Raw genomic sequence first — 217,005 nt, 5'->3', positions numbered from 1 at the left:
TTATTAGATTTGTATGCCGCCCCTCTCTGCAGACTTGGGGCGGCTCACAACAATAATAATAACAATGTGACAATGTAACAAATCTAATACTGTATTTTAAAAAGCATCTAAAAACCCATCATTTAAAAACCATACAACACAGCATACCATATTATATAAGCCTGGGGGAGATGTCTCAATTTCCCCCATGCCTGGCGATATAGGTGGGTCTTAAGCAATTTACGAAAGACAAGGAGGGTGGGGCCAGTTGTGATCTCTGGGGGGGGTCACAATTCCAGAGGGCCGGGGCTGCCACAGAGAAGGCCTGGGGCCTGCCAGATGACATTGTTTAGTCGACGGGACCCGGAGAAGGCCAACTCTGTGGGACCTTATCAGCCGCTGGGATTCGTGTGGCAGAAGATGGTCCCGGAGGTATTCTGGTCCGATGCCATGTAGGGCTTTATAGGTCATTACCAACACTTTGAATTGTCACCGGAAACTGATCGGCAGCCAATGCAGACTGTGGAGTGTTGGAGAGACATGGGCAAACCTAGGTAACCCCACAATAACTCTCGTGGCTGCATTCTGCACGATCTGAAGTTTCCGAACATTTTTCAAATGTAGCCCCATGTAGAGAGCGTTGCAGTAGTCGAACCTTGAGGTGATGAGGGCATGAGTGACTGTGAGCAATGACTCCCTGTCCAAATAGGGCCGCAACTGGTGCACCAGGCAAACCTGGGCAAACGCCCTCCTCGCCACAGCTGAAAGATGGTGCTCTAATGTTAGCTGTGGATTGAGGAGGACGCCTAAGTTGTGAACCCTCTCTGAGGGGGGCAATAATTACCCCCCCCCCAGGGTAATGGATGGACAGATGGAATTGTCCTTGGGAGGCAAAACCCACAGCCACTCCGTCTTGTCGGGGTTCAGTTTGAGCTTGTTGACACCCATCCAGACCCCAACAGCCTCCAGGCACCGGCACATCACTTCCACTGCTTCGCTGACTAGACATGGGGTAGAGATGTATAACTGGGTATCATCAGCATACTGATGATACCTCACCCCATGCCCTTGGATGATCTCACCCAGCGGTTTCATGTAGATATTAAATAGCAGGGGGGAGAGGACCGACCCCTGAAGCACCCCACAAGGGAGAGACCTAGAGGTCGACCCCTGACCCCCCACTAACACCAACTGGAGAGGTAGGAGGAGAACCACTGAAGGACAGTGCCTCCCAACCCCTCCAGCTGGCGCAGAAGGATACCATGGTCGATGGTATCGAAAGCCGCTGAGAGGTCAAGAAGCACTAGGACCCGCCAGAGACCATCCATCAGCGCGACCAAAGCAGTTTCCATGCTGTAGCCGGGCCTGAATCCTGACTGTTGAGGGCCTAGATAATTGACTTCTTCCAAGGACCGCTGGAGTTGGAGCACCACCACCTTCTCAACAACCTTCCCCATAAAAGGGAGGTTGAAGACTGGGCGGTAGTTATTAAGCACAGCTGGGTCCAAGGAAGGCTTCTTGAGGAAGGGGTGCACAAGTGCCTCCTTGTAGGGAGCCAGGAAGGACCCCCTCCCCAAAGAAGCATTGACAATCTCCTGGATCCAGCTCCATGTCATCTCTCGACTGGCCGAAACCAAGAGGGACATAGATCCAGTAAGCAGGTGGCGGAACTCAAAGCTCCAATGGCCTTGTCCACTTCATCAGGTGTCACCAAGTCAAACTCCTCCCAGACAGATGGACAGAGATGGCCCCAGTCACCTCAACTGACTCGTTGTCAGCCGACACTGCTATCCAATCGGAGTCGAGGTCCGCTCAGATCCGAGTGACTTTATCAGCGAAAAACAAGTTAAACTCCTCGGCACTGCTCTGCAAGGGCTCCCCAACTCCCTTCTGGTTCAGAAGGGAGCGGGTCACCCTAAACAGAGCGGCCGGGCGGGATTCTGCTGATGCAATCAAGTGGTATGATTCACCCATCTTGCCGCCTTGAGCGCCACTTTGTAAGTCTTAATGTGAGCTCTTACAAGTGTTCAGTTGGATTCGGACTTACTCTTCGTCCATCGCTTCACTAGACTTCTCTTCTGGCATTTCAACTCCCGGAGCTCCTCGGTAAACCAAGGAGCTCTCCGGGGTCCAGTGCCACAGAGAGGTCGCAACGGCACAATTCGGTAAAGAGCCTTCGTCGCAGCCCTATTCCAGGCCACGGTAAGAGACTCTGCCGAGCTGTGGACGAGTGAATCTGGAAAAACCCCAAGTGACCTCTGAAAGCCCACTGGGTCCATCAGGCATCTGGGGCAGAACCACCTAGTCAATTCCGCCTCCCTGCGGGGGAGGATTGGAGCCAGGAAATCAAGCCGCAGTAGAAAATGGTCTGGCCATGTCATGATCTATTATTAGGGTGGCACGCCTATCTCTGGTACGAAAGAGACAACACACATAAATATTTTAAAAAACATATACTAAGAAATTCTCTTATCCAAACATGGAAGATAATAAAAAAACAACAATATACTAAGGTACCAGAATGGGTCTCGCCAATAGAATTAACATATCACCCAAGTTTAATCAGGCCCCAAAATACAATTAGATACAAAGAATTATTAGATCAACAAACAAATATAAAAATAAAGGAAGAATTGGAACAAAACGGCAAATTAATAGATTGGTGGACATATTTACAATTAAAAGATGCATACCAAAAAGATAAAAGGGAACATGGTTTCCAGGTGGGGAGGGGGGATTTGGACAGGACACTCTTAAAAGATGATGAAAAATTAATTGGCAAAATATATAAATTTTTGATTCGCTATGAAACAGAAGTGGAAATTGTAAAAGAAAATATGATAAGCTGGGGAATGAATTTTGGTTACACAATTGAACTAGAAAAATGGGAAAAATTATGGACTAATAATTGGCAGATGACAAAATCGACTGCATTCAAGGAAAACCAATTAAAAATGTTTTATAGGTGGCATCTACCACCGGAAAGACTCTCAAAAATGTTCACAAAAACTTCCCCATTATGCTGGAAGTGTAAAAAAGAAAGAGGCACATTATACCATCAATGGTGGACATGTGTACAAGCAAAAAATTATTGGAATAAAATAACAGATTGGCTAAAAGAAATAACAAAGGAAGAATTTGAAAAAAACCCAGAATTATATTTATTGGGTGTTTTTAATTTAAAAAATGAAAAAAGAGGTAAGATATTTAGTTATACACATAGTAACAGCTGCTAGGATAGCATATGCCCAGAAATGGAAAATAGACAAAACACCAGAAGAAAATATAGTAATTAAGAAAATACTGGACTGTGCGGAAATGGACAGGATGTCCAAAAAATTAGAGGGAAAAGAAGACTCAGATTATTATAAAATATGGGGGAAGTTCTATGATTGGCTAAATGAAAAAACAATGGAGAAATAATTAAAATTCAAGCAAAGCAACACGTCAAATAAAAGAATTAATACTAAGTGAAAAAGGAAAATTCTCTGTTCAAACACTCAAAAAAGAAGTGGGGAAACTTTCGTTTCCCAAATGTTGTATGTATATGTTTTGTTTATGTCTTTTCTTTTCTGTTATAGATACTTGTCTTACAAACTTAATTGGTTCCGGGACGAGGTTCTTAAGGTGAAAAGTTTGTAAGACGAAACAATGTTTCCCATAGGAATCAATGGAAAAGTGATTAATGCGTGCAAGCCCAAAATTCACCCCTTTTGCCAGCCGAAGCGCCCGTTTTTGCACTGCTGGGATTCCCCTGAGGCCCCCCTCCATGGGAAACCCCACCTCCAGACTTCTGTGTTTTGCAATGCTGCAGGGGAATCCCAGCAGGGGAATCCCAGCACCGCAAAAACGAGCGCTTTGCTGGCAACGGAAGTCTGGAGGTGGGGTTTCCCAGTGAAGGGAGCATCAGTGAAATCACAGCATTGCAAAAACACCAAAGTCCTCGAAACCCCACGTCGGGACCTCTGTGTTTTTGCGATGCTGCAATTTCACTGAGGCTCCCCTCACTGGGAAACCCCACCTCCGGACTTCCATTGCCAGAGAAGTGCCCATTTTTGCACTGCTGGGATTCCCCTGCAGCATCACAAAAACACAGAGGTCTGAGGTGGGGTTTCCCATGGAGGGGAGCCTCAGGGGAATCCCAGCAGTGCAAAAACGGGTGCTTCGCTGGCAATGGAAGTCCGGAGGCGGGGCATCCCAGCGGTGGCGGTGGGTTTGTAAGGTGAAAATAGTTTGTAAGAAGAGGCAAAAAAATCTTAAACCCCAGGTTTGTATCTTGAAAAGTTTGTATGATGAGGCGTTTGTAAGACAAGGTATCACTGTATTTGAAAAAAAAAATTAAAAATTAAAAAAAGAAAGAAAATGGTCTGACCATGACAAAGGCAACACTTCTAAGCCCCTTAGTCTCAGACCATTACTCAATTGCTCTGAGAGGTATACCATGTCGGGTGCTTGTCCCCCCTCGTGAGTCGGACCCTGAACTACTTGAGTCAGGTCCATGGCTGTCATGGTGGCCATGAACTCCTGCGCTAACCCAGAGGAACCACCGAGTGATGGCAGATTGAAGTCCCCCAAGACAATGAGTCTGGGGAACTCCACCACTAACCCGGCCACCTCCTCGAGCAGCACAGGCAGGGCTGTTGACACGCAGCTGGGAGGCAGGTACGTGAGTAACAAGCCCACCTGAACCCCTAAGTCCAACTTCACAAGGAGGGACTCACAACCCGCAATCTCGGGAGCAACGAGTCTACATAGGCAGAGTTTCTCCTTGGCTATACAGTGATCCCTCGAGTTTCGCGATCTCAATCTTCGCGAAACGCTATATCGCGATTTTTCCACCCGATGACGTCACTCCCTTCCTTTTTCATCTTTCTTTCTCTCTCTCTTTCTCTATCTTGCTTCTTCCTCTCTCACACTCTCTTCCTCCCTCTCTCATCTCTTTCTTTCCTTCTCTCTCTTTCTCTATCTCTCCCCCTCTTGCTCTCGAGCGGCGGGCGGCACCCAGGGAAGGTTCCTTCGGCCGCCCAGCAGCTGATCTGCTCGGCAGCGCAGTAGCAGCGAGGAGCCGAAGATGGGGTTTCCCCTTTGCGTGGGCAACGGGGAAACCCCATCTTCGGCTCCTCGTTGCTACTGCGCTGCCGAGCAAATCAGCTGCTGGGCGGCCGAAGGAACCTTCCCTGGGTCTTCGACTCCCAGAATTCCCCACCGCCCACGCAAAGGGGAAACCCCGATCGTGCGCCGAGCGGGCCGGCGGCCGGGCAGCGGAAAAGCGGCGGCCGGACAAGCGGCGGCCGGAAAAGCGGCGGCCGGAAAAGCGGCAGGCAGGCGGCTCCTCAGCTGCTGGGCGGCGGAAGGAACCTTTCCTGGGTCTTCCCAGGTGCGGAAGTAAAAACACCATCTGCGCATGCGCGGCCATGGAAAAAAGGGTGCGCATGCGCAGATGGTGTTTTTACTTCCACACCACTATATTGCGAAAAATCGAGTATCGCGAGGGGTCTTGGAACGTAACCCTCGCGATACTTGAGGGATCACTGTAATAGCCACTCCCCCCCCCCTTCCCTGTGGTCGAGGCTGATGCCATACCTGAAACCCGGCTCCTAATGAAGGTGGCGAGCGTTAAAAACTTGCTCGACAAATTTCTCCCTTAGCGATGTAACTGCTGGGGCTCAGTTGTGGCCATAAACCGAGGACTGCCTGTATTCAGTTTAGTTAGTTTTAGTTAAATTTAATTTTAAAATTAAAAATTAAATTTTAAAAAGCCAACTGGATTGGATTCCCCCCCCCCCCCGCCTTCCGGGAAAAAACAAAACATTTTGCTTCCTATATATATCTATAGATCTATTTAGAACAGAATCTAGTCCAATCCCTGCATACTTAAATATTCTTATATCTAGAATAGAATAGAATAACAGAGTTGGAAGGGACCTTGGACGTCTTCTAATCCAACCCCTTGGTGTTTTTTCTTTAATAAAGATTTATTTTTTAAAAGAGAGAGAGAACAATTAGCTCGTGGAACAGCTTGCCACCAGAAGTTACGGGTGCTCCAACACTGGAGGTTTTCAAGAAAAGAGTGGACACCACCTGTGTGTAATTGTATCGAGCCGTGATGGTGAAGCTATGTCACAGGTGGCACATGGAGTCATATCTGCCAGCCCGCAAGCCTAGCTCAGTTCCAGCGCACGAGAAGGCTCTGGCAGGGCATTTTCAGCCTCCGGAGGGCCTCTTGGAGAGCAGTTTCCATCCATTGTATAAGATGGAGCCATCAACCAACACGGCCAGCTCTGGGGGCTTGGATCCAGTCAGTTTCTCTCGCTTATGAGCCAAGCATTGGTGTGCACGTTTATGCCAGAAGGCAACGAAGACAAGATTTTGGGTGGGAAAGATGTTTTGCTCCTGCTGAGAGCTCTATTGTAAGGAAAGCCGAAAAATATATTCAGCCTGGCAGCTCCGAGAGAGAAATTATCCTTGAAGTGATATTATTAGAGTCACATGTGGTCCGCACCCCAGAAAAAGTCGGGGAAAAGATCAGAAGCAACGTGAGAAAATATTATTTTACTGAAAGCGTAGTAGATGTTTCGAACAAACGTCCAGCAGACGTGGTTGGTAAATCCACAGGAACTGAATTTAAACATGTCTGGGATAAACCTATATCCATCCTAAGATAAAATACAGGAGATAGTACAAAGGCAGACTAGATGGACCAGGAGGTTTTTTTCTGCCGTCAAAGTTTCATGCTTCTATGTAAAAAAATATATCCACACGGGGATAAAGTTTCTAAAGTTATTTTCGGCTTTTTTAAAACTTAAAAACGAATGGGTATCTCCAGCATTGTGTGTGTGCCACCTGCCTTTTGCCCAAGGAATAGAAACAGCTTTTTTTTTTTTTGTTATCACAGCTGTCTTTTTCTATTTTTCAATAACGGAATGATGAGATGAAAAGCATCAATTTTTTTTTCTTGGAGAGTTATTCATCCTGACATCGGTGGTATAAACCCAACTGGGGAAAGATTTTTTTTTAAAAAAAATATTTTGGGATTTCAAAAGCTACCTGTTGCTTCTCCGAGTCTAAAAGAAATAAATAAATCCCCCCGTGAAATTTTATGTTTATATTGAGTGGGTCCAGAGATATTTCACACAAAGAGGCCCTCCACTCCTCCGCTCGCTACGGAATTCCTTATTCCACCAGACTCAAAATTTGGGGTTTGGATAGTGTAGAGCTACGTCGCCTTCGATCGGATTTAAACTGTAATTCATAAAATTATCTACAACAATGTCCTACTGGTCAATGACTACTTCAGCTTCAACTGCAACAATACACGAGTACATAACAGGTATAAACTCAAGGTGATAGGCTTGAAACTCGACTGCAGAAAATACGACTGCAACAATACACAAGTACACAACAGATACTAACTCAAGGTAAACAGCTCGAAACTCAACTGCAGAAAATACGACTGCAACAATACACGAGTACACAACAGATACAAACTCAAGGTAAACGGCTCGAAACTCAACTGCAGAAAATACGATTGCAACAATACATGAGTACACAATGGATACAAACTCAAGGTAAACGGCTCGAAACTCAACTGCAGAAAATACGACTGGAACAATACACCACTACACAACAACAAACTCAAGGTAAACTGCTCGAAACTCAACTGCAGAAAATGCGACTGCAACAATGTATGAGTACACAACAGCTACAACTCAAGGTAAATGGCTCGAAACTCAACTGCAAAAAATGTGATTGCAACAATGCATGAGTACACAACAGATACAAACTCAAGGTAAACGGCTCGAAACTCAACTGCAGAAAATACGAATGCAACAATACACAAGTACACAACAGATACTAACTCAAGGTAAACGGCTCGAAACTCAACTGCAGAAAATACGACTGCAACAATACACAACTACACAAGAGATACAAACTCAAGGTAAATGGCTCGAAACTCAACTGCAGAAAATACGACTGCAACAATACACGAGTACACAACGGATACAAACTCAAGGTAAATGGCTCGAAACTCAACTGCAGAAAATACGACTGCAACAAAACACAACTATACAACAGATACAAACTCAAGGTAAATGGCTCGAAACTCAACTGTAGAAAATATGACTGCAACAATACACAACTACACAACAGATACAAACTCAAGGTAAACTGCTCGAAACTCAACTGCAGAAAATACGACTGAAAGCTATACACAACTACACAACAGGTACAAACTCAAGGTAAATGGCTCGAAACTCAACTGCAGAAAATACGACTGCAACAATACACGACTACACAACAGCTACAAACTCAAGGTAAATGGATTGAAACTGAACTGCAGAAAATATGACTGCAACAATGCATGAGTACACAACAGGTACAAACTCAAGGTAAATGGATTGAAACTCGACCGCAGAAAATACGACTGCAACAATACATGAGTACACAACAGATACAAACTCAAGGTAAATGGCTCGAAACTCAACTGCAGAAAATATGACTGCAACAATACATGAGTACACAACAGATACAAACTCAAGGTAAATAGCTCGAAACTCTGCTGCAGAAAATACGACTGCAACAATACACCAGTACACAACAGATACTAACTCAAGGTAAACGGCTCGAAATTCAACAGCAGAAAATGCGACTGCAACAATACACAAGTACACAACAGGCACAAACTCAAGGTAAATGGCTCAAAACTCAACTGCAAAAAATACGACTGCAACAATACACAACTACACAACAGATACAAACTCAAGGTAAATGGCTCGAAACTCAACTGTAGAAAATATGACTGCAACAATACACAACTACACAACAGAGACAAACTCAAGGTAAACTGCTCAAAACTCAACTGCAGAAAATGCGACTGCAACAATACAAGAGTACACAACAGATACAAACTCAAGGTAAACGGCTCAAAACTCGACTGCAGAAAATACGACTGCAACAATACACGAGTGCACAACAGATACAAACTCAAGGTAAATGGCTCGAAACTCGACTGCAGAAAATACGACTGCAACAATACACGAGTACACAACAGCTACAAACTCAAGGTAAACGGTTCGAAACTCGACTGCAGGAAATACGACTGCAACAATATATGACTACACAACAGGTACAAACTCAAGGCTTCCACCCAGGTGGGTGGGCATAGGATGGCCTTGAACCCACTCGAAGGAATGCTTTGTGGCTGCCTCATGAAAAACTCCCATCCCAAGTTTCCATAAACATCAGGCCTTCTACAGATAGTGTGGCAAGCCATTGATTTATCACCAACTTCTGCTTGACAGGTTGGACTAGAAGACCTCCAAGATCCCTTACATGCTTTATTTGCAGCTTCTGGATGCTCAGAATTTTATTTAGGCTCAAGGTTGACTCAGCCTCCCATCCTTCCCAGGGGGATCAAATGAGGACCCAGATTGCTGGGGGCAATATATGCTGACTCTATAAACCGCCTAGAGAGGGCTGTGAAGCAGTATATAAGTCTAAATGTTATTGCTATTCGAAGTCCCTTCCTACTCTATTCTGATTGATTGATTGATTGAAATGAACTATAGTTTCCTGCTTGAGCAGGGGGTTGGTCTAACAGGGGTAGGCAAAGTTGGCTCTTCTATGACATGTGGACTTCAACTCCCAGAATTCTTGAGCTAGCATGATTGGCTCAGGAATTCTGGGAGTTGAAGTCCACATGTCATAGAAAAGCCAAATTTGCCTACCCCTAGACTAGAAGACCTCCAAGGTCCCTTCCAGCCCTAGGATTCTATGATCTTGGGCAGAGGGTTGGACTAGAATGAGGGGTAGGAAAAGTTGGCTCTTTTATGACTTTTGGACTTCAACTCCCAGAGTTCCTGAGCTAGCATGATTGGCTCAGGAATTCTGGGAGTTGAAGTCCACAAGTCATAAAAGAGCCAATTTTGCCTACCCCTTGCCTATTCCCTCCCAGCTCTATCTTGATTGATTGGTTGATTGATTGATTGATTCTGACCGACCCAATGATTGAATTCACCAAACCAACTTGCTCTCTGGGTGTTGATGTCTATGGGAGACCGTTTTGTCTTCTAAGTTTTGCTTGATCAATTTGGAGGAGGCCCACGCCGATGAATTTCAACGCTAATGACCGCATGAAATGAAGGACGAGGCAGGTTCCAGGACGAAATCCCGAACCCATCTCTTGTTGCTTGAATGGTTCCCCCCCCCCTTCCTCGGCCCTCTTCACCCAAGCCTCACTCCTTCTCACTCACACGCCATCCATTTCATTTTTTATTATTATTATTATTTTGTGTTTTTTATCTCCTGCACAAAGTAATTAGGTCAGCCGACCGCATGACCTCATTGCTGACTGCAAAAGAAAAAAAAAGGGTTTATCCTTCAAACAAACCGCAGAGGCCAAAGGAATCCAGCCTGGAGGGAAAATAGAATACAATAGAATGGAATGGAATGGAATAAGAATAAGAATAGAGAAATAGAATAGAATAGGGAATATAGATTAGAATGGAATGGACTAGAACAGAACAGAATAGAATAGAAAATACAAAGAATGGAATGGAATATAGAAAAAAGAAAATAGAATAGAATAGAGAATAGAATAGAATAGAATAGAAAATAGAGAATAGAATAGAAAATAGAATAGAATAGAGAATAGAGTAGAATAGAATAGAATAGAATATATATTGCTCAAAAAATGAAGGGAACACTTAAACAATACAATATAACTCCAAATAAATCAAACTTCTGTGAAATCAAACTGTCCACTTAGGAAGCAACACAGATTGACAATCAATTTTACATGCTATCAGCACATTCAACTTTGTACAGAACAAAGTATTCAATGAAAATATTTCATTCATTCAGAGTTAGGAAGTGTTGTTTGAGTGTTCCCCTTATTTTTTTGAGCAGTGTAGAATGGAATGGATTGGATTGGATTGGATTGGATTGGAATGGAACGGAACGGAACGGAACGGAACGGAACAGAAGTCTTTATTGACCAAATATGATTGGACACACAAGTAATTGTAATGTCTTTGGTGCAGATGCTCTCAATGTACATAAAAGAAAAGAGACATTTGTGAAGAATCAGGAGGTCCAACACTTAACGATTGTCATAGGGGTCAAATAAGCAATCAGGAAACAATATTAATAAAAATCTTAAGAATACAAGCCACAAGTTGCAGCAGTACAGTCATGTACAGCCCTACATGGCATCAGACCAGAATATCTCCGAGACCGCCTTCTGCCGCACGAATCCCAGCGACCGATTAGGTCCCACAGAGTCGGCCTTCTCCGGGTTCCGTCGACAAAACAATGTCGCTTGGCGGGACCCAGGGGAAGAGCCTTGTCTGTGGCGGCCCCGGCCCTCTGGAATCAGCTACCCCCAGAGATTAGGACTGCCCCCACCCTCCTTGCCTTCCGCAAACTCTTGAAAACCCACCTATGTCGCCAGGAATGGGGAAATTGATTCCCCCAGCTGTTCCGCATTATGTATGGTTTGCTGATTTGTGTGATTGTTTTTAATAAGGGTTTCTTAATATGTTCTGGTTTTTAATATTGGATTTGTAAATTGTACTGTTGTTGGAAGCCGCTCCGAGTCCTTGGAGAAGGGAGGCATACAAATCAAATCAAATAAATCAATAAATCAAATCAATAAATCAATAGTGGGAGAAGAGGGATGATGGGAATGATGAGAAAAAACTAGTAGTAATAGTAGTGCAGTGTTAGTGAATAGTTTGACAGTGTTGAGGGAATTATTTTTTTAGCAGAGTGATGGTGTTTGGGAAAAAACTGTCCTTGTGTCTACTTGTCTTGGTGTGCAGGGCCCTGTAGTGACGTTTTGAGGGTAGGAGTTGAAGCAGTTTGTGTCCAGGATGCAACTAAACTGGTGCACTTATGTACACCCCTCACTGACCTCTTAGGAATCAGGAGAGATCAACCATGGGTAGTTTATTTATTTATTTATTGTTAGAGTTGGAAGGGACCATGCAGGTCATCAAGTCCAACCCCCTGCCTGAGCAGGAATCCTAAAGCACCCCAGCCAAGTGGCAGTCCATTTTCCTCTTGAAAGTGTCCAGTGTTGGGGAGTTCACAACCTCCGCAGGCAGGTTGTTCCACTGGTTGATCACTCTGACCGTCAGGAAGTTCTTCCTTGCTTCTAGGTTGAATCTCTCCTCGGTCAGCTTCCAGCCGTTGTTCCTCGTCCGGCCCTCTGGTGCTCTGGAGAATAGAGTGACCCCCTCCTCTTTGTGGCAACCCCTCATATACCTGTATACAGCTATCATGTCCCCTCTGGCCCTCCTTTTCTCTAGGCTATCCATGCCTAGTTCCCGCAATCTCTCTTCGTAAGTCTTGGTTTCAAGTCCCCTAATCATTTTGGTTGCTCTTTTTTGCACCTTCTCCAGAGTTTCAATGTCTCTTTTGAAGTGTGGTGACCAGAACTGGATGCAGTACTCCAGATGTGGTCTGACCAGGGCGTAGTAGAGTGGTATTAATACTTCCCTGGTCTTGGAGTGTATCCCCCTGTTGATGCAGCTTAGGATGGTGTTGGCTTTTTTGGCCGCTGCTGCACATTGCTGGCTCATGTTTAGTTGATTATCCACCAAGACTCCAAGATCTCTTTCGGAGTTACTGCTGCTAAGTGGGGTTTCTCCCAGACCGTATGTGTGTCTAGGTTTTTTTTTTCCAAGGTGAAGGACTTTGCTCTTGTCAACGTTGAACATCATGTTGTTAGTGTGGGCCCATAGTGTTAATCTGTCTTGATCTTTCTGTATTTTGAGCCTGTCCTCTAGGGTGTTGGCTACCCCTGCCAGCTTGGTGTCGTCTGTGAATTTGATTAGTTCCCCTTCTACTCCCACGTCCAGGTCATTGATAAAAATATTGAAGAGTACAGGGCCCAGGACGGAACCCTCTGGTATCCCACTGCCTACTTTCTTCCATGTGGATTTGGAACCATTGAGGACAACTCGTTGCGTACGGTTGGACAGTCAACTGTTTATCCATCTGCCTGTGTTGTAACCTACCCCATTTTTTTCTAATTTGTGGATTAGGAGATTGTGGTCAACTTTATCAAAAGCTTTGCTGAAGTCCAAGTATATGAGGTTTACTGCGTTGTGTTGGTCCACTGATTTGGTTATGGTGTTGAAAAATGATATGAGATTGGTTTGGCATGATTTGTTTCTGACAAACCCATGCTGGCTGTTGGATATAATGTTGTTTGTTTCTAGGTAATGGCAAAATTGTTTTTTAATTATTTTCTCCTGTATTTTTCCAGGTATAGAAGTCAGACTGATTGGTCTGCAGTTGCCTGGATCAGTCTTCTTACCTTTTTTGTGGATGGGGACTACGTCAGCTCGTTTCCAGTCTTCCGGAAAGTCTCCAGTGGTCCAGGATTTTTGAAAGATGTGGAGAAGTGGTTCCTCGATGGTGTCTGCCAGTTCTTTTAGGACTCTGGGGTGAAGTCCGTCTGTCCCTAGTGATTTGTACTCATTGAGCTCCCACAAGTAGTCCCTTATTGTGTTTTTGTCTATGTTGAGTTCAGTTCTGGGGCTTTTTGTTGCAGACTTGCAGGTTGGTTGGTAGGTGGTCTCATTTTGTGTGAACACTGATGCAAAGTAGGTATGGAGCAGCTGTGCTTTGTCTCTGTTGTCTGTGATTTCATTACCATCTTCGTTTTTTAGTGTAGTGATTGTTTCCTTGATTTTCTTCTTATTGTTTATGTGCTGGAAGAAACTTTTTTTGTTGTCTTTGACTTTTGTTGCAAGGTATTGTTCGTGTTGGGTTTTTGCTGGTATTCCGCTTTGGTTATGAGTCCTTCTTTCCATTTTTTGTATTTGGCTCTTTTTTCTTTTATGTTGTCTGTGAGTTCTTTGCTTAGCCAAGCTGGTTTCATTTTGGTTTTCCTGTTTTTCTTTTTCATGGGGATGGAATTGTTTTAGGCATCTATGATACTGTTTTTTAGGGCCTCCCAGGCTTCCTGTGTGGTTTTACCCTTTAGAAGTTCCTTCCAGGGGTTTTTTTCAGGTTCATTCTAAGCATTCTAAATTTAAGATAAGTCTGGTTGTGTAGGGCAGTGTTTTTCAACCAGTGTGCCGTGGCACACTAGTGTGCCGCGAGACATGGTCAGGTGTGCCACGGAGCTCAGAGAAAGAAAACAAGAGAGAGCGAGAAAGAAAGAAAGAGAAAGAAAACAAGAGAGAAAGCAAGCAAGAGAGAGAGAGAGAGAGAGAGAGAGGGAGGGAAGGTGTGAGAGAGAAAGACATAGAGGGAGGGAGGGACGGAGAGAGAAAGAGAGCAAAAAAGAGGAAAGAAGGAATAGAGAAAGAAAGAGGGATGGAGAGAGAGAAAAAAAGAGGAAGGGAGAGAAAGAGGGAGAGAGAAATAGAGCAAAAGGGAGGAAGAGAGAGAAATTTTTTGTCCAATATTTTTTTAGGCCCCCCTGCCCACTCAATGTGCCCCATGGTTTTGTAAATGTAAAAAATGTGCCACGGCTCAAAAAAGGTTGAAAATCACTGGTGTAGGGGATTCTGTTGCAAGTGAAGGAGTGGAGGGCTCTTCTCGTAAAATATCTCTGGATATTTTCTAGAGTGTTTATGTCCGAAATGCAGTGGGGGTTCCAGACAGATGAAGGCCATGGGCTTTGTCCTCCGTGATGTTGTGCTCTGACTTTGTGGGGTCAGCAAAAGGAGGCATCCCCTGGGACGTCGGGCCTGTTTGATACCAGGACCCACCCTTCCCTTTCAACCTGGTGTGCCTTCAACTTCTACAGGCGCAGTTGACGCGATGGGTCAACCATGCAACCCATCGCCACGTCGATCTCAACTTTTTCGTTCCCAAGAAGGCAGGAGGAGAATCCCCAGCCGGGATGGGGCTGTTTAATTCCCCGCTCATCATCTTCTTTTGGCACGGACAAACCTGGAACGCAACAGGGCATCTTCCCTCATCCATCTCCAGCGCCAACCCATGCCATATCGCTCGGATGACTTGCGTCAAAGGTTCTCCAAGCTTCATAAATCAGCCGTTTCAATACTCGGCCCATTCCGAATGACGTCCAATGTTTTCATTAGCTTGTGATTTATTGCTCCAAAGTACTCTCCTGATTTTTATGCCCGATTTATAAAGTTGTTTTCTCTCTCTCTCTCTCTTTCTCCTCCCCTCTGCTATCGCATTCGCTTCGCCCATTAGACAGTCGATTTATGGTGTACCAAAGATGACCTCAGCACCCAAATGGACGATACATTCGTTGGGAGAATTTCGGACCGGGGCGGAGACCAATGCGAGTGATGAGGTCACAGGTGGGATATAGCATATAAGCCCCAGATGGAGAACACCTCTGGAGATAGACCACAGCCAACAGGTGGAAACTCCACACCAAAGTTAGGTGCCAACAATGGGAAATCTGGGCTGGTTTTGCCTCTTTCTCCTCACCTTCCTGGGACGGGTCCGGTCCTTCCCCAGAACCAGCGAAGAACTTTCGGCATGGTCTCCAGGTAAGGAGAGATATATTCTTTTGGATTCCTCCAGTCATTAAGCATTGCACTTGGGGAAAAGGAATCCTCCATCTGAGTATTGTACTGGCAGTTGTGTGTTAGCAAAAACTTCAAAAGAGTAGGATTTAGGGGCCGTGATTTCTGACTGTCTCCAAATGGGGGAACAGTGCGGTCAGGCAGTAGGGAAAGCAAGTAGGATGCTTGGCTGCATAGCTAGAGATATAACAAGCAGGAAGAGGGAGATTGTGATCCTGCTATAAAGAGTGCTGGTGGGACCCCATTTGGAATAGTGTGTCCAGTTCTGGAGTTCTCACCTACAAAAAGATATTGATCAAATTGAACGGGTCCAAAGATGGGCTACAAAAATGGCAGAAGGTCTTGAGCATAAAACTGATCAGGAAAGACTTAATAGAAACACAGAAACATAGAAGACTGACGGCAGAAAAAGACCTCATGATCCATCTAGTCTGCCCTTATACTTTTTTCTGTATTTTATCGTACAATGGATATATGTTTATCCCAGGCATGTTTACTTACATTCAGTTACTGTGGATTTATCAACAACGTCTGCTGGAAGTTTGTGAATAATGAACTTCTGGAGGACAGAAGGGAAAGGGGGGACGCGATCAAAACATTTAAATATGTTAAAGGGTTAAATAAGGTTCAGGAGGGAAGTGTTTTTAATAGGAAAGTGAACACAAGAACAAGGGGGCACCATATGAGGTGAGTTGGGGGAAAGATCAGAAGCCACGTGAGAAAATATGATTTTACTGAAAGAGTAGTAGATGCTTGGAACAAACGTCCAGCAGACGTGGTTGGTAAATCCACCGGAACTGAATTGAAATGTGCCTGGGATAAACATAGATCCATCCTAAGATAAAATACAGGAAATAGTATCAGGGCAGACTAGATGGACCAGGAGGTCTTTTTCTGCCGTCAGTCTTCTATGTGTCTATGTTTCTATTGTCATAGCAAAGGATGCATTTCAAGTAAGCTGAGGATGGTTACATTTGAAAAGCCAAGAAAGCCTCAAAGGAAGTTGGGTTGGACTAGAAGACCTCCAAGGTCCCTTCCAACTCTGTTGTTATTGTTATTATTGTTATTGAAGTTCTTTTTTTTTGCAAATTGGCCAAAAACAGCCAAAGATCAGGAGAAGGCCTCTTATTAAAAATCCAGTTGCAGAGGTAACGGAAAAAGGATTCCAATTATTATAGAGTATTATGGGATGAATTTTACAATTGGTTTTTTAAAAAAGAAACAATAAAAAGGAAGTGAAATTAAACAGAAAGCCTAAAAGATCAATCATAGATAAAAAGTACGCATGTAAAATAAATAAATAAGCAACACAATATAACTCCAAGTAAATCAAACTTCTGTGAAATCAAACTGTCCACTTAGGAAGCAACACAGATTGACCATCAATTTCACCTGCTGTTGGGCACATTCAACTTTGTACAGAACAAAGTATTCCATGAGAATATTTCATTCATTCAGATCTAGGATGGGTTCTTTGAGTGTTCCCTTTGTTTTTTTGAGCAGTATATTTTTATTTGAAATTTAAACAAAAATACGCAAGTGTAAATGTCAACAAAATAAGGTTAAAATGTACTTATCTCCATTAGAGCTTCTAATAGAAATGGAGATGCAAATATCCCAAATGTGTGTTTCTGTCTTTTATGTGGGTGGGTGTTTCAAATAAAAATATTGTGATATGAAATCCAGCATAGAAATCTGGTTTGATTTAAATCTAGCATAGAAATCTCATTAAACCCATCATGGAAATCTTGTTAAATCCATCATATAAATCTCGTTAAATGCAGCATAAAAATCTTGTATTGCATTTATAATACACAGTAAAACAGTGTACTACTGTTTTTTCTGAATAAAATAATAATAATAATAATAATAATAATAATAACAACAAAACAACAACAACAACAACAACAATATATTGTCAATTGCAAAAGGCCATTTTACTGGCATCGGTACACATAATTCGCCGCTAATTCACGCAGTCCTAGGTGCTTGGGAAGCGCCCAACTGGTGATGAAATACGAAATCCAGCATAGTGATCTCGTTTGCTGCGCTGTATTGACATAATAATAATAATAATAATAATAATAATAATAATAATAATAACAACAACAACAACAATAATAATAAATCTCCATCTGTCAATTGCAAAAGGCCGCTTTACTGGGATTGTCGCTACATCACGCAGTCCTAGGAGCTTGGGAAGCGCCTGACTGGTGATGAAATACGAAATCCAGCATGGTGATCTTGTTCGCTGTGTTGTATTGTACAAAAATAATAATAACAACAACAGCAGCAGCAACAACAACAGAGTTGGAAGGGCCCTTAGAGGTCTTCTAGTCCAACCGCCTGCTTAGGCAGGAAACCTTGCACTACTTCAGACAAAAGGTTATCCAACATCTGCTTAAAAACTTCCAGTGTTGGTGCATTCACAACTTCTGGTGGCAAGCTGTTCCACTGATCCATCATTCTGACTGTCAGGAAATTCCTCCTTAGTTCTAAGTGGCTTCTCTCCTTGTTTAGTTTCCACCCATTCTTATTCTCTATCTACAGTCAACAATGAAGATGCCAAGTTTAATTTGGAGCCTTTGACCATCAGAAGGTCCTTCCAGCAAGCCTTAACCAGAAGACTAGGCGCACCAATAGAGGACAATCCAAGCAATGCAGGTAAGGCTGAAAGAAAAAAAAACTGCATTATTTTTTGGTCTTGAATAATCAAAAATCTCACTCCCCACACCCTATTTGTCTTTTATAGCAATAGCATTTAAACTTATATCCCACCTCAATGATTTTACAGCCCTCTCTAAGCGGTTTATAGAATCTTCGCATGCACAGAAGGGAAAAAAAATTAAGATTTGAAGTTTTTAAAAAGAAGTTTTTAGGATGTTTTAAGATAATGGGTTTTAGCTATAGTTTTAATTATTAGATTTGCATTCGTATTGTGTTATTGTTGTTGTGAGCCGCCCCAAGTCTCCGGAGAGGGACAGCATACAAGTCTAATTTATTACTATTATTATTATTATTATTATTATTATTATTATTATTATATTAATAATAATTATGGTGTTGGTCAATATTAATATTAATTATGATGTTGGTCAACCATTTGTCTGAAGTAGTGTAGGGTCTCCTGCCTAAGCAGGGGGTTGGGCTAGAAGACCTCCAAGGTCCCTTCCAATTCTGTTGCTGTTGGTATTGTTATTGTTATTATTTCCAGAGCATGATACCATGGACTTGCGAGACTGAAGGATGCCAATGCAATTATTATTATTATTATTATTATTATTATTATTATTATTATTATCATCATCATCATCATCATCATCATTATATACAGAACATGAGACCATGATCTTTTGAAACTGAAGGATGCTAATGCAATTATTATTATTATTATTATTATTATTATTATTATTATTATTATTATTATTATTATTATGTCAGTACAACACAGCAAACGAGATCACTATGCTGGATTTCATATTTCATCACCAGTCGGGCGAATTATGTTTGCCGAACCCAGTAAAGCGGCTTTTTGCAATTGACAGATGGAGATTTTGTCAATTCCAATGGTTTTCAAATGTCTGCTGAGATCCTTTGGCACTGCGCCCAGCGTGCCAAGTACCACTGGGACCACTTTCACTGGCTTATGCCGGAGTCGTTGCAGCTCGATTTTTAGATCTTTGTATTTCACTAATTTCTCTAGCTGCTTCTCCTCAATTCTGCTGTCTCCTGGGTTTGCGATGTCGATGATCCATACTTTCTTTTTCTCCACAATTAGGATGTCTGGTGGGTTATGCTTCAGAATTCGGTCAGTCTGAAGTCGGAAGTCCCACAGTAGTTTTGCTTGCTCATTTTCGACCACTTTTTCGGGCTTATGATCCCACCAGTTCTTTGCCACTGGTAAATGGTAGTTCCGGCACAAGTTCCAGTGGATCATCTGTGCCACAGCATCGTGTCTATGATGATGATGATTATTATTATTATTATTATTAATTATTGTGTTGGTCAACCATTTGTCTAAAGTAGTGTCTCCTGCCTAAGCAGGGGGTTTATTTATTCATTTATTTATTCATTCATTCATTCATTCATTTGATTTGATTTGTATGCCGCCCCTTTCCGTAGACTCAGGTTGGGCTAGAAGACCTCCAAAGTCCCTTCCAACTTTGTTGTTGTTAGTATTGTTATTGTTTCCAGAGCATGATACCATGGACTTGCGAGACTGAAGGATGCTAATGCAATTATTATTATTATTATTATTATTATTATTATTATTATTAGTAGTAGTAGTAGTAGTAGTAGTAGTAGGAGGAGGAGGACTCCAAATATTTTGAGCTATTTTGTTTTCATTGTAGGTCTTGGTCTCCCCAGCTTCAGTGCCAGGGAATATGTCAAAGAGGTAAGAACGTGTGTGTGTTTGTGAATGGAGAGACATTAGATCTGAAATGATATTTTGGTCCTTTTCTGCCTCTGAAGATTTCCAATTCTTAGGTCCAACTGACTGTTTTTCTTCTGGAAAAAAGACTTACCACGTTTTTCAGACTATAAGATTCACCTTTTTCCTTCCTAAAAGAGGCTGAAAATGTGGGTGAGTCTTATACTCTGAATGTAGCTTTTTCGAAGCTTCTTTTCCCCCAGGCCCTAACAAGGTGCTACCAATCTTCCAGCCCTAAGTCGTTGCAGGCTTTTTTTCATTGCTACTCCCTCAAAAGTTTTTTTCCAGTCCTAAGTCTTTGAAGCCTTTTTTCATTGCTACTTGCTCCAAATAAGTTATTTACAGTCCTAAATCTTTATAGGCTTTTTTCATTACTACTTGCTCTTAATATGTTTTTTTTCCAGCCCTACGTTTTTGCAGGCTTTTTTTCATTGCTACTTGTTCCAAATAAGTTTTTTCCCATTCCTAAGTCTTTGTAGACTTTTTTTCATTGCTACTTGCTTTGAATATTTTTTTTTTGGTAGTCTTAAGTCTTTGTAAGCTTTTTTCATTGCTTTTTCCGAATAATTCCCCCCCCCCCAGTCCTAAGTCTTTGTAGGATGTTTTTCATTGCTATTCACTCCGAATAAGGTTTTTTTCAGCCCTAACCAGAGGATAAAATAATGTACTGGAGCTGACCACACTAAGGACTAGCCAGATGAATATCTGGTAGGCATATCCCCCCCCCCTATTTTCCTCCCCAAAAAACTAAGGTGCGTCTTATACTCTGAAAAATATGGTATTTGAGAGAAGTGAAGATAATTGGAATGGGGGGAAAAGACTTCAGCTGTATAAAATGATCATTGCAATGGCTTGGGACACACAACAGGGAGTTTACAAATTTAACGACGGCAGGGATTCCCATAGCAAACGTGACAAGGAAAGTCGCAAAATGGGCGGAACCTCACTTAACAAATGTCTCACCTAGCAACGTCAAATTTGGGCTCCGTTGCGGTCATAAGTCAAAAAATATCTGTGTTTTCTCTCCCATTTTTAGGCGCCGATTGGAAGCATCTCCCAGAACATGCTGTTAAGACGCTTATGGGAATCTGCCCAGAAGCAGTATAAAAGACGTCGGAACCTCCCCGAATGCTTTTGGAAATATTGTGTGTGACCGACTATGAACCCACTCCCTTCCGGTCCCTTGCCTATAATTTATGATGTGATCAAGCAATAGACTAGATTCCTGCCTATAATTCCTGGAAACACACACGTGATTGAAAATAAAGCCCTTTGTTACTTGCATGGGATTTAATAAATCTTGTTAGAAATTCTGTATATAGCCCTACAGAATACAGTTCACAGTCAACATGTGCCTTTCTGCTTAACTGCCGCAAGGAAGCGGCAATCTTTGATTCAAAGACAAACCTATAAACACTGCCATCTGCTGGTTCAAAAACATGTATGTCTACTGAATACATACTTTGTGGGTGCACAAAATACATGAAGAAGGTTGTAGTCCAACGAGATCTTCTCTAGATCTTCTCTCTTGGAAACATAATTATTTCCGCCGTGGATCCTGTTCAAGGTTAGTGAACAAGAAGGGCACACATCGCAAATGTATTATTTAAATCAATTTACGCGACTGCCCTTCTTACATAGTTTGGGGTGGCTGATGAAGATTTTAAAAATACAATGTAAATTTGCATTGACACCCTAAAAGTAACTCCAAACAAAAATGCTGTTCAGAATTAGGAGACTATCTGTATTCCTTCCTCCTATTTTCCCACAAAAACAACCCTGTCAGGTGGATTGGACTGAGAGTGACTGGCCTAACGTTACCTAGCGAGCATTCATGCTTAAGGTAGGACTAGAATTCACCATCGCCTGGTGATTGACTCAAAGTCACCCAGCCGACTTTCATGCCTAAGGTAGAACTAGAATTCACCATCTCCTGGTGGTTGGCCCAAAGTCATCCAACCTGCTTTTATGCTTAAGGTGGAACTAAAATTCACCTGGTTTCTAGTCCGATGTCTTAACTACTAGACCAAACTTTGAGCTGAAAACCCCATAAGCAACAGTGACACCCGGCAAGGGAAAGCGAGTAGGATGCTTGGCTGCATAGCTAGAGGTGTAACAAGCAGGAAAAGGGAGATTTTGATCCCGCTGTATAGAGCGCAGGTGAGACCCCATTTGGAATAATACTGTGTCCAGTTCTGGAGACCTCACCTACAAAAAGCTATTGATCAAACTGAACGGGTCCAAAGATGGGCTACAAAAATGATGGAAACTCTTAAGCATAAAACTCATCAGGAAAGACTTCATGAACTCCATCTGCATAGTCTGGAGGACAGAAGGGAAAGGGGGGACACAACCGAAACATTTAAATATGTTCAAGGGTTAAATAAGGTTCAGGAGGGAAGTGTTTTTAATAGGAAAGTGAACCCAAGAACAAGAAAAGTGAATGCAAGAAAATCAACCCAAGAACAAGGGGGCACAATCTGAGGTGAGTTGGGGAAAAGATCAGAAGCCACATGAAAAAGTATTTTACCGAAAGAGTAGTAGATGCTTGGAACAAACTTCCAGCAGACGCGGTTGGTAAATCCAGTCACTGAATGTAAACATGCCTGGGATAAATATATATCCATCCTAAGATAAAATACAGGAAATAGTAGAAGGGCAGACTAGCTGGACCAGGAGGTCATTTTTCGGCCATCAATCTTCTGTTTCTATCATCCGATCCATCAACATTTGCCCGGAGGAAACAGAGCCAAGCAATACCACCATCAGATCGAATGAGTGAGTCATTGTTTAATGGGTTCAACCTAATCTCATCAGGCCACCGTTATTGGGATGGCTTTTATAAACAAGCCACCCATGACACATCTCAAGGACCCTTGAGGGATGTGTGTGCGTTTGCATAAGAAGTCTGGTGGGACGGTCAACTTTGAAGGTAAGTAGGAGGCTGCCATTGTCCTCGATTTTGAGTGTGGGGCTCTAGAGAGTGGTTGGGGGCTGACATTGGAGATCTCCATGCATTCGTCCACCCCTAAGAATTGCAAAAAAGACAAAATGTGGATTGATCACTCTTTATTAAATAGCTACTATAAAATCTCAGCCACCTGACTCATCCAATCTTGTTGACAATTTTTCTGCCCGGCTGAGAATAACCATAATTGCTTGTTAGTAGTAGTAGAAAAAACACAGCCATTCAAGTTTGGTTAGGAATCGGTTACAATAATGAGTAGAGCCCACATTTCAGGCGTTTCCAAGGCGCTTTTCAAGCTATACAAAAGTGTTGGAGAAAAATACTCCCAGAAATGTAACCAGGTTTTCCGTAGGCCAGTAGAAAAATAATCCGATAAAGACAGCTTGAATAATTTATGGGGAATCAACTATTATTTGTGGCTCTTTGGAGGTGCTAAACCGACAGGACAAATACACACACAAAAATATGACAAAAGTGAGAGAATCACAGACAGACTCTACAGGAAAAATAAGCCTCGTTAACAGAATTACTAAATTGGCAATTCAGAACAAGGGTGGCAAAAAAAGTGTCAAAATTCTTCCAAAAAGTCATTGTGTTTTTATTTATTTTTTTTGGCTTGCAACTGTGTTGAAATCACAATTACTGCATATGTGCAACTAGTGGTTCCTTCGGGTTCAAACGAGGCCCTGAGTTGTAGTGACAACGGACACCCAACTAGACTGACATCCAAAATACTTCCCAGGTTCTCGGTGGTTATTTTAAATGTGGGAAGCGTGCAAAATCTTTGCAAGAGGCTTAAAAAAAGAGTAGTGTTTGCACAATAGGACACGCTCCCCTCGATAAATTGCGGTTTAAAGATTCTCTACACCGCAATTGTGGTTTTTTTTTTTTAAAAAAAATTTGATTAATTTTAGGAAAGCAGAGGTATGAATTGATTCTCCGTTTCTAACTGTCTAGCGGGGAGAGGATTTGTCCGAAAAAAATAGCAATTTTAGAAAACGATCAAGATGGAGGCGGGGAGGTTTTTCCCCCTGCTGCACACTTGCATACTTCTGAGCTGTCTGTCACTCAAACTATAAAGAGTTATAAAACACAGCAGTCCAGAATAAATGATTTGTGCATCCTTACGAAAGCTTGGCACAAAGCAGGTGACATGGAAGAATTTGGAGGTTGGAACAGGGTTTTAAATCTTCTGCGAGGTCAGCCATACACACTCCAAACTTCAAAGAAGAAGAAAAATGAAAGATTAGCAAAAAAAAAACCCAGCATGCTTTTAAAAATGATTATTTCAATTAAATTGGGCCTACACATATATTTTACAAATAAATAATAATAAATAATAGAGTGGCACCATTCTGAACATGTATATACAGTGGTACCTCTACTTACGAACTTAATTCGTTTCATGACCAGGTTCTTAAGTAGAAAAGTTTGTAAGAAGAAGCAATTTTTCCCATAGAAATCAATGTAAAAGCAAATAATGTGTGTGATTGGAGAAACCACAGGGAGGGTGGAGGCTTTATAGGTCATAACCAGCACTTTGAATTGGGGCCGGAGACAAATTGGCAACCAGTGCAGCTTGTGGAGTGATGTTGAAATGTGGGCAGATCTTGGTCGTCCCACAATAGCTTGCCTGGCTGCATTTTGCACAATTTGCAGTCTCCGAACGTTCTTCAAAGGCAGCCCCATGTACAGAGTAATGCAGTAGTCGAACCTCGATTACTGCAGTCCCAGGTCCAATAAATACAAGCAGTCCTCATTTAGTGACCAAATTTGGATGAGCAACTCGGCCACTAAGTGAAGCAGTTTACAATCTTTACCACAGCTGCCCTTTGCTAACCGGAACTGCAAAGGTCATATATGTGAGGATTGGTTCACCAAGGTTCCTTTCCATCACTATTGGGAATAGTTGCCAAACAAGGTCAGTTGCTAAGGGAGGACCCCCGTACTTAATGACCTCCTTCAAGCCTCTTTAAGATACTTACGGATGATAATGATGAGGAGGACTACTGCCACTGTAATCAATATGATCCACATCTGAAAAATAAATAATAATAATAAATGAACTAAATACCCGTACAGTGGTACCTCTACCTAAGAACATCTCTACTAACAAACTTTTCTAGACAAGAACCAGGTGTTCAAGATTTTTTTGCCTCTTCTCAAGAACCATTTTCCACTTACAAACCCGAGCCTCCGAAACTGTAGCCAGAAAAGGCGGGGAGAAGCCTCCGTGGGGCCTGTCTAGGAATCTCCTGGGAGCAAACAGGGCCGGAATAGGCAGGGAGAAGCCTCCGTGGAGCCTCTCTAGGAATCTCCTGGGAGAAAACAGGGCCGGAAAAGGTGGGGAGAAGCCTCCGTGGGGCCTCTCTAGGAATCTCCTGGGAGGAAAGAGGGCTGGAATAGGCAGGGAGAAGCCTCCGTGGGGCTTCTCTAGGAATGTCCTGGGAGGAAAGAGGGCCGGAAAAGGTGGGGAGAAGCCTCCGTGGGGCCTCTCTAGGAATCTCCTGGGAGAAAACAGGGCCGGAATAGGCAGGGAGAAGCCTCCGTGGGGCCTCTCTAGGAATCTCCTGGGAGGAAAGAGGGCTGGAATAGGCAGGGAGAAGCCCTCTGTGGGGCCTCTCTAGGAATCTCCTGGGAGAAAACAGGGCCGGAAAAGGTGGGGAGAAGCCTCTGTGGGGCCTGTCTAGAAATCTCCTGGGAGAAAACAGGGCCGGAATAGGCAGGGAGAAGCCTCCGTGGGGCCTGTCTAGGAATCTCCTGGGAGAAAACAGGGCCGGAATAGGCAGGGAGAAGCCTCCGTGGGGCCTCTCTAGGAATCTCCTGGGAGGAAAGAGGGCTGGAATAGGCAGGGAGAAGCCTCCGTGGGGCCTCTCTAGGAATGTCCTGGGACGAAAGAGGGCCGGAAAAGGTGGGGAGAAGTCTCTGTGGGGCCTCTCTAGGAATCTCCTGGGAGGAAAGAGGGCCGGAATCCTTTGTAATCACCCATTTTATATTCAGCATCCTATTAATCTCATCTTGCATTTACCGGATACTCCCAAAACATATGCAAAAACAACCCTCTCACCTGACATCAATGCCAACAGCGTGCCTTAGCATTCTTAGAAATGTGTGCAATACCACTTTATGCAATATTTTCCTTCTCATTTCTCTAACCCTTGTATTCTTAATTTTCCTTATACCAGGGGTCTCAAACTCAATTTACCCGGGGGCCGCTGGAGGTAGAGGCTGGGTGAGGCTGGGCCACATCAGGTTTTCCACAAGGAAATCTCTTGCAAAAACATTCCAATATCAACTGTCTTTATTTTTCATGTTATTTTATATTAAAAAATAATTCGTAAGAAAAATTCATAAGAAAATAAATAAATAAATCAGTAATAAATAAATAAAATGAAAATGATAATAATAATAATAATAATACAGCAGACATAGAAGACTAAAGAAACCACATGTAGTTGCTGACTAGAGAAATGTAATTATTATTATTCAGGTTCTGTATATCTCAAGACCTAAAATGGTCACCTAACATCAAAAACATCATCAAAAAAGCACAACAAAGAATGTTCTTTCTGCGCCAGCTCAGGAAGCTCAAACTGCCCAAGGAACTGCTGATCCAGTTCTACAGAGGAATCATTTAGTCTGTCATCTGCACCTCTATAACTGTCTGGTTTGGTGCTGCAACCCAACAGGACTGACACGGACTTCAGAGGATAATCAGAACTGCAGAAAAAACAATTGCTGCCAACCTGCCTTCCATTGAAGACCTGTATACTGCACGAGTCAAAAAGAGGGTGGGGAAAATATTTACTGACCCCTCACATCCTGGACACAAATTGTTTCAACTCCTACCCTCAAAACGTCGCTACAGAGCACTGCACACCAAGACAACTAGACACAAGAACAGGTTTTTTCCGAACGCCATCACTCTACTAAACAAATAATTCCCTCAACACTGTCAGATTTTCTACTAAATCTGCACTTCTATTCTACTAGTTTTTCTCATCATTCCTTTCACCCATTTCCTCCCATGTAGACTGTATGACTGTAACTTGTTGCTTATATCCTAAGATTTTTATTAATATTGCTTCTTCATTGCTTATTTGACCCCTATGACAATCATTAAGTGTTGTACCACATGATTCTTGACAAATGTATATTTTATTTATGTACGCCGAGAGCATATGCACCAATAACACTTGGCCAATAAAAATTCTATTCTATTCTATTCTATTCTAATAACAATGTCTGTATTAACAGCTCTTTAACATTTAACGGACATAGATTGCGAGCTGGGCAGTGTCGGTGATGTCTGTGGTCTCATCAAGAGCGACTGAGTGTACACTGAAACATTTTACTTTCTCAAACAGTTGATCATAAATGTCACTTGACAGGTCAGAAATGCGCTCTGCTACATTGTGGGCAGAAAGGTGTTGCTAACCTGACCTTTCTTTTCTGGACAGACAATACTTGCAGCCTGTAATATGCACTTTTTTACGAATTCAACTTCTTTGAATGGCTTCCCTGCTTTAGCAATCATCTCACTAACCACGTAGCTAACTTCAACTGCTGCATCATTCTCTTTGGTTGCCTCAGATGTTTTAAGTGTTGGTTATGACCTTTAAAGCCCTTCATGGCATTGGACCAGAATACCTCCGAGACCGCCTCCTGCCGCACGAATCCCAGCGACCGATTAGGTCCCACAGAGTGGGCCTTCTCCGGGTCCCGTCAACTAAACAATGTCGGTTGGCGGGCCCCAGGGGAAGAGCCTTCTCTGTGGTGGCCCCGACTCTCTGGAACCAACTCCCCCCGGAGATTAGAACTGCCCCTACTCTCCCTGCCTTCCGTAAAGTTCTTAAAACCCACCTTTGTCGTCAGGCATGGGTGAACTGAAACATCTCCCCCGGGCACGTACAATTTATGTATGGTATGTTTGTGTGTGTGCTTGTTAGTATATCGGGGTTCTTTTTTAAACTTTTTTAAATATTTAAATTTATTTGAATCTATTTGGATTTGTACGATTTGTTTATGCCTGTTGTGAGCCGCCCTGAGTTCACGGAGAGGGGTGGCATACAAATCTAAATAATAAATAAATAAATAAATAAATAAATAAATAAATAAATAAATAAATAAATAAATAAATAAATAAATAAATAAATAAATAAATAAATAAGATTAGCAACCTGGTTTGCTCTCTCATCTCCCTGGTATTTTTGCATATTCCTCATCATGTCTAGTTGTGTAATGACATTTCAAATTGTATTCTTTGTGCACCGCAACTTTCTCTGTGGAAATAAGACATGTCGGGATGCCCCTGGGCTCAACAAAGAAATATTGCACTTCCCACTTTTCCTGAAATTGTCTGTGCTCACCACCAACTTTTCTCCTCACTGCAGGCTTTGAATAAGACATGTTTGGGGCTGTGTAATATATAATTCCACTTGGTGTCACTGTTTCAGTGTTTAGTGGCTAAACTTTAGCCGATGCATCTTTTCCGCTTTTTTTCTGTCCTGCTGAGTAGCAATTTCCGCCTCCGCTTCTGAGCCCAGGGTAATGGCGCAAGTTCGCAATATGCCCGGCTGATGTCCCGCCTCCCAGAGCAATATGCCCAACCGTGATTGGTAGGTTCATTCAGCTCTGCACACAACACTGAAAAGTGCCATTCGTATCAAACTCGGACCGCACTGACATTAAACTTTGATATTGAGGTGGGGGCCGCAAACTATTTTCCCGAGGGTTGCAGTTGGCCTGCGGGCCGCGAGTTTGAGACCACTGCCTTATACTCTCCACTATATTCTTCATCTCTTGTGCATCTATTCGAAGCTCACTTTGCCACCAACTACTGTACGTCCCTCTTGAAGCAAGGGAATACATAGAATGGACCATCTAAGCAGGAAGACGGAAGGGTGGTCCTCCAAGACAAGAAAGTTGACCACCTCCACACCAAGCCCCCTCACCTTGCAATTCTTCCACCAATATTTCCTCTTCAACTTGGCCGCGTTAGTCTCAAACTGGGCAGCTCCTGCTTGTAAGGCGTCGGCCCGATCGTCCAGCTCGGATAGCTTCTGGTCCCTCTCCAAAACCTTGTCAACATTGACCCGCATGATATCCACCACCTAGAAGTAAAGGTTTAGAACATAGGATCGTAAAGGCAGGAAGGGACCGCGGAGGTCTTCTAGACCAACCCCTTGCTGAAGTTAAGAGCTTTTCTTTTTAAATCAATTATACAGTGGAACTTCAAGATACGAACCTAATTGGTTCCGGGGGAGGTTCGTAAGACGAAAGGTTCGTAAGACGAAACATTGTTTCCCATAGGAAACAATGTAAAGTCAATTAATCCGTGCAACAACAAAAAAACCCCCGCAAAAAAACGCTGCCGCCCGGCTGTCACCTTTTAAAACAGCTGGGGGGGCTTCCCAGCAGCCTCCCGAACCCGGCAAAGTGACGTGGAGGAATGGGAAGCTGAAAAAGGGCGGTTTGAGCTTCCCATTCCTCCAAGTCACTTCGCCGCTCCTGTCCTGGCTAAACCGTGCGGCAGGAGACAGGCTTTGAGTTTTTGGCTGGGGGGGGGAGAAGTAGGACCTTCCTAACTCCCTCCCCCCGAGCCGAAAACCCAAAGGGGGGTCTGCTGCTGCCCGCGTGAGCCAGGAGGCATTCAGGGCGAAGTGCGTGGAGGGTTTGGCGTTTGGGTTCAGAAGGCTGCTCGGAAAACTCCCGGCTGTTTTAAAAAGTGACAGCCGGGCTACGGGGCTTCCCAGCATGCCTCCTGGCTCAAGCGGGCAGCAGCAGACCCCCTTTGGGTTTTCGGCTCGGGGGCAGGGAGTTAGGAAGGTTCTCCTGCCCCCCCCAACCGAAAACCCAAAGGGGGTCTGCTGCTGCCCGCGTGAGCCATGAGGCATGCTGGGAAGCCCCGCAGCCTGGCTGTCACTGTTTAAAACAGCCGGGAGTTTTCCGAGCAGCCTCCGAGAACCGAGAACCCAAACGCCAAACCCTCCACGCACTTCGCCCTGAATACCTCCTGGCTCATGCGGGCAGCAGCAGACCCCCTTTGGGTTGTCGGCTCGGGGGGAGGGAGTTAGGAAGGTCCTCCTGCCCCCCCCCGAGCCGAAAACCCAAAGGGGGTCTGCTGCTGCCCGCGTGAGCCAGCAGGCATTCAGGGCAAAGTGCGTGGAGGGTTTGGCGTTTGGGTTCTTAGTTCTCGGAGGCTGCTCAGAAAACTCCCGGCTGTTTTAAAAAGTGACAGCCGGGCTGCGGGGCTTCCCAGCAAGCCCACGGTCAGTCAGCTGCGGGCGGGAGGAAAGCGAATGCCTCTTTGTTGCGCTGCCGCCAGCATGGCCTGGCTGGCAGCGGAAGATGTAACCGAGCCCACGGGGCCGGCAGGGAACAGAACGGAGCCTTCCACAGTGGCTGCCTGCTGGGCTGGTAAGGGGGGGGAGCCGAGCCCAGCCCCGTGGCATTCGCTTTCCTCCCGTCCGCAACCGACTGACCGTGGGCTCCTTCCCGAGCTCGGAGAGCTTCCTGGGCATGAAAGCTCGTGAATTCAACAAGGACGAAAACCAGGAAGCTCTCCGAACTCGGGAAGGAGCCCACGGTCAGTCGGCTGCGGGCGGGAGGAAGGCGAATGCCTCTTTGTTGCGCTGCCGCCAGCATGGCCTGGCTGGCAGCGGAAGATGTAACCGAGCCCACGGGGCCGGCAGGGAACAGAATGGAGCCTTCCGCGGCGGCTGCCTGCTGGGCTGGTAAGGGGGGGGAGCCGAGCCCAGCCCCGTGGCATTCACTTTCCTCCCGCCCGCAGCCGACTGACCGTGGGCTCCTTCCCGAGCTCGGAGAGCTTCCTGGTTTTCATCCTTGTTCGATTCGCGAGCTTTCATGCCCAGGAAGTTCTCCGACAGGCACTTAGCTCCTCCCATCCATCCAGAAGCCGAAAGTTCTGCCCTTTGTTCACCAGCCTCCACGTTTTTCTTTCAGCTTCGGGCTGGACAGGAGAAGTTAAGCAGCCGGAGACGTTGCCAGCCCAGAAGCAGGAGACGCAGGATCGGGCCGGCGGCAGGCGCAGGGCGAGGCAGCAGGTCTGCATCCTGGGCGGGGCGGGCGGCGGGCGAGGAGGCGCGGCCGAGCGGCGACAGCGGCGGTTCTCCTCACTTCGCCCGGTCCTCTCCTGCCTCCTGCGCTGATGTTCCCCGCTGCGTCGGGCGCCGCCAGCCCCAAGTTGGATGCACCCTCGCTGCCGCGCCTAGCCGCTGCCCGTCCTGTCCTCACTGGAGGTCTAGCCGGAGCCTGAGCCGGGCCCGCTCGGCCGCGCCTCCTCGCCCGCCGCCCGCCCACCCAGGATGCAGACCTGCTGCCTCGCCCCACGCCCGGCGATCCTGCGCCTCCTGCTTCCCACCCCCCAGCCAAAAATACAAAGGCGGTCTGCCGCCGCCCGCGGAGCAATGGGAAGCTGAAGCCGCCGGCGGTTTCAGACTCCCTTTGCTCCAGGCTGCTCCGCCCTGCCTGTCATGCGGCGGCAGACCGTCTTTGCGTTTTTCGCTGGGGGGGAGAGCAGGAGGACCTTCCTGACTCTCTCCCCCAGCGCCGGACCTCCTGCCCTCCCTCCCAGACAAAACCCCAAAGTGGCCTCCCGAACCCGTTTTCAGTCTTATGAGCCTGCTGCCGCCGCCGAGAAGCCCCACCGCCAGCTGTCACCTTTTAAAACAGCCAGGCGGCTTTCCAGCAGCCTCCTGAAGCCGAACACCAAACCCGAACTTCCGCGTTTGGCATTCGGAGGCTGCTGGAAAGCCGCACGGCTGTTTTAAAAGGTGACCGCCGGGCTGGGGGGCTTCCCAGCAACCCCCCGAACCCCGAACTTTTGCCGAACTTCCGGGTTCGGGGGGTTGCTGGGAAGCCCCCCAGCCCAGCGGTCACCTTTTAAACAGCCGCGCGGCTTTCCAGCAGCCTCCGAACGCCGCACGCCAAACCCGAACTTCCGTGTTCTGCGTTCGGAGGCTGCTGGGAAGCCCCGCCGCCCGGCTGTCACCTTTTAAAACAGCCGGGGGGCTTCCCAGCAGCCTCCCGAGCGCCGAACCCGGAAGTTCGGGTTTGGCGTTCGTAACTCGAAAAAAGTTCGTAAGAAGAGGCAAATTTTTTCTGAACCCCGGGTTCGTATCACGAGTTGTTCGTAAGACGAGGGGTTCGTATCTTGAGGTACCACTGTACTTTGGTCCTAAGGAAAGCAATGAGGACAAGGAACAATGAATGGGAACTCATCCAGGAGATAAGACACCTGGAACTAAGGAGAAACTTCCTGACAGGGAGGACAATTCGCCAGTGGAATGGCTTGCCACCAGAAGTGGAACGGCTTTGCCAACATGAACCTTCATCACTGGAGGTTTTGCATGAATTGATTGAAATTGTATAGTGGAGTTGGGAGTTGGACTAGAAGACCCCCCAAGGTCATTTCTAGTTCTATTCTGATGGGTTGACTGAAATGGTCCAAGATCTACTGCTTGAAACACGGGGTTGTTCTAGAACTCAACTGGTTGGACCCATCAACTGATGGACCCTTCAGGAAGCCAACTGTTTGCACCCTTCCACTGATGGGCCCATTAGGAAGCCCTCAACTGGCTGCACCTTCAACTAATGGACCCATCAAGAATCCTTCAACTTGTTGGGCCCTTCAGGAAGCCAACTGGTTGAGCCCTTCAATTGATGGACTCTTCAAGAAACCCTCAACTGGTTGGACCCTTCAATTGATGGACCCATAAAGAAGCCCTCAACCGGTTGGGTCCTTTAACTGATGGACCCATCAAGAAGCCCTCAACTGGTTGGGCCCTTCAGGAAGCCAACTGGTTGAGCCCTTCAATTGATGGACCCCCCCCACAAGAATCCTTCAACTGGTTGGGCCCTTCAGGAAGCCAACTGGTTGGGCCCCTTTAATTGATGGACCCATCAAGAATCCTTCAACTGGTTGGGTCCTTCAGGAAGCCAACTGGTTTAGCCCTTGAATTGATGGACCCCCCCAAGAATCCTTCAACTGGTTGGGCCCTTCAGGAAGCCAACTGGTTGGGCCCTTCAGAAAACCAATTAGTTGGGCCCCTTTAATTGATGGACCCATCAAGAAGCCTTCAACTGGTTGGGCCCTTCAGGAAGCCAACTGGTTGAGCCTTTCAAATCATGGACCCCTCAAGAAGCCTTCAACCGGTTGGGTCCTTCAGGAAGCCAACTGGTTGAGCCCTTCAATTGATGGACCCCTCAAGAAGCCTTCAACGGGTTGGCTTTTAGGAAGCCAACTGGTTGGGCCCTTCAGGAAGCCAACAGGTTGAGCCCTTCAATTGATGGACCCCTCAAGAATTCTTCAAGTGGTTGGGCCTTTTAGGAAGCCAACTGGTTGGGCTGTTCAACTGAGGGACCCATCAGGAAGCCCTCAAACTGGTTGTCATCATAAGAGGCTGCAGCTTCACCCACCCAACCACCCCTGAGCTGACCCACCATCCTAATTCTGAAGAACCTGCCCATACCTACCTCATCCACTTGGTTCTGAGTCTGCTGAAGACGTCGGTTGCTGCCGGAAGCAGCACCGGATACAGGCTCACCAGACCTACAAACGCACGCACACATACACACAAACAAAGATGTTAAGGAGTGTGAAAAGTAATCTCGGAGTGGTCAAAGATACACATGCACAGAGGAAGTCTGGAGGTCTAGCAAATATCCAACTGATAGCCCAGAGATACAAGCAGTAATTCAGCAATACAATTCAGATACACCGAGTGTAGAAACTGTTATTTACCTTAGTCAAGAACAATCCTAGTCATACACAATTACATCAGCCAATAACTCCTTGAACACCTTGTTCTGTACAAAGTTAAATGTGCACAACAGCAGGTGAAATTGATTGTCCATCAGGGTTGCTTCCTAAGTGGACAGTTTGGTTTCACAGAAGTTTGATTTACTTGGAGTTATATTGTGTTGTTTAAGTGTTCCCTTTATTTTTTGGGAGCAGTGTACATTAAATCATCATTTGAACACACAATTCTACAGCAGTCACAAAGACAACTTAGCAGAGTAGCAAATTAGGGGAAATTATCACAGTTATGGCTCCCTCTTGTGGCCATCCACATTACTAGCTCTTAAAGCAATAGTATTCTACTACAGTACTGTATATGTAAGCTTACATATTGTTGGTTTATTTTCTATACTGTACTGCTAAAAAAATAAAGGGAGCACTCAAATAACACATCCTAGATCTGAATGAATGAAATATTCTCATTGAATATTTCATTTGTACAACTATTCCATTTGCACAACAGCAGGTGAAATTGATTGTCCATCAGTGTTACTTCCCAAGTGGACTGTTTGTTTTCTCAGAAGTTTGATTGACTTGGGAGTTATATTGTGTTGTTTAAGTGTTCCCTTTATTTTTTTTGAGCAGTGTATGTTTGAACAAGAGTGCAGAGATGATTAGGGGACTGGAGGCTGAAACATGTGAAGAACGGTTGCAGGAACTGGGCATGGCTAGTTTAAGGAAAAGAAGGACCAGGGGAGACATGATAGCAGCATTCCAATATCTCAGGGGTGGCCCCAAAGAAGAGGGAGTCAAGCTATTCTCCAAAACACCTGAAGCTAGAACAAGAAGCAATGGGTGGAAACTAAACAAGGAGAGGAGCAATCTGGAATTAAGGAGAAACTTCCTAACAGTGAGGACCATTAACCTGTGGAACAGCTTGCCACCAGAAGTTGTGAATGCTCCATCAATGGAGGTTTTTAAGAAGAGACTGTCTGAAATTGTAGAGGGCTTCCTGCTTGAGAAGGGGGTGGACTAGAAAATCTCCAAGGTCCCTTCCAACTCTATTCTGATTAATTGAAATAGTTTAGGGTCTATTCCTTGAGCAGGGGGTTGGACTAGAAGACCTCCAAGGTCCCTTCCACCTCTATTCTGTTTAACTGAAATAGTTTAGGGTCTCTTCCTTGAGCAGGGGGGTTGGACTAGAAGACCTCCAAGGTCCCCTTCCAGCTCTTTTTGAACCCAAGCCCCAATTCCAGCCTGCAGAGCCATTTCAACAGATTAAACAGAGTCGGAAGGGACCTTAAAGGTCATCTACTCCAACCCCCAACGACCCTCACCTCTGCCTCTACCTAGGATCGAACTCACAAACCCTCCCGGTTTGTGAGGCCAGAGCTCTACCTCTAGGCCACAAGCACCCCAGTTTGCCACGTTAAAACCTCCTCGTAGAGTTTACCAAGGAGATAAAACTACCCCGGGGGGTTCGCCCAGCACATACTCAAAGCCCCCGCAACATCCACCCACCCAGCGGTTCAGGGCTCTCCGTTCCCCTCTTCAGGGGAACCGAAAACAGGCCGGCTTCTCTTACGCCGGAGTTAGTCGGAACTCCGCCTGTCCCGGAAATGGGCATCGCCCCAGGGTTTGCTGTTTTCTTTTTCATTTTTTGCAACTAGTTGCAACCAAGTTGCAACCAAGTTGCAACTCAGCCTTTTGGAGGAAAAACACAAAGCAAAAGAACCCCAAAACCACAACGTAGTTGCAACAGATCTGGAGGTAGGAAACTTTGGCTCCGAATTAAATCAAATGAAATGGAAAGTCGAGCAAAAGGTTTCCAAAAATCCTGGGGCCCCCGTCCCGTCCAAGGCGGCCTGCAAAGTCTCGGCCTTCTCTCTCCGGCCACACGGCCCTGCCTATTAGCCCAAGGTCCCTTCTAACTCGCGCTGCCCCTAGCGGAGACCCCCCCCACAAAGGGCCTTTTTTGGGGAGTGAGAAAGAATGGAGAGGCGAGGGCGCACGGTTGCAAATCAAAAGTTCCCAAGAAAAAACTTTCCCCGCAGTTTGCTTGCAAAAAAGAGAAAGGGGGGGAATCCAGCGGGAGCCCCCCTTTCCTCTTCCCAAGGTAGCCCCCTCCCCTCGGAAGGAACTCACATAACGGCGGAGGAGGTCGCTATCCGCAGAACGAGGAAGGAAGGAGAAGCGAAGTTTGCAGCGCAGATTTTTTGCGGGGCGCGTCCGGGGCGGGCCGCGCAAAAACCCCTCCCCGCGGGGGCGGGTGGTTCGGTTTTACGCCGGGGAGGAGGAGGAGGAAGGGAAGGGGGTGTGATGTATCCTCCGCTAGGCGTGGGGGCGGGCGCCCGCGCGCGTGGGCTGAGGGGGAAAATCTCCTTGCCAAGGGAATCAATCCCGAAGCTAAAGTTTGGGATTGGTTCGATTGGAGAGAAAAAAAGTGGACCCAAATTGCAAAAAAGGCAAAGCAGGTAGAAATAGAACGGGCCCCGTTGCAGAAGAAACCAACGGTACTCTTAAGAGGAAGAGTAAGGCAGGCCTTCACATAGGCTGAGCCCTAAAAGGGAGATCGATCGAATCTATCCATCCATCATCATCTTTCTCTTTCTGTTTATCCATCTATCCATTTATAATCTATCTATCTATCTATCTATCTATCTATCTATCTATCTATCTATCTATCTACCTACCTACCTACCTATCTATCTATCTATCTATCATATATCAATCAATCAATCAATCATCATCTATCATCTCTCTTTCTGTTTATCCATCCATCCATCATATATCATCAATCTATCATCTATCTACCTATTTATCTATCTATCTTTCTATCATCTCTCTCTCTTTCTGTTTCATCTATCTATCCATCCATCCATCATCTGTCTATCTCATTTACTTATCATCTATCAATCAATCAATCAATCAATCAATCTCTATCATCTTTCTATCATCTCTTTCTCTTTCTGTTTATCCATCCATCTATCTTCTATCTATCTATCATCTATCTTCTTTCATTCTTTTCCAACATGGAGCAAGTTATCCTGGTTGATAACCAGCCAAGTGGTAGGGAAGACGTTAAAAATCACATTTTAATGTAGGACCGATAAATGTATTTATTTATTTATATTTAGTTAGTTAGTTTTGTCAATTACGTATTGGTGGTATACAAAGATATAATAATATTTATATACATGATAATAGTAAAAGAGAAACATTAGGAGCGGAGACGGAAGACACGCTGGTGCACTTATGCACGCCCCTTATTGACCTCTTAGGAATCGGGAGAGGTGGACAATGGAGAGTCTAAGGGGAAAGTTTTGGGGTTTGTTTGATGATACTACAGAGTCTGGTAGTGAGTTCCATGCATCAACTCCTTGGTTATTAAAGTCGTATTTCCTGCAGTCGAGTTTGGAGCGGTTTACTTTAAGTTTGTATCTGTTGTGTGAAGCTGAAGTAGTCCTTGACAGGAAGGACATTGTAGCAGATGATTTTATGGGCTATGTTTAGGTCGTGGTTTAAGGCAACATAGTTCTAAGCTTCCTAAACCTAGGATTGTGTAAGTCTAGTTGCGTAAGGTATTCTGTTGAGAGTAGAGGAGTGGAGGGCTCTTCTCGTAAAGTATTTCTGGATGTTTTCTAGAGTGTTTATGTCTGAAATGCAGTGGGGGTTCCAGACAGATGAGCTGTATTCGAGGATTGGTCTGGCAAAAGTTTTGTATGCTCTGGTTAGTAGTGTGACATTACCGGAGCAGAAGCTACATAGGATTAAGGATTTAGGATTAAACCTTCAAGAATGTACAAAGTACATTCGACATGACAATAAAAGTTATGCTAAGTTCTGTTGCAACACAGACACTATATTAATTTGGTTTTCTCCAATCTTCTCCAATCAACATTTCATAACACCAACTGCCACATCCCTCCTCATTCCTCATTAGCTGAGATACTATGAAGTTAAACTCTGTTCCGACTGCCTCTCCTACGTGTTTCCCTGATCCATCACATATGTGCATTGTTAGCAGATTATATACTTAAGGAGTGTTGACATTTTAAACATGTGTTGCGCTAGCTATGGTCATCCACTTCTTAGGAGAGGGGTCTTTAAGACTTGTGAACTTCATTGACCAGAAGTTGTAGTCTACAAGTCTTAAAATTCCCAACTTTGGGGACCCCTATAAGAACTACGTATTTTTTTTAATATTATGGCCTTGCCACAATTTCTATGCCTCCCTCCTATGTCTAAGCTAGCAATTTCCTCCGACAGCTCTTTTGAGAATTAAATATTTCCTATTCCTCCCTCTGAAGTCCCTTCAGGCATGGTTAGTTGGAGTTCTTGGCTACTTTCTTGTACTAATTATTTATGTCTGCGGTTAAGCAAGCTACAGGTGAAACTCGAAAAATTAGAATATCGTGCCAAAGTTCATTTATTTCAGTAATGCAACGTAAAAGGTGAAAGTAATATACCCTCCACACCAGCCAATGTACATTTTTTTCTAATTTCTACCCTTTATTATCTAACCATTGATAAAAGAAATCCCACCTTTAAAAGTATTCTGTATTCTTTATCTTCAGCATTAACCAGCAATGAGTTTCAGATGATGTTTATTTTAAAAAATATATATTTTCTCTTCTTTTTAATAATTTTTCTTATTTCTCTCTTAACTGTCCCAATCTTAATTGTTTCTTATCAAATTTTATTCAGTTATTCATATCGTTTTACACATTTTACATTTCATAATTGGTCTTATATAGTTCTTTTATAATTCCTCTTCAATTTATTGTTACTAAATATTTTGTACTCAGATTATGTTTGTTTATTTATTTTGGTGGTATACAAAGATATAATATTTATACACATGATACTAGTAAAAGGGAAACATTAGGACAGGGGACGGAAGGCATGCTGGTGCACTTATGCATGCCCCTTACTGACCTCTTTGGAATTGGGAGAGGTCAACAGTGGATAATCTAAGGGTAAAGTTTTGGGGAGTTAGATGATGATAATTCAGAATCTGGTAATTAATAATTATTATAATAATAATTATTAGATTTGTATGCCACCCCTCTCCGAAGACTCGGGGCTCTGGTAGTGAGTTCCATGCCTCAACTACTTGGTTACTAAAATCGTATTTCCTGCAGTCGAGTTTAGAGTGGTTTACTTTAAGCTTGTATCTGTTGTGTGCTTGTGTGTTGTTGTGGTTGAAGCTGAAGTAGTCATTGACAGGACGGACATTGTAGCAGATGATTTATATGCACAATTTGTATGACTTAATATGTATAATTACCGTTTGATTAAAAAAAAACCCTACAGTATTTGTATAAACACAATTAAACTTGCAATAACTATTATACCCTTTGTATGAATTTGTAAACAGTACATTTTGTAAGTTTTTACTTTCCTTTTTATATGCACAATTTGTATGACTTTTGAGGGTATCCTGTAGCTTAAAAATTTGACGTCATACAACAAAAAAAATGTGGTTATTTTTGGATCCAGAGGCCAAATGTTAGTGGAAAACAAGTCATAGATTTAAGACAAAGAAATTGCTGCTCAAAAAAAAAATTAAAGGAAACACTCAAATAACACATCCTAGATCTGAATGAATGAAATATTCTCGTTGAATATTTCATTTGCACAACTCTTCCATTTGCACAACAGCAGGTGAAATTGACTGTCAATCAGTGTGGCTTCCTAAGTAGACAGTTTGATTTCGCAGAAGTTTGTTATGTATTCTGTTTTTTAAGTGTTCAATGAGGAAACCTCTCATCCAACCTGGTTTTTGTTTCAAAATTCTCAGTTCTAGAAAAAAAAATTGCCCGGGCACAGTGGCGTGCCTCCATAATGCAGGCCATAAATAAAAACAACATTTAATCTGCTGGGTGATCAAAAAAGGCCCACAAAACAGGTGGCGTAATCTTCCCAAGCAGGGAAGGACTAGGGAAAAGTTTGGCTTGGTTTCAAGTTCAAGACATGGGCTAACCAATTGCACCAAACTCAGGCACACACCTTTCTCCCGTTCCAGGAGGACGACGTGGCAATGCAGACCTCGCCGAAAAGCTTTTTTTGAAAGTAAACTAGGATTGCAATTTCCTTTAACCGGAATATATAAATTCCAGGATCCTTCCAGCATGCAAATTATATTTGGCCAAGAGTTGTGGGTGCTGATGTTTTATTTCTGCATTTCGGTCCCGTTTATATTTCTCGGGTGGGTCCTTTACTACAATTTCACCAAGGTGTATATCCCACCAGGAATCAACCAGGGGAGAAAACTTCGCTTTCTCTCTCTGATCATCAGCATTTTTCTCACACTGGTAAGTCCTTGGTTTCTAGCTTTTAAGTTGTGTTGTTGTTCATGGAATTTATATTGGTGCCCATTCACAGATGGCAAACCCAATTTGATTTAATTTTATTATTATTATTTTCCTTTAACATATACAGTAATACCCCGGTTATTGCGTCCCCGACCATTGCGAACAGGGTAATTTGCGATTTTTCAACCCGGAAGTCAAAACATCATCTGCGCATGTGTGCCCTTTTTTTCTATGGGCATGCATGCATAGATGGCGCCCGGCAGATCAGCTGCTGGGCGGCTTCCCTGGGTCTTCCCCCTCTTGCTGGCGGGAGGGCGAGCAGCGGGCATCAGCAAGGAGTTTCCCCACCGCCCACGCAAACTCCTCGCTGCCGTCCGCCCTTCGCCCGCCCACGCCGTTCATTCTCGCCGCTTTCGAGCTGAGTCCCAGAGCGAATTCGCTCCGGGACTCAGCTCGAAAGCGGCGACAGCCAGCGCGGAGAAGCCGTTCGCTGGCGCTGGCTGTCGGCGCTTTTGAGCTGAGTCCCGGAGCGAATTCGCTCCGGGACTCAGCTCGAAAGCGGCGACAGCCAGCGCGGACAAGCCGTTCGCTGGCGCTGGCTGTCGGCGCTTTTGAGCTGAGTCCCGGAGCGAATTCGCTCCGGGACTCAGCTCGAAAGCGGCGACAGCCAGCGCGGCTATTTTAAAATGTCGCCGCCGGCATGGGGGGCTTGCCAGCACCCCCCGGACACCCAACCCGGGTTTGGGGGGCTGCTAGGAAGCCCCCCATGCCGGCGGCGACATTTTAAAACAGCCGCGCCGCCCCCAATCTTTGGCTCCTCGCTAGCGCTGCGGGAGTAAAAACACCATGCGCAGATGGTGTTTTTACTTCCGCAGCGCTACTTCGCACCTATTTGAAAACTTATCTTGGTTGGTAAGCCACTCCCACCCAGTCACATGACCATTAAGCCACCTGCTGGTCACATGATTGTCAAGCCACTCCCACCTGGTCGCATGGCCGGCAAGGCACACCCACAAAATAAGCCACGCCCACAGCGCGGCAGTAAAAAATTTGGCAGCCCAACACTGAGTACAAGGTCTCATGAGCATAGAGGTTGGACTAGACAGGGGTAGGCAAAGTTGGCTCTTCTACGACATGTGGACTTTAACTCCCAGAATTTCTGAGCTAGCATGCTCAGGAATTCTGGGAGTTGAAGTCCACAAGTCCTGGAAGAGCCAACTTTGCCTACACCTGGGCTAGAACACCTCTAAGGTCTCTTCCATCTCTATTCTGATTGACCTCGCTTTTGGTAGCATTTCCCTGAATCTCTCTGTGTGGTTTCTCTCTTAATTTTTGCACCGAGCAGAACGCAATCCTGAAAAAACTTGGCATCTGCCATGAATTGGTGGCATGGAAGTTCCTGTTGAGCAGTATGTTCCCACCGGGACCATGTGACCTGAGCATTGAGGAAACGCTTTTCGACAGGGTGCCCGTGAGAGTCTATCGGCGCAAAACTTCCAATCCTGAGAACCGGGGAGGCCTTGTGTGGATTCACGGAGGAGGGGGCATTGCTGGAGGCTTCAGTGAGTTCTCCAAAACACAAATGGTTCCCAGCTTACCACAGCTCATTTAGCGACAGTAGTGAAATAACAAAAAGGGATGTACCCAGTTTTTTCTTTAAAAGTACAGGGTTATCTCGTCTTAATTTGTTCCGTGGTGAGATTCATAAGTAGAAAAGTTCGTAAGATAAAACAATGTTTCCCATAGGAATCAATGTAAAAGCGAATAATGCGTGCAATCCCAAAACTCATCCCTTTTGCCTTGCGCCGCTAGGAATCTCTGCCTCTGGACTTCCATTGCCAGCTGAAGTGCCTGTTCTTGCGCTGCTGGGATTTCCCTGAGGCTCTCCTCGCTGGGAAATCCCACCTCCAGACTTCCGTTGTCAGCCGAAGTGCCCGTTCTCGCGCTGCTGGGATTTCCCTGAGGCTCCCCTTGCTGGGAAATCCCACCTCCAGACTTCCGTTGTCAGCCAAAGTGCCCGTTCTTGTGCTGCTGGGATTTCCCTGAGGCTCTCCTCGCTGGGAAATCGCATCTCCAGACTTCCGTTGTCAGCTGAAGTGCCCGTTCTTGTACTGCTGGGATTTCCCTGAGGCTCCCCTCGCTGGGATTCAAAGCAGCACTGGCAAAAATGAAGGGAATCCCACGAGGGGAGCCTCAGGGGTATCCCAGCAGTGCAAGAACAGGCGCTTCGGCTGACAATGGAAGTCCAGAGGCGAGGATTCCCAGCAAAAGGAGGCTCAGGGGAATCCCAGCGCTTTGGCTGGCAATGGAAGTCCAGAGGCGGAGCATCCCAGTGGCGGCGGATTTGTTCCTTATATATAGTGTTGGGGGTGGAGATTTGGTTTGAATGTAGCAAATAGATTGGGTGACTATGTTTTAATGATTTGATTGGTTGGTGGAATCACATTTAGTTGAAGGATTGACATGGTGATGATTATGATATGTTTTTTTGTTTAAGGCTGGTTTCCAAATCTCTGGTAGGCGGGACGTGTCATCTCATTTGTTCATGCTGAGGGGGTGCTTTTCTATCTCTTTGGCTTCCATAATTATTCTTCTGTATACATTTTCTGTTTTGGAAAATAATTTAGTTTTTTCAAAGTCAATTTTGTGCCCTGTTTTTTTAATGTGCTGGACAAGGGAGGAAGTTTTTTCTTCTTTTTTGACTGCATTCTTATGTTCTGCAATGCGTGCGTTTACTCTTCGATTAGTTTTAATATATATATATATATATATATATTAATATTTCAGAAAGCCATGAAAGACTGTGCCGTTTCTTTGCCCAGGAAAGTGCCAGCGTGGTCATATCTATCAGGTAATACTACTACTATTCCCAAATAATGATGATAGTGATAATGATGATAATGATAATAATGATAATAATAATGCTGATAATGACAATAATGATAATGGTAATAATGATAATTATAATAAGAATGATGATAATAAGAATGATAATAACAATGATGATAATAAGATTGATAATAATGATAATAATAATGATAATAATTGTGATAATGACAATGATGATGATAATAATGATGATAATGATAATAATGACAATAATGAAGCTAATGATAATAATAATAATAATGATAATAATGATGACAGTAATGACAATAATGATAATAATGATGATAATAAAGATAATAATAACAATAATAATAATAATGACAATAATAATAATGATAATAATGACAATAATGAAGCTAATGATAATAATAATAATAATGATAATAATGATGACAGTAATGACAATAATGATAATAATGATGATAATAAAGATAATAATAACAATAATAATAATGACAATAATAATAATGATAATAATGACAATAATGATAGTAACAATAACAACAACACCCATATTTCCTCAAAAATAAGACCGGGTCTTAAATTATTTTTTCCTTCAAAAGATGCAATAGGGTTTATTTTCTGATTAGGTCTTATTTTGGGGGAAATACAGTACAAATTGTGTTCGTCCGGCTAACACTGTCGAAAATCCATATTTGCCTATCCCAGGTCTTTGATAAGTAGACGAAAATACCAAACCCTGTCTGAACATCTAGCTGACTACACAATAACAACAATAATTAAATAACAACAACAGTAATAATAATAATAATAATAGTAATAGTAATAATAATTTTAAAATCTTAAACCCCGAGTTCGTATCTCGAAATGTTTGTATGATGAGGGGTTCGTAAGATGAGGTATCACTGTAATAATAATAATAATAATATTAACAACAACAACAACAATAATAATAACAATAATAACAATAACAAACAACAACAATAATAATAACAATACAGTGGTAGCTCTACTTAAGAACTCCATTTGTTCCATGACCAAGTTCTTAAATAGAAAAGTTTATAAGTACAGTGATACCTCGTCTTACAAATGCCTCGTCATACAAACTTTTTGAGATACAAACCTGGGGTTTAAGATTTTTTTGCCTCTTCTTACAAACTATTTTCACCTTACAAACCCACCGCCACCGCTGGGATGCCCCACCTCTGGACTTCCGTTGCCACCGAAGCACCTGTTTTTGCGCTGCTGGGATTCCCCTGAGGCTCCCCTCCATGGAAAACTACCACCTCCAGACTTCAGTGTTTTTATGATGCTGCAGGGGAATCCCAGCAGCGCAAAAATGGGCACTTCGTGGCAATGGAAGTCCGGAGGTGGGGTTTCCCATGGAGGGGAGCTTCAGGGAAATCCCAGCAATGCAAAAACAGGCGCTTCGGCTGGCAAAAAGGGTGAATTTTGGACTTGCACGCATTAATCGCTTTTCCATTGATTCCTATGGGAAACATTGTTTCATCTTACAAACTTTTCACCTTAAGAACCTTGTCCCGGAACCAATTAAGTTTGTAAGACAAGGTATCACTGTAGAAGCAATTTTTCCCCATAGGAATCAATGCAAAAGCAAATAATGCGTGCAAACCCATCAGGAGAATTTGGGTGGGAGAAGGAGGATGAAGAAGTGGAGGAGGACAGTCGCTGCCTAAGGAAGAAGGTGAGGGAACGAGAATAAAAAAAATCCAAAACTTTAAGGCTTAAAAAAAAAACAGGGACTCTAAGGCAACGCCCAGAGAAAGGAAAATGCTCCGTTCACTCTGGAGTGTCAAAGCCTTCTTAAGCGCCACCAAAAGTCTCCACTGGCGGCCCAGAAAAGCCCAAGATGGCCGGGATTAAAGGGGGAATGACAGGAAACTGGCCGGGCCTTCGTACCGCTCTCAAATTTCCTGGGAAAATTTTCCGGGCTCGGGTTCTTAAGCAGAAAATGGTTCTTAAGAAGAAGCAAAAAAATCTTGAGCACCCGGTTTTTATCTAGAAAAGTTCTACAGTAGAGGCGTTCTTAAGTAGAGGTACCACTATAGATTTAATTTTTTTGTGTGTGTGTATCTCGAAACGTTCGTATGATGAGGGGTTCGTAAGATGAGGTATCACTGTAATAATAATAATAATAATAATAATAATAATAACAACAACAACAAACAATAACAACAAACAACAACAATAATAATTTATTTATTTATTTATCAGATTTGTATGCCGCCCCTCTCTGCAGACTCGGGGTGGCTCACAGCAATAATAATACAATATAAACAAATCTAATATTTAAGTTAATTTAAAACCCCAATTTAAAAACCAATCATACATACTAGCATACCATGCATAAATTTTATAAGGTATCAATTCCCCCATGCCTGACGACAGAGCTGGGTTTTAAGGAGCTTGCGAAAGGCTAGGAGGGTGGGGGCAACTCTGATATCTGGCGGGAGTTGGTTCCAAAGGGTCGGGGCCGCCACAGAGAAGGCTCTTCCCCTGGGTCCCGCCAAACGACATTGTTTAGTTGACGGGACCCGGAGAAGGCCAACTCTGTGGGACCTAACTGGTCGCTGGGATTCATGCGGCAGAAGGCGGTCCCGGAGATAATCTGGTCCGGTGCCATGAAGGGCTTTATAGGTCATAACCAACACTTTGAATTGTGACCGGAAACTGATTGGCAACCAATGCAGACTGTGGAGTGTTGGTGTGACATGGGCATAATAATGAATTCCAATGCATTTGAAAGATTTTTCCTTTTGCTGACTTAGATATCCCTTGGCACCCGAACACCTCTACCCAGCTCAACAACGTAGCTGCTACAGGGCCGTATCGTACTTTTTGAAGCACGCGGAGGATTTCGGCGTGGGCCCTCAACGGATCGTGTTGGGTGGCGACAGCTTTGGAGGCTGCTATGTTGTGGCCATTTCTCAGCAACTGGTGGCCAGGAAGGACCTACCCCGGATCAGTGCTCACGTTCTACTCAACCCTTTCCTACAAACTCTGGATTTCAACCTGCCGTCTTACCAGCAAAACCATTCGGTGCCCCCCGTAGTCAAGAGGGAGGCTATCCGTTTTGGCTTGTTTAATCTCACCGGTAGAGAATTGGACATCGATGGTGTGATGGCTAACGCTCACGTCCCGGAGCAGCTCAGGAAAAAATACCAGAAATGGATCAGCGCCGAGCATATTCCGGAAGAATTCAAAATCCGGGGTTACATGCCGTTCGTGCCCGTCCGCTTCTCGGAAGATCTTTTCAAAGAATACGGGAGATGTTTCGAGCCCATGTATTCGCCGCTCCTGATGGAAGACGCCACCCTACGACAGTTCCCGGAGACGTTCCTTTTAACCTGCGAATACGACATTCTCCGAGACGAAGGCTTGCTGTACAAGAAGCGGCTGGAGGACAACGGGGTGCCAGTCACCTGGCATCACCTGGAGGATGGGTTTCATGGGAATCTTTTGCTGATAGGATATGGGCCATTGGAGTTTTCTGGGACAAGGAAGACTCTCAGAAGGATAATCCAATTCTTCAAACGCTTCTAGAAACCCAACGGCTTTCTCTGTTCTGATTTTTAAAAAAGGTTGGATCACTCTTAATGATCTTCCATCCGTGGCTTCTTGTTTCTATTCTCAGGGGCTTTAAAGAGGAAATCAACTTCTTCCCATGACAGCCCCTCAAATAGAAACATAGAAACATAGAAGTCTGACGGCAGAAAAAGACCTCCTGGTCCATCTAGTCTGCCCTTATACTATTTTCTGTATTTTATATTAGGATGGATATATGTTTATCCCAGGCATGTTTAAATTCAGTTACTGTGGATTTATCTACCACGTCTGCTGGAAGTTTGTTCCAAGGATCTACTACTCTTTCAATAAAATAATATTTTCTCATGTTGCTTTTGATCTTTTCCCCAACTAACTTCAGATTGTGTCCCCTTGTTCTTGTGTTCACTTTCCTATTAAAAACACTTCCCTCCTGGACCTTGTTTAACCCTTTAATATATTTAAATGTTTCAATCATGTCCCCCCTTTTCCTTCTGTTCTCCAGACTATACAGATTGAGTTCATTAAGTCTTTCCTGATACGTTTTATGCTTAAGACCTTCCACCATTCTTGTAGCCCGTCTTTGGACCCATTCAATTTTGTCAATATCTTTTTGTAGGTGAGGTCTCCAGAACTGAACACAGTACTCCAAATGTGGTCTCACCAGCATTCTATATAGCGGGATCATAATCTCCCTCTTCCTGCTTGTTATACCTCTAGCTATGCAGCCAAGCATCCTACTTGCTTTCCCTACCGCCTGACTGCACTGTTCACCCATTTTGAGACTGTCAGAAATCACTACCCCTAAATCCTTTTCTTCTGAAGTATTTGCTAACACAGAACTGCCAATACAATACTCAGATTGAGGATTCCTTTTCCCCAAGTGCATTATTTTACATTTGGAAACATTAAACTGCAGTTTCCATTGCTTTGACCATTTATCTAGTAAAGCTAAATCATTTACCATATTACAGACGCCTCCAGGAATATCAACCCTATTGCACACTTTAGAGTCATCGGCAAATAGGCAAACCTTCCCTACCAAACCAAATATTTATCATGTCACCTCCCGTCTCCTAATCCTCTTTGTGGCTCTTCTCTGCACTCTTTCTAAAGTCTCAACCTTTCTTTCTTTCTTTCTTTCTTTCTCTTTCTTTCTCTTTCTTTTCTTCCTTCCTTCCTTCTTCCTTCCTTTCTTTCTTTCTGTCATAAGTAGTATTCAGTGGGTTTGGGCAAACCTGTAGTAGCGACCTCCAAGGAGCAATCCCGTCGCTGTAGTTCGGATGCTGCACGAATGCATCGAAAGGGAGTGAATTGTTTGATGTCGCATAGATGCGCGGACAGCACACGAGCACCTTTCCATTCCTGGATGGTGGTGACAGAATGTGAAACCCACCTCAGGATGTAGTACTCCTTGTCTAAGTGTACATTTTTTACTTTTCTCACTGTGCAAATGCGTTTTGTTGAAGGCAAATTGAATAAAAGTCTTGTAACCAGAGTGTCCAGGGGAAAAGCATTTTGAAAACCCTGATTTTCCATAACTTTTCCCTTTAACATGTGATCTAGTTAAGGGGCGGTCGTAGATGACGTCCAGTGATGGGCTACCCAAATTTTTACTACCACACTGTGGACGTGGCTTATGCATTTTGTTTCAACATCTTTCAGGGTAAATTGGGTGTTCTGGGGTGGAGCTCCATTTTCGCTGCCCCACTGCATTCTTCCCCAGCCGGGCAGTTTCGATCATGTCCCCCCTTTCCCTTCTGTCCTCCAGACTATTCAGATGGAGTTCATGAAGTCTTTCCTGATACGTTTTATGCTTAAGACCTTCCACCATTCTTGTAGCCAGTCTTTGGACCCCTTCAATTTGATCCATCTCTTTTTGTAGGTGAGGTCTCCAGAAGTGGACACAGTATTATTCCAAATGGGGTCTCACCAGTGCTCTATACAGCGGGGTCACAATCTCCCTCTTCCTGCTTGTTACATCTCTAGCTATGCAGCCAAGCATTCTACTTGCTTTCCCTACCGCCTGACCGCACCTGTTCACCCATTTGGAGACTGTCAGAAGCCATGGAGAAATATCGGTATGGAGAAATAAGCCATGGAGAAATATCGGTAGCTGAGGAGGCAAGTTGTTGCCACAGTTATGCTCATTTTTGCTTGACTCTGCCAGGCAGCCCGATCCATTTTTTTTTTTACATGATTTTCCCGACTTTTAATCATTTGGTTTTTTGCCCTGATTTATTTGGGGTTTTTTTCACGAATTCCCTGATAATTCCCTGATATTTCCAGATTTCCCTGTCTTTGTTATTTATTTATTTATTTATTCATTCATTCATTCATTCATTCATTCATTCATTCATTCATTCATTCATTCATTCATTTATATTTGTATGCCGCCCCTCTCCGCAGACTCGGGGTGGCTCACAACAGAATAAAACAATTTATAACAAATCCAAATATAATTTAAGATATTTTTAAAAAACCCGGTTTGATTTTTAAAAACCCATTTACTAAACAAACATACATACAAACATACCATGCATAAATTGTATATGCCCGGGGGAGATGTATCAGTTTCCCCGTGCCTGACGACAAAGGTGGGTTTTAAGGAGCTTACGAAAGGCAAGGAGAGTAGGGGCAGTTCTAATCTCTGGGGGGAGTTGGTTCCAGAGAGTCGGGGCCGCCACAGAGAAGGCTCTTCCCCTGGGTCCCGCCAAACGACATTGTTTAGTTGACGGGACCCAGAGAAGGCCCACTCTGTGGGACCTAATCGGTCGCTGGGATTCGTGCGGCAGAAGGCGGTCTCGGAGATATTCTGGTCCAGTGCCATGAAGGGCTTTAAAGGTCATAACCAACACTTTGAATTGTGACCGGAAACTGATCGGCAACCAATGCAGACTGCGGAGTGTTGATGAAACATGGGCATACCTAGGTAAGCCCATGACTGCTCTTGCAGCTGCATTCTGCACGATGTGAAGTTTCCGAACACTTTTCAAAGGTAGCCCCATGTAGAGAGCATTACAGTAGTCGAGCCTCGAGGTGATGAGGGCATGAGTGACTGTGAGTGACACATCATTGTGTCTTCCAGGTTTGCTGGACACCCTGTGTAACAACTCCGCAGCATTAAGTACAAGCCTGGCTGAGTTTCAATGCCTTATGATTGCCACCCAAATAAACGTGAGGTTTTATTTATTTCAGTGTACCTTAAGGCTGGTCTTGGAGAGCGTTCTGGAAACTCCAAGGTTTCCTCCGCCCCGTTTGTGGATTTTGCTCACCGTTTAAGGCTTGTATTGCGGACGCTATGGAGAATTCTTGCAATATCTTTGATTTTGCAATTCCTCAGGCAGGTTATAAAATGTGTCAGGGAGGCGGCACAAGATTTAAACGTATGGCCTGATCTCCCATGTCTGGCGACACTGCACGCTACATTGTCCTTCAACTTGAGATCTTCCCAAGAATTGGATAAAGCCTCCACAGGTAGCCCTCGTCTTAAGTGACCGCTGTGCTAAAATAGGGACTTGGGAGCCAGGACCACCGTTCCCCATAAGCTGTGCACGTGCGCATGCACGCACCCCAAAATACCCCCCCGCGCACCCTTTTCCATGGGCGCACGCTCCCCACCCCCCTGCCAGCCCGCGGGGGACAGGGGCGGGGAGGTACGGCAATAGGAGGAAAGGGAGCTGCGGCTGCCCCTGCCTCCCCACGATGGCGGCTGCGAGAGAGGGCTTTCTCTGCGGGCTTCGGGAATGCCCGCCCCGCCCCTCTCGCAGCCCCTTCGCTGGGAGCGCTTTCGTCCCAGACTTCCAGCAAGGGGGCTGCAGTAGAGGCAGGGCAAGCATTCCCGAAGCACTGGGAGAAAGCGCTCTCGCAGCCCCCTTGCCGTCGGTGCTTCCATTCCGGAGCTCCGCCTCACAGCTGATCACCCTGCCGCCGCCCCAGGCCACTGCTGAGAGAAAGAGAGAAAGGGGGGGGAGAGAGAGATAGCAAGAGAGAGAAGAGAAAGAAAGCAACAGAGAAAGAAAACAAGACAGAAAGAGAGAGAGAGATGAAAGGGGGGGAGAGAAAGATAGCAAGAGAGAGAAGAGAAAGAAAGCAACAGAGAGAGAGAAAGAAAACAAGAGAGAAAGAGAGAGAGAGATGAAAGGGGGGAGAGAGAGATAGCAAGAGAGAGGAGAAAGAAAGCAAGAGAGATAGAAAGAAAGAGTGAGAGAAAGAAAGCAATAGAGAGAGAGAAAGAGAGAGAGAGAGCAAGAGGGGGAGAGAGAAAGAGAGAGAAATGACTCTTGATTTAAAGCATATGGTAAAAAGCACCCAAATAATAACAGAGAGAAAAAACTCCAGCCATGTGTGTGTGTGTGTGTGTGTGTTTGTGAACTCTTGAACCATTTCCAATAGCTCACCTCTAATTGGAAATGGTTCAAGAGTTCACACACGCACACACACACACACAAGGGAGGAGGAGACAGGGATGGAAAAAGAGAAGATAATAATAGTAATAGAGATCCCCGAAGATGCCTTCCGGGGCACGTACCGGTCATGGCAGAGTCACTGGAAAAAATGTGTAGAGGCCCAAGGACAGTACTTTGAAGAATTTTAAGTGTTTGCGCAAATCTGTTCAATAAATTACTTTTAAAAAAAATTGCATTACTTTTGGAATACACCCTGTAGAATAGAATGCAGAATAGAAAATAGAGAAAAGAATAGAATAGAATAAGAATAGAATAAGAAAAGATATAAAATAGAATAGAGTAAAAAGAGAGACTAGAATAGAATGTAGAATAGAATATCAAGGCAGTATAGAATAGAATGGAATGGAAAAGAAAATAGAAAAATAAAATATAGAATAGAATAGAAAATAGAATGCAGAATAGAAAATAGAGAATAGAATAGAAATAGAATGTAGAGTAGAGTAGAACAGAACACAGAATAGAATATAGAACAGAATAGCCCTTAAAGTTACCTACCGCTTCATTGTGCTATAAATATAGCCCTCTCTAAGCAGTTTCAGAATCAGCATCTACCCCCACTTCAACAGTCTGGGTCCTTATTTTACCGACCTTGGAAGGATGGAATGCTGAGTCAACCTTGAGCCGTTCAGGATTGAACTGCTGACGGTGGGCAGAGCTAGACTAGCCCCCTGCACCCTAACTACTGTGCCACTGCGGCTCTTGATTGTTTTCTCGTTATGGTTTCTATTTCTATTTCTGGTTTCATCACTGAGCAACGATAGCAATCTGGGTCCCTCCCTATGAAATGAGGATTGCTGGACATGACCTAAATTAATCCTTCTTGTCCACACCAACCATATAATTAGTCCTGGCACAAAATGGTTTTTATCCCCCCTAATAATGCTCTAATATCTCAGGGGCTGCCCCAGAGAAGAAGGAGTCAAACTACTGTCCAAAGCCCCTGAAGGCAGGACATGAAGCGACAGGTGGAAATTAATCCAGGAGAGAAGCAACCTGGAATTAAGGAGAAATTTCCTAAGAGTGAGAACAATGAACCTGCAGAACGGCTTGCCACCAGAAGTTGTTGCTCCATCACTGGAAGTCTTCTCCAGTGGAGAACTGGAGATTGGATTGTTCTTTGTCTGAAATCTTCTAGGCCAGTTTCTTGCAGCTTGGGGAGGATGAAAATGCCCACCCAGAGCCTCTGCGCAAGCCAAAAATCAGGGAAGGGATGTGGGCACATGCACACACGTTAGCACACCCGCACACCCCCTTTTGGCACGCAAACCAAAAAAGGTTCACCATCACTGGTCTAAGGTCTCCTTCTTGAGCAGAGGGTTAGAGTAGAAGACCTCCAATTTTGTTTTTCTGCCCTGCAAGGGCGACATCCATTCAGATTGAGAAATGGTTTATTTTTATTTTATTTATTTATTATTATTATTATTATTATTATTATTATTATTATTATTATTATGTATAATCTAATAACAATATATTATTGTATTATTATGTCAATACAACACAGCAAACAAGATCACTATGATGGATTTCGTATCTCATCACCAGTCGGACGCTTCCCAAGCACCTAGGACTGTGTGATGTAGCGGTGAATTATGTTTGCTGATCCCAGTAAAGAGGCCTTTTGCAATTGACAGATGAAGATTTTGTCAATTCCGGTGGTTTTCAAATGTCCGCTGAGACCCTTTGGCACTACGCCCAGCGTGCCAAGTACCACTGGGACCACTTTCACGGGCTTATGCCAGAGTTGTTGCAGCTCGATTTTTAGATCTTTTTAGTATTATTTTTTATTATTATTATTAATTATTATTATTATTATTATTATTATTATTTTCACAAAAAGTAATACACAGCAAATGAGATTGATATGCTGGATTTCATATCACAATATCATAATTTGAACACTTCCCAAGCGTCTAGGACTGTGTGATGTATTTTCTTCTTCTTCTCCTCCTCTTTCTCCTCCTCCTCCTCCTTCTAGTCTTCATCCTCTTCCTCCCTTCTTATTCTTCTCCTCCTCCCCCCTTGCTTCTTTTTTGTTTCCTTCTCCTTCTCCTCTTCCTCCTCCCTTCTTCTCCTTCTTCTTCCTCCTCTGCACTCTCCAGGCCCTTGCATCAGAAGGGGTTGGTTCATGCTTTTCGCCCAAGCTCCGTTCCTGCCCATCTGCAGGCCTTGCTAACTCCGAATGGCCTGGCCTGGCCTGACTCAGTTTCCTCCAGGGCCAATGGAGCCACCCTCTCACATGTCAGTTCTTGTTCCAGCTCATCTTCCACCAGAGAGTCGGACTCCGAGGCACGGCACCCACATTACATTCCACATTTTTGGATAAATGCCCATCGTTCAATCCTACGCTTGATTTCACTAATGTCTCTGCCCGTTTTACTGAAAAATCTTATTACCACCGTCAATATACAGTATCTGCTGGCTAAGGATGCTACCCAGATGAAGACCTGATAAGCAGATTCTTTTCCGTATTTTCCTCCCCAGAAACTAAGGTGTGTCTTTATAATCCAGTGGATCTTATACTCTGAAAAATATGATAATTTGATTTATACTGATGATATCCGATTGCTCATAGTTTCCGTATCTGGCAAAGGAGGCACCTAACTTACCTGCCTGCTAGTGTATGACATCCACCTTTGCCGAGGGATGAGAGAATGGACAATGTTAGACAATGTTATCTTTTATCATCGTCATCATCCCTTAATGACCCCATAATCCCTTCCCAAGCGTCCTGCATCCTGCAGTCAGGGCAAATGAATAGAGCTAAAAGACCGCTGAATGTCCGGATGCCCTTCCTGTCACCAAGGTGGTGTTTTGTTCAGCAAATATATTCCCAGTGTTCCCAGAGAGAGAGAGAGAGAGAAATATTGGCCTCTACCTAGAATTGAACTCACAGCCTCCTGATTGTGAGACGAGAACTCCACTAGGCCACTGCACCCACCCCACAATGTTATCTTTTGCGCCTGTTGGGTATTTTTTGTTCCCACCTGGATCCCACACATCTACCCCTGAACTGGGGACTCTCCACATCCGCTTTGGGGATAGGCTTCTCCCCCCCAAAATACAGGGTGAGTTCCAAAAGTAATGCAATAATTTTTTAAAGTAATTTATTGAACAGATTTGCACAAACACTTAAAATTCTTCAAAGTGCTGTTGTTGGGCCTCTACACATTTTTTCCAGCGACTCTGCCATGACTGGTACGTGCCCTGGAAGGTGTCTTCGGGACCTCTCCCAAGGTCTTTGTCACGGCTGATTGGATCTCTTCTATGGATGAAAAACGCGTTCCTTTCAAGGCTGGGTACAAAAAGAAGTCTGCTGGGGCGACATCAGGACCATAGGGGGGTGGGGCAGTGTTGGCACCTGGTGTTTGGTCAGGAACCCGTGGACTTGTAGCGTGTTGTGGCAAGGCGCATTTTTCGTAAAGAGAAGAGATCTAATCAGCCGTGACAAAGACCTTGCGAGAAGTGTCCGAAGACGCCTTCCAGGGCACGTACCGGTCATGGCAGAGTCTCTGGAAAAAATGTGTAGAGGCCCAAGGACAGTACTTTGAAGAATTTTAAGTGTTTGTGCAAATCTGTTCAATAAGTTACTTTAATTGCATTACTTTTGGAATGCACCTTGTATATCTTCATGCATGACCCACAATCCTACTACTACCCACAATGTAGTATGTTTTGTGGAGCGAATGGGAATGAATAATTTTAAATGTTACTAGAGGCGGGGCAGCATACAAATAAAATAAAATAAACAAACAAATAAATCTGTCAACTTCTTTCCAACCTAGCCCCATTGCAACATGAGGGAATGAGAAGGGAGCCACTGGTTGTATAACCTTGAGATTTAAATCCTTATTATAACTGGATTAGGACTTTTGACCTCCCGCTGATGAAAGGAGAGCCGAGAAGAGGTGGGCCTACAGAGAAATCCACGCACTGAGCTGCCTCTCTTTCCCAATGGATTTCCTAATTGGGAACAATCTAGTTGGAGAAGGCCGATCCATCTATTTTTCCATGGATGAGTGGAGAGGAGAAAGCCGGCCTTCTCTTATCAATCCCAACCCACCTATTCTTCCATGTATCCTTCTTATAGGTGTCTCCTGTAATGGATGGAGAGGAGACAGAGGGCCTTCTCTTATCAATCCCAACCCACCTATTCTTTCATGGATCCTTCTTGTACGTGTCTCTATAATGGGTGGAGAGGAGAAGGAGGGTCTTCTCTTATCAATCCCAACCCACCTATTCTTCCATGTATCCTTCTTGTAGGTGTTTCCCATAATGCATGGAGAGGGGAAGGACCGCCTTCTCTTATCAATACCAACCCATCTGTGTTTCCATTGATCCTTCTTGTAGGTGTTTCCCATAATGGGTGGAGAGAAGGACGCCTTCTCTTATCAATATCAACCCATCTACTTTTTCATGGATCCTTCTTGTACGTGTCTCCATAATGGGTGGAGAGGAGAAGGACGCCTTCTCTTATCAATGCCAACCCATCTATGTTTAAATGGGTCCTTCTTGTAGGTGTTTCCCATAATGGGTGGAGCGAAGGAGGGCCTTATTATTACCAACCTATCTATTTTTTCCATGGATCACAACTTCAAATGGACAAGTTGACAAGAGGAGAAGCATCAATCAGACAAGGCGCCATGAGACCCTTCTGGAAGCGCCCGGCCTGCTTTGTGGTAGGAACCGTCATCTACCCAACCATCTTCCTGCTTTCTGTCGTCATCCAGTATGTCGACACCGTGTATCCTCCTGACTTTGATCACATCTTGAAGCTTCGCGTGTTGCAGTCGTGGTTCCTCTCGGGCATCTTGTTAGTAAGTTTTTCTCTTGTTCCTTTTCACCTGAGCTGTGCGGGGAGACAAAATGTGTGGATTTGTTCTTTGTTTGCACCCGTTGTTTCTTGTCCTGCCTTCGGGTGCTTTGGAGATTATGTTGAGCCCGGGGAAAATAAGATTAATTAAATCTAAGCTTCCAACATTGTATGTTATGAGTAGAGATAATGAATCAAACCTGAATAAGATAATAGGTGAGTTGAAGAGTAAGGGCATAAATAGAATAGAACAGTTAGTATATGAGGTCACAGGCATGTAATATATACAGGATGTTAACGAAGGTAATTCAAGGATTAACTAGTTAGTGGCAAAGAGATGTACAAGAGAGGAAGAATATTTTTCCCAGCATAAAACGTATCAGGAAAGACTTAATGAACTCAATCTGTACAGTCTGGAGGACAGAAGGAAAAGGGGGGACATGATCGAAACATTTAAATATATTAAAGGGTTAAATAAGGTCCAGGAGGGAAGTGTTTTTAATAGGAAAGTGAACACAAGAACAAGGGGACACAATCTGAAGTTAGTTGGGGGAAAGATCAAAAGCAACGTGAGAAAATATTATTTCACTGAAAGAGTAGTAGATCCTTGGAACAAACTTCCAGCAGACGTGGTAGATAAATCCACAGTAACCGAATTTAAACATGCCTGGGATAAACATATATCCATCCTAAGATAAAATACAGGAAATAGTATAAGGGCAGACTAGATGGACCATGAGGTCTTTTTCTGCCGTCAGACTTCTATGTTTCTATATAGTGGGGAGTATAAGGAAAATTAAGAATACAGTGGCACCTCTACTTAACAACTTAATTCGTTCCATGACCAGGTTCTTAAGTAGAAAAGTTTGCAAGTAGAAGCAATTTTTCCCATAGGAAATTCCCCATTGGAATCAATGCAAATAATGCATGCAAACCCATTAAGAAAGAAATAAAAGCTCGGAATTTGGGGGGGCGGAGGAGAAGATGAGGAGGACAGTCGCTGCCCAGAGCGAGGGGAGTGTTTCTTTTCTCTGGGCGCTGGCAGAGGTTTATTCCCCTCTCCCGGCGCCCAGAGAAAGGAAAATGCTTCCTTCGCTCTGGACTGCCAAAGCCTCCTTTAGCGCCACTGAAAGACTCCTCTGGCAGCCTAGAAAAGCCTGAGATGGCTGGGATTAAAGGGGGAATCTCAGGAAACTGGCCAGGGCCTTCGTGCCTCTCTCAAATTTCCTGGGAAATTTTTCCGGGCTCGGGTTCTTAAGTAGAAAATGGTTCTTAAGCAGAGGCAAAAAATCTTGAACACCTGGTTCTTATTTAGAAACATTCTTAAGTAGAGGCGTTCTTAGGTAGAGGTACCACTGGGAAATTAAGAATACAAGGGTTAGAAAAATGAGAAGGAAAATATTACACAAGTGGCATTACACACTGTACAACTTGCACATATTTCTAAGAATGCTAAGGCACTCTGTAGGCATGGATGTCAGGAGAGAGGGTTGTTTATGCATATGTTTTAGGAGTGTCTGGTACAGAAATTTTGGAAAGAGATGAAAGAGGAGATTAATAGGATGCTGAATATAAAATCGGTGATTACAAGGGAAACGGTACTACTAATAACGAGGAGGAATATGGATGAGTTTAGAGAAATCAAAGAAGCAGCTATGGAAAGCGCCCAAGCGGTAATACAGTGATCCCCCGGGTATTGCGATCCCGATCATTGCGAAACGGCTATATGGCGAGTTTTCAACCCGGAAGTAAAAACACCATCTGCGCATGCGCGCCCTTTTTTCTATGGCCACGCATGCGTAGATGGCGCCGGGCAGATCAGCTGCTGGGCGGCTTCCCTGGGTCTTCCCCCTCTTGCTGGCGGGAGGGCGAGCGGCGGGCATTAGCGAGGAGTTTGCGTGGGCGGCAGGGAAACCCCAGCGCCGCTTCCCAGCTGAGTCCTGAAGCCAAACGCGGAAGTTCGCTTCAGGACTCAGCTGGGAAGCGGCGCAAGCGAACGGCGTGGGCGGGCGAAGGGCGGGCGAGCGGCAGTGAGGAGTTTGCGTGGGCGGTGGGGAAACCCCAGCGCCGCTTCCCAGCTGAGTCCCGAAGCCAAACGCGGAAGTTCGCCTTTGCCTTCTGGCTTCAGGACTCAGCTGGGAAGCGGCGCGAGCGAACGGCGTGGGCGGGCGAAGGGCGGGCGAGCGGCGGGCGCGCGGGCAGGCGGCGGACAAGCGGCGGGCCGACAAGACCAGCGGCGGGCGCAGCAGCAGCGAGGAGTTTGCGTGGGCGGCGGGGAAACCCCAATCTTCGGCTCCTCGCTGCTGCAGCGGAAGTAAAAACACCATCTGCGCATGCGCAGATGGTGTTTTTACTTCCGCAGCGCTACTTCGCGAAAAACCGATCATTGCGAGGGGTCCTGGAACGGAACCCTCGCAATAATCGGGGGGCCACTGTAGTTTTAGGTTGGAAGGATGCCTCAAAATGGATGTTACAAAACTGGTATCGCTACAAGGCAGAACACATTCAATTTGAAATTATGGAAATTAAAATGAATATGATCGATGAAAATAAAGTGGAAAAACTGATGGTGAGATGGGACAGGGTCAGAAGGTTTATGGCTAGTAGAATTCGAGACTGAGCTATAAAGAACAAATTGGAATCACTCTACACTTTGCAGATACAGTGGTACCTCAACTTAAGGACGCCTCTACTTAAGAACTTTTCTAGATAAGAATCGGGTGTTCAAGATTTTTTTGCCTCTACTTACGAACCATTTTCTACTTAAGAACCCGAGCCCAGAAAAGTTTCCCAGTTTCCTGCCATTCCCCCCTTTAATCCTGGCCATCTGGGCTGCCAGAGGAGCCTTTTGGTGGCACTTAAGGAGGCTTTGGCAGGCCAGAGCAAACGAAGCATTTTCCTTACTTCTGGGTGCTTGGACAGGGAATAAACCTCTGCCAGCGCCCAGAGAAAAGAAACACTCCCTTCCTCTGGGCAGCCAAGGAGTCACCAGAGTGAAGGAAATACATCAGCTACAAAGCGAGCGAATGAGAGGAGGGGAGTCCTTCAGCATGGGAAGGAAGAGGCAGCAGGTAGCAGCAGCAGTAGCCAGTGTATGGGAGGCAGTGTACGGGAGGCAACCTCACGCCGGGTGTATGGGAGGCGCGTGCTCCTCCTTCTTCCTTCGACAGCGACTCTCCTCCTCCTCTTCTTCCTCCTCCTCCCACCCAAATTCCGAGCTTTTATTTCTTTCCTTATGGGTTTGCACGCATTATTTGCTTTTACATTGATTCCTATGGGAAAAATAGCTTCTACTTAAGAACATTTCTACTTAAGAACCTGGTCACGGAACGAATTAAGTTCTTAAGCAGAGGCACCACTGTACGTTGATGTTCCTGGTTGTAAAAAATTATAAATTAGTACACCCACATTTGGTGGAGGGACTGAATGTATGTTGTCAATTCACTGTGCACTGTTTTGTGTTGTGTGTATTTTTATACTACCAAAAAAAAATTAAAATTATTTTTTTTAAAAGAGAGAATAGGTTGAGCCCCTCTTCTTTGGGGCAGCCGAGCGATGGGCCATGGACAGAACATTTTTTTGCTCGCACTCGCGCTCCTGCGTGAGATTTTGCTTCTGCACATGCGCAAGTGAAATCTCGTGCCGATGGGTGAGCTCGCACTCACCTGACACGCATGTACCTGTGACGGCCACAGAGGGCACATCGGTAGTGTGGAAGACAACAATCCTTCACTGGGACGGCCCCTCAAATAATGGAATACCATCATGTCAGAATAACATCACTAGTCAGGCTAGCGCTTGTCAAAAGTGCTACATGGCATAGGACCAGATTATCCGAGGCCGCCTTCTGCCGCACAAATCCGAGTGACCAGTGGTCCCACAGAGCTGATCTCCTCAGGGTCCCGTAGACCAAACAATGCCGTCTGGTGGGCCTAGGGGAAGAGCCTTCTCTATGGGGGCCCCAGCCCTCTGGAATCAGCTCCCCCCGGAAATTCACACTGCCCCACCCTCCTTGCCTTGCTTAAAAACTGATCTTTGTCGCCAGGCTTGGGGTTTTTAGATCTTCCCCCTGACCAATGAATGTTTTTAGTACGATTTGTTGAATGAATGTTAATGGAAATTTTTAAAGTTAGATTTTTAAGGATTGTTTTTATGTATATTAATTGGATTGGTTTTACTACTGTCTCTTTGTATATGTTGTGAGCCACCCCAAATCCTCGGACAGTGGCAGCATACAAATCCAATTAAATAAATAAATAAATTAACAATAACAACAACAACAGAGTTGGAAGGGACCTTGGAGGTCTTCTAGTCCAACCCCCTGCTTAGGCAGGAAAACCTACACTACTTGAGACTGATAGTTATCCAACATCTTCTTAAAAGCTACCAGTGTTGGAGCATTGACTGGATTGTGCCGTTGTGACCCCTCCATGGCACTAGACCTCGTAGAGCTCCATGGTTCAATGAGGAGCTCTGGGAGTTGAAACGCCAGAAGAGACGTCTAGAGCAGTGATTTTCAACCAGTGTGCCGCGGCACACTAGTGTGCCGTGAGACATGATCAGGTGTGCCGCGAAGCTCAGAGAGAGAAAGAAAGAAAGAGAGAAAGAAAGCAAGAGAGAGAGAGAAAGAAAGAAAGAAAGAGAAAGAGTGTGAGAGAGAAAGGGAACAAGAGAGAGAAAGCAAGAGAGAAAGAGAACAAGAGAAAGAAAGCAAGAGAGAAAGAGAGAAAGAAAGCAATAGAGAGAGAGAAAGAGAGGGAGGGAAGGAGAGCAAGGGAAAGACATAGAGGGAGGTAGCGAGGGAGAGAGAAAGAGCAAAAAAGAGAGGAAGGAAGGAAGAGAAAGAAAGAGGGATGGAGAGAGAAAGAAGTGAGAGAAAGAGGGAGGGAGAGAAAAATAGAGCAAATGGGAGGAAGAGAGAGAGATAATTCTTTTGTCCAAACTTTTTTAACCCCACCCTCCCCCCGTTCAATGTCCTTCTTTTCATTCAACTAGCCATGCCCAGTTCCTGCAACTGTTCTTTGTATGTTGTAGCCTCCAGTTCCCTAATCACCTTTGTCGCTTTTCTCTGCACTTTCTAGAGTCTCAATATCCTTTTTGCATCATGGCGACCAAAACTGAATGCAGGATTCCAAGTGTGGCCTTACCAAGTAATTATAAAGTGATATATAAACACTTTATTTATTATATCAACACTTCACATGATCTTGATTCTATCTCTCTGCCAATGCAGCCTAGAACTGTGTTGGCTTTTTTGGCAGCTGCTGCGCACAGCTGGCTTCTATTTAAATGGTCGTCCACTAGGACTCCGAGGTCCCTCTCACAGTTACTACTGTTGAGCAATGTACCACATCTACCGTAAACAATCCTTACTAACAGCTTGCCTTCAGAAGTTGTGACTCCTTCTCCAAATTAATTTCTCCTCTTTTGTCGTTTGGCCCAACAGGGAATCGTCTTAGAGGTGCTGGGCTTGTCCAGTCTCCCTGAAGTCTTACGTCTGTGGACGGATGGATTGTGCACACGGAGCGATCCATCCGTGGTCATTCAAAACCAGGAATTCGATGGGGTGCCTGTGAGGATCTACTCACCCAAAACGCTGCCAACCACCAAAAGAAAAGCCGTGCTTTTTTGCCACGGTGGAGCTGGCATTGTAGGAAGCTTCGGTAAGGGCATTGAGATGCATTCCAAGCTAACCTTTGATTGCTAAACTGAGATGGTTACTAGATAAGTGGTCAAAGCAATGGAAACTGCAGTTTAATATTTCCAAATGTAAAATGAAGCACTTGGGGAAAAGGAATCCTCCATCTGAGTATTGTATTGGCAGTTCTGTGTTAGCAAAAACTTCAGGAGAGAAGGATTGAAGGGTAGTGAATGGGTGAAAACAGTGCGGTCAGGCGGTAGGGAAATCGAGCAGAATGCTTGGCTGCATAGCTAGAGGTAGAACAAGCAGGAAGAGGGAGATTGTGACCCGGCTGTATAGAGCGCTGGTGAGACCCCATTTGGAATAATACGGTGTCCAGTTCTGGAGACCTCACCTACAAAAAGATACTGATCAAATTGAACAGGTTCAAAGATGGGCTACAAAAACGGTGGAAGGTCTGAAGCATAAATCTTATCAGGAAAGACTTAATGAACTCAATCTGTATAGTCTGGAGGACAGAAGGAAGATCAAAACATTTAAAAATGTGAAAGGGTTAAATAAGGTTCAGGAGGGAAGTGTTTTTAATAGGAAAGTGAACACAAGAACAAGGGGGCACAATCTGAGGTTAGTTGGGGGAAAGATCTCTCTCTCCCCGCAGCACCAACATGTACGGAGCCCAGCAACATGTCCAGCTGCCGCCATCGGTGCCTCTGCCCTGGAGCTCCCACTAGCAGCCACCCGCCCTGCGGCTACTGCCCGATGCTGCTGTTGCCGGCATGGTGTTCACTGTTGCCGACCGCTCACAGCCGCCACCCTGTGGCTACTGCCCGGTGCCGCTGCTGCCGGTGCCCTCCCGCTCCCGCCGCCACCAGGGAAGCTCCAGCCGGGCGGGGCGCTGCACCTGCCGGAAAACTTGGGAGGCGCGAAAAAGGAAGCTCAGCTTCCGGTCTCGCAACTTTTTGCTCTTTGCGCCCTCAGCAAAAAGTTGCGAGACTGGAACCTGAGCTCCCTTCTTCACGGCACACCTGACCATGTCTTGCGGCACACTGGAGTGCCGCGGTACACTGGTTGAAAAACACTGACCTACACGACTGTCTCCTGCCTTATGCATGTCAGCGGCTGGTCAGATCCCACAAAGTCGGCCTTCTCCAGGTCGAGTCAGCCAAGCAAATATTGCCTGGTGGGGCCTAAGAGAAGGGCCTTCTCTGTGGTGGCTCCGGTCCTTTGCAACCAATTCCCTCCAGAGATTCGTAATGCCTCCACCCTCCTGGCCTTTTCGTAAGGCTTTAAAAACACTCCTTTGCCTGCAGGCCTGCAAGCCTGGGGCCATTGACCATTGCTACCTGCTCCGCCTGAATACAACGATTTTGATGAGATGAATGTAGGTTGGTCTAAATGTTTTTTTTGGGGGGGGTTAAGAGTAGGTTTTAATTATTTGGATTCCTCAAGTAGCTTTTAGTGTAGGATTTTGTATTGTTGATTTTTTATTTTTTATGCTGTAAGATATCCTCCAATATATAACTCATCCGTGCTCGTTTCAGGTAGCTACGAAAGACTCCTGCGATACATTGCCAAAGAAGGGAATTCAATTGTGGTCAAGGTTGCGTAAGTGTTATCTCTTTGTTTAATCTGCTGTAGGTCTTGAACAAGTCGCCACGCCCAATTCGCTGGGCAGATAACTCGCTGCAGGCCAGGAGTGACACTAATATCAACAAAATGATGAAAGAGAATGGTTAAAGAAACAAAGAAAGGCTGCCAAAGAAGGGACAAAAATGAAACTTGAATGAGAAAAAGTACAAAATAGCATTTTAGCAATAGCATTTAGACCTGCATACCGCTTCACAGTGTTTGACAGCCCTCTCTAAGCGGTTTACACAATCAACATATTGGTCCCAACAATCTGGGTCCTCGTTTTACCGACCTCAGAAAGATGGAAGGCTGAGTCAACCTTGAGCCGGTGGTGAGATTCGAACTGCCAAACCGCTGGCAATCAGCAGAAGTAGCCTGCAGTACTGCATTCTAACCACTGCGCCACTGTGGCTCTTTCAAATTAAAAAAAAATTGAAATAATTCAGTTGTTGAATGGTCCCGCAGCAAGTTGGCCTGACCGAGGTTATTTCAAAATAGGACTAGTCTCATTGATTAATTGATAACACTGGGGAATAATTTGAACACAATTTCTGTTGAGTTCGATTTTTGATCTTTTTTATAGTTAATTAGGTATGCTGGTTTCAAATCTGTAGTTAGTTTTCTTCTACCATGTCAGGTATTTTTCTCTACTCACGGTATTATATATATATAATATAGTTAATTAGGTAACATGAGCATCAAATTGCATTTTTTACATAGCTGTCTTGCTAACTTCCCGGAAAATCTTGGTGCAGTCAGTGATGAGCAGGGTATGTGATTCCACCAAGATTTGAAGGTCACGGAGGCAAGGTATCAAGGTAGATGGGATGTACATATGATGGCTGACTATTGTTGGAGCATCAAGCGAGAAGGTCCACAGATTAAAAACTCCAGAAAAAGCTATAAGCGGAAATTTTTACCTTCATCTGTATAATTACCGTTCAATTGAAATAGCCAACTACAGTGGTACCTCAAGATACGAACCCCTCGTCTTACGAACAACCCGAGATACGAACCCGGGGTTCAGAAAATTTTTGCCTCTTCTTACGAACTTTTTTCGTCTTAGGAATGCCAAACCCGAACTTCCGGGTTCGGCATTCCGGAGGCTGCTGGGAAGCCCCGCAGCCCGGCTGTCACCTTTTAAAACAGCCGGGGGGCTTCCCAGCAGCCTCCCGAAGCCGAACCCGAAAGTTCGGGTTTGGCATTCCTAAGACGAAAAAAGTTCGTAAGAAGAGGCAAAAATTTTCTGAACCCCCGGGTTCGTATCTCGGGTTGTTTTAAAAGGTGACAGCCAGGCGGCGGGGCTTCTTGGCGGCGGCAGGTTGGTAAGACGGAAAACGTTCGGGAGGCCGCTTTGGGTTTTTGGCTGGGAGGGAGGGCAGGAGGTCCGGTGCTGGGGGAGGGACTCAGGAAGGTGCTCCTGCTCCCCCCCTCAGCGAAAAACACAAAGACGGTCTGCCGCCGCATGACAGGCAGGGCGGAGCAGCGTGGAGCAAAGGGAGTCTGAAACCACCAGCGGCTTCAGCTTCCCAGTGCTCCACGGGCGGCGGCAGACCGCCTTTGTATTTTTGGCTGGGGGGAGAAGCAGGAGGCGCAGGATCGGGCCGGCGGTGGGCGCGGGGAGAGGCAGCAGGTCTGCATCCTGGGCGGGCGGCGGGCGAGAAGGCGCGACTGAGCGGGCCCAGCTCAGGCTCCGACTAGGACGGGGCGGGCAGCGGCTGGGCGTGGCGGCGAGGGTGCGTCCGACTCGGCTTGGCTTGGCTTCCCTGGGCGCCGCAGGCAACGCGCGCTGCGATCTTCCGGGCCAGCCAGGCTCAGCGGATCAAGCCCGGCCCCTTTCGGCCGAGCCTCCCGGGCCAGGTGGCTGCCTTCCGTCACTGCCTGCGGCGGCGAGGGAAGCTGAGCCGGGAGCGGCGGCGATGCTGCTCCGGTTGCCTTGTCCTCTCCTGCCTCCCACGGTGATGTTCCCCGCTGCGTCGGGCGCCGCCAGCCCCGAGTCGGATGCACCCTCGCTGCCGCGCCCAGCTGCTGCGTGCCCTGTCCTAGCCGGAGCCTGAGCCGGGCCCACTCGGTCGCGCCTCCTCACCCGCCACCCGCCCAGGATGCAGACCTGAAAAACGTGGAGGCTGGTGAACAAAGGCCAGAACTTTCGGCTTCTGGGTGGATGGGAGGAGCTAAGCGGCCGGAGGAATCAATGCCGCTGGGCTGGCAACATCTCCCCAATGTAAAAAGCCACTGGGCTGGCTTAGCTCCTCCTGTCCAGCCTGAAGCCGAAAGAAAAACGTGGAGGCTGGTGAACAAAGGCCAGAACTTTTGGCTTATGGATGGATGGGAGGAGCTAAGCGGCCGGAGGAATCAATACCGCTGGGCTGGCAACATCTCCAAAAATGTAAAAAGCCGCTGGGCTGGCTTAGCTCCTCCTGTCCAGCCCGAAGCCAAAAGAAAAACGCAGAGGCTGCAGGAGTCGGGATATGTGGAAGAGGTCCGCGGGAGAACTGGGGGGACCCCAGCCCACGCCTGCTGCTTGCTCTCCCGGAAAGACCCCAGCCCACACCTTTCGGAGCTTCCCAGCCGGGTCCCTTCCACGGGGCAGTGGCCACGGCTCCCCCCAGTTCTCCCGCTGACCCTTTCCACACACACACACCATCCCCAGCCTCCGCGCCGCTGGTTGGCTGTCATCTTCTAAAGAAGCAAGAAGAGGAGGAGGAGGTGGGCGCCGGTGGTGGTTGCTTCTTTAGAAGATGACAGCCGGCCGGCGGCGCGGAGAATGTGGCCCGGAGGCTGGAAGGGAGGCGGAATACAGGAGGAGGAGGAGGGCCAGGAGGGAGAGAGGGAAGGAGGGAGGGAGGAAATCAGAGAAGACGCACGTACAAACCGCCCGTGCGTTTCCCTCCCTTCCCTTCCAGTCATTGCAAGCCGGACAGTAACTGTTGAGTTTTCCGTTAATCCACCCACGAGGCTCCCTCCGGGCAGCCTGCGCTGTCTCCCCTGTCTCCTCCCCTCCACCCACACCCGAACAAAATCCGAATGCCGGCGGAAATGAGGCAAAAGGGGTGAATTTTGGGCTTGCACGCATTAATCGCTTTTCCATTGATTCCTATGGGAAACTTTGTTTCGTCTTACGAACTTTTCACCTTACGAACCTCCTCCTGGCACCAATTAAGTTCGTATCATGATTTATGACAATGAAATTGCTGTTCTCCAGTGTAATTTTTTTTAAAAAGAGCACCATACTACAAAAAATGTGAGACCACATTTGGAATATCATGTTCAGTTCTGGAGACCTCACCTACAAAAAGATATGGATCAAATTGAACGGGTCCAAAGACGGGCTACAAAAATGGTGGAAGGTCTGAAGCATAAATCTTATCAGGAAAGACTTCATGAACTCAATCTGTCTAGTCTGGAGGACAGAAGGAAAAGGGGGGACACGATAGAAACATTTCAATATGTGAAAGGGTTAAATAAGGTTCAGGAGGGAAGTGTTTTTAATAGGAAAGTGAACACAAGAACAAGGGGGCACAGCCTGAGGTTAGTTGGGGGAAAGATCAGAAGCAACGTGAGAAAATATTATTTGACTGAAAGAGGAGTAGATGCTTGGGAAAAACTTCCAGCAGACGTGGTTGGTCAATCCACAGGAACTGAATTGAAACATGCCTGGGATAAACATAGATCCATCCTAAGATAAATGTACAGGAAATAGTATAAGGGCCGACTAGATAGACCAGGAGGTTTTTTTCAGCTGTCAATCTTCTATGTTTCTATATCAGTGTAGCCGATTGGATCAGGAATCCATAATCCATCATTTTCTGCTCCTTTCAGGTATGGACTTGCGCCGGAGAACCCTTTTCCGAACCAGTACACTGAATGTCTGAAGGCGTCCATCTTCTTAATGAAACACGCAGAAGATTATGGGGTGGACAGCTCCCGCATTATCATTTGCGGAGACAGCTTTGGGGGCTGCGTGGCCGCGCGGATCTGCCAGTTGCTGGCGGAACGGAGTGACCTTCCCAAGGTTCATGCCCAAATGTTGATCTACCCCGTGCTCCAGGGCCTAGATTTGTCATTGCCGTCCTATCAACAGAACCGCCAATGTCCTATCTTGTGGCGTAAGCTCGTTCCCTTCTTCGCCTGCTATTTCTTTAACAAGCCCACGTCTCTCATAGATGGTATTCTGGCAAACAGTCACATTTCCGAGGCCACCCGTCAGAAGTACCAGAAGTGGGTGAGCGCCGACTGCATCCCGGAACGGTTCAAAGCCCGAGGATACGTGCCGCCAGAGCCGTCCCCGTTTAACCCTCGGCTGCACAAGGAAGTGGAAGTGCTCCTCACCGAAACATGCTCCCCTTTGATCACCGAGGACGCGGTGATCTCCCGGCTCCCTCAGACCTTCCTGCTGACCTGCGAGTACGACGTCCTCCGCGACGACGGGTTGTTGTATGTGAAGCGGCTGACGGACAACCGTGTGCCGGTAACCTGGAGTCACGTAGAGAAGGGCGTGCATGGGATGATCTTGTTCTACGGGTATCGCATATTTTCCTTTCCTCTGGTGAACAGCATCATGTGCGATATCGCCGGTTTTATCCGACGCGTGTGAGGCCAAAACGAAACCGAGGATGATGACGTCGGCTTTTGATCTTCTGTCCAGGGAATCCGGGGGCCGAAACTCGTGTGAATGCCTTGCTTTCGGAAGCTGTGGGAGCTCCATCACTGCAAGCTTTCGAAAAGAGGCTGGTCTAGGGGACTCCTGCTAAATCAGGGGGTTGGAGTAGAAGACCTCTGAGGTCCCTTCCAACTCTAATTCTATTCTATTCCCTATTCTATCCTATATTATATTCCCTGTTCCATTATTCCCTATTCTATATTATATTCCCTATTCTATTCTCTATTCCCTATTTTATATTCTATTCCCTATTCTATTCCCTATTCTATTCTATTCTCTTCTCTCTTCTAATCCCTATTCTAATCTGTATTTTATATTCTATTCTATTCCCTATTCTATATTATATTCCCTATTGTATTCCATATTCTTTTCTATATTATATTCCCTATTCTATTCTATTCCCTATTCCAATCTATACTGATATAAAAAAAATAAAGAGAACACTCAACACATCCTAGATCTGAATGAATGAAATATTTTCATTGAATACTTTGTTCTGTACAAAGTTGAATGTGCACAATAGCATGTGAAATTGATTGTCAGTGTTGCCTCCTAAGTGGACAGTTTGATTTCACAGAAGTTTGCTTTACTAGGAGTTATACTGGGTTAAGGGTTCCCTTTATTTTTTTGAGCAGTGTATATTCTATACTCTATATATTCTTTTCTCTTCTCTTCTCTTCCTTTCTCTTCTCTTCTCATTTCTATTCCATTCCATTTGGGTATAAGATTCCGAAATAGGCCAATTCACCACGGCCAATTCACCGCAGGACAATGTAATAATTTAAAATATTTTTTTTAAAAAAAATATTTTGATTTTTTATCATTCACATTTTATTTTGCCTGTTCCTTTGGCACTCCTTCCTTTTATGATTCTATTCCATCATTTCTTCGAAGTTAGTGTAACCTTTTTTCCTTATGGCAAGTTGTCCTAAACCCACAAGATTCAACATTGTGTTAATTTTTGCAACCTGCTTCACAGCTTAGGCTTCATCCATTTCAGATATTCCCAGTTACAAAAACGTTTATTGATTTCCCCCACATACAAATATTGCTCTGATGTCATAAATCCGCTTGACACACGTGTGAGCTGTTCCTAACGTCACTTTCAAACTGGATGCACTCAATTAAGTGGACATGTTCCTTGGTATTTGTGGACAGAGCTACGTTAATCCTGGAAAATATTGTTCTTAGGCAAGTCAGAAACAATGTATTTTGCTTTCCAGCCTGACAATCCTATGGTGGTCAAAAATCTAAATCCGAAGTGAATTAAAAACAATTTGATGCAATGTTTGCTAATGTAGTAAGAAATCTAATGAATTTTCAGCAGCTTCATTTTTTCAGACATACTGTTAACAATCCAAACTTTGGTCCATTTTGGACAATTTACCTTAACTTATGTAACTGATTTTGATCTAATGCAGTTCAGTAGTCTGAGTCTTGGTAAGCTTGCAATTAAACTTCTTCAGCGTCTTTTATGTGCTGAATAATTCCATCTCGGGGGTGGGGTGGGAATATCCTTTTGCGTTTTAGAATAAATATCCTGTTTGCCAGCCCTGGGAGGCTCTGAATCTGGAATCATTTCAGCTGTAGAACAGCCTTCCAAGAAGGGGGAAAAAAGAGAAACCATTAAATCACAACAGCTTATTCCAAGATAGTATAACATTTTAAACTTTATTGAGTTGACATGATTGTCCGGCTGAAGTTTCAAGCTTCGTGCTGTTGTAAAATGGAATGTAAAATCCATTTTACAACAGCACGAAGCTTGAAACTTCAGCCTGATGATGGTGAATGTGATTTCACCGAAACGTCGCATAGACATGCAAAATATTACACAGGGCAAAACCCGAACTCAGAACAATCTACATACATATACCCGTGAAAATTTACACACACACACACACACACACACACACACACACACACACACATATATATATATATATATATATGTAGATTGTTCTGAGTTCGGGTTTTGCCCTGTGTAATGTTTTGCATGTCTATGCGACGTTTCGGCGAAATCACATTCACCATCATCAGGCTGGAGTTCCAATCTTTGTGTTTTTGTCAGTTGCTAATATTCATTTGCAAAAACACAAAGATTGGAACTCCAGCCTGATGATGGTGAATGTGATTTCGCCGAAACGTCGCATAGACATGCAAAACATTACACAGGGCAAAACCCGAACTCAGAACAATCTACATACATATACCCGTGAAAATTTACGAAAACAAATATATATATATATATATATATATATATATATATATATATATATATATATACATACACACACACACACACACACACACACACATATATATCAAGAATAGTCCTAAAAATGCGAGTTCCAGGTATGTGTGTGAATGATGAGGCAGCAGCCATCTTGATCACCGGAACATAGAAACTTTAATAAAACCACTTAGCTTTCGTTAGCGTGCTGCTAACTTCGTCAGAGTATTAAAATGCCATGGGAGACAATGACAATTGTCTCCCATGGCATTTTAATACTCTGACGAAGTTAGCAGCACGCTAACGAAAGCTAAGTGGTTTTATTAAAGTTTCTATGTTCCGGTGATCGAGATGGCTGCTGCCTCATCATTCACATATATATATATATATATATATTTGTTTTCGTAAATTGTCAGTCCTTCTAATAATTATGATTACACCAACCAATCAGATCACTAAAACATAATCACCCAATCTATTTGCTACATTCAAACCAAATCTCCACCCCCACACTATATACTAGGAAGAAATGACAGTTGCAAACATTCCATTTTTCAACAGCACGAAGCTTGGAAACTTCAGCCTGATGATGGTGAATGTGATTTCACCGAAACGTCGCATAAACATGCAAAATATTACACAGGGCAAAACCCGAACTCAGAACAATCTACACACACACACACACACACACACACACACACACACATATATATAATATATGAGACTACTATAGATATATTTTGGGCTTATTTGCCTTTATCAGGTAGCCATATCCTTACTTGGATTTGAACCTGGGGCCTCTGCCTTGTAAGGCAGTTCTACATACATACATACATACATACATACAGGACATGTAGGTATGTATGTATGTATGAATGTATGTATGCAACATCTTTTTGCTGATAATGAAAAGGAAGGGAGACTACTATAGATCTATTTTGGGCTTATTTGCCTTCATCAGGTAGCCATACCCTTACTGGGATTTGAACCTGAGGCCTCTGCCTTGTAAGGCAGTTCTACGGGTATCGCATCAAACAAAGGCAGAGGCCCCAGGTTCAAATCCCAGTAAAGGTGTGGCTACCCGATGAAGGCAAATAAGCCCAAAATAGATCTATACTAGTCTCCCTTCTTTTTCATTATCAACAAAAATATGTTACACTTATAGATTATAGTTGCCGGCTATAAAAAGCTCATCTGCCTTGGAATATGCTCCTTAGTGGGGCCGAGAGGTAATAAGGAAGCTGTGATGCTCCTTCAATATACCAGGGTGACTTGACAAAAAAAAATCACACACACACACACACACACACACACACACACACACAAAGGTTAAATCTGGCAATTGGACCAAAGTTTATTATAACTGAGACGTTTCGTTATTTTCATTTTGACCGAAGACGTTTTAATAAACTTTTTGGTCCATTGATTTAACCTTTTGAGACACTGTTGGCCTGAGTGTTCATTTTTGTTGGCTTTTATGAAATAGAATTATCCCTCAGTTTGGAGTGAAATAAATATTCAGTTATGTCCTGCAGGTTGGGTGTTTGCCAATTCCCTTGATGTACGACCACAACTGAGCCCAAAATGTATGTTGCTCAGTGAAACATCTGTAAAGTAAGTTAAACAAAATGAACCCACCTTGTTCGCCGCTTCCAATGCGTTTATGAGAGCCTGCAATTCTTCTTTGTTCATTTCCACAGAGATAAATTGGAGGTCCCCATCCTTAGACAAATCCAGGTCAAGGTTTAAAAGAGGCATCTGGAGCATGGACAATTTATCACTAGAAAGGGCGAGCTGTGTAGGGATGTAAAGACAACATAATTAAGACTTGGTTTTTTTTTTTCTTACTAGAAGAGATGGAAAAAATAATAATTAGCAGTTATTTTAAGGTCACAACACGAGAGCTGAAAGAACCTCTGAATACGTGTAAATGTTACGGAGATTGTGATGCCTATTGTTTCTTCTATAACTATATGAGCCGGGGTGGCGCAGCAGGTATAGTGCTGTACTGCAGGCCACTGAAGCTGACTGTAGATCTGTAGGTCAGTGGTTCAAATCTCATCATCGGCTCAAGGTTGACTCAGCCTACCATCCTTCCGAGGTGGGTAAAATGAGGACCTGGATTGTGGGGGCAATATGCTGGCTCTGTTAAAAAGTGCTATTGCTAACATGTTGTAAGCCGTCCTGAGTCTAAGGAGAAGGGCGGCATAAAAATCGAATAAATAAATAAAATAAATAAATCTGGAACTCACATTTTTAGAACAATTCTACCTACCTACCCTTCCTCTCTTCCTTCCTTCATTCCTCCCTCACTCCATCTATCTATATCTACCTATCATCCATCTATCTATCCATCTGTCTACCTATCTACTTAGAACAGCCTTCCAAGAAAGGGAAAAAAAGAGAAACCATTAAATCACAACAGCTTATTCAAAGATATAACATTTTAAACTTTATTGAGTGGACATGATTGTCCGGGTAGATATCGGACTATATCTATATCTTATCTTCGGTGAAAATCTTCATTTTGACCGAAGATAAGATCTATCTATCTATCTATCTATCTATCTATCTATCTATCTATCTATCTATCTATCTATCTATCTATCTATCTATCTATCCATCCATCCATCTATATCAGCTATCAATCTATTTACCTATCAATCAATCTCTGTACCCATTTATCATCTATCTATCTATCTATCTATCTATCTATCTATCTATCTATCTAGCTATCTATCTAGCTATCTATCACTTATCAATCTATTTACCTAATCAATCTATCTACCCATCTTTCATGTATGTATGTATGTACGTACGTACGTACGTACGTACCTATCTATCTATCTATCTATCTATCTATCAATCAATCAATCAATCAATCAATCAATCAATCTATCTACCCATCTTTCATGTATCTATCTATCTATCTATCTATCTATCTATCTATCTATCTATCTATCTATCTATCTATGTCCCTCCCTCTCTACATACATACATACATACACATCCCCCCCTTTCTCACTCACCTACCTACCTACATATTTACCAGTTCCTCTTTTTTTTTTGAGTTTAAGAATGGTAATCTCAGGAGCTTTTAACATGTCAGTAGTCCTCAACCGATCTCCCGTCATCCAGAAATATTATGCAGACAACAATGAGCAGGTTTGTTCTCTAACCTTGAGCTGCCAGTCAAAATTCAGGAGATGGGAAGAACAAATAGCATTTGTTTTCCCAATCAGGGCTTGCCTAATATCAGGCTTTCTGGCTTTCAAGCAAGTCAGCGCCGCTCTTTGCGTGTCAGGATTTAACTCCGCCAATGGCTGAACAGCCTACAAAGAAAAAAGAATTAGCAGTATAAACAATGCTGCAGTTGTTAAGTGAATCAAGGCGGTTGACAAGTTAGTAACCCGGTTGTTGTGAATCATAGAGAATAAAAAGAAAGTGATGGTAAAGCTTAGTTCTTTTCTAAGAGAAATAGGTATTTCTCTCTTTCTCCCCCAGGTCTCTCTTTCTCCCTCCCTCTCCCCCCTTATTTCTCCCTCTCCCATCTCTTTCTCCCTTTCCTCCTCTCTCCTTTCCTCCCTCCTCTCTCTTTATCTCTCTCTCCTCTCCATCTCTTTCCCCCTCTCTTCCAGAGGCTTCAGTGAGGCTTGTGCACATGAATGGGAGGAAGGCATTGCATTATGGGTGTGGGCATGCACGAGCATGCTATCGTACGCACTGTGCATCCTTTTGGCACTTGAGCCAAAAAAAGGTTCACCATCACTGGTGTAAGGTGTCCTGCTTTGGTGGGGGGGAGGGGGGGGTTGGACTAGTTGACCTACAAGGTCCCTTCCGACTCTGTTAACCTAATGTAATCTCTTTTAATCTAATCTGTAAACACATTTTACGCATCAAAAAGAGGGCAGTGAAAATACTTACTGACCCCTCGCATCCTGGACACAAACTGTTTCAACTCCTACCCTCAAAACGTCGCTACAGAGCACTGCACACCAAGACAACTAGACACAAAAACAGTTTTTCCCTGAATGCCATCACTCTGCTAAACAAAAAAATTCCCTCAACACTGTCAAGCTATTTACTTAGTCTGCACTACTATTACTACTAGTATTTTTCCATCATTCCTATCCATTTCCTCCCACTTATGACTGTAACTTGTTGCTTGTATCCCTAAGATTTTATTCATATTGTTTCCTGATTGCTTATTTGACCCCTATGACAATCCTTGTGTTGCATCTTTTATTTTATGTACACTGAGAGCATCTGCACCAAAGACAAATTCCTTGTGTGTCCAATCACACTTGGCCAATAAAGAATTCTATTCTATTCTAAATCTAAACACAATCAAGTTCTTCTGCATAAACCAAGCTTTGCTTACAATGATTTCCTTTTCTGTGAAATAAATTTCTGAATTTAAGCTTGTTTCTACCTCCTCCTCAGAAAGATCTTTTCCAACCGCTGTCCTGAAATACAATGCTGTTTGTTCCAGCACCTCCATCCATTCTGTTAAATTCCAAACAGTGTCGTAGTCTCGATACTGGGGGGAAACGTGGCCGTACAGCCCATCAATGACTTTGTGGAAGAACTGCAAAAAATTAAAAATAAAAATGGAAGCATATAAAGACATGATTTCCTAAGTGGCACGAATAAGCGGGATGTATAAGGCAGTCCTTGATTTGCAATAGTTTGTTTAGTAACCATTCGTAGCAGGGTTGGGCTTCAAACATTTTAGCCAGGGGTTCTCTGCCTAATATTGACATTTCCTTGTTCTGTCGGGCTCTCTGGTAGACTCCTCCCAAAAATTCACAGGTACAAATTTCAGACACACACACGTTTGAAAATTCAAAACAATGTTCTTTATAATGAAAATTCACTTAAACTAAGCCCTCTTTTGGTATAGCCAAGAGCAGTCGTCTCCAAACAAACTAGTAATTTGTACAAGTCCCTTATCAGTTCTGTGATACTTAGCTTGCAGCTGTGAGGCAATTCACAGTCCTTCTTCTTTCACAAAGTGAAACACACTTTGCTCTGGTTTAGTTTCAAAGCGGGGGAAAAATCAGCACACAAAAGGTCAAAGTCAGTAAAGCAGTCACGAAACACAATGATCAGATAATCCTCCACAATGGCCAAACTCACAGGCTGCTATTTATAGCAGCCTCACTAATTACCACAGCCCCACCCAACCACAGGTGGCCTCATTTTCTTTGATAATAATCTCTCAGTTGTTGTTGCCTATGCATCGCTCTCCGCATGCGTGGCTGTATCATTAACTCTTGTTCTGAATCCAAGGAGGAGCTAGATAATTGCTGTCCTTCTGAGCTGTCTGCCCCACTCTCCTCCTCCCTGTCACTCATGTCTTCTTGGTCAGAGGAGCCTTCATCAGCAGATTCCACGGGGGGGGGGGCAAAACAGGCCTGCAGCATGTGGATGTCTCCCCCACATCCACAGTCCTTGGGGCAGGAGCAGGGCCAGAGCTAACCACAATATTCCTTATACTGTATTCTAATTTTGTCATCTGGGTTAAATCATTTCTTTATCACCCCTAATCTTTTTAATTTTGTGCTCATTTTACTTCAATTTCTAACTATATTCTAACTATATTATAGAACTTCATCCCCACATTATAATATTCAGATTATTATTGGCAAAAGGGACAATTTTTGATACTTATGGCCATTACCTCATGGTCACCGGATCGAAATTCAGATGCTTGGCAATTGACTCGTATTTGGGTCATTCTTTGTCAAGTGGACCAGGTGAAATTGAAGCCTTATTTGAAAAGAAACCATCACAAAAACAACATATACTGCTAAAAAAAATAAAGAGAACACTCAAATAGCACATCCTAGATCTGAATGAAAGAAATATTCTCACTGAATACTTTGTTCTGTACAAATTTGAATGTGCACAACAGCAGGTAAAATAAAAATGAAGATGATTGAAGATGAGAAAACAGAGAGCTATAGAAAAAAACCGTGCTCTTTCTAATGAAGATTGAAGGTGATGAAACAGAGCTCTCATCTTTAATTATCTTCATTTTTGTTTCATTAGAAAGAACACTTTTTTCTATTATATATGTTGTTTTTGTGATGGTTTCTTTTCAAATAAGGCTGCAAAAACCAGTCAAGTGGACACCTGGTCCACTTGACAAAGAATGACCCATTTATGAGGAGCTGAATCAATGGGGATACTTGATTCACTTAATGACCCTGTTAGTAAATGGTTATTATATTGTTTTAAATTGCTGTATGCAGCCCACAGTCCGCAAGGAGTTGGGCAGCTTATAAATCCATTAAATTAAATTAAATTAAAGTGGCAAGGAAGGTGATAAGGTGTGTGTGTGGGGGGAATTCACTTAATTGTTTCACTTAGCAACAGAAATTTGGGGCTCCGTTGTGGTCATATGTTGAGGCCTCCCTACAAGTCTTTCTTTGTTTCAGTTCATAATAATTCTAGGGCCATCATTAATATTAAGGAATACCTTAATAACTTTTAAATCAAGGTAAGCCACTCCTGAGCCAATATTTATTTACTTATTAATTAATTAAAATTTAATTAAAATTAATTAATTAAAAAAAACTGAAGGAGCTTGTTTTTATGTTGAATTAATTAATTCATTATAATTATAATTATAATGAATGAATTAATTCAACATAAAAACAAGCTCCTTCAGAGGGTTTTTTTTTTGGCAGATTTCCACAAAGGTAACATTATATAACTAGTATTGTGTGCACCCAGGGCCCATTGTGCCCCCAAACCCGAAAATTGTTGAAAAAACCCAGAAAATTGTAAATATGCTAATGAAAGAAATAGGGGGTTGGACTAGATGACCTCCAAGGTCCTCTCCAACTCTTGTTATTCTGTTATTCAAGGATGCTACAGGAATTTTTAAAAAGAACCCTACTACGCATGCTCAAAAACCAATCCATTACCCCCACCCCAAGCGCGCATGCCCAAACACATTAGACGCGAGAACCATTCTGCGCATGGGCAATTAGCGTCGAACGCTCGATGCCCGGACTGAGAGGGAAATGGAGGGAAAGAAGATACTCCGCTGATGCGCAAACTCCGCTAGGCTAATATTCGGCTATAATAAAAACCTCTTTTCCGTCCTCACCTTCGACGTCTCGGCCGCCGGCAATTTCTCTAAGAGTTTCATCTTCTCGTGCGCAGGCGCACAAGTCCCGCCCGGCTCGCTCTTTTCCGCCTCGTTGACGCTCCGTCGCGCGCACGCGTGGTGTTCTGTGACGGAAGGCAACGGAGTTAGGACAGCTTTGGTCGTTTTTTGCGCAGGCGCAGCCTTTGGCCGGCGCGCGGAAAAGTCCCCTTTTGTCACGAGCATTGATTGCATCCCGGGAATTGTAGTTTTATGACACCAATTGCGCTACACCTGAGGGAACGATTATATATATCTGTAATCCTCAAATAAGCAAACCCATTACATTAAAATGCAGGCAGTCCGCGCCTTAGCAACAATTCGATTAGTAACCGTTCAAAATTGCAAAAAAAAAAGTCACTTAGGGCCTTTTTTCACACTTAACGACCGTTCCAGCACCCTTGTGGTCATGGGATCCCATTTTGTGGCCTCCTGACAGGGAAGCCAAATTCATTTAATGACCACATTGCTCGTTTAACTGCTGCTGAGATTGAATTACCAACAGCAAGGATGGTCGCAAAATGAGGTAAATGTTAACAAATGTCTCCCTTCACAACATAAAATTTGGACCCCTGTTGTGGTCCATTTTACTTCATTTAGCGGCTGTTCGAAGTTTAGCATCAGTCCTGAGGGAAAAAGGTGACTTTGGAGTGTTTTTTCACACTTAACAACCCTGGAAAGGTGCTGAAAATTCAGGGCAGCCGACGCGTATTTACGACGGTTGCAGCCACGCAATCCCCATTTTCTGACGTTCTGGCAAGCAAAATCCACGAGGAAGCCGGATTTTCTGAGCCAGCGTGTCACTAAATTCACAACCGTCGTGGTTCGTTGAACAACGGTGGTGAGACAGGTCTTACGTAACACAGAGCAAACCTCACTTAACGCATTTCTCCCTTAGCAATGTCAATTTTAGGTTGATCGTTGAGTCTAATAATAGACTCACAACAAGCAATAGTCAACCTGTATTTGCAAAGCCAAGAGAACGTATGCAGTAGTGGGTTGCTACCAAAACGTAAAGGATGCCGCAATGGTAGCAAAAGTTGAGCTGCGCGCGCAGCTCCACTTCTCCTGTGTGCGTGCACGTTCCAGTGTGTTTTTGCTTCTGCACATGCGCAGGAAGCAAAATCTCACGAGGGGACGTGCATGTGTGAGAGATTTGGTGATTTTTTGCTTCCATGAATGTGCGGAAGCAAAAAATCACCGAAATCTCTCTCCCTCACATTTCCCCTTGCAAGATTTTACTTTCTGTGCATAAGTAGAAGCAAAATCTCACTGGGACGCACGCAGGAGAAGCAAAGCTGCACGCGCATTGCATCGGTAGTGGTGATAGAGTCAATCCGCGCCTGGTCATATGTAACACAGGGCAATCCTCACTTAACGCATTTCTCCCGTAGCAACGTAAATTTCGGGTTGGAGGTTGAGGTCCACCTGTATTTGCAAAGCCAGGAGGGCGTATGTCGGCCTGCGGAACCTAGGAGCTCCAACTCGTGGTTGCACAATCCATTGTTTTTATCTCTTCCAGAATGTTCACAACAATGGAGTTCAGTTGCTGGTTCCGGCAATTCTCTGAGTTGGATGCCCTTGGTACCACGTGCAAAGATTTTCATCCACCATGGATCTTAAGGAGCTGCCCGGTTTTCTTCTGTGAAAACTTTTATTGGCAGTAAAGTCCAAAGAAGTGAGTTCCTGTATCATCACCATCATCATCATTATCATCATTATTACTATTATTACTATTACTATTACTATTATTATTATTATTATTATTATTATTATTATTATTTTATCTTTGTATATTAAACGTGAAACTCAGTCAACTGAACATTCAAAAATGCATCACAAATACCAATTGCCTGGCTCTGATGGTTGCTACGGATTCCTGCCAGCGTCCTAAGCATAAACCAAATATCTTCTTAAAATATATTATGATATTCCTAGTAACACAGTTATTTGCAATTCCACTGGTGTTATTGCAGGAAGCTGCAATTTCTTGATGTGTTTTGTGAAATTATTATTATTGTTATTGTTGTTATTCAACTGAACATTCAAATATGCATCACAAATACCAATTGCCTGGCTCTGATGGTTGCTACGGGTTCCTGCCAGCGTCCTAGGCATCAACAAAATATCTTCTTAAAATATACGATCTTCCGAGTAGCACAGTCTTTTGCAGTTCCACTGGTGTTATTGCAGGAAGCTGCAATTTCTTGAGGGGTTTTTAGAAATTTTTGGATATGGTACCAAGTGTCCCGATGACAATGGCTATCACTCTAACATGTTTCATCCACAGCTGCTGCTGCTGCTGCTGCTGCTGCTGCTGCTGCTGCTGCTGCTGCTTCTTCTTCTTCTTCTTCTTCTTCTTCTTCTTCTTCTTCTTCTTCTTCTTCTTCTTCTTCCTCCTCCTCCTCCTCCTCCTCCTCCTCCTTCTCCCCTTCTTCTTCTTCTTCTTCTTCTTCTTCTTCTTCTTCTTCTTCCTCTTCTTCTTCTTCTTCTTCCTCCTCCTCCTCCTCCTCTTCCCCTTCCCCTTCTCCTTCTTCTTCTATGCTTTTTGAGCTATTGTTACTGATGTCTTTTCTATGGGATCAGAAGTGGGCAAAGCCCTACACTGTGCAGTGTAACACAATCCCAAAATGGGATGGATGAAATGCCAATAGAATTTTAGGATGTTTTATTATTTTTTTAATATAAGAAGATTTAATATAGATACTGTTAAGTATTGATGTTTTATGTGTATTATATGTATGTTACATGTGTATTCAAGTAGACATGTTAGACAATGATATATGTGTTCCCATTTATGTATGTTTTAAGTGGAGAGAATTTTTTTTAAAAAAATATGTCCTAAAAAAAAAGTGGGAAGGAACCTTAGAGGTCTTCTAGCCCAACCCTCTGCTTAAACACTTTCTTACAGGATAACAAAGTTGGAAGGAAGCCCTATAACAGTGATGGTGAACCTATGGCATGGGTGCCACAGGTGGCTTGCGGAGCCATATCTGCTGGCATGTGAGCGATTGCCCTAGCTCAACTCCAATATGCATGTGTGCCAGCCAGCTGATTTTTGGCTCACACAGAGGCTCTGGGAGGACATTTTTGGCTTCCAGAGAGCCTGGGGGGGGGTCGCTTTTACCCTCCCCCGGCTCCAGGGAAGCCTTTGGAGCCTAGGGAGGGCGAAACACAAGCCTACTGGGCCGACCAGAAGTTGGGAAACAGTCCGTTTCTGGACTCTAGAGAGGCTCCGGGGGATGGAGGAAGCTGTTTTCGCCCTTCCCAGGCATTAAATTATGGGTGTGGACACTCACATATGTGCAATAGGGCATGCCCACACTCTTTCAGCATCTGAGGAAAAAAAGGTTCGCCATCACTACCCTATAATCTACCATTCCAGACAAATGATTATCCAATCTTTTCTTAGAAACCTCTACCAATGGAGCACCCACAACTTCTGGAATAATAAATAAATACCTCCACTTTCCCACCCGAAAATGCTTGAGCAAGTCTTTGTTTAAATATTTGGCAATTTAGGTTTGTTTAATAGTAGACTGTGCAATGCGCCATTGATCACTGTCAGTGAAAGGCTACCAAAACTTTTACTACCACACTGTGGGTGTGTCTTATACAGGATGCCCTGCATTTTCTTTCATCTTTCAGTGCAAATTGGGTGCTCGGGGGTGGAGCTCCATTTTTAGTACCCCACTGCGTTCCACCCCGTCCGGGCAGCAACCCACCCCTGATCACCGTGCACATACGCTTTTGTAACAATTCTTTACATTTATTCTTCTAGGTCTCCTTTCCCAGATTTGCTGGTGTCTTCTGAGAAGATGGGAGATTGGGGGTGGGCACCCCAATGTTGTCGACGGTGGCTGAAATTGGCCTTCCGCAGGCATAACAAAGTCCGACCTCCGAGTTGTGAGACCCTGCTGGTCCCTGAAAAATCGAAGAAACACCGAGTCGTTATACCTTGGTCAACCCATTTTAAAGACGAATATAAAAAAGTCAGCAACCTTTATGCGAAGAACAAAATACGGACTACCAAATACCATTTTTGGTCTTTTATACCTAGGAATCTCTTTGAACAGTTCCACAGGTTATTTGTTTTTTTCCTGATTTTATTTGAGATTATAGAACCATAAATCATAATTCTGCTAATTTTATTCTCCCATGCCATCACTCTACAAAACAACTAATTCCCACAAGGATGCTCTCTTAGGCCCCAAGATATCAAACCGTAGCAGGCCTGTATTATTCCTATTACAAATCCAATTAACAATTACCTTATTTGTTTAGCATCTTGGGACTATTGGTTGGTTGGTGGTATCTTATAATTGATGATAATTGTATTTTATGGTTATGATTGCGATTGTTTCTGCAGTGGAGACAAATTCCTTGTGTGTCCAATCACACTTGGCCAATAAAGAATTTTATTCCATTCCATTCCCCATATTCCATCTCCTCTCCTCTTCTCTTCTCTCGTATCCTATCCTATCCCATCCCATACTATCCTATCCTCTTATTATTATGTATTCTGTTCTGTTCTGTTCTATTCATCCCTATCCCTATTTTCAACAGGTTTTTTTACAGTGTGGTGACTAAAGCCTATCCGAACTATAATTTTAAACAGAATATTCAAGTAAAAAAAAAAGGGAAATAACTGTATATTTGACACTACATATGACAAACATCTATATTGGGGATACATATAGTTGTTTCAATATTCCTTTGACTAGCTGAGATTGCATGTACCTACTCATACCTCTCATTCATCTCGTATGTTTACGGCGGGTGTAATTTTGCTCTATTTCAGGGTCGCCAATCTGTACTTCTTATTTATCGTTCTGCTTAACTGGGTCCCAGCGGTAGAAGCGTTTAGAAAGGAAATCACCATGATTCCTCTTTGCGTGGTCCTCACCATTATCGCCATAAAAGATGGCTTAGAGGATTACACAAAGTACAACTTAGACAAAAAGATAAACAATTTCACTACCATGGCGTATGACAGGTACGTAACAGTCCTTCTGCAGCACATAACTAAGACCTCAATTTAAGAGATGCCCATTGAAGGCTTTTAAGTCGTAAGGTAATTAAGCGAATCTGGCTTTCCCCCTTGCTTGTTGGAAGGGACACTGCAATCATCATAAATACATGCCAGTTTCCAAGCCTTTGAATCTCAATCACATGATTGCCATAACAGTCGTCAGTGCGAAAAAACACCCGGCCATGAGTGACTTTTCTTCAGCCATGTCCCTTCAAACCCTCTGTCGTAAGTTGAGGACTTATCTATTGGTATCAAAACTAATGGTGTACAAATTGCTTTTGAACAACTGGAAGAAAGAGGAGATCCCTGTATTACAAAGTGTAATAATAATATATATATTTTTAAAAATTAAATACACAGAGAGATGGATAGATGAACACTGAAAATAAAGGAGAAGGAAGAGACATTTTATTTGGCAGCTTAGGTCTACCAATTTAGAGTCCTCCGAGAGGGGCAGCTTATAAATCCAATAAATAAATAAATATGCTTTTTTAAAACATGGGACTCGTTTTACCAATGATGCTTTGAAAGAAATTGAAATAACAACAACAACAGAGATTTTGGAGGTCTTCTAGTCCAACCCTCTGTTTAGACAAGATACCGTACACCTCTTCAGACAAATGGTGATCCAACATTTTCTTAAAAATTTCCAGTGTTGGAGCATTCACAACTTCTGGAGGCAAGTTGTTCCATTGGTTAATTGTTCTAATTGTCAGGAAATTTCTCCTGTTAGTTAATTAGAAGTTAGAAATTTAGAAGTTGAAGAGAATGATTAAAGATACAAGGAAGGTCTGGATGGGTGTCAACAGGCTCAAACTCAACCCTGACAAGACGGAGTGGCTGCCTCCCAAGGACAATCCCATCTGTTTGTCCATCACCCAGGGGGTGGGGGATTGTTGAGCCCTTCAGAGAGGGTCCGCAACTTGGGCGTCCTCCTTGATCCACAGCTAACATTAGAGCACCATCTTTCAGCTGTGGCAAGGGGGGCGTTTGCCCAGGTTTGCCTGGTGCACCAGTTGCGGCCCTATCTGGACCGGGAGTCACTGCACAGTCACTTATGCCCTCATCACCTCGAGGTTCGACTACTGTAACGCTCTCTACATGGGGCTACCTTTGAAGAGTGTTCGGAAACTTCAGATCGTGCAGAATGCAGCTGCGAGAGCAGTCATGGGCTTTCCCAGGTATGCCCATGTTACACCAACACTCTGCGGCTTGCACTGGCTGCCGATTAGTTTCTGGTCACAATTCAAAGTGTTGGTAATGACCTGTAAAGCCCTACATAGCATCGGACCAGAATACCTCCGGGACCGCCTTCTGCCGCACGAATCCCAGCGGCCAATTAGGTCTCACAGAGTTGCTCTTCTCCGGGTTCTGTCGACTAAACAATGTTGTCTGACAGGACCTAGGGGAAGAGCCTTCTCTGTGGCAGCCCTGGCCTCCCGGAGATTCGAATTGCTCCCACCCTCCTTGCCTTCCTCAAGATGTTGAAGAACCATTTATACCGCCAGGCATGGGGGGATTAATTCTCTCCCCCACCCTTCTGATTTTAGCATTTGAGAGTGGCACAATGTGATTGGGTAAAATTGATTGCTTTTTAGTAGTAATGTTTTTTTAATTTAGTTTTTTTTAATATTGAATTTGTATTATATTGTATTATTGTTGCTGTTGTGAGCTGCTCCGAGTCCTCGGGGAGGGGCGGCATGCAAAGCTAATAAATTATTATTATTATTATTATTATTATTATTATTATTATTATTATTACTATTACTATTACTATTATTATTATTATTTGCATGGAGAAGCAAATATTATTATCATCATCATTACTATTACCATTCTTATTATTGTTATTTATTTATTTATTATTTATTTATTAGATTTGTATGCCACCCTTCTCCGAGGACTCCGATAATAATAATAATAATAATAATAATAATATGGAGGATATGAATATTGTTATTATTACTAATATTTTTATTTTTCAAAACCATTGTCTGTACTCAGACAATACGCTGATCAAACTTGGCAACTTTAAGACTTGTGGACTTTAACATCCAGAAGTCTTAAAGTTCAAACGTTTTAATGTCCACCAGTCCTAAAGTTTTAAAGTTTAACATCCACAAGTCTTAAAGTCTTAAAATTGCCAGGTTTAAAGATCCCTGATGTGGATGTTGATTTTTTAAGAAAAGTGTATAAATAAAATACAGGTGGGGTTTTTTTTTTTTACCATACTCATGTTTTCCACCTATTTAATGCTACCTTTGTTTGGTTTTCCAGAAAAGAGAGAGACTACGTAGAAAAATTTTGGAGCGATGTGGCCGTGGGAGATTTTATTCGACTGGTGTGCAATGAAGAGATCCCAGCTGATATGATCTTGATCTATTCTACCGACCCGGATGGCATCTGCCACATTGAGACTTCAAGCCTGGATGGAGAGACCAATCTGAAGCAGAGACAGGTGGTGAAGGGCTTCGCCGAACAGGTACCAATCACGTCGAGGACCTTGCCGGTAGTCCCTGACTTAAGGCCGTTCCATTAAGTGACTGTTTGATATTACGGCGTCATGGTTGTGAAGGGAATCCAACCCCCTGCTCAAGCAGGAGGCTCTTGATCATTTCAATCCATCAGAATAAAGCTGGAAAGGACCCTGGAGGCCTTCTAGTCCAACCCCGTGTTCAGGCAGGAAATTATATACAATTCCAGACTACTGTCCAATATCTTCTTAAAAACTTCCAGAGAAGGACAATCCACAAGTGGGTGGTTTCCATCCATTGCTTCTTCCATCCGTTCTTTCTTCACACACACACTGACACACTCACACACACCTCTCTGTCTCTCTGTTTCTGTCTGTCTATCCATCTATTCATCCATCTATCTATGTATCTAGCTAGCTATCATATATCCGTCTGCCTGCCTGCCTGCCTGCCTGCCTGCCTGCCTGCCTGCCTGCCTGCCTGCCTGCCTGCCTGCCTGCCTGCCTGCCTGCCTGCCTGCCTGCCTGCCTGCCTGCCTATCTATCTATCTATCTATCTATCTATCTATCTATCTATCTATCTATCTATCTATCTATCTATCTTGCTATTATCTCTCTCTACAATATATATACATATACATTACATATACACATATATATATATATTCTTCCTCTTTTTCAGGCCTATGAAATTAATCCTGAAGAAATTATATGCAGAATAGAATGTGAAGCTCCCAACAATGACCTTAATTCATTCCGGGGCTTCATGTAAGTAGTTTTGAAGATGCTCTTATTTTTAAGCAGGGCTGCAGTACCGGTAAGAATCACTCTTAGATTTCCATGTCTTACAGTGAAAATATGGATCAGGTGCGAGTCGGCTTAAATAAGGACAACCTGTTAATGCGAGGGTGTATTATCCGGAACACAGAAGCTGTGGTTGGCATTGTGGTGTATGCAGGTGGGTGCCATAGCTGGATTCTGCAGAAAAACTTCTAGCCATTCATTGGTCAGTTAGGAAATACAAATGTTCACAAAACACAATTCCAGAACATTTAGCAATAAAATGAAAAGGATTACATGGAAGAAAAGTTATGAAAATTGCATGTGGATGTTATCTGTATTGGTAATTTGGTCCGTGCTACTTGTCCAATATTTCATGTAATGTTAGTGGCAACTGGACTTTCTTGTTTTTTCTGCAAATTGCTTCTGGGCATTTTGCCAACTATCCTAAGAATTGGTGTTATCACCAAGACTGTTCAGACTTGATTTATTATTTCACGGACTTCTGCTGGCTGTTAATGAAGTTGAATTAACCGCCGGTGTTCAGCAAAGACTGCTTTAAGTTGTATTTGTGTTTGCCGACTAATAAGAAAGCTCATTAGTAGTCTTTAATTTAGTAAACAAAAGTTTGGACAAAATTTGTGTGTGCTGCGTTCTTTGTGGTCCGTAGTTGGGGCAGAACACTATTTTTGTTGCATAAATATTATGCAGCTTCCCCCCACTTAATAAGTTAAAGTTTTGCTTTGCATTGAAACACCCAATGTGGGTTTCTTTTTCTTGTTTGCGTGCTTGTCTCTGTGTGTGTGTGTTTGTGTGTTGCAAGGACATGAAACAAAAGCCATGTTAAACACAATGGGAACTCGGTACAAGCGAAGTAAACTGGAGAAGAGAATGAACAAGGACATTTTCTGGTGCGTCTTGCTTCTCATAGTGATGTGCCTTATAGCGGCGATCGGTAAGTTTATTTTATTATACTTTATTTATTTGTCAAAACCTAGGCAAGATAGCAGGTATTACAAAAGCAAAGTAGGTACAGGTAAATTTTGACAATAGGATAGGAAGACAGGTATTGTTTATTTATTTATTTATTTATTTAATTAATTAATTTGTACAATATATAATGTAGGCTTCAGAGGATATAAACATAGAAAAATATATCAATGGAAGATTAGAAGAAAAGATATAGGAATAATATGGAAGAAATACTAGAGTTCATAAACATATACACGTAGTTAGTAGAAATATAAGAGAAGTATTAGGACAGGGGACGGAAGGCACGCTGGTGTGTTTATGCATGCCCCTTACATACGTAGGCTTATGCTTATGCGCGCCCCTTACAGACCTCTTAGGAATGGGGAGAAGTCGACTGTAGACAGTCTAAGGTTAAAGTTTTTGGGGTTTGAGGAAGAAACCACAGAATCAGGTAGTGCATTCCAACATCTGTTGCAGATGTTGTATTTTTTGCAGGGGAATTTTGAGCGGTTTACATTGAGTTTGTATCTATTGTGTGCTTGTGTATTGTTGCGGATGAAGCTGAAGTAGTCATTGACAGGTAGGACATTGTGGCAGAAGATTTTATGAACTACATTTAGATCAGTTTGAAGGCGGCGTAGCTCTAAACTATCTAAGCCCAAAATTTCGAGTCCGGTGGAATAAGGAATTCTGTTGCGAGCAGAGGAGTATTTCTTGTGAAATATTTCTGGATTCTCTCAATTGTATAAATGTCCGATATGCAGTGTGGGTTCCAGATAGGTGAGCTGTATTCAAGGATTGGTCTGGCAGATGTTTTCTATGCTCTGGTTAGCAGTTTAATATTGCTAAATAATAATAATGATAATAATAATAATAACAATAACAACAATAAGAAGAAGAAGAAGAAGAAGAAGAAAAAGAAGAAAAAGAAAAAGAAAAATTTCGGTAATATCAGAATCTTAATATCGAACTATGACGATTCTGCCATAAACCACTACAGGTGGTCCCAGTGGTAATCGGCACACTGGGCACTGTGCCAAAAGACCTCATCCGGCATTTGAAAACAATAAACTGACAAAATCACGATCTGTCAGTTGCAAAATGAAAATACGAAAATACATAGATGCTTGGGAAGTGTTCAACTTGTGATATTGTGATACGGAATCCAGCATATCAATCTTGTTTGTTTTTTTGTGAAAATAATAATAATAATAATATAATAACAACAACAACAACAACAATAATAATAATAATAATATAATATTGCTAATAAGTTAAATAAAGACTAAGAGGTATAAAAAGAGGTATAAAAATTAATGAGCAATAAATAATAAGTATATTGTTTTAAAGAATAGTTAAATTATGTTCATTTCTGATGTTTAACTCTTCCAAATCTTTATTATTTTTTTCCTTTCTTTAAAGGGAACAGACGTTGGCTAAGTGCCCATCCGAAACCCCTACTCTACGCAAGCGGGAAAGAATTACCTGCAGAATTGGGAGGTTTTCTAATGTTTTGGACCATGATCATTTTATTGCAGGTAATTTTATAGCTTGTTCCTTTTCACTTTTTTGACTTATGCCCCTGTGGTCCTGAAGCACTTCGAACAAGGTTGAAACAAGGTGGGCTGTTTTTCTCATACAGGCTACATTTCCTTGGCTAAGCGAAATGGGCGTTCAGTGAATTTTGATCCCCATTTTACTATCCATCATTAAGTGAATCCCTGCAGTTGTTCAGTTAGTCACACATGGTTCTGGATTTGATATGGAACTGTGTGTATTATGTATTTATGTATTTATTTTATTTTTATTTATTTTGTTTTGTCTTGTACATAATAAGTAGAAATAACATATCAATATACTGTACTTGAAAATGAATTAGAAAACATTGGGAGTAACAGAGAAGAAAAATGATTATTGAAATAATGGAGTTCATATCCGTGATGCAATTAAAACAAAGAGACATTTGGACAGGGGACGGGAGGTACTCTGGTGCACTTATGCACGCCCCTTACTGACCTCTTAGGAATCTGGAGAGGTCAACAGTAGACAGTCTAAGGGTAAAGCTTTGGGGGTTAGGGGATGACACTACAGAGTCAGTTAGTGAGTTCCATGCTTCGACCACTCTATTACTAAAGTCATACTTTTTGCAATTGAGTTTGGAGTGGTTTACATTAAGTTTCAATCTGTTGTGTGCTTGTGTGTTGCTGTGGTTTGAAGCTGAAGTAGTCACTGACAGGGAGGACGTTGCAGCAAATGATTTTATGGGCTATGCTTAGGTCGTGTTTAAGGCAACGTAGTTCTAAGCTTTATGGATTGTATTATGCTTAGTGTGTAATATTAATGATATTGTACACATTGTAAATAATACTTATATCTTTAAAATAGTGGTCTGTGTTATTGTCTGAACAACCACCACTGCCACATATACTCTGTTTCAAATACAGTATTTCTATCATTGGCTGTAAGCCCAGTGGAGAATGCTAACAGTAAGCAATAGTGGGCTGTTGCATGGACAGTCTCGTACGCAGTCCCAGTTGGAAAAATGGAGATGCACACACATGTCCGTGTCGCCGATGCATGCCCACATACGCCCGTGTGAGAGGATGCTAGTGCGTGTGAGATTTTGCCGATTTTTGGCAGTTTTTTGCTTCCACGCATACACGGAAGCAAAGAAATTGCCAAAAATCGGTGAAATCTCACACATGTGAGCATCCTCAAGTGAGATTTCGCTTCTTGCGCATGCGCAAAAGCCGAATCTCGCACCCGTGCCAATCACCGGGAACACACCGGGAGTGCCGGTGACGGGGAGCCCTTCGCTGGTTGTAAATCGAGGACTGCCTGTGAATGGAGAGGAAGATCTGGTCGTGTGAGGAAGCCATCTTTAATCTGTTTTCTACCTCACGAATCTGCCTTTCCCCCCCTCCTTTTGTTTTTTCTTTTCACCACACAGGTCTTAATCCCGATTTCTCTTTACGTCTCCATTGAATTTGTCAAACTGGGGCACATCTTTTTGATCAAGAATGATATCGATTTATACGACGAAGCATCCGACCGAAAGATCCAGTGCGGATCCCTGAATATCGCCGAAGATCTGGGTCAGATTGAATATATTTTCTCAGATAAAACCGGTACCCTCACCGAGAATAAAATGGTCTTTCGGAGATGTAGCATTGCAGGACAGGAATATGGCCATGAGGAAAATGGTAAGACTGAGGCACGTCCATGACGGGTTCTTTTTGGTAAAGATATAGGCGGTCCTCAACTTACAATGGTTCATTTCATTTCATTTCATTTATTGGATTTATATGCCGCCCCTCTCCGAAAACTCGGGGCGGCTAACAACAGTCATGAACAATGTACAGTAAAAATCCAATACTAAAAACTAACTTAAAACCCCTTAATATATAAAACCAGCATACGTACAAACATACCATACATACAGTTGTATCAGCCTAGGGGGAGAAGAAGTCTTAATTCCCCCATGCCTGGCGGCAGAGGTGGGTTTTGAGTAGCTTACGAAAGGCAAGGAGGGTAGGGGCAGTTCTAATCTCTGGGGGGAGTTGGTTCCAGAGGGCCGGGGCCGCCACAGAGAAGGCTCTTCTCCTGGGTCCCGCCAAGTGGCATTGTTTCGTTGACGGGACCCGGAGAAGACCCACTCTGTGGGACCTAACTGGCCGCTGGGATTCGTGCGGCAGAAGGCGGTTCCTGAGATAATCTGGTCCGGTGCCATGAAGGGCTTTATAGGTCATAACCAACACTTTGAATTGTGACCGGAAACTGATCGGCAACCAATGCAGACTGCGGAGTGTTGGTGTGACATGGGCATATTTGGGAAAGCCCATGATTGCTCTCGCAGCTGCATTCTGCACGATCTGAAGTTTCCGAACACTTTTCAAAGGTAGCCCCATGTAGAGAGCGTTACAGTAGTCGAGCCTCGAGGTGATGAGGGCATGAGTGACTGTGAGCAGTGACTCCCGGTCCAAATAGGGTCGCAACTGATGCACCAGGCGAACCTGGGCAAACGCTCCCCTCGCCACAGCTGAAAGATGTTTCTCTAATGTGAGCTGTGGATCGAAGAGGATGCCCAAGTTGCGAACCCTCTCTGAGGGGGTCAATGTTTCTCCCCCCAGGGTAATGGACGGACAGATGGAATTGTCCTTGGGAGGCAAGACCTACAGCCACTCCGTCTTGTCTGGATTGAGTTTGAGTTTGTTGACACCCATCCAGGCCCCAACAGCCTCCAGGCACCGGCACATCACTTCCGCTGCTTCGTTGACTGGACATGGGGTGGAGATGTAAAGCTGGGTATCATCGGCGTATTGATGATACCTCACCCCATGCCCTTGGATGATCTCACCCAGCGGTTTCATGTAGATGTTAAATAGCAGGGGGGAGAGGACCGACCCCTGAGGCACCCCACAAGGGAGAAACCTAGAGGTCGACCTCTGACCCCCCACTAACACCGACTGCGACCGACCGGAGAGGTAGGAGGAGAACCACTGGAGAACAGTGCCTCCCACTCCCAACCCCTCCAGCCGGCGCAGAAGGATACCATGGTCGATGGTATCGAAAGCCGCTGAGAGGTCAAGAAGCACCAGGACAGAGGACAAGCCCCTGTCCCGGGCCCGCCAGAGATCATCCATCAACGCGACCAAAGCAGTTTCCGTGCTGTAACCGGGCCTGAAACCCGACTGCTGGGGACCTAGATAATCGGCTTCTTCCAAGGACCGCTGGAGCTGGAGTGCCACCACCTTCTCGACAACCTTCCCCATGAAGGGAAGGTTGGAGACTGGACGGTAGTTATTGAGTACGGCTGGGTCCAGGGAGGGCTTCTTGAGGAGGGGGCGCACGAGCGCTTCTTTATAGAGTGTTGGAAAAACTCCCCTCCCCAAGGAAGCGTTGGTAATCTCCTGGGCCCAGCTCCGTGTCACCTCTCGACTGGCCGAAACCAACCAAGAGGGACACGGATCCAGTGAACAGGTGGCAGAACTCACAGCTCCAATGGCCTTGTCCACTTCATCAGGTGTCACCAAGTGAAACTCCTCCCAGACAGATGGACAAAGACGTTTAGCCCCAGTCACCTCGACTGACTCGTTGTCAGTCGACTCTGTTTTACAATTGGAGTCGAGATCGGCCCGGATCCGAGCGATTTTATCAGCGAAAAACGTGTTAAAGTCCTCGGCACTACTCTGTAAGGGCTCCCCAACTCCCCCCTGATTAAGAAGGGAGCGGGTCACCCTAAACAGAGCGGCCGGGCGGGATTCCGCTGATGCAATCAAGGCGGAATGATACGCGCATCTTGCTGCCTTGAGCGCCACTTTGTAAGTCTTAATAAAAGCTCTTACAAGTGTTCGATCGGATTCGGACTTACTCTTCCTCCATCGCTTCTCTAGACGTCTCTTCTGGTGCTTCAACTCCCGGAGCTCCTCGTTGAACCATGGAGCTCTACGGGGTCTAGCGCCACGGAGAGGTCGCAGCGGCGCAATTCGGTCAAGGGCCTCCGCTGCAGCCTTGTTCCAGGCCTCAGCCAGAGACTCTGCCGAACTGCGGACGAGTGTATCTGGAAGAACCCCAAGCGCCTTCTGAAAACCTTCTGGATCCATCAGGCGTCTGGGGCGGAACATCTTAATTGGTTCCGCCTCCCTGCGGGGGAGGATTGGAGCCAGGAAGTCAAGCCGCAGTAGAAAATGGTCTGACCATGACAAAGGCAACACTTCTAAGCCCCTTAGTCTCAGACCATTACTCAGTTGCTCAGAGAGGAATACCATGTCAGGTGAGTGCCCCCCCTCATGAGTCGGACCCTGAACTACTTGAGTCAGGTCCATGGCTGCCATGGTGGCCATGAACTCCTGTGCCAGTCCAGAGGATTCGCCGAGCGACGGCAGGTTGAGGTCCCCCAAGACAATAAGTCTAGGGAGACCCACCGCCAGCCCGGCTACCTCCTCGAGTAGCACAGGCAGGGCTTGTGCCACGTAGCTGGGAGGCAGGTACGTGAGAAACAAGCCCACCTGAACCCCTAAGTCCAACTTCACCAGGAGGGACTCGCAACCCGCAATCTCCGGAGCAACGAGTCTATGCAGGCAAAGGCTCTCCCTGGCTATAATAGCCACTCCTCCCCCCCTTCCCCGGGATCGAGGTTGGTGCCATATCTGAAACCCGGCTGGGCAAATTTCAGAGAGAGGAACTCCTCCCTCTGGGCCCAGCCAGGTTTCAGTTACACATGCCAGGTCGGCCCTCCTCATCCAGGATCAGATCCCGGATGAGGAGAGCTTTATTTACCACCGACCTGGCATTGAGTAGCAGCAACCTGATCCCAGGGCCAGATTTACACTCATCACCAGTATTCTGGGTTGAGCTCACGGAGCCGGAACAAGGGATCGTTATTAAGCAACGATCCCTCCTTCCCCTGGAACGGCTAGCTCCGTGGCTCCCGCCATATCTGCCTCTCCCCAGCAGCACTGAGATATCCTGACCCTCTGTCACCCCAGAGATAGCCGCCCCTCCCCCTCCTGCCTCTCCAGCGCCAGGTTGGCCAAGTATATTATTTACATCACTCTCATTCATCTCACCCATACTATGACCCCACCCATCCCACCCGTCCCATCCATACCAATCAGTTGCTCCATACATCCTATGCCCACCCCAGTTATCCATCACTAAAACCTCCCCCCAATAATTTAGTTAAAATATGAATCAATTTATAATTAAAAATACTATAGGTTAAAATACTAATAAAAAAGAAATAAATACAAATAGAAAATGTAGAATATATAAAGATATAAATATATCATTTAGTGGACCGTTCAAAATCACTGAAAAAAAGGATCATTTTTCACACTTGCAGGGAAACCAGATTCACTCAATATCCATATCACTCATTTTAATGTCGCCTTGATTCACTTAACAACCACGGCAAAAAAAAGGGTCGTTAAAATGGGATCAAAATTCATTTAATCGATGAATTCCAGATTCCCAGACCAGCAACCCTATTACTAACAACTGAAGTGATTCACTTAACAAGCGTGGAAAGAACAGTTGCTAAAATGGGATCAAAATTCATCGAACCATTTTTCTCGCTTAGCAACCCAGATCGGGGTGGGGGTGGGGGGTGTGTCAATTGTGGTCGTAAGTCGAGAGTCTCCCTAATGAAGCTGTTTTTCTTTGGGGGGGGTTGTTCTCTCCACGACTAGCCAAGAGATTGGAAACGTATCAGGATTACGAGGAAGAGGATGAGGAGGCAGGCTACTTCTCGTCGTATTCTTCACTGAGGCACGCGGCCAGGGCACGGTTCTTCAGTCACAAATCTAGCGAGTTTTTGAACTCCCGGATTTTCCACAGTTGCAGTAGCATGGGCCTTGTTGGCTGGAGACAGCTGGCTTTCAGTAGCCCTCTGGTGAGTGTTCCCAAAACCATCCGCCTTGCTGGAGAATCTAGCAAAGTTGCCAACATATTTCCTCCGTACAGGCCCTTCTTATTTACATTCACAAAGACTTTTATATATATACTGAACAGAACAGGTTAATGGAATGGAATGGAATATACACTACTCAACAAAATAAAGGGAACACTGAAATAACACATCCTAGATCTGAATGAATGAAATATTCTCATTGAATACTTTGTTCTGTACAAAATTGAATGTGCTGACAACATGTGAAATTGATTGTCCATCAGTGTTGCTTCCTAAGTGGACAGTTTGATTTCACAGAAGTTTGATTACTTGGAGTTATATTGTGTTGTTTATGGGTTCCCTTTATTTTTTTCAGCAGTATATATTCTATTCTATTCTGTTCTATTCTATATTAGAATAGAATAGAATTAGAATAAATTAGAATTAGAATAGAGAAATAAAATAGAATAGGGAATATAGATTAGAACAGAACAGAACAGAACATGGGATAGAATATATGGAATGGAATGGAATAGAAATAATAAATTAGAATTAGAATAGAGAAATAGAATAGAATAAGGAATATAGATTAGAATGGAATGGAATGAACTAGAACAGAACAGAAAATGGGACAGAATAGAACATGGAATGAAATAGAATAGAATAGAATTACAATAGAATTAGGATAGAGAAATAGAATATAATAAGGAATATAAATTAAAATGGAATGGAATGGAATGGACTAGAACAGAACAGAACAGAATAGAAAATCCAGAGAATAGAATGGAACAGAACAGAATAGAATAATAATAGAATCCCTGCTGCCTTTTTTTTTGAAAACACTTAAATATAATACTAAATCATCACACTGCTGAAATGGGACAAAAATACCTAACATCATTCTTATTGTTTAATCTTTTAATATCGCCCGCAGGAGACAGATGTTGTGCCAGATCCGCGACTGGTGAAGAAAGTGGCTGGGATCTCATCCAATGCCTATTCAAACCGAGACATACAAAAGCCAATCCCGGAATCAGTCTATATCTCAGAATTCTTCATTGCCCTGGCAATTTGCAACACAGTGGTCGTTTCTCAACCTGACCAACCACGGCTTAAGGTGTGCATAGAGATTAGGGAATGCCATATGTTCCGTGTAGCAGAATGACACAGCTGTTCTGTGTAGCAGAATGACACAGCTTGCAGGTCTTCTAATCCGACCCCCTGCTCAAGCAGGAGAACCCGAGACATTTTCAGATAAATGGCTGTGCAGTCACTTCTTAAAAGCCTTCAGTGATAGAGCACCCACAACCTCTAAAGGGAAGCTGTACCATAGGTTAATTGTTTTCACTGTCAGGAAACCTCTCTTTCCTTCCTTCCCTCCTTCCTTCCTTCCTTCCTTCCTTCCTTGATTTTTTCTGTCATGTGTCCTATCTATCTATCTACCTACCTACCTACTCACCCACCTACCTACCTACCTATCCAGCTGCCTGCCTGCCTGCCCTATCTATCTATCTATCTATCTATCTATCTATCTATCTATCTATCTATCTATCTATCTACCTACCTACCTACCTACCTACCTACCTACGTATCCAGCTGCCTGCCTGCCTGCCTGCCTGCCTGCCTGCCCTATCTATCTATCTATCTATCTATCTATCTATCTATCTATCTATCTATCTATCTATCTATCTATCTATCTATCTATCTATCCCCAAGACACACTTTTCACTGTGAGTTTTGTATCTGTGTTTTGTCAAACATCTGGCCGAGCAATTCTGCCAGTTGGTCCACACATCTGAATGTCGTCAAGTTTGCAAAATGCTGATCCATATATATTCACCCACCCCCACCCACTATCGGCACCAGAGGAGATTTCATAAGCATCATACTGCCATTCTAACTTCGAACGGTCCCCAAGTCGAAGCCTTGTAAGTCGAGAGACAGCTGTAATTTATAGAACATTCTTCCTTTTACAGAGACGATGGTCATCTATGGTCAGAATGCCCGCTTTAAATCTGGGCGAATTTAAAAATATATTCCAAAGGTTGTCAAGTCGCAAAACGAGTTCCCAAAGCCCGGATGCTTCCACAGGACGTAAAGAGAAACCTAAGGATTCCAGGAAATTGTCTGTCCACGTGAAATTCCCATCTTCTCCGGAACAGTTTTCAGAGAGTCTGGAAATGCCAGCCACCTCCTTCAGCCCCAAAACGCCAGATATTTTAACGTTACCTGAAATCCGGTCAAACAGATTGTCGTACGAATCCTTAAACAACCTCGAGATATTGTACGAGGCAGAAAGTCCAGATGAAGCGGCTTTGGTTCATGCCGCCAGGGCGTACCAATGCACCTTGAAAACTAGAAGTCCCGAGCAGGTGCAGCTCGACTTCGCGCCTTTGGGAACTTTAACTTTTCAGCTCCTGCACATTTTGCCTTTTGACTCCTCCCGGAAACGCATGTCGATAGTGGTGAAACACCCTATGTTCAACCAAGTTGTGGTGTACACGAAAGGAGCAGACACTGCCATTATGAATTTGCTGAACGTGGGATTAACAGGTAAGGATCTGAGCTGGTATTCTACCAGTTCACCCAAACCCGTAGCGGAAATTGGTTCTATTTCATCCTATTTGGCTACCTTTTTGAGGCTGGGCACATGCGTGGAAGGACGTGTGCGTGTGTGGAAGCGTGCTCACATTTATGGAGCAGCTCTGTGGTGGATAAAAAAGCTTTACGGAGAATCATTAGAACTGCCCAAAAACATAGAAACTAGAAGATTGACGGCAGAAAAAGACCTCCTGGTCCATCAAGTCTACCCTTATACTGTACTACTTCCTGTATTTTATATTAGGATGGATCTATGTTTATCCCAGGCATGTTTAAATTCAGTTCCTGTGGATTTACCAACCACGTCTGCTGGAAGTTTGTTCCAAGCATCTACTACTCTTTCAGGCAAATAATATTTTCCCACGTTGCTTCTGATCTTTCCCCCAACTAACCTCAGATTGTGCCCCTTTGCCCTTGTGTTCACTTTCCTATTAGAAACACTTCTCTCCTGAACCTTATTTAATCTTTTAACATATTTAAATGTTTCGATCATGTCCCCCCTGTTTCCCTTCCGTCCTCCAGACTAGACAGATGGAGTTCATGAAGTCTTTCCTGATCAGTTTGATGCTTAAGACCTTCCACCATTTTTGTAGCCCGTCTTTGGACCCGTTCAATTTGATCCATCTCTTTTTGTAGGTGAGGTCTCCGGAACTGAACACAGTATTATTCCAAATGTGGTCTCACTAGCGCTCTATACAGCGGGATCACAATCTCCCTCTTCCTGCTTGTTATACCTCTAGCTGTGCAGCCAGGCATTCTACTTGCTTTCCCTACCGCCTGACTGCACTGTTTCCCCATTTTGAGACTGTTGGAAATCATGACCCTTAAATCCTCCTCTTCTGAAGTTTTTGCTAATACAGAACTGCCAATATAATACTCAGATTGAGGATTCCTTTTCCCCAGCCACGGACAATATCTTCACATCTCGCTGTTTTAGAACTGTGCACAACATTCTCAGAGATTCTTCTGGCAGAAGATACAGAACAATTAAAACTTGAACCACACATTTCCTGAACAGTTTTTATCCCAAAGCTGCAATTGCACTTAACAACGTACTAGGGGGTCACCATCAGTGAACTGCTGGACAATACGACTTGGTCTGTTGTGTGGATGTTGGATGGTTCAGGTGGGAAATTGTGGTGAGTTGAGCATGTTCTTTCGGATTGTTATGTATGTTGAGATTGGTCTTTGGCATCATACGAATTTCGTTGCACGGGTATACTGTGTATATACATACAATGACAATAAAGTACAGTGGTACCTCTACCTACGAATACCTATACTTACGAACTTTTCTAGAAATGAACCGGGTGTTCAAGACTTTTTTGCTACTTCTCACGAACCATTTTCCACTTACAAACAAGGCAGGGAGAAGCCTCTGTGGGGCCTCTCTAGGAATCTCCTGGGAGGAAACAGGGCCAGAAAATGAGGGGAGAAGCCTCTGTGGGTCCTCTCTAGGAATCTCCTGGGAGAAAACAGGGCCGGAAAAGGTGGGGAGAAGCCTCTGTGGGGCTTCTCTAGGAATCTCCTGGAAGGAAACAGGGCCAGAAAAGGCGGGGAGAAGCCTCCGTGGGGCTTCTCTAGGAATCTCCTGGGAGGAAACAGGGCCTCCACCTTCCCTGTGGTTTCCCCAATCGCACGCATTATTTGCTTTTACATTGATCCCTATGGGAAAAATGGCTTCTTCTTACAAACTTTTCTACTTAAGAACCTTGTCATGGAATGAATTAAGTTCATAAGTAGAGGTATTGCTGTATTTATTTTATTTATTTACAAACCAATAGGGAAGGTAAGTTTATTCCACTCCTGGTAAGGATCCTGCTACCCTAAGACTTCGGTTTTGATTTACAACCACAATGAACTTCAAAATTTCTGTTTTTTTTTAAAAAATATATACTTTTCAGAGTATAAGACACACCTTTCCCCTCAATATTTATAAACACAATATTTGTTAATACATGTGATAACAGCCGAAAGAATAAATATCTGCCCAAACCTAGAAAAATAAACACCATCAGAACAAAAATTTGATTAGAAAAATTTCAGAAGGTGCTGAAATGGACAAAGTTATAAAGGAAATACAAGAAAAAGAGGAAAACAGAATTATTACAAGGTGTGGGCAAGATAGTACGAGTGGAATTTTGCTAAATTCCACATGATTGGGCTGATGTACACTGGAAGCCTCAGGAAGTAAAGATAATAAAAATAAAGGCAATAAATCCCCCACCCAAGTCTAATATGTCTATATATTCTCTGGACCATTTTTTTTCTTTAAATTCAGGCAAAGAGAGATCACCTAGGAAGACAATAGAAGACAGAACCCAGAGGCACTTAAATGATTACGCCAGACAAGGATATCGTACCCTTTGCATCTCTATGAAGGTAATTTCCCGAAATGATTAAGCCTAAAGAATTCACAAAACCTCTCCTTTTTAAAAAACAAAAATTCCTGGTAATGAAAACCTGATCTAAAACCTTTTCCCTAATTTAGAAAAGCCAGCAGCTAGCTAGAGCATAATCGGACTTCCCTGTTTTTTGAGTGTGGTTTAATCCACAGCTGAAAATCATGGATAATGTAGTTATTTTATAGATAATATAGATATAGATATAGATAATATCTTGTACCCATATTGAATGTACGTTTGATCCACGCTGGATCTAGGAGTTGAAGTCCACCGGTTGTAATGTGATGGGCCATAGTTGCCTATCGCTGACCACCTAGTGGACAATTCCTCCTTAATATTGGACTTTGGTCCTTATATTTGGGATAGAGGATTAGATAGATGATCCTCCTCCTCCTCCTCCTTCTTCTTCTCCTTCTTTCTCCTCCTCCTCCTTCTTCTCCTTCTCCTTCTTCTTTCTCCTCCTTCTCCTCCTTCCTCTTCCTCTTCTTCTCCTCCTCTTACTCTTCCTTCTTCCTCTTCATTCTTCCCTCCTTCTCTTCTCCTCCTCCTCCTCCTTTTCTTTCTCCTCCTCGCTCCTTCTCCATCACCATATCTTCTTTTTTTCCCTTCTTTCTCCTTTCTCTTCTCCTCCCTTCCTCTTTCCTTCCTCCTTTTCCTCTTCCTCCTGCTATCTGTACACTCCCTTTCCTTCTAGTACTGATGATGCTCCAAAGTTGGGTCATGAAATGTCTGCAAGAAAACAAACAAGTTCAGATAGCATCAAGTACTGTGCAGTCCTCCTCTTCTTCCTCCCCCTCCTCCTCCTCCTCCTCCTCCTCCTCCTCCTCCTCCTCCTCCTCCTCCTCCTCCTCCTTCCCAACTCTCTGCACGACAGTTATTGCAGAACAATCCAACAACTCAACTACTTAAAAGAAATGTTAAAACATTGCAATCTTTCTTGTTCACGTTTAATTTTTGTCCCTCCTTTTGCATCCTTTCTTTAACGCTTCTATTCCGATGTTTCTTTGATATTAGGTTAAAACTCTTGTCCCTTGTTGCCATTACTATCATTGTAAGGGATGTGTGGTTTTTTTTTTGGGGGGGGGTGTCGTTCAGGTGCTGAGCAATGAAGAATATGAAAAGTGGCTGAAAGGCCAATACATGGCTGAAAGCAGCATAGAAAACAGAGAACAGCTGCTTCTGGAGTCAGCGGAGAGGCTCGAAAATAAATTAACCTTGCTTGGTGAGTTGGAAAGAAAACGTCCTTCCTTCCTTCCTTCCTTCCTTTTTTCACTCCTTCCGTTCTTCTCTCTCTCTCTTTTCTTTCTTTCTCTCTTTAGATTTTTAAAAAAGTTTTATTATTTTAAGATTATTATATATAAAAAATATTGTTTTGAAATAATGAACCTGGCTTTGTTTTCGTTTTTAAATAGGGGCCACTGGAATCGAGGACCGATTGCAAGACGGGGTTCCAGAAACCATAGATGCTCTGCGAAAAGCGGGAATTAATGTTTGGATGCTCACTGGCGATAAAAAAGAGACGGCCATCAACATTGCTTATTCCTGCAAATTGCTGGATGTGTCAGACAAACTTTTCTCCCTCGACAGTGAGGATTTGGTGTGTTGGCAGCTCTTCTGTTTTCTCCAGTAAAGGACTGTTTCCACTCCTACAAATGATACATCTTTGTGGGATTTCAGGGCTGAATGATACGGTCTTTCAGATACAGGATTTACAGCCCAAAATTGACCTGGTTAAGGGAAATATTGGAGAAGCGGGTTTTGACTCGTGTTACAACTTTCTTTGCCACAGTGGTTAAGTGAATCCCTTCAGTTGATAAGTTACTAAGTTGGTTGTTAAGTAAATCTATTTTGTTTTGTTCTATCCTCTATCCTACTCTACATTCTATTCTGCTCTGCACTACTCTACTCTATTTTTCTACTTTACTTTACTCTACTCGGCGATGGGCTACGAGCCGGAACGCTAAATTGCGCTTGCTGCCACGGCTCGTAAGTTCTTGCGGGACCAGCATGATTTTGCTGCTGCACCTGGGAGGTAGCAAAATTGCACCCTTGTTTTGGCGAGGTTTTACCTCCGGCTCCGTGTGCAATTTTGCTATCTCCACAGGTGCAGCAGCAAAATCATGCTGGTCCTGCAACACCTTAGCGCAATTTAGCGTTCCGACTCGTAGCCCACCGTTGATTCTACTCTACTCTATCCTCTACCCTACTCTACCTTACCCTATCTGACTTTAGCCTAGTCTATCCTCTATCCTCTATCCTCTACTCTACTCTATTCTACTCTATTATTCTACTCTAATTTACACAATCCTCTACCCTACTCTACCCTACCGTACCTGACTTTAACCTAGTCTATTCTCTATCCTCTACCCTCTATCCTCTACTCTACTCTACTTTATTGTTATCCTATCCTATTATTTTATTCTATTCTCTATTCTACTGTACTCTACTCTTCTCTTCATCTTCTTCTCTTCTAGTTCTCTTCTTCCCCTTTCTTTCCCTCTTCTGCCCTCCCCTGCCCCCTCCTCTCTTCTCTTACAACAATTGGAGCACCCTTGTAGTCATGTGATCCAAATTTGGATACTTAGCAACACGATGGTTATAACGTCCGTCCACAAGGTCACATTTTACCAGCTTCTGACTAGCCAAGCCAATGGGAAACCTAGCGTCCCTTAACAACCATGTCGCTCCCTTAAAGATCTTGTACAATTGCATGTTATTCACATCATGCTTATATTATGCAGGCAAGGCTGATTTTAAAAATCAATCTGTCCATAAATTGGAATGATTACTTAGAAGTAACCGAACCGGCATAAAACCACATTCTTCTCACCTGGTTTCTCTTTTCCCCAACTAGGAAACCTGTGCGCAAAAGATGAGAAGCTTTTTGGAAGAGATCAACCTAAAAACGCAGAGCCCAAAGGCCCAACAGACCTTAAAAAAAGTGCCTTCGATCAGGAACTTTGCTTTAATCCTAAACGGGCCCACTCTGGAATTTGCTTTGCACAAAAGAGTCCGAAGCACTTTCATGCAGCTGGCGAGGAATGTCCGAGCGGTCATCTGTTGCCGAGCTACACCCCTGCAGAAAAGCAAAATGGTGAAACAAGCCCAGAATGAGCTCCAGGTGATGACATTGGCCATTGGTGAGTTGCGTCTCATGGCAGGAAGGTGTGTGTGTTTGTGTGTGTGTGTGTGTTTGTGTGAGTGAGTGTGTGCAGGCAGAAGTTGCACTTACCGGCCGCTACCAATATGCACTCTGAGACTGCTGCGGGCACGCACATGTCCAGTGGCCGTGAGTGTGCCCGTCGGTGCAAGATTTGGCTCCTGCGCATATGTAGCAAGCGAAATCTCATGCGAGGACGCTCTTGGCGTGGGATGTTGCTGATATTTGCATGGAAGACCTCCAAGATCCCTTCCAAAACTATTTTAATTGATTGATTGATTGATTGATTGATTGAATTGATCTAGTATCTAATGCTTGATCAAGGGCTTGGACTAGAAGACCCCCAAGGTCTCTTCCATCTCTATTTTGATTGATTGATTGATTGAAATGGTCTAGTGTCTCCTGCTTGAGTAGGGGTCGGACTAGAAGACCTCCAAGGTCCCTCCCAACTCTGTTAGGCTACCAGCAAAAGAAAACAGTCCCTGAAGAGACTATTACGAGCCTTCCTGTAACATATTCAGTCGGCCGTCTGTTGTGGATGGTGTGCGAGTGGACTTCCATGGTTGTGTATTAACTGCTGTAGGTTTCTGCGATGCCCTGATGGTGTTTTTCTGCTTTGAAGGTGACGGAGCCAATGATGTTAGTATGATTCAGGTGGCTAACATTGGAATTGGCATTTCTGGGCAAGAAGGAATGCAGGTAGGTGAAATAAACAGAGCTAGGCGCTCGGAATCTTCATAGTTTATTGTTTAAGCTACAGGAGTAACATTGTCTCACCAGCCGTTATAACATAATTGGCGAAGAAAGCAAACGGCTCTGGGCTTCCCGCCCAAAGCAAACGGCCCTTTGGCTTCCCACCCAAAGTAACTGACAGTAATTCAAATCTCCCGCTCAGCAAACAACCAACCAGTATCCAGTATTTAAATCCAAAACTATTTGCATATTAGTCATTGCATATTCAACACCCCTCCCCTCTTAGTTCAGTAAAAGGTTAATCAGTAAGCCATGTGACAAAATCGTCCAATCGACTGGGTCTGCGCACCTCCCCTTCTGACCTGCGCAGATCAGTCAAGTCCTGGAGATCGGGGGAAGAGGAGGTCGGTTCGTCAGCGACTTAGCTGACTGTTCCTGGCCTGCTCGGTGGGACGGACCCATGTGTTGAGTCCGCAGACATGCTGCCGGCCTCCTCGGGAGCCGCTCCTGCAACGCTGGAAAATCCCAGTGGTTTGATAAGTACAAGTCTATATCTATGTTTCCCGCTTCGTGGTGTACTTGTTGGCTTGTCTGTCAGTTGGTACTCCCTGTGGGGAGTGAAGCGGTACAGTTTTGATTAAGGTCCACAGTTTGTTGTTGGAGGTTGCCGGTTCCAGGAGCCTCCTTAAATGATCAATGTGCCGTTTCCATGTGCAGCCATCCTCTAAAAGAACAGAGTGTGTTTTTGGAGCAGTTTGTTGTACAATAGACCCCTTAAGCCAGTTTAACCCTCCGTCAAACCTTTTGGCAAACACAGTCTGACCAACATACATAGTTCTCTCAGGGGATACATGTACATTTCTATTATTTTCACAGTATGATGGGTGTAATCTATCCAAAGGGGATCTTAGTTTCCTCCCCATTAGCAGTTCAGCTGGGCTTTTGTTAGTTACTGAATTTGGGGTGATGTGCTGTGTGAGGAGAAATTGATCAAGGCGCTCTTGTATTTCACCTGGGCTTGATCTCCTTAATGCCTCTTTGGCAACTCTAATGTATCTTTCCGCCAATCCATTGGCCCAGAGGGAATAAGGGGAAATGAGCGCATGTCTAATGCCCAACTGGTCTAAGAAAAGTTCCATTTGTCTGGAGGTAAATTGTGGCCCATTATCTGATACCACCACATCTGGGCACCTGTGGATTGCAAACAATCGACGCAAGGCTTTGATGGTGGCCATTGCTATTATCTCTACCCACTTAGAATAGACATCAGCTACACTACCAAAAGGGAATGAGACTCTATTGGGCCTGCGTAATCTATGTGAATTCTGGACCAAGGCCCTTTTGGTGTTTCCCATTCTACTGGGGAGGTTTTAGGGGGGTTTGGTCTGGATTCTTGGTAGGGGTCACATTTGGCTACCCATTTTTCAATGTCTGAATCTAGGCCTGGCCACCACAAATGTCCTCTGGCTAGGCTCTTCATACGTACTATTCCAGGGTGGCCCCTATGCAGCATCTCTATGCAGCATCTGTTCCTCAAGATGGAGGGAATTACAACTCTGTAATATACATAATATACATCCCCTCAAATATGATAACTCTTGTTGTTTGTTTTTAAAATCCCTGGTGGCTTCATCTGCAATTTCGCCAGGCCACCCTCTTAAAATATAATTTGCAGCCCTCTGTAATATTGGGTCCTTCCTGGTATTTTCAGCAACTTCTTTGGCCGTGGTTACTGGGTTTTCATCCAGTTCAACTAATAATATATCACAAACTGGAGCAGGGTCCTCTCCGTCTTAGGGAATTGGGCACCTGCTCAGGCCATCTGAGTGGTTGCTTTCCTTCTCCCCTTTATAGCCTGCTAAAAAAATGGTCCATCTAATTAACCTGGGTGACATAAAAGGAGTGGGTTTATTTTCTGCTAGCATCCCTAACAATGGTTTATGGTCAGTTACCAATTCAAAGGAGCGTCCAAAATTGTAGTTGTGAAATTTCTTCACCCCAGCCAAGAGGGCCAGAGCTTCTTTGTCCAATTGGCTGTAATTTCTTTCTGCTCCTGAAAGTGTTCTAGAAAAATATGCTATTGGGGCCTCTGTGCCATTTGGCAAGATGTGAGCTAGCACAGCTCCCACCCCATACTGAGAAGCATCGCAGGTTAACCTTACTGGTAACCTTGTGCTGTATTGAACCACTACGCTCTTTGATGATAGTAATTCTTTTACTTGGATAAAGGCTAGGTGTTCTGCTTTCCCCCAAGTCCATGGTGTTCCTTTCTGGAGTAGTCTGTGGAGTGGTTCAGCTACTGTGGCCTTCTGTTTCAAAAAAACAGAATAAAAGTTTAGGAGTCTTAAAAATGCTTGGAGCTCTGTTTTATTTTGTGGCTCAGGGGCTTCCTGTATTGCCTTTATTTTATCTTGTGTGGGGTGTATTCCCTCACTATCAATGCGATAACCCAAGAATTCCACACTATCAGTTCCCCAAACGCACTTGTCTGCCTTGATTTTAAGGCCTTTCTGTTGAAATCTTATTCTCTGATTTAATTGATTTTAGTTCTCTCCTGAGATTAATATGTCATCAAAATATGGTATGGTCCCTTTAAGGTTAGAGAGTAATCTCTCCATCAGGCTCTGAAATATACCTGGGGCTATGCTAACCCCAAATTGTAATCTTGTGCACTTGAAAACACCCCTGTGAGTCACTATTGTTTGCGCTAGCGCTGTGTTTTCATCCACTGGCAGTTGCTGATATGCCTGTGCTAAATCCAGCTTGGCGAATACTCTCCCTTCCCCCAGCTAATGGAGCAACTGTTGTACCATGGGGATTGTATAGGAATGGTGTTGTAATGCCTTATTTAAGGTTGATTTGTAGTCAGCACATACTCTCAAGGATCCATCAGGCTTTAAGGGTGTGACTATTGGGGCATGGTCAACAGGCACTAAAATGCCTTGGGCAATCAATTTATCAATCTGTTGGTCTAATTTAGGCAATAAGGGTAAGGGGACTCTACGAGGTTTAAGTCTCACTGGGGGTATTTTGGGATCCAATGAAAAGGAAATAGGTGGTCCCTTATACGATCCTAATGTGGTGTTAAAAACTTCAGGAAATTCTCGAACAAAGTCTGCATAAGCAATTTCTGATATCTTGTTAAGCCCAGTTACTTGTATACCCAAAGGTGTCATCCACTGTAATCCCAAAAGCGTGTGTCTAGCCCCTGAGACCACTATTAAAGGCAAGTTACATTGTACATTTTTAAAAGAAACAGGCACTATGGCTTTACCCAGTATTGGAATAGCCCCCCCTAAAAGTCTCGTATTAAAGCAGTTACAGGCTCCAAATGAGCCTTTTGTATAGCCGGCATATACAGTTTGAGTTTTTCCCATGGCATAATTGAATATTTAGATCCCGTGTCTAATTCCATTTGGCACGGGTGATTGTTAATGTGCACCGGGACAATTATTTTACTAGAGGCGCATGCTGTGGTACTATTAATTGTGTAGTCAGAGTTACCTCGGATGTAATCCCGGTTTGTGCTCCCGGTGGTTCTGGAGTAGTTCCCGGCTGCAAAACGCGGAGGGCAATTTTCTCTTGTTTGCCAGGTAGTGCCTTGTTGGCGGGGGTGGAGGTGGTGGTGGTCGCTGAGTCGGAGGAAAATCGTTGGAAAAAACGGCTCTGGGCTATTGTTCTTATACCCCTTTGGCTTCCCGCCCAAAGTAACTGACAGCAATTCAAATCTCCCACTCAGCAAACAACAAATCAGTATCCAGTATTTAAATCCCAAACTATTTGCATATTAGTTATTGCATATTCAACAGTAGGTACACGACAATCACCCACCCCCCCGAGAGACATGCCACCCATGTCTTAATTCTCCAATGCATCTAGTCCTCAACTTACAACTCCACATCACTATATATGTCTCTTTATATGTCTCTTTGCAGGCTGTCTTAGCGAGTGACTTCGCCATTTCTCAGTTCCGGCATTTGCGAAAGCTACTCTTTGTCCACGGCCACTGGTATTACACCCGCCTGGCTAACATGATCCTCTATTTCTTTTACAAGAATTTGGTAGGTTTGGCTCCCAGCGGATACCCCGACTTTTAAGAGGGTGGGGAGAAGGCATTGAAAGGAGGCGAGGGGTTAGTGGGTTCAGATTGACAAGAGGCTTATGAAGCGCTGAGAAATGCAATGAATTAAAAACAAAATCAATAATTAGAAACAAAGTCAGAGGCTGGCCAGGGTGGTGGCAACACACCTTCTGTCTCAGGTTAAAGGTTATTGTGTCAATAATCTCTCTCTCTCTCTCTCTCTTTTTCTCCACCCACTCATGTGTCTGTCTAGCCATCCATCCATCCACCCACCCACACATCCATCCATCATCTCTCTCTTTTTTCCCCATCCATCCACCCACCCACTAAACATAGAAGATTTGCATTCTTGCCTGTATTTCTGTACTCTGAAGTCCATTAAATTTCTTCCCAGCATACATGTGTGGTGGTTCCCACAACACATTTGTCCTCCTTTCTTTCTTTTTTAAATCATTGCAGGCATACGTCAATCTCCTGTTCTGGTATCAATTCTTTTGTGGGTTTTCAGGAACCCCCATGATTGATTATTGGAGTCTGATTTTCTTCAACCTTCTCTTCACCTCCCTGCCGCCCATCATTTACGGGGTTTTAGATAAAGACATTTCTGCAGAAACCCTCATGAGCCAGCCAGAACTTTACAAAGCAAGTCAGAAAAACAAGGTATTTATTTTGGGAGGCTTGGTTCAATTGCTTCGATTTATTTGTTCCCGGTCCCACATTCTGTTCTGTCCAGCCTGGTTAATTTCCAGTAATTAATCCCCAATGAAGACTGGAAAGCAAAATCACTATGTATATTTGTCTACCTTATTTTTCAGAGTACAAAATGCACCGGAATATAAGACACACCTTAGTTTTTGGGGAGGAAAATAGGGAAAAGAATCTGCTTACCAGTTATTCATCTGGCTATTCGTCCTTAGCCAGCACATTATTTTATCCCCTGGTTAGGGCTTTAAAAAAACATTATTCAGAGAGAGTAACAAGGAAAGAGCTTGCAAGCCAGTAAGAGCTGGGAGCATCATTAGCACCTGGATAAAAACATTCAGAGCAAGTAGAGCAATGGAAAAAACCCTGCAAAGACTTAGGGCTTGGAAAACATTCTTCGCAGAGAGTAACAATGAAAAAGCTTGCAAGCCGGTAAGAGCTAGGAACATTGTGGGTAGCACAGGGGATAGAGTGCAGTACTGCAGGCCACTAAAGCTGACTGCTAGATCTGCAGGTCAGCAGTTCAAATCTCACCACCGGCTCAAGGTTGACTCAGCCTTCCATCCTTCCAAGGTGGGTAAAATGAGAACCCGGATTGTGGGGGCAATATGCTGGCTCATTTTAAAAAAAAAACTGCTATTGCTAACATGTTGTAAGATGCCCTGAGTCTAAGGAGAAGGGCAGCACAATTTTTTTAAAAAATAAATAAATAAATCGTTAGCACCTGGTTAGGGCTGGAAGGAAACTTATTCAGAGCAAGTTAGAGCAATGGAAAAAACCCTGCAAAGACTTAGGGCTTGGCAAACATTCTTCGCAGAGAGAAACAATGAAAGAGCCTGCAAGGTAAGAGCTGGGAAGATCATTAGCAGCTAGATGGGCTGAAAAAAGAGCTACATTCAGTGTATAAGACACACCCAAATTATCAACCTCTTTTAGGGAGGAAAAAGGTGCATCTTATACTCCGAAAAATACGGTTATCTACAAAGAAATGTGCTGGAAATAGCAATCAAATCATGGGAATACATACTATACTGGTTGGGATTTCAATATATGTTTCAATGAATGTTTGGATGGTGTTACTTTAAGAGCTAGGCTGCAATCAGCTATATAAGGGAGACGTGCTGCTCTCTGTTGCCAGTTATTCTGTTGCCTTGCATTGTATTGTTGGTTGTTGGTGTATATATGCTGGTTAGTACTGATGTTATATTGCTGTGTGCTAAGTTATTGATGTTTACTAAGATATAGCTATGTGCTAATACTGCTGTGTAATAATAAGAGTATATACTATATCACTGTGTACTAAGTGGAATATGCTACATTGCTGTGTTTTAAATAAGAGGATATACTATGTTGCTGTGTTTTAAATGGTATATGTATTTGTTGTGTGCTAATAAGGGAATATATTATATTGCTGTGTATTAATTGGTCTAATGTACTTTCTGTGTGCTAATACTATACTATATCGCTTTGTGCTAAATATTGTTATATTTTATATGTAATTGCTGTGTGTTAAATGGTATTGCTATGTGCTAAATGGTATGGAACTTCAGATCGTGCAGAATGCAGCTGCAAGAGCAATCATGGGCTTCCCCAGGTATGCCCATGCTACACCAGCACTCCGCAGTCTGCATTGGTTGCTGATCAGTTTCCGGTCACAATCAAAGTGTTGGTTATGACCTATAAAGCCCTTCATGGCATCGGACCAGATTATCTCCGGGAGCGCCTTCTGCTACACGAATCCCAGCGACCGATTAGGTCCCACAGAGTTGGCCTTCTCCAAGGTCCCATCGATGAACCAATGTCATCTGGCGGGACCCAGGGGAAGAGCCTTCTCTGTGGCAGCCCTGACCCTCTGGAATCAACTCCCCCCGGAGGTTAGGATTGCCCCCACCCTCCTTGCTTTTCACAAACTCCTCAAGGTCCACCTCTGCCGTCAGGCATGGTGAAATTGATTCCCCTGGGCCATTTCCACTTTATGTATGGTATGTATGAGATGTATGATTGCTTTTATGTTAAGGGTTTTAAACTGTTTTAAATATTGGATTTGTACTGTTTTCTTGTTGTGAGCCTCTCCGAGTCCTCAGAGAGGGGCGGCACACAAATCTAATAAATAATAATAATAATAATAATAATAATAATAATAATAACACTCTTTTTGGAATTAAGTGTTCTAACATTGGTAAGCCCAGAGTGAAATGCTAACAGTCCGACTGCCAAGAGTCCACTGTTATCAGTTGAGTTTAGAGCAGTTTGTATCTGTTGTGTGCTTGTGTGTTGTTGTGGTTGAAGCTGAAGTAGTCCTTGACAGGAAGGACATTGTAGCAGATGATTACGCTTAGGTCGTGGTTTAAGATGACATATTTCTAAGCTTTCTAAACTTGAGTCTAGTTGCGAAGGAGATTCTGTTGCGAATGGAGGAGTGGAGGGCTCTTCTCATAAAGTAACTTTAGACATTTTCTAGGATGTTTATGTCTGAAATATGGTGTGGATTCCAGACAGATGAGCTGTATTTGAGGATTCAAATGTAAGCAGCCTGGTTTTTTTCTCTATTTTATTTTGTTCTTTCAGCCCTATGTGGGGATAGCCTTTGCAATGAACTTGGTGGACGCATTTTACCAAAGCCTGGTTTGCTTTTTTATCTGCTACTTCGTAAGTATTTTAAAGTATATACAAATTCCTTGTATGTCCAATCACACTTGGCCAATAAATAATTCTATTCCATTCTATTATAAAATCGGCTACCACCTTGCATTTAGTGACGGGCATTGAAAAAGTGATTTAGGAACGTTTTCACACTGATCACCATTGTAGCAGCATCCCACATAGTCACCTGATCCAAATTCAGACTCATGATGGTCACAGTGTCTCAGTCTTACGACCGTCTGACAATGGGGATTCACCTGATTCACTTAACGACAATGTTACTGATTGAACATCGGCAGTGATTCCCTTCACAATACTAGCAAGGAAGGCTATAAAATGGAGCAAAACTCACATAACAATAATTTTGTTAGTAACAGAATTAAAGTTATATATATATATATTAAATAGTGCACACTCATTTTACAGGTTTATTAGTATGAAACATTAGAGCTGGAATCAACATTAGGAAATTTTGTATAAAAAGAACCAACTCCCCCCAGAGATTCGCACTGCCCCCACCCTCCTTGCCTTCCGAAAGAGCTTAAGAGGCTGATTCTGTAAACCGCTTAGAGAGGGCTGTAAAAGCACTATGAAGCGGTTTATAAGTCTAAATGCTATTGCTGCTACTATCATAGCATAGCGCAATATTAAACAAATTTATTTATTTTATTTATTTTATTTATTTAATTGGATTTGTATGCCGCATCTCTCTGAGGACTCGGGGCAGCTCTCAGCATACATAAAAACAGAACAATAATGTAAATCCAATTAATACTACAATTTAAAAACAATTAAAAGAAAAACTTATCGACCAAACATTCAACAATCATACTTAAAGTATTCAGTTGTCAGGGGGAAGAACTAAAAGTCCCAAGCCTGGCAGCAAAGATGAGTTTTTAAGCTCAATTCATCTTTGCCACCATGCTTGGGACTTTTAGTTCTTCTAAAGTTAGTCCTCGGAGAGGGTCGGCATACAAATCCAATTAAATAAATAAAATACATTAAATAAATAAACAAATTCGTTTAATATTGCGCTATGCTATGATAGCAGTAGCAATAGTATTTAGACTTATAAACCATTTCATAGTGCTTTTACAGCCCTCTCTAAGCGGTTTACAGAATCAGCCTGTTGCCCCCAACAATCTGGGTTCTTATTTGGTCCATCTCGGAAGGATGGAAGTCTGAGTCAACCTTGAGCTGGTGGTGGGATTTGAACTGCTGAACTATAGCTAGCAGTCAGCTGAAGGAGCCTGCAGTGCTGCACTCTAATCACTCCGCCACCCCGGTTCTGATCTCAATTTGCAGGGTGTCATTTTTAATATATAAAAGATAAAATATCTATTTTTGATGGCGATACAACGATTCCTTGGCAGACATTACAAGATTCCGATATAGATGTCTATTCTTTTGGAAATCGTTTGAATACCATCATGCTCTTTATAATATTACTGCATCTTCTGATTGAAAGCAAAAATGTGGTGAGTATCTTACGTATTTCTATTCTTTTCATTTTTCTTTTTATTTTAAGTTTTGATAAACTAACGACGATGGGTAAAAGTTAAAAAAATTGACAAGCACCGAGCTACTCTAAAGTCTATTCTGAATAAAATACCTGTTTTTAGACCACATTTAAAACAGGGAAATAAAATTCCCTTTCATGGCACTTAATATTAATTGTCATTTGAAGACAAATTCCAGTACCTGAGAGACAGGTCATAAAGCTGTCACATATTTATATCTTGTTAAGAGAAATTGTCTTGGCAGCCTTTCATTATGGGATTTTTAAAAAACCCTGTTTATTATAAAACACTCAAAAATCATTTATTTCTAACTTTTACTCCAATGTCGGGTAAGGAAACCTATTTATTTCTCGGTGGGACATAAGCAAACTTAAAACATGCTGATTAGAATTGTACATTGCTATAGATGCAGCACTAATACAAAAAAAATCATTCATTTTGCAATCTTAGCTTCTTGAGGGAGATGCAGAATGGAACTGAAAAGGGACCTTGGAGGTCTTCTAGTCCAACCCCCTACCATTTCAATCAATCCATCAATCAATCAATCAATCAATCAACCAATCACTCAGAATAGAGCTGGAATGGACTTTGGAGGTCTTCTACTCTAGCCCCCTACTCAAGCAGGAGAACCAATCAATCAATCAATCAATCAGAATAGAGCTGGAATGGACTTTGGAGGTCTTCAGTCCCCTACTCAAGCAGGAGACTTTACTAGACAATATCTATCCATCTCTCTCTCTCTCTCTTCTATCTATCTATCTATCTATCTATCTATCTATCTATCTATCTATCTATCTATCTATCTATCAGAATGGAGCTAGAAGGGACTTTGGAGGCCTTCTAGTCCAACCCCCTGCTCAAGCAGGAGACCCTAGACCATTTCAGAGGAATGGTTGTCCAATCTCTTCTTAAAAGCGTCCAGTGATGGAGCACCCACAACTTCTGGTGGCAAACTGGTCCCCTGGTTATTGTATCTAGGAAGTTCAAGGGAGAATTTGGGAAAGCGATTAGTCTCTCTGAATGCCTAATCAGTTGAGATTAATAATCCCAGCCAATCCTTCCATGCATGAACCCTTCCAAAAATGGCATAGCGTCTCCTGCTATTGGACTAGATGACCTACAAGGTCCCTTCCAACTCTTATCAACCTGAAAACAGAAGCAGATCTGATCGAATGAAAATTTGTAACATTCTGTTAGGGGAAGGTTTGGTAGGAAAGGTTTGCCTATTTGCGGATGACTCTAAAGTGTGCAATAGGGTTGATATTCCGAAGGCATCTGTAATATGGCAAATGATTTAGGTTTACTAGATAAATGGTCAAAGCAATGGAACCTGCATTTTAATGTTTCCAAATGTAAAATAATGCACTTGGGGAAAAGGAATCTTCAATCTGAGTATTGTATTGGCAGTTCTGTGTTAGCAAAAACTTCAGAAGAGAAGGATTTAGGGGTAGAGATTTCTGACAGTCTCAAAATGGGTGAACAGTGTAGTAGGGCGGTAGGAAAAGCAAGTAGGATGCTTGGCTGCATAGCTAGAGGTAGAACAAGCAGGAAGAGGGAGATTGTGATCCCGTTGTATAGAGCGCTGGTGAGACCACATTTGGAATACTGTGTTCAGTTCTGGAGACCTCATCTACAAAAAGATATTGACAAAATTGAATGGGCCCAAAGACGGGCTACAAGAATGGTGGAAGGTGTTAAGTATAAAACTTGTCAGGAAAGACTTAATAAACTCAATCCGTATATCTGGAGGACAGAAAGAAAAGCAGGGACATGATCGAAACATTTAAATATGTTAAAGGGTTAAATAAGGTTCAGGGGGGATGTGTTTTTAATAGGAAAGTGAACACAAGAACAAGGAAGCACAATCTGAGGTGAGCTGGGGAAAAGATCAGAAGCAACATGAGAAAATATGACTTGACTGAAAGAGTAGTAGATGCTTGGTTGGTCAATCCACAGTCACTGAATCTAAACATGCCTGGGATAAACATAGATCCATCCTAAAATAAAATACAGAAATAGTATAAGGGCAGACTAGATGGACCAGGAGGTCTTTTTCTGCTGTCAATCTTCTTTGTTTCTTCTTTTTTAAAATTTGTTTCAGACTATTATACATTTCTCTGTTTTTGCCGGGAGCATCTTATCCTATTTCTTCGTTCTTGGGCTTCTGGGAGCTTTCTGCGTCCTCTGCAACCCACCAGCAAATCCGTACTGGATTATCCAGAGGCAATTAAAGAATCCAACGTTTTATTTAGACTTCATGATTGCAATCACCCTGGCTTTGCTTCCGAGGTACTTTATTAATTTTAACCTCCCTAAATTTGCCACCTTGCTTTTTCCTCACGCTGTATCTCTCATCTAGTTGAGAGGAGCAAGAATTTACTTTCAAAGTTTTTTCCAGGGAATTTGGCATGGGGAAAATGGAATTCTTGCCTTCATTTACTTCTGAGTTGGGTAAAGGAGTGCATGAAACACCCTGTTATACAATCCTCCCTCTAGCAAATCTCAAATCCTCCCTCCTTCGCTGCAATGTGTAGGCGATCTTGATTGATGACCACAATTGTGCCCAAAACATAAGCTGCTAAGTGAGAAATTTATTTATTGATTGATTTTATTGATTTGCTTGTTAAACATGTACAAGATAGCCAGGCATAAATATAGTCATTTTATTTATTTGTTTGTTTGTTTCTTTTGTCAAGTACATATTGGTGGTATACAAAGATATAACAATGTTTATATACATGATACTACTAAGAGAGAAACATTAGGACAGGGGACGGAAGGCACGCTGGTGCACTTATGCACACCCCTTACTGACCTCTTAGGAATTGGGTGAGGTCAATAGTGGATAGCCTAAGGGTGAAGTTTTGGGAGGGTTTGGTGATGATACTACAGAGTCAGATAGTGAGTTCCATGCATCAACTACTCGGTTACTAAAGTCGTATTTCCTGCAGTCAAGTTTAGAGCGGTTTACATTAAATTTGTATCCGTTGTGTGCTCATGTGTTGTTGTGGTTGAAGCTGAAGTAGTCGTTGACAGGAAGGACATTGTAGCAGATGATTTTATGGGCTATGCTTAGGTCGTGGTTTAAAGCAACATAGTTCTAAGTTTCTAAACTGAGGATTGTGAGCCTAGTTGCATAGGGTATTCTATTGCGAGTGGAGGAGTGGAGGGCTCTTCTGGTAAAATATCTCTGGACATTTTCTAGGGTGTTTATGTCCGAAATGCGGTGGGGTTCCAGACAGATGAGCTGTATTGTGGGCATGAACATGTGGGCATGAGCGAAGGAAATGAATACAAATCAATGGGGAGAGTAGGACAGGGATGTTAGGCACGCTGCTGGCGTAAGTGACGACTTTTTTTGACTTTCCTTGTTAAGCCAAAACATGCTAAATTTAGCCACTTGGTTATTTTACCGAATCCCACAGAGAACCTGTTGCTAACTTTATCCGTGTGATGTCCACTTAAAACGTCGGCAAGAAAACTTGTAAAACGGAGCAAAGCTCGCTTAGGAAATGTTTTCGCTTAGCGACATGGAATTGGGGCTCGATTGTGGTCATAATCCTAAGACTTCCTGTATAATTTAACCCCGATTGCTTGAATATTTCATTTCTTTTTAGGTTCCTGTTCCGGGTCATCGAAACTACTGTGTTCCCAAGTCCATTATTACAAGCCAGGATTCGTGAGCGTCAAAGACATTCACAAGAAAAGGATGGACATCAAACACGTATCAGGTTCAAAAAAAAATGAAGTGTCCAAGTGACAATATATTAAAATTTGTCTTTCTCAGATTATGTTTGATTTTCATGAATATTCTGGGTATTTTCAAACACTGTGCTTCCGTGATGATTATGAAAATAACACAAGATATTATTTTATGATGATAGGGTTAACTTTTGAAAAAGAATACTGCATGCTATACCTATTTAGGAGGGAACAGAATTAGAATTATTAGAATTAGAATAGAGTAATAGAATACAATACAATGAATAATAAAGTATAGAATTGGAATAGAATGAATAATAAAATATGGAATGAATAGAATAGAACAGAATAAAATAGAATTAGAATAGAGTAATAGAATAAAATAGATAATAAAATATAGAAGTAGAATGGAATAGAATAAAATATAGAATTAATAGAACAGTAGAATTAGAATGCAATAAAATAGAATAGAATGAATAATAAAATATAGCATTAGAATAGAACAAAACAACAGAACCGAACCGTAGAAATGAAACGAAAAGAAGTGAAACAGGATTGGAAGGGATATTGGAGGTTTTCTAATCCAACTCATTTATTTACCAGTAGGTATCTTTCTCCTTTCTCTGTTTATAAACAGGAACTGATGTTTGCAGTCTTATTTGACTTGTATGCAGTGATGGGTTGCTGCAGGTGTGTGTGTGTGTGTGTGCAGTAGGGATAGTACATTTATGTGCTATTTATTGAATACTTAATAGTTTTTTTTATTGTCCTTCCTTCTCTAGTACCTTAGCCCTGCACAACTGCAGTCTTTCCAAACTTCCGCAATCACTCACAAACTTTGAAAATCTGGCTGGGTGTGATGCTCACATAGAATATTATCATTTATCTGGAATGTTTCCTGTTCTTTCCCTCTTTTCTCGCGACACACAATTTTTAGGGTCCCATGGAACCATAGAATCTGGTGGAACAGAGAGGCCTTACAGACCAGCAGATTAATTAAATTCTAAACCTGGCTTCACTCATTTCGGATTCCCCCCTTTGCGAATGAAAAAAGCAAATAGGAATCCCAGGAACATCACAGAACCAACAATCATGAGTGCCCATTGAAGGAAGTGCAGCAACTTGACCTTGTTGGTCACTTTGGATCGGAAAAATTCTGCTTTCTCATCACTGACGATAGCCGACTGGAGAAAGAAAAAAAAGGAAGGAAAGAAGGAAAAGAAAGAAAAAAGGAAAAGAAAGAAAGGAAGGAAGAGAATGGACGGGAAGGAAGGAAGTAAAAGAAGAAGGAAAAGAAAGTAAGAAGAAAGAGGAAGGAAGGAAGGAAGGAAGAAAGAAAGAAGGAATGGGATGGAATGGAATGGAATGGAAAGGAGGGGATGGAAGGGGAAGGAAGGAAGGAAGAAAGGAAAAAGTAAAGGAGGAAGGAATAAAAGGGGAAGGAAAGAAGGAAGAGAAAGGAGGAAGGAAAGGAAGGAAGGAAGAGAAAGGAAACAAACAAACAAACAAATTAGTATTTTTCAGCATCATTTCAGCCTGATAATACAGCCTGAATATACAGCAATGCGATTATTAATACAATTAATCCAGGTGATGCGGTGGCCTAGAGATGGAGCTCAGGCCTCACAATCAGGAGGCTGTGAGTTCAATCCTAGGTAGAGGCAAATATTTATCTCTCTGGCCACACTGAGAATTTATCTGCTGAACAAAACTCTGCATTGGTGACAGGGAAAGGCAGACGGCCAGTAAACACTCTGCTAGCTCCATTCAATTGCCCAGGTCCACCTTGCGAGGGATTTTGGGGTAATTAGAACATAACATAAGAACATAAGAGCCCTGCTGAATCAGGCCAAAGCCCATCGTGTCCAGCATTCTGTGTCACAGTGGCCCACAATTGTCCATGGGGATCTTGAGTAGAAAGAGAAGGCAAACCCCTCCCTTTCCCTGGATCCCCAACAAATGGGACCCAGGGGAACCCTGCCTGCCTCCACCAACATAGAGGCGGCACTTGGACATCCCTTTCAATAACTATCTATGATACACTCAGCATCCCTGAGTCTGTCTAAACCTGCCTTGAAGCTATCCAGGCTGACATCTGTCACAACCTCTTCTGGAAGGGAATTCCATCAACCAAGGGCCCTCTGGGTGAATAAATGTTTCCCTTTATTTGTCCTTGCTTTTTTACCTGTGAGTTTTAGGGAGGGCCCCCTCATCCTAGTATTGTGTGATAAAGAAAAGAATTTTTCTCTATCCACCTTTTCTATCCCATGCATGATTTTATACACTTCAATCAAGTCACCCCTTAAATTAAATAATGGTGATGATTAATGCAAATTATTCCCTCTGTGTTTAACAACATGTCTCTCCTCTCATGCCCCAAATTGCAATTCAGTCATTGATGCGTTTCCATCCGTTGTTTCTTGTCCTGCCTTCAGATGCTTTGGAGAATAAGTTGACCCCTTCCTCTTCTTTGTAGCATACCCTCAAATACTGGAAGACTGCTATCGTGTACCCTGCTTCTTCTTTTTTCTAGACTGGCCAGACCCAAACTCTCTGTAACCGTTCTTCTCTTTGGCCCTCCCTGGTGATCATTGCCAGACTTTCTTTGCTGATTTTTTATTTATTTACTTGATTCGATCCACGGGGATCCCAGGTGTATTTTGAAGAGTCAAACTTAAAAAAAAAGGAACAATGCCAACTCGAACCTACTAACCTCATTCAGCCACAAAACAGGGAAATAAAAACGATGTTGGACTTTTTGTAGTGCTCTGCAGAAAATAAAGAAAGAAAAAAGAAAGAGAGAGAGAGAGAGAGAGAAAGAAAAGAAAGAAAAGAAAGAAAGAAAAACATTAGAAACAGCTCTGTTTTGGCTAGCTTTTTTTTAGAGAGAGCAGAAAATGGCTACTGCATTTTTGGTTTGTTTTGAGTTCTATTTTTTGTAGCATGTGGATGACAACCAACCAACCAACCAACCAACCAACCAACCAACCAACCAACCAATCAACCAATCAACCAACCAATAGAGCTGGAAGGGACCTTGGAGGTCTTCTAGTCCAACCCCCTGCTCAAGAAGAGGACCCTAGACCAATTCAGACAAATGGATGTCCAATCTCTTTCTTAAAAGCCCCCAGTGATGGAGCAACCACAACTTCTACTAGCAAGCTGTTCTGGTGTGAATTGTCCTCACTGTCATGAAATTTCTCCTTAAATTCAGGTTGTTTCTCTCCTTAATTAGTTTCCATACATTGTTTCTTGTCTTGCCATCAAGTGCTTTGGACAATAATACATTGACCCCCTCCTCTTCTTTGGGTCAGCCCATCAAATATTGGAACCTTGCTATAGTGTTGCATTCCCCCACCCCCGATCCTTCTCTCAACTGGCCTGCCATTTTGCAGATTTACACGCCTGCGGGGAGATGCCATTGCCCATAAGCCACTTCCCCTGATAAGCATCCCAGCAATCAGTTGGCCAACCTTTCCCCGATGGAAAAAAATAAAAACACAGCTGAGACTTACGTTATTTGTGCATTTGGTTTCACCAAAAAGTTCACCTGCAACCTTTTGGCAAAGGCCAAGGTAAATCCTGTGATCTGAAAAAAACAAACAAATACTTTGAATTTTGCCAACTGGTTGCAACGATCAAGGATTAGCAACATTAAAATGCTATAAATAGTCTCCTTTATGGGTCTAACTAGTAGATGGATATACATGCTTCGCTACGAAACCTATCTCATCGGGCTTGATAAATTGACAGTAAAAGTTTTAAAATTAATGAGTAGTTCTGATCAGGCTTAACACTTAAAGCATGAAAATTTATGTAGAATGTGTAACTCCTTAGCCTCAGAGTATCTTAATATATGGCAACTGGCAGTTGGAACAGAGTTCTTTTCAGATGGGGAGGGGGGGAGTAGAACATTTATCTCCTTAGCATTAGAATGTCTTAATATAAGGCAACTGGCAGTTGGAACAGACTTCTTTTTACGTGGGGAGGGGGAGTAGAACGTCTAACTCGTTAGCATCAGAGCATATTAATATAAGGCAACTGGCAGTTGGAATAGAGTTCTTTTCAGATGGGGAGGGGGAGTCGAACATCTGACTCCTTAGCATCAGATCATGTTAATATAATACTGTATAAGAAATACTAATGATCTGATGGTCATTTTGAAAAATCCTTTTTTAGCAAGCACCTAGAAGCCAAGAAGAAGATACGTGCCAAATTTCAAGTTTGAAGACTTTACATTTGTGGAGATTTTGTGATGAGTGAATGCTATTTGGCTTTTATATAGATAGATTTGCACTCAGCTTACAGGTTCCACATCCAGAAAGATGCTGTGTTCTTCCTTATTTGGCTCCAACCCCTTCACATATTTATATACTCTTGGATTTGCCTCCAGGAAATGTGGCAGGGAGATGTAGACTGGTTTTCCTGTAGAAATAAAAAGGCAAAGGAGTGCATTTTGCAAATGGGATCATAAAATGCTGTTCTTTTCTAGAAGCTGGATGGAAACATTCAGAACGGACGATGCCCCATGATAATGTCGCAGATAATGTCCAATTCGGGTCGGTCAGTGGAACCAGGAGTTTCTGTCTTCCGAACTTTTGGACTCGTCCTGAGAGTGTGGGGTGCTTCTCTCTAATGTGCTCTGGGTTATTTTGTGTGTGGATATTTACCGTATTTTTCGGAGTATAAGACGCACCTTAGTTTTGGGGGAGGAAAACAAGGGGGGAAATTCTGCCTCTGCCTCCCAGCAAATAGCAAACAGGACAGATGATACACCATGTTTGCTGTGTATTTCTGTGCATGTGTGCCTAATCCATAGAAATCGCAAAGAATTGGAGAAATGTACATTATGGCAGTATATTAATGCCAGCAAGTTTTCTTAAATATAGTCACAATAACTCCTCCCAATTATTTAAATAGATCTACTCCAAACATGACAGTCAGGGTTTCTCAGCTGCCTTATTTCAATACTAAAACAGGACACTGCTACATTTCAGACTATACTTGTACAAATGCTGTTAAAATTGATGTGGCTTTCTGGAAGTAGACATTATTGCCTGCTATCTACAAGAAGACACAGTAGCACTGGGCCTCTTCAGATGAAGCATTGATTTTAAAAAAGCTTCTTCATTTTGTTGCCTGGAACAACAATAAAGTAGTCTTTAAAATATAAGGCTAATTATTGGAACCTTTTATAGGCATTTGTAGTTATTGTCTTACCTCCTAGCAACCAGTTCAGCAGAAAATAAAAATCTGTGTCTCTCCCCCAGCAATTTGCCTCCTTGCAGTTAGTTTCATTCTCCAATGCACTTGCAAGGAGAGTCCAGGATGGGTTATTCTCAGCCTGATTGGCTGGGACTGAGTTTAATTTAAATATTTAGATATTAGTCAGGCACCGCCCCTCCTAGCCCTCCAGTCTAAAAAACTCAGTCGCAGAATGGGACTTAGAGTTTTCCTCTCCTGTTAAACTTTGTTTTAATGGGGATTTTTACAGTATGTTGTTTATTAAATATTAAAGTTGTTTTCTTGTACTAATTTTTCTCTTTTCTATCTTCTCTTTCAGGCACTGGGGGAGGCTTCGGTTTTTTCAGCAGCGTGGGTTAATACCCTCCGCGGGTTTAACCCACTAGGCTGCAGCTCCTCTGAGCGGAGGCCCCTCGTAGGGGACCTGAGAGGAGCGCCCGGGTTGCTGGCCTCCGCGGCAGCGCCCGGTGGGCTTGGCAGTCGGCTGACGCCATGGGGGGCCTGCCCTCCATGACGGATATGCCGCAAGAAGAGGAAGAGTCCGAGAGCCTCAGGAACCCCCCGGAGAGCCCCTCTAACCACCACCACCCTCCCCGCCGCAGCCAAGCTGGGAAAAACGGGCCGTTTACCTCAGAGGATAGCCGGCATGGACGGGCACCATTTTGGGGGGGGAGCGATTGGCGGAGCGGAGGAGGAGTTCCCGCCCGTTTCTCAGTGCCTCCGCAAGAGACTGCTGACGAATAAGCGGTTAACAGGCCACACTGGGCCAGTTTTTTGGCGGCAGGCTAGGAAGGGGGAGGAGTTCCCGCCAACCTTCCTAATTGGGCAGCAAGGTCTACCCTCAAGTCAGGGCCAGGGCCGCTGACAGGACGCCATGATGGTTGCCACGGCAACACAGGCGTGGGTGGAGGACGACCAATCGGCGCACAGGGCCAGTGGGTCTCTATGGGGGCCGGCCCTGCCTGGAGCCCTATTCTGCCTAGTGCCACGCAGGCGCAATAGGCCTTGGGCTGTCAACTGTCATTTTCTTCAGTCTCAGACGATTAGCCGTTGGCCTTTCCCTGGAGAATTGTGTGAGAGATTACTGCTCGTTCCTGCAATCTCCTTGGTAGCAGATCGTGAGTGTAGCTTTAAGGGTGATTATGGCAGAAACACCGGCCCGTGTGGGGGAAGAAGCCAGTACCGTTCCTAGGCCCAGTACCCCTAAGGAAAAGAACCAGAGGGCAAAAACCTCCCAGAGCTCATCTCTCAGGGAGGCTGAGAAAAGGATAAAAGCCCTTGAGAAGCAGCTGGAGGCCACTCAAAAGCAGTCTTCGCTGTCATCTAGGCCATTGGGCCCCATACCTGCGCCAGCCTCCCCCTGATTGCCACAGGGGTTGCAGGTTCGGCCTCTGAGAAGGACTGGTCCCCTGAACGACCACAGCAACCTACCCCCCCCGGAGATGATCAACGTGGGGAGACAGCATTACATGTGGCCTGGTGCCTTCCCATCTCAGGCCTATGTGCCTCCTCAGTATGGCCATGCGCAGTCTTCCACCTTCACTCCAACGGCAGCAGGGCTACGCAGCTCGCAGGAGGTCTGGCAGAACATGCCCCAAAATCTTCAGGATCTGATCGCGAAGACGTTTTCCCAAGGGGTTGACACCGGGGCACAGCAGTTTCAGGCACCTGTGGGACAACCCTCGCGCAGATTGAGGGATCCCTGGACGGCTCCAGCCTCACATTCAGTATCCGAGGCGATGGAGGAGGACTACTCTCCCAGAGAGGATTTCAGCGACCGGGAGGATGACCTATCGGGGGATGACCAGCCACCGGAACAACCTGTCTTTGCAGGTCTCTTTAAGTCCTCCCTGTTCAAGGTCTTGCTGAACAAGGCCAAACTGACCATAGAACAGGCAGGGGAGAGTGGCCAACCGGATGAGACTGCTACGGTCCAAAATACAGGGGGACTGTTTGTCCTTCCGAAACAAGAAACTGTGAACATTCCTTCCTCGCATCTGTTCTTGGAAACCATTCAGCGACCTTGGGAGAACCCAGCGACTGCTCAGGGTCCTTCTAACCTGGACCGCAAGTTCTACTCGTTTGACCAGCAGATGGAGGACTTGCTGGCTTTCCCGACGGTGGACAAACCGGTTACCAGTTTGGTTTCCAATGCCCTGGTCCCTTCTGAATCTCAGGAGGGTCTAAAGGCCGAGGACAAGAGGGCCGAGAACATTGTACGTAAAACTCATCAGATGGCGGCCTGGGCCATACGGGCCGCCTCTGTGGCCTCTTTTTTTAACAGGGCAACCCTGCTTTGGATTAAGGAGATCCAGTCACGGGTCGACCCCGAGGATGCCCGCCTCCGCCAGGATCTTAATAAACTCCTGGCAGCCACCGAATTTTCCGCTGACGCGACAGCTAATGCTGCCAAGTTTGCCGCCAGGGCTATGGCTTCGTCAGTGTCATCCCGCTGTTTAATATGGTTACGCAGCTGGCAGGCGGATGGGGCCTCAGCCCCATTTAAGGGTACAAAACTTTTTGGGGAGGTCCTCGATGACGTATTAGTCGAGGACAAAGATAAGAAGAAGGTCATGCCCAGGTCCAGGAGGCAGGATAGACGGTTTGCCCCATACCAGAGACGCCAGCCCTTTCGCACAGAGCCCTCCTCGAGCACCACCCAGGCGTCGAGGCCTTTCTTCCAGGGCTCCTTCAATCAAGGGTCCTTCCGGTCGGACAGGTCAGGTCCACAGGACCGAAACAAGTCCTACCAGGGACGCCGGCCCTTCAGAGGGGCTAATCGGGGCTTCCGAAAGAATAAATGACTCTCTCACCACAGTCCCTTTGGGGGGCAGACTAGCCCACTTCGCCAGTCCCTGGGCTACAACCTCTTCAGACGCTTGGGCGATGGCCACGGTAGCAGAGGGATTGAGGATCGAGTTCCTGTCCTTACCTCCTCATCGCTTCATTCCATGCTGGGTTCCCTCAGACGCTCAGAAGAGGGTCCTTTTGTATCGAGAGGTCTCTCATCTTCTGGACATAGGGGCCATAGAGGAGGTCCCTCCGGAGGAGCGGGGCAAAGGATTTTACTCAGCAATTTTCCTCGTTCCCAAGGCCTCCGGAGGGGTCAGGCTGATTCTGAACCTGCGCCACTTGAACCTCTTCGTGAAATACAGTAGGTTCAAGATGCACTCCCTCAGGTCCATCCTCGCATCTATACGGCACAGGGACTTCTTAACATCCATAGACCTCAGAGAGGCCTACCTTCACATGCCCATTTTCCCACCACACAGACGATTCCTTCGGTTCAGTCTGGGCGGGACACATTTTCAATACAGGGCAATGCCCTTTGGACTCTCGTCAGCGCCGAGAACGTTCACAAAGCTCTTGGACGTTCTCACGGCTTCCTTACGACACCATTCGGTACGCATCATGGCGTATCTCGACGACATCCTTATATTGGCAAAGACAAGAGAAGCGGCCTATCGAGACCTGCGCTTGACTATTTAGACCCTCGAAATACATGGCTTCACAGTGAACTGGGAAAAGAGCCATTTGACGCCTACGACGCGGCTGGCTCATTTGGGGACTACCATAGATACGAGCTTGGGCATGGTGTTCCTATCCCCAGAGAGGCGGTCTTCCATCAGAGGGCTTTTACGGGAGCTCTCCGGTCAGAGGTTTCCGAGACTCTCCTTCCTGTCAAAGCTCTTGGGGACTCTGGTCACCTGTATCGAGGTTGTACCATGGGCAAGACATCACTTGAGACCGCTTCAGTGGTTCCTGCTCCCGTACCAACGGTCGAGGTCAAGCCACCTTCACAGCAGAGTGTTTCTTACCAGCAAGGTTCGCAACTCCCTTCGGTGGTGGACCTCCCCGGCGCTAGAGAAGGGCTCCTCCTACTTGCCGAGCAATCATCTCGTAGTGACGACGGATGCCAGTTTAACGGGATGGGGGGCCCACCTTGCGTCTCATCTGGCTCAGGGCATATGGGAGGATCAGGACTTGAGGGACTGCAACATAAACTTTTTGGAGTTGAAGGCAGTTTTTCTGGCCCTCCGGAGCTTCGCGCCCTGGGTAGGGGGGCAACATATCCTGATCCTTACAGACAATGTTTCCACTTGGGCCCACATCAACAGGCAGGGGGGAACTCGCTCACGGCGACTCATGGCGGAGTCGGAGTCCCTGCTGAGATGGGCAGAGGCCAATTTAGCCTCACTTTCGGCGGAACATATTTCCGTGGTGGACAATGTGTGTGCGGACTGGTTGAGTCGAGAGACTCTGGATCCTGGGGAGTGGCGCCTGGACCCCGCAATCTTCCAGGAGATTGTCGAGAGGTTCGGCAGTCCAATTCTGGATCTGTTCGCGACCTACCAGAACACCCAGCTTCCCCGCTTCATCTCCCGCTTCCCATCCCCGTTGCAGAAGGAGTGAACGCTCTACGTCAACGCTGGCCATCCGGACTGCTTTATGCCTTTCCACCTGTGCCATTGATTCCGAGGGTGATTCAAAAGGCATTGGAGGAGCGGGCAGAGATTCTCCTACTGGCCCCGTATTGGCCGAGACGCATCTGGTTCGCCGATCTGATAGAGTTGTCGGTAGCGCCCTACTGGAGGATTCCGGCCCATCGAATACTCCTCACTCAAGGGGCAACGCACCATCCAGACCCTCAGTGGTGGCAGCTAACTGTATGGCACTTGAGCGGGAACATCTGAAGAGCCAGCTCGTGCCACAGGAGGTCATAGACACTATGCAGGCGGCCCGTAGACCTTCCACCGGATGGGTTTACCAGGCCACTTGGGCGGCGTTCTGTGACTTTTGCCAGCAGCAACAAGTTGATCTGCAGGGAGCTTCGCCCTTGATGGTTCTTTCATTTTTACAGACTGGTCTGGAGAGAGGCCTGGCGCCAAACACGCTTCGTTGCCACGTCGCAGCCCTGTCGACCATCCTGGTCAGGGATTACTACTGTCCTCTCACAAGGCATCCTGGATCAGGGACTTTCTCCGAGGGGCTGCGAACATAAAGCCACCCACGGTTCACCGTTTTCCGTCCTGGGATCTGTCACTGGTGTTGCACGCTTTGACGGGTCCCCCCTTTGAACCGTTACGTCAAATTTATCTCAGGTTCCTGTCTATTAAGACCGCGTTTCTGGTGGCTATAACTTCTGCCAGAAGGGTGTCCGAGATCTCCGCATTGTCAACAAGGCAGGACCTCTGTCGCTTTTATCCGGACAGGGTGGTACTGCACTTAGACCCAGCGTTTGTGCCGAAGGTCAATTCCACTTTTCATAGGTCTCAGGACATTGTGGTCCCAGATTTCTGTACTCACGGGAGCCACCCTGCTGAACTGAGGTGGCATAAACTGGACGTTAGACGTGCGTTGAAAATCTATATACGCAGGACTCAACCGTTCAGAGAGTCTGAGGCCCTCTTTGTGTCCTTTTCACGTAGAACCATGGGTAAGAGGGTCTCCTCTCAGACGATTAGCCGTTGGTTACGGGTGTGCATTTCTGAAGCGTATAAGGCCAAGAACACCTCTATTCCGCAAGGGATTACTGGACACTCAACCCGCAGTGCGGCCACGTCTTCGGCCTGGAGGACTCAGGCTTCACTGGAGGACATTTGTTGGGCGGCCACTTGGGCGGCTCCGTCACGTTTATAAGACACTATAGGATTGATACGTATGCTTCTGCGGAGGCAGCCTTTGGGAGGAGAGTGCTGCAGGGGGTGTGTTCTTTTCTGGCACCCCTGGTCCAGCCTTCTCCCTCCCTCTAACTGTAACTTGGGCATATCCCATCCTGGACTCTCCTTGCAAGTGCATTGGAGAAGGACTGTTGAACTTACCTGAACGGTCTTTTCGATGCACTGCAAGGAGAGTCCAGACCCGCCCGGCTTTGGGACCAGGGTCGCAGTTTAGCTCTATTTCTTGTTGGAGTTTTTTCTCCAGTGTGTAGTTAAATAAATTGTTTGGTTGTTCATTCTGCTCCTTCGTATTATTTAGACTGGAGGGCTAGGAGGGGCGGTGCCTGACTAATATCTAAATATTTAAATTAAACTCAGTCCCAGCCAATCAGGCTGAGAATAACCCATCCTGGACTCTTCTTGCAGTGCATCGAGAAGACCGTTCAGGTAAGTTCAACGGTCCCTTTCAGTTGCAGCCTGCCTGCCGGCAACCTCAAATCAACTGAGGGTTGGGAAGCTGATAATCAGTTTCTTGGCTTAACAGTCTCTGGGCTGTTTGCTGCAAGGAGTAATTTGCTGGAAGGCAGAGACCAAAGTGTGAGGGTGCCCGGGTGGTGCTACATTCAGTGTATAAGACGCACCCAAGTTTTAACCCTCTATTTGGGGGTAAAAAGGTGCATAGAAACATAAAAGATTGATGGCAGAAAAAGACTTCCTGGTCCATCTAGTCTGCTCTTATACTACTTCCTGTATTCCTGTTCACCCATTTTGAACATATTTAAATGTTTCGATCATGTCCCCCCTTTTCCTTCTGACCTCCAGACTATACAGATGAAGCTCATGAAGTCTTTCCTGATCAGTTTGATCCTTAAGACCTTTCACTATTTTTGTTGCCCATTTTGGGACCCCTTCAATTTGATCAATCTCTTTTTGTAGGTGAGGTCTCCAGAACTAGACACAGTATTATTCCAAATGGGGTCTCACCAGCGCTCTATACAGTGGGATCACAATCTCCCTCTTCCTGCTTGTTATACCTCTAGTTAAGCAGCCAAGCATTCTACTTGCTTTCCCTACCGCCTGACCGTACTGTTCATCCATTTTGAGACTGTCAGAAATCACTACCCCTAAATCCTTCTCTTTGAAAGTTTTTGCTAACCCAGAACTGCCAATACAATACACAGATTGAGGATCCCTTTCCCCCAAGTGCATTATTTTACATTTGGAAATATTAAACTGCAGTTTCCATTGCTTTGACCACTTACTTAGTAAAACTAAATCATTTGCCATATTACAGACACCTCCAGGAATATCAACCCTATGCATCTTATACTCCGAAAAATACAGTATATGACCAGACTTCTAGGCCACCCTGAGTCTATGGAGAAGTCCAAATAATAAGATACCAAAAGGGACCTTGTAGGTCATCTTGTCCAACCCCTCACCCCTTCCCCACCCAATCAGGATGGCAGGCCAAAGCCTCTAACTCCACATTACACAGGAGAGACATTTCAGACTTAAGATAGTTTTTCACAGTTATGACCCTTTGGACGCTTGGCAACTGACTTCTATTTATGAGGGTGGCCAAGTATATCATGCGTTCCTCTCTGGAGACCTTTGACAGAGAAGCCGAATTTTCTGACCAACCCTGTCACTAATTAACAAATTGCAGGGAGACCCTTAACCAGTGGGTATCAAACTCACTTCACGTCCATCTTGTTTCGCGACGGAATGGTTTCGCTCGGTTCTGGGCCGCCTATATCTTATTCCCAACCCTGGGGAATGGCTCCCCCTTGGGTCTGGGAATAGAATCTTGCAGGTTCTGCTCTGGGTCCAAACAAGCTTTCTTCTTCCTTACGCCCCTTCCATCAGATTTAAGTTACCTTTTTTGCAGCCGCTGACATCCAGCAGCGCACTTGAGGTACAGTTATAGAAGATATTCTTATCATTGCAGAAACAGATATTATTGGGATTGACGGCGGCGGAAGCCAAAGCTGAAGAAGCGATCTTGAAGCGATAGAGTGGGATGCCTTTCACGGCCAGCTCCCTACTGAGGGTTGCATAGATGGATCTGCGAGGTACAAAAATAATAGGCGTTTATAGAATAACAGAGTTGAAAGGGGCCTTAGAGGTCTCCTATCTAGGTCCTCAACAGTCTGGATTCAGGCCTGGCTACAGCATGGAAACTGCTTTGGTCGCGTTGATGGATGATCTCTGGCGAGCCCGGGACAGGGGCCTGTCCTCTGTCCTAGTGCTCTTTGACCTCTCAGCGGCTTTCGATACCATCGACCATGGTATCCTTCTGCGCCAGCTGGAGGGGTTGGGAGTGGGAGGCACTGTTCTTCAGTGGTTCTCCTCCTACCTCTCCGGTCGGTCATAGTCGGTGTTAGTGGGGGGTCAGAGGTCAACCCCGAGGTTTCTCCCTTGTAGGGTGCCTCAGGGGTCGGTCCTCTCCCCCCTGCTATTTAATATCTACATGAAACCGCTGGGTGAGATCATCCAAGGGCATGGGGTGAGGTATCATCAATACGCCAATGATACCCAGTTGTACATCTCCACCCCATGTCCAGTCAACGAAGCAGTGGAAGTGATGTGCCGGTGCCTGGAGGCTGTTGGGGCCTGGATGGGTGTCAACAAACTCAAACTCAACCCAGACAAGACGGAGGGGCTGTGGGTTTTGCCTCCCAAGGACAATTCTATCTGTCCGTCCATTACCCTCAGGGGGGAATTATTGACCCCCTCAGAGAGGGTCCGCAACTTGGGCATCCTCCTCGATCCACAGCTCACATTAGAGAAACACCTTTCAGCTGTGGCGAGGGGGGCGTTTGCCCAGGTTCGCCTGGTGCGCCAGTTGCGGCCCTATTTGGACCGGGAGTCATTGCTCACAGTCACTCATGCCCTCATCACCTCGAGGCTCGACTACTGTAACGCTCTCTACATGGGGCTACCTTTGAAAAGTGTTCGGAAACTTCAGATCGTGCAGAATGCAGCTGCGAGAGCAATTATGGGCTTCCCTAAGTATGCCCATATTACTCCAACACTCCGCAGTCTGCATTGGTTGCCGATCAGTTTCCGGTCACAATTCAAAGTGTTGGTTATGACCTATAAAGCCCTTCATGGCACCGGACCAGAATATCTTCGGGACCGCCTCCTGCCGCACGAATCCCAGCGACCGGTTAGGTCCCACAGAGTCGGCCTTCTTCGGGTCCTGTCGACTAAACAATGCCGTCTGGCGGGACCCAGGGGAAGAGCCTTCTCTGTGGGGGCCCCAACCCTCTGGAACCAGCTCCCCCCTGAGATTAGGATTGCCCCGCCCTCCCTGCCTTTCGTAAACTCCTTAAGACCCACCTCTGCCGTCAGGCATGGGGGAACTAAAACATCTCCCCCCCCCATGTTGTTTTGCCATTTGATTGATTGACTGTGTGCCTGTTTTTTATATATATTGGGACTGTTTTATGAATTTATTAATTTTAAATTGTAATTAGATTGGTGGGCATTGGATTTGTTATTATGTACTGTTTTTTATTATTGTTGTGAGTCGCCCCGAGTTTGCGGAGAGGGGCGGCATATAAATCCAATAAATCTAATCTAATCTAATCTAGTCCAACTCTCTGCTTGAGCAAGAGACCGTAAACCATTCCAATCCATCCATCCATCCATCAATCAATCAATCATAATAGAGGTGGAAGGGACCTTGGAGGTCTTCTAGTCCAACTCTTTGTTTGAGTAGGAGACCCTAAACCATTCCAATCAATTAATCAATCAATTCATCTATCCATCCATCTATCAGAATAGAGGTGGAAGGTACCTTGAGGTCTTCTAGTCCAACCCCCTGTTGGAGCAGGAGACCCTAAACCATTCCAATCCATCCATCCATCTATCCATCCATCTATCAGAATAGAGGTGGAAGGTACCTTGAGGTCTTCTAGTCCAACCCCCTGCTCAAGCAGGAAACCCTAGACCATTCCAATCAATCAATCAATCAATCAATCAATCAGAATAAAAGTGGAAGAGAATTTGGAAGTCTTCTAGTCCAACCCCCTGCTCAGGCAATCTCCTCTTAAAAACCTCCAGTGTTGGAGCATCCACAACTTTCCTTATTTAGCAACAGAAATTCGCTATTGCGGTCATAAGTTGAGGTCTCCCTGGGTGTCTGAAGCAAAGGAATGATGCCCCCCCCCATTTGTTCAAGATCGTTTACCTGCAAATATCTGAGGAGAAGAAATACAGCGTTTCACTCTTTTTGATAAACGGGTGGAATGACGTTGCATCTGTGAGTTACAACAAGAGCATCTTGTGAGTTTTTGAGCCTTGCAACATGTTCCAGAAATACAGAATGACAGATTTGGAAGGGACCTTGGAGGTCTTCTAGTCCAACCCCTTGTTCAGGTAGGAAACCCTCTACCATTTCAGACAAACAGTGGTCCAATCCAGATTCCTTCCTTCCTTCCTTCCTTCCTTCCTTCCTTCCTTCCTTCCTTCCTTCCTTCCTTCCTTCCTTCCTTCCTTCCTTCCTTCCTTCCTTCTCTTTCTTTCTTTCTTTCTTTCTTTCTTTCTTCCTTCTTTCCTTTCTTCCTTTCCTCCTTTCTTCTTTCCTTCCCTCCCTCCCTCCCTCCCTCCCTCCCGCATTCATTCATTCGTTCATTCATTCATTCAGTGCATTAACGTGGGAATCTTTAGGAGTTTTGCGCCTGGAATTATTTTTAACACATGTCAAAATTTATACAGTGTCTGTTCTCCACAGAAATTCAAAGCTGTTCCACTGACATACTTACCAGTGCCATTCACCATGCCACAATAACTTGGCCAGTATTCTAGGGTTCTTTGGGAAAAGAAGAAAGGACGATGTGTGAAGAGAAGTCGTGAAATGGGCACAAAACCCATTTCACAAATGCTTCACTTAGCAACATAAATTCTGGAATCCACTGTCATCATACGTCGAGGATTATCTGTACCATATGATAATCAACACATCTTTCCTAGAATAATTTGCACCTGTTCTGTCTAGACGAGCCACCGACCAGAATTAAAAGTCACACACACAGGATTATGGGTGTGTGTGTGTGTGTGTGTGTAGGTATATTGATTACAAAACGTTCAGCAAAAAAATGGTTAATAGTTCAAACTCTAAATTAGTCCATTCTCCAATGCACTGCTGCGGAGAGTCCAATATGGGTGATACTTCAGCCTGATTGGTTAGGGACTGAATTAAATTAAATATTTAAATACGAGGTAGTCACCGCCCCTTAGCAGCCCCCAATACCTCAGTTTTAAAAACTCAGTCTAAGAGTAGAGACTTGAGTTTTTTCCTCTGTAAAAAGTAGTAGTAATTATTTAATAATTATTTAATAAAATACCTGTTTAATGTTGTTTTTTCTTCTCTTCCTACTACAGATCTCAGGATTGAAGAGGAAAATTGTGGAAGGGGTCTCTGTCCTCCGTGGACACCACCCCCACCGTTTCTTCTCCCCGGGTTTCCCTTCCCTCAGAGGGTACAATTCCGATCGGGGAGCGACCCAGCCTGGGGTCACTGGCCTCAGTGGCCAAACCTGGCTGGCGGCCGAAGGTGAGGGGGTCCGTCCCCCTCACTGGGAGGCTTGTGGAGCGACTTTGCGGTGCTCGGAAAGGACTTGGCGCGGCGCCAGCGCCTCTCAGCTGTTCGGCGGTGAGGAATAAAGCTGCCGCCGCCGCTGTGATCGCCGTCCCCGTGAGCCCTGAAAGCCGCTTGGATCGGCGAAGAAGGCATTAAAAGGCAGGACGGTGGGCTCTCTCCCTCCATTGGGGGCAGTTATAAACCCCGAAGGGAAGAGGCGGCGAGATCGCGGGACCGCCATTTTAGGCGACATTTCCCGCGCCCGCCATTGCTACAGAAGAGACGGTTGTGCCCGTCCAATCAGCATGCTGCATTGAGGCTGCAGGGCGCATGCCTGATTTGCTGAGGTGATTAGTCACCATTTTGTGAGAGTTGATTGCGAGCAGTACGTTCCCTCCGTGACTCTCAAGGCCTTTGTTACTAACTTTAACAACTGTTAATTGTAAGTAGCCATGGAAGATAAAATCCCTGAGAAAGCATCTTCCCCCAGCGTGGTGCCCAAGGATAAGGGCAAGCCAAAGCCCAAAGACAAATCCAAGGCTTCATCTTCATCTCTTAAAGAGGCAGAGAGAAGAATTAGGGCATTAGAGCAGAGGCTGGAGGCAGCCATTCTGACACCAAGAATCGCCTCGCCTCTCCCTGCGCAGTTGGTGTTCCAGGCCAGGGATTTACAAGCTCCTCATCCTGGGATGAGACCAGCAGAGACCTTGTCTGGGAGGGATTGGTCCCCAGAGAGGCAGAGCCCATTTATGTCTCAAGCTGTCCATTCAGTCTCAGGCCTTAATCAACCTAGGCCTGCTTCTGCTACGCATTCCTTAAAAAGTGGGCCTACAGCAACCTTTACACCCACTGCAGCTGGGCTCAGGGTACACCCTGACACCTGGCAACAGATGTCTCCAGCATTACAGGAGCTTGTTACTGATGCATATTCGCAAGGGATGGCAGCAAAGGTGCAGAACACACGACACCCTTGTCCAACCAAAAATCCTTGGTCAGTACCGCCCCTCTCGGGTATGGGGTCCTGGGTGGAAGAACCTTCCCAGCTAGAGGACACCGAGAAGGAGTATGATTTCTCGGATGACGAGACCGCGCCTGAACAACCAGTGGTAGCGGGTCTCTTCAAGGCATCCTTTTTAAAGGTTCTACTTCATAAGGAAAAACAAACGGCAGACCTGCCAGGTTCTACCAAAGCTACAGATTCCACTGAGGATCCTAAACCATCTACAGTGCTCTTTAAAGAACCCCAGCCCGAGACTGACCATGTGCCATCCTCGGAGATCTTTAGACAAAGTATTAAGCGCCCCTGGCAGACTCCAGCAGCAGCTCAAGGTCCTTCGGCCATGGAGAGGAAATTCTAAACTCTGGATGATGATATGGAGAAGCTGTTGGAGTTTCCGCCAATTGACCAGCCAGTAATGACTCTGATTTCAAAGGCTTTGGTTCCCTCTGAGACTGGCGATAGCTTAAAGCCAGAGGACAGGAAGGCAGAGATTTTATTGCGTAAGTCGCATCAAATGGCCAGTTGGGGGTTTCGGGCAGCCGCGGCTGCCTCCTTTTTCAATCGTGCCTCCATTATATGGCTGCAAGAGGTGCAGGCCCGTCTAGGCCCAGGGGATGGCCGTTTACGACAGGACATCAGTAAGCTATTAGCGGCAGCAGAATTCTCTGTGGATGCTACCCTCCATGCAGCGAAGTTTTCGGCTCGAGGGATGGCAACTTCTCTGGCTTCCAGGCGACTCCTTTGGCTGAGGAACTGGCCAGCGGACCTGAAGTCCAAGTGGAACCTGGCTTCCTCCCCATACCAAGGAGAAAAACTGTTCGGGGAAGCGTTGGATCCGGTCCTCATTGAGGACAAGGACAAACGTAAGTCCCTTCCCAGAGCGTACAGGCGACAGGAGCGTCGGGCTAACCCCTATAATCATCGCCAGCCATTTCGTTGGGACTCCTCCTCGTCGGTGGGTCAGAATGTCAGACCATTTCAACAAGGCCAATATGGTCAGTCGGGCTTTCGGAGTGACCGTCAGGCCTTTCAAGACCGTCCGAGGGGATATCAACAGGCAAGACGACCCTTCAGGGGAAACCAAAGGGGCTTCAAGCGCAACTCCAAGTGACTTGGCTTCGCTAGCGCCCATAGGAGGCAAACTACAACTTTTCAGTGCCTCCTGGAGAAGTATCTCCACCGACAAATGGGCGATAGCCACAATTTCTCAAGGGTTGCGTCTGGAGTTTCTTCAGCCCCCACCACACCGGTTTGTCCAATGTCCATCAACACGAGATCCGCTGAAAAAACATCATTTGCAGCAGGAGATAGACCATCTTTTGAATATCAAGGCGATAGAGAGGGTGCCCGAACATGCCAAAGGCACGGGGTTCTATTCCATTGTTTCCTCGTGCCAAAGGCATCAGGAGGGTTCAGGATGATCCTGAATCTAAGATCCCTGAATGCCTTCATCCGATATCGGAGATTTCGAATGCACTCTCTCCAATCGATTCTCGCCTCTATTCGTCATCACGATTTTCTAACGTCGATAGACCTGAAAGATGCTTACCTGCACGTTCCTGTTTGGCCGGCTCATCGTCGCTTTCTCAGGTTCTGCCTGCACGGTACCCACTACCAGTACCGGGCGATGCCGTTCGGCCTGTCCTCGGCTCCTCGGTCATTTACAAAGCTGATGGACATCTTGACGGCGCATATCAGGGCCCAGTCTGTACGGGTGATGGCATACTTGGACGACATCATCGTTATGTCCAAGTCACTGCCCCAGGCGCAACAGGATTTGACTCTTACACGACACGTCCTGGAGCGACATGGCTATACCATCAACGAGGAAAAGAGTCATCTTTTTCCCTCTACAAGCATCCAGCATCTGGGGTCTATTATAAATACTACCCAGGACACGGTATCTTTGACACCGGAAAGGCTCCTCAACATTCGGCGACTGGTCAGCAATCTGTGTCGACAACATCAGGTACCGCTGGCCATGTTGTCCAAGGTACTTGGGACTCTCGTATCATCCATAGGAATCGTACCATGGGCTCGACACCACATCAGGAGTCTCCAATGGTTCCTACTGCCGTACCAAAAGAACAAGGTGAGCCACTCTCACCGGCAGGTGAGGCTTCCAGCATACGTCAAACAATCACTGAGATGGTGGTTGTCCCCAGCGTTGTTCCGGGGTTCCCCTCTCCACAGTCACGAACGCTTGGTTCTGACCACAAATGCAAGTCTGTCGGGTTGGGGGGCTCACATGGGTCCTCATATGGCCCAGGGTCTATGGTCTCAGGACTACCTGACTCCTATCAACATCAATTTCCTGGAGCTCAGGGCAGTGTTTCTGGCACTTCGAGCCTTTACTTGCTGGGTTCAGGGCAGAGACATACTGGTCCTAACAGACAATGTAGCGACCAGGGCCCACCTCAATCATCAGGGGGGCACGAAGTCACAGTGTCTCATGCTCGAGACTACGGCTCTCTTCGATTGGGCCAAACTTCATCTGGCTTCATTGACAGCGGAGCACATTGCGGGGACCAGCAATGTGCAAGCGGACTGGTTGAGCAGGGCGACCCTGGATCCGTCGGAATGGCGACTCGCCCCAGTTCTTTTCAACAGCATAGGCCACCGCTTCGGGGTTCCATCAGTGGATCTCTTTGCAACCCCGGACAACGCCCAATTGCCCAGATTCTATTCCAGGTTCACAATGCCAGGGGCGGAAGGGGTCAACGCCCTGCTGTCTCCCTGGCCCAAGGGTCTGCTTTACACATTTCCACCAACATGCCTTATTCAGAGAACATTGGACAAGATGGTGCAAGAAGGAGCGGAGTTGATATTGATGGCTCCCCACTGGCCGAGACGCCCTTGGTTTGCAGACCTGATAGCCTTCTCTGTGTCTCCCCCATGGAGGATTCCAGATTGCGAAATATCGTTGAGCCAGGGGTCAGTTTGCCATCCGAACCCTCAGTGGTTCCAGCTGACCGCCTGGCACTTGAGAGGATCAGGTTGAGAAACCAATGTATACCGGACAATGTGGTATCTACCATGCAGGCTGCTCGTCGTTCGTCTACGGTACGAATTTACCAGGCTACATGGGCGGCCTTTTGTAAGTTTTGCTCAGAGCAGCGTTCTGACCCTCAGCAAGCCTCGGTTATTCTGGTGTTACAGTTCCTGCAAGCAGGAGTTGATAGAGGTCTGGCACCAAATACCTTGAAAAGGCAAATAGCTGCTCTCGCGACCATTGTGCAGGTGCCTCAAGCTCGTTCGCTAGCACAACACCCTTGGATACGGGATTTTATTAAAGGAGCAGTCAACTCCCACTCACCTCAGATACATAGGTTCCCGACTTGGGACTTGTCTCTCGTTCTGAAAGCTCTTACTGCACCTCCCTTTGAGCCGCTAAGGTCTATTCCACTTCGACTGCTAACATTTAAAACGGCATTTCTTGTGGCGATCACATCAGCGCGCCGAGTGTCCGAATTGTCGGCCCTGTCTACTCGATCGGAATTGTGCGTGTTCCACTCAGACAGAGTGGTGCTGAGACTGGACCTGGCCTTTATACCCAAGGTCAACTCTGGATTTCACAGATCGCAGGAATTGGTCCTTCCTGACTTTTGTACACACGGCCAACATCCTTTGGAGTTGAGGTGGCACAAGGTGGATGTTAGGAGGGCCTTAAAGATTTATATCAGGAGGACTGCTCCGTTTAGGAAAACCGACAGGATGTTTGTGTCATTTGCTCAAAGATCTATGGGACTTGGGGTCTCATCTAAATCCATTAGTCGCTGGCTTAGGGATTGTATTGCGGAAGCGTACAAAGCTAGGTCTCAATCGCCTCCGGCTGGCATAACTGCGCATTCCACCAGAAGTGCGGCGGCGTCTGCAGCATGGAATACCCATGCTTCTATTGAGGACATTTGTAAGGCAGCGACTTGGGCTTCGCCTACAACCTTCATCCGTCATTATAAACTTGACTCGGTTGCTTCGGCTGAAGCTTCCTTTGGGAGGCGTGTGTTGCAGAGGGTGTGTTCCTCTCCGTCGACCGTGGCACAGCCTTTTCCCTCCCAGGGGATGTGAACTTTGGTATATCCCATGTTGGACTCTCCTTCCCAGTGCAGTAGAGAAGAACCGTTGTACGTACCTGAACGGTCTTCTCGATGCACTGGAAGGAGAGTCCAAACCCACCCGGCGTAGTTGCCAGGTTGCCGGAGTATTTGGGTTTGCGAGGTTTTAAAGTTAATTGTTATATGGTTGAAGTTCAATAAATTGTGTTACCTCTATACTGTCTTCGTTTTTAAAACTGAGGTATTGGGGGCTGCTAAGGGGCGGTGACTACCTCGTATTTAAATATTTAAATTAACTCAATCTCTACCAATAGGATTGGTAATTACCCATGTTGGACTCTCCTTCCAGTGCATCGAGAAGACCGTTCAGGTATGTTCAGGTTCTTCTCCAATGCACTGCTGCGGAGAGTCCAATATGGGTGATACTTCAGCCTGATTGGTTAGGGACTGAATTAAATTATAATATTAATTAGCTCCGCCCTGTAGCCACCCCCTTATAGCTCAGTCTTAAAAACTCAGTCGTAGTGATAGGGACTAGAGTTTTTTCCACTGAACATATAGTGTTTAAATTAATATACTTTCTGTAATAAAATAATGTCTTTTTTCCTTTTGTCTTTCTCTCTATAGATACAGAAGATGGCAAGAAGAGACAGGTGTCTACCCTCCGTGGGTATAGCCTGCAACCATTTACCGCCTCAGGGCCCCTGCCCTCCGAGGGCATAGCCCAGAGGTACGGCTCTCCATAGGCAGGGTCCCTGACCTCCGTGGCCATACCCCTATCGACAATGCCTAGTGGTTATTTTCGCAACCGTTTGGATGAATCGAGGTCCCTGGCCTCCGTGGCCAAACCTCGCCGAGCTCGGAGGGGCGAAGGTACCGCTGCCCCAGAGGCACCCCACCCCCCTCCCTCACTGTTTAGAGCTCACCGCTGGCGCCCTCCAAGCCATCAAGGGGATATTCCCGAGGCTTCCCTCTTGCGCGCCAAAAGGAAACCGCCGAATTCGGCGGCAGTTTTAAAAAGACTTAATTTAATTTAAGTTAATTTAAACTTTCTTTACCATCAAGAGCGAGTGTCCCTAGCCTTACTGTTACAGATGCTAGGGTCATTCGTCTCCTGCATCGACATTGTCCCTTGGGCCAGATTCCACACCAGACCCCTGCAGTGGTTCCTCCTTCCGTACCAACGGAGTCGATCGAGCCACTCCCAGCGTCTGGTCTCAATCCCAAGGAGTGTCAGGAAGTCCCTCCCATGGTGGCGCTCGTCCGCGCTTCTTCGAGGCTCCCCCTTCCTGAAACAGAGGGAGGTGGTTATCACCACGAATGCGAGCCTCAGAGGCTGGGGGGCGCACTCAGAGACTCAAGTTGCTCAAGGGGTGTGGACAATGGCAGAGCTAGCAGACAACCATATCAACCTTCTGGAATTAAGGGCGGTATTTCTAGCTCTTCAGGCATTCTTCGAGGAGTGTCAGGACACTCATGTCCTAATTCTCACCGACAACGTGGCGACTCGATCCCACTTAAATCACCAAGGAGGAACGAGGTCAGCCAGGCTGATGCGAGAAACGAATTTTTTCTTCTCATGGGCAGAGACATACCTGCTTTCAATCAGGGCAGAACACATCTCGGGGGTGGACAATGTGCAAGCAGATTGGCTCAGCAGGTCCACCCTCCAACCAGCCGAGTGGCGTTTGGGAGAACAGGCATTTCAGGCGGTGGCAAGGAGGTATGGGACTCCACTAGTGGACCTATTTGCCACAGCAGAAAACACACACCTGCGTCGCTTTTTCTCTCGATTCCCTTCTCCGGGAGCAGAGCGGATCAATACCCTCAGGAGCCCATGGCCGGACGGCCTGCTGTATGCGTTCCCTCCAGTGTGCCTCATCCACCGAGCAGTTGCCAAAATAATCGCAGAGAGGGCCGAAGTGATATTCATCGCCCCTTATTGGCCACGCTGCCCATGGTTCGCGGATTTAATGGACCTGTCGATCACACCGCCATTGCGACTCCCGATCAATCTTGTCTCACTCAGCCAGGGATCAGTCTACCATCCGGATCCCCAATGGTGGAAGCTTGCCGCGTGGCGCTTGAGGGGGACAGATTGAGAGCAGCAGCGCTTCCACAAGCGGTGATTTCCACCATACAAGCGGCCTGTAGGCCTTCAACGACAAGGATCTATCAGGCCACCTGGTCAGCTTTCCACAAATTCTGCGTTACCACTGGAGTGGATCCACAATCGGCATCGGTAAGACACATTCTATCCTTTCTACAGGCCGGGCTGGACAGGGGTCTTGCCCCTAACACCCTGTGCAGACAGGTGGCGGCAATTTCCACCATCATCAAGCTGGAGGAAGGGAGATCAATCTCTCATCACCCGTGGGTGACAGATTTTCTCAGGGGAGCAGCCAATATACGACCTCAGACAGTGCACAGGTTTCCATCATGGGATCTTCCCTTGGTGTTGGATACCTTGACGGCGCCTCCATTTGAGCCTCTCCGCAATATTCCTTTACGACTTTTATCCTTTAAGACAGCCTTTCTAGTGGCCATCACATCGGCCAGGAGAGTGTCTGAGCTGGCGGCCCTTTCGGTAAGGCCAGACCTATGCCTCTTCCACCAGAATCGAGTGGTTTTACGATCTAACCCGACATTCCTGCCAAAGGTCAACACCTTCTTCCATAGATCAACTGATATTGTTCTACCAGACTTCTGTGCACGAGGTAACCATCCGCTGGAGTTGCGCTGGCACAAGATAGACGTGCGTCGGGCGGTTAAAATCTATGTTCGACGGACGGCAACTTTCCGTAAAACAGAGGCCTTATTTGTGTCTTTCGCATCATCTATGATGGGAGCTAAGGTATCTCCTATGGCGATTAGCCGATGGGTGACGCCATGTATTATTACAGCCTACACCTCACGATCAAGGACAGTACCTGAGAACATTACGGCTCACTCCACAAGGAGTGCTGCGACTTCTGCGGCGTGGTCCACCCAGGCTCCTTTGGAAGACATCTGCCGAGCTGCGACTTGGGCCACTCCGAATACGTTCATAAAACATTATAAACTGGACTCCTTCGGGTCCTTGGATGCGGCCTTTGGCCGAAGAGTGCTGCAGAGGGTGTGTGATTCCCATACGCCCCTGGTCCAGCCTTCTCCCGCCTTGGTATCGTAATCTTGGGTATATCCCATGTTGGACTCTCCGCAGCAGTGCATTGGAGAAGGACCGTTGAACTTACCTGAACGGTCTTCTCGATGCACTGCGAGGAGAGTCCAAACCCAACCCGGCCATTTGGCCCAGGGGCTCAGTTTTTTGAAGTTGAGTTAATAAAGTTGTGTTATTTGCACTACTCCTTCGTTTTTATTGACTGAGCTATAAGGGGGTGGCTACAGGGCGGAGCTAATTAATATTATAATTTAACTAAGTCCCTAACCAATCAGGCTGAAGTATCACCCATGTTGACTCTCCTCGCAGTGCATCGAGAAGACCGTTCAGGTAAGTTCAACGGTCCTTCTGGCAATGATTCCCAGCTTTGATGTCCCTGAGATAAGGACAAGCCAAAACTCATTAAGGAAATTGCTTTGAAGTGATTCTGTCAGACAATCAGACTTACAGATCTATGTGGTCCACATGAGTTGGAGTGATCTGAAAGCATAAGTGCTTCTTAAACTCCAGAGCTCACACACATCCATGATGTTGGGACTGTTGTTCACCACCCCCATATCTCCCAAGACTGTCTCTTATATAATGACAAGGCGTGGACCAGTGCTCCCTAGATCTACTAACATCAAGACCCTTTCTTTTTCAGAAACCCGTGCCTTCTCACTCTGGCATCTAACATGGGCTCGTCCTCATTCTCCAATTCCTCATAGAAACATAGAAGATTGATGGCAGAAAAAGACCTCATGTTCCCTCTAGTCTGCCCTTATACTATTTCCTGTATTTTATCTTAGGATGAGTCTATGTTTATCCCAGGCATGTTTAAATTCAGTTACTGTGGATTTACCAACCACGTCTGCTGGAAATTTGTTCTAAGCATCTACTACTCTTTCCGTAAAATAATATTTTCTCACATTGCTTCTGATCTTTCCCCCAACTAACCTCAGATTGTTCCCCCTTGTTCTTGTCTTTATTTTCCCATTGAAAACACTTCCCTCCTGAACCTTATTTAATCCTTTAACATATTTAAATGTTTCGATCATGTCCCCCTTTTCCCATCTATCCTCCAGACTATACAGATGGAGTTCATGGAGTCTTTCCTGATCAGTTTTCACCATTTTTGTAGCCTGTCTTTGGACCCGTTCAATTTTATCCATATCTTTTTGTAGGTGAAGTCTCCAGAACTGGACAGAGTATTATTCCAAATGGGGTCTCACCAGTGCTCTATACAAGCGGGATCACAATCTTCCTCTTCCTGATTGTTATACCTCTAGCTATGCAGCCAAGCCTTCTACTCTCTTTCCCTTCCGCCTGACCACACGGTTCACCCATTTTCCACTGTTCACTTATTGTCTTCTGACTCACTAAATACCATAACTGGGGGTGCTAAAGTCTCTGGTTGGTCTTCAGTCTCTAACTCCTCCTCACTCTCACTCTCACTCTCAGATCAGTTGCCAAGAACATTGGCCGAGGATACCAGCACCCATCCGCCTCCTGGTCCTCGAAATCCATGACCAGCTGACCCGGACATTGACTAGTCACAGCAGTAGTACCTACGTAAAAATAAAGGGAACACTTAAACAACCCAATATAATTCCAAGTCAATCAAACTTCTGTGAAATCAAACTGTCCACTTCGGAAGCAACACTGATGGACAATCAATTTCAGCTGCTGTTGTGCACATTCAACTTTGTACAGAACAAATGATTCAATGAGAATATTTCATTAATTTAGATCTAGGATGTGTTCTTTGAGTGTTCCCTTTATTTTTTTGAGCAGTATATATAGCTACATTTTGCCAAATATATTATACCTGCTATTATTATAAGTGACAATAATTCCTTTCTTGTTTATATCATCTTTCCCGCTATAAATCCGGTAAGGTCCATCAAAGGTCCTGTTGTACTTGAAGGAGAGAAAGAGAAAATTAATTTTTGAGACCAAGCAGGTTCGATCGTCAAAAAGATCTTTTTAAAAAAATGTTTAAAAATCCGCCGGGCCAAACCTCAGTTTTGTTTAACCGTCTTCGTTTTCTAATTTTTAGCACACATTGTGGATCCCACCTTCCCTTTTAGCTAAACATTCAGACATGGAAATAGTCACAGTTCAGGAAACAAATACAGTGATACCTCGTCTTACAAACGCCTCGTCATACAAACTTTTCAAGATACAAACCTGGGATTTAAGATTTTTTTGCCTCTTCTTACAAACTATTTTCACCATACAAACCCACCGCCACTGCTGGGATGCCCCGCCTCCGGACTTCCGTTGGCACCGAAGCACCCGTTTTTGCGCTGGCTCCCTTCCATGGGAAACCCCACCTCTGGACTTCCGTGTTTTTGTAATGCTGCAGGGGAATCCCAGCAGGGGAATATCAGCAGCGCAAAAATGGGCACTTCGCTGGCAACGGAAGTCCGGAGGTGGGGTTTACCAGCGAGGGGAGCCTCAGTGAAATCGCAGCATCGCAAAAACACAGAAGTCCGGAGGTGGGATTTCCCATGGAGGGGAGCCTCAGGGAAATCCCAGCAGTGCAAAAACAGGCGCTTCGGCTGGCAAAAGGGGTGAATTTTGGGCTTGCACGCATTAATCACTTTTCCATTGATTCCTATGGGAAACATTGTTTCATCTTACAAACTTTTCACCTTAAGAACCTCGTCCCGGAACCAATTAAGTTTGTAAGACAAGGTATCACTGTATATATTATATATATATTTGAAGGCCAAACAAGGAATAATGTTTGTTCCCCCCATCCAATACTATCCAGGACTGATCCTGCTTAGCTTTCTAGATCAGCTGCAGTCAGACTGATGATGAAATAAGGAAATTATTTTTATTCCTAACATACAATGGAATAGAATGATATCAGTAATACTTCTTACCTAGAATAAAAACCTGTGGATTTTTCACAAGCCATGCTAATACAAGCCAAAGGCGAAGCTAATGTTAATATTCTGGACTTTCTGGATTTTTACAGAGCTGTTTAGTATAGCAGCATAGATGCTTTTCTTAAAAATCCCATCTCTCCCAATAATTAATTTCCCCCCTCCAAATTCATACTTACAGGATAGAATATTCCAAGAACTGTATCCAGTTTTATTATGGGGACATTGTTCAAGAAAGGATCTTCATAGCCCCAAAGTATTTCTTTCACACTTCTAGTTTGCAGGAATTTTGAGCCTGACTTTTTCATCAAGATATTCATCAAGGTTTGAATCCATTTGCCTTTATACAACGCCGGTGCAGCCTGCAGCAAATACCAATATTGAATTAAATTTTATATGTGTTCAAATCTTTAGTAAGACCACATGATACTAGTAAGAGAGAGAAACATTAGGACAGGGGACGGAAGGTACGCTGGTGCACTTATCCACGCCCCTTACTGACCTCTTAGGAATCAGGAGAGGTCAACAGTGGACAGGGTAAAGTTTTGGAGGTTAGGTGATGATTCTACAGAATCTGGTAGTGAGTTCCATGCATCAACTACTCAGTTACTAAACTCGTACAGTGGAACCTCAAGATACGAACCTAATTGGTTCCAGGGGGAGGTTCGTAACACGAAAGGTTCGTAAGACGAAACATTGTTTCCCATAGGAAACAATGTAAAGTCAATCCGTGCAACAACAAAAAAACCCGCAAAAAAACCGCTGCCGCCTGGCTGTGACCTTTTAAAACAGCCGTGCGGCTTCCCAGCCGGGCTGGGGGGCTTCCCGGCAACCCCCCCAGCCCGGCTGTGACCTTTTAAAACAGCCGCGCGGCTTTCCAGCAGCCTCTGAATGCCAAACGCGGAAGTTTGGGTTTGGCATTCGGCTTCGGGAGACGGCTGGGAAGCCACGCGGCTGTTTTAAAATGTCACAGCCGGGCTGGGGGGCTTCCCAGCAACCCCCCCAGCCCAGCTGTGACCTTTTAAAACGGCCGCGCGGCTTCCCAGCCGTGTCCCGAAGCCAAACGCCAAACCCAAACTTCCACGTTTGGCGTTTGGAGGCTGCTGGAAAGCCCCCCAGCCCGGCTGTGACCTTTTAAAACGGCCGTGCGGCTTCCCAGCCGTCTCCCGAAGCCAAACGCCAAACCCAAACTTCCGCGTTTGGCTTTTGGAGGCTGCTGGAAAGCCCCCCAGTGCGGCTGTGACCTTTTAAAACAGCCGCGCGGCTTCCCAGCTGTCTCCTGAAGCCGAACGCCAAAGCCGAACTTCCGCGTTCGGCGTTTGGAGACAGCTGGGAAGCCACGCGGCTGTTTTAAAAGGTCACAGCCGCGCTGGGGGGCTTCCCAGCACCCCCCGAACCCCGAACTTTTGCCGAACTTCCGGGTTCGGGGTTGGGGGGGGGTGCTGGGAAGCCCCCCAGCGCGGCTGTGACCTTTTAAAACAGCCGCGCAGCTTCCCAGCTGTCTCCCGAAGCCGAACGCCAAAGCCAAACTTCCAACTTATTCTCCAAAGCACGTGAGGGAAGGACAAGAAGCAATGGATGGAGACTAACCAAGGAGAGCAGCAACCTGGAATTAAGGAGAAATTACCTGACAAGTGAGAACAACTAACCAGTGGAACAGCTTGCCACCAGAAGTTGTGGATGCTCCATCCCTGGAGGTTTTTAAGAAGAGATTGGACAGCCACTTGTCTGGAATGGTCTAAACCTAAGCAATAGCATTAGCAATAGCATTTAGATTCATATGCCGCTTCCCAGTGCTCTACAGCCCTCTCTAAGCCGTTTACAGAGTGAGCATATTTGCCCCCAACAATCTGGGTCCTCCTTTTACCAACCTTGGAAGGATGGAAAGCTGAGTCAACCTTGAGCCTACTGAGATTCGATCCACAAAAATGCCGGCAGCCGGTGATCGGCAGAAGTAGCTTGCAGGACAGCACTGTAACCACTGCACCACCGAGCAGGGGGTTGGACTGGAAGACCTCCAAAGTCCCTTTCTGTTCCATTCTGATTATTATTATTAGATTAATCCGTAGTCCCAAGGATACGCTTACCCAATTTATTAGTGCAATTTATTAGTGCAATTTAATATTCAGATGTCAAGAAACCTTAAGGGCCACTCGCTTACCACAACAGCAAAGTTGACGGTGACGACAGTGTCATTTTCCGGCCCAACTGACATGTCAGGTTGAAAAAGGACTATATTTGGCTGGAGATAAGAGATGGTGCCGTCGTCATGTTCCCTGATGTTTTCTTTGGGAATATAGCGCATCCTTCAAGAAAAAAGAAAAGAATAGAAAAGAAATCCCGCTTGTTAAATGTTGAAACATTTTTTAACAAATGCTGAATCATTCTTTGGCCCCCCCCTGCCAACTCAATAAGTTAAAGGTAATTAGCGTTTAGACTTATATACCGCTTCTCAGTGCTTGACAGCCCTCTCTAAGGGGTTTACAAAGAGTCAGCATATTTCCCCCAACAATGGGACCAGAATACCTTCGAGACCGCCTTCTGCCACACGAATCCCAGTGACCGATTAGGTCCCACAGAGTTGGCCTTCTCCGGGTCCCGTCAACTAAGCAATGCCATCTGGCAGGACCCAGGGGAAGAGCCTTCTCTGTGGCAGCCCCGACCCTCTGGAATCAACTCCCCACAGAGGTTAGGACTGCCCCCACCCTCCTTGCCTTTCAAAAGCTCCTAAAAACCCACCTATGTCGCCAGGCATAGGGAAACTGATACATCCCTTAGCTACTATGGTTTTTTATGTATGGTTCTTTAGGTTGTGTGATTGTTTTTTATAAGAAGGGTTTTAAATTGCTTTTAAAATTATATTTGTACATTGTGTTTTGCTGTTGTGAGCCACTCCGAGTCCTCGGAGAGGGGAGGCATACAAATCTAATAAATTATTATTATTATTATTATTATTATTATTATTATTATTATTATTGTTATTATTAATCTGGGTTCTCATTTGACCCACTTCAGAAGGAGAGAGAGAGAGAGAGAGAGAGACAGACAGACAGACAGACAGACAGACAGACAGACAGACAGACAGACAGACAGAAAAAGAGACGAGAGAGAGAGATGATAGATATGAATAGATGGATAGATGCCTGAATGCATAGATGGATGAATTGATAGATGGAGAGAGAGAGAGACAGACAGATAGAGACGATAGATTGTGAGAGATAGAGAGAGGATAGATTGAGAGAGATTGAGAGAGACACAACAGACAGACAGATTGAGAGAGAGATACTACTCAAAATTTCCACTACCGGTTCTCCAGGCAACTCGAAATTCAGAACTACTCCAGAACCTATCAGAACCTGCTGGATTTCACCTCTGCTTCCAATCCTTGGATCTGGACTTACAGGTAAGTGTAGGGTCCTTTCTGCTTAAGTATTGGAGGAGACCCATTCTGCATCACGTCTTCTGGGTTCTGGACATCAAAAAACCAAAACTCTCGGTAAATGGGACTTCCTGGAACAATCCAGTTGTCATAGGCGATCGTACCATTTTCGATGACAACTTCCTGCAGAGGGGAAGGAGAACAGCATTTTAATATTTCTGACAGTCTCCAAATGGGTGAACCGTGCGGTCAGGCGGTAGGGAAAGCGAGTAGGATGCTTGGCTGCATAGTTAGAGGTATAACAAGCAGGAAGAGGGAGATTGTGATCCCACTGTATAGAGCGCTGTTGAGACCCCATTTGGAATAATACTGTGTCCAGTTCTGGAGACCTCACCTACAAAAAGAGATTGATCAAATTGAACAGGTCCAAAAACGGGCTACAAAAGTGGTGGAAGGTCTTAAGCATCAAACTTAATCAGGAAAGACTTCATGAACTCAATCTGGATAGTCTGGAGGACAGAAGGAAAAGCGGTGACATGATTTAGTAGGAAAGTGAACACAAGAACAAGGGGGCACAATCTGAGGTTAGTTGGGGGAAAGATCAGAAGCAACATGAGGAAATATTATTGGTCTGAAAGAGTAGTAAAGGCTTGGAACAAACTTCCAGCAGACATGGTTGGTCAATCCACAGTCACTGAATCTAAACATGCCTGGGATAAACATAGATCCGTCCTAAAATAAAAGACAGGAAATAGTATAAGGGCAGACTAGATGGACCATCTTTTTTGGCCATCAATATTCTATGTTTCTGTGTTTCTAGTATGATTTCCCTCCAAGTGAGTGAAAATACAAAACTTTTCAGAGATTGCTCAATGAGAAAGCGGCCCAGATTTCCTGGAAAATGTTAAGGTAACATCAAACTCATTTTTTGTCTTTACTAATGAGCAAGTAGGCTAAAATATGAATTTAAGCAGTATGTGTTGAATGGCATTTCAGACTATTGAATTACAGAATAGATTAACAGAGTTTGAAGGGACCTTGGAGGTCTTCTAGTCCAGCCCCCCTGACTCAAGTAGACAAACCATTTCAGACAACTGACTGTCCAATTCTCTTCTTAAAAACCTCCAGGGATAGAGCAACCACAACTTCTGGTGGCATGCTGTTGCACTGGTTAATTATTCTCACAATTGTTTCTCCTTAATTCTAGGTGGCTTCTCTCCTAGATTAGTTTCCATTCATTGTTTCTTGAATTGCTTTTCCGGTGCTTTGGAGATATAATTTCACTCTTTCTTCTTTGTGGCAGCCCCTCAAATATTGGATGAGTGCTATCATGTCTTTCCTATTCCTTCTTTTCTCTAGACTGTCCATACCCAGTTCCTGCAACCGTTCTTCATATATTTCTCAACATCTTCTTTATAATGTGGGGGTGAATACTGGATGTATTTTTCCAGGCGTGGACTTACTAAGGCAGTGTTTTTCAACCAGTGTGCCGTGGCACACTAGTGTGCCACGAGACATGGTCAGGTGTGCCGCGAAGCTCAGAGAGAGAAAGAAAACAAGAGAGAGAGAGAAAGAAAGAAAGAAAGAGAGAGAAAGAAAGAGAGAAAGAAAGAGCAAGAGAGAGAGAAAGCAAGCAAGAGAGAGAGAAAGAAAACAAGAGAGAAAGCAAGCAAGAGAAAGAAAGAAAGAAAGAGAGAGAGAAAGTGAACAAGAGAGAAAGAAAGCAAGAGAGAGCAAGAGAGAGAAAGAAAGAAAGAGGGGGAGGGAAGGTGGGAGAGAGAAAGACATAGAGGGAAGTAGGGAGGGAGAGAGAAAGAGAGCAAAAAAGAAGAAAGAAGGAAGAGAGAAAGAAAGAGGGATGGAGAGAGAAAAAAAGAGGGAGAGAGAAATAGAGCGAAAGGGAGGAAGAGAGAGAATTCTTTTGTCCAAACTTTTTTTAGCCGCCCCCCCCCCCCCCTATGTGCCCCATGGTTTTGTAAATGTAAAAAATGTGCCGCGGCTCAAAAAAGGTTGAAAATCACTGTACTAAGGATCTATAAAGCGGTATTAACTCTTGATTTTGATATTTTATGCCTCTGTTTATGCAACCGAGGATTGTATTATTATTATTATTATTATTATTATTATTATTATTATTATTATTATTATTATTATTATTATTATTGGCTTATGTTTAAGGGATCGTCTGGTAGGACTCCTAAAATCCCTTTCATCACTCCTGTTTCTAAGCCAGGTTTCGTACTTCTATCTTGGGTTTTTCCTCCTACTCAGGTGTCAAAGCTGGCTTTCCTCCACATTAAAATTACATCTTCTTGGATAAGGGCTCATTGTTCAAGTCTGCCAAGATCTTTTTGGATCCCGAGGGCTTTCCCTGGCTCCAGCTATTTGGAACTCTATCATTTTGTTGTCAGACCAATTCTAGAATGCAGGTCACCTGTATGGAAACCACATTGCATATCAGACATTAATACAATTGGGAGGATCCAGAAGTATTTCACAAGAAGAGTCCTTCACTCCTCCTCCCGCAACAGAATACCTTACTCCACCAGACTTGAAATATTGAAATTAGACAATTTACAACTGCATCGCCTTCAAACTGGTCTAACCATAGTTCACAAAATCATATACCAAAATGTCCTTCCTGTTAATGACTATGACTACTTTACCTTCAACCGCAACAAGACATGAGCACATAATAGATTCAAACTAAATTTAAAATGCTCCAAACTAGACTGCAGAAAACCCGACTTCAGCAATAGAATGATCAACGCCTGGAATTCACGACCTGACTCTGTGGTTTCTTCCCCAAACCCCAAAATCTTCAACCTGAGATTGCCTGCAGTCAACCTCTCCCCTTTCTAAGAGGTCTCTAAGGGGCTTAAATAAGTGCACCATTGTGCCTACCATCCCTATCTTACTGTCCTATTGTTTTCCTTTATTATTACTTTCTATGTTATGTTTATATACCGCTCAAAAAAATAAAGGGAACACTCAACACATCCTAGATCTGAATGAATGAAATATTCTCACTGAAATATTCCATTTGCACAACTATTCCATTTGCACAACAGCATGTGAAATTGATTGTCAATCAGTGTTGCTTCCTAAGTGGACAGTTTGATTTCACAGAGGTTTGATTTACTTGAAGGTATATTCTGTTGTTTAAGTGTTCCCTTTATTTTTTGAGCACTGTATAAACTATCCTATACTTGATTGACAAACAAACAAACAAGCAAACAAATAAATTAGTTTAGTTTAGTTTATTAGATTTGTATGCTGCCCCTCTCCGTAGACTCGGAGAAATATTACAATTGGATTATTTTTTTAAAAAATTGATGCGTTTGTGGCCATCTGCTGGTGGTAGCTTCGATTTACGTCCCAGAAATGTTAAGAAAGTCAAGGAAACACTCAGAAATACAGGAATTATAAGGGGGTGCCCTTACCTTTCTTACTGTCTTGTCAATGAAGTAGTTTCCAACTGGAATTAGAATTCCTCCAAGGATGGCCAGTATTGCTCCAATGGTTGCCAGGGTCAGCAAGCCACAATTTAGATTACACCCCATGCTTCTGGACAACATTTTAAGGTGGCGGTGGCTGTACCTCCTCCTCCTCTGTTGACCTCGGATGGTGTTTTGGTCCTAAGGTTTCCCCAAAATCTGTACCACAGAGACCTAAGGGGGATTTTCAAAAGAGATTGAAGTCACAAAACAAAGCATCCCTTGGAAATGGATTTCGTGGCATTAGTAACCAGTGATTTCTAAAAAATATAATGGAGAATAGAGCTGGAAGGGACCTTGGAGGTCTTCTAGTCCATCCCCCTACTCAGGCAGGAAACTCTAGATAATTTCAGACCAATGGCTGTCCAATCTCTTCCTGAAAACCTCCAGAGACGGAGTCCCTACAAACTTCTGGTGGCAAGTCGTTCCACTGGTCCTCACCGTTAAAGAAGTTTCTCCTTCATTCCAGGTTGCTTCTCTCCTTGGTGAGTTTTTCCTGCCTTCTGGTGCTTTGGAGAATAGCATTTAGCATTTAGATTTATATACCCCTTCATAGTACTTTTCCAGCGCTCTCTAAGCCGTTTATACAATTAGCATATCGCCTCCGACAATCTGCATCCTCATTTGACCCACCTCGGAGGACAGAAGGCTGAGTCAGCCTTGAGCCGGTGGTGAGATTTGAACTGCTGAACTACAGCTAGCAGTCAGCTGAAGGAGCCTGCGATGCTGGACTCTAACCACTGCGCCATCCCCAGCTCATACGTTGATCCCCGTCTTCTTTACGGATGTAAATTTTGTCCGTTTTGAGTTCAAAGCTCTATTTTGACATTTTTGGAAGGAATAATTGAAACTCTGCCTATAAGAATTACTTTGCCTTCCAGAGTATTTCAAGATATTACATCATAGAAAGCAGTTCAGTCAAACCAAATTCTTCTTGTAGCTACTCACACCCATATCTCCTGGATCACCAAAAAAAAAAAAAAAAATCTAGTTCCTTATTCAAATTTAAAATGCTGTTAGTTAACACATCCTGTAAGCTGCTTCTTAAACATTTAGGCCATAGTGCTCCAAATATATTTTGGGCTATTTACATTTTTATGCTTACAGGTGGGTCGACATCCATATATTTACATGCATGTCAATATTTTCTATAATTATACATTTGTACATATAGTTCCATCTCTTATTGTGAATTCGCATTTCTTTTTGTGTCCATTTGTACCAGTTTGTCCAAATTGAATTATAACCAGAGTCTTTTTGATCATTTAACTCCATAGTTAATCTGTCAATTTCTGTGCATTCATATATATTTTTTGATTATTTCCTTATCATCGGGTATTTGTGGGTTCTTCCATTTTTGCGCATACGCAATTCTTGCAGCTGTTACAATGTGTAGTACAGTATTAGATATTTTACATTTTTAATATACAATCCTCTAATAATGCCTAATAAAATGAATTCGGGTGTGAATTCAATTGCTATACCTGTTATTTCTTATAACCATTTTCTCAATTTCCTCCAGTACTTTTTCGCTTCGGGACATAACCACTCTTATTTTGTAATAGTTTCCCTTTAAGAAAGAAAAACCAAATTTGCAAAGCTTAAATATCCCTTCATATCAACTAAATCTTTCCTGATTGATTGATGATATGAGCATCTCTTGCCCTTGTAAGGAACAGGTCCGGCTTCAGAGCTGTTCCCCCGCAAGGCTGCAACCCCGGGTACCAAACAGCATGGCGAAAACAGTAGACCAGTTTCATCTTAGCAGCTCTTCTCTAGTCCTACTCCGCTGCTGTTTCGGATAACTCCCCAAAGCTAAACACACCACCTCCTTTTTTACTACTACCATCTGAAGATGCAAACTAACCTGGAGCAGTGAAGGAATGAATTCTGCAGGAATTGTAGAGTTGGTTCAAGTCAAATCAGGAGGAAAATTTCAACAACGCCCCTCCAAAACCTGCTATGCCAAATCCTAATTTCCAGAGAAAAGTTGTTGTTGTAGCAACTCTGCACAGGTTTCAGCTTGGTTAACTGCCCAGAAGTTCAATATCCGTCGATCTTTCACCAACCTCAGTATATATGTATATATGTTGGTCTTGGCATATTCAGGTTTCTTCCAGTGAAAGGTTCAGAGAAGCCAAGACCTACATACCTATACCCGTGAAAATCTACAAAAACAATATATATTTATATTTTTTAAAAACAAAAATGTCTCAGTCTGTCTTGGGAGAAGAACTGAAAAAGCCCAGCATAACAAAATCTTCCTCTTTAATCTTCAACATCAGAAAAAAAGGAAGCCCAGATGGGACGGCTGCACGTCAAACTTCACCCTAGACTAGTCTGAACTCAACCAGGAGTAAGAGTTGTTCAGAACTAACCCCAAAGTTATTTAAGTATCTCACGTAAATTCCGGGAGAACAAGTTTGAACGCAGGAAGGACTCAAGCCAAACCCATCTAATGAACCTCCTCTTTATTATGAATTATACTTATATGCCGCCCATTCCGATAGGACTATTTGCAAGCGTTTAAGCATACACCTTTTTTTAAAAAAACCATATGCTGGAGGAAAAGCCAAAATGGGAAAAGGATTGATAGATAGGACAGAGAATATAAAACAGATGATGGGATGATTGGATCACAAGTAGGAAGGCTGTAGGGCAGTGGTCACTAATGGGTGGTCTGTGGACCACTGGTGGTCCACGAGAAAAAATTGGTGGTCCTCAGAAATATTATTTTCTTTTTCTTTTTTTGTAAATAATTATATCCATACAAGTATCAATGCATATACCTTGCATATATATCTCAGAAACATACATCCATAGTTACATAGTTATATATTTCTTAAGTAATTCTTTTTTTATATTTATTTATTTATTTATTATTTAGATTTGTATGCCGCCCCTCTCCCAGCAACATCCCAGAAATATTATTTTCATTTTTTATATTGCACTAAATACTATTTATCTTTAAAAAAAATTATATTAGTGGTCTAGGGAATTTAAAATTATGAATTTATTTATTCATTCATTCATTCAATTTTTATGCCGCCCTTCTCCTTAGACTCAGGGCGGCTTACAACAAGTTAGCAATAGCACTTTTTAACAGAGTCAGCCTATTGCCCCCACAATCCAGGTCTTCATTTTACCCATCTCAGAAGGATGGAAGGCTGAGTCAACCTTGAGCCGGTGATGAGATTTGAACCGCTGACCTTCAGATCTACAGTCTGCTTCAGTGGCCTGCAGTACTGCACTCTACCTGCTGCGCCACCCCGGCTCATTAGTGGTCCCTGATGTCCGAAAGTTTGGTGTAAGGTACAGAAAATGAATAGACTTAACAATGAAAATTAAGGATAAAGAAGACTCAGAGTTTTGCAAAATCTAGGGGAAATTTTATGAGTGGGTTGAAAATAAAAATGGATCAAATAGCTAATGTAATATCAATGTGCAAGAAATAAAGGAATGAGAAACATAATTGAGAACCTGGGGTTGACAAAAAGTGCAAAGGAGGCAGCATTAGATATCTATGTGACTCATACTTAAACATAGAATAGGTTTGAAATGGAATTCAAGATTTAAGAAAATGATCGTTAGAATTGAAAAATGAAGAAAAAATGTTTAGTCTGTCATTTTTCAGATTGAAATTAGTTATTGAAATTATATTTCAGCTCTTTCAAAAAAGTTTGTATTAGTTTGTTTTTAGACAGACGGAATAATTTGTGATTTGAAATGTGATTCAGGATGTTTTATTAATCTTCATTTTTTTTTAAAAAAAATATATTTTTATTGATTTTGTAAGTATGGTTACAATAAAATGTTAAATATTAATTGGACAATTACAAAAGAAATAGCGATTTTAATTAAACAAAGAGAACTAAGAGATTTTAAAGAAATAAAAACTGCAGCATTGGAAAGTGCTCAAGCGGTAGTGGTATTGGGTTGGAAAGAGTCTATAAAATGGACATAACAGAACTGGTATTGGTACATGGTGGATCACATACATTTTGAAATCATGGAAATAAGATTAAACAACTTTGATGAAAACAAACTGTTGAAGCTGATGGCACGATAGAATAAGGTGAAAGGTTATATGCTGAGTAGAATCTGTGATGCAAATGTGAAAAATAAACTCCAATCACTATTTCAGTAATAAAAAATGCAAAGTAGAGCCAAGGAAATATATATATATAAACTAGTAAATATTTGAACCACCCGCAATGGGTGGTGGTGGTGATGGGGTTTTTTTTTGTCGGTCAGGTGATGGGCACATGCACTGTGCACTGTTTTATGTTTGTTTTATTAATCTTCATTTAAGAAACTTTGTAAACATGGTGGTATTCATTGAAGGCATATGTATTGTTATATATCAGATTGAGGAAAAGGAATCCTCAATCTGAGTCTTGTATTGGCAGTTCTGTGTTAGCAAAAACTTCAGAAGAGAAAGATTTAGGGGTCGTGATTTCTGACAGTCTACAAATGGGTGAACAGTGCAGTCAGGCGGTAGGGTGTTTTTAATAGGAAAGTGAACACAAGAACAAGGGGGCACAATCTGAGATTAGTTGGGGGAAAGATCAGAAGCAACGTGGGAAAATATTATTTGCCTGAAAGAGTAGTAGATGCTTGGAACAAACTTCCAGCAGACTGAATTTCAACATGCCTGGGATAAATATAAATCCATCCTAAGATCAAATATAGGAAATAGTATAAGGGCAGACTAGAGGGAACATGAGGTCTTTTTCTGCCGTCAATCTTCTATGTTTCTATGTTTCTAGTGTAGGGTTTCCTGCCTAGGCAGGGGGTTGGACTAGAAGACCTCCAAGGTCCCTTCTCAACGCTGTTATTCTGTTTCTTAAAAGGCATTTTTTGCAATGTGTCGTACATGACTCGTTGCATGCTGGTGTGCATTTTTATTTTGTAGCTGTGAGTGTTGTTGACTGCTCCTAATAAAACCTACTTGGATACTGCTGCTCATCAAAAAAAATGAAAAACCCAACATAAATCCAACATGTGAAATCAGTCATTTTACAGGGTGCATTCCAAAAGTAATGCAATTATTTTTTAAAGTAATTTATTGAACAGATTTGCACAAACACTTAAAATTCTTCAAAGTACTGTGCTTGGGGCTCTACACATTTTTCCAGCGACTCTGCTATGACTGGTACGTGCCCTGGAAGGTGTCTTTGGGGACCTCTCGCAAGGTCTTCATCACGGCTGATTGGATCTCGTCTGTGGACGAAAAACGTGCCTGGCCACAACGCGCTACGAATCCGTGAGTTCCTGTCCAAACACCAGGTGCCAACGCTGCCCCACCCCCTATAGTCCTGACGTTGCCCCAGCAGACTTCTTTTTGTTCCCAGCCCTGAAAGGAACCCGTTTTTCATCCATAGAAGAGATCCAATCAGCCGTGACAAAGACCTTGTGAGAGGTCCACGAAGACGCATTCCAGGGCGTGTACCGGTCATGGCAGAGTCTCTGGAAAAAATGTATAAGGCCCAAGGACAGTACTTTGAAGAATTTTAAGTGTTTGTGCAAATCTGTTCAATAAATTACTTTAAAAAAATAATTGCATTACTTTTGGAATGCACCCTGTATAATAGGGAATAAAAGGGTGGATTAGCATCATGAAGCAATTGTCGGTATCCTTAAACCAAACCTCTTTTCCGCCCAGCCCATCTTGTTGTGGGAAAATCAGTGGGAGTATGTTGTTGAAGAAAACAGACACAGGGTGTGAGTAAAACCACTGAGTATCTTTTAAGTCTGCTTCCAGGTTCCTCTGTATTGTTCATCAGATGTTCCAACCATTTCAGGGGTTGATTGTCATTACTGGTGCGCTTGCGTGCGTCCATGTGCACCAGGCACACATTTTTGCTTCTGCACATGCGCAGGGAGAAAAACGCGCCCAAATCTTGTGACGTGCACACGTGTGAGATTTTGGTGGGGGGGTTTTTGCTTCCGCACAGAAATGAAAAATTGCCAAAATCTCTCTCTCGTGCGCTGTCCCCTCACGAGATTTTGCTTCTGCGCATGCGTGTGAAGTGAAAATATGAAAAATTGAAGAAAAAAGATGGTGGCGCCCATAAGGACTGGAAGGGACCTTGGAGGTCTTCTAATCCAACCCCCTGATCGAATCTGAAAAGCTTCTGGTTTTTTTCCCCACCCAAAAGACAGTCCAAAGTTTTTTCTCGTAGACCCATATGCACAGTACTGAATTTCCCCCCCCCTCCTGCAAAAAAAGCTGAAAAGAAGATGGTGACACATGCGCAGTAGCGGAAACTCAGCTTTCTGTGCATGCACAAAAGGGAAAAAAAAACTTGGGGGGAAAAATCCAAAACAAAAAAAATTGGGGGGGAGGAGAAGATGATGGTGTCCATGGACCAGCACCAACAGAACCGGTTCTGTGACTTTATTTATTTATTTATTTATTTATTTATTCATTCATTCATTAGATTTATATGCCAATGTGATGTCATCAGCAGTTTGCTACTGGTTTGGGTGAAAAGCTATTTTCTCTTTCTCTCCCTTAGTAATCCAGATAATGTATTCTCTTGCTCAATAAATGTAAATAATAAATAATAAATTAATAATAATAAATAAGTTCCTCCATTGTATCGCTTGCGGGCAAAGAAAACTTCTGCTTAATTCTAGGTTGGATCTTTTCTGGATTAGCTGCCATCCGTTGCTTTCTTGTCTTGCCTTCTGGTGCTTGGGAGAATAAATCAAAATAAGGAGAGTTGGAAGGGACCTTGGAGGTCTTCTAGTCCAACCCCCTCATCTGGCAGGAAACTTTATACCCGAGATGGCAAACATGAGCCAGGAGTGGCATGCACAGACCTCTCTGTGGGCACGTGCCCCATCGCCCAGAAGGCAAGACAAGAAGCAACAGATGGCAACTAATCGAGGAAAGATCCAACCTAGAATTAAGCAGAAATTTATTTGGCCGCAAGTCATAAAATGGAGGAATTGAGCGAGAGAATACATTATCTGGACTTGTATGGGAGGGAAAAGGAGGAGGAATAGCTGCCATCCTTCAAATCAAATGTGGCATGTTTGAAGGGATTAAGTATTTTTTTAAAAAACTTTCTTTTTCAGATTAAGTATTTTAAAAAAACTTTCTTTTTTAGCTAATTTCTGTCAGCAATCAGTAGTCATAAAAAAACCTTGCTTCTTTGAATGAACCTACCACATTATAGAATAATGTTGTAGGGGGAGATATTATTGTTGAAATATTGCTAACATCCAAAGCCAATATTTATTTATTATTATTTATTTATTAATTAGATTTCTATGCCGTCCTTCTCGAAGCGATTCAGGGCGGCGTACAACACAGTGAAAAACAATATATATATACAAGGAAATCTAATTATTGTTAAAAAGAATTATTTGTAAAATAATTTTAAAAAACCATATGCAGTGGGATAATTTATTTATTTATTTAATTTAATTCGTCCATTTCTGGGTATAATCAGAGATTTCAGCTAAAGCTTTGACTCTAGATAGTCCTTAACTTACAACAGTTCATTTAGTGAGCGTTCAGAGTTACATTGGCACAGACAAAAAGGGATTTATGATTTATGACCGTTTTTTCACAGTTACCACCTTTGTAGCATCCCCAGAAATCACGCGATCAAAATTTGGATGCTTGGAAACTGGCATGGACTTATGCCTGTTGCTGTGGTCCCAATGTCACATGATTTCCCTCTTTTTGTGACCAAAGTCAATGCGGAAGCCAAATTCACTTAACGACTGGGTGACTCACTTATTGACCACAGCGATTCACTTAAGAACGATGGAGAGAAAGGTCGTGAGAGGGGCAAAGATCGCTGAAGCAAATGCATTTCTTGCTGAATAGCGGAAATTTGCGGCCTTAAGTGAAGGCCTACCTGAATTTCATATTTGAAGGCTCCTTCATTGGTTTTGGCCATGGAGGTAAGAGGTCGTTGAAGGAGTCTGATCGGTTTGAATGTGTGCAATAGGGTTGATATTCCTGGAGGCGTCTGTAATATGGCAAAGTATTTAGCTTTACTAGATAAGTGGTCAAAGCAATGAAACTGCAATTTAATGTTTCCAAATATAAAATAATGTATTTGGGGAAAAGGAATCCTCAGTCTGAGTATTGTACTGGCAGTTCTGTGTTAGCAAAAACTTCAGAAGAGAAGGATTGAGGAGCAGTGATTTCCGACAGTCTCCAAATGGGTGAACAGTGCAGTCAGGCGGTAGGGAAAGCGAGTAGAATGCTTGGCTGCATAGCTAGAGGTATAACAAGTAAGAAGAGGAGGGAGATAGTGATCCCACTGTATAGAGCGCTGGTGAGACCACATTTGGAATAATACTGTGTCCAATTCTGGAGACCTCACCTACAAAAAGAGATGGATCAAATTGAACGGGTCCAAAGAAGGGCTACAAAAATGGTGGAAGATCTTAAGCATAAAACTGATCAGGAAAGACTTCATGAACTCCATCTGTATAGTCTGGAGGACAGAAGGGAAAAGGGGGACACGATCGAAACATTGAAATATGTTCAAGGGTTCAATAAGGTTCAGGAGGGAAGTGTTTTTAATAGGAAAGTGAACCCAAGAACAAGGGGGCCCAATCTGAGGTTAATTATGGAAAAGATCAGAAGCAACATGAGAAAATATGATTTGACTGAAAGAGTAGTAGATGCTTGGAACAAACTTCCAGCAGACGTGGTTGATAAATCCACAGGAACTGAATTGAAACATGCCTATGATAAATATAGATCCATCCTAAGATAAAATCCAGGAAATAGTATAAGGGCCGACTGGATGGACCAGGAGGTCTTTTTCTGCCATCAATCTTCTATGTTTCTATGAATGATAAAAGCCGTAGATAGAGCTTGATAATAAATAACGTTTATTTTTTTGAAGTGTATTCGCCCGCCCATTCCTAATAACAGACTCCAACGATAATTGGGTCTCGTTGTGAGAAATGATAACAATACAGATGTCTGAAAACAGCGACAAATGTTGCACCATTCGGGTTTCAAAGTAATATTATTTCCTTTATCTATTTCTGCATGTCAACATGGCCTGATTGGTTTCACGAAGTAATCATTCTCCCCATTCCCACATTCCAATTCCAATGAATCCTGCAGAGTTTGCCAAAGAAACCGAGAGAATAATAGAGCCAGAAGGGAACCTTAGAGGTCTTCTAGCCCAACCCCCTCTGTTCAAGCGTTGGCATTTCAGGCTGATGGTTGTCCGATCTCTTTTTGAAAGCCTTCAGTGGTGGAGTAGCCACAACCTCTGAGGGAAACCGTTCCACAGTTCGTGGTCAGGAAATTTCTTCTTAGTTCCAGATTGATTCCTTTCCTTCCCAGGAAGGAACAGGCATAAGTCCATGCCAGTTTCCAAGCATCCAAATTTTGATCACACGATTTCTGGGGATGCTTCAAAGGTAGGAACTGTAAAACCTCTGGTGGCAAGCCGTTCCACTGGTTAATTGTCCTCACTGTTAGGAAGTTTCTCCTTAATTCCAGGTTGCTTCTCCTTAGTTTACATCGGTTGTTTTTGTTCTGGTACTTTGGGGGAATAAGTTCACCCCTTCTTCTTCTTTGAGGCAGCGCTTCAAATACTGTACTGGATGATGCTATCATGTCCCCACTAGTCCTTTTTTCTAGGCTGGCCAAACCCAATTCCTGCAACCTGTTCTTTGCATGATTTTTTTCTCTAGCCTTTCATCACCTTAGTTGCTCTCCTCTGCACTTTTCCTTCAAAGTCTCAACATCTGTTCCGTTAAAAAAAAATGTTTTTATTGAGCATAGACATTAAAAAATACAAAATACAAACGGACATCAAACAAAACAAACAATAGATTTACAAATATACATATAAAAGCTCCTAGCTACTTCTACGGTAAATTGTCTGAATGTTAAATTTTCATTTATATATACATCTTATAAACTGTATTTCCTTTACAGTTTTTCTCTATGAATCTGTTAATATATCTATCTGTTGTATCCAAACTTATAGAGTCCTATAAGTCCTATGATCTCACACTACTAACCAGAGTATACAAAACTTTCGCCAGACCAATCCTTGAATGCAGCTCATCTGTCTGGAACCCACACTGCATTTCTGACAAACTATGAGAAAAGCCCTCCTCCACTCTTCCACTCGCAACAGAATCCCCTATGCAACTAGACTTACTATGCTAGGTTTAGAAAGCTTAGAACTACTTCGCTTTAAACACGACCTAAGCACAGCCTATAAAATCATCTGCTACAACGTCCTTCCTGTCAACAACTACTGCAGCTTCAACCATAACAGCACATGAACACACACAACAGATACAAACTCAAAGTAAACCGTTCCAAACTCGACTGCAAGAAATACGACTTTTGTAACCGGGTAGTTAATGCATGGAACTCACTACCAGACTCTGTAATATCGTCACCCAACCCCCCAAACTTTACCCTTAGACTGTCCACTGTTGACCTCTCCCGATTCCTAAGAGGTCAGTAAGGGGCGTGCATAAGTGCACCAGCGCGCCTTCCATCTCCTGTCCTCATGTTTGTCTCTTACTAGTATCATGTGTATAAACATTGTTATATCTTTGTATACTACCAATACATACTTGACTAAACAAACAAACAAACAAACAAAACAATCATTTTTTAAACTAAATATCAATATATATTTATGCATCTTCTTTTTGCTTTCTATTTTTTCTTTCCAACCAGTTATAAATTCCAAACTTCAAAATATTCCGAGTCTTTCTTTCTGGTTTAATTGTATCCTCAACTTATCTGATTCTGCACACTCCAAACATTTTTTAAAATAATAATACTGCTGGATGGTATGTCAGCATGCTTCCAGTCTTGTCCCAGGCACATTCTCACTGCTGCCAAAATGTCAACATCTGTTGTGTAATGTGGGGACCAAAACTGGATGCAGAATTCTCCCAGGTGTGGCTTTACTAAGGGTTTCATAAACTCTTTGAATCTGATATTTTGATCTCTCGTTTGAATTGGATGCTTAGGGAAGCATGTGTGACTGCCAGCATGGCTTTCCACAAAAATTCTCCTGTTTTTCTCTGTGACTCCACTACTCCTTGATTGCAACCAAAGCAGCCTCATGTTTTTTGGTATCAGATGGTGTAGAAACTCCATGACGCAACTTGCAAAACAGAGAGTTTCACCTTAGCAAGGGATACTTAATATTCTGGCCGCAGAAGATCCAGATAATAATCAAATGGGTGTAGCATTGGTGCTTGCCTTCCTCAGGTGATTAGTCAACCCTCAGGTAATTAGCACCACCTTCAAATGCATTGGTTAGTTCTACACTGAGTGTTAAAGAGTTGCACGCTGTTTTTGGCAACAGAACAGATATAAAAAGGAGTAAATATCTTCTTTCAATGTATTTGGGTGAGCACAGGGCCATTTCCCCCCCCCCCCAATTCAGACAGAATAAAGCTTGGAAGGGACCTTGGAGGTCTTCTAGTCCAACCCCCTGCTCTAGCAGGAGATAATCAATCAATCAATCAATCAATCAGAGTAGTTGGAAGGGACCTTGGAGGTCTTCTAGTCCAACCCCCTGCTCAAGCAGGAGACCCTAGATCATTTCAATCAATCAATCAATCAATCAATCAGAATAGGAAGAGACCTTAGAGGTCTTCTAGTGCAACCCCCTGCTCAAGTAGGAGATAATCAATCAATCAGTCAATCAATCAGTATAGTTGGAAGATACCTTGGAGGTCTTCTAGTCCAACCCTCTGCTCAAGCAGGAGACCCTGGACCCTTTCAGACAGGTGGATCGGGGAAACTTTTGGGACCTTACACTACCTAGGGGTCAAAGCCTCCTTTTCTCCACATCAAAACTGCACATTGTGTGGATATTAGGGGCCCATTGTTCATGTTGCCAAGATTGTTTTGGATCTTGACAGACGCCTGCATAATTACACCAGAGATGGTGTGAAGAACTCCAGATAGCTCCAATCTTTAGTTGGGAAGGAAAGACGTGGCCGCGAGAGCCATCATGGGGCTTCCAAGATCTGCCCACGTTTCGCCAACACTCTGCAGCCTGCACTGGCTGCCGATCAGTTTCCGCTCATAATTCAAAGTGTTGGTTATGACCCATAAAGCCCTACATGGCATCGGACCAGAATATCTCCGAGACCGCCTTCTGCCACACAAATCCCAGCGACCGATTAGGCCCCACAGAGTTGGCCTTCTCCGGGTCCCGTCGACCAAACAATGTCGGCTTGCAGGACCCAGGGGAAGAACCTTCTGTGTGGTGCCCCCCCCCCCGGAATCAACTCCCTTCAGAGATTCGAACAGCCCCCACCCTCCTCGCCTTCCATAAAATGCTGAAGACCCACCTTTGTCACCAGGCGTGGGGATAATTACCATCTTCTCCCTCTTTTTATTATGTTTTCAGCCTTACTGTATGATGGATTAGGTTGAATGTGTATGATTGTATAGTTAGGGATTTTACTATGTATTAATGTTTTTAAATTGATTTAACTTCTACTATTATATTTGTAATGTATTGTATCACTATTATGTTGTGAGCCGCCCCAAATCTTCGGAGAGGGGCGGCATACAAATCTAATAAACTATAAACTATAGACTATCCAACGTCTGAAATGACCCAGGGACCCTTTTTGGCTAAAGCCAAGTTCTCAACCAGGAAAGATTTCTATTTAGGTCCTTCTGGGTCCGTGGGAGAAGTGAGCTGCACCTGTTGTACCGGTTTAAAGTTTTCCCTGGAGTATGTGGCCCAAAAGCAGAGCTGAAACTTAACTCAAGTAGTTCTCAGCCTCAAAGATTGCTGGGCGTTTCTCTGGAGAGAAATAAAAGTGAAATAATCCCCGTGAGATTCTTAAAGATAGAGTAGAGACTGGTTGAAATCAATCCACAAGAATCGAGACTTAGTAAACCTATAGTAAAGGGAATGCATATTTAATTATACATGTATTAACTTCGGCTAGAATTGTATTTATTTTATTTATTTATTTATTAAATTTGTATGCCGCCCCTCTCTGTAGACTTGGGGCGGCTGAACTGAAAGAGTGAATGTCCAGAAATGAATAGACTAATGTTGGCTATACGGGAGAAAGAACAAAAACTGAATACTATATGACACGGGAGCTATTTTATGGATGGTTGGAGAACAAAAACATAAGCCAGAATTAAATGGAAATTAGTGAAATATAGGAAATATGTTAAAGATGTAAACAATATGATGATTTTTACTAATATGTCAGATAAGACTATTGTGTTTAATATTACTGTTATATTCTTATTAGAAGATATGTTAAGAGAGAGAAATGTATAGGTTTATTATGCTTATTACTATTATTGTAAGATTAGAGAATCAATATCAATGCAATTTATACTGTGAATTGTGAATTTTGTTATTGCACATATATACTGTATCTCTATCTACCTCTCTCTCTCTCTCTCTCTCTCTCTCTCTCTCTCTCTCTGTGTAGATAGATAGATTAGCTAGATATAGATAGATAGGTAGATGATAGATAGATAGATAGATAGATAGATAGATAGATAGACAGACAGACAGACAGACAGACAGACAGACAGACAGACAGACAGACAGACAGATAGATACTGTGTGTTATGCTGGGCTTCTCGTTAATAGCCTCCAGTGAGAGAGGAATGCAAAGTCAAACACACACATGCCGTCCAGAAGAAATAAAAGTAGTTTATCTAAAACAATGTTAAAAGCACACATGTTTAAGCAGAGTCTAATTTCTCTAACCCAGATAACAATCCTGGAATGTGGTCAAAAGCAGGAACAAAAGAGAACAATTAAGGCAGCTGTGATTCCTCACAACTCCCCCTTCTTTGGGTCCACAAGAGTTAACTATGAATTGTCCAAAGAGTCAACAGAAATCCTGGAATAGTCCAAACCTTGGCAATAATCCTTCTCCAAACAAATAAATGCGCACTCCCCAACGCTCGTAATTTGTCATCAACCCCATTAACTTAATTGCCTCAGCAACAGGTATTCTCCCTTAGCTCCGACGATACCTGCGCAGTTGGTCCCTTCTAGCTATGAGCCTGTGCATTCGGGCATCTATCCACTGATCCTCCTCCGAGTCTGATGACTCACTAATGGGGTCATTAACTAAAGGGCTGGCTTCACCCATCTCTCCGTCTGATTCTGCTTCCCCACCATCTGAACCTGGCAATGAATCTTCACTATCAGAAGCTGCTGGCAATAATACAAATCTCTGTGACCCTGAGGATTCCCCTAAACCAACATCCAAATTCCCTGTTCCAGGAGGTGGCCCAGAGCCAACCACAACAGTAGGTTGGTAGGTAGCATAGGTAGGGAGGTAAATGATAGATAGATATAGAGACAGATATAGAGATAGCAACAAATATAGATAGATATAGATAACAATATATAGAGATAGAGGTAGAGATGATAGAGATAGAGATAGATGACACAGATATAGATAACATAATTGAGAGTTTTGGGATCTCAATCTTTGAAATTAACCCTGGAGGAGATTCACAGCTGAAGAAAAAAAATCTGACATTTGTTGCTATCGTGATTAAAGAGAAAATTCCAGAGGGATAGTTAATGCCCGAGCATGTCATAGATCTGAAGTAGCTGCCTGCTGAGTTATAGCTAATATTTACTTCATTTTGAAAGTTAATATATAACCCTGACTCTAACCTCCCAACAGAGGCTGATTCAGTATTTCTACATTCCAAGAATTAGGACAAAAATAAAAATCGTACATGAATAAGCACATTTAATCAATGCCTGAGCATTCATATGTAGCAAATCTAAAGTGACTTCCCCTCCTATCTACTGTCTCTCTTCTCTAGAAATCAGCATTGACTGCATAAAATGAAACTTTTCAGTTGCAGTTGGAATAAAATCTACTGAGAAATTTGCAATTTTCCACATACTCTTTATTTATTTTAAGAAAAATAGTTTGCTGGCTCATGCCAAGAAAACCACTTAGACCTTTTTCTAAATCTGAACTGTTGGAACATGTTAAGAGTCCGAATTCCTCTGTCTCATGTATCCATGTTTCTTCTGGCTGTAAGATACTCCTTTGTGTTCAGGTGTGGTCTCAGAAGGATAATGTAGCACTTGGGGATGAAGATGCAGCCCAGCAGCCCAGCACTGGAGGCCTGGATGGAAAAGACCTGCACAGCCACCATGTATTTCCCTTTGGTGCTCAGGTAGGTGGGCACAAAAGTCACCCAGACACTGCAGAAGACCAGCATGCTGAAGGTGATCAGCTTGGCTTCGTTGAAGGCCCCAGGCAGATTCCTGGCCAGGAAAGCCACCGTGAAGCAGACGGCAGCCAGGAAGCCCATGTAGCTGAGGGTGATGTAGAACATGACAACAACCCCTTCGTTGCATTGCAGGATGATCTCTCCAGGCTGGGAGTGGAGATCAGAGTCAGGGAATGGGGGAGAAGCTCCCAGCCAGGTGGAACAGATGACAATTTGGACAGCAGAACAAGAAAAGATGACGGAGTTGGCCAAGCTCTTTCCCAACCATCTTTTTGCTCGGTTTCCTGGTTTTGTGGCCAGGAAAGCCAGTACCACCGTGATGGTTTTGGCCAAGAGAGAAGAAATGGCAATGGAGAAGATGAGGCTGAAAGCCATTTGTCGGAGAATGCAGGTGGCTTTCCTTGGTTGGCCAATGAAGAGAGAAGAAGACAAGAAGCAAAGCAGGAGGGAGACAAGGAGGATGTAGGAGAGGTCCCGGTTGTTGGCTTTGACAAGGGCAGTTTCTCGGTATTTAATGAAGAGGATTAAAACAAAGCCTGTGATTAAGAAAAAGAGTAGGGCAAAAGAGACCAGGATAATGCCCAGAAGTTCTTCATAGGACAGGAAAGTTGTAACTTTGGGGATACATTTGACTCTGTCCTCATTTGGATATTTCTCATTGGGGCACTTAGTGCATTTTTCGGTATCTGAAAAAAACAAACAATATTATTTTTTGAACATTCCGCCTCTTAAATATATAAAAATATGTGGCTAAGAAGGAATGGTCCAGTGGCCTAGAGGTGAGCTCTTACCTCACAATCAGGAGGTTGTGAGTTCTATCCTAGGTAGAGGCAGATATTTCTCTCTCTGGGCACAATGAGAATATTATCTGCCGAACAAAACTCCGCATTGGCGACAGGGAAGGGCATTTGGCCAGTAAACATTCAGTTCCCAGACTCCATCCCGTAAGGGATTACGGGATTGTTAAATAATGATGATGTAGCTAGGAAACTGGAGGCTCAGGAGTTATTTCTTCTGTAATCTTCATTGGAACTTACATTATTAGAAATAAATCGTGAATCAGATCACCTTTCTAGGCAAACATCGCAAGTCCTGCCCCATGACACTGTTTAATATGCTGGATTCGGGCAGGATACCTATTTGGTGACATTTTCATGGCTGCCATTCTGCACAACTATGTGGAAATGGTCGGGAACAACCGGAACATTTCAGATCCAGTGTTCTGATCCAGCTCCCTAAACATGACAAACTCTCTGAAGTGAACTCAAAGATTTCTTTATTAGGAATGCCGGCAGCCCTAGCAAAAAGCTTATCTCTGACCGCAGGTTAACAAGTCCGTTCACCCGGGAGATGAATTGTGATTTGCCACACCTACTCATCTCTGCCCCCTTCCTTTTATCCCCAGAGCTAGAATGGGGCTTCGCTAGCAGTGGTGGACCAGCCCGTAGATTTCCACTACTCTCCTCTCCTCTGCACATGCATGCATCAAACACAGGACCCAGCTGTTCCTCCTTATCAGCCACCAACAGGCTGCTGACTCTCCATCTAAGGATTGATGGATGGCTCAGGTTCCACCTCTCTCTCTCTCTGACAGCTCCATTCCCTCTTGGATCTCCCAGGTTGTCTAGATGTTGACCTTGACTCCTCCACCTCCTCCTCTTCCTCTGACATATTGTCCTGCAAATAATCTGGAAGAAAAGGTAATATGGATGCCATGGTGTATAGCCATTACAATCCACACCACCTCATTATGGCCAGGGACACCTTTTCAGCAATCCTCAAGAGGAGACCAATGCAGAACCCATTGTAATAATCCTTTCATCAGGTGGACCTAAGATAATTCATCAAGTTGCAAAGAACTCTGATGTTTCTAGGATGAAAAAACTTTGCAGGACAGAAATATTTTCTCTGCTATTATTAAAACTTTTCATAACCTCCTCCCATCTCTTTCCAGCCTCTCCTTCAAAGTCTTTATCCTTTAATTCCCTTTCAATAAGAAATTGTGCAGGTCAAAAAGAAACAGTCAAATAGGTTAGCTTGAATCTGTCTTTCCATTTCCTTCAGGGTCACCCACCTTCCTGAGTGGAGATGGTCCCCTCCGGACAAGGAACACAGTCGTAGCAGCAAACTGGCTCTCCTTCTCGAGCACTCTTGACAAATCCAGGATAACAGCTTTCCACACATTTGGACTGAGGCAGGGACTAAGAAGGGAAAAAAACAACCAGGAATGCCAAAGAAAATGAATTAGGAGTCACCATCCATGGAAAATGGAGGTTGACATTGAACATTGGCAAAGTAGCCTCTGTGGTCTTCACTTGGCTAAATATGAAATTTCTGACTCCTTTGAAACAGATATAGAAGATATAGCTACGGACAGACTTTTCATTTACCATATTTTTCAGAGTATAAGACGCATCGTTTTCCTCCCTAACAGTGGCTGATAATTTGGGTGCGTCTTATACACTGAATGTAGCTTCCCCCTCCCCCCAAGCCGTAACTAGCTGCTAACAATCTCTTACCTTGCAGGCTCTTTCATTGTTTCTCCCTGCGAAGAATGTTTTCCAAGCCCTAAGTCTTTGCAGTTTTTTTTCATTGCTCTAACTTGCTCTGAATAAGTTTCTTTCAAGCCCTAAATAGGTGCTAACAATGTTCCCAGCTTTTACTGGCATGCAAGCTCTTTCATTGTTACTCTCTGCAAGGAATGTTTTCCAAACTCTGTCTTTGTAGGGGTTTTTTTTTCATTCACTACTTGCTCCGAATATTTGTTTCCAGCCCTAACCAGGTGCTAACAATATTCCCAGCTCTTACCGGCTTACAAGCTCTTTCATTGTTTCTCCCTGCGAAGAATGTTTTCCAAGCCTCAACTCTTTGCAGCTTTTTTCCCCATTACTCTACTTGCTCCGATTGTTTCTTTTTAGGTGCTAATGATGTTTCCAGCTCTTACTGGCTTGCAAGCTCTTTCATTGTTACTCTCTCCAAATAAAGTTTTTTAAAAGCCCTAACCAGGGGATAAAATAATGTGCTGAAGCTGACCAGACTAAGGACGCTAGCCAGAGGAAATACGTAGTAAGCATATTCTTTTCCTTATTTACCTCCCCCAAAACTAAGGTGCATCTTATACTCTGAAAAATACAGTATGTCTAAATGCTATTGCTAATGCTATTGAGCCCTTTGGAAATGGGCCCAGGAATTTTGGAAAACAGAGAAAAGACCCTAAATGTTATCCTACCTTGTTGAGCAACTTTAGCTGTGAAAGGAGGTCTTGGTAGATGATGAGACTCCGTCGTTCAAAGGTTCCCACAATCCCTTTCTGGAGCTTCCTCTTAGCAATAACCAAAAAGCTTATGATGGCCAGATCTGCTGCTAACTCTCCATTTTGGTCGAAATACAGTTCTCTGTCAGAAATATTGAGAAATGGGTTCTTCTCCAGAGAAGGATGAAACTAGTATTGGAACATCCAGGAATTTGAAAAGTACAAAACTTGGTTATTTCTCTCACATTTGTGTCTTTCTTCTATGGTTCTCTAATTTTCACATGCGCTTAATCTTTAGGAGACAACAGGCGTTGCCACAAACTTCACAAGTGAATGCAAAAGATTATTATTTTTTTTAAAAAAATCATTACTCCTATACTGATAAGATACTCCCTATATTGAGAAAATAAAATAGATAGGATTGGTCCATTATCGATAACCTTATATGGGAGAGATTATTTTTAAAGTCCTTGCAAGTGATAACATTGGTCTGTGATTGTAATAAAAATTGATTGAAAGGGGGAAGCTCGGTTGGATACATTTGCCATCTTGAGTTATTTGAAAATAAATAAAATATTTATGTATTATCTCAAAATCATACCTGATTGCTGCAAAACACACACACACACACTCATAGTGTGTGTGTGTGTGTGTATACACAGTATGTGTGTGTGTGTGTGTACATACACATACAGTTTATATAGTAGATAATGTATATTTTTGTGTGCCCGTGTGTAATATGTATGTACACATATGGCATATATACATAGAATTAAAGAGTATATTTTGGAAGTTCAGTAATAGTAAATAAATAGGGAAATTATATCTCTTTGAAGAGAGAGAGGCCAGACACCCTAACCCAAACCCAAACCCTTGACGTGAGTGACCTCAAGTTGGCCACCTTTAAGCCAGTCACATGACCCTTAAGCCACCCCTGGTCACATGATCATCAAACACTCCCACCTGGTCACATGGCCAGCAAGCTACCCCCCCCAAATAAGCCATGGCCACAGTGTGGTAGTAAACTTTTTTGCAGCCCTTCACTGTCTGGAAGGGACCCTGGAGGTCTTCTAGTTAGTCCAGCCCCCCTACTCAAGCAGGAGAACCTATCCTCATTCAGATAAGGGACTGTCTAGTCTCTTCTTATCCCCTGAATGAATAGCTTGGCTACATTTCTTGGCTTCCTGTAGCATAAGGATCGCTTTTGGATCCCTTCTCCAAAGGAACCATGATTATTTATTTTATTATTTATTATTTATTTATTATTTGGATTTGATTAACGGATCCATATCAGGACCCCTCCTCCCCATACCTGCCAGTGCTGCAATATTGGAGTCCCCAGCCTCCCTTCATCCTCCTTCCTTCTCCTCTTCAATCGGGAGGAATACGCATCATTCATGGCATGGGCCAGAGCCTCAAAGACACTGTATATCTCGTGGTTATTTGTCAGCTGGATCCTGTTTGTTTTCTTTTGGATGTCTAGCGGGGCTATCTGGGTGCACCTTCTCCGACCCCTGACAGATATGCCGAACTTTGAAAGGTTACACTGAAAATAGTGTTTTTGAAACTGCTTTTCCACAAAGAAATAAGGTTTGAAGGCATCGTCCGCCGGCGTTCCTTTCCCGCAAAATGCAAATTTCCAAATGCTGTGGATGTACTTGAAAAGCCTGCTCTTTCTCATGTTGTACAACACAAAATTTGTGAGGATCCAGACTTTCCCCCTGATGGGTCCTGGCAAACGCAGGAATGCTAAATGGAAAGGAAGAAATCGGTCCCAAATGGAATCGTATTCCAGGAAGTGCACAAAGACATTGACTTGTCTCCACTTGGAGAGAGCCTCCCTGAGGGGGGCTATGTTTCCAGTCTCCGTGAATTGTTGGGATACAACCACGCAAATTCCATTCCTGACAAGCATAGGTGTGAAAGTCCTCATGAAATGCTCTCCATTTTCCGTGTCTGAAGCAAAGAGGCCGATCAAGGTCCATCTGAAACGGAGCAGCAGTTGGACAATTGCTGGGTACTGGAACCCGTCTTTGGGGAACATTGGGTGGAAAAAAGGGAACTGAGTTTTATCACTCAGAGCCTCCGAAGCAATTTTATCATTGATCTAAAAAAGCAGTTAAGAATGCTGTATTATTGTTCTGCCTGGTATGAGAGCTGAGCAGTAATTAAGGTCAAAGTAAAACACACAGACGAGTTTCAGAAACACGAAAAAAATATATTTCATTAACAAATTGGCTGAGAACTGCAATTACGGCAAAAGGACGTCTGTTTACTGCCAAAGAGTCTGAGTTATCTTCAAGGCCGATAACAAATGTCCGAAACCCCCCCCCCCCAAGGTTCCTAAATAATATCTCCGAACTTGGCTGAAGCAAGGGTACTCACTATTTTTGCAATAGCTACAGTCCAAAGGCTGGGTTTCTCCAGGAGAGCAGGGATGTTGGTTTGGAGAAAACTCTGGATCTGTTTTTCTTTTTCTTTTAAACCACGAATGATAACTCCTGCAAAGAACACTCCCACAAAACCTCCCCTTTTATGCAGGCTGCAGAATTCCCTATTACTCTCAGCTGTGATTGAGACCTCCTCCTGCGTCTGTGCAACTGCTCCTGTCTCTCCCTAATCCTTCACACACACACATTCAGGATTGGATCATTAATCACCCCCTCCTCATCTGACCCAGACGAGACCCTGGCTGGGGGTTCCATGGGCATTACAGGGGCATCCACCTCTAACTCTCCAGCACCTTCAGCTTCCATATGTCCTTCTCCCTCATGCTTGGATGGACCCGGCTCCTCTGGCTCAAAATCTGTTATCAGAGGAGCTGGCTGTGATCCAACTACAACAGTTATAATGGTGTCAAATCAGATTAGATATGAACAAATCAAAGTTCATTCTGAAGAACTTATTAGACTGGGCTGCTGAGTAGCCATGTGTTGTGGCCTGCTCGCATCCTGCGCAATTAGTCATGGACCCAGAGGACACAGAGACAGTGGAGGCGTGGTATAGGCATCCTGTTCCTGACACCCGAAGATAACAGCAAAGAGGATATGGTGTCAGAGGCTGAAGAACAACTAGGGCTTTCTGTACCTCCTGAGATGAGTGACTCAAGAGAAGAGGAAGAGCCTCTTCTGGATGCTAGTGTGTACAGGGCCTCTAAGAGGCATGAATGGTTCCTTGGGAGGAGGTTTACTCATGAGTAGAACTGTTGACTACTGTGCCACGCCTTCAGGGTATTTAAGAGTGAATCATGCCATGCTTCGGTACAGAGAACAATGTAGCATCTAGTTTGTAGCTCTTGTTTTTCAGCTTGGGGTTTAAAGAAACACATTCTTAGCTTTCAAGAATGACAAATAATTAAATTAAATTAAATTAAATTAAATTAATTAAATTTTTAAATTAAATTAAATTTTAAATTAAATTAAATTAAATTAAATTTCTGAGGAGCTCCGGGCTTCCAGACAACTTCTGAATGTCTCCGCTTCTGAATCTTGTTTCAACTTGGTAATTATTTTCATGTTTATGAAGTAGTGTAGGTATTCCTGACTAAGCAGGGGTTGGACTAGAAGACCTCCAAGGTACCTTCCAACTCTGTTGTTGTTGTTGTTGTTGTTGTTGTTGTTGTTGTTATTATTATTGTTATTATTATTATTATTATTTCTTTCTGGGATGCTAGCCAGATGATAAGACTTTGTAATCAGTATGGTGAAGTTGTTGATAGACTTTACTTTCCCTCCCGAAAATACTTTAAAGTCTTGTACATAGTAAAATCTTTTATTAGTTAATTGGTGGTGTGCATTTGATTTCTGGGGGCTCATCACTGGGACGGAACAGGAGGTTTTAAAGAAGAGATTGGACAACCATTTGTCTGAAATAATATAGGGTTTTATGCTTGAGCAGATTGTTGGACTAGAAGATTTCCAAGGTCTCTTCCAACGCTATTGTACCCTACCCTGCCCTACTCTACTCTAGTCTACCTTCTCTTCCATTCCCTTCCCATTCCTGTTCTTCGTCCTCCTCTTTCTCATCCTCTTCCTCTTCCTCTATATTATTCTCTTCTGCCTTCTCTGCTCTTCTGAATTCTTTTCTCTTCTGCCTTCTTTTCTCTTCTTTTGCATTCTTTTCTGCATTCTCCTTTTCTTCTCAAAGGTTGTAAAAAAAACAATGTCTCACTCAGCCAAAGAAATTTTGGACTCGACTATGATCGTAAATCCAGGACTACCGCAATTGCCAACTTGAACCCAAGTGCATATGGCAGTTGTATTATTTCCACATGAAATTGAACGTTGCCATTAATGGGTCTCACAACTAGGGGTATTTTTTTAAAAGAATTGATTAGCCAATAGCAAGTCCCCTCCAAGAAATTTATTTTTCCTTGGGATTTGTATGATGAATTCAAATGGGGAACATAATAAGCTGTTGGGCTGTTTGTTAACCTAGTGAAAAATCAGCTCTTGAATCCCATGAGTACCACCATCCACCACTCATTTTTTTTCCAGAGAGAGAAAAACGCGCACATACATACACACACAACACACAAACCTGTGGAACTTTGTAAGGTGTTGCTACTGCTGACATCGGGATGGAGACGTCCCTATTAGCTGCACTCAGAAGAGCTAGGAGGTACTCTTTCTTTCCACAGCTATAGTTGGGGACATTGGCTTGTCCAGTAGAAAGCATGTCCACCAAGGCTTCTGAAGTGTACAAAAGGCTCAAATAGTTGTCGTGGACCTTGTAGCCAAGTGTGAGATTGTGCAGGAGCTGAGACTTTTTGTTTACCACATGGATATTGGAAATGTGGAGTAGAGTTGTTAAAACACTAAAAGAATGCTTACTGTAGGGAGGAAAAGGTTTGTGTCATTAGCAGCAGGAGCAAAAACACACGCTTAATTTTTTAAAAAAATTCTCTTTGTCTTCTCAACTTTGTTGAATCTTAATTATAGAAACATAGAAGATTGATGGCAGAAAAAGATCTCCTGGCCTATCTAGTCTGCCCTTATGCTATTTTCTATATTTTATCTTAGGATGGATCTTCGGAGAGGGGCGGCATACAAATCTAATAAATAAAATAATAATAATAATAATAATAATAATAATAATAATAATAATAATGTTTATCCCAGGCATGTTTAAATTCAGTTCCTGTGGATTTATCAACCACGTCTGCTGGAAGTTTGTTCCAAGCATCTACTACTCTTTCAGTCAAATCATATTTTCTCACGTTGCTTCTAATCTTCCCCCCAACTGACCTCAGATTGTGCCCCCTTATTCTTGGGTTCACTTTCCTATTAAAAACACTTCCCTCCTGAACCTTCTTTAACCCTTTAACATATTTAAATGTTTCGATTATGTTCCCCCTTTTCCCTTCTGTCCCCCAGATTATCCAGATGGAGTTCATGAAGTGTTTCCTGATACGTTTTATGCTTAAGACCTTCCACCATTCTTGTAGCCCGTCTTTGGACCCGTTCAATTTGATCCATCTCTTTTTATAGGTGAGGTCTCCCGAAATGAACATAGTATATTACAATGGGGGTCTCATCAGCGGTCTATACAGCGGGATCACAATCTCCTTCTTCCTGCTTGTTATACCTCTAGCTAGGCAGCCAAACATTCTACTCGCTTTCCCTGCGGCCTTTACATTTAGAAACATTAAACTACAGTTTCCATTGCTTTGGAATTATTGCATTATTGATCCGGAACAAAACAACCGATTTACAAATATGGAATTGGGCTGGGCTGAGACAACTACAACTGTTTCAACTGTTATTTTAATATAGTGGTGTAGGGTCTCCTGCTAGAGCAGGGGGATGGACTAGATGACCTGCAAGGTTCCTTCCAACTCTAATAATAAATAAAAATAAACGGAAAGTCAGAATTCAAATAATAACTGAGGCTTGAAGACTGACAATTCATTTTTATTTTCCCCAACTCCATCTTTGGATTAGAAGACCAAAAATCAGACCCAAAAAGAGGAAGCTGTGTAACTGCGATGTAGAAGTAAGTAGTCAAGTTTGAGATTGTAGGCAAGTGTGAGATTGTGCAGGAGCTGGGAATTCTTGTTCACCCTATGAATATTGGAAATGAAGAGAAGGGTTTCTATCTTCAGTTTTGGTCTATCCACATTTGCACAGTCTAATATTTTATTTAATTATATCTGCTGTAGGTGTTTCCTCATTTTTCTTTTCTATACTGAAATTCTATATCTTCTTTGTCTTCTAAAACAAATTCCTTGTGTGTCCAATCACACTTGACCAATAAATCATTCTATTCTATTCTCTATTCTATTCTCTATTCTGTATTGAATTGAATTCTATTCTATTCTATTCTGTAGGTGTTCCCTTGTTTTTCCAGTATTGTGCAAATACCATTCTTGCTGTTGTCAAAACACGCAAAACATATTTAATACATTCCCTTTATCATACTTTCCTGGTATTGTGCCTAATAAAACAGTAGTTCTGGCTTAGAATCTATAAGAAAAAGAAAACACTGAATATTTCTGAACTTGGAACTTATTTTGTCAAGGGTTGGACAATAGAAGTAGAAACTTGGTACTGAAAAAGTATTAATGTGTAAGCAAAATTGATCAAGACTGTACGTTGTTCGCTAATAAATAAATTGTGGGGGGGATGTAAAAAAAGAGTAGGGTCTTTTAAAATACAAAAAGAATGCTTACTGTAAAAAAATGTTAGCAGTAGCAGCAGAAGATAGAACAAAAGGAGAGGGTTAGAAAAACAAAGGGGAAACAACTTGGTCACAATGAATGACTTACGAACGGGAAGGTATAGAGGGAGCTCTGTTAAAAAGCCACTTTAAAGGGAATATTTCATTCATGGTGATGACTATACCGATGAGATGGTCTCCATCTTTGTAAAAGTTCAACGGGCTCTTCCCATCTTCATCCGCCAAACTCAATGGGCATTTCATTCCAAGCTTTCTGGAAACTGACTGGGACCTGAGAAGCATCAGAAGAAGAAGCAGCAGGAGGCCCATAGATCAGAGGGGGAATATTAATCCCCTTTCTGTATCTAACACAAGCAAGAAGAGTTGGCAGAATTGACAACGTTCTCGCACAGGGGAATGGAGACTCATAATCTAGAAAGGTAGAGAAAGCTACACAGATGCCACCAATCCCACCACTCGATCCCAGAGAGCTTGAACCTAGAAGAATTTATCCTTTCCTGATGCAAGATCCAATGTCTACTGTATATGTTAACCATAACAGGTCTCAAAGTCCTGGTAGGCCATAATTACAGGGAGAAGCGATGTCTCCTCTTGGGATCCTGAATTTCTCCTGAGCTCCATTTGCAGACAAGAGGCTGGAGAAAAACATGTTAGTGCAAAAATCAGAGATACACCCCCATGGGGGCAGTGCTGTGTAGTGGTTGTGGTCCTTCCTGCCAGGACATGTCCGGAAAGTGACGTTAGGAGAAGAGAGTTCAATAACAAGAGAACATAATTTTGTTGTCCTTCAATGTGGTCTATTGTCTCCAGAGTCTGCTGAGGAAGTCACCCAGAACTAAGTTTTAAGTTTAAGTTTTATTGGATTTATAGGCTGCCCAACTCTTGATGGATTCTGGTCGGTGTTCAATAATTTAAAAAGTATACAATAATTAAAATCCCAATAAAATAGTCAGTAAAACTGTTCTGTCTGGCCGGATCGATTATCAGGAAAAAAGACCCACTCACACTTGGGTTCAAAAGTACCCATAGGGAAAGTCTCTTTATAAAACAAAATTCTGCAATACAAAGGTTAACACAAGGAATGTGATGTTGGTTGCATTTCTCTCATTAGCAGAAGATAACAAAAATCCAGGATGCCAGCCAGCATAGAATCAAAAACCTCCGCTACTGATGTGTCTTCTTTAATTAACTACTCGCAAAGTCCGGGTGAAAATTACAGCTTAAGCCAAAATCAGGAATCAAAATCCAGGGGAACAGAAAAAGTCACTTATCTCTGAGGCAATTTCCTCCATGATGAATATTGTTTGCAACACCCCCTTTCACATCAGCCTGTCCTTATATACTGCCAAGGTGTGGCCAAGTGTCTCATAGATCTATTCAATTCCAAGAACCCCTTTTAGAGAGATATTCATATCTGGATCTCATCCTCCTTACTCTTGTATCTAACAGGGGGTCCTGATCCTCAAGGTCCCTATTGTTCTCTGACTCAGACAATACCCTAACTGGGGGTTCCTCAGTCCCTAATTCTTCCCTACTCTCAGACTCAGACAGCAAGAACACTGGTCTGCAATGCCAGTACTCATCTGTCTCCTGGTCCTTGAAATCTATGACCAGCTGAGCCAGACATGGACCACTCAAAACAACAATCCATAAAAACAACCATCACTTCTGGGCTGGAGCAGAGTACTGTAGCTCAATGGCCGCAGGTCTGCCGGCAAAGCCATGTTTTAAGGCCTTCCAGAAGGTCAGGAAAGTTGGGGCGATGCGGATCTCCGGGAGCAGTTGGTTCCAGAGCAATGGGGCTGCCACAAAGAAGTCCCTCCCTTGCGGTCCCACCAGTTGGCACTGTTTGGCTGACAGGACCCGGAGAAGGCTGACCCTGTGGGCTCTAATTGGTCTCTGGGAAGTATGAGGCAGAAGACGGTCCCATAAATAATCTGGTCCTAAGCCATATAGGGCTTTATAGGTGATAACCAACATCTATAAAGTTTTGTGATACTTTGAGTTGATGTCCCTTACATCTTGTGACACCAAAGAAGCAATTAGTACCCTTGAATAATATTTGATATTTAATGTAGGGCCTGTCGGTGATTTTCTTAACCTATCAGAGCTCCCTGTATTAATCTGAAATTTGGGTGAAGTGAAATTTCCTTTCCCATTTTTTCTAAGGAATGTCAAGTTTGGGATGAGAGCTGATCAACAGGTGGGGAGGTGTGGACTAAATTGTTAAAATAGGGAGACATGTTAGACATTTTAATTCTGGTTTTGTTCCAAGCCTGGAGAAAGATGCAGAAGGGCAAGCTGCAGTTGGAAAGGAGGTCTCAATTTTTTTTTAGGAATCAGAACCGATGTGACACAGCAATCAGTTCTGGGACAGCTGACAAATTGGGGGGGTTGAGAGTAGGTGGGTTTTTATGCAATCTTTGGGGCTTGGTGATTGAGATGCTTGTTCCTGTGCAAGAATGTGTTATTTAATATTTTAATGGTTCTGGCCAGATTCCTATGGGGTCATGCAGGGGTCATGACTGGCTCTATAGGCTAAAGGGCTAATGCAAATCTTAAGTGTTTACTTTGTCTGAGTTAAGTTTAGTTAAGTGTTTACTTTGTCCCAGGCTTTATGCTCTGGGGAGTCCAGAGCATGATACCATGGCCTTTCGAGACAGAAGGATGCCACTGCTAGTTTGTATGAGCTAATCTTGTCAGCTTTGGCTCTAATGCACTCCTTATTTGGGGTTTCTGGCTGTCCTTTGTTTATGGACAGAGTGGCCAGGCTTTTTGAATGGATGCACAATATGTATTCCTATAGCCTTGCCTCTCTAGCCTGCTAGAGCAGGGGGTTGGACTAGAAGACCTCCAGGGTCCCTTCCAACTCTGCTACTCTGTTAATATCGCTGAGTTACCTCTGGTAATATCATTGATGCTTGTCTTCCTAGGAGATTCTCAAATATATTTTAGTGCTCATGGCAATCTTATAAATTTAATAAATTAAATCCGTAAATCAATTTAAATCTCTCTGCTGTGATGGGTAGCGGATTCTTGAGATGAAGTGTGCCAATTTCTGGCTAAAAATCTCCCATCCACCAGGAAGCTGGTTTTGCTTAATAATGACTGTATGGTTTGCATAATAACCTCCACAGAAATTAGATCCGTTTCAAGGTATAACTGCAAAAGCAATGGAAATTCAATGGAAATTTTTCAGTCCAGCAAAAATATTGCCCTGTGCTTATTGGCTCTTTGTTTGCCCAAAGTTACTAATCTCGGGAAGCTCTTCACCAGCCCTGGGCCTACATGTTCAACACCAAACGTTACATAACAACAACAGAGTTGGAAGGGACTTTGGAGGTCTTCTAGTCCAACCCTCTGCTTAAGCAGGAAACCTTAAACTACTTCAGACAGATGGCTATCCAACATCTTCTTAAAAACTTCCAGTGTTAGAATATTCACAACGTCTGGTGGCAAGCTGTTCCACTGATTAATTGTTCTAACTGTTGGGAAATTTCTCCTGTTGCTTCTCTCCTTGTTCAGCTTCTACCCATTGCTTCTTGTTCTACCCTCGGTTGCTTTGGAGAATAAGTTGACTCCTTCTTTGTGGCAACCCCTGAGATATTGGAAGACTGCTATCATGTCTCCCCTGATCCTTCTTTTCATTAAACTAGACATACTGAATTCCTGCAATTGTTCTTCATGTTTTAGCCTCCAGTCCCCTCATCCTCTTTGTTGCTCTTCTCTGCACTCTTTCTAGAGTCTCAACATCCTTTTTGCATCGTGGCGACCAAAACTGAATGCAGCATTCCAAGTGTGGCCCTACCAAGGCCTTATAAAGTGGTATTAACACTTCACGTGATCTTGATTCCATCCCTCTGTCAATGCAGAGGGATCAATGCATGATTTTACTAAGACTCAATCTGACCATGAAGGGGAAAAAGAATCTAACAATCAAAGTAAAACAGAAAACCTGACCCTTCTGGATTTATTTTCCAGAAATGTAATTTTAATGGGTTGTTGCAAAGGATTTAAAATGAGAAAAGAAATCTACAAAGCTATCATCTGCAGAGAGTCTCTTTTCCTTTTTCTATTCTAATATCACTGTCTCAAAGAGCCACCATCACTCTTTCACCGATTTCATAAATACAATGGGGAAAGTGAGGCACAGAGGCAATGCAAGAGTAAGGCCACCTTTGGATTCAAATGCGGCATCCGGACATAATTGAAAGAAGAGGTTTTGGCTTGACCCTTCATCATTGCCCAGAGTTGCTTTGATGGGAAAGATAATAGACAACCCTGAATTTTTTAATGGAGAGGGAAATCCAAGTTCTGAAATGACCCGTTGACCCGTTTTGGCTAAAGCCAAGTTCTCAAGCGGGGAAGAAAACAAAAATCCATCTAAGGCCTTCCGAGTCAACTTCGGAGAACTTTGAAGATAATTCTCCCTCTCAAGAGAGATTCTTGGCTAATTTCAATTTAGTCCTTGGACTCAAAAAACACTGTTGGGGATTTCTCTGGAGACAAACGAAAGGGAAATGATAGGAGTAGCACTCAAATTAAATCGGCTTCCAACAAATTGAGAGGTTTAAGAGCTCCATCCTTAAAATCGGCCCCGGAGGGATACAGTAGCTGAAGAAAAAATTAAAATAACAAGTTAAGTCTGAGATCTGTCGCCATTGTGGTTACAGAAGATCCTAGGGGCCCAAAACGTCTCCTGGATTCGAAGTAGCTGCCTCCTGAGTGAGCGACAAAACTGTTCTTTGTTTTGAAAGTTCATGCTCACGGGTGCCATCACAAAAGGGAGGATGCGATAGCGTGGCCGGTCTTCAAGGACATAATCAAACCTTCATGAACTTTGCAAAGTTGAGGAGGGGGGGGGGGGGTGAGAAAACACACACACAAACAAGGAGGGAGAGAATTTAAGAGAAAATATATGGTGAAGTAAAGGATACCTCTTACACATGTACGACAAGAGGATGGAAAGTTGTTGGAGACGGAAAGTTAATCGGCAGAATCAAACTTCCACCTTCTGAGATCCAGGAATGGGGGCTCCCATGCCCCATGTTCCCCTGCCACCCTTTCCCATGCACAGGATGGGCCAGGGGGCTCTTGCAGGGATGGCAATTCGACCTGGGCAATTTGCCACCAGCAACTCGCCACTGGACAACTGACTGTGGGAGGAGAGTTATACTTAAGGTCAAAGAAACAATGGAATAGAAACCTTGAGGAAAGGGTGTAAAAGAAGGGACAGAATGAAATGTGAACAACAAATTTTTTTTTTTGTTTTAAATAAATTTAATGGAATCATTAAATTGTCTTGGGACAAGTTGTTCCGTGGCCAGTTGACCATGGTAAGTTGGCTTTCACTGTAAGGAAGTTTCAGAATAGAATAGATGAAGAATAGAATATAGTAGAGTACAGTAAATAGAATAAGTGAAAAACAGAATAGAGAATAAATGAATAACAGAGTAGAGTAGAAATGGAGATTAGAGAATAGAAAATAGAATAGAATGGAATAAGGAACAGAATAGAATAGATGAAGAATAGAATAGAGTATAATAGAATACATGAAAAACAGTAGAGAGGAGAAATGAAATACAGAATAGAAAATTCACTGCTCAAAAAAATAAAGGGAACCCTTAAACAACAGAATATAACTCCAAGTAAATCAAACTTCTGTGAAATCAAACTGTCCACTTAGGAAGCAACACTGATTGATAATCAATTTCACCTGCTGTTGTGCACATTCAACTTTGTACAGAAAAAAGTATTTAATGAGAATATTTCATTCACTCAGATCTAGGATGTGTTCTTTGAGGATTTCCTTTATTTTTTGAGCAGTATAGAATAGAACGGAATAAGGAATAGAATAGAATCGATGAAGAATAGAATAGAATATATGAAGAACAGAGTAGAAATGAAATAGACAATAGAAAATAGAAAAGAATAGGGAATAGAATAGAAATTGAAGCTGGAAGGGACCTTGGAGGTCTTCTAGTCCAGCCCCCTGCTCAAGCAGTCTAGTCTCTTCTTAAAAACCCTCCAGTGATGAAGCAACCCACAACTCCTGGAGGCAACTTCTGTGCCACTGCTTAATTGTCCACGCTGCTAGGAAGTTTCGCCTTAATTCCAGGTTGCTTCTCCTTGGTGAGTTTCCATCCGTTGCTTCTTGTCCTGCCTTCAGGTGATTTGGAGAATAATTTAACCCCCCTCTTCTTTGGGGCAGCCCCTCAAATACCATAAGACTGCTGTCACGTCCCCCCTAGTTCTTCTTTCCATTCCACTAGACATCCCCAATTCCTGCAACCGTTCTCCGTATATTTTAGTCTTCAGGCCTTTAAATTCATCCTAGTTGTTCTTCTCTGCACTGGAATAATAGAAAGTAATTTGTCCTAACCACTTTTTAGATAGTTGAAGGCATTTATCATGCATGTGCCAAATGTGCAGCTTCCCCTCCTGAACTTATCTTAGCAGATTCAGTTCCTAATGTTTCTTTCTGGTAAATCCGCCCTTTGCATTTTACTTCTTGCTGGAGATGACTATATCTTCTCTTCTAAGGCCATTCTTCCTTCCGAAGAATCAAATAACTTTCCCAGCTTCGGAGTCCCTTATACACTTTGTGTTAAGTCTCCCGTCTGTCCCCCTTCTCCAAATCATTCATCCAAAAGTTGGCCAGCCCAGCACAAATCGTTTGTATCGTACATAAAAGTTTCCTTCCAAATGAAGTGGAGCCATTAATTAGCGTTCTTTGGGTCAACTGTGAGGTCGTTTTAAGGGCACTCTCATCCATCACATATTTTATCATTTTAAGGAGAATATCAATAATGGAGAACATTTGTGGCTAAGGGTTGAACATTTTGTTACCCAACTAGGGAATATCATTAGTGATAGAAGGGAGTCGGGTTTTGTGAAGAGGAGGAAAAGGAGAAAGAGGAGGAAAGGGGGAAGAGGAAGGAGATGGAATGAAGGGGAAGAAAGGAGGAAGAGAGAAGGAAGAAGAGAAAGATAGAAGAAGGAATGGATGAAGAGAAGAAAATGAAGAAGAGAATGGGGAAAGGAAGATGAAAGGAATGAAGGGAAGAGAAGGAAGAAAATGGGAAAAGATAGGAGAAGGAATGAAAGAAAGGGAGGAGGGGAGAGAAGGAAAAAATAGGGAAAGAGGAGGAATGAAGGAAAGGGAGACAGAGGAGAGAAGAAAGAAGAGAATGGGGAAAGGAAGGAAGAAGGAGGAATGAAGGAAAGGGGGAAAGAAGGAAGAAGTGAATGGGGAAAGGAAGAAGGAGAAAGAATGAAGGAAATGAAGGAGGAGGAGAGAAGGAAGAAGAGAATGGGGAAAGGAAGATAAAAGGAGAAGGAATGATGGGAAGGGAGGAGGCCTGTACGATCCTTGGTGCTCTCTGAGCTGAGTTTTCTGCAGACATTTCATTACCCAACTAGGGAACATCATCAGTCCTAGAAGGGAGGGAGGAGACAGCAGCGAGGGCAATAGTGGAATTCTCGATTCTCTCTGAGCATTGTTTTCTTGAGGACGTTTCATTACCCAAACTAGATAACATCATCAGTACTACAGAGAATATCACAAGAGACTAAGGTTTTATCAAGCTCTATGTCTACAGCATTCCCCCAATCTACTAAGCTGGGAATTCGACTTCAGTAACATCATATTTATTTGCATGAATAGATCCCATTCTCTGGTTGGACAGCCATTGCTGCGACATAACTCACACTGAGCAGGGGATTGAAAAACCCAGGAGGCAAGACCCAAAGTAAAATAATGTCAAATGCCAGTTACAAGTTATAATTTTGTGAAACCCGACATCTCTCAATTTGTTTCCAGCTAAAACAATGTCGCAGGTACATTCTAGAATCTTCAGGACGTACGGTAAGAGGAACAGTGTTGGAGACTGAAAATGTTCCTAAATTTCGGGAGAACGTCCAACACAAATTAAGAACGATGAAAGAGTTATTCAAGTTATTTGAAGTTATTCAAGTTATTTGAATCGCATTTGAAAGTGATGCAACCTGGCGATGCGCCCGGAACCCAAACCCACAAAAATCCCACATGCTTCAAATGGGGAACTTTTCTTCATTTTTTTTCTCTTTTTTTTTAATTTACAGCAGAAAGAATATAAAGCATTCAGAAAACATTTTCCATATTTTTTAAGGGCAATTCAAAACATTTTGCATGATTTCCAGCCGCTGAGTTTCTTCGACAGATCCATTGATTTCAGTGATGCGTTTGTTTCCCTTTTTTTTCTTTAAACATGCAGAGTTACAAAAATAAAACTTACAAAAAAGAGACATCTATAACTAGGTTTTACATGCAATCCTCGGGGATTTCCCCTGCCCCACCCCACCCCCCAAAAAATCTCTGCTTTGGGCACCAAACTATTTGTGTGGAACGGCCACGAAGCGTGCAACGGAGGGGATTCATGTTATATTCTGCATTTCGTTCGCGCAGGGTCGTTCGTTTCACGCGAGTTAAGTCACACAAAGGAGCAATTCCGGATATATTTTTGTGTGTGTGTGTGTGTTGAGACATGAAAGCATTCCCCGATCTGGTTTCAGGATCAGGCAGACAGGAGAGGACCAGAAGTCCCATCCTGACACGGAATCCTGAACCTCAGAGAAGGGACGAGCCCTGAAACTTGACATGGTCTACACAGAACGTGCCAGAGGTCATTGATTGCCCCAAAGCGAGCTGCCCCCAATTCCCAAAAATTATTTGGGATGTGGGCATGGGTGGTGCAGGTAGTATAACATTGTCTTGCGGGCAGCCTCGGATCCACCAGAAGATAGGCTGCCCACCGTTCAAGTTTAGAGCTGGAAGGATCCTTGAGTTGTTACAACTCTTTCTGGAAACCCTCCAGACAACAGGATCAGGTTTGCCAAATCACTTCTGAGGTTGACCTTGCGGCCAGGGAAATCCCACCACCATCCAAAGGAAGGTAGTAGTAGCTACCGCTTGACCCAAAAGGGGGTGTCTCTCCTCTATCTGTTCAGATGTTACAGCAACCTTGGTTGACATCTGTCAGGGTTGGTGGAACATCTGAAGAAGGTCCTTGATGGGCTTCAGCATTGTGGGCGAGGCAGGGATTCTAGATTGGGTTTTGTTTTGCAAGGTTGAAACAACCACACAACTGCCGCGCAGAGTGACAAGTGTGTACAGCAATGCAATCACACACCCAACGGGGGTGGGTGGGGGTTGGGTCAGTCCTGGCAGTGAACGGAAGCGATTTAAAAAAGAGAGAGAGAGAGAAATGACAGAAAAGGTACCTGGATCTCAGGCCAGGCCAGGTTTTCCATCTTTGTGGGCGAAAGATGTTGTGCCGAACGGCGGCGAGTGCGCCGATCCTCACAACCTGCCATCCAGAAACAAACGGAACAGTGGAATGAAGCAATTGGGATCATCCGAGACCCAAATTGCCTTCCAGAAGGCAACGAGCACCAGCAAGATGCACACTGGACTGTGGGGGGGGGCACAGAGAGGGGAGCAGGCACGGGGTGGGGTTGAGTGCGCCATCATTCTCGAAAGCTGCCGCGCACAACCAGATTCCCAGTGTTGCAATTTGAACTTGTCGGAAAAAAGATCAATCTTAAAACACAGTTTTCTTTGGCTGCTCTATCTCTTTCTCTCTCTCTCTCTCTGGAAATAGCAAATATATACCATGATACCCCTACGTATCCTTTCCATCTTATTATTATTATTATTATCATCTTTTTTTTAACTTTAAAAAATTTTGTTTTGTGCAATTCAGTACATTGTCTGACTTTCAGCAGGAAATATGGATAGGTGAAACTGGGTTTTTTTCTTCTAGTTTCATACTATTCCTTTTTTTTAAAGTTTATGTTCATTCTAAGTGTTTTTTTTATTGGAGTGAGTGTATGGTGCTAAGCTAGATACAATTTTGAAGTCTTATGATTATCTGCTTTGCAAAATAACTTAATTTTTTTTCTCATTAAGCAATATTAGCATTCACTTTACTTGGCACCATTGGCAAAATAAAAGAGAGAGAGAAATTAAATAAAATAACAAAATGATAATAATAATAAAAGATAACCCAGGTTAAAAGAAATTGAAAAACTCCTGGTAGCCAAAATTAAATGTAAACATATCTCTTTTTTAAAAGTAATGTTACTTTGCTTTTTTTCCTAAGTCTAAATACATTAGCTCTTTTTGCTTCTGCAGTTTTATTCATGCTTTAGCAAAATGTTCTTCTAAAGAACATTTAAAATAAAGTTTTTATAGTGAAATAAAGTTTTTGTTTCGTTTTAGACCGTAAGCCACTAATGCTTTACTTTTTTCATTTCTTTTTTCCTTGAATTCATGCACATCTGTTTTAATATATACAATATGTACAAACATCCACACTTTTTCTCGTTCATTCAGACAAAACTATACAATTACGCAAATTTCTCTTGCCAAGCTATTGACCCTTTGTGAATAAAATATTTAGCAATTAATCAATATATTCCCTCTCAAATATTTTTTCCCATTGCCATTTCTAACCTTCTCTCTATATACAGAAACTGCCTAGATTTTGATTCTTCCTTCCTTTCTTTCTTTCTTTCTTTCTTTCTTTCTTTCTTTCTTCTTCCTTCTGTTTTGTTTATTTGTTGGTTGGTTGGTTTTTTGATGAAATAGCCAAAACAATATTTTTTTTTCTGGGTGGAATGCAGCACACCACACTTCTCCCTTCGGTGTTCAGTACTGTCCGGTTAGCATCACAAGTCGAACAAGAGGTCTGCAATGTTACCAAAAATGCTTTACAAACCCATCACCATTTAAATAAGTAAAACTCTTATGTGAAGTAAGGCCAGAAAATAAAGTGCTATAAACATGAGAAGTGCATATGGCAGTTGATAGACTTGAAGGCTTTCAAGAGAGAGAGAGAGAGAGAAGAGAGAAAAGACATCGATAAAGGAACAGTTTTGCTCGAGCTGTTCACCCCATTCTCTCTCGGCACCCCAACACCACCCCCGCGTTAAAATACCCGTTTGCCTTAAAAAACACTGATGCTTTCTGGAAAATTAAAAACTCGAGGAGGAAGGGCAGAAAATATCTCCCGGGTGCGGGAAAAATAAAGGAAAATCAGCCGATCGGAACTGTGGCGGCTTCGGTGAAGAACGGAAAAGATGGGACGAGCGAGAGAAGGATGGAGATGGATGGAGGAGGCGAGACAGAAGAATCATCCGAGCGGTTCCCACGGACAAATTCCCAAACGTCGTCTCGGAAAAGAATTTGTCGTTCTCGGATCTCGTTGGTGTTGGGTGGTGGTTGTCTTTTTTTTTTTTGCGCAATTCGTATTCGTGTTATTAATTTTTTTTTTGGTTTTTTTTTTTGGTATCGTATTTGTACAGTTCCACACATGGATTAAATTTTTTTTGTTTTGTTTTTTTTTGTCGTTTTGAGTTAACAGCCCTCTATGGAAAAGAAAAATAATAATATTACATGATCGACTGGATTGCTTCTCGTGACTCGTTTCACAGAGGAATGAAGGAAAACTCATGAAAACGCCATCCGTGTGTCGCTCTTTTTCCCCCTCTCCTCCCCCTCCCACACCTGACCCCCCCACACCCACCCCATCCCCACCCCCAGCCCCGATGATGCAACCAAAGAGTTGAGTTCCAAAGATGCCTTGCTGAACAAATTAAAAATTGTCCGTGAAAGTGCAAATGTAATGACTAAACATTACCGTTTAAAATCCCGCCGCCGATAAGATTCTCGACGGCGGTTAGTCAAGTCTTTTTTTTTCTTGTTTGTTTTTGTTCGTTTTTTTAAATAATCAAAATCATTTTTTGTTTGTTTGTTTGAAATTGTCGTTGCATGTTTCTGCTGAAAACAGAAAAAATTAAAATAAAATAAATGGAAACAGTCCAAAAAAGACGACGGCCCGCCCCTTCCTGGGCTCTCATGGGATGTTGTCGTCACTGCAGTCCCGTTCTTCAAGTTCCTTTTTCGAGTCTTTCGCTCTGGGGAAGACAAAGAGAAGAGGAGGAGGAGATGTAAGAGTCCCTTCCTTAAGAATGTCAGAAGTATCGAACGCATCAAAGCATTGAAGTATCCTTTCAGGGTTGAACGCGTGCGCAGGGCGATGTACTTAGCAGCTTCCCCCAAGGACGTTAATACAGGCAGTCCTCTCCTTTTCAGACAAATCGTTGGCCAATCGCTTCGTTAAAATCTCCAATTTTTTTTTAGTTCTGGGAGGTTCATTTATTTATTTCTCGGTTTATGAGTATTCATTTTGTGACCGTTCGAAGTTACAACGGTGTTGGGGGAGAAGAAAGCACGGTTTAGAACCATTGATCCTCACACTTAACAACTATCAAAGCACCCCCATCAAAATTGGGTGCCTGGTCACTGGTGCATATTTACAGGGGTCATGTGGTCGCCATTTTGCAACTTCCCAACTTGCAATGTCAGTGGGGGAAGCTGGGTTCACTTAACAACCGTGTGATTGATCAAAAAACTGCTGTGATTTGCTTAACAGTGGCAAAGAAAGGTCCTTAAACTGGGCACATATTGCTTAAGAACCGCTTTGCTTAACCGTGGAAATTTCTGGTTCCAATTTTGGTCATACGTCGAGGACTGTACAATGATTCCAGGAGGCTCACAACAATCCGTAAGGCATAGATTTAAAAAATATATATAACCTTTTCCCCAGTGCCTCACCAAATAATCTTGCAATTCCACCCAGCATTCTAGCCTGGAAGTATTAGCAAAGAGGGAATTTGTGTTGGTATTCACATTCATTGGAGAGAAAGGGATTACAAGAGAGCAATCAGACAAGACACTAGCCATTTGCACAGCATGCTTGCAGCGTGCTCACAGCTGACTGTGTGTTCACAGCACCATCAGATTTATTTACTTATATCCCATCTTTATTATTTTTTTTATAAATAACACAATGTGGTGAACGTATCAAATATTCTTTCCTCTCTCTCCTCCCCAAATAACAAGTGTGTGAGCTGAGACGAGAAGAGAGAAAGTGACTGGACCAGGTCATTCCTAAGGAGGAATCAAAACTCCTTCGGGATTGGGCAGCATACAAGTCAAATGAAATAAAATAAATTTTGTCCCAAATCATCCAGCAGTTTTAATCCCTAAATTGGGACTAGAACTCACAGTCTCCTGGTGACTGGCCCAAAGTCACTGGTGCAGCTGACTTTCGTGCCCTAAGGAAGGGCCAGAACTCAGTCTCCCAGTTTCTAGCCTGGTGCTTTAACCATTACACTAAGCTGGCTTTTTCGATATTGTATTGTCCATTGCTTACTCTCTTGTAATCCATTTCTCTCCAATCTCTTTGCTCTGCCAAGGGAGATGTGTGAGAAAAACAATAGCGATGTGATGGCAATTGTGTGATTGAGGCTGTAAATGCAGGCGTTGATCGTATTTTATTCAGCACCGCTGTAACTTCGAGCAGTCACTGAACCGTTGGTAAACGAGGACTCCCCATATACAGAACCTATCACAAAAGAACCATTTTAGCAAGGAAGTTCCATTTCCTTGCTAAAGGAGAGCAAGCGAACACTACATCCAGCCCACCGAAGTAGGAGAGCAGATTTTCAGAGCTTTCCCAAATGGGGATTTCAAATTTCTAGTTCAGCTGTTATGTGGCTAGTTTGGGCAGTGCATGTGAACAAAACTGTAATATTCTGTGAACCGAGGTTGAGAGTTTAGCATGAACCGTGCCACTGACTAGCACTCCCATTTTGTCTTGAAACAGTGCTTACTCTAAGTCTTTCCTTTTTGTCTGACGCTAACCACCTCACTGCACAAACTAGCCTGGGTTGTGTGTCTCCAAACCTTTTTAAGCCTTGTGGACATCAACTCCCAGAATCCCTCAGCCAGCCACCAAGTCCACAAGTCATAAAGTGGCCAAGAAACAACCCCCTCCTGCCATGCTAGTTCATGCAATAAGATGGCGAGAATGAGACCAAAAGAAAACAGAGCTGGGGAAAATTGATACTGTGTTGGGGAATTCTGGGAGTTGAAGTCCACATGTGGTAAAGTAGCCATGTTTGGAGAGCCTTGAACGAACAAAGCCATTAGGGAAAGACATCCAGAAATGAAGAAACCCCGTTGCACCAAGAAAGAGAAAATGAAGGAAGTCAGACACATTACTCTCTTGTAATCCATTTCTCTCCAATCTGCAAAGGGAGATGTGTGAGAAAAACAACAGCCCCTACGCTGCATTTTTGGAGGTGGAACCAGAGCATGGTGTGCTTACCCCATGCAAGACCTGCGTTTCCACAATCAAAGCCCCATGTGCCGGGCCATGTGCTTGGTGGATGGGTTCAATCAGACATGCCAACTCATGCCAAAATTAGATTAACTGGCCACGTCGGCCGGGCCGAGGAAAAGCAAGTCATGCTTGGCCGGTGCCACTGGTGGTCGCCCGGTTGTGAGAATGCATGCAAATCCTCCCAGCATTCCACATTTGCAAGAGGGCGGAAGCACCAAAATCTTTCCTGGGATGCTCATGTGAAAATTAAGGGATGTTTAATGATGGAGCGGGGCTACTTTTTTCCCCCTGAGCTGCAGCAAATTCAGTTTCAAAAGAGACCAAATCCCAGAGGTGTGTCGTCAAAGTGATGCTTGAACGTCATAACTAACTCTGGCTCCACCACCCCACAAAATGCACAAGGAAGTCCACACTTGGAGAGGAATTTCTGGAATGGACCAGTGGATGGCTGGTCCAAAAAAGATCCCAAGACAAAAATACGCCAAAATCCTCTTGTGTTTCGGAGGAAAACATTACCGCGGATGCTGAATTGAAGACAAGGTTCCCTAACTCTGCATGTTGACAGACATCTACACACACTCACAAGTATTTAAATCCCCACCTTCCTTGTACAATTGCTTTACTCGAAGACTTTGTCATGCCCCTGTTGGAGTTTGTGATGGAAGATGAGCTGGAACAAGAACTGACAAGTGAGAGGGTGGCTCCGGTGGCCATGGAGTAAACGGGGGTAGGGCAGACTCAGTCCAGTCCAGTCCGTTCAGAATTAGCAAGGTAGCAGGAACAGAGCTCAGCCGAAGAGCAGAAACCACCCCCTTTTGATGCAAGGGCTTGGAGAGTGCAGAGGAGGCAGGATCAGGTCAGATGGAGGAGGCCACTCGTGTGGAGACTGCCCTGCCCAGCTTCACCAGGCATATCTGGGGAATGAGACTTAAGGAGGTGCTATAAGGAGGGGCATTTGTTGGGTTGTTGGAGTGTTGTGAGACGTTTGAACTTGTCAAGAATACTTGCATTTCTATGTGGTGTTTTGGACCGATCTGAATCTTTTGTTACCTGAACTCCTTGCTTTGTCCTTGTTTTGCTAGATAAATTTAGGATTTATGATGCAGGGCTGGGCTGGACTAATTGTGACCAGAGGCTGTTTGAGGTTTGATGAGGGGAGATTTGGAGCACTAAAAGGACTGGTTTGAACTGCCAGCTGTTTGTGGCGTGCCCTGGGCCATCGCAGACTTCTTTTTAAAATTGTTTTTGGAGCAAATAGTTTGCTAAGCATGTCCAACACAGCTGCTCTGCTCCATTGGTGGGCAAACTGATGAACATGGCGATGGGGAAGACTGTGGGAAAGCAAATTGGCAAGCTGGTTCTCCCCAACTCCTCTGCTCCATTGGTGAGCAAACTCACAAACATGGTGTGGGGAAGACTGCAGGAAAAAGTGGTGGCAAGCTAGGGCTCCCCAATGTCTCTGGTTCATTGCTGGGCAGATTTGTGAACATGGCAATGGGGAAGACTATGGGAAAACATGTTGGCAAACTGGTTCTCCCAAACTCCTCTGGTCCATTAATGGGCAAACTTGTGAACATGGTGATGGGGAACACTGTGGGAAAACATGGTGGCAAGCTGGTTCTCCAAGGTTTCTCCCAGGCATCGCAAGTAATGTCAGATGTGACTCGAGAAGACGGGGGAGTCTGCATGCATAGTAAAGACCTTCCTGCACCATGTGAGAACCTTCCTGGTGGTCATCCCTCATGGCTTCCCCAGAAGAACTGCCCAGTTGCGCTCTCAGCATTAATAACAGTGGCTGCCAGGAAGTCCACCCAGCTTCATCTCCACCATCGCAAATCCTTTCCCCCTTCTCAAGCTGACCACCTAAACTCAGGAACAGACCTTAAGGTCCGGCCCAGTTGGGGCATCGGCCAACCCCACTCCCTACTTCTGGATGCCAGAAAGAGAGTTCCAATGCCCAGTCGCCAGTTCCCAAAAGTGCTCGAGAATAGTCCTGACCCGTCGGGCCACTGAACTGAGCCCCCTCTTGCTTTGTGCCATTTCCCCATGGCAATGAATATTCTGAATGGTTGACATGCTGTATGTTCTGGCTGAGCCCCGGCGGATTCAGCCCAGCTCAGAGGAAATGGTCAAAACATTCCCGCGTCTCTTTCCTTTCCCTTCCCATTTCTCCGCATGCCCCATGATGGATGGACAGATCCACTTCCCCTCTGCCCGTTTTCCTTTCATGCACCTGTTGGGCGTCCTGCAGACCATCGGAAGCCAGCAGGGTTAGTAGCTGCAACGGAGTTAGTCTCCTTGGGCTTTGGCAACTCAATGGGATGTGAAAAGTCAGTGCATTCTTATCTCAGCTGCAGCCCCCCATGCAAGCAAGCACAAAGCAAGAAAACCCGAGACATATAAATATATATATCTTGAGATATATATAGATATATATTAAATGGAAGAGAAACAATCCAGCAGGCAAGCTGAACGAACTCACCCTTTTGTACCGTCTATGATCCATCAGAGGGCTTCAGATGAGCAAAACAATAGCAAAGAGCTATTAGCATATATTAGCATATCGGCAGCAACAAAGAATTTTAGGGGGAAAAAAGGTCTGAGAATATTCTGGCTGGCGGGAAGAGAGACATAGCAATAGCATTTAGCAATAGGATTTAGACTTATATATCGCTTCACAATGCTTTCCAGCCCTCTCTAAGCGGCTTACAGAGAGTAAGCATATATTGCCCCCAACAATCTGAATCCTCATTTGACCGACCTCGGAAGGATGGAAGGCTGAGTCAACCTGGAACCTACTGAGATTCGATCTGCCAAACTGCTGGCAGCCGGTGATTAGCAGATGTAGCTTGCAATATTGCACTCTAACCACTGCATCACCGAGACACTTCTAACATCCAATAAGGACCCCCTGAACGAAGGATGGAGGGAGTGGACACTTTGAAAATAGGGGGATGGAGTCGCCGGATATAGAATCCTAGGGCTGGAATGGACTGTGGAGATCTTCTCATCCAACCTTTTGATCAAGAAGAAGATCCTATGACATTCCGGACAAGTAGCTGTCCAGATTTTTTTTTGTATTGTGGTGACCGGAACCAGACACAGTATTCCAAGTAACCCCTGTTCTTCTTTGAGTTGACCAGGTCACATCCATGGATGACAGCCATTGCTCTTGCTACCTCTCGCGTGTCAAATTTCCATTTCACTCTCATTTTTAATTAGAATTATACAACCTGGCGGGATACAGACCTAGCTTATGAGCACCCATCCTGCAACCTTGGGTGCCATGGAAAATATAGTTGCCATAGGCAGGAGGGGGGGGAACTGAAGGAGCAATGCGGCAGCAACTGGATGCACATTCCATGCATACTTTCTCAAAGCTGCAGCCTAGGTTACCAGAGTCAGCAGGCGTGCTTTCTACAACCCACAAAAGTGCTCTGTTGGAGAATGTGATTTATGACACACCTGGGACAGGGGTAGGCAAAGTTGGGTCTCCTATGACATGTGGACTTCAATTCCCAGAATCCCTGAGCTGGCATGTTTGGCTCAAGAATTCTGGGAGTTGAAGTCCACAAGTCATAGAAGAGCCAACCTTGCCTACCCCTGCCTGGGGGGGGGGGGAATAGGGTCATAATTGGGACGTAAACTACATGGGGCAGAGCTGATTCCCCTTGGGTATGAGCCAACATGTTGCTCCTAATAAATAACTGGATTTCCTTTGAAACTTGGCTGGAGGCTCATAAATTACCATATTTTTCGGAGCATAAGATGCACCTTATTTTGGGGGGAGGAAAATAGGGGGGAAATCTGCCTATTACATTAGCATCCTTAAGTCTGGTCAGCTTTAGCACATTATTTTATCCCCTGCTTAGGGCTGGGGGGAAAAACGTCTTTGGAGGGAGTAGGAATGAAAAAAATCCTGCAAAGAGAGGGCTGGAAAAAACATTCAGAAAGAGTAGCAATGAAAAAAAGCCTGCAAGCCATTAAGAGCCAGGAAGAATTTTAGCACCTCGTTAGAGCTGGGGGGGAAAAACTTCAAAAAAGCTACATTCAGAGTACAGTGGTGCCTCTATTTACGAACTTAATTCGTTCCGTGACCAGGTTCTTAAGTAGAAAAGTTTGTAAGTAAAAGCATTTTTTCCCATAGGAATCAATGTAAAAACAAATAATGCGTGCAAACCCATTAGGAAAGAAATAAAAGCTCGAAATTTGGGTGGGAGGAGGAGGAGGAAGAAGAGGAAGAGGACAGTCGCTGCCGAAGGAAGAAGGCGAGGTGAGGGGAATCAAAAAAATCCAAAACTTTAAGGCTTTAAAAAAAAAAACAGGGACTCTGAGGCGGCAAGGAGGAGCACGCGCCTTCCATACACCCAGTGCGAGGCTGCCTCCCATGCACTGTGCTAGAGAGAGAAACCCCGGGGGGAATGGCAAGAAACTGGCCAGGCCTTCGTGCCACTCTCAAATTTCCTGGGAAATTATTGTGGGTTCGGGTTCTTAAGTAGAAAACGGTTCTTAAGAAGAGGCAAAAAAATCTTGGAATACCGGGTTCTTATCTAGAAAAGTTCTTAAGTAGAGGCGTTCTTAAGTAGAGGCACCACTGTATAAGATGCACCCAAATTTCCAGAGTCTTTTAGAGGGGGAAAGGTGCACCAAAAATACGGTGATTGGGGCATCCGTTAGAACCTTGACAGATAGTCAGCTCTGCCCCATGTAATTTACTTTCAAAAATACAGGTAGCTATGTGGGGCAATATTTTTATCAGAAACAAACAGAAAAAAAGTTGGTATAAAGTTGTACACTCAACAAAATGCCAAGGAAGACATCTCTCAACTCAAAAGCAGTGCATAAAGATGGTCTTTGCTTCAGAAGTTAGCATGTGGAACTCCAGGGCCCATTGGGATCAGTGGAATTTGAGCACCCCATCTGCTGCCTTAAGGAATGAATGAATTTATCTGGCAGGTGGTTCTGCTGAACTCCTTGAGAACGTCTGGACTCCTAGAATCCCCAGACAGCTACTTGAGAAGATTTCCCATCCCTCAATCACCACTACTCAGATGGTCCTCATTGAAGGAACCACTAGCTCGTCAACCATTCAAACGTACAACAGAGTTGAACATAATATAACCGGTCCTCATAGGTCCGCCTCTTGCAGCATGGTCTCCGTGTTCATTGTGATCCAGGGACATCGCAAATATGACCACGAAGCGAGCCACAATCATACGATTGCAATTTCTGACATTTCCTGACGGCTTCCTATAAGGCAACGTCAATGGGGAAACCGGCGGGAAATCGGAAGCCACAGACAGGTAAGGATAGCAACCACGATGGCTAGAACTGCTACAGCGAACTGTTATTTATGGCACACTTTAGAACCGTGTCACTCAGTGACTTCCATTCCAGTCCCAATAACTATAGTAAACTATTTGTAACCTTGGTTCTTCCCGGGCAGAATCTGGAGTGTGGTCCGGTCCAACATCTTATGGAACAACAGTGGAACTTTGGTACTCATTGTTAACTGGTTTTGGGAGGCACAATGAATACCAAAAACGACAAGTACCCAAGACAGTGATGGCGAACCTTTTTTTCCTCAGGTGCCGAAAGAGCGTGGGTGGGTGCTATCGTGCATGCATAAGTGCCCATACCCATAATTCAATGCCTAGGGAGAGCGAAAACAGCTTCCCCTGCCCACCAGAGGCTGGAAACGGCCTGATTCCCAACTTCTGGTGGACCCAGTTTGGCCCTCCCCAGGCTCCAAACGCTTCCCTGGAGCAGGGGGAGGGTAAAAACACCCTCCCCCACTCCCCTGGAGACTCTCTGGAAGCCAAAAACACCCTCCCAGGGCCTCTGTGCAAGCCAAAAATCAACTGGCTGGCACACATGCACAGTGGAGTTGATCTAGGGCAACAGCTTGAGTGCCAGCGGATTTGGCTCCGCGTGCCACCTGTGGCACCCATGCCATAGGTTCGCCATCACTGACCCAAGAAATGTTTCCCATAAGGAAAATCGTAAGGCAGCTGACACCAACAAGTCCTAACTTGTGCATTGGGTATCAAACACAACAGCCCTGTTTTGAGTTTTCCTAACCCCAAACTTGCCTTGGCAAGTTCTGTTGACTCTATGGCGGTTTAACCCACTTATTTCACTGGTAGGACTTCCTGTTATGTTGACTCTATAGTGGGTTAACCAACTTATTTCATTGGTAGGACTTTCTGTTCCATTGACTCTATGGAGATCTAATCAACTTATTTCACTGGTAGGACTTCCTGTTCCATTGACTCTATGGCGATCTAACCAACCTATTTCACTGGTAAGACTTCCTGTTCCGTTGACTCTATGGCGATCTAACCAACTTATTTCACTGGTAGGACTTCCTGTTCCATTGACTCTATGGCGATCTAACCAACTTATTTCACTGATAGGACTTCCTGTTCCATTGACTCTATGGCGATCTAACCAACTTATTCACTGGTAGGACTGCCTGTTCCGTTGACTCTATGGCGATCTAATCAACTTATTTCACTGGTAGGACTTCCTGTTCCGTTGACTCTATGGCGATCTAACCAACTTATTTCACTGGTAGGACTTCCTGTTCCATTGACTCTATGGCGATCTAACCAACTTATTCACTGGTAGGACTTCCTGTTCCGTTGACTCTATGGCGATCTAACCAACTTATTCACTGGTAGGACTTCCTGTTCCGTTGACTCTATGGCGATCTAACCAACTTATTTCACTGGTAGGACTGCCTGTTCCGTTGACTCTATGGCGATCTAACCAACTTATTTCACTGGTAGGACTTCCTGTTCCATTGACTCTATGGCGATCTAACCAACTTATTTCACTGGTAGGACTTCCTGTTCCATTGACTCTATGGCGATCTAACCAACTTATTTCACTGATAGGACTTCCTGTTCCGTTGACAGGGACATTGCAAATATGACCACGAAGCAAGCCACAATCATACGATTGCAATTTCTGACATTTCCTGCTGGCTTCCCATAAGGCAAGGTCAATGGGGAAACCGGCGGGAAATCAGAAGTCAAAGACAGGTTAGGATAACAACCACCATTTCACTGGTAGGACTTCCTGTTCCCTGGACTCTACGGTGATCTCACAAACATATTTAACTGGTAGAACGTCCTGTTCCATTTACTCTATGGTGATTTAACTAACTTTGCATCCTTAAACACTTGCTACCAAACCCATTCACAGGTCAATTTCTATCTACAGACGCAAAACCTGTGGTACGAAGCCCCCACCTCCACACCAAACAAGCTGAGATAACCTGGGGGCCAAATTATGATGCGGGAGGGAGGATTAGGAAGTCTAAGAGGAAAATGGTTGATTTGCAAGATGCTTAGGACACTAATTTCGCTCTTAAAAACGCCTGGGTCTCTTTTGGAAACAGGTTCTGGATACCCCCAGAACTACCTTTAAGTGACCAAGCAAGGTTTTGGAACAGCCCCCCTTGAACCGATGATCTTCTCTGCCTCCGTCAGATGGGAGAAACTTTACACTCCATTGATTTCCAAGATCAAGAACTTCAAAGCACCAAAAACTTGTAAAACTAAATTTTAGCAGCCTTTGCTTGATCTCAGTGGGACATCCCAGAAGACTACCCCTGCACAGTAGGACAGCTTTATTTTACTATGTTTATAATCTGAATTTCCCCCAAGAGGATTCGCGTTGTCAGCAGGGGAGGGATAATCCAGTGGGAAATGGCAGGTGGGCGTTGGGTTGGTTTCATCTATAAATGCTGCTTTCTTAAAACATTTTGTTGTGTCAGAAATAATCTATTTTGGGTCTTCTCGTCCAACCCCTTCGGCTCAAGCCGGAGACTCTGGTCTAGACCATTCTGGACAAATGGCTGTCAAAGTTTATTCTTGAAGACCTCTAGCCATTGAACACTCAAAACCTTTGATGTCAAGCTGTCCCACTGGTTAACTGATCTGGGATTATAGAATCTGCAGAGTTGGAAGGAACATCAGAGGTCTTCTAGCCCAACCCTTTGTTTGAACGCCACCCTAGTCATCCAGGTCTATTCTTGAAGACCTCCACAACTTCTGGAGGCAAGCCAGAGGTTCATTGATCTGGGGTTATAGAATTAGCAGAGTCGGAAGGGATTGTGCAAATCTTTTTCACAAACCCTCCACTGTCGTGGGCAATGATACGAAAGCTCCCATGTACAGGTTTAACCATCATGCCACATGGGATAAGATTTTGGCACTTAACCCTGGTCTCTTGGAATTAAGATTTCCCCTGGTTCAGACTGATGCGGTTCCCACAACCCAGAGCCAGAGCCTGGGGGCTTCCAGCCTGCACCCCTTACTAGGAAAGGTCCCCGGGACATCCCTTCCCATCCCACCCCAAGGGGGGGGGGCATCTAGTCGTGCCTCACCTGTGACGACAGCGCTGTAAGAACCTCATGATTTTGCGAGCGGCTTGGTCCTGTTTCTTGGTGAGCAGGCTGCTTCTGTCGGAGAGGGGGAGGAAAAATGTTTTTGGGATAAAATGTTGGGTGACTTAGAACCCAGAACTTACAAGGGTTTTTTTTTTTGGGGGGGGGGGGGGTTGCTTATGTGTCAAGAATTGCAGGGGCCCTTGGTACCCTCTGAGCTTGGCTGGTTCCTTGCAGGTGTTTTCATACTACATAAACAGAAAGAGAGAGAGAGAGAGAAGCCCACTCTCTTCTAGCACTGAGAATGTTATCTAGTTGGGTGGTGAAATGTCCACAAGAAAATAACTCAGCTCAGGGAGCATCAAGGATCCCACCTCCTTCTGTTCCTCTCCTTTTCCTCTCTCCTTCTTTTCTTTCTCCTCCCCTTCTCTTCATCCTCCTCTCCTTCCCTTCTCCTCCTCATCCTATTCTCTTCTTTATCCTTTTCCTTCCCTCCTCCTCTCCTTCTCTCCTCTTCTCCTTTTCCTCTCTCCTTTTCCTTCGACTCTCTCCTTTCCCTTCTCCTCTCCTCTCCTTCTTTCTCTCCTCTCCTTCTCCCTCCTCTTCTCCTTCTTCTCTTTCTCCTCTCCTTCCCTCCTCCTCCTCCTCTCCTCCTCTTCTTTTCCTCTCTCCTTTCTCTTCTCCTCTCCTTTCTCTTCTCCTCTCCTCTTCCTCTTCTTCTGTCCTCCTCCTTCTCTCCTATGTCACAGGTTTTCATCTGTTGCTTCTTGTCCTGCCTTCAGATGCTTCATAGAATAGGGGGACCCACCCATTCTTGAGGGCAGCCCCTCAAATATTGCAAGACTGCCCTCCTGTCACCTTCTTGGAGCCGGGGTGGCGCAGTGGTTAGAGTGCAACCCTGCAGGCTCCTTCAGCTAACCGCTAGCTGTAGTTCAGCAGTTCAAATCCCATCACCGGCTCCAGGTTGACTCAGCCTTCCGTCCTTCCAAGGTGGGTCAAATGAGGACCCAGATTGTTGGGGTTTGCAAGAGGCTGATTCTGTCAACCGCTTAGAGAGGGCTGTCAAGGCACAAGGAAGCGGTAGATAGGTCTAAATGCTGTTGCTATTCTCTTTGTACAACCCAGTTCCTTCCACCATCCCATCGTCCAGTTTAGCCTCCAAAGGTTTCTCCTTGATCCCCTTTCTTGCTCTTCTCTGCTCTCTCCCTCTCTCTGGGATCTCACTTCATCCAAAGTTACAGGCCTCCCTCCCAAATGAGTCACCCCCCCAGCCAATTGATAAGCTCTCCCCCTTTCCCCCCCCCCAAAAACCCCACCTGAGCTTCTGCTGCATGAGGGCGGTGGTCCGACGGTTTTGCTTCCTTTTGCCGAATTCTTTGTAGCTGCGATAAAATTGCTGGATGAGAACGGCGGCTCTGCGGCTCTGCTGGAACCTCTTTTGCTCATAATAACTTCGGAATTTGCTCTGGATCAAGATGGCAGCTTGGATCATCTTTTTATAAAGTGCATACTGCGGGGAGGGGGGGGAGCGCAGGAAGGCGGGAGAGGGGGGCAGACAGGGAGGGCAGGAGAGAAACAGAAAAGAAATTGAAGCCACCTGCTGATGTTGAGTGAGGGACAGTTGATCCGCGACTTACGGGCACAGGGGACCTGGACAGTTTGTAAACAACGTACTCTTTATTTTTACTATTTATTATCCTTGGCCTGTGCGTGACTTTTAATTCTGATCGGTGACCCGTCTACACAGAACAAGTGCCACCTCCGAAGCTATTCTTCAATAGAATTTAATCGACGTTTTGGAGTCTTAATTCAGAGTTTTCCAACCATGGCAATTTAAAAAATCTTCAACTCCCAGAATTCCACAGCCACTCTTTGTGTGTGTGTGTGTGTGTGTCCCTGAACAGTTCCCTCCTCCCCAACCCCCTGTAGGACGTAGCAAAGCAGCGGTACAGAGACCCAGCCTCCACAGCCAGCTCCATTCCTAGCCGAAACCAACCGACGTTTCTCCCTGGGCGAAGCTCACAAACTGGATGTGTATTTATGGCGGTCATTACCTTCAAGGCTATCCAAGTAAGCTTGGGAGGGAGAAACAGAAAATACAAGATTAACGTTAAACAAAGTCGGGCCTGTCCGTCACCTGGCGGCACTCGAGCGCGTCTCCCAGAGAGAGAAAGCTGGAGGCTGTGGGGTGGAGACGGGGCAGCGGTTATTTCGGAAGAGGCTTCAGCAGGAATTGTGCAAATAGGCACGGGGCGTTTTACCCAAGAAGACTCCACACCTGTAGCGGGTTCCTACTAGTATCGATGACAACGCTGCACCGGTATTAAAACCAGAGCTGTGCTTGCAGCTTCGTGCCTCCCAGCGAGATTTTCCTTCTGCGTGAGCACAGGAAGCAAAATCTCTTGAGGGGACACGTGTGTGTGAGAGATTTTGGAGATTTCTTGCGCAGGCACAGAGGCAAAAAAAATCATTGAAATCTCTCTCACGCCTGCATCCCCTCACGAGATTTTGTTTCCCACGCATGCACAGAAGCAAAATCTCACTGGGAGGCACATGCACGCCAGAGACCCGAAGCCGCGCCCACCGCGCACCGGTAGCAGTGGTAGCGGCAACCCCGCCTGTTCCAGGCCCATTTGCACAACTCAGGTGACCCCCGCCGAGGACGCAGGAGAAGCTTCAACCGGCCTCGACGGCGGTCTTTAAAAGAACACAAAAAATGATCGGCTTTGTCTGCAAGAGGCATCAATCCTTCCCTTCCCCGCCATTCGATCAGAGTTGAAGAAGCTTCTCGAGTGAAAAGTGAAACCTCTTCAAAGAAAAAACCCAATCCATTTGCATTCCCTTCAGCAGCTGAAGCCCTGTCAAGTGAGATCCAAAAACACCCCCCCAAAAAACTTTATGTGGTCTTTTATGTGAGTTGGGTGGCCCGATGGATGAAGGGAGGGAAGTCTTTTCCAGAGAAACAATCCCCCACCTCCCCCAGGGGGTAACCGTGGTCCACAGGGTTCGGATCCGATGACCTGGAGTTGCCAAGCATACCATGCCCAAGGGGCTTCCGCTCACCTGCTTGTATTTCCGGTAACAACGCTGGATGACGGCTGCGGCCACTTCCTGTTGATCCCGGAGGGGACGTCCCTGAGAGGGGGAAAAACCAGAAAGGAGCGAAATGACTTCCTTGAAGAAAGGGGTGCGGGAGGGCAGGAGAGCTAGTTCTCAATGAAGAGGGAAGCTGCCAGAGAGATGGAGTCCTCAAACCATTCGTGAAGGGGTGAAGAATTAAGAGTAGAGTAGAGTAGAGTAGAATCGAACAGAACAGAATAGAATGTAATACCAAACAGAACAGAACAGAATGAAATACAGACCAGAATAAATCAAAGAACAGACCAGAATAGAATACACAACAGAACAGAATGGAATACACAACAGAATAGATCAAGGAACAGAATAGAATAAAATGAAGAACAGAACAGAATAGAATACAGACCACAATAGATCATAGAACGGAACAGAGTACAATACAGAACAGAATAGAATAGAATACAGAACAGGTTTTAGAACAGAACAGAACAGAATAAATAGAATATAGAACAGAATAGAATACAGAACAGAATACAGAAAAGAACAGAATAAGTAGAATACAGAACAGAATAGAATACAGAACAGACAGATCACAGAATAGATTATAGAACAGAACAGAATAGAATGTAATACAGAATAGAATAGAACATAATAGAATACAGAACATATCAGAACAGAATACAGAACAGAATAGCAAAAGCCATTTGTAGTGCTTTCCAGCCTTCGCTAAGCAATTTACAGAGTCAGCCTCTTTCCCCAAAAAATCTGGGTCCTGATTTTACCGACCTCAGAAGGACAGAAGGCTGAGTCGACTTTGAGCCCATCAGGATCAAACTGCTGGCAGTCGGCAGAATTATTTATTTATTTATTTATTTATTACTTAGATTTGTATGCCGCCCCTCTCCGAAGACTCCGAAGAATTAGCCCACCAATCCTGCATCCTAACAGCTGCGCCACCACGGATCCACATTTTCTCTGCTGCTACTGCTGTACTTTTGCCAGGGACCAGCCTCCCTGACCCAAGGCACCGGAGAGTCGGACTCTCCGCCCGCTCCCCCTCGTGGCTTCTTGCCCCCCCCCTCTCGGCAGTCACTTACTTTGTATTTCCTGAAGACGGTCTGGACCAGCTTAGCGGCTTCGTAGAGCTCCCGCTGCTCGTGGTCAGAGAGAGTCAGCTGTGCAAACTCGTTTTCCACCTTGTCACCGGCGGAGGCGCTTAGGAACTCGGACCAGTCTGTTGCCGAAGGGAGGCTGGGCTTCTCAAAAGCCATCGCATTGACTGGCGAGCCGGAGGGGCTGCGGCTGGTGTGGGGCGAGGGGGTCAGGCACCCGCCGTACAGACTTCTGCAACAGGGGGGCAGACAAGAGCTTCAGGTCGGAGAAAAACCGGAGAAATCAGGCTAGCCCTGATGACGTTCCCTAGTTGAGTCTTGAAACGTCTGCAAGAAAACCTCGTAAGCTCAGAGAATACCAAAGACCCCACAGCCCTCCTCCTCTCCACAAACCCCTCCTTCTCTTCTCCTCCTCCTAGCCCTCCCATCCCCTACTGCCCCTCTCCCCTCCTCTCCTCCTCCTTTCTTTTCCCCAACCACTCCTCCCTCTCTTCTCCCTTCTCCTCCTCCCTACCCCTCCTTTCTCCTTTCTCTTCCCATTTTCTCCTCCTCTTCCTCCTTCTCCCCCCCTCTCTTTCTCCTCCTCCACTTTTCCTTTCTCCCCCTCCTGCTCCTCTTCCTTTCGCCTTCTCCCCTCCTTCCCGCCTTCCCTCCTGTCCTCTCCACCTTTCGGCTTCTCCTCCCTCTCCTTTCTCCTCCCCCTCCTTTCTCCTCCTCATTAGTACTCTGTACAAAACAGTTGGGTTTGCACTATATAAACAAGCTAACCATGAATGTTTATATGTATTGAAGTACTATAGCTTCAAGAGGTAGTCCTGCAAATTGCCACAAGAGGGAGCCAGAAAGCATGATTCTCTCTCTCTGCTCTGTTCTTTCTGCTGATTCACTGTGACTGATGTAGAAAGCTCTGTGTTAGTTTGATGTATTTGTAAGCTGTAATGTATGTCCGATAGGTAAGACAGAGGCTTGTACTATTATTATTGTATTGAGAGATATTGACTGATTTGAACGTGTATTACCGGACTGTTTAACTTGACTGTGCTATTTCTAAACACTGTTTTACACACTTTAATGTATCTGTCTTGTATGACTGAATAATTACTCTTCCTCTGTGCATGTCCTTGATAACTCAAGGGTCGTTCTGCACACTCCTTAACACTCCTCCTCCTTTCTCCCTCCCCTCTCCTCCCCACAAACCTTATCTGAGCAGCGTTGGGCAAGCGGTCCATGTCGGCCAGGTAACTAGCCAGCCAGCTCATGGAGGTGCTAATGGCGGTACTCTCCGTCCTCTCCGTTTGGGGTGCTTCTTCGGCCGGCACGAAATTCTCCTGTTTGATTCTCTCCGGGGTGGCTTCGATGATGTGCTCGGCCAGAGTCATCATGGTGACCTGCGGGAGCCAAGGAGATCCTACTCAGCCCTAGCACCAGCCGCTCTTACTGTCCCCTATTTAGACTAGGGAGGCTGGAGGGTGTTGTGAGTGCTCCTTGTCCACCTCAGGTCATGTCAGATGCTGAGGAGGATGAGCCAGGCCCCTCTGGCTACCCTGGGCCAGGGGGCTTGCCAGCAGAGAGTGAGAGTGACGGAGAAAGTGACCAGAGTGAACCCGGGGAACCACTAGAGGGGGCTGATAGAACAATGGGGGAGTGGTCCTAGTCAGAGGATGAGGAAGACATTAGGGTGGATAGTTAGTGGATTGCTACAGGAGATTGCTGAGAAGGTGAGAGGAGCTGCATAGTAAAAGGTATTAGTTTACAGCTTTACCTCTTTGGGGTGTGATGTCATTTCCAGGCAGTATAAAAGCAAAGGATTTGGGGTAATTGGGTGTGGGGTTTCAACGCCCTTCAATGGAAGAGGTTTTAGAGTGTGCATGTGCTTGAAAAAAGCTTCAAAAACATGATTCCTGCCTCACTAAAAGACATTTTTTGCTGGACGATTTTTGCCCAGGATTTCGTTGAGCTGATTTATATTCTTAAATGATAAATAGACTCTGTTATCTAAGGAAAGGCCGAGTTGGCGCTTTTCCCAGACATTGTTGATGCTTCACTCCGGAGAAAGAAATAACTCCCTTTTCCTTGCCATTCAAATCTGCTTTTAGTTGTGTGTTGCTTTCATCAATAAAGAGTGAGATTTTACCATGAAATAAGCAAGCGACTTTTGAGTCGGTGGGTTCGCTCCGAGTGGCCGTGCACAGAAAGAGGGAAACCTAGAGGTCATCCAGTCCAACCCCCTGCTAAAGGCAGGAGTCCTTATACCCTCCTGGACAGACGGCTGCCCAACTTTTCCACTCTATATTTCCAATGGAGTTGTCCATGTCTCCCCTGGTCCTTCTTCTCATTCAACTATGTTGTAAGCCACCCTGAATCCTCGGAGAGTCCAATAAATAAATAAATAAATGGCCATGGCCACTTTCTGCAACCGTTCTTCATACAATTTAGCCTCCAATCATCCCCAATCCTCTTTCTCTCTCTTCTCTGCACTCTTTCCAGCATCTCAGCATTCTTTTTGCATCGTGACGACCAAAACTGAACGCCGTATTCCAAGTGTGGCCTTAACAAGGCCTTATAAAGCGGTATTAACTCTTTGCCTGATCTCAATTCTATCCCTCTTGTTGATGAATTACCCACAAAGTCCCCACAGGTGGTTTACCGGTTATCCGCTTACCTGCAAATCATCCATGTGCGGCAAGCAGTTTTCAACCTCGGCACTCTCCCGGAAGGAAAGCAATTCCACTTCGGATACCTCCCTGTCCGCCATCATCACCACATTCATCTGTTCCCGCGGATGTAGTCGCTGAGCTCCAGGGTCTTTCCCTAACGACGCCAGCCCTTTAGGGCTACCGGACACCTGCGTGGGTGATAAGCCCAGGTAGGTCTCCTTCGGCCTCCATTTGGAGCTGCGGTAGCCAGACAAATCCGGGACCACCTCTCGGGCGTAATCCGTGCCTCCGTGCCTGGGGTTGATGGTTTCAAGAAGAGAAGGCTTGGCGCCGGAGATCGGCTTCCGGCTGCTGGGTTGCTCCAGGCTCAAGGCAGTGGACAGGAGCTTCTCCTGCCTCGTGGAGAAATATTCGGGGTTCAGTTTGTGTTTTTTGGGGGCTGGGTAATCCTTCTGGCTCTCGCTGCTGTAGTAACTGGAGGGTTCGGACCGAGGCCGTCTCAATTCTGAAAGCAAAATAAAAGGGACAAATCATTAGAAGTTTAAAAGAATAAAAAGGAGTGAACTTATTTATATTTTAAAAATTTTGTGTGTTTTTTTAATTTTAATTTTTAACATTTTAACAAAACATTTTATATTTTAACTCATTTTTCATCTTTTAAAAACTATTTTATATTTACTACATTATTCTATAAATTTTAACAATTTTTAAAACAATTTTTAGTATCCCCACTGGATACTTTTATTGAAATAATATTTCTTGGAGGACAAATCAGGAAACAACCAGGTCTCTCCCTTTCTTCCTCTCCCTCTCTCTCTCTCTCTCTCCCCCTTCCTCTCTCCTCCTCTCTTCTCTTTTCCCTCCCCCTTCTCTCCCTCTCTCCCCCCTCTTATCTCCCTTTTCTCTCCCGTTCTTCCTTCCCCTCTCTCCCTTCCTCCCTTCCCCCTCTCTTCCTCTCTCTCGACCGTCTTTCTCTTCACCCTTTCTTCCTGTTCCTGTTCCTCTCCCTCTTCCTCCCTCCCTCTCTCTTCTTTTTCTCGCTCTCCCTCCCCTGCCTACATCTGTCCGAACGGGAAAGAAGATGGCGCTGAGAAAGGAGACACTGGTTTGAAATCAGGGTGGGCCTTGGTGAAAGAGATACTAGATGACACTAGATACTAGATGATACTAGATACTGGCACTTGCAGACCTTGGTAAGGTTTTTTGTTTGGTAGATATCACCTTACCAAACTAGGTAACATCATCAGTGCATGAATGTTCGAGGAGGCGAGAGAGAGAAGATGGCGTTTGCCAACCTACCCGTGTTCACGTTGGAAATCATCGTGATTCCCTTCAGCTGGTCCTGAGAGGCGACGGGTTTGCCGGGCCACTGGGACGTCCAGTTGTCGTCACCGCCACCAACGGGCTCTTCTTGTGGAGGGCAGGAAGGGACGCGAGGGGACGGCCGGAGCTGTGCCTGTTCTTCCCTCTGCAGCTGCTCAAGGCACTCGGCCAGTTTCACGTGGCCGCGTGAGCGGGCGATGGTCAGCGGCAGCCTGCCGAGCGAGTCGGGGATGGAGATGGCCCGCCGGTCCCACTTGTAAAGGACCACGGCGGCGTCCGTGTGACCCAGAGCGCAGGCCCACATCTGGAAGAGAGAAAGATTCCCATTGGGGTCACGGGGAAGACGGAGGAGATTTCCCAGCGTGGTTGCCTATGTCGTCTCAATCGGAGATTCAGTGGTGCGGCTCCGTACAATTCCTTCTTTGAGCCCTGGGCAGGAAACTGGATCACTAAAGGGATCGACTGGATTCCTTGAACCAAATGGGACTCGATTCACAACCGGCCGCTTTCCACAGGTCGAGCCACAAATCTCCAACACAGTGACGTAAGACTAACGCTGCCCAAGGGGGATTTTATTACCGGAACACAAGTAGTAGATTGCATCGAGTATGGGTGGATTTGGCGATGCGTTAGTGGAAATGGAGATGCGCATGCCACTCCCACCCCTGACACATGCAAATTTGGAAGTGAAATCCTGCGCAAGGGCGCTCTTGCGTGCAAGAGTTCACCCATTTTCGGTGGGTTTTTTGCTTCCTTGATTGTAAGTCAAGGACCGCCTGTGGCCCCCACCCCGTCCCATTTCCCAACCTTAAGCATCTCCCAGCCCACACAAGAACGTGGCTCCGTACCAGCGGCGTGCAGGAGAAGTGGTCGACGTTCAGAGGGTCGACTTCCAGCTCCAGATCGATGCTGTCGGCGTGTTTGGTGCTAAGGAACGAAGAAGAGGAGAGAAGATGACAAGATCCTCGGAAAAACTCCAGGAAAAAAGGGATGCGGTTTCTTTTGGAGCCTGGAGGCTGTCTCTTCCTCCCCCTCTCTTCTTTCTTTCTCTCCCATTCTTCCTTCTCTCTCTCTTTCCCTTTCTCCCTCTTCTTCCCCTCTCCATTCTCTCTCCCCTTCTCCCTCTCCCTTCTTTCTCTCCTTTCCCTCCCGTTCTTCCTCTCCATCTCCCCCTCTTTTCATTCTTTCCCTCTTTCTTTCTTTCTTCCTCACCTCTCTCTTCTCTTTCTCCCTCCCTCCCTCTCTTCTCTCCCTCCCTTTCTCCATGCCCTTCTCTTCTTCTCTCTCCTTTTCCTCTTCGTCTCCCTTTCTCTCTCTCCCTCCTGCTCTCCTCTTACTCTCTCTCCCTTGCCCCATGTCCCTTTCTTTCCCCCTCTCCCCTCTCTCTTCTGTCCCTTTTCTCTCCCATTCTTCCTTCCTCTCCCTCTCTCCTCTTCTCCCTCTCTTCCTGCTCCTCCATCTCCCGCTCTCCCTTCTTTCCCTCCCATTCTTCCTCTCTCTCTTTCCCTTTCTCCATTTTCCTCCTCTTCCTCTGTCTTCCCCCCCTCCTCCTCTATTCTCTCTTTCTTTCTCCATCTCCCTCTCTTCCCCTCTTCCTCTCTCCCTGTCCTCTTTTCTCTCCTTCCCTTCCTTCTTTCCCTTTCTCCATCCCCCTCTCTTCTTCTCTCTCACCTGTCTTTCTCCTCATTTCTTCCTCTTCCTTTTCCTCTCCCTCTCCTTCTTCCTCCCTTCCCCTCTCTCTTCTTTTTCTCCCTATCCCTTCCCCACCTACATCTGTCCTAATGGGAAAGCAGGAAGATGGCCAAGAGAAAGGAGACACCAATTTGAAATCAGGGTGGGCATTGGCGAAAGAGAGATCCAAAGACACCCCCTCCCCCTTCCCCACAACTTAGTCTCTGCCGGAAATGATTATTTGTGGAAAGTTTCCAATCAGTTGCTCATTCATTTAAAAAAAACCCAACCAAGCCGTCCTTGGTTGCATTAACCGAAGGATAAACGGAGGGCCCCAAGTCATGGGCCACGTGTAAAGCTGTTATTTATTTTATTTATTGGACTTATATGCCATATATGCCATCACCATATGACATATATTGTAAATCTCCACCTTGTTGCATAGTTTTATTGGTGCTGAAAACCCGCATAGCCATTTTTCTGGGACAATACTGGATTGTCTGCCAAGGGCAGAACCCCAAAGTCACACCTTGTGGGAAGACAACTTGGGAAGGAGGAGAATGTCCAGAAAGCAACACAATTGCTCTCCTTGGTGCAAGCGGACCTGAAAACCCACCTCACCACCTCCCGAAACTCTTACCGCCATTTGAGCAGCGTCTGGATGAGGGTAGCGTAGCCCTGGGCGGCCGCGAGGTGCAAAAGGGTCATTCCCCGGAACGTCTTGGAGTGGATCAGGTGTTTGGATTTGGCCCAGCAGGCTCGGCTCATCATCTTCTCACACACCACCACCACGCGGCTCTCGAAGCAGGTGCCCAAGGTGGCGGCCTCCGAGATGCACTGCAAGGGAGAGACTGAAGTGAAGGAGGCAACCCGGAGGGGGGCACGTGTGAAAGGGGTGAGTGGGCGGGTGTGTGTTATGCTGAAGGTGGTGGCATCTGGAGGAGACCCCCCCTCTTGTGTGTTTCTGCAGGTGTGTTTTCCTGTTTGAAATTCTGTTTATATATAACACCACAGAGAAAACAAAGTACAATCACCATGTGCTTTACTGCTTAACTGCTTAACTGTAACAAGAAACTGGGAACTAAAAGTAGATAGACAGATCCAAATTTGTAAACACTGCCAACTACTGATTGAATACTACTGTAGTTGTTATATAAAAAATATATTCCAACAGTGAATTCCAACACTTCCCTCTCTTGGTCTTCTTTCAGAACAGGAAAAATTATGTGTGTGTGTGTGTGTGTGTGTGTGTGTGAGAGAGAGAGAGAGAGAGAGAGAGAGAGAGAGAAAGAAACACATGTCAAACGTGGGTGTTCTGTTGTGGAACAACTGGCCTTTTGGCTTTATATTATTTATTCAATGTGTTTGCCACTGCAAGGCGTCATGGGGCAGCTTACAACATCAAAATGAAGGTGTAAATACTGCATATATCAGCGATAGGTTGCTCCCGGTTCTAAGAAATGCGTGCATGAAAAGTTAGTAAAGGGATTTATTTATTTATTTATTATTTATTAATTAATTAATTAGATTTGTATGCCACCCCTCTGCTAGGAGTCGGAGCGGCTCACAACAAAAACAATACAAATCCAATACTAAAACAATTTAAAACCCTTAATATAAAACAATCATACATCTCATACAGACCATGCGTGAAGCGGAGGCAGCCCAGGGGAATCAATTACCCCATGGCTGATGACAAAGGTGAGTTTTGAGGAATTTGCGAAAGGCAAGGAGGGTGGGGGCAGTCCTAATCTCTGGGGGGAGTTGATTCCAGAGGGTCGGGGCCTCCACAGAGAAGGCTGTTCCCCGGGTCCCTCCAGATGACACTGTTTCATCGACGGGACCTGGAGAAGGCCAACTCTGTGGGACCTAACCGGTCACTGGGATTCATGCAGCAGAAGGCGGTCCCGGAGTTATTCTGGTCCGATGCCATGCCATTTAGAACCCACGACTGGTAGATACATACACAATGTATCCAAAAGTTTCTGCCAAAAGTGGCCCAGAGTCACTTTCAAACAAGATGAAGGGTTAATAAATTTAATAAATAAGCTAATAAAAATCACAATGAGAATACCAATTTTCCTCCTTCTTCCCCACTTCTTCTGTGGATTTATATCTGTGAACAAATGACTGCACAGAATATATTTTACTGAAAATTTCCCCTACCGGTTCTTCAAACTATTCAAAATTTCCACTACCGGTTCTCCGAACTACTCAAAATTTCCACTACCGGTTCTCCGGACCACTCAAAATTTCTGCTGCCGGTTCTCTGAACTACTCAAAATTCCCACTACTGGTTCTTCGAACTACTCAAAATTTCCGCTACTGGTTCTCTGAACTACTCAAAATTTCCATTACGGGTTCTCCGAACTACTCAAAATTTCCACTACGGGTTCACCAAACTATTCAAAATTTCCACTACTGGTTCTCCGGATTACTCACAATTTTCGCTACCTGTTCTCTGAACTACTCAAAATTCTCACTACCAGTTCTCCGAACTATTCAAAATTTCCGCCACCAGTTTTCTGAACTACTCAAAATTTCCCGCTGCCGGTTCTCCAGAACTTGTCAGAACCTGCTGGATTTCAACCCTGCTAGCTTGGTAACATCCTCGGTGCTAGAAGCACCCGTTCAGTGCTGGGAAAGAGTGAGAAGATCCCTCGGATAGCCCATCCTTCGCCTGTTGGGCTGAGAAGAGGCGCTGGAAAACTTTGGCCCTTACCTGTGCTTGGCTACCTCCGTTGGCACTGCTGTTGCCGCCGCCGGTCTTGTGCTGCTGGATTGTGGTCATCTCCGCCATCCTTCTCTCCATCTGTTCCAGCCGTTCCAGAATCGACATCCTGAACTGGTTATCTGTGATCCCCACCCCACAGAGGGGAGAGAGTCGGTCAGGGGAGAGAGGTATTGGGGGGGCGAGGGGGGGGGAACCCACACCTTGGGACCCCTTGCTTAGGACCGGAGTGGAAAGTATGGTTAGGTCCGGTAATGGGCTGTTACTGGTACAGACGGGATCACCATCCCAGTAGCGGAAATGGCAATGCGCCTGTATCTGCACTTCCCCGACACGCGCACATGTGCCCCTGCACGAGATTTCGCTTCTGCGCATGCTCAGCAAGTGAAATCTCACTTCTGCAAGGTTTTTTAAAAAATCAACAAAAATCGCCGAAATCTCACATGTGCGAGGGTCCTCATGCAAGATTTCGCTTCTGCAAGCATGCGCAGGAGCTGAATCTCACACTGAGCATGTGCGCCCACTGCCAGGAGTGGATTGGTAGTACCTGCGGCCTCACTGGTCAGGTCATGTGTACTCATCGCCAAAAAGAACAAGCACATGTAAGGCCTACATTGGTTCTGCGCACTGGTATAGATCTATCTGTCTGTCTGTCTGTCTGTCTGTCTGTCTGTCTGTCTGTCTGTCTGCCTGCCTGCCTGCCTGCCTGCCTGCCTGCCTACTTATCTTCCCTATCAATCAATCAATCAATCAATCAATCATGTATCAATCTATCTTCCTATTATGTATCTATCTATCTATCTATCTATCTATCTATCTATCCATCCATCCATCCATCCATCCATCCATCCATCCATCCATCCATTCATTTTTATTTATTTGTCAAACATCTGTAGGATAGTAGCAGTTTGTATAAACATAACATAAGTACCTATCATCTTCATCTCTTCATCTATCCACCCATCCATCCATCTACCTACCTAACATCTTCATCTACCTACCTATCTACCTACCTACCTATCATCTTCATCTGTCCGTCCATCCATCCATCCATCCATCCATCCACCTACCATCTTCATTTATCTATTTATCTGTCTGTCTGTTCAATTTGTATGCCACCCAACTTCCCAAGGTCTCTTATTTACTTAATCCCTGCAGCAATTCGCTTAACTTTTTTGTTTAACAAGAAAGCTTGTAAAATGGGGACAAAACTCAGTTCACAGTCTTGCTTAGCAACAGAAATCCTGCGCTCAATCATGGTCGTAAATACAGGACAGTCGGGTTAAACAAGCGTTCTTTCTTCGAGCTTTGGTGGGAGGGGGTGGGTTTCACTGGGTGTGTGTGTCCATGAGTGTAAGACCCCCCACTCAAAGAAAATTAAATAACATCTAAAGAGAGGAGGGAAGAACCTCCGAGTTTTTAAAAACATTTTTCTTGCCTTCTTTCAACGCTTCCCAGCATCTATTTGGGGAGGGGGGCTTGCTGTGCATCTCCTAGCCTCCCTCCCCAAGTGAGTCTGCAGCAAAAGGGAGGGCAAGGGCTGTTGGAAGAGCCCCCTCCTCACCTCACTACTTGTGGAGGTTCCCATAGTGGGGAGGTAGGAGGGGTACCCCACAACTCCACCTAAAGGGAGGGGGCAGAGAGACCCTCCCCCTCAAATACAGGATGGGAAGGATGGGGGTCATCCTTATTGCCCCTTCCCTACCCCCCACCACATATTTGATGGTGAGGGTCCCTCCACCTCACCGCCCCCCCCACTTAGGTGGAGTTTTGGGGAACCCCTCCTACGCCCTGACCCGTGGGAACCTCTGCAACTGGTGGAGGTGGGGAGAGGGTTCTTCCAATAGCCCTCTCCCCTTTTGCTGCAGACACACTTGGGGAGGGGTCTAGGTCCCCCCCTCCCCAAATAGATGCTGGGAAGCCTTGAAAGGAGGCCAGGGGACTGTTTTTAAAATCTCAGAGCTTCCTCCCTTTGAATTAAATTAAATTTGGGGGGGGGGGATCTCATGCACACGTATACACACACCCAGTGAAAGTCCCCTCCCACCAAAGAACAGGGTTTTTTTAACCCAACTTGGAGTTTTCTCAAGAGCGCCCCCCAACACTAAACAGTGGCTCCCCCTTTCCTGCAAAGACTCATTTGGAGAAGGGGCTAGGATGTGCCCAAGAAGCCCCCCTCCCCAAATAGATGCTGGGAAGCCTTGAAAGAAGGTGAGGAGGCTGTTTTAAACAACTCACAGGTTCCTCCCTCCTCCCTTTATATTAAATGTAATGGGGGGGTCTCACATACCCAATAAAAGGCCCCCTCCCACTGAAGCACGGTTTTTAAACCCAATTTTGACAACCCCCCCAACACTAAACAGTGGCTCCCTCCTTTCCTGCAGACTCACGCCCAGGAGGCGCCCCCCCCCCCAAGAGATGCTTGGAAAGTGAAAGGCATGTTTTTAAAAAATCTCCCTTTCGATGTTATTCCTTTAATTTAATTTAATTTGAGGGGGGGTCTCCCGCACAGGTCCGCCCGCCCAGTGAAGTCCCCCCTCCCACCCAAGAAGGGATTTGGGGGAGTTTTTCCAAAGGCCCCCCACCCGCCCAACGCTAAACAACGCGATCTTCTCCCGCCGGGGATCGCCGCGTGTCGTCCCTTCCTCCTTACCGTGGGGCCGGGCCGAGCGGGGCCGAGGCGGCCATGGCCTCCTTCTCCGGCCGCCCCCCCCCCCCCGCCGGGCGCGCCCCCTCCCCGCCCGGGAGCCCCCCCCGCCGCCGCCGCCCGGCCAGCCCGCCCGGCCAATCCGCGGCGGGGAAAGTGACATCAGCCCCGCGGAGGAGGAGGCGGCGGCGGCGGCGGCGCTGCAATCGGCCCCGAGACGCTCCGGAGGGATGGACGGCGGGAGAGCCTCCGGAGGGTCCGCAATGCAGCCCGGGGCGCCGCAAGGCGGAGGACCGGCCGTGGTGGGGGGCAGACGCCGGGAGGATCGAAGCCTCGCTCGCCTCGGTTTTGGGGGCTGCTGCGCTGCGCTCTCCCTCGGCTTCTTTGTCCTCCTCTCTTCCTCTACCTCCTTTCGCCCCTTCTGCCTCTCCTCCCTTTTCTCTATCACCTCTTCTTCTTTCCTTTTTTTGTCCTCCTCCTCTTCCTCTTTCCTTCCTGCCTTTTTCTCCATCTCATCTCCCTCTTCTTCTTTTTCTCCCTCTTTGTCCTCCTCTTCCTCCTTCCTTCTTTCGCCTCTTTTGCCTCTACTCCTTTTTCTCCATCACCCCTTCTTCTCTTCCTCTCCTTCTTCTTTGTCCTCCTCCTCTCCTCCCTCCTTTCCTTCCTGCCTTTTTCTCCATCTCATCTCCCTCTTCTTCTCCCTTTGTCCTCCTCCTCTTCCTCCTTCCTTCTTTCCTCTCGCCTCTTCTGCCTCTACTCCTTTTTCTCCATCACCCCTTCTTCTCTTCCTCTCCTTCTTCTTTGTCCTCCTCTCTTCCCCTTCCTCCTTCCTGCTCCTCTTCTGCCTCTCCTCCTTTTTCTCCATCATCTCTTCTTCTCTCCCTCTTCTTTGTCCTGCTCCTCCTCTCCTCCCTCCTTCTTTCCTTCCTGCCTTTTTCTCCATCTCATCTCCCTCTTCTTCTCTTACTTCTTTGTCCTCCTCCTCTCCTCTTCCTCCCTCCTTATTTCCTTCCTGCTCCTCTTCTGCCTCTCCTCCTTTTTCTCCATCTTGTCTTTCCCCCCTCTCTCCCTCTTTTATTCTCTTTCTCTCCCTCTTCTTTGTCCTTCTCCTCTTCCTCCTTCCTCCTTTCCAGCTCCTCTTCTGCCTCCTCGGCCTATCCTCCTTTTTCTCCATCTTGTCTTCCCACTCTCCCTCTCTCTTTTTTCTCTTCTTCCCTTCCCCCATCTTAAAATTGTCCACCCATTTTGAAGTTGAGAAAAAAGAACACCTGATTTTAGGCAGATCTGGGTGTAGAATCCCAGGGTGGTACCCACTTAAGCTCCGCCCCATTCCTTAGGCCCTGCCCACTTCCATCTCAAATCCCACCCCCCTGCCCAGTCCTCTCTGTGTCTTGCATTCCTCACCATCCAGCGACAGCCAGTCGTGTTGAGAAGAAGGAAGGGTTGGCAATGCCCGGGCCTTGTATTCGAAAACCACCGAATTGGAAATGATCTGGTTGTTGAAAGCCACCTGCAGGGTGACGAGACCGGTGTCGTGAGCTGAAACGACAAAAGGGATGCGAGTTGAGATAGATAGATGGGTGGGTGGGTGGGTGGGTGGGTGGGTGGGTGGGTGGGTGGCTGGCTGGCTGGCTGGCTGGCTGGCTGGCTGGCTGGATGGATGGATGGATGGATGGATAGATAGATAGATAGATAGATAGATAGATAGATAGATAGACAGATAGATAGATAGATAGATAGATAGATAAAGAAGTGATAGACATCACGATCTTCAGAATGTTTAAAAAAAGTATTTAAAACTACTAAAAACTACTCAGCTTTCGTGAGCCCCTGTAGACTTCATCAGAGTGCAAAATCCCCCCTTTCATGTAATGCTGCTCAATTTAGTCATTGCTAAACTCTGACCAAGTCCGCAGGGACAGACGAAAGCTGAGACCTTTTTAGTAGTTTTTTAAATATTTTTTTTAAAGCCTCCAGAGGTCGTGATGTCTATCATGTCTATCGCTTTTTTATCCATGACGATACCTGGAACTCGCATTTTAGGACAATTCCTTATAGTATATAAAACCACTAAAATTGCTTAGCTTTTGTTAGTCCTCTACTAACGTCATCAGAGTATTAAAATCCCCGTTGAAGACATAGTTGATCTTATATAATTTTATTTATTTATTTATTTATTTTATTTACTTATATAGAGCGCTGGTGAGACCCCATTTGGAATAATACTGTGTTCAGTTCTGGAGACCTCACCTACAAAAAGATATTGACAAAATTGAACGGGTCCAAAGACGGGCTACAAGAATGGAGGAAGGAAAGACTTAATGAACTCAATCTGTATAGTCTGGAGGACAGAAGGAAAAGGGGGGACATGATGGAAACATTTAAATATGTTAAAGGGTTAAATAAGGTTCAGGAGGGAAGTGTTTTTAATAGGAAAGTGAACACAAGAACAAGGGGACACAATCTGAAGTTAGTTGGGGGAAAGATCAAAAGCAACGTGAGGAAATATTATTTCACTGAAAGAGTAGTAGATCCTTGGAACAAACTTCCAGCAGACGTGGTTGGTAAATCCACAGTAACTGAATTTAAACATGCCTGGGATAAACATATATCCATCCTAAGATAAAACACAGGAAATAGTATAAGGGCAGACTAGATGGACCAGGAGGTCTTTTTCTGCCGTCAGTCTTCTATGTTTCTATGTTTCTATGATTTGTATGCTGCCCCTCTCCGTGGACTCGGGGCAGCTCACAACATGTCGATATGTTGTCATAATGCTGGTCAGTTTGCTCATTGGCCGCGTCATATCCCCACACCCTTCCTTCCCTCCGGCAATTAGCTTCGTTGTTTCCAACTTAGTCTTGCGAACAGGTAGAATTGCTGTTGCTTCTTTCCTTTTTGCGTATTGCCTCTTTCTCTCCGGGATGTGTGTGTGTGTTAGAATAGGGCTATGAAGCATGACTTTGGAGGTGCTTATCGCTAATTCCCCCCCCCCCTTTGTTGTTATTCCTCCCTTCCTTAGGTACCTCTAACATCTTCTTTGCCCATGATCGTGTAATTGAGTCTAGGTTGTTCTACATCCCCCCTAGCTGCCCCACCCCTCGTCTCTGTGCTCTGATATTGATGGGAACTTGGGAGGGGATGATTTTCAGGATGCAGCCACAAAGCCTTCTTTCGAGGGGTACAAGGTCATCCAATGCCCACCCACCTGGGCGGAAGTGGAAGGAGGACTGGACAAGCTGGCACAATCTGAGTGGGCAATGTGACAAGTTTGTGGGTGGGTGGTGGGGACAAGGAATGTGAACTTTCAACTGGGGAGGGGGAAACTCAGATCCAGGTTTCCCAGTGTGGGTGCCAGGATGGCTCCGCCAATAATTTGGAACTTTGAGGAGCATTTTGACTCGGATTCTAATTTAGTTCAGATGCTATCTGGAACCTTGACACTGACCGCCGCCCCCCTCTCTGTGGCAGCCCTTCAATTATCGTAAGATGCTGCTAACAGAGTGACCAAAACTGGATGTAAGGTCCACGGTGACTCAAATGCCAAGGGACTTCCCTCCGTCTTCGGGTCTCTTCCCCATTGACCCCACAAGCCCAGCCTCACCCTCACCTGGGCAGTAGCAGCGTAGCACCCCTGGCTGGATCAGCGAAGCCGGCACGGAGATTTGATCAAAAAGGCAGTTGTAGTTATTGCTGGCTTCTTGCCAGGATCCGGTGATCAGGACTTTGACGCCGCCCTGTGGAGAGCGTAAAAGAGAGGGGTCAGTGGCCAGCGGGAACCCCTCTCTACATCCTGCCCTGCAAGACCGCTATACTGACTGCCCGGAGGAATAATTTTGAGGAAGGGTCCCTGGGACTGCAGTTAGTAAGCAGTTATAGGGCAGGAGTTGGAGAAAAGGGGGTCTTGGTTATCCTAAATACGTTTTTTCAACTGGGCACCTTTTCGAGGTGCGGACTACACCACCCAGCACCTGTGAACTACAACTCCCCAAATTCTCAAATCTGGATAAAAAGACTATGTTTCCCAGAATTCCACAGTTGGATAGTGACTCCCAGAATTCCCCAGCTGGCATGCTTAAGACTACAGCTCCCAGAATTCTCGTGTCGAGCATCTGTGGACTATAACTCCCAACGTTCCCCAGTCAGGAGAGGGAGACTGCTTCTCTTGAAGTTCCTCAGATAGCATCAACTCCCAGAATTCTCCACCCAGCACGTGAGAACTATAACTCCCAACATTCTTCATCTCCCAGATTTTCCACAGCCAAGTTGTGAGGACACCCAGAATTCCTCAGACGGATTGTGTGCACTACAACTCCCAGAATTCTTAAGAGAACTATAACTCCCAACATTCTTAAGAGAACTATAACCCCCAACATTCT

The 217,005-nt window shown here is 44.4% G+C and overlaps 9 protein-coding genes across 14 annotated transcripts in view; 4 read left to right on the top strand and 5 right to left on the bottom strand.

The window, feature by feature from the left end:
• The first annotated feature begins 15,265 nt into the window (after nt 1-15,265).
• UTS2 (urotensin 2) lies at nt 15,266-21,147 on the top strand. The gene is made up of 4 exons (XM_070759055.1): nt 15,266-15,467; nt 18,054-18,167; nt 19,856-19,899; nt 20,972-21,147. Exons 1-4 carry the CDS (start codon nt 15,368-15,370, stop codon nt 21,086-21,088), a joined length of 375 nt encoding a protein of 124 aa, XP_070615156.1. The 5' UTR covers nt 15,266-15,367; the 3' UTR covers nt 21,089-21,147.
• A 1,840-nt stretch (nt 21,148-22,987) lies between these two features.
• On the bottom strand, nt 22,988-35,957 carry VAMP3 (vesicle associated membrane protein 3). The gene is made up of 5 exons (XM_070759054.1): nt 35,811-35,957; nt 33,401-33,476; nt 28,858-29,016; nt 24,889-24,940; nt 22,988-24,123 (listed from the first exon to the last, which is right to left on the bottom strand). Coding segments are annotated over exons 1-5 (309 nt in total). The 5' UTR covers nt 35,813-35,957; the 3' UTR covers nt 22,988-24,103.
• On the top strand, nt 35,306-46,744 carry LOC139171161 (arylacetamide deacetylase-like 4). Of its 3 annotated transcripts, none has more exons than XM_070759051.1 (5): nt 35,306-35,435; nt 39,694-39,982; nt 41,328-41,544; nt 42,770-42,833; nt 45,622-46,744. In XM_070759051.1, the coding sequence occupies exons 2-5, from the start codon at nt 39,800-39,802 to the stop codon at nt 46,394-46,396; spliced, it is 1,239 nt and encodes a 412-aa protein (XP_070615152.1). In that variant the 5' UTR covers nt 35,306-35,435; nt 39,694-39,799; the 3' UTR covers nt 46,397-46,744. The 3 variants fall into 3 exon arrangements, with proteins under 3 accessions (XP_070615152.1, XP_070615153.1, XP_070615154.1); XM_070759052.1 differs by lacking the exon at nt 35,306-35,435 and adding an exon at nt 36,043-36,139; XM_070759053.1 differs by lacking the exon at nt 35,306-35,435 and adding an exon at nt 37,972-37,989.
• An 8,764-nt stretch (nt 46,745-55,508) lies between these two features.
• On the top strand, nt 55,509-67,569 carry LOC139171436 (arylacetamide deacetylase-like 4). Its single transcript, XM_070759669.1, has 4 exons — nt 55,509-55,682; nt 61,125-61,341; nt 62,861-62,924; nt 66,771-67,569. The coding sequence occupies exons 1-4, from the start codon at nt 55,509-55,511 to the stop codon at nt 67,543-67,545; spliced, it is 1,230 nt and encodes a 409-aa protein (XP_070615770.1). The 3' UTR covers nt 67,546-67,569.
• Nucleotides 67,570-68,614: 1,045 nt separating this feature from the next.
• COMMD8 (COMM domain containing 8) lies at nt 68,615-77,430 on the bottom strand. The gene is made up of 5 exons (XM_070759045.1): nt 76,962-77,430; nt 74,274-74,429; nt 73,021-73,173; nt 71,480-71,635; nt 68,615-69,207 (listed from the first exon to the last, which is right to left on the bottom strand). Exons 1-5 carry the CDS (start codon nt 77,193-77,195, stop codon nt 69,187-69,189), a joined length of 720 nt encoding a protein of 239 aa, XP_070615146.1. The 5' UTR covers nt 77,196-77,430; the 3' UTR covers nt 68,615-69,186.
• Nucleotides 77,431-77,521: 91 nt separating this feature from the next.
• On the top strand, nt 77,522-115,199 carry ATP10D (ATPase phospholipid transporting 10D (putative)). The gene is made up of 23 exons (XM_070759668.1): nt 77,522-77,526; nt 80,782-81,084; nt 81,802-81,996; nt 84,310-84,514; nt 85,188-85,273; nt 85,357-85,463; nt 86,109-86,240; nt 87,680-87,795; nt 89,208-89,460; nt 93,448-93,650; nt 94,582-94,764; nt 95,624-96,200; nt 98,530-98,630; nt 99,749-99,875; nt 100,066-100,250; nt 101,508-101,793; nt 102,436-102,512; nt 106,442-106,567; nt 107,047-107,247; nt 109,858-109,938; nt 111,306-111,410; nt 113,554-113,741; nt 115,070-115,199. The coding sequence occupies exons 1-23, from the start codon at nt 77,522-77,524 to the stop codon at nt 115,197-115,199; spliced, it is 3,972 nt and encodes a 1,323-aa protein (XP_070615769.1).
• On the bottom strand, nt 114,043-149,681 carry LOC139171156 (platelet glycoprotein 4-like). Its single transcript, XM_070759044.1, has 12 exons — nt 149,562-149,681; nt 146,141-146,301; nt 144,901-145,045; nt 142,919-143,101; nt 141,671-141,762; nt 130,831-130,877; nt 130,257-130,326; nt 127,939-128,126; nt 119,461-119,579; nt 118,670-118,743; nt 117,868-117,922; nt 114,043-116,338 (listed from the first exon to the last, which is right to left on the bottom strand). The coding sequence occupies exons 1-12, from the start codon at nt 149,679-149,681 to the stop codon at nt 116,174-116,176; spliced, it is 1,419 nt and encodes a 472-aa protein (XP_070615145.1). The 3' UTR covers nt 114,043-116,173.
• A 14,944-nt stretch (nt 149,682-164,625) lies between these two features.
• On the bottom strand, nt 164,626-172,780 carry LOC139171432 (vomeronasal type-2 receptor 26-like). The gene is made up of 6 exons (XM_070759661.1): nt 172,643-172,780; nt 169,416-170,210; nt 168,080-168,292; nt 167,033-167,051; nt 165,116-165,536; nt 164,626-164,821 (listed from the first exon to the last, which is right to left on the bottom strand). The coding sequence occupies exons 1-6, from the start codon at nt 172,778-172,780 to the stop codon at nt 164,626-164,628; spliced, it is 1,782 nt and encodes a 593-aa protein (XP_070615762.1).
• A 13,621-nt stretch (nt 172,781-186,401) lies between these two features.
• Nucleotides 186,402-217,005, bottom strand: part of CAMTA1 (calmodulin binding transcription activator 1) — a 248,156-nt gene continuing 217,552 nt past the window's right edge. For 3 of the 4 annotated variants that reach the window (XM_070759048.1, XM_070759046.1, XM_070759047.1), the window contains exons 6-18: nt 216,237-216,363; nt 214,031-214,165; nt 209,971-210,101; nt 207,889-208,085; nt 206,426-206,504; nt 205,554-205,881; nt 204,260-204,759; nt 202,795-202,985; nt 201,583-201,829; nt 200,471-200,542; nt 198,724-198,917; nt 197,408-197,482; nt 186,402-186,739 (exon numbers count right to left, since the gene is read on the bottom strand). In XM_070759048.1, the coding sequence (XP_070615149.1) occupies nt 186,679-186,739; nt 197,408-197,482; nt 198,724-198,917; nt 200,471-200,542; nt 201,583-201,829; nt 202,795-202,985; nt 204,260-204,759; nt 205,554-205,881; nt 206,426-206,504; nt 207,889-208,085; nt 209,971-210,101; nt 214,031-214,165; nt 216,237-216,363 (2,337 nt within the window). In that variant the 3' untranslated portion in view covers nt 186,402-186,678. Of the gene's footprint in view, nt 186,740-197,407; nt 197,483-198,723; nt 198,918-200,470; nt 200,543-201,582; nt 201,830-202,794; nt 202,986-204,259; nt 204,760-205,553; nt 205,882-206,425; nt 206,505-207,888; nt 208,086-209,970; nt 210,102-212,632; nt 212,693-214,030; nt 214,166-216,236; nt 216,364-217,005 lie in introns of those variants that run through there. The other variant, XM_070759050.1, reaches the window with a different exon arrangement.

The sequence above is a fragment of the Erythrolamprus reginae genome, chromosome 8 (genome assembly GCF_031021105.1).
Source record: "Erythrolamprus reginae isolate rEryReg1 chromosome 8, rEryReg1.hap1, whole genome shotgun sequence".
NCBI lineage: Eukaryota > Metazoa > Chordata > Lepidosauria > Squamata > Dipsadidae > Erythrolamprus > Erythrolamprus reginae.
This window is presented reverse-complemented; position numbering and strand designations above follow the sequence as displayed.

What these genes read in the sequence shown, in the direction of transcription:
- UTS2 (XM_070759055.1), top strand. Translation starts at nt 15,368, where the DNA reads ATGGGAAATCTGGGCTGGTTTTGCCTCTTTCTCCTCACCTTCCTGGGA. An exon ending in ACTTTCGGCATGGTCTCCAG is followed by an intron (nt 15,468 to 18,053) that starts GTAAGGAGAGAT and finishes CTCTATCTACAG; the next exon opens with TCAACAATGAAGATGCCAAG. An exon ending in CCAGGGAATATGTCAAAGAG is followed by an intron (nt 19,900 to 20,971) that starts GTAAGAACGTGT and finishes TCCCATTTTTAG; the next exon opens with GCGCCGATTGGAAGCATCTC.
- VAMP3 (XM_070759054.1), bottom strand. An exon ending in CTCAGAACCAAGTGGATGAG is followed by an intron (nt 29,017 to 33,400) that starts GTAGGTATGGGC and finishes CTTTACTTCTAG; the next exon opens with GTGGTGGATATCATGCGGGT. An exon ending in CCTCCTCATCATTATCATCC is followed by an intron (nt 24,124 to 24,888) that starts GTAAGTATCTTA and finishes TCTTCTTTGAAG; the next exon opens with TTTGGAGTGTGTATGGCTGA.
- LOC139171161 (XM_070759051.1), top strand. Translation starts at nt 39,800, where the DNA reads ATGCAAATTATATTTGGCCAAGAGTTGTGGGTGCTGATGTTTTATTTC. An exon ending in TCAGCATTTTTCTCACACTG is followed by an intron (nt 39,983 to 41,327) that starts GTAAGTCCTTGG and finishes TGCACCGAGCAG; the next exon opens with AACGCAATCCTGAAAAAACT. An exon ending in GGGCATTGCTGGAGGCTTCA is followed by an intron (nt 41,545 to 42,769) that starts GTGAGTTCTCCA and finishes TTAATATTTCAG; the next exon opens with AAAGCCATGAAAGACTGTGC.
- LOC139171436 (XM_070759669.1), top strand. Translation starts at nt 55,509, where the DNA reads ATGAGACCCTTCTGGAAGCGCCCGGCCTGCTTTGTGGTAGGAACCGTC. An exon ending in TCCTCTCGGGCATCTTGTTA is followed by an intron (nt 55,683 to 61,124) that starts GTAAGTTTTTCT and finishes TTGGCCCAACAG; the next exon opens with GGAATCGTCTTAGAGGTGCT. An exon ending in TGGCATTGTAGGAAGCTTCG is followed by an intron (nt 61,342 to 62,860) that starts GTAAGGGCATTG and finishes TGCTCGTTTCAG; the next exon opens with GTAGCTACGAAAGACTCCTG.
- COMMD8 (XM_070759045.1), bottom strand. Translation starts at nt 77,195, where the DNA reads ATGCAATCAATGCTCGTGACAAAAGGGGACTTTTCCGCGCGCCGGCCA. An exon ending in AAGATCTTTCTGAGGAGGAG is followed by an intron (nt 73,174 to 74,273) that starts GTAGAAACAAGC and finishes TTTTCTTTGTAG; the next exon opens with GCTGTTCAGCCATTGGCGGA. An exon ending in ATTTTGACTGGCAGCTCAAG is followed by an intron (nt 71,636 to 73,020) that starts GTTAGAGAACAA and finishes ATCCCTACACAG; the next exon opens with CTCGCCCTTTCTAGTGATAA.
- ATP10D (XM_070759668.1), top strand. An exon ending in GCTGAACGTGGGATTAACAG is followed by an intron (nt 96,201 to 98,529) that starts GTAAGGATCTGA and finishes CTTTAAATTCAG; the next exon opens with GCAAAGAGAGATCACCTAGG. An exon ending in CCCTTTGCATCTCTATGAAG is followed by an intron (nt 98,631 to 99,748) that starts GTAATTTCCCGA and finishes GGTGTCGTTCAG; the next exon opens with GTGCTGAGCAATGAAGAATA.
- LOC139171156 (XM_070759044.1), bottom strand. Translation starts at nt 149,681, where the DNA reads ATGGGGTGTAATCTAAATTGTGGCTTGCTGACCCTGGCAACCATTGGA. An exon ending in TTCTTGGAATATTCTATCCT is followed by an intron (nt 141,763 to 142,918) that starts GTAAGTATGAAT and finishes CTCTCCTTCAAG; the next exon opens with TACAACAGGACCTTTGATGG. An exon ending in TGTCAGCGGCTGCAAAAAAG is followed by an intron (nt 119,580 to 127,938) that starts GTAACTTAAATC and finishes TTATTTCTACAG; the next exon opens with GAAAACCAGTCTACATCTCC.
- LOC139171432 (XM_070759661.1), bottom strand. Translation starts at nt 172,780, where the DNA reads ATGCTTTCTACTGGACAAGCCAATGTCCCCAACTATAGCTGTGGAAAG. An exon ending in CACCTTACAAAGTTCCACAG is followed by an intron (nt 170,211 to 172,642) that starts GTTTGTGTGTTG and finishes CTGCTTTTTTAG; the next exon opens with ATCAATGATAAAATTGCTTC. An exon ending in CAATATTGCAGCACTGGCAG is followed by an intron (nt 168,293 to 169,415) that starts GTATGGGGAGGA and finishes TTCCAATACTAG; the next exon opens with TTTCATCCTTCTCTGGAGAA.